The sequence below is a fragment of the Bos indicus genome, chromosome 17, assembly GCF_029378745.1.
Source record: "Bos indicus isolate NIAB-ARS_2022 breed Sahiwal x Tharparkar chromosome 17, NIAB-ARS_B.indTharparkar_mat_pri_1.0, whole genome shotgun sequence".
Lineage (NCBI taxonomy): Eukaryota > Metazoa > Chordata > Mammalia > Artiodactyla > Bovidae > Bos > Bos indicus.
The window spans coordinates 72,025,608-72,292,018 of NC_091776.1; the positions used below are offsets into that span (position 1 = coordinate 72,025,608).

At 61.6% G+C, this 266,411-nt stretch overlaps 19 protein-coding genes across 51 annotated transcripts; 10 read left to right on the plus strand and 9 right to left on the minus strand.

The window, feature by feature from the left end:
• Positions 1-516: 516 nt before the first annotated feature.
• SDF2L1 (stromal cell derived factor 2 like 1) lies at positions 517-2,441 on the minus strand. Its single transcript, XM_019978046.2, has 3 exons — positions 2,204-2,441; positions 1,716-1,912; positions 517-929 (listed from the first exon to the last, which is right to left on the minus strand). The coding sequence occupies exons 1-3, from the start codon at positions 2,388-2,390 to the stop codon at positions 648-650; spliced, it is 666 nt and encodes a 221-aa protein (XP_019833605.2). The 5' UTR covers positions 2,391-2,441; the 3' UTR covers positions 517-647.
• Positions 2,442-5,167: 2,726 nt separating this feature from the next.
• Positions 5,168-12,054, minus strand: CCDC116 (coiled-coil domain containing 116). The gene is made up of 5 exons (XM_070769976.1): positions 9,631-12,054; positions 9,239-9,380; positions 8,019-8,576; positions 7,308-7,898; positions 5,168-6,160 (listed from the first exon to the last, which is right to left on the minus strand). Exons 2-5 carry the CDS (start codon positions 9,308-9,310, stop codon positions 5,339-5,341), a joined length of 2,043 nt encoding a protein of 680 aa, XP_070626077.1. The 5' UTR covers positions 9,311-9,380; positions 9,631-12,054; the 3' UTR covers positions 5,168-5,338.
• YDJC (YdjC chitooligosaccharide deacetylase homolog) lies at positions 12,042-13,925 on the plus strand. 2 transcript variants are annotated; one of them, XM_019978095.2, is made up of 5 exons: positions 12,042-12,279; positions 12,369-12,528; positions 12,721-12,820; positions 12,901-13,078; positions 13,276-13,925. In XM_019978095.2, the coding sequence occupies exons 1-5, from the start codon at positions 12,116-12,118 to the stop codon at positions 13,643-13,645; spliced, it is 972 nt and encodes a 323-aa protein (XP_019833654.2). In that variant the 5' UTR covers positions 12,042-12,115; the 3' UTR covers positions 13,646-13,925. The 2 variants fall into 2 exon arrangements, with proteins under 2 accessions (XP_019833654.2, XP_019833655.2); XM_019978096.2 differs by having other exon boundaries at positions 13,509-13,925.
• Positions 13,926-16,916: 2,991 nt separating this feature from the next.
• On the minus strand, positions 16,917-41,542 carry UBE2L3 (ubiquitin conjugating enzyme E2 L3). 2 transcript variants are annotated; one of them, XM_070769977.1, is made up of 4 exons: positions 41,426-41,542; positions 30,914-31,009; positions 21,112-21,298; positions 16,917-18,176 (listed from the first exon to the last, which is right to left on the minus strand). In XM_070769977.1, exons 1-4 carry the CDS (start codon positions 41,450-41,452, stop codon positions 18,022-18,024), a joined length of 465 nt encoding a protein of 154 aa, XP_070626078.1. In that variant the 5' UTR covers positions 41,453-41,542; the 3' UTR covers positions 16,917-18,021. The 2 variants fall into 2 exon arrangements, with proteins under 2 accessions (XP_070626078.1, XP_070626079.1); XM_070769978.1 differs by lacking the exon at positions 30,914-31,009 and having other exon boundaries at positions 41,426-41,474.
• Positions 41,543-49,799: 8,257 nt separating this feature from the next.
• On the plus strand, positions 49,800-55,287 carry LOC109571272 (RIMS-binding protein 3A-like). Its single transcript, XM_019977624.2, has one exon. It carries the CDS (start codon positions 49,869-49,871, stop codon positions 54,690-54,692), a length of 4,824 nt encoding a protein of 1,607 aa, XP_019833183.2. The 5' UTR covers positions 49,800-49,868; the 3' UTR covers positions 54,693-55,287.
• Positions 55,288-66,883: 11,596 nt separating this feature from the next.
• Positions 66,884-86,434, plus strand: HIC2 (HIC ZBTB transcriptional repressor 2). Of its 3 annotated transcripts, none has more exons than XM_070769979.1 (3): positions 66,884-67,136; positions 79,643-79,740; positions 80,827-86,434. In XM_070769979.1, exons 2-3 carry the CDS (start codon positions 79,715-79,717, stop codon positions 82,637-82,639), a joined length of 1,839 nt encoding a protein of 612 aa, XP_070626080.1. In that variant the 5' UTR covers positions 66,884-67,136; positions 79,643-79,714; the 3' UTR covers positions 82,640-86,434. The 3 variants fall into 3 exon arrangements, with proteins under 3 accessions (XP_070626080.1, XP_070626081.1, XP_019833653.1); XM_070769980.1 differs by lacking the exon at positions 66,884-67,136 and adding an exon at positions 70,512-71,183; XM_019978094.2 differs by lacking the exon at positions 66,884-67,136 and having other exon boundaries at positions 79,431-79,740.
• On the minus strand, positions 69,435-79,158 carry LOC139176671 (collagen alpha-1(I) chain-like). The gene is made up of 14 exons (XM_070768940.1): positions 79,061-79,158; positions 78,878-78,923; positions 78,599-78,823; positions 78,034-78,176; positions 74,266-74,809; positions 73,814-73,938; positions 73,396-73,600; positions 73,175-73,251; positions 72,260-72,429; positions 71,879-72,071; positions 71,510-71,610; positions 71,032-71,191; positions 69,744-69,861; positions 69,435-69,617 (listed from the first exon to the last, which is right to left on the minus strand). Exons 1-14 carry the CDS (start codon positions 79,156-79,158, stop codon positions 69,435-69,437), a joined length of 2,388 nt encoding a protein of 795 aa, XP_070625041.1.
• A 4,089-nt stretch (positions 86,435-90,523) lies between the features above and the next one.
• TMEM191C (transmembrane protein 191C) lies at positions 90,524-104,887 on the plus strand. 4 transcript variants are annotated; one of them, XM_070769983.1, is made up of 10 exons: positions 90,524-90,963; positions 91,066-91,189; positions 91,567-91,617; positions 91,764-91,853; positions 91,968-92,024; positions 92,148-92,207; positions 92,337-92,401; positions 92,493-92,565; positions 92,843-92,880; positions 92,973-93,233. In XM_070769983.1, exons 1-10 carry the CDS (start codon positions 90,809-90,811, stop codon positions 93,175-93,177), a joined length of 918 nt encoding a protein of 305 aa, XP_070626084.1. In that variant the 5' UTR covers positions 90,524-90,808; the 3' UTR covers positions 93,178-93,233. The 4 variants fall into 4 exon arrangements, with proteins under 4 accessions (XP_070626084.1, XP_070626085.1, XP_070626086.1 ...); XM_070769984.1 differs by having other exon boundaries at positions 91,776-91,853; XM_070769985.1 differs by lacking the exon at positions 92,973-93,233 and adding an exon at positions 104,704-104,887 and having other exon boundaries at positions 92,148-92,401.
• Positions 96,816-156,530, minus strand: PI4KA (phosphatidylinositol 4-kinase alpha). Its single transcript, XM_070769981.1, has 55 exons — positions 156,343-156,530; positions 146,197-146,313; positions 144,337-144,430; positions 142,224-142,312; positions 140,514-140,586; positions 139,741-140,000; positions 139,251-139,317; positions 137,337-137,485; positions 136,812-136,877; positions 136,269-136,365; positions 134,231-134,422; positions 133,796-133,896; positions 133,134-133,263; positions 132,245-132,377; positions 131,365-131,460; positions 130,851-131,034; positions 130,373-130,476; positions 129,498-129,666; positions 129,036-129,086; positions 118,322-118,430; positions 117,901-118,037; positions 117,619-117,752; positions 117,223-117,305; positions 115,114-115,184; positions 114,913-115,037; positions 114,239-114,320; positions 114,020-114,103; positions 113,845-113,934; positions 113,425-113,544; positions 113,156-113,248; positions 112,699-112,855; positions 112,479-112,606; positions 107,532-107,690; positions 107,187-107,338; positions 106,994-107,101; positions 106,790-106,917; positions 106,050-106,169; positions 105,885-105,964; positions 105,538-105,731; positions 104,892-104,982; positions 104,462-104,629; positions 104,181-104,234; positions 102,753-102,873; positions 102,451-102,580; positions 101,787-101,857; positions 100,792-100,864; positions 100,611-100,681; positions 99,813-99,922; positions 99,572-99,676; positions 99,372-99,497; positions 99,085-99,205; positions 98,744-98,903; positions 98,259-98,348; positions 97,846-97,929; positions 96,816-97,169 (listed from the first exon to the last, which is right to left on the minus strand). Exons 1-55 carry the CDS (start codon positions 156,493-156,495, stop codon positions 97,118-97,120), a joined length of 6,306 nt encoding a protein of 2,101 aa, XP_070626082.1. The 5' UTR covers positions 156,496-156,530; the 3' UTR covers positions 96,816-97,117.
• On the plus strand, positions 120,169-126,763 carry SERPIND1 (serpin family D member 1). The gene is made up of 5 exons (XM_019977513.2): positions 120,169-120,383; positions 122,629-123,518; positions 124,334-124,607; positions 125,756-125,900; positions 126,220-126,763. The coding sequence occupies exons 1-5, from the start codon at positions 120,184-120,186 to the stop codon at positions 126,409-126,411; spliced, it is 1,701 nt and encodes a 566-aa protein (XP_019833072.2). The 5' UTR covers positions 120,169-120,183; the 3' UTR covers positions 126,412-126,763.
• A 221-nt stretch (positions 156,531-156,751) lies between the features above and the next one.
• Positions 156,752-168,285, plus strand: SNAP29 (synaptosome associated protein 29). 2 transcript variants are annotated; one of them, XM_070769987.1, is made up of 6 exons: positions 156,752-157,152; positions 161,528-161,724; positions 162,995-163,080; positions 164,321-164,419; positions 165,474-165,676; positions 166,887-168,285. In XM_070769987.1, the coding sequence occupies exons 1-5, from the start codon at positions 156,916-156,918 to the stop codon at positions 165,629-165,631; spliced, it is 777 nt and encodes a 258-aa protein (XP_070626088.1). In that variant the 5' UTR covers positions 156,752-156,915; the 3' UTR covers positions 165,632-165,676; positions 166,887-168,285. The 2 variants fall into 2 exon arrangements, with proteins under 2 accessions (XP_070626088.1, XP_070626087.1); XM_070769986.1 differs by having other exon boundaries at positions 165,474-168,285.
• Positions 168,286-176,236: 7,951 nt separating this feature from the next.
• Positions 176,237-195,291, plus strand: CRKL (CRK like proto-oncogene, adaptor protein). The gene is made up of 3 exons (XM_070769988.1): positions 176,237-176,978; positions 185,170-185,632; positions 192,774-195,291. The coding sequence occupies exons 1-3, from the start codon at positions 176,668-176,670 to the stop codon at positions 192,906-192,908; spliced, it is 909 nt and encodes a 302-aa protein (XP_070626089.1). The 5' UTR covers positions 176,237-176,667; the 3' UTR covers positions 192,909-195,291.
• A 7,897-nt stretch (positions 195,292-203,188) lies between these two features.
• AIFM3 (AIF family member 3) lies at positions 203,189-214,121 on the plus strand. Of its 9 annotated transcripts, XM_019977844.2 has the most exons (19): positions 203,189-203,350; positions 206,632-206,845; positions 206,962-207,071; positions 207,192-207,301; positions 207,395-207,439; positions 207,657-207,753; positions 207,834-207,946; positions 208,247-208,333; positions 208,688-208,779; positions 208,883-209,013; positions 209,103-209,218; positions 209,314-209,385; positions 209,474-209,537; positions 209,953-210,029; positions 210,128-210,245; positions 211,743-211,841; positions 212,281-212,356; positions 212,780-212,884; positions 213,733-214,121. In XM_019977844.2, exons 1-19 carry the CDS (start codon positions 203,320-203,322, stop codon positions 213,770-213,772), a joined length of 1,797 nt encoding a protein of 598 aa, XP_019833403.2. In that variant the 5' UTR covers positions 203,189-203,319; the 3' UTR covers positions 213,773-214,121. The 9 variants fall into 9 exon arrangements, 4 of the variants coding, with proteins under 4 accessions (XP_019833403.2, XP_019833401.2, XP_070626102.1 ...); XR_002182649.2 differs by having other exon boundaries at positions 206,962-207,301; positions 211,743-211,857; XM_019977842.2 differs by having other exon boundaries at positions 206,962-207,301.
• Positions 214,122-214,775: 654 nt separating this feature from the next.
• On the plus strand, positions 214,776-227,617 carry LZTR1 (leucine zipper like post translational regulator 1). Of its 5 annotated transcripts, none has more exons than XM_070769993.1 (21): positions 214,776-214,963; positions 215,811-215,873; positions 218,298-218,354; positions 219,949-220,028; positions 220,336-220,444; positions 221,078-221,209; positions 221,755-221,812; positions 222,111-222,250; positions 222,573-222,774; positions 223,159-223,314; positions 223,718-223,828; positions 223,943-224,035; positions 224,120-224,200; positions 224,287-224,452; positions 224,576-224,745; positions 224,838-224,994; positions 225,524-225,650; positions 225,722-225,871; positions 226,344-226,449; positions 226,529-226,609; positions 226,835-227,617. In XM_070769993.1, exons 3-21 carry the CDS (start codon positions 218,305-218,307, stop codon positions 226,949-226,951), a joined length of 2,286 nt encoding a protein of 761 aa, XP_070626094.1. In that variant the 5' UTR covers positions 214,776-214,963; positions 215,811-215,873; positions 218,298-218,304; the 3' UTR covers positions 226,952-227,617. The 5 variants fall into 5 exon arrangements, with proteins under 5 accessions (XP_070626094.1, XP_070626095.1, XP_070626092.1 ...); XM_070769994.1 differs by lacking the exon at positions 214,776-214,963 and adding an exon at positions 214,985-215,003; XM_070769991.1 differs by lacking the exon at positions 214,776-214,963 and adding an exon at positions 215,108-215,377.
• Positions 227,618-228,262: 645 nt separating this feature from the next.
• On the minus strand, positions 228,263-230,351 carry THAP7 (THAP domain containing 7). The gene is made up of 4 exons (XM_070770008.1): positions 230,070-230,351; positions 229,626-229,781; positions 229,090-229,227; positions 228,263-228,906 (listed from the first exon to the last, which is right to left on the minus strand). The coding sequence occupies exons 1-4, from the start codon at positions 230,147-230,149 to the stop codon at positions 228,354-228,356; spliced, it is 927 nt and encodes a 308-aa protein (XP_070626109.1). The 5' UTR covers positions 230,150-230,351; the 3' UTR covers positions 228,263-228,353.
• A 433-nt stretch (positions 230,352-230,784) lies between these two features.
• Positions 230,785-236,548, minus strand: LOC109571179 (tubulin alpha-3 chain). Its single transcript, XM_019977439.2, has 5 exons — positions 236,441-236,548; positions 234,405-234,627; positions 233,778-233,926; positions 233,009-233,689; positions 230,785-231,185 (listed from the first exon to the last, which is right to left on the minus strand). Exons 1-5 carry the CDS (start codon positions 236,441-236,443, stop codon positions 230,889-230,891), a joined length of 1,353 nt encoding a protein of 450 aa, XP_019832998.2. The 5' UTR covers positions 236,444-236,548; the 3' UTR covers positions 230,785-230,888.
• A 1,252-nt stretch (positions 236,549-237,800) lies between these two features.
• LRRC74B (leucine rich repeat containing 74B) lies at positions 237,801-250,282 on the minus strand. Of its 2 annotated transcripts, none has more exons than XM_019977623.2 (9): positions 250,055-250,282; positions 249,399-249,541; positions 248,604-248,736; positions 247,618-247,824; positions 244,402-244,511; positions 243,218-243,333; positions 242,036-242,114; positions 239,266-239,361; positions 237,801-238,987 (listed from the first exon to the last, which is right to left on the minus strand). In XM_019977623.2, the coding sequence occupies exons 1-9, from the start codon at positions 250,191-250,193 to the stop codon at positions 238,928-238,930; spliced, it is 1,083 nt and encodes a 360-aa protein (XP_019833182.2). In that variant the 5' UTR covers positions 250,194-250,282; the 3' UTR covers positions 237,801-238,927. The 2 variants fall into 2 exon arrangements, with proteins under 2 accessions (XP_019833182.2, XP_019833181.2); XM_019977622.2 differs by having other exon boundaries at positions 237,801-238,508; positions 250,055-250,280.
• Positions 250,283-250,385: 103 nt separating this feature from the next.
• Positions 250,386-260,360, plus strand: P2RX6 (purinergic receptor P2X 6). Of its 9 annotated transcripts, none has more exons than XR_011561267.1 (12): positions 250,388-251,179; positions 251,816-251,966; positions 254,119-254,190; positions 256,495-256,570; positions 256,731-256,824; positions 256,908-256,988; positions 257,071-257,212; positions 257,295-257,404; positions 258,543-258,640; positions 258,694-258,828; positions 258,958-259,035; positions 259,111-260,360. XR_011561267.1 is itself a non-coding variant. In XM_070770003.1 (12 exons), the coding sequence occupies exons 1-12, from the start codon at positions 251,046-251,048 to the stop codon at positions 259,192-259,194; spliced, it is 1,182 nt and encodes a 393-aa protein (XP_070626104.1). In that variant the 5' UTR covers positions 250,389-251,045; the 3' UTR covers positions 259,195-260,360. The 9 variants fall into 9 exon arrangements, 6 of the variants coding, with proteins under 6 accessions (XP_019833177.2, XP_070626103.1, XP_019833179.2 ...); XM_070770003.1 differs by having other exon boundaries at positions 250,389-251,179; positions 258,543-258,636; positions 258,763-258,828; XR_011561266.1 differs by having other exon boundaries at positions 250,386-251,179; positions 258,694-259,035.
• Positions 260,361-261,024: 664 nt separating this feature from the next.
• SLC7A4 (solute carrier family 7 member 4) lies at positions 261,025-264,777 on the minus strand. 4 transcript variants are annotated; one of them, XM_019977616.2, is made up of 5 exons: positions 264,666-264,777; positions 262,856-263,884; positions 261,831-262,465; positions 261,529-261,637; positions 261,025-261,411 (listed from the first exon to the last, which is right to left on the minus strand). In XM_019977616.2, exons 2-5 carry the CDS (start codon positions 263,835-263,837, stop codon positions 261,248-261,250), a joined length of 1,890 nt encoding a protein of 629 aa, XP_019833175.2. In that variant the 5' UTR covers positions 263,838-263,884; positions 264,666-264,777; the 3' UTR covers positions 261,025-261,247. The 4 variants fall into 4 exon arrangements, with proteins under 4 accessions (XP_019833175.2, XP_019833172.2, XP_070626101.1 ...); XM_019977613.2 differs by lacking the exon at positions 264,666-264,777 and adding an exon at positions 264,553-264,632; XM_070770000.1 differs by lacking the exon at positions 264,666-264,777 and adding an exon at positions 264,544-264,623.
• Positions 264,778-266,411: the final 1,634 nt, after the last annotated feature.

Sequence of the window (266,411 nt, forward strand, 5' to 3'; positions counted from 1 at the left end):
TTCCCTTGCAATATCTTTTGAAGTTCTGTTAGGGCTTCCAGGGTTTGGGGCTAGCTGAGCATGTGGGGTGCCAATCTGCACGGAGACGAATCTTGCGATGTGAATCTCCACCAGATGGGCAGAGTCCCGGCCCAGTGCTTGGTCAAAGGCAAGGGTCCAGACTGTCGCAACTGCCAGGGGAAGGGTGTCAGGAGGAAGGGACGCCCTTCAAGGGATGAGGGACTGGCCAGCTTGTGCCCATCCCAACTGGTAGGGAGCAGGGCTCCTGCAATCTGCTGAGACCCCAGCCCTTATCAGGAAGGTTCATGGAGCTCGAGGGCTGGAGCATATCAGGCCATCTGAGGGTGGGGGGAGGGGGCTGTGATGGCCCTGGGAAGTGTTGAGAGTGCACAGAAGAGCATCAGAGAGGTCTGGACGGGTTCAGCTACCAGCTGTGCTGGAGACAGAGCTTTCACACTGAGGAAGAGATGCTGAGTGGGACCAGCTGGCAGCTTCGGGTCAGCCCCAGGCTCACGGTTAAGTGCGACCACAGACCAACATTCTTTAATCATAAAGGCACTTGAGAACCCCTACAAAGCCAAAGTCTCCCCCGAGAGTCGTCTGCAGACAACACCCCCCGCTGCCCTCCACCCCCTGGTCCACAGCACTCAGAGCTCATCGTGGCCCCCAGGGGCCTCTGGGCTGGGCTTGATGAAGATGCCTTCCATGGCCTTCCACTTATTGTGGGCGCTGGCACTGGCCATGCCATGCACCTCATGCTGCCCCCGGATTGGGCTCCCGTACTGCTCGCCAGTGACCGACAGGAACACGGAGGTGCCCACGTGCTGGAAGCGCACGGCGGCCTCCCGCTCCCAGTGCTGCCCTGAGCAGCGCACGGTCCACAGGTCCAGGTCGTCCCCCTCGCCGTCCTCCCCAAAGGCGCTCACCTCCTGTGGGGGCAAACGGGGTGAGGACAGCGGTCGCGACGAAGGGAGCCCTGAGTCCCCTGTGGGCACCTGCCTGGCAGTGGCACTCACTTCCCCGTACGTCTCCCTGAGACTCAGCTTCCACAGCTGCCAACTGGGACCACCCCCCCCCAGCCCCGAGTCCCCCCAACACGGGTTCTTCAAACACGTGCACACCCCATCTCACCTGCCTGGGTGGCGACCACTGGCCCCCAAGGAGTCAAGACCTCCCCGCCTCCCTCCTCGTCCAGTTCCTTCTGTCCTAAACCCTCTGACCTGCACTCAGCATCATGTCTGCCTCTCAGCCTGACAGCCAAGGCTCTATTATCTCATCCTTTTCTTTGGATAAGCCCCCAACCACCCTCTGTTCCAGCCCCACCGCCCTCCCAGCTCTGATGAACTCGCACACAGGCTCTTGCCCAGGCCTGGGAAGACGCCCATCTCCTCCCTGGATTCCTCCTCATCCTTCCAGGGCCGGCCTGAGTGCCTCCTCGCCGCGGAGTTTCCCATTCTCTACCGAAACAGCTGTGTGGATCCCCCTCCTGGGTCCAGCTCCCGCCCAGGAGTGGAGCTCTCCAGCCAGACGGCTCTTCCAGCTGTGTCCCTGCGGAGCTGAGGGCTCCAGGGGGTAGGCGCCGGTGGGGGTCATCTCTCTGTCCCCAGAGTGGGCGCCGGGCAAACGCTTGTAACTTGACGCTCCCATTTCACAGAGAAAAGCTGGGGCTCTGAGCAGGTGCCCAGGCCCCGCGCTCACAAGCCAGGGGCGCTCACCTGGTTGTTGGTCAGCGGCGACGGGAAGTGGTGCGTGTGCAGGTTCTTGCCGGTGAGCACGTGCGTCAGCCTCACCGCTTGCCCGCAGCGCACCGGGGACCCGCGCGGACACTCGCCCTCCGTGCCGCCGCGGATCCGCCAGTAGCTGTTGGCGTCGTCGGACGCCTCCACACCGGTCACCGACTGCTGGCCGCTGCCTGGGGACGACACCCCATCCCCGGGGTGGCCGTCAACGTGGCAACGCCGACCCTCGCCCCGGACAACCTCCGCTTTCCCGACGACCTCGACCCTGGGACCCAACGGCTCCCCAAGGCGCTCCCCGCCCCCCGCCCGCCTCTGGTCGCACTCCCAGGTCCGCCGCTCCGAACGGCGTACCGACCGCGCCCTCGAAACTTCCGGCCTCCTGCCCTGAGGACCCCCAGCCCGCTGGCCCGCGGGGACCCAGCGCCCAGCCCGCCGTCGGGCGGCCCCGGCCCCGGCCCGCGCACCGGATCCGTATTTGATGTCGTGCGAGTGCAGCCGCACCCGGTGCTGCGTGTTGAACAGCTTCAGCACCGACCCGCAGGTCACGAGCCCCGCGTCGCTCTTGGCGGCACGGCCCCCCGACAGCGAGAGGGCCAGCAGTATACCCAGCAGCGCCGGGCCCGCAGCTCGACCGCTGCCCGCGCTCCACATCGCCCCGGCCGGGGTCCGGCGACTCGGCCCGCGGTCGCTTCCGTCTCCGCCGCCGGCCAATCCGGACTCTGACAGGGCCCGCCGCAGCAGCCAATCGCCGGCCTGCACGGCGCTCCGCCTCTGCTGCCATTGGGTCCGCGCCGGAGAGACCCGCCCCCAGCTTCGGCGAGCGGCGGCTGGGAGGGCCCTGGCGACACGAGGAACGTTTTGATTGGTCCACGCCTCCGAGGGCTGACCAATGAGGATCCAGGGGAGGCCCAGGCGGCTCCCAGCCGCGGGAGTGCTGGATGCCAGGCGGCTGCCGGCTAGGGCGCCGCTCTAGCGCCCGCCGGGCTCAGTAACCCAGTTCACCCGATCACCTTGATCCCAGATCCCCTGGCCCTCAGTGATGGTGTCCCCCTCGGACCCCGGGTCCACAGCTGCAGGGGCTTGAGGTTGCTCGACTACTAGATTATGTGGTCACGAGTGGACACATGCTCCTTCAGTTCCTGGACCTAATCCTCCAGTCGCTCGACCACTGCCCCCTGACATTGGGTCACATTTAGTGTCCCTGGACCCTGGAGGTTCTGAATTCCCTGGGCCCTTCCTGGGCAGAATCTCATGGTCACTAGGCCACTGGGCAGCAGAGGGCAGCAGGGAGCTGTGATATAGAGGCTAGCAGTCATCAGAAAACCCTGAGCTGCCTTGGGAACCCGGAGCCCTGGGAGACCAAATGACTGCGAACCAAGCCTGGGTGACTGTGTGTCCCAGGCTGGGGACTCACTGCCTTCTCAGAGAGCTGTCTGCTCAGTCCTGTAAGGCGGGAAACTTACATGGCTGTTTATTTATTCATTCGTGGAATATTCTTACCTTGACTTCTAGGCCCTTCAGTTCAGCCCAGCCCAGGAAGCAGCTGACTGCTCAGCACTTGGGGCACCAGCAAAGCAGGGAGAAAAAAAAAAAAAAAAGTCTGTGTTTGATTAAATCATCCAGACATCCAGAATTTAGAATTCAGAAAATCCAGGATAGATTCATTTAAATTACAGCAATGGATTAGTTTTCGGTTTTCATATTCCCCCTGACTCGGTGCTGATCAGCGTGTGGGCTGTTAGTTGCCTGACCAGGGATCAAACCCACGCCCCCTGCGGTGGAAGTGTGGAGTCGTAACCACTGGGCCACCAGGGAAGTCCCAGTTTTCAGGCTTAACATTGTCTTTATTTGGAATTCCATGTAGGACAAGGTGCCTTGATCTTTTCAACAACTCAGTGTCTAAAATGCTGTCTGCCCTGGATTTAGTAGACCCTGTCTTGGAGGGGCCTCCAACCCAGGCAGAGGGGCTAGAGTGCAATCCAGACACACCAACAAACATCTCAAATGTAGTATGACCAGACCAGAACTTGCAGCCTCTTTCCCACTGCTTCGACCCTAGGCTTCTGATTTTGAGTAATGCCACCCCTGTTCACAAATTCACAAGCTCTTCAAGCCCCAAACTGGGGACTCATCTTTGATTCCTCTCTTCACCACACCCCTCCCATCTACCCCAACGCATCTTGATGGCTCTGACTCCGAACAGCTTGGAAGGCATGTCTCCTGAGTCCCCGTCAGCACCCTAAACCAACGTACCCCATGTCCCCCTCCAGATATCTACCACACCGCTGAGATTTCCCTGCTACTGAGGCCCCTCCCAAGACATTCTCCACCCAAGAAAGTGGTTTTTCTTAAAAAGCATAAATCAGGTCACACGAGGTGCCTGCTGAAAGCTGCCAACGGCTTCCCATTGTGTTGGGACCAGACGACGGTGAGGACACAGCAGGTAATCTCCCCGCAAGGTGAAGACAGTGTCCAAAGACCAGCGCAGGCCATCCCTGGCAGTGCAGTGGTTATGACTCCTGCTGCTTCTGCAGGGGGTGTGGCTTTGATCCCTGGTCAGGGAGCTAAAATCCCATGCCCCCCCCAAAAAAGCACATCGACTCCAGAACTGCTGCTTGGAATAAAGAGCTGTCTGCTGATCCAAGAGCAGCAGAGACCCCAGGGATAGAGTCAGGGAAGCCAACGTGCCTCTCCCTGAGTCCCTGGAGCTGCAGGGGCAGGGTCAGGGTGAGGATGCCAGGTTAGCCCTAGGAAGGCAGAGGGGAGGAGGGTGCTGAGCTGGGGATACAGGATGGCCAGAAGCTCTGGGAGGGCCTTGGACGTGAGACCCTCCAACCAGGGTACCAGCCGAGTCCACAGACCCTTCGAGAGAGAGAGCTGTCCTGTTCTGCCCAGGGCCCCTACGGAAGGGGCAGCCAGTCCACAGCCTGACCGACCAGCAGAGGGCGTGTGTGTCCTAGCAGAGCCGCCCCTCTCTGGAAGGGGAAGCAATAATCCCAGGGGCAGTGTGTGGGTGGAGACAATGAGTCCTAAGAGGCTTCCCTGGTGGCTCAGCTGGTAAAGAATCTGCCCGCAACGCGGGAGACCTGGGTTCAATCCCTGGGTTGGGAAGGTTGCCTGGAGAGGAGAACAGCTGGCCACTCCAGTATTCTGGCCTGGAGCATCCCATGGACTGTTTAGTTCATGGGGCCGCAAAGAGTCGGACAGGACTGAGCGACTTTCACTTTTGTTCTTTCTCAAGAGGTTTGAAGAGCCAGGAAGATTCAGACTGGGGCAGAGAAGAGCCAGGAGCAGAGCCAAGGAGGTCACAGGGCTCAGGGCACTGGCAGCTTCCCAGGAGGCCGGGCTCAGCCCACCGGAGGGTCTGGGTGGGGGGCAGAGGTGGATGTGTGGAAGGACATCTGAGATCTCTGACAGGAAAACCGTGCTGCATCAACACAAGCTTTATTTTTCCTGTTGGCTCCCACGAGAGGCTCAGCGAAGCTCCTTGTGGGTACCAGCCATTCTGACCTCTGCTCGGGCAGGGCAGGTGCAACAGCAGTGGTCAGTGGTGGCAGGAGGAGTGGGCCATGGAGTGTGTGGTGAGGCCGCATGGGGCCTCACAAGGGGTCACTGGGGCCTGCCCCGGAGCCTGCCATGGGGGAGCTGATTGTGGCCTCCCCTGGAGGCTCCTGGGAGCTCTGGGGCTGGTCTTCATCTCCAAAGAAGTCTTCCTCCTCGTCCTCCTCCTGTTCATCTTCCTCCTCCTCTTCTTCATCCTCCTCCTCCTCCTCTTCATCCTCCTCCTCTTCATCCTCCTCCTCCATGCTCTGCCGGTCCTCCATGTCCACTGTCTGTTCGGACGGATGGGAGGCCACGCCGGCCTTGGTGGGGGACAGGATCCGCTTGGCCTCTGGGGGCCTGGAGTGCTCCTGTGGGGGGTGTGGCCGGGAGCCCTTGGGCCTCGTGTCGAGGCGGGAGGGCCCCGTGGGCTTATCCCGGATCCTGTGGCCCCTGGTGGAGACCTCGGAGGGCGTGGCGGGGGTCCCCATGCCTCGCCGGGGGGTGCTGTGCTGGGAGGTCGGTCGGTCGGGGGCCTGGAACACCAGCCGGGACGAGCGCTGGCTGGACTCGGCCTCCTCCAGCTGGCGCAGCAGGCAGTGCCAGTCGACCGTGGAGGACAGGCGGACGTGTGAGCCCTTCACCTTCTTGAAGCCCAGGTAGAGGTCCATGAGCACCTCAGTGACCGGGAAGGAGATGAAGCCCAGCTGGTCAGCGAGGCTCTTCTCAAAGCTGTACTTGTGGACGAGCAGGGACACGGCCTGATCCTTCAGGTAGTCGATGAGCTCCTCATGCCAAGGGTTGGAGAGCTGGGACACGCTGCTGGACCTGGACAGGATGGAGGGCAGCGGCTTCTTCTTGCTGAACTTGCAGCCGGGGCTCTGCGCAGGAGTCGGGGGAGGGTGAGGGAGACAGGTCATCCAACCCTGCCTGCCCTCTGGCTTCCCTCCCACCCAGAGCATCCTCCGCAGCACCCACACGGCACATCGCCCGCTCCACACTGGGTGTGGCCTCACCAGGTCGGCTCCACTGGCCCATTGGAGAGCTGGGCTGGGGTCCCATGTGCCGACCCACCCTGGTCAGTCAGGCCCAGGGCCAGGCCAGTGACCTCAGTCCCCATGTAGTCAAAAGGGGGTCTGCACGACCCTCACCCAGGCCGGGGTTCAGAGGAGGGAAGCGTGCCTGAACCCCGATGGGGTGAAAGCAGGCTGGGGGCCACGCAGAGGAGCCGCCAGGGTGAGGCCACCCACGTCCTCTCTCCACACTCTGCCCGAGGACCGCCCTCTCAGCCTGCAGACTCGCTTGGAGAGTCCCACCCTGGGCGGCAGGACCACAGCGGGTAGGCCTCAGACACAGGGCCCTACTCTGGGCTCAGGCTGCTGTCCGCAAGGGACAGGACCTTCCCCTTCTGGGAGGGCCTCCGAGACTCACGTACAAACCTTAAAAAAAAAAATACCCAGAATAAAAAATAGCCTTTATTCATCTTTGACAACACGTGGCAGTGGCTAGGACCAGACTCTGGGCTCACTCGTTAGCTCACAGCCCCCCACCCCACCCCCGGCTCAGGTGGTGCCCACAAGGGCCTGGCAAGAAACCTGGGTCCTTTTTCAGTAACAGTAGTGGTGGCTAGGAGCGGTGGCGATAGGACCCCTTCCACTGCAGCCCTGGCCCCAAGACCCCAGGCCCCAATCTGGAGGAGGTCACCTCCCGCTCCGGCAGGACCCGAGATGGAGAGGGGCCCCTGAGCGCAGAGGGGTGGGGTGACAGCGCCGAGAAGGGGTTCGAAGACGAGGGGTGGGGAGAGGCCAGCGGAACCAAGGCCCGGGGGGCGCCGCGGGTCAGCCTGAAGGGCGCCTCCGCCACCTCCCAGGGCGCGGGCGCGGCGAGGTGCGGGCTCTGCCAGGGCTGGGCCCGCGAGCTCAGGGGCTCCGAGGCGGGAATGGACGGTTTCTGTACTCTGGGGTCCCGGTCCAGCCCCTCCTGCTTGGGGAGGGATGGAGAAACCTTGGGCTCTTCAGTGTCTGTCACCTCAAGCCGGAACCTGGTGGCCACTTGAGGGCTAGGCACGGGAGAGCCACCTTCCTTGGCCTTGGCGCGACCCTTGTGCTGGCTCTTCCTTTGCTCGGTCCGGGGGCTGGAGGCCGTGGTGGGCGGTGACTCGTAGAGCTCCTCCCCGTCCGTGGGCGTGGCCACCTTGGAGTCGGACTCCCGGGCGGTCTCCCATTCCGACGGGAAGAGCGGGCCGCCGTCGCGGCGGCGGGCGCCGCTGAGCTTCTCTACGGCCCGGTTGACCACGTTCTGCAGGGCGGGGAAGAGGTGGTGCTCGGCCAGGAAGTCCAGCGTCCGATGGGGCTCGCGGAGCGTAGAGTAGCCAGGCAGCTCAAACGACGCCGGCTGGCTCAGCAGGGATCTCATCTCCTTGTTCAGCTGCCGCCTGAGGAAGCCCAGCTCGCGCTCCGTGGGCCCAAGCTCTGACGATTCGTGCGTGTCCCAGCTCGAGCCCAGCGGGCCTGAGAACCACGACAGGGGCTGCTCTACGGTCCACTGGGTGCTGCTCTGGCTGTCCAGCGAGTCCCACAGCAGCGAGTCCCCGTGGGAGGAGGCCTGCCCCAGGCCTCTCTGCAGAGAGAAGGGGAACCCTCAGAGATGTCCGCGGGCGGCCAAGCAAGGCCTGGTGCTGGGCTCCCGGCTGGGGTCAGCCCCGCACCCCCCCACCGGGTCCGCAGCCCCTGACCTCACCCCTCGGTTCTCCAGCTGCAGCAGCCGTTTGAGGCTCTTCTCCAGCAGGAGTTGGTCCGTCACGGGTGGCAGTCGGCCCAGGCCCTGGGAGCCCAGGTTGCTGTCCCGGCTGTGGCAGCCCGGCCAGTCGGCGGCTGTGCAGCTGCTGCGGGAGTCGGACATGGAGCTAGAGCGGGAGGGGTAATTGTTGGGGCGCCCCACGCAGAGGCCGGGCCGGGCGCGGTGCCGGCGGAGGGTGCTGAGGCTGGGCCGGGCCCGCGCCCGGCGCCCGCCCCTCGGCACCTCCACGGGGTCCTGCACCTCCACCAGCGGCACTCCCGCCTCGGTCTTCACGGTGGCCATGCGCTCCGTTGCCTCCTCCACCACCGTCTGCAGGCTTTCCAGCACCTGACCCTCGACAAGGAAATCCAGGAAGCTCCTAAAGGGTCGAGGGCCCTGACGGTTTCTGCAGCGGCCTGAACTGCCAGAGGGGTCATGCGAGGAAGGCGGGTGTGGCCTGTGGCCCGGCTTGGAGGCGTGGCCCATTTCCGAGAACAGAGACTTCTTAGGTGGCTGCACCTGAGCAGACAGGCATGTCAGGGTGGGCAAGGATGCCCCATGGCGGGGGAAGGTGTTCCCGGGGGTCCTCCTAGGGCACCAGGAGCTGGGTGGGGACTGGGCAGTAAAATGAACGGGGTTTTGGAGCCAGGCAGCTCAGGCTCTGGACCCTGGCTCTGCCAGCTTCAGGCACGATGCCCTCTCTTGAGGTCCCTCTCTTGCAGAATGGGGGTCCGTTCAGGGTGGCCCTGAAGCTTCCCTGACGTGTACGCTTCACATACACAAGATGTGGCTGGGCAGTCTGAAAGCCCGCTTGTGCCCTCACCCAGGGCATGACTGGGCAACCACAAAACCTCTCGGCACTGCCCCACTGCCGGTCTCCTCAGACCACCTGCGGTCCTGAGCCCTGTGCGCCCCATAGCGGCTGCTGCATCTCCAGCCAGAGGCCCTCAGGAGACTCTGTTCTCACTCTGGGGTCCTCCCAGGCCCCTGGGGGTCGGGGGGGGGGGCACAGGGAAAGAGACTGACAGAGGTGACCAGGACCCAGCAGGGCGGCGGCGGAGTGCTGAAGACAACAGGTCACTATGCGGCCCAGAGAGGACATCCGTGGGGGATGAGAAACGGGGGCGGGGGGAGCGGGGGGGCTGTGGGCTACTGGGGAACACGGTGGGTTCCCCACTTACCCGGGCCACGTAGGTAGGGTGGCCGGCCTCATCGTCCGCCAGGTAGCCCGAATGGTGGCGGCAGCTGGCCATGGTGCCGATGGCCGGGCCCGCTGGCCTCCTCCTCTCTCTTCGGTTGCGCGGTGAAACCGCGGATTCCTGTCTGCGCCGGGCGGGGATATGGCATGAGTGTGCCCCCCGCCCTCCATGGGTCGGTGTCCCCGTCAGTCCGTGGACCGCTGGTCCCCGGCTTTCTGCACCCCGCGTCCTTCACAGGTCCGGCAGGTCCTCTGCTCGGAGCTCCTGCGCGTCTCAGCCACGTCCGTGTCCAGAGTCATCTCTTAGCCCGGTTGCGCCCGCCCTCCGTCCTCCTGGCCCCGGCGTCCGACCCGGGCCCCCGGCAACCCACTCACCAAGCCGGTGACCCCTGGGCTCGCGCTCCGCTGCGGTCCGAGCCCTCCGCAGGGCGTCCGAGCAGCTCGGGGCCGCCCGGGGGCCTTTTCATTTGCATCCCGCGTCCTGATTGGCCTGCGCCACGCCGCTCGCTCGCCGGCTCCCGCGGCACAATGGTTGGGGCGGGGCCCGCGGGGCCCCTCCCTCAGGCTCCGGCTTTGGCCCGCCCACATTCCTAGTCGGCGCTGGAGACCCGGCTTGGAGGGGGAGCCTGAGAGACGAAGCCACCGCCTGCCCCCCCGGTGACACAAGCACCTTCCTCGGCTTCTCTCTGGTCCCTGAGTTGTCCTGGGCTCCTGCTCGCAGACTGTCCTCCACTCGCCCAGTGTGGACATCCCAGCTTCTGTCCCTGGCGGACTGGAAGGAATCCCGCCTCTTAAATCACAGATCAGCATCAACTCCCAGCTCCGGGGTTTCCCGCGGGGGCAACTCAACCCCTCTAGTCGCCTGCTCCGTCTCCGTAAGTGGAGCTGAGTGACTTTTCACACGGGTTTGGAGATGAAGTTAATCTTCCTACAACACTGGCACTCTTATAAAACCTGTAAATCTTGCCCTCCTCTCTCTCTCCTACCTGTCTGCCCCAAGGCTCTTCCTAATGCAATCCATCCAGGTGTCACCTCCTAGGAGAAGCCTTCCCAGAAGGCTCGTCCCCCCAACCAAATGACCACAAACCCCATCCCACACTTTGCCACACCATGTGGTTAATGGACTATCAGTTCATGCTCCCTGGAGTTAGGAATTGTGGTTCTCACCCCTATTCTATGATCTTTCTAATATCAGTAGGTGCTCAATAAATGTGAATTTCATCCTTCCAATCGAGTACCTCAGGGGCCTCTAGACTTTCCAGGACCAGCTTCCCAGTGGAGAAGGATGATTGAAGTCCCACAATCTAGTCATCACTATTGAACACTTTGTTGACAAAGGTCCGTCTAGTCAAAGCTATGGTTTTCCAGTAGTCATGTACAGATGTGAGAAATGGACCATAAAGAAGGCTGAACACCGAAGAATTGATGCTTTCAAATTGTGGTGACAGAGAAGACTCCTGAGAGTCCCTTGGACTGCAAGGAGATCAAAACAGTTCATCCTAAAAGGAAATCAACCTTGAATATTCGCTGGAAGGACTGATGCTGAAGCTGAAACTCTTTGGCCACCTGATAGGAAAAGCTGACTCACTGAAAAAGAGCCTGATAGTTGAGGGTGAAAGAAAGGGGCGGCAGAGGATGAGCTGGTTAGACAAGCATCACCGACTCAATGGATATGAATTTGAGCAAACTCTGGGAGATGGTAAAGCACAGGGAAGCCTGGTGAGCTGCAGTCCATGGGGTCACAAAGTATCGGACACAACTGAGCGACTGAACAAAATTGAATACGATCATCCTTATGCCGAGGGCCTGGTGAAGGACGACTCTTTAAGGCCTCCAGTTCTTACTGCGCCCCCACAGAGGTGGGTGTTAACTGTTATTCTCCAGCTCAGCTCTGCCCTTTCCGCCCCGAGGGCAAGCAGGGCGCAGAGGACCAGAGCCGACCAGAGGCAGGCCAGCGCTCCGGAGGGCAGTCCCAGCTCCACTGATGCCCGCAGAGTCACACAGGCCAACACACTAGCCCTCTCTGAGCCGCAGTGCCCTCATCTGTAACGCAGGAATGACGTCACCCACCTCACGGGCTGGACTCAGGTACTGCACTTCCCAGTCTCGCCAAATGAAAACGCTGGCTGTCAACCATGGTGACTGTAAAGTCATTGGTAAGGAAAGTTTTTCTGGATCACAGAGGAAAAAAAGGAGGTCACGAAAACGTAAAGTTGTGTCCTGACACAGGGCTCAAGAGATGGAAGCTGGGACGGATGCCTTCTCAAATAAAACCATTGGTACAGGCTTTCTCTTTGTTCAGAGCTTTTACAAGTCAAGAAAAAGCCTCGTTTCAAAAAATCAACAAAAGACAAATAAGCAATTTGTAAAAGAAATAGTTAGCTAATAAAGACATGAAAAAGTTCATAGTATCAAAAAAAAGAAAAGAAAAGAAACTACGACGATGGAATGCCACTGATGTGATCATTGTCTCCTCAAACAACAAACCAAAATACTTTGGGGTGGAAGAGCAGAAAGCTTGGGTGTATTTATTAGAGGAAAAAAAAAATACCAGGAGACATGACCCAGAAAGTGAACAGTGGTGACCTTGGGGGAGGGTAAGAGGGTTGGTTTTTTTTTTTCCCCCAGGTTTGATTTTTCCGTTTTACATATGAGACATTTTTGCAGTCGCTGCAAGTCCCGCGCTCGGGGTGGGGCGGGGCACCAGGCTTGCAGGGACCCCCGGGACCGGCAGGCGGCGAGAACAAAGGCCGAGCGCGGGCGCGTGCGTCGGGGCGGGGCCTCGGGCGACGTCGGGGGCGGGGCCTGGACCGTCCGCTCGCGCGCTCGAACCCTCGCGCGTCCTGCGGACGGAGGCCCCATGGCCCGGCTTCGCGTGCGGCTGGTGGTCACGGCAGACGACTTTGGCTACTGCCCGCGGCGCGACGAGGGCATTGTGGAAGCCTTCCTGGCCGGGGCTGTCACCAGCGTGTCCCTGCTGGTCAACGGTTCGGCCGCCGAGAGCGCGGCTGAACTGGCCCGCAGGTGAGTGGCGGCCCTCCTGCACGGTCCGGGGCGGGCTCGGGGACCGCCGTCCGCGCCGCCGATGCTGCCCGCTCGCGCTCCGCCCGCAGGCACCAGATCCCCACGGGCCTCCACGCCAACCTGTCCGAGGGCCGCCCCGTGGGCCCGGCCCGCCACGGCGCCTCTTCGCTGATCGGCTCCGAGGGCTTCTTCCTCGGCAAGATGGGATTCCGGCGGGCGGTGGCGGCTGGAGAAGTGATCTTGCCCCAGGTGCGCAGGTGCGGCTGCAGGAAGACGCTCAGGGCTGCGCCGCGAGGGTGCCCTGGACCATTACGGGCTGGACTGGAGCGCCGGATGCCTCCCTGGTTCAGACGCAGGGACGATCGCAGCGGAGCGCGGGGACGGGGTCCCATGGGGAGCTGCTCCCGGACGCGCGCTAGATAACTCACCTTCGCCCTCCAGGTGCGAGAAGAGCTGGAGGCCCAGCTGAGCCGCTTCCGGGAGTTACTGGGCAGGGACCCTACTCACGTGGACGGCCATCAGCACGTGCACGTGCTCCCAGGTGCGCGGGGCGGGGCTCCCACGCCGGGGTGGGAGTGTGCGGGACGTGCCTCGCCCTGACTCCGCCCGGCCCGCCCGCAGGCGTGTGCCGGGTGTTTGCCGAGGCCCTGCAGGCCTGCGGAGTGCGCTTCACTAGGCTGCCGCTGGAGCGCGGGGTGGACGGCTGCGCCTGGCTGGAGGCCCCAGCGCGCGCCTTTGCCGGCGCCGTGGAGCAAGACGCCCGCGCCGCCATCGGTCCCTTTGTCCACCATGGCCTTCGGTAAGGCCCCCAGCCCCCTGGCGCAACCCCCTCCACCCCTGTGCGTCTGGCTGGCTGTGCCCCCCTCCCCATTTCTTAATCTCGACGGGGGTCAGGCCTCCTCCCGCGTTGCCCACACCCCAGTTGCCAGGGGTCCCTGGCCTAGCCCTGGCCACCAAGACCCTTTGGTCCTGCTGCTGCTGCCCTGGCACCCACAGGTGGACCGACGTCTTCGTGGGCCTGAGCACCTGCGGCCGGAATATGTCCGCGCACCGAGTGCTGGAGGCGCTGGCTCGGGCCCTGGAAGGTGTGCCCACTGGCCAGGCAGTGACAGCCGAGCTGATGGCACACCCTGGCTACCCGAGCGTGCCTCCTCTTGGGGGCTGCGGGGAGGGCCCCGACGCCTTCTCCTGCTCTTTGGATCGCCTGCATGAGCTGCGTGTCCTCACAGCGCCCGCACTGCGGGCTCAGCTTGCCCGGGACGGTGTGCAGCTCTGCACCCTGGAAGACCTAGACGGCAAGAGGCCCGGAGAGGGGGCCGCCAGCAGAGCCGCTCGGGAACCCTTTGTGGAGCCCTCCCCACCGTGACCCTGGCAGACAGCTGAGCGTTCATGTCCTTGGCACGCGGGAAGGAAACCCGGCCCCAGAGCCCGTGTTTCTGGGCTGGGACACTGTCACCTCTGGGCCCAGGTCCTCATGGCGCGGGGTGTGGCCAAGCTTCTGCAAACGCTCTGGCTGTGGGGGGCAGCCGTGACCTCTAGGCCTGGGCCCTACCAGGCGTGGGGGCCATCACACCACTGGCATCATCCTTGTGTAGGCACTCGGAGCAGAGGTGGCTGTGTTAATAAAGTAGCATGTTTCCCGTGAACTAGGCCCAGGAACCTTCCCACACACAAGAGCACGCCACTCTGGGCCCCTGAGGTCACTCTCCCAGGAGCGGTCAGCAATGTGGTCCACCTTGGCTCTGCCCGTGCCTCGGCTCTCTTCATCCTCTTCTTTGGGGAGAGGTAGTGGGGGTTGGCAGAATCTCTCGCAGGCTACAGTTCTGGGGGAGGCCTAAGTCAGCAGTCCTTTGCCGCCCCAGGGGGCGGGCCTGAGAAGGTCCTGCAAGCCTGCAGGAGTGTTTTACGTTTGCCCAGGAGGAATGGTTGTCTGTGCACGTGGGGTCCCTCATGTCGCGTGGATGCCCTGTGGGTGGGGCTCCCAGGGCCTGGGTCAAGGGTGGTGCCGGAAGCAGGCGGAGCCCCGCGTGGTCCTCGTCCCATGGAGTGTCACGTCACAGCGCCGGTGCCCCCATTTTGCAGACCCAGAGAAGGGGGCGCAGCTGTGAGGCTGCCTGCTCACTGACTCAACACGCGCTGGGCCTTAGCCTGGGTCAGGCAGCCACCAGGGCCAGAAGAGCCCGCTGCACTGACCACGTGAGGGCAGGGCTCATCCCGACTGGTGGCTTCAGCCCCTTTCTGGTTCCAGCTCCTCCCCATCTTCCTTGGAACTTGACTTCTCCAGCTGTGGGCCCTTTTCTCCCTCTCATCCTGCCCCACCCACCGGGGTCTGTGTCTGCTCCCTGGAGGGGGAGGGGGTCTGCTGCTCTGAGAGGAGCTGGCTGTGTAGCCCTTGGCCCAGGACAGAGTGTGGGTGACGGGAGCTGGAGGGTCTGCAGGAGAGGCTACTGTCACCAGGGAGCCAGAGCGAGAGGAGCAGAGGCCCCCGGCGACTGGGATGAGGAGGCGGAGGGTGGGTCTGATCCCACGGCGGGTATTGCTCGTGTCCAAGCTGCTGTGCTCAGGACGGCTCAGACGAGGGATTCGCCGTTACCCACGGTCCACCAGGCACGGGGCGGCTGGGACACAGCCTGCAAGGAGCCCACGGTCTCTACACACAGTGGGACAGGCGTGGGACTCGGGCTGCCATGGGAGTGGGAGGACAAAGCTCCGTGGCGTGGCTCACAGCACCCGCCGGCCAGGCACACAGGAAGACGGCGTTTCCCACACAGAGCCTGCCGGCACTGCGCTGTGTGAGGACTGGGCTTCACTCAGCTGCGCTCCTGGCGGGGTGGGGGAGTGGGCGGGGAGGAGCCGCTGCAGATGGTGGGAGCAACTGAGGCTCAGGGATGCCCAGCAGGGTGCCGCACAGACGTGCTGCTGGGGAGGACAGCGGGAGCAGGACGCGGGCCTCCCTGTGCAGACAGGAGCCCACCAAGTCCAGGGGCCTGGGCAGAAGAGCCCAGGGAGCAGGAGGGGCCAGACGCCAGGCCGAGCAGACACAGGTGAAGCGTATTGAGAGTGAGGAAGATGAGACTGGGGGCCGCTGAGGGCAGGGAGCGGAGGGGGTCTCAGGCTTCGGGGAGGGGCTGTGACTGGTCGTGGGGGCCCCTGGCCGGGCCCCTCTGTGAAAGCAGGGTGACGGGGCCCGGGGTGGCCCCGAGTCGGGGCTCCCCACTGATGATCAAGGGAAGGCGCCGGCCGCCTCACCTCCTGCTGAAACGACGCCCCGGAAGTTCCCCCTGCCACCTGCAGGCTGAGCTGTCGGGGTCTCAGCTGGTGTCAGACCCCAGGGCAGGGGCCCCAGTGGAGAACTCTGTCAGGGCCCCAGCAGGCCTGCTGCTGAGCCAGCCCGAAGGCTGCAGTCCCAGGGCTGCGGGGCAGGAATTCAGGGAACTGGCCTGGCCCCTCCCTGTGCACACCCTCACCAGCTCCCCAGCCTCCTTCCAGGAGGCACCCTACTCAGGCCCGCAGTCTGCTTCTCTGTTAAGTGTGGCTGAGGTGACGCACGTCCAGAGGTCAGTGTCCCCTCCTCCCCTGACGCCCCGGATGTCCCTTCTGCTGTCCGGGGCCTGGCCAGAAAGTGTCTGCACCTCTCTCCTGGAGACCCATGCAGCCCTACCCCCAGAAAGGAAGAGACAAACCCACACGAGCAGACCGTGTCCCAGAGCACTTTTATTCAGGGCAGCAGAGCAGATCGCAGCGGCTCGGGAGGCTCGTGCCCGCCGTGGGGAGGGGCGGGGGGGCCAGGGCGCTCGCTCGGAGGCGGGCCTGGCAGCTCTCCCCTGCTCGGGGGACCGGCTGTCGGGTCGGAGGAGCAAGGCTAACCGGTGAGCTGCTCCACACCTGCCCGAGGGCTCAGCGCGCGCCGCCGGTGAAGCCGGTGAAGCCGGGCCGGGCAGGCCGCCAGCCCACTCTGGGAGGGGCGGGGCGAAGCAGAGTGTGAACCCCCGAGGGGAGGGGCCGCCGCGTGCAGCACGCGGGCGCTCTCCCGGCGGCTGGCGAGCAGACCCGGGGGCAGGGGAGACAGGCGGCTGAGCTGCGCTGGTGGAAGCACGAAGCGGTGGGCGGGTTTCCAGGAATGGCAATAATTCTGGGCTCAGAGCGGCGAGGAGAACAAACCGCGGCTGATCTGGAGCGCTTCTGACAGAATTTGGCATTTTATTAACAAATCTGCATGTGAGTGAAATCAAGTCCCTCATCGCCTTTCTGCTAAGGTGGGCGTGGGGCGCACGGGGCCCCAGGCCTGTTTGCGCGTACCTGGGGCTACCGAAGCTGCGGTCAGGCCGCGGGCCGCCCCCACCACCGCCCCGCCTCCACTGGGTAAAGCCGAGCTGTTTCACGGGCAACGAGCCCCGAAGACTTCAACTCACAAAACTAAAATTAAGATAGAAAGCCAAGGTTAAGTCATCTTCGCCACCGGGCCTCGCCCACGGGGTGCCGGGGGAGGAAGGCCCGGGTGGCAGGAGTGGAGGGGGGACCCCCGGTGCTCGGATCCCTGGCCACCTCTGGGTGTCAGTGACCAGGACTCTACTACTTCAGGGGCAGTCCCGCTTGCTTGGAAAAGACACGAACATTCAGATCCTTACGAGTCCATCTGACGATAAATTCTAAGGTCAATTTTTATTTCTACAAAAGAAGGCGGTCAAAACAATATAAAACATGTCAAGATTATTGAGCGAGCTTCACGTGGAGCCTGACTCCAAGAAGGTGGAGAGTCCGATGGAGGGGGGCCGTCCTGTTCCTGGGTGGGGGCCGCGGTGGCCCGGGCTGGTGCGGGACACTGGCATCGGCGGAGGGTCAGACGAGCTAAGGAAGGGCGGCTGCACTCAGAAGGCGGAGGAGGAGCTCCAAGCCACGTCGGTGGACTCGTCGGCGACAAGCGAGCGCGGACCTGCGCGTGGACACGCCAGCACTTGTCTGCGGGGAGACCCGACGTCTTCCGGAAGGGATGCGGGGAGGAGCTCCTCCCTGGCAAGGACTTCCTCCCACAGGCGCGCTGTCCTCCGGCCGACGGGCCGGGGGCCTGCCCTCCGCAGGCCTGAGGCTGGAGGTTCATCCCGGCTGGCCAGCGACACGGGGGTAACGTTAGCCAGGGTTTTACAGAAGAGCTGGACCTCCCCTTTCAACGGGGTTTGTTGGTTTTTTTTTTTGGTTGGGGGTTGGAGTGGAGGTTTGCTTGTTTCTCGGTGTTCTCAAAGGAGGCTATAAATCAGTCAGGAGTCTGCACTAACTCCCACACCAGGCCGGCCGAGGGCTGAGCGGAGGGGCCTGGAGGCGGGGCCGGGCCTGGGGGAGTGGGGGAGTGAGAATCAGACGAAATGCAAGAACGTGGCAGCTGCAGGGCAGAGAGGAACCAGGGCCTCCCCCCCACCCCGCCTTTTTTTTAAACCTTATGGCCTAAATGTAAATTGATTTTGGATAAATTTGGACAGGAAAAGAAACACCATTTTTTAAAAGTAGGTTGAAGCAGTGATTTTTAAAACAAAGAAAGCAGAACTAGAACATCTTAAATTTTTAATCCTTTCTTTACAGGTTACCTAGACCACTTCTGATTAAGAAAACTGTAGAAAGTTAGTAACTGCCACAAGCGGACGCCAGGCGGTGGCACGCGTCAATTTTCCAGAGTCCTGCTTTGTGGGGTGTCTGAATGCACTGCTCGGGGCCTCTGCTCACACTCGCTGGAATCCATCGCGGCAGATTTTAGTCCACAGGTCGCTTTTCCCCATATTTCTTTGTAAATTCTTCAGCATTCTTACAGAATTTTTTACGGTCCTTAGAGTATTCTTCGGCTAGGTCAGCCCGGAGCGGGTGCTCCGGCTGGGGGTCGTTCACCAGTGCTATGAGGGACTGGATGACTGCCAAGAAAAGCACAGGGCACCGCCGGTTAGAGGCTCCCACTCGGCACCCGAGCGCCTCCCAGGCCAAGAGGCTGGCTATCGGCTCGGCCAGAACTCCAACCACCAGCACTCAGCCCAGTGCTCCCCTGCGTTGAGGCGAGACTGAAGGAGGAGAGCGGCCAGTGCCATGGCGAGGGTTGACCACACTGCACAGCAAGATACCGCTTCCCCCCCTCCTCCTCCAGGCAGCCTTCCTGTACTGACACCCCGGGGAGCCCAGTCGCCAGGCACTTCCACCCCCCTCTCTCACACAGGTGAAGCCGCCCCAGGGCAGGGACCAGACAGTGTGCCCAGCACTGGACTTGGTTCACGATGCGTGGCAGGCCTGCCGGTGTGAATGGTAAGCCCCCCCGGAAGAGCCCTAGGAGCTCCTGAGTGGCTGAGAAAGGGCCCTCTGACCACCTATCTGACCACAGGGAGGCTGCGGCCCCCAGCAGCACTGAATGTCCACTCCAGAGGTGGAGGCCCTCGCACGGCTCAGGGTGGCCCCCACAATGCTCCCCCGAGGGCAGCCAGGACCTTGACAGGACCCCACTAGGGGGCACAGGGGAACCACACACCGACGTGGAAACCTGACTCTCCTGTCCCCGCCATCCTGCTGCTATGCTGCGATACGTTCACACAGAGATCAGCTCCCAACGGAATCAATTTCACTCACCACCCAGCACAGCCTGCGCTCTGCTGCAGGTACATGCCAGAACTAGGCTCTGCAGAGGAAACCTGCTCTTATATCCCCTTATCTGGCGCCACTGCCGCCCCCTTTCTGTATGGTTCAGGTTTGCCTTGTTTCTGGATTTTTCTCCCATTTTTGCTCCATTTTTAATGCTTCTTTACTTTCTTTTTAAAAACTGAGATATAGTTCACCATGCCAAAAACTAAACTCTCTAAAAACCGGACAATGTAGTTGCTTTCAGCATATTCACAAAACCATGTCAGACCACTGCTCACCTCACGAAGGCCTCCGTCACACCCACAAGCGCAGCCCTCTCAGCAGTGATCCCCTCCTGGTCCCCCAGCACCCCCCACAATGGATCTCCTTTCCGGCCCCCCTCCCTCTGCCATGTCTCGTCGCCTGCAGCCGTCAGCTATCTGCTACAGAGCCGCTGGGACCCCTGCGGTACAGTGACTGCAAGTGGCCAGCTGAGCACTGACAGCCCACAGCATGGGGGTGATAAACTGCAGTCGCCCTGAGCCACCAGCTCCGCAGACACTAATGCAGGGCAGTCATGGAACAGAGACGTGGGGACACGCTGCTGAGGTGGCGAGGAGGAGGGCAAGGCCACGCCAGGACCGTCTGGGGAGAAACCCTGCCTCCCACTGCAGAGCAGCGCTCCCACTGCCACCGCGCAGAGAGCAGCACCCGTGTCGGACGGCAGTCTTCTCTTCACGCCCCAAGGCAACAAGTACAGAAGAGCGCGACGTCTCTTCGGTTCCCCGACTGCCTGGAACAAGCGCCCACAACCTGCACAAGCAGAGCGTGCTGTCTGCGCACCAAGACCTCCTCTGCAAACAGGCCCCTGGCTGCCATGGACGACCGGGGCGGCCTGTCCTGGGCGGGGTGCACAGTGGGGCGCCCGCCCCGGGTGCCAGGTGAGGAAGGAGACCGGAAACTCTCTGTGGTCCGGCCACCTGAGCAAACGCAGCTGCCGGCATCCGCACAGAGCTGAGTCTGTGCAGTAAAAGCCAGGCCTGGCCTCACACGAGGACACGGACCTCGTCTGTACAGAGGTCAGCGTGCGCAGACCAAGTGCCGAGTCCCCTGGGGACGCCTCCCTTGACTCTGCTCTGCCACTCAGCTGTGGGAGCCTGGTTGACGCCTTTCATGGGGACCTCGTCCAGCGAGTTTTGCTGTGGGAAAGGCTTTTAAACCCATCTTCCAATGGTTCCACTGGAAAATGATTATATCGGTCACCAAAGAAAATAAACACGCCTGTAGGCTGTCAGCTTCCAGACTCACCCACTCTCCGGACTCTAAAACCATGTAAGTGGCTCAGGCAGTCACTTTTAAGAGAGCCACCAAAAATAGGAGGCGAGCACTGCAAAACAAAGTCACAGAGCTGAAAACAAAAACCAGGGACTCCCCGGCACCCCAGCGGGCAAGAGCCTGCCTGCCCATGCAGGGGACACAGGTCTGAGCGCTGGCCCAAGAACACCCCACGTGCCACGGGGCCACGAAGCCTGTGCGCCTCAGCTACGGAGCGTGCGCTCCAGGGCCAAGCTCTGCAGAGGAGAGGCCACCGCACTGGAGGAAGCCCGCCCGCAGCAGCGCAGACCCAGCACAGACAGAAGAGACAGAAGGAAGCTAAACATGGACCCAAGTAAAGAGCCGTCACTCGCAGGGGACAAAGCGGGGTGGCCACAATCCCGAACCAAGTGCTTCCCCAGAAACACGAGCACGCGTGGGCACTGGCCCCGAGGCGCACAGAACTCAGGCCTGCTGAAGCCAGCGCACACTTCCACATGGGCACACGCCTCAAGCCAGGCCAGGCCCTCCCACCGCGCCCCTCGAGCCAGCGTCCTGCGGCCTGCCTCACGCCTCTGGCTCACGCCCTCTCCTTAGGCCATGAGCCCCCAGCACCCTCCCTTCTACCTTCCAGCCTGAGCCCACGTGTGACCCGCTGGGAGGCCGCTCCCCCTCCAGGCAGCCCCCAGTCCTTCACGAACACTCCCGGCGACAGGGTCGCACCCTGCCTGCCCCAGGTGCGCTGGGCTGTTCTGCCCGCGCACCCAGGAGCCTCCTTGCGGGCTGGAGCTGAGCGGAGATGCGTCACGCCCGTGGGACATTGGGAAGCACAGCCTCCAGGGACACGGGGTTGGCGCTGCAGGTCTCTCCGGGCTCCGAGCCCCCTGGAGTTAGAGGGGCCCCAGGAGGCGTAAGGGGCAGACGCCTTACCTTGGTCGGTTTTGGTTGCTGGCTTCCAGTTTTCAGCACTAATTACAGGCAGACACACCTGCCCCTTCTCGTCGATGTTCGGGTGGTAGATCTTCGTTTTGAACGTGATCTTCGGTGGTTTGAAGGGGTACTCTGCTGGAAAGTTGATTTCGATTCTGAAGGCCCCCTTATCATAGGGAGGGTTGTCCTGCAGAGAAAGGAGACCAGCGTGAGCCTGCCACTGAGACAGGACAGCTCCAAGGGTTTCACCTTGAAAACGCTTCATTTGATTCAAGAGGTTATATCAACTAAAGCCTCATCACCACCAAGGAAATGATAAGTAGTATTCGTAGAGCAGGGTGCCTGAGATGGACACCCTGGTCTCTCTACATTTTTTAAAAAATAAGACTTTTTTTTTCAGTAGCTGTAGCTTTACTGCAAAACTGAGAGGAAGACACAAAATTCTTCCACACACACAGCCTCCCCAAGCACCAACACCCCCATGTCACGACTGAGTGGCCGATACACCCTCACCCACAGCCCACACCCTGCAGACGGCTCGTGACGGTGCTGGATGCTGCAGGCGCCTTACACCCTCTGCCTGGAATCACACAGCCTGGAGCCTTTTCAGACTGCTTCTTTCAGTAATGAGCATTTAAGGTTCTTCCATGGCTTGTCAGAGCACTTCTTTTTGACGCTCAGTTTTATTCCACTCTCCTTCATGGATCACAGCCTTGTCATGGCGAAAGGGCTCGAATAACTCAATGACGCTGAGCCATGCCACGCAGGGCCACAGGAGACAGACGGGTTACAGTGGAGAGTTCTGACAGAAGGCGGTCCATGCGGAGGAGGATATCGCAAACTACTCCAGTGTTCCTGTCTGAAGAGCACCGTGGACAGCATGAAAAGGCAAAAAGATACGACACTGGAAGATGAGCCCCCCAGGTTGCAAGGTGTCCAATATGCTCCTGCGGAGGGCAGTGACTAACAGCTCCAGAAAGAAGGACGCGCAGGGGCCAAGGTGGGAACGGCGCTCAGCCGTAGACGTGTCTGGTGGTAAAGGAAGGTAAACCTTGATGCCGTAAAGAACAAATGCTGCATAAGAACTTGGGACATCAGGTCCGTGAACCAAGGTAAACTGGATGTGGAAAAGTAGGAGATGGCAAGACTGAATGTTAACATCTCAGGAATCAGTGAACTAAAGTGGATGGAATGGGTGAATTTAATTCAGATGACCATTTTATCTACTACTGTGGGTAAGAATCCCATAGAAGAAATGGAGTACCCCTCCTAGTCAACATGAGTCTGAAACACGGTACTTGGGTGCAATCTCAAAAATGACAGAATGATCTTGGTTTGTTTCTAAGGCAAACCATTCATTATCACAGTAATCCAAGTCTGTGCCCCAACTGCTGAGGCTGAAGAAACTGAAATTAAACAATTCTATACGAGACCTTTTAGAACCAACACCAAAAAAGATGTCCTTTTCATCACAGGGGATTGGAATGCAATAATAGGAACTCAAGAGACACTCAGAAGGAGACTCTTGAGAGTCCCTTGGACTGCAAGGAGATCCAACCAGTCCATCCTAAAGGAAATCAACACTGAATATTCATTGGAAGGACTGATACTGAAGCTGAAACTCCAATGCTTTGGCCACCTGATGCGAAGAGCTGACTCATTTGAAAAGACCCTGATGCTGGGAAAGATTGAGGCAAGAGGAGACGGGGACGACAGAGGAGGAGATGGCTGGATGGCATCACTGGTTCAATGGACGTGGATTTGAACAAACTGGGAGACAGAAGAGGAGAGAAGCCTGGCATGCTGCAGTCCATGGAGTCACAGAGTTGGACACAACTTAGCGGCTGAACAACAATTATTCCATTGTCTGGATGCACACCAGTCAGCACGCTCGTGGTCAAGGGACCGCAAGCCTATGCCCGCTCAAACGGAGGGTCACACTTGCTCTCTAGGACCCAGCCTCCAGAGCTACTAATGTCAGAGAAATGCATGTCTTTGGGAGAGAACGTGGGGTGTGGGTGGGCTCAGGCTTCCTGCACGCACACACTCTGCTGCTGGCATCACCCCTCACCCTGCCATGGCACCCGGCCCTCACTGCTGGCCAGCAGGCACTGCTGCTCCGGGAAGCCGTGAGGTCGAGGTCAAGGTCACCGGCCGTGTTCTCAAGGCAGGAGAAGCCTTCTCTGTTAGTCTGGGTGATACCTGAGCGCAGGGACCCAAGGCGTCCCCAGAACCAGCCTCACGTTTGCTAACGGAACGGCTAAGCTGTCCGTTTCTTCTCTTGACCCTGCGATCATCAACACCAGTTTTCGTATTATTCTTTTGAACATGGCCAAAAATGTCCTCCGTCAAACACTGATTTAACGTGCCTGGAACACAAGGCCTCCAGAACCAGGCTGGAGTCGGCTCCACAGAAGAGAAAAGAGCGTCAGCCACCAGCCACAGCGTGCGGGGGCGAAGCGGGCGGGCGCCTGAGGACCCCAGGGCGACTCGCAGGAGGAGCCCCGTGTGCCGTCAGCACTCGGGAGTAAAACAGCTTCTCGTTCGGAGAGAGACTGACCACACAGCTTTCAAAAACAAAACTACGACCAGGTGGTCAGCCAGGTTACAGTGGGCGAGGCACTCGGGCAGACGAGTCTCCAAAACGGATAGAGACACGGGCAACAGGCTCAGGGAGGGAGGCTCCTCATTCCCTCAGGAAAAGGCCCACGAAACCGCAGCAAGAGGGGCTCCCGGGTCCCACGCTGCCACTGGGCTCCCAACGCCGGCGGCGCGACCCCTGCTCGGGGAGCTGAGAGCCCACGTTCTGTGTGGCAAGGCCAGAAAATACACAAAACCAAACACCACAATGAGACACCACTTCACACCTACTAGGAGGGCTGTAAACGAGACCGACAACAGCAAGCCGTAGTCAGGAGGTGGAAAAACGGAACGCTTACGTGCAGCTGTCGGGGTGTCGACGGAACGGCCGCTGTGGAAACAGCCTGCACCGGTCAAAGCATGAGACACGGCCAGCATGGGGCCCCGCAACCCCACCCCAGGCCAGCACCTGGAGATGAAGGCACGCGCCCCCAGGAAACCCCGCTCGTGCGTGTTCACAGCGGCCTCGCTCGCGATGCCCAGACGGCGCAGACAAGCAAGCGCCTCTCAGGCGGGGATGGGCGAGCGGGCGCCGACGCCACCGTCGCAGCAGGGCCACGCGGCACGCGCGGCGGAGTCTGCACACAGGCCCCAGCAGGGAGAGGCCGCGTGGCAGACAAAGCTCACGGGTGCACACACGCAGGAACGAGCACAGCTCAGTGCCCGGGGCGCGGGCGACGCTGGCGGGACACTTCTCTGAGGATAACGAAACCCGTTCTGCCCTTGCGGCAGAGGAGGCACGCCGGAGGCCACGGACCCCACACTGCACACGGGCGAGATGCGTGGTCTCTGCCTCTCGGTGAAACCGCGGGGGAGGAAGCAGGCTGACTCAGGAGCAGGGCTCCGGCGGAGGGCAGGGGTGTCCCTCCTGGAGAGGCTGAGAAGCGCCCGAGGTCGTCCCACGGACAGAGGTGGCTGCTGGCATCTCGTGAACAAGAGAAACCGACCACGCTGCACAGACAGCCCACCTGCACACACCAAGATGTAGTCTGCAGTGCGCCGCGAGAGCCAGAGACTCAACAGCTCACAGACTGTGCAACGCAAGGCCAAGGGCAGGAAACGCGGGGACAGATACAGGCCTGTCCGCCTGAACCAGAACTCGCCGAGACGCCGCCCCCGCCAGTCACGGAGCAGAAGTCAGCCTGGGAGGAGCCGCGCGGCGGCTGCCCAGTCACAGCGCCCGTCTCCACGCTGCCAGCAGCCCCGTTTTGTTTCTGTCCACCCGGCTCCCTCACCGTGAACTGGGGCTGAGTCCTGACTGGTCCACACACGTTCCGTCAATACGGTGGCCGCCAGCCCAGTGACCACTGTGTACTTGAGACAGGGCTCTCCCGGAAGTACACTGTGAGCACAGAATAGCACCTGGGATTCAGAGACTTTGGGCAAAACAAGAATGCAAACTATTCCATTAATAATTATGCACACTGCCTCTACAGAGAAGGTTCACAGCCACTTGCCGACGCCTGCGTCACCGCCTGAGCTCCGCCTCCCGTCAGATCAGATCCTAATAAACGTAAAGTGCCTCAACCATCCCCAAACCACCCCCACCTGTGAACACCTGTCTCCCACCAAACCCGGCGCCACAAAGGCTGGAGACGCCACAACTCAGTACTTGGTAGCTCTGGCCAGGGCACTCAGGCGAGAAAAGGAAATAGAGCATCCTCACTGGAGAGGGGGAAATGGACCACCTTGGTCGGGACCTGGCCTGATCGTACACACACGGAAAACTAAAGATGAGTCACACACAAACCGTCAGAAACCAAAGCAACGCGAACGTCACCCACATTTCTGTACACGAACAACGATCGACAGGGAACCCAAAACGGAGTTGCCACTGGGAAGATGAAAATACCCAAGGTGTGCTTAAGCAAGGAGGCTGTTACAGACTCAATGCTGGTGCCCCCACCCCGCCCAGGTGCTCACACGGGTGCCCTCACCCACAGCGTGCAGAGAGTAAAGAGGCAACTAAGGCTCAACAGTGTCACAGGGTGGAGTCCGGGGCTGACGACATCCGTGTCCTCAATGAAGAGAGCTCCTGCGGCTTCCCTGGAGGTCCGGAGGTTAGGACAGGCTGCTTTCACTGCTGAGGCCGCAAGTTCAATCCCTGGTCCTGCAGGCGATGTGGTCAAAAGGGAAGAGCGCGCGCCTGCTCTGCCCCCAAGCGCTGAGACAAGGAAGCCCGACGACACGAGGGCCCTGCCAGCCCCCCGGGACTCTGGCCTCCGGAGCTGTGAGAAAACTGAAATCTGGGCTTTTGTGTGGCCCAGCCTACGGTTTTGTTTTTACATCCTGAGCTGAAAAATACAGAGGTGTGAAGCCTGTACACTGGAGATTATGAAGCACTGCTGAAAGAAGAGAAAACCTAACTAAGTGGAAAGACGTCCTGGGTTCACAGACTACGAGACTTACTGTAGATGGTAATGCTATCGTCATCTACAATAACAGACAGTAACAGTAAAGCGATCTGAAAATTCAATATGATGCCTCTCAAAACCTCAATTTTTTTCCCCGCAAATGGAAGAACCCTTCCCAAAAATCAAACAGGACCTCGAGGTGCGTTACTGAACCAAACGTGGTCTGCGTGCCGGCGCTCGGCAGAGCCTGTCTGCTGACACGGGGTCACGTGAAGGGACGCACAGGAGCCACGCAAGCAGTCAGGGCGGCGCCGGCTCACAGCTCAGGAGAGAGCTGGCAAACCCGGGGGGCCCAGGCTATGCACCCGGCTCGGGCGGGGTACTCGCTGGCGAAGGTGAGGCGACAGGTGTGGTCCCAAGGGTCAAGGCTACCGATCCTTAGGCGTCAGCAGGCGGCCTGCTCACGGCCACCAAGTAGCTCCTTCCTTCCACTGGGTTTTAGGGTCTGAAAAACAACTCAGGAATCGTGCATCAGACACTCGGAGCTAGGGACTTCAGGGAGGAGTGAGAGCAGAGTCACGGAGGGGGCTGCCGGCAAGGCCCCACAGGGTCCTGCTCAGGCGCACAGGAGCCCGCACCCGCCAAAACCATCTTGAGAAAGATCAACACGGGAGAGCTCACGCTTCCTGATTTCAAAACCTCATACAAAGCTACAGTACGCAAAACAGTGTGGTCCTGGCGTGAGGACAGACACCCAGACCAGCAGAGCTGAGTCCAGGAGTGAACCCTCCCAAGTGGGCGCGCGCTCCTCTGCTCCTACCAGGTCACAGCTCATTCACAGCGCCGTCAGCTCGTGACTCACCGTCAGCACGGTGCTGCCTTAGTTTCTGCTGCACAAGAGAGTGAGTCGGGTGCACACACACACACACCAACTTTTTCCTACGACTCTTCCCCAGGTAGGTCGCTGGACGGGACTGAGTAGTTCCCTGCAGCACAGTGGGTCCTTGTTAGTAATCCAGCTCTATTAACTTTTGACAAGGACACCAAGATCATTCAGTGGGAAAGAGCAGTCTTTTCGACAAATAGCCCTAAAAAAACTAGATATCCACAGACAGAAAGGATGAAGTTGGACCTTTATCCCTACACCATTTAAAAACAAAAAGGATCAATGACCTAAATTTGAGAGTTAAGACTGTAAGAATTCTCAGAAGAGAACAAAAGTCAAACCTGCATGACCCTGGGTTGGCAATAGTTTCTTGAATATGACACAGGCAGCAAAAGAAAAGATAGATGAAATGGCCTTCATGAATATTAAACATTTTGTGCACCAAAGGACATAATCAAGGGACTAAAAAGAAAACCAACTGAATGGTAGAAAATATCTGCAAATTACAAGTCTGATGAGGGTTTAATATAAAGAACTCCTACAACTAGAAGACAGAGAGACAAACGTGTAGCAGCTTTATTCAGAATTGCCAAGATGCCTTCAGGGGCGAATGGATAAACAAACTGTGTGCGTTCCAACAACAGAATATTGTTTGGCATTAAAGAGAAACGGACTATCCAATCACACGGACGAGTCTGACGCGCGCGCCACTCAGGGAGAGACGACAACCTGAGGACCTGCTTTCCTAGTCCAACTGCAGGAGGCTCTCAAAGCGGGCGGACGAGGGGCCAGCTCAGAGCACAGTGCCAGCGGCGGCCGGAGCCGTGGGTGCGGGTGAAGGGCGGGGGCAGCGAGGCTGCTCCGTGTGGCGCCCCATGGCTGACACGCGGCGCCCCAGCAGCACACGCACAGCATGTGAAGCTGAGCAGGACCCCACACGGCCCTTCAGGTGACTGTGGTGCCCACGCACGCTCCTCGGGTGTAGCTCTGAGGTACTAGCTAACATCCAAAACAGAACTGCCATGAGACACTGCTGCTGCTGCTGAGTTGCTCAGTCGTGTCTGACTCTGTGCGACCCCACAAACGGCAGCCCACCAGGCTCCACCATCCCTGGGATTCTCCAGGCAAGAACACTGGAGTGGGTTGCCATTGCCTTCTCCACCCATGAGACGCTAGCTGACTTCTACTTGAATGGTGATAACATAAAAAAGTGGGGGGCTGATCACTGTGGGTTAGGGGGATCACTGTGGATTAGGGGGATCACTGTGGGTAAGGTGGGGGACCACTGTGGATAAGGGGGAGATAACTGGATTAGGGGGGATGACTGTGCATAAAGGGGTAACTGGATAAGGAGCGGCGGGGAAGCTAGAAGCCCTGCACTCTGGTGGTGGGACTGTGAGGCAGTGCAGCCACCATGGAAATCAGTGTGGCAGCTTCTCAAAGACAAACCCAGAGCCATCACGTGACCCAGCCGCTCCTCGTATTTCCCAAAGCCCTGAAGACGGGGACTCAAGCAGACACCTGCACACCGACGCGCACAGCAGCATCACCACGACGGCCAAAGAGGCAAACGAGCCCCTGTCCACCAGCGGGCGGACGGATGCACACAAGGCTCAGTACACGTGTGACAAAAGCCGACTCATCCATAAAAGTGGTGCTCTTATACAGAGTACAAAGCAGATGAACCTTCAAACAATTCTAAGTGAAATAAACCAGATAAAAAAACGTTTTATACAACTCATTTATATAAACTATCAAACTCACAGACACAGAAAGCAGATTAAAAAGTACCAGGGTTGGGCTGAAGAGTGGAGCACTACTACTTCACGGGTGCAGAATTTATTTCAGTGTGGGCTCTGGAAATGCAGTGACGATGGCCGCAAAACAGCCCGACTGTAATTGACGTCACTGATCGCTCAGTTACAGGCTGAACTGACAAACTGCGTTACATAAATTCTATCACAATGAAAACACCAGTGAACCAACATCTACTAGTTTTTTAATAGAGAAACTTTGAGCACTTCCCTGGTGCTCTAGTGGTTAAGATTCTGCCTACCACTGCGGAGACGTGGGTTCAATCCCTGGCCCAGGAAGAGCCCCATGCCGCAGAGCGACTGAGCTCCCTCCCGCACCACAGCTACGTGGGCTTCCCTGGTGGCTTGGTGATCAGGAACTCGCCTGCCAAGGCAGCAGACGCGGATTCAACCCTTGGGTTGGGAAGATTCCTGGAGAAGGCAACGGTGACCCGCTCCAGTATCCTAGCCCGGGACACCATGGAGAGAGGAGCCCAGGATGAGCAGCAAGGCAGCGTGAGCAGCTCTGGCCGTGGCCTCAGTCTCTGGGCGCAGCTGCCCCAGGGGGGAAGCCCAGACCACCAGGACCCCACCAGCCACCCCACCCGGTGCTCAACGAGGCATCAACCCCCGCCCCCCGGCTCTGCCAGCGCAGCCCCAGGGACGCCTGCCGGACCGCCACTGACCCTCAGAGCCGCCGCTGAGCTCCTGGGATAGAAGGCCTGGCCCGGCCACTCAAACCCTCCCTGTGCACTCCCAGCACTTTTCACACGGCCCAGCCCATCGGTAGAGGACAAACGCCACGAGCCGGTGGTGGCGGCCACCTTCTGCTTGGCACGTCACGGGGCCCCAGAGTGGGCGGGGCTGGGCACAAGCAGGCTGGACGTGGCCGGCCTACCGCTCCCTGCGTGCACGGGCACTACACAGCATCCCTCTCCTTAGTTTCCCAAACGATGGTAAAGATAAACTGCACCCCCAGGAGCTGCTCCAGCTCCAGGGACCTTTACAGAAGCGTGGCCCACAGCCGGTGTCAAGGGGCCGGCGTCTCTGGTCAGCATGCCCCCTGCTCAGCTCTGGCAGAGCGGCCCCTCTGCCACAAGGAGAGATTTCAGGCGCAGGGGGTGGGGTGGGGGCAGAAGAACAGGAAGGCAGGGGGCACTGGTCCGAGGGTCCCAGTTCAGAGCCCACTGTGGACACGGAAGGCACACCATGTCCCAGCGAGACCGCCTCCAGCAAGGAGGCTGAACAGAGGCCGAGACTCGACCCCCACGTCCAGCAAGAACCCGGAACCCAACGCTGGAAGAGGCAGGGCCGGCGCGTGCGTGCTCAGTGGCTCAGTCGCGTCTGACTCTCGCGACCCCGTGGACTGCAGCCCACCAGGCTCCTCTGTCTGTGGAATTTCCGAGGCAAGAATACTGGAATGGGTTGCCATTCCCTTCCCCAGGGGATCTCCCCGACCCAGGGATTGCACCCTCGTGCCTGCACTGCCAGGCTGGTACTTCACTGCTGAACAGAAGCAGGGTCCCTGAGAGACAAAACGGAGAGAGAGACTGGACGGGCTGAGGGCAAGCGCAGGAGAGGACTGAGGGCCTGGGGCTGCGGCCAGACACCTCCGGCGGGCGCTGTGGGAAGCTGGGGTCCCCGCTGGAGTCTTTGAGGGACGCATCTCTGCAGGGGGAGTTAGGAAGGGCTGCAGAAAGAGGGGCCGCTGAACCCAGAGGGCAGGGAGGCCACAGGAGGCCACGGCGCAGAGGCTGCGCGTGCACAGAGGAGGCTGGGTGACAGGGAACTGGACGTGGGGCAGAGCCAGGGCGGGAGCCCAGGGACACTAGGAGGGATGCAGGGCAGGGGCTGAGGCAGCAGGAGGCGCGGACGGGGGCGGGGGAGGGGGGTGTGCCGGGAGGAAACCAGGACGCGGGCGCACAGAGGACCGGAGACAGACGCACGGCCGGACAGGAGCGCAGACAGAGGACCAGACGGGATCCGCCGGCCCGCCCAAGAGGCGGCGGCGGCTGGTCTGCACTGGGTGTGCGGTCTGCACACACGGCCTTTCCCGGGCCTGGGAGGCGCCCGTCGGCCGTGCGCCCGGCCCCGTCTGGGCTGCTGGAGGGGAGCTGTCCAGTACTCACGGGAACAATGAGCCCTTGCCAAGTCAGCAAATTAGCTTCATCGACCTGGATGTTACGGAAGTTTTTCATCCCACACTTGCGGATTTCTTCAAGCTCCTGTTGGTTGACAAAGCACAGAGGGATGTCAAACGGGGGAAGGCACTGCGGGTGAGCCCCTCCCGACTTCCTCAAACCAGACGAGCGCTGACGCCCCCTCGAGGCGTTGCGGAGCACCGCTGGCCACCCTGGCCTGGGAGAGACCCCGGAGGGCAGCCCCAACCCACGGCCCAGCCCAAGGTGCCCCACCTCGGTGAAGCCCAGCCCCGGGGCACCCCCTCCCTGTGGACTGCCCCCGAGAGGCAGGGCACAGAGCGGGCACGGACCCAGGCCGTGCTGCCCACGCGCTCAGGTGAGGGGGCAGGACGAGGTGCCAACAAGCCCGGGGTGTTTCCACCGTCAGCAGGGGTGCGGCTTCTCTCCACAGGCCACGCAGCAGGGGCGCCAGGGCCCAGGCGCAGCAGGGGCAGCTCCCTGAGCCTGGCCTCCTGGGTGGCCCATGAGGGCAGGGAGGGTCTGTGGTCATGCAGACGTGCCCCATCCCGGTGACCGCACGGTCCTGTCCCGTCTGGCTGAGAGCCGGCTGGCACTTGGTTCTCCCCAGGGCACTAGCCTGACGGCCCCCGCCGCCCCCGATGGCAGGGGCGACCAACTGACAGGCATTACTACCCGAGTCAGCCACCGCCCACCCACGTCCCCGCCAGCCCTGACCCGGCTTGCATCCACCACAGAGCAGCCTCCTCTGCAAGCCCGCAGCCAGGCCTGCCTCCTCCGCGGGGCCCACAGCCCTGGAAGCCCCTCCAAGCCAGCCCCCTCCTCGGCACCCACACGCCCACCGCACGGCTGGTGCACAGGGTGCCCTGGGGATCTGTGGCGGGATGGGGGGAGGAGCCGGCGTCAGGTCTCGGCCGGTGGTGGTGGTGGGGTGCCCGGCATGGTCAGGTCGACTGTCAGGACGAGCAGGACAGCGTGTCACATGAACACGCAGAGGTGGCAGCGGGAACCCCAAGGGACCACACGATCTCAGCTGGTCCTCGACTCACAGGAAAGGCGCCCTGGGGCCCAGGGCCTGGGCAGACTCGGCGGGGCAGGGACTCTCCCCCACACTCCGCTCTCCGCACGAAGCTCCAGGCTCATGACCCAAGGGGGAGCAGTGCCGGGGAGCCCTTTCTGTGCGCTCAGCTTCTGCTCCTGCTCAAGACACGGAGTCAGAGCCTCAGCGAGGGGCAGGAGATGCCACGTCCCTTAAGGGTGCATCCTAGCGAGCTAAACAAAAGTTTTAAACCAAACGAGGGACTTCCCTGGCGGTCGAGCTGTTAAGACGCTGCACTTTCGTTGCCAAGGGCCTAGGTTCGATCCCTGGTCAGAGAGTGAAGATCCCACTAACCACATGGCCAAAAAACAGAAGATGACGGAAAGGAACGACAACGGAGGACGGATTCGATGAATTTTAAAATAACCTACACGTACGCATTACAGCTTCAGAAGCCCAGACACTAGCAACGTGAGGTGCGGGTAATAAACACAAGCAGGGGAATGAGGGATTCCACCACCGCACGGCCGGAACAAGGCCCCTGCGCGAGGAGTGGGAGGACAAGCAGGCGCGGGCGCCCAGCTCTGGCATCAAGACACGGGCGCGGGACGGGCACCCCCCGCCCCGGCCCAGGAGGAGACGACAAGGCCGTGTCCGCAGGGCCGGGCCTCGGGAAGGCGGAGCACGCTTCCGGATGAACCCGTCACCTCGCTGTCAAGTCAGGCTCAGCAAAGATGAGGAGGCAAGCGCCTTTGCATCATTCTAACCAACGAGAAGTGGGCACGAGGCAGAAGTGAGAGATGAGGAGACAGACCAGCCAGCCCAGGGCTTTCTCAACAGGGTGGCGGTTGCACCCTGCCCGTGACACCGCCCGCCCGGCCCTCCCCGCCCCGCTGCTGAGACCCACAGACAGCTCGCGCCAGCACACTCGCAGAAAGCCCCGAGTTGCACAAGACCGAAGCACAGACGAGAAGTGTCCCTCTCGGAAGGCCAGTCACACCTCCACCCAGGACCAGCCAAGGCTGGCTCAAGGCGCCAGAGAAGAGACGGGGTCGCCTCAAGGCCTGGCAGCCCCGCCGGAGCGGCCGGACCCCGTAACTGAGGACAGGCAACGGGGAGTGAGCGACGGGCAGGAGACCACAGCAGCTCAGAGCCGGGGCTGCCGACGGGCGCAGGAGCAGGGCCCCGCAAAGGAGAGCCGGGGGCGAGCAGAGTGCAGGAGCACGGGGTTGACGGCCGTGCCCACCAAGCTCTGCCTCGGCCCTGCTGGGAGCAGAGCGGCCAGGGCCAGCTGCTGAGAGGCCCCCAAAGGAGCCGGGGATGCCAGCCCAGGGGCAGGGGCTTCCCCGGCAGGAGGGCAGAGGGCTGCACCCCACAGGGCCCCAAGGGGACCGCTGCCCGGCGGAGTCTCTGTGCTGACCGACTCTGCCCCCGCCCCCCCAGAGGTGTGCACGTGGTGTGCCCGGCCAGGCACATGGCTCAAGGCCTCCCTGATCGACCTCACAGGGGACAGCCTGCCTGGGGACCACCCCGCCTTCCCACAGGGAAGGGCCCAAGGCCCAGACCACCACAGGCCTTTACAGCACTGGAAGCGAGCTCCCCGAGCACAGGCATTGCCCGGAGAGCAGCACGCCACACAACAGGCCCCGAGCGCACCCCGAGCGTGCCCATGGAGGGTGCATGCCAGCCCCCAGCCACGCCCCCAACACCGCTGCACACGGAACAGGGCTTTCCTGACTCGGCGGGTGGCCGCTTCCACACGCTGTCCAAGCAGCAGGCAGAGCAGAGGACCGCGGTGCCTGCCCCGTCATGTCTGGAGACGGCAGGGCCCTGCAGAGAGCTACAAGAGACACTGGGGGGCGTTCCACTGCCCTTGAACCCTGTCCCCCCCCACACACTGTTCCATGTAACAGGACACGACGTGACGCGTGTTGGTGTGGAGAGCTCTGGCGAACCTTCAGCCAGCGCTCAGGGCCTGAAATGAAAAACGCAGGTGTCCCCAGCTGTTACGCAGAGCTTCCACAAGTGACCTGATCCGATTCAAAAGACGACACAGGAAGGGGGGCCTGCCCACAGCACATCGCACTCCCCTCCCGAGCACCCCAACGAGGGCAGAGGAGGCGGGATGCCAGGCAGGATGGGGCCTCCGTGTGGGGCTCACTCCCGCCCGCCTGAGAAGAGCAGCGTCCGGACCTCTGGACCCCATGCAGGCAGGCGGGTTTATTGACCGAGAGGCTGGGGAGGCCCAGCCACACACAGACCTCGTGCAGGACAAGGCCTGGATGAGAGCCTGCGCCGGAGCCGCCAGCCTGCGGACGGCCCATCACAGAGCTGTGGGTGAGGGTGAAGGGGGTCCCCCTGCCCCGGTCAGGATCGCAGGGGGCTGGCAGCCCTGGAATGGCACCTTCCAGGACTCACAAAAGACTCGAGTTCCAAGACGACAGAGGCAAGGACACACAAGGCCTGCTCTGGAGCCGTCCCTGCGCGGGAGGGCGCCCGTCGAGGGATCACCGTGCCAGCAATGTTCCGAGGCCCCTGCCATCCAGGCCGAAAGAAACCGGCAGGCAGAGCCTGACGTTCGAGGGAAAGGCACAGGAGGCCTATCCACCGCCAGCCAGCAACTCGTGGGACGGCCATCATCCGGAAGGGCTCCCCCTCTCTGCCAGACGGTGTCAGGGGGACCGACTCTGACAGGCACTTTCCCAGCTCACATGCGACCTGGGACAATGACACCCCACTGAGACCCTAATGTAATTCAGCGCACTGGGAATCCAGCACAAGGCCCCAGGACGCGAGCCTCTGATTTCAGGGACTGCTCGCCGAGGGGGCAGGACCACCCCCCGGCGAGCGGACGGCATGGTGCCAGCCACGGCACACTCAGTTACCACCACGAACACCACGCTCAGCGCCGGTCCAGACTCTGGGAGCTGGTTCCGCCAACCTTCTGGAGAAATCAGGACCCCAGAGCTCAGGCAGGACACGGGCGAGCCAGAGGCAGACGGAGAGCTGAACCAGGCCCGGTGCTGGGCCACCGTGCGCTGAGCGGGGAGCACACAGGATGCGGCAGGGGCGCTGGGGGAGGCTCAGGCGGCCCCCTCGCCCGGCCCCCCGCATGGCGGCCCCAGGACGCGCGTCTCTCTCACCTGTGCGGTGGCGGGCCTGGCACCCCAGGACAGGACGGGGTGTGAAGCTTGCGGTGGGTCATCTGGAAGGTCCTTTCCTGTGCAGAGCTTCCCAAAAACGGCCACGGCCGGGTGGGGGCGTGCGGACGTCTACCAGCCGTCTCAGGACGGGCTCAGGGGCCATCGGACACCAGCCCGAGAGGGTGTGGGTGCCCCCACGCGACAGGGCCGCCCACACGAGCACCAGCTCTGACGCCAGTCATGGCTCCAGCCGTGCGCACCCACCCAGCAGGGCCGTCCCACAGCGTCTCAGGCCGTTGCTGAGCTCGCTGGTGAGAAGCAGCAACAAGGTCTGGCAAGATGGTGGAGCACGGAAGCCTCCAACCAGATACAGGCCGAGAGCGGTTCAACAGCACACCCCACCGCCCCCGACCCAGACGAAGCCTCCCCTCTGTCCCATCTGTCCTCAAGAGCCCACAGCACAGTGTGGGCAGTGGGAGACCTGCAGAGCAGGGAGGGCCTGACTGGCACCCCCGTGGGCACCAGCCCGTGGGTGCTGGCCAGGCCTTGGCCTCCCACCTGCTGGGGCCCCGCAGCTCTGGAGGCTGGAGATGGTGGCCAGGGCTGGGGAGGAGACCAGAAGCTCAGGGTCCTTGCCAGGACCGCCTGCCCAGCTCAGCAGCCTCACTGAGTCTGGAACTCAGGGCAGGAAGAGAACACCCAGGTGAGTCTAAGAGGCCCGTTCTGAACTCGAGAGCTGCCTAAGTCCGCTGCAAAAAGTAAACATCTTCAAACAAAGACGATCGCACGACTATCTCAGGAAACCCCTCGCTAACCTAGCCCTAATGGACAGGTGACTTCGAGAGATGGGAGGGCAGGTATGCGGGAAGAGGGTCGGCCTGTCTTCTGGGCCCCGACCCACGACCCCAGGGGCAGCACCCCCCTCCACACACCACCCCCCAGGCTGCGGTCTTCGCGCCCGCACTGACACCCACACAGGAACGTGCCAGGTGTGCCTCTGAGACCTCGCTGTTCAGTGACTCACTGTGTCTTCACACAGGTGACGTCGCCAGCGCCCAGAGGGATCCAGCAACTCGCTTGGGCTCCCTGAACTGAGACGCGACACTCCAGGACACGCTCCAGAACCGAGCTGTGCACCACCCTGCAGTGTCCTCCACTCTGCAGCTCGGCCCTGAATGAGCCCCATCGCTCCCTTCTCAGGGCCGAGGGCTGAGCTCACCGGAGCCCAAGGAGGACCAGGCCGGACAGGACACACGAGCAGACAGAGCCCTCACCAGCAAGCGCCCGCTTCTGGACGCGGCACCAGGGCTGGCAGGCCCTCAGCTAAAAGGCATGGCGTCTCTGCCACCCTTCCTGAGACCCACCCTCGAAGCGCTGTGACAGAAGCTGGTTCCATCAGCAGCCCAGCCAGCGCGGGGGTCCAACCAAGGGTAACCCCGGCCAGTGCCCAGCGTCTCACAAAGCGCTGCACAGGTCGTCCCTTATGCCCAGGGAGGGGGCTGTGCGAGGTAAGCGGCATGAGGCCGGGCTCCTGAGCATGAGGTCTGCTCTGAAGGACGGAAGCTCCTCACCGCCAGCAGCTGCCCCGCCAGTGGCCAGCGCCCTGCTCGGAGCCGGGGCCAGAGCAAGCACAGGCCTCCTCCCGCCAGAGGGGTCCTGCCCTGCTCCCCACTCCTCAGCGGGCGGGCATCCGGGATCTCTGCTCTAGGCTGGGCCATCCCCGTCCTCCAGCTCCAGAGGGCACAGCCTAGAGGGGGACCCTCCCGACCCCACAGAGCTGAGCCTCTGAGGACCAGGAGGCACCCTCGTGCACAGAGACCAGCTGTGCTGGCCGTGAGTTCACAGGCCCCGGGGAGTCCAGGACGGGCGGGCAGGGACGAGGGGCTGCTAAGCCAAGCCTGGAAGGAACAAGCCAGGAACAGGCGCAGCTCCTAGGAGCGGTGTGAGTGCGTCTCTCTGCGCGCTGCCACTCACGGATGGCGTGGGACCAAGGCGGCTGGGGAGGAGCACAAAGGGCCCACTGAGCGATCCCAAGCAGGTGTCCGCCACGGCCGCGGCCGCTCACACACGGGCACAGCGGCGGGCCACGGAGAAGCCCGACGGGAGAGGGACATAAAGGCCCGCTTCAGCAGCAGCTGGCAAGGGGCTCCTCGCGGGCGAAGGGGCGAGGCGGGAGCCTCAGGTCCTCCCTTGGCACCGTGGCAGACAAGCAGCCCATTAACTAAGGGCAGACGGGCCGGGGCCCAGGGGCGCAGAGCAGAGCAGGCAGGGGGCGGTCCACAAACCCTGCACGGAGACCTCTCTCTCGAGGCGGGGGGAGGAACAGGGTTGGGGGGACGACAGACAGAGTCCAGGCCCGGAAGGATGGCGTCAGGGTTCTCCAAGCTTTAATTCCCGAATTACTGTTGTGTCAAAGAAGAGAGAAGTACCTCTTGAACACTTAGTGATCCTTTCCAAGAGTGAGAACGCTCCCCAGTGGCCTGGCATAATGAAACGGAAATCGACAGCCTCTTGATTCAGCGCTGTGACAAGATGAGAAGAGGCCCGCGCACCTCGAGACAAGCGTCTTCGTGCTCGTGTGCACCCCAAGAAAGGCCCCAGTGCCACAGTGATGGCCCGTCCCAGCCTCTCAGTGGAGGAGCGCTCACAGAGAAGATCATTAGGGGCGGCTGCACCAGTCTGGACTCACCGCCAGGCACGAATTCAGGGTAAAACACGAAGCTCTTTCCTCGAGTCCCCGCAACCCAGGGATTCAGAACACGAACACTGGCACACCACCACCGGGAAAACTCCCCTCCCACACCCCCCCCACCCCAGACGCGTAACCTCGGCGCCCGAGTTCAGTGTTCAGCATGGTTCCAGGGCCCGCACTGTCAGTCAGCAGCCCCCCCACTTGCTCCCATTATGGGCGGAAAGCACGCCGACGTGGAGCTGGGGGTGAGCAGCAGTTAAACAGCACGGAAAGGCCGCCATCCCTCTGAACCCCTCATCATGACAGTTACATCGTAAAAGTAACTAGTGCGACGTCACCCCCTTTCAAATCTACACATTTCCCCACTGAGAAAAGCCCTTCTGGGAAGACACCCGGCTGAGTGCTGCACTTGAGGCTGAAGTAAGGCAGACTGCCACCAGTTTCCCTCAGCCACACCTACGGGTTTCACTTTTGTAGCCATTTCCCCTCCCGACTGAAGCCATGGTTACAATCTGGCAGTTGCCATCCACAGGGAATTAGCCGCTTGCAAATTAAAATGTATTTAATGTTTTATTGACACTGTAATTCCTAAAAAGGGTCCTGAAAAAAACGCTAATCCTTTCGGCACTTGCTTTTTAAACTAAAGACTTTATCATGTTCACTTTGCCTAAAATAACTTCTTGGCCTGGCATATGCAAATCACTCTACTTTTAATAATGCATTTTACATTATCTGCAGACAGTCCGCTGTTACAAAGAAGTCTCTGACTCCAAGTGTCTCAGAAAATGGTCTCTGAGGAAACGTGAAGCGCTTTAAGACGTAATCCATTTGACTATTCAACACTGTTTACTTTTCACCACCGGAAATCCCTTTTATTATCCAAGCTCTGTATCGAATGACCTGATTCGGCACTGTTTTTTTTTAACCAGGCCGAAACACTGACTCTCAGAGTCAATGATGAGCATCTTGTAAGGAGCATCCAACACTGAACTGAAAGAATCTCCAGCCACTAGTCAAGACTCCAACGTGCTCCTCAGCACTCCTTGGAGTAAGACGGGAGACTGTGTCGGGAGGGGCATGGAACCTGGCATTTGGAGCCAGGGAGATGCAGCATCTCTCCCTGGACAGCCAGCTAAGCTTCCCAACTACCTCACTACTAAGATGATGACAACGACACACTAACTTTACGAATTATTGAAAAAATAAGGAAAAACTTACATAAACAATCTAGTACTCAGTAAGTACTTTGAAAACGTTATGTATTTCTTCTCTCCTAAGCTCTAGTTTTCTACAACGCAAAAATAATTGAAAAACCGTTTACCTCCCCTCTCAAACCCCTGGGAGCCCTGAACTGGGTCAACTGGCCTAGACTGAGGGACGCCAGGATGAGCTAGGCCGAGGTCCCTGCCCTGGAGGAGCTCAGAGCCCAGCGGGAAAGGCAAGTCCAACACAACAACTGTGACAAGCACTCAGAGAGAGAGCACTGCACAGAAAGTGCTGTGGTCACACAAAGGAGGAAACTACTCCTTCCGAGAGGGGACGGGGCGAGGCCTCGGGGCTGAACCCAGGACTTCCCGGGAAGGGAGGCCAGGCAAGGGGAAGGCTGCCTTTCTCGGGGACAGCAAGCGGCACGTGCCAAGGACGCCTAAGGGCTGGGGGCTGTGGAGTCAGACTGGGAAGCTCACTCCTTCCCCAGCTAGGAAACTGGAGCAAGCCAGAGACTCCCTGCATCCCATTCTCTCACCTTAAAACTGGGAATAACGAGGAGGATTACACACAAGCCTGAGAGTGAAGCAGAGAGCAGCGCAAAGTCAAAGCTAAGCAGAAAGGCAGCCACGGTGACGAGGTGCAAGAGTGGCGGGGAAACCAAGGTCCGCTGTGGAGCACAGGGACCTCTGCGCCATGTAAGTGGGCAGCCTGCATGGGAGGGAGTGGGGAAGAAAAGACACACGTATACACATGACGGAGCCCCTGAGCTGTCCCCTGAAACCATCACAACACTGCTAATCACCTACGTGTGTGTGCTCACTCAGTCGTGTCCGACTCTTTGCGACTCCATGGACTGTAGCCTACCAGGCTCCTCTGTCCATGGAATTTTCCAGGCAAGAGTACTGGAGTGGGTTGTCATTTCACCCTCCAGGGGATCTTCCCAACCCAGGGATCGAACCTGAGTCTCCTGCATCTCCTGCATTGATAAGAGGATACTCCGATATTTAAAAAAAAAAAAAAGAGTGGTAGGGAATCAAGCAGCAGGAGGTGTGGCCGAAGGGACTGCTTTTCCAGAAGCCTCAGGGTCTGGCGTGTGGGGAAGCCAGGATTAACTTCCCAGGACAATAAAATCACAGGGGTTAGGATTGTAAGGGGTTGGAGTGAAAGGATTAACTATGTGCTTTAGGAAGAAAAAGAACTTCAGTGACCCAGAAGGCAAGTCAGACAAGGTGAGAACTCAGAGGGGCATCCTGGGAGGTGAGGCCGTGATTCACAGTCATCTCAGTAAGAGCGGAGATGGAGGGACCAACATCAAGACGCCTTTTCAGAAAAGTAACGTCTGAAAGGCATCAAGGAGCGCTAGCCTTTGGGGGGAGTAGTGCAGGGAAATAACCGAGTATCGGTCCTCCCATCCGGATGACTGTGTGGACGGCTGGGTCGCGGACAAGAGAAGGGAAAACAAGGCTGGACTCCGCTGACCGTCCTTTTAAGCCCGGTTCCAATCGAGTCTTAGGAAGTTCAACGACGTCTCTAGCCCTTAGTTGACAAAAGGAAGGAAACGCTCCCGAGGAGCCAGGGCCCGGGGCGGGGTGCCGGGACTCCCAAGCTCCGCGTCTGGCTCTCTGCAGCACGGCTCTGCCCGGGAGGAGCCCCAGTCCTCCACGGTCGCTCAGGAAGCCGGCTCCCGGGCCCTGCTCGTTTCCGGCCCGGTGCAGCACCTCCACCGGCAGGGCTACCCGAGGTGAGCTCGGGCTCCGGGGAGGGTTGGCGGGGAACGGCCGGCAGGCGCGCTCCAGAGAGGCCTAGGCCCGCCCGGTGGGGCACCGCCGGCGGTTCCGCACCCGGGCGGCCAGCGAGCGAGAGGGCGCCCCGCCGCCCTCGAGATACAGAGTCGCGGGTTATTTTTGTAAACTTTGGCCGGGTCCGACTCCCTCCGTCATCCCCGCCCCCAAGACAGCACACTCGGCTCCAGAAGGGCCCGGGGCCCGGGGAGACTCGGCGCAGAGACAGGCCCGCCGGCCCGCCGGGCGTCCGCGCCGCCCGGCCTAACTTTCGACCCCCGCCCCGAGCCCGGCGCGCCGCGGCCCAGGGCGGGGCGGCCCCGCGGGCTCGCCGCTCGGGCCCCCCGGGAGCCGCCGCCTCAGCCCGGGAGCCGCCGCGGCCGCCGCGCGGAGAGAGAGCCGGCGGAGCCGGGCGGGGCGGCGCGGCCTGGTGCTCCCGCCCGGGGCTGAGGCCTAGCGGCCCGTTAGCCCCCTCGGCTCGCGGCCCGGGGCGGCGGCCCCACGCGGGGTGGGGGGCGGCGGGCGGCGCCCCGAGGGGCCCGGGCGGCCGCGGGAGGCCCGGCCGCCGCCGCCGCTCGCCCGGCCGCCCGCCGGCCGGCGCCGGAGAATGGCCTTTACCTTCATCAGCCTCCTGCTGGCCGCCATCTTGGCTCTGGTGCTGCTGCTGGCCCAGAATGCATCGCGGCGGCCGGCGCCGGAGCCCCCGCACTTCCTGGAGCGGGGGAGGGGCGGGCGCGGCGCGCGCGCGGCCGCGGCGCCTATGGTGCGCGGGCGCGCGCGGGGACCCTGCCCGCCCCTCCCCTCACTCCCTCCGCGGGTGCCGGGGGCGGCGGCGCTAGCAGACCGGGTGGAATCAGGCCCTGGCACACAGTAGATGCACAGCGGTCCTGACCGCAGGAGGTGTGCAGAAGCACCGGGATTCTTTCAGACACCGCTCAGCACCTATGCGATGGGGCGGGTGGGGCAGGAGCCTGGCTGAGCAAACAGCGTTAAGTAACACTCTTGGAAACAGAAGGAAGTGGAGGCCAAGCGTTTACCCCCAAGGTAGTGCGGCCAGCGAGGAGCCGAGCCCGACTCTGTCCCATGCTGGGCGCCGGCCCCAACCCCCCGCCAAGCAACGCAGGGACCCGAAGGGTGGAATGGAGCGGCCTGAGGTCGGAAGGGCGACCCCAGGGTCAGATCAGATGCCTGAGTGTAAGGAGAGTTTTCTGGCTGGAGGACGGAGGATGCGGTAGGGCCGGGGGAGGAGGGGAATCATCCAGGCCGAGGTGATGGCGATTGGGACCCCGGGCGGCAGTGCAGGCCAAGCCCAGGGTGCGCTGCAGATCACGGAGGCCTGGGAAGGAGCTCTTCTCCACGCTAAGAGCAGTGGGTGTCTCACGAGCAGAGGAAAAGGGCCCTGGAGGTGGACAGCTGGAGCACAGCCGATCTCGGCAGGGTCCGGAGAGCCCTGGCTTCACGCCGGGAGGGAGAAGGGAGAAAGCAGATCCTTTGCCTCCCCAGGGCTGGTGCACAGTGGCGCTCCTGCACATTTGACCAGTATGGGACTTCCGTGTGGTCCAGTGGGTAAGACTCTGCACTTCACTGCAGGTTGGATGGGTTGGATCCCTGGTTGGAGAACCAAGATCCCACGTGCAGTGACTAAGAGTTTGTATGCCGAAAGGAAGACGGAAGATACCGTGGTGGGCTGCGACTAAGACCTAGGGCAGTCAAACACAGAAATATTTCTTGAAAAGAGTGACCCCTTCCTCTTCTCCCTCCTCACCACACCCTGGGGAGGCAGCCAGGAAAATGACAGAGGCGTTGGGGGGTTTGGTGAGGTGTGCAGGCTCAGACAGAGGACCGGGGAGGTGCCTGCGGTCTGGGCCTGGTCTCTGCCCACGCTGCCTCGCTCCTTCCCTGGCCCAGCGCCGCCTCATCCACCAGGCAAGTGCCCGTCAGCCCGCAGCACAAGCCATGCCGCCCTGCTTGCAGAGCCTGACCGCCTGCAGTGGGCGGGCTCCTGCCGGTGTCCACGCTCAAGCCTGCCTTTAATGCCCGCAAACACCCTCTGAGGTCACAACTCTTGCGGCCCCACTGACCGAGGGAGAAACTGAGGCTCAAGGGGTCAATCAAGCTTTCCTCAGCCCCCCAGTCACCAAAGGGGTCCCATCCAAGTCTGCTGCTGGACTGCGAGGGGTGAAGCGAGGTCTGGGAGACACGGTCAAGCCAAAGGGCCCCCCTTTCCTGCTTTCGCAAACCCCACTGCAGGGTCTCTGTGGTTAGCAAATAAGGAGACTAACTTGACGCCTGCCCCCATCCTCTGCCTGGACCAGGCGGGGTGCTCAACCAACATTTGATGAGGGCAAGGGCGAATGCCTGGACCGCAGGTTCTGCCAGGTGTCTGTGGGGGGATGGATCAGGCCTCCTCTGGCTTCCGGCTGCCCAGGAAGACGGTGGCTGGGAGGGGCCCAGAACAGAGAGGGATGCAGATGCCGAAGATGGAGGATGGGTCTTTCCTGGCAACAGTGGGAGCTAAGAGTCAAGATGCTGCTGCTCGTGGCCGCGGGGTCCTCAGGAGACAGCGGCTTGGGTATCCCAGTGACGCCCAGGTGGTCAGAGCCCGGGGGCCGGCTCTGGCGGCACCAGGCTTGGGTCACCTGGGGCCTCATGGAACCCAGCCGGTTTCCCCCTCCGGAGAGGACAGTGCCAGCCTCCCGACTGTGGCGAGGATTCAGGAACGAGGCCTATCCTGTGCTGGTGGGAATGGGCCAGTCACCCTCAGGGGGGACAAGGGGGCGGGGGCGGCGGGGCCAGGACCGCCGAGACAGAGACCAGCCCAGCATGGGCAGGGGCAGCCGGAGAGCTGGAGGCTGGCACCCGCTGCCCTTGCCCACTGTGGGGGTGTGGACCAGTGGGCCCCGGAGTCGACCTGGAGAAGGTATACACCGCCCCAGGATGGGGTGGTTCTGGGTGCAGTCCCGTGACCTGCAGCAGAAAGCCCCAAGGGAAGGAGCCGAGGGCCTGGCAGGTCCTTCCATCTGGAGTCAGGGTCCCCACTCTGGGCAGCCCGGGCTCTCCTGCCCAGCTGGGATGGGCTCCTCTCCCGGTTAGCACCATACCCCTGGCTCCCGGCCCAAGGCCACACTGGGAGCTTGCTACCGTGTTCCTTTGCCATATCTGTGTTTAACGCCTATGTCTGCCCTAGTCCAGGGGGTTGAGAAGAATCGGACGTGACTTAGCATGACTGAGCGCGCACACATGCTGACCGTAGACCGTGAACTGCACCAGGACGCCCGCCACCCCGGCTGGCTGGCCTCGTCTTCTCCAGCCACGTGTTCACCGGGCCCAGACTCGGTCCTGGGCGCTGTTTCAGATGCTGAGAAGACTTTGGAGAGTGGGCAGAAAACACACTGATGACCCACAAATAAGAGAAGCAGGCTGGAAAGCTGGGGCGACTGCAGCCACAGAGATCAGAAGCCTAAAGCCACTGGTGGCCTCTCAGGATGCAGCCCGGGACCCTCAGCAAGGTCGAGCGCTCCAAGCAGCTCAGGGCGTGGGTGGCAGAGGGCAGATGAGCAAAAGCAGCCCAAGACCCCAGACCCCATGGCCACCCAGCCCAGCGGCCACAGACACGGAGCACGGGGCTGCAGGTGTGGGGCGGAGCCAGACACAAGGGCCACGGGACCCCTCTCCAGATCGGGGAACCAGGGCAGTGGGGCAGTGGGGCCCCTGATAGACAGAAGGCTGTCTAACCCAGAGGTTCTCAAACTTAACAGCAGCATACCTTTTTTTTTCCTTTGGCCACACCACAAGGCTTGTGGGATTTTAGTTCCCCTGACCCGGGATTGAACCTGTGCCCCATGCGGCGGAAGCACACCAGAGTCCCAACCACTGGACAATCAGGGAATCCCCAGTCTGCCTCTTTAAAACACTTGTAAACCAACGTCCTCCTTGCGCTGCATTAGTCGCTCAGTTGTGTCCGACTCTTTGCGACCCCATGGACTACAGCCACCAGGCTCCTCTGTCCTTGGGATTCTCCAGGCAAGAAGACTGGAGTGGGTTGCCATTCCCTTCTCCAGAGGATCTTCCCAACCCAGGGATCGAACCTTGATCTCCTTCACTACAGGCAGATTCTTTATCGGTTGAGCCACAGGGGGAAGTCCTCCTTACAGCCTGACAAATGATGTGACTGTCTGGTCAGCTCCAGCATGTCCTTCCCACCCCACAGTATTTGCCAGGATCCCCGAGGCGCGAGGGAGCTGCCTTTGAAAACTGCCTGTATGATCCATCCCTTTTGTGTTTTAGGCGAGAAAGCTGAGACCCAAGGAAAGCAGTCAGGCTCCCGAGTTCAGAGCCCACAGGGGTGTCTGCAGGTCGCTGGACGATCACTGTGCGGCTTGAATAGCGGGAGACGGATGAGCCCCCTGCTTGCTCAGCCACTCCATCATGTTCCTCTGATGCCCCTCAGGTGGCACCAGCACGGGCAGTGGTAGCAGTGGTGCCGTGGGGCTCCCAGGGGCTCGAGCCGGGGTCCTGCTCCTTGGCAGCAGCCTGCCCTCCTCCCCTGACTGTTGACTACCCTCCTGGGGGCTGTGACAGATCGGCCAGGCTGCGGAGCCCCTCCCAAAGCCCTGAGCTGACTGTCTGGCTTTGCCCCAGCTGCCCACGTACCCAGGCAAGCTGCCTGCTTCCGCTGAGCCTCGGGACCTAAGCCTCTGTCCAACAGAGCTGTGCCTGGGGGTCCCATGAAGGCATGTGCCCTGTGGCTCCACGACCACCAGGACCATCCCGCTGTCTCACCTCTCCCATCCCCCTCATCCACCTCTCCTCTCACAGAGGACCCCTGGAGCCAAAATTCCCTGTGTTCTTAGTACTCGCCACTGCCCAGTGGCATCTCCCATGGTACATTAGCGTTCACAGGAACCCAGGATAAAAAACTAGAGTATCAGGAATTCCCTGGAGGTCCAGTGGTTGAGATTCCAGGCTTTCACTGCTGACAGCCTGGGCTTGATCCCTGGTTGGGGGACTAAGATCCCACAAGCCTCACTGCACAGCCCAGAAAACAAAAAACAAGCACACACCAGGAGAAAAGAGAAAGAAAACATGAGTGCAGCAAAAAGGGTGGAGGCTTCTCTGAGCCTCAGTTTGCCCACCTGCAAGATGGGGCCAAGGTTGTCTGCGCATCTACCTGGGAAAAGCCTGTGTGAGTGAGAGGGCTGCCTGTCTATCTGTCCTGCACCAGGAGCAACACAGGAAGGTTGATCACGGAAGAGAGGCTGGTGGGGGGAAGGGGAAATTCACTTTGAGGGTCCTGTAAGGGGCTCGTGGCTAGACAGCCCTTCTACAAGCAGCAGAGCCTGAGCTGTAAAGGCCCCGGTGCCGCCCAGTGCCACACCCTGAGGAGCAGCGGGGTCAGTAATGGGGTCACGACATTAAAGACTGGATGCAAACGGGTAGGACCAGAGGTCCAGCTGAGTCCCCCAGGAGTCACGTGGTGCCAGGGCAAGCAGGGCAGGGAAGAGCCAGATGTAAGCAAGGTTCCTGAGCTTCCAGCCACACAGTTGGCCGGGCTAGAAGCAGCCAAGTGCGTGTGTGTGCCTGCGTATGTATGTGTGCATGTGTGTGTGTGTGTGTGTGCGTGTGGGTGTATGCATATGCCTGTGTGTGTGTGCATGTGGGTGGGTGTGGGAGTGTGTGCCTGCATGTGTATGTGTGTGCATGCATGTGTACACGTGCCTGCGTGTACATGTGTGCCTGCTTGTGTGTGCCTACATGTACGTGTGTGCATACATGGACATCTGTGTGCCTGAATGTATGTGTGTGCCTGCGTGTGTGCATGCGCACGTGCGTGAGTGTACATGTGTATGCCTCAGTGTACATGTGTGACTGTGTGCATGCGTATATGTGTATGCCTGCGTGTGTGCATGCGTGTGTCTCCGTGTGTGTGTGCATGCAGGTGTGTGCATGTGTGTGCCTGCATGTGCGTGTGTGTGTGTTCCACAGCTTAGGATTCCACCAGCACCTATGTAGTGGCCTGAGCCTTACCCCAGGCCCAGCCTGCGGCCCCTGCCCAGGGCCCCAGCCGGCAGCCTGGAGCCTGGGGTCCTCCTTGCTGCCAGGTGGTACCTGAATGGAGGATACAGGTGGCCCGGGGAAGCCATGCCCTTTGTCCCCTGCCTGCCTGGCCCCGGGTCCCTGTCCCTCCTTTCTGCAGAGGGACTTCCACTTACCCCTCCTCTCAGCCCACTCTGGGCAGGGACACATGTACCAGATACGTTCCTGCTCCGAAAAGAGAGGCACTGGGTGGTATGATCAGAGCTGCAGGGTCCCGGGTTGCCCAAGCCCAGCCTGGAGAGTCAGGGAGGCCTTCCTGGAGGAGGAACCGCTCAGCAGAGGCCAAAGGATTAGATAAGGTTAGTAGCGAGTGGACAAAACTGGGGGTTGTGTGGGGCCCACTAACCAGCCTCCTGCCTTGAGCAGAACTCTGAACCCAAAGGGACTGAGACCACTCATATATCGAATGCCTGGTTTAAATAACCCTCGTGGACCAGTGCTTAGGACTTGGAGCTCTCACTGCCAAAGGCGCGGGTTCAATCCCTGGTGGGGAAACTAAGATTCCATGAGCTGCATGGGGTGGCCAAAAAGACAGACAAGAAGCAGAAACAGAAAACAACATATGGCAAGCATCAGCTCCGAGCACAGCACATGTCATTTCTGTGTTGTCCCCAACATGCTGCAGCCCGGAGGCCTCTGAGCCAGGCCACCTCTTCAGACTCCGGGAAGAAGCCTGTGAAAGTCCAGGCCAAGCCCTAGATGGGGAGACTGGAGCATACACAGACCTTGGTGCGCCTCCCACTACACACCCAGCCCAGAGTCCTGGGCCGGTGCGCCTCCCACTGCACACCCAGCCCAGGGTCCTGGGCCGACAGGGTCCCGACCCTGCAAGGCTGATGCTGCAATACAGGAAGAGAACCAGCCATGGTCCCTCAGGCAAGAAGTGGCAGAGCCTGGATGGACGCCCAGGTCTCTGAGGCATCTGCCCACCTGCCACAAGGCATCTGCCCACCTGCTTGCCACGAGGCATCTGGGTGAGCCCCAGGAAGCTCAGAAGGCCCCTGGGCTGGCTCCACCCTGGCACCCTGCCAGCCTCAGCCAAATACTTGCCTCGCAGGCCTGTTTCCTGATCTAGGACTAAAATGAGTGAACTTCCAGGGAGCTTGCTCTGGGCACTGTGTAGTCTCACTTCCTTGAAACCTTACCAACAGAGGGAATGAGTGCTCAGAGAGGTCAAGGAACTCTGAGAGGTCACACAGCATGGCGGTGAGAACACGGAAGCAGGTCAAAAGCTGAAGGGACGTTTGACCCCAAAGGCCCACGGCCCTAAGCATCTGACGCACTGCCCCACGGAGAGCCGTGAGAGGTCTCCGGCAGTGCTGCCTCCAGGGCGGCGGTGTGGGGAGCAGCAGGGCCCACAAGGGCCTTTAGTTTTTCTTTTCGGAAAAGCTGGGCACTCCTGAGCCAGACCCAAGGGCAGGCCCAGTCCTCATGGTAGCTGCACTCTTCAAATCCTCCCCTGTCCCTCCACCGCCTCCGGGTTCCACTTGAGTCTCTCCTTCTGTGGATGTGAAACGTGAGCCTCCCGGAGAGGAAGCCCGGGGAGGAGTCTTGCGAAGGGGTCCTCCTAGCTGCAACCTTGAGGTCAGTCAGATGGCATCCGAGTGCCCGTGGAAACTGGAGGCAGAATTTTGCAGGTTTGAATCCCTACTCAGTTACTTCTCTGGGCTTCCCCGATGGCTCAGATGGTAAAGAACCCGCCTGCAATGCAGGAGGCCTGAGTTCCATCCCTGGGTTGGGAAGATCCCCTGGAAAAGGGAAAGGCTACCCACTCTAGTATTCTTGCCTGGAGAATCCCATGGACAGAGCCGGGCTACAATCCGTGGGTTCACAAAGAGTCAGACACAAGTAGGTGACTAACACTTTCATTTTCAGTTACTTCTGGGCCTTGTGACTGTCAGGAGGTCCCTCTCTCACAGAGCGGTCTCCAGGGTGGTTGTGACAATGAACCAGGAAATCACAGTTCAGGGCTCTGGTCCTCGAAGGAACCCTTCTGCCCTGTCTCAGCTGCCACCGTGCCCAGGCCACGGGCTAGAGGCTTCTCTGTAAAATGGGCTTAGGAGGTTTAAACAGATAATGCACACAGTCCTGGGAGGAGTCCTTGGAAGGGTAGGAGCAGCGGGGCTGCAGGAGCCAGACACACCCTCCCCTAGGTGAGCCCAGGGCACACCCCCAAGTTCAAGCATATCCTGTTGTGATTTCCAGTCCCCGTGTGTGTGTGTGTGTGTGTGTGTGTGTGTGTGTGTGTGTGCACGTGCATGCTAAATCACTTCAGTTGTGTCCAGCTCTTTGTGACCCTATGGACTGTAGCCCACCAGGCTCCTCTGTCCATGGGATTCTCTAGGCAAGAATACTGGAGTGGGTTGCCATGCCCTCCTACAGTGGATCTTCCCAACCCAGGGATTGAACCTGCGTCTCTTGCATCTCCTGCATTGGCAGCTGGGTTCTTTACCACCAGAGCCACCTGGGAAGCCCTTTCAGTACCCACACCACCCAAATCCTTGGCAGGGCCAAGCAGGGTGGGCTCACACCCACTGGTGATTTTCAGGACCGTAGCAAGCCCCCTTTCTCCAGGCCCAGACAAGCTGCTCTCGATTCACCAAGGTTCCTTGGCCTCAAAGGTATCATCCAGGAAGAGGGTCGTAAGGCACGTGCTGCCAGGGCCAGGCAGAGGCCTGGGGCCAGACAGACAGACCCCTGGGCTTCGCCGGATGGACATGGGCGGCGTTCAGCCCCGGGGGTCTGGAGCTCAGCGCGGCATAGGCAGCGGAGAGAGGAGCGCGGGCCCGTGCGCCCACCGCAGGAGGTGGGAGAGCGCACCCAGTGACGGAAGGGGCGCGCGAGGACCGTCGGGCACCGGAAGGGGCGCGCGGGGCGGTTGGCCGCAGCCCGGGGCGGCGGCGGCCGTTGGCGAGAGGCTGCCCGGGCCAGACGAGGTCCGGTGTCTGGCCCGGCCGCGGCCACCATGAGCAAGGACTCGCCCAGCCCTGCGGACGGCGGCCGCGCAGCCTCCCAGAAGCCGGCGACTCCGGGCCCGGCGGCGGCGGCGCTGGAGGAACAGCGGCGGGAGCTGGAGAAGCTGCGGGCGGAGCTGGAGGCGGAGCGGGCGCGCGGACGGGCGGAGCGGCGGCGCTTCTCGGCCGGGGCGCGGCAGCTGCGAGAGGAGGCGGAGCGAGAGCGGCAGCAGCTGGCGGACCACCTGCGCTCCCAGTGGGAGGCGCAGCGCAGCCGGGAGCTGCGGCAGCTGCGGGAGGACGTGCTGCGGGAGCGCGAGGCCGAGATCCGGCAGCTGCTGCGCTGGAAGGACGCCGAGATGCGGCAGCTGCAGCAGGTGCTGCGCCGGGAGCGCGACGGCGTGGCGCGCCAGGCCCGGGAGCTGCAGCGCCAGCTGGCCGAGGAGCTGCTGAGCCGCGGCTACGGCGGCGGCCGCGCGGGGCCGCCCGAGGATGCGGGCGCGCGGTGCCGGTGCCGCCTGCAGGAGGTCCTGTCGCAGCTGCGCTGGGAGACGCACGGCGAGCAGGCCTCGCGCATCCGCCACCTGGAGGCCGCGCTCGACGTGGAGCGCCGGCTGTTTCTCAAGTACATCCTCGAGCACTTTCATTGGCACCCCGCCCTGCCCAGCGCCCCCGACGCCCCTCTTCCATTGGGAGAACCGACTCGCGAGGCCGCCGCCAAGGCCGCACGCGGACTCGGAGCCCGGGACGGCCGGAGCGCGGGCGTCCGCGCGCGCTCCCGCTCCCTCGACCGAGTGCCCGCGGCGCGCGCCCGCTCCCCCGACAGCCCGCTCCCCACGCGCGCCAGCTCGCTCGACTCCCTGGCTCCGGCGGGTCCCCGCCCCTCGCTTGACGGCAGCCCGAGTCACCCCAGGGCCCCCGAGTCCTCCTCGCCAGACGCTTCCCTCTCGGGCTCCCTGAGGCCCCTGCCGCCGCCGCCGTCGCCGCCACCATCGGAGCGCCAGATACCTAGCCACCTGCGAGAGGGGGAAGAGGCGGGGAGCCGGCCCTGCGAAGCCCTGAGCCCCCCACCACCGGGCCCGGACCACTGCGAGTTGCTGAGGCGGAACTCGGAGCTGTCCGAGGCGCTGCAGGAGCTGCCGCGCCGCCGCTCTGGCCTCCGCGAGGAGAACGTACGGCTGCGGCGCTTGGGCCTCCCCGACGAGGCGGACGAGAAGGCGAAGCGGCTCAAGGGGAAGCGCGCCGAGCTGACCGGTCTCGCGCGGCGCCTGGAGGACCGGGCCCGCAAGCTGCAGGAGGCCAACCTGCGGGCCGTGAGCGCGCCGGTGCCCGGAGAGAGCCGCCCGGGCCTGGAGCTTTGCCAGGCCTTGGCCCACCAGCGCGCGCGGGACCTGTCTGAGCAGGCGAGCGCGCTGCTGGCCAAGGACAAGCAGATCGAAGAGCTGCGGCGAGAGCGCCACCTGCTGCGGGCGCGCGTCGCCTCGGGCCTCGGCCCCCTCCCCGGAGAGGGCGCCGCCAGCGCCCAGTGGCTCAGCATCGGCGACCTGGACCGGCTGCAGCGCGAGTCCCAGCGGGAGGTGCTGCGCCTGCAATGGCAGTTGACGCTGCAGCAGGCCGCCGGCGGCGCCCGCGCAGAGGCGGGCGGCCAGAGCGCGCCCTGCGAAGCGGCGCGGCGCCAAGTGCGGGCGCTGGAGCGCGAGCTGAGCGCGCGGCGGCAGGAGTGCGAGGAGCTGGGCGCGCAGGCGGCGGCGGCGCAGCGGCGGGGCCGGGAGGCTGAGGCGCAGCTGCAGGTGGCGCTCCGCGAGGGCGCCTGGCTGGCCAAGGAGAACGCGCGGCTGCAGGCCCAGGCCGACTGGACGCGGAAGGTGGCGGCGGAGAACGAGGATGTGCGCGGGCAGCTGGGCCGCGCGTGCCAGCAGCGTGACTCCGCCAGCTTGCTGGCTGAGCAGCTGCTGCAGCAGGCGGCGCAGAGGCAGGACTGGCAGCAGCAGCTGCAGCACGACCTGCAGAAGGTCCTGTGTGATCTCCAGGCCGCCCGGGACGAGATGTGGGCGCTACAGTGTCAGCCTGCCCACCCTCCCCAGGACAACCGGGGCACCGAGCCTCAGCTGGGGCCTGCGAACCCAGCGTCACCTGTGCCCAGCAGAGACAAACAGGGGAGGAAGGAAGACCTCCTGCTGGAAAGCCCAGCTGCCCTCGGGCAGCCTGCCTGGGCCCCCCAAGCTCCAGACTCCAGCGGCCAGCCTCTGGACTCTAGGCCCCAGCCCCAGAGGACCGGCTCCCAGTCTAATTCCTCCTCGGAGGTGGAGTCCGAGTGGGCCACGGTGCCCTCCTGCCCTACTCTGGACGCCGATACAGGCAGCGAGGCCGAGGACCTGGAGCCGGACAGTCTGCCCTCGACCCTGGAGGCGGGGGACTTGGAGGTCTCCGTGGCCACCCCCAAGCTCAAAATCTTCCTGGCTCGGTACAGCTACAACCCATTTGAGGAGCCCAGTGAGCACCCTGAGAGTGAGCTGCCGCTCACGCCTGGGGACCACGTGTACATCTTCAGCGACATGGATGAGGACGGCTTCTATGAAGGGGCACTTGCAGACGGCCGGCAGGGGCTGGTGCCTTCCAACCTGGTGGAGCAGATCCCCGACAGTGACATCCGGGGCTGCCTGCCCACTGAGTCCCCGGACCGAGGCCCCACTCGGCTCCCGGCGGCTGGGCAGGGCCAAGCTTGGAAGGATGACCCCAGTCCCGGCTTCTTACCTGGGCAAGCCCAGGCGGCAGTGGACAGAGGGCCGTGCCCAGTGGCGAGGGTGGGCTCCAGGATGGAAGTGGCAACAGAGGTCTCAGACACCAAGACGGAAGCCGGCTGGTTGGGCTCCCAGGAGAGCAGGGACAGGCAGGGGTCCGCCAACGCTCCTCCGGGGACCAACAGGGTCCCTCGTATGGCCCCCATGCACCTTCACCTGCAGAGTGTTGCAGCCACGTCGGCCGAGATCGCCTGGGTGGGTGGCAGCCATGCCCACGCGGTGTACCTGGACGACCGGGAGCATGCCCTGACCTCCATGGGTGTGAGTAGCTATACCTTCCACCACCTGCAGCCCGGCACGCGGTACCAGGTGCGGGTGGAGGTGCGCCCCCCTGGCGACTCGCTGCAGGCCTGCCGGGAGAAGACGTCCTCCGCCGTCACCTTCGAGACACCCTTGGCGGGGCCCCCCCACCCTCCACTGGACGTGCTGGTGGAGCGCCACCCCTCCCCGGGCCTCCTGGTGGTCAGCTGGCTCCCCGTGACCATCGACGCAGCTGGGTCCTCTAACGGAGTCCCGGTCACCGGGTACGCCGTGTATGCTGATGGGCTCAAGGTGGCGGATGTGGCCGAGGCCACTGCAGGGAGCACACTGCTGGAACTCTCCCAGCTCCCGTGGCCCGCGACATGCCAGAAGATCTCAGTGAGAACCACGTCGCTCTGCGGCGAGTCCTCGGATTCCGTGCCCGCCCAGATCCCTCACGACTGCTTCACGTATCTCCACTGGCCAGAGATGTCGCCTTTCGGCTACACCTGCGGGGACCCATCTGCCATCAGTGGGAGCTTCCCTGTCTGCCCTCGGAGGTTGGGGCCTACACCCCTGAGTGCCAAGGCCTGCCCTCACGCCCCCCGAAGCTGCGAGGAGCCCCGGGCCAGGTGTCTTGAAGCATTCCCTGAAGAACCCCCAAGGAGGTGGTCCCCGGAGCCCAAACTGATTTCAGAAGGAGGAGGTCCCAGTTCAGGCTCAGGCAGCCAAGCCCAGGGGCCTGCGGAGGCCCGGAAGCCCCCCAGAAAGGACCAGCTCTTTGAAAAGCGTCCCCGGAACCACAGGCCACCTCTGCCGCGGGGCCAGCCTGGCAGGGAGGGGACCCAGGACCGGCGGATGCTCACCGTCCCAACACCTGCTGCGGGAGTCTCCCATCTGTCCCCTGAGCCTGCGCCTGGCGAGGAGCTGCGTCAGGAGAAGCCTGCCTCTGGGAAAGTCCTCAGACAAAAGGCAGACGCTCTTGTGTCCACCCCTCCTGAACTGGGCAGCAGCCAGCAATCGGCGTCTGTCTGCAGTGGCGCTCGGCAGGAGGACGGGCGGGGCGCAGAGGGGCGAGAGCGGAGACGGGCACTGCGGGGCCGGAGCACACAAGGTCAAGCTCTGGGGGCCAGGGCCGGGGGCCGGCTCCGGGGGCCCAGCTCAGCGCCGTGTCCTGCTCGGCGCAGCAAGGCCCTCGGGACGCCCAGGGGTGCCGCCCCACCGCCGGGGACAAGGGTGGGCCCTCGGGCTGGGATCTTTGTGACCCTCCCTAATTACGAGCCCCTGGCCGTGTCCGCCACCTCCGAGGCTGCAGGGGGGGAGCTGGCCCTCCGGAAAGGGCAGCCGCAGAGCGAGGGGGGCTCTCAGGACCCCCACGGCTTCTGCCGTGGCGAATGCAGCGGGCCTGTGGGCAGCATCACCAGTCACCTGGTGGCCGAGGTGGACGCGGGCACGGAGTGGACTGATGGCCATGGCAGGTGGCATTTGCCAGGACACCTGGATGACTCCGAGGGGCTCACCGGCCCTCAGGGCTCCTCTCCCCTGCCACAGGGGAGCCCTGGAAGGCCTTCCTCCTCACTCTGGGCTCCAAAGACCATGATGGCAGCTCTGGACTATGACCCCCAGGACTGGCTGGCACGGGGCCCGGTGAAGGGCCAGCTGTCACTGAGGGCAGGGGACATGGTCACCATCCACGGGCCTGTGGATGACAAGGGCTTCTACTCCGGGGAGGTGGGTGGGCACAGAGGCCTGGCCCCTGCCCACCGGCTGGACCACATGTCCCTCCAGGAGTGAGCACAGCACCCCGCAGAGGTGGCACCTCCGGCTGCCTGCGGCCCAAACGGGGATCCACCGCCAGGCCCTCCTCGCTTTGCGTTGAGGCATCTGCTCCACACACTGCTGCTCTGAACCCTCTGCCACCCCGGGCCTCAAGGGCAGCAAGGCCTAAGTTTGGGCAGAACCGTTTCTAGAAAGAACAAGCTGCTTCCGAGAGGTTGGCGGGCTGGTGATCGCAGGCATCGGGCCATCAGTCTGGTCCTTCCTCAGCTTCTTCCTCAAGACCTGTTTCCTCTGGGAGTTTGGCTTCTCTCAGCCGTTGCCTAGTATGGAAGTCTGAAGAAAAGCCTGCCTCTTAGAAAAAAAGAAAAAAGTGACCAGAATGTTACTTTTCTATCTTCTGTTCAAATCCTCATTAAAAGTTCACAGAAACAAAGAAAAGAGGTTTAGGAGTGAAAGCGCAACCGAGGAGGCAAGCCCAGCCCTCCCCCTCCCTGCCTGTCCAGGGGCCCTGGAGGGCTGCAGACGTGTTTCCTCTGGTGGGGGGGGGGTGGAGAAGACCATTTAGTGGGGGGTCAGCTCAGCCCAGGTCCCCACTGCAGTCAGAAGGGCACCACCCTCCGTAGGGGCAGAAGGGAGCAGCTGGACGCAGCTCGTTAAGGAGGGTAGGAGCCACGGGTAGGTACTTGGGGAAGCTGGTGACTCAGGTCCAGAGGGTGCTGTCACGCCGTGCCCGGGGCTGAGATGGGAACAGGGAGGGGCAGGCCCCAGAGAGGCCTTGAGGTGACCCACCGTACCCTCAGAGAATGCGGGAAGCAGCCTGGGGGCCTTGCGCTGTGCACACACACTCACCCCTCGTGAGCGGAAGCTTCGCGTCTCAGCCAGGGAGGAAGCTGTCCGCTGAGGGCTATGCCCCCTGCCCGCCGTCCACACAGACCAGCTTTCCAGTGAGAAGGCCAGCTCGGAGGCTCTTTGGCTGGTGAAGTATCCATACCACACACTTTACCACCTCAAACATTTTCAAGTGTACAGCTCAGCCGTGCTAAGTACGTTCATGGTGTTGAGCAACCAGTCTCCAGGACGTCTCTTCTTCTTGCCAAACTGGAACTCTGCCCGCCGTTACACAACATCTCCCTGTCCCCTCCCTCAGGCCTTGGTAACCTCTAATCTTCGTTCTGATGGTACGACTTTGACTCCTCTAGGGACACCGCGTCAGTGGACTTGGAGAAGCCCGGGCTTTGGTGTCTGGCTTACCTCCCCGGGCACAGCGTCATCGGGTGTCATCCGAGTGGCCGCAGGGGTCACGGTCCCATTCCTCCTTAAGGCTGAATTATCGTCCACTGTATGCACCACATTTTGTGCATCCGTCCATCTGTCAGCGTTGCTCCCCCTGTTTTGTAAATCACGTTGCTGTAGACATGGGTGTGCAGACATCTCCTGGCTTTCACAGTCTTCCGCATTATCATATCTGTGAGCTCACAACCCAGAGTGGACCCTGAGGCCCGCCGGGAACGAGAGAGCTGCTAGTGCACGGGAGGGTGTCCCGGCCTCTCCCGGCGGCCGGGCTCAGGCTGAGGGCTTGGTGGGCTGCCCACAACCTGACGGGGGCACAGGTATGGTCCCCACTTGCTGGGAGAGCAACGATGGTTTAGCCGGAGGACAGGAACCTAATCCAGCACTTTCAAAGTTAAACACAGTAGCTGTGAATCGGGGCTTCCCTGGTGGCTCAGACGGTAAAGAATCTGCCTGCAGTGCAGGAGACCCGGGTTTGATCCCTGGGTCGGGAAGATCCCCGGAGAAGGGAATGGCAACCCACTCCAGTATCCGTGCCTGGAGAATCCCACGCACGGAGGAGCCTGGCAGCCTGCAGTCCATGGGGTCACCAAGAGTCAGACAGGAGTGAGTGACTAACACTTTGAGCTGTCACTCCATGGGAACCGCACAGGTGAGCTCAGGAGAATGGTCCCAGCCCCGTCGGCCCGTCAGCTCTCTCTCAGCCCTTCCCCTGCCCGTCAGCCAGGGCCCTCACCGCACTGCAGAGTGGCCTGTGTGCCTCCAGCGCCCACCCTACTTTGCTTCTCTCCGTTGCCCACGCCTGCTCTCACCTGTGCTGCTTCTACGGCCACGTCCCACCCCCGCCCCCACGCCCACTGGGATGGAAGCCCCACCAAGGCAAGGACGACTTCGGCTCATTCATCGCCCGGCGCTTAGTAGGTCCTCAGCAAATGCCTGTGGAAGGCAGGAGCTAGCAGGGCTTGACCATCCCTGTCTGTGGCTCCCGTGCAGGGCTCTGGGGGGGTTCACACCAGGCATCGGGCCTCCCCACCCCCCGGAACAGCCAGGCATGGACCCTGGGCAGCAGAGGAGGGCTCTGGTTCTGATCACGGAAGCAGAGGCAGGTGAGGCTGGTTGTGGGGGGGGCGGGCGTCCTGGGCAGTGGGAGCCGTGAAGGGCCCCGGCCAGAGAAGAGTCAGTGATCGCACATCTGGGGGTGCACACACAGAGCAGCAGCCCAGGCGGGGCAGGGGGCGTGGCTGGGACAGGTGCCCACCCGCCCTCCAGCCGAGGAGGACCCCTCTCCCCAGGGCTTCAGACAACCAGGAGCTTTCTGACGCCGCCACCAGATGGCAGCACAGACAGCTGCCGCCCAGCTTCGCACCTGGGTCGGGGCCGCCAGGAACAGGCTCCCAGACTCCGCGGGCCCCACCCAGCCCTGTTCTCTGCCCACCCTCTCCCCAGGGCACCCTGGAGAGCCCCTCCATGTACCCACAGGGGCCATCCTTCCAGGGTGCAGCGTGAAAGCACACCCAAGCCTCCTCCAACACACTTCCTGCCGTCCAGCAAACCCCAGCCTCCCCGAGGCCCCGGGAGGCGTGTGTCCCAGCCCGGCAGGCTGGGCGGCTGCAGGACCATGGAGCAGCCGTCCAGGGGAGGCTGAGTGGGGGCTCTCGGAGCCTTCGTTTGCTCATATGGGGCTGGGCTGGGGCAGGACGTGTGGTCCAGGTTCAGGACTCATGATAGGACGGAGGAAGTCGGAGAGGGCGCAGGGGACGGGGTCAGGGGTCCGCAGGGTGGATGGTTCTGGGCCCAGCTTCTCCCCTGGGGCCCTGGAGCCTTTGTTGGGGGGTGGGGGTGGGGATGGGGGTGGGGGCAGGGAGAAGCTGCACGGGTGTGAGCAGATGAGCGGCTGGAGATGTGCCCCGCCCCTCCCTGACAGACCAGGCGACCTGGAGGCCCAAGGCCTGTCCAGACCTGCCGGGGGGGGGAACTGGGGTGGAAGGCCCGCTGGCCAGAGGGCAGAGGAATCTTTGCAGTGGGCAGGCGGGCAGGGTCAGGAGGGCTCTGGAGCCGGGGTCACTGAGCCTGTCCGGGCGCCGGCCACTTCTGCCCGGGGCCCTCTGGCCTGTGCTCGGCGCCTCGCCAACCTGGGCCTGCTGTCCCACAACGGGGTGGGCTTGGTTCCCCCCCTCCCCCCGTCACCGTCAAGAAGGCAAGAGCTGCACCCACTCGCCAGCCTGAAGGTGACTGCGAGGCTCGTCTAGCCCTCCCTTGGGCTCCTGGCCCGGGACCCCCGCCCCCGTCACCCGGCGGCCCCCAGGGTCCGCCCCTCCATCTCTCTCTGCCTCTCAGGGCCCGGCCCCCTTCTGCCCTCTGCCAGAACACATTTGCTAACTGATCACTTTCAGAATCCTTGTGTGAAATCTGTGTTCACGAGAGGCGCACGGCACGGAGGTCACGATGTAAAAAGCTTGGAAATGCCCCCAAAGCCCATTTGAAACTCATTCCAGCACCTTTTGGCGGCACGTGGCCTCCCTGTCTTAACCCCTGGAGGTCAGGTTTGGAGGTGGGGTTGGGGCGGCCTGTGAGGTCAGGGGTTCCACGGGAGGCAGAGCCCCACAGGCCAACTCAACTCTTATAAAGCTGAGCGCAGTGCCAGCTGAGGCCAGCTCCAGACCCCAGGCACAGAGGGTTCCTGGGGCCATGCTGATGCCAGGGGAATCCCAGTCCGTCCTACCCGGCCAGCCAGCCCGCCAAATTCCCAGTGGCTGGTGGGGTCGGCCATGGGTCTGTTCTGGGACAAAATGCCCTGTATTTGCAAGTTCCCGAAGAACTGATGCTTTTGAACTGTGGTGTTGGAGAAGACTCTTGAGCGTTCCTTGGACAGCAAGGAGCTCCAACCAGTCAATCCTAAAGGAAATCAACCCTGAATGTTCATTGGAAGGAGTGATGAAGCTGAAACTCCAATACTTTGGCCACCCAATGCAAAGAGCCAATTCGTTGGAAAAGACCCTGATCCTGGGCAAGATTGAAGGCGGAAAAAAAAAAAAAAAGATTGAAGGCGGGAGGAGAAGGGGGCAACAGAGGATGAGATGGTTGGATGGCATCGCCGACTCAATAGACATGAGTTTGAGCAAACTCCAGGAGATGGTGATGGACAGGGAGGCCTGGCATGCTGCTGTCCATGGGGTCGCAGAGAGTTGGAGATGACTTGAACAGCAACCGCCGTCAGGAGCCCTGGTCTTGGACAGCTGGCTCTGGGCTCGGGTGCCCCCAGCGCTCTGAGCCATCTGGCATTTTCTTGGGGTCCTCTGGGCCTGACCACCTCACAGACTGCCCACCTGGCTGGGCCTCTAGGACATTGACCTCAGCCTGAGGGACCCCCTGAGCCACATCCCCTTGGTCAGGGTGCGCTGGTCAGAGGGCGTCCACGTGGAGGCCAGGACCTTCCGGCTCAGTCCCTTTCTCCTAGCCTGGCCTTCCAGCTGCCCACCACCAGCCTTCCCACTGCCACCCCACCTGCCCCCACTGCCTTCGGCTGCCCCTCCCAGGAGCAGGGACAGCCTGCAGGCACCGTCCCCTGGCCTGGATACTCATTAACTCTGCTGCCTACCCTATCAGACTGGGTCTTCCCCCCCTCCTCGTACCCTGCATGCAGGCATCTTGACCTGGCGACCTGGCGTGGAGCAGACATCAAACCAGACGCCGCCTTAAGAAAGGCTTGGCCCGGGGCTCTCGGTGGCCACACTTCCCGGTGAGAACTGACCTTCAGGGAGCCCTCAGCCAGTGCCCCAGCCCACGTACGCTGGAGGCCACCCTCCCAGGGGTGTAATTATTTCCCCTTTTCACAGATGGAGAAACTCGGGCTCGGAGAGGGGAGGTCATTCATCAAGGTCGTTCCGCGAACCGGTGGCTGAGCAGGGGGTCTGAGTCCAGGTGTGTCCCTTTGCCCCCTGCCCTTATCTACGGGACGATTCCTTCCCCCAGCCTGGGGGCAGGGCCTGGGTCTAGGGAGGAGACCAGAGGCAGGGATGGTCAGGAATTCAAATTGGTAGAACTGGTGGGGGAGGGCCGGAGTGCCTGGGAGTGGCCGGCAGTGAGGGCTTGGGCAACCGGGCCCTCTGTGCGCAGGGCTCCAGGGGAGGGGGCAGCGAACGGGCAAGACTCTGCTGAGTCAGAGACGCCCCGGGGGCTCGGGGGGAGGCGTCAGGCAGGTAGTGCGGGCTGGGGCGGGTGGAGCACCCAGGGTGGTGGGCCAAGGGGCAGAACTGGGTGCTGGGGCCCCAGCCCGGGGTCATCGGGATTTAAGGAGAAAAGAGGCCTCCCAGAGGGCAGGGGGCCACCCTTTCCAGAGGAGGGAGTGGTCAGCCCCACAAGGTCAGGCCAGATAAGGGCCACTGGGCCCAGCCTCCCTCGTGACTGCGACCAGAGGCTGCTGCCCCAGCCCAGGGGCTTCCTGGTGTGTGCAGCCACGAGGGAGCTGGCCCCTCCCCCACCAGGCAGGAAGCCCCCCCTACCCCCAGGCTCTTCCCCCAACTCCCCGAAGCAAAGCAAACGGGGACGCTGGAATTTGGAAGCTCCCAGGGTTCCCCACTCCGAGCAGCCTTGGTCCACCCCATCCCATTGGCAGCCAACCGGGCAGAGCCCCCCAGGCCCTGCCCCCCCAGCTGGGATTCAGGGTCTGCCTTCTCTCCTCCTGCCTCCCTCTGCCCACCTCTCCCCACTCCTCATCGAGAGGCTCCTGCCTGCCCACCCGAGCCGTATGGGTAGAGACCGCTCGCGACCCCATTTCACAGGCGGGGAAACCGAGGCTGATAGAAGTCAGCTCAAAGGCAGTGGGCGTCAGTGGCCTGGCCAGGATCTGGATCCTGCTCCAACTGCCTCGCCATGGGCTTCTCCAGAAACAGGCCTGCCAGCCTTCCCCCCTCAGAGCCGGGACCGGGCCCCACCTTCAACCGTCCAACTCACCGGGGCCGGGCACCCAGGCTGCAGTCTCCTGCAGACAGACCTCACAACAGACCCTGCCAGTCTGATGGTGGAGGCTACCAGGAAGCTGGGGAGCAAGGTGCGGGGTGACCAGGAGTGCGAGGCGCAGGCCCGTGAGAGTCTGTAAGCAAGCAGGGGGTCGGCAGAGCTTTCCAAGAAAGGGAGGCTTCACTGAGATTTTTGGCTTTACTTCCTGGTTCATTCCCTTTCTTTCTTTCTTTTTTGGCTGTGCTGTGCCACGTGTGGGATGTCAGCAGTTCCCCAAGCAGGGAATGAACCCACACCCCCTGCAGTGGAAGTGCAGAGTCTTAACCACTGGACCACCCAGGAATTCCCTGTTTTTCTAAATAAAGAAATAACAGAAACAATACGTAGACACGATGTTAACAATCCAGCAATACGGGACCACCTGGAGTTAAATGTGAAGTCTCACTCCCCACCCCTCCCCCACACCCACTGCTCCCATGGGTCTCCTGCCCAGGCTTTCTTTAGGAATTTACAACCATATATAGGAATGGAAGCAGGCTTTCCTGGTGGCTCAGGGGTGAAGAATCCGCCTGCCAAGCAGGAGATGCCGGTTCGATCCCTGGGTCAGGAAGATCCCCTGGAGAAGGAAAAGGCAACCCACTCCAGTGTTCTTGCCTGGAGAATTCCATGGACAGAGGAACCTGGAGGGCTACAAGTCCATGGGGTCACGAAAGGGTCGGACTTAGCAACTGAACGACAGGAATGGAAACACATTTATAATTTCTAAAACCTGTAAAGGAGATGACATGGTCCACACTGTTCTGGATCTTGCTTCTCCCACTTGGCGGACTGTGTCCGCCGACTTAACAGTATAAACCTCCCACCCCTTCTGACCTGTCTAGGGACGGTGGCATCGTCTTTGGCTGGGCTCCAGGGCTGTCTTACCTCCTCTGGGTTACCGGTGGACCACGCTCCCCCGCATGCCTCCCGCACATACTTTTTCAAGACCCCAGACGCTGGCCCAGGCTGACAATGTTGCCCGCCTCCCAACTCTCATCACACACCCTGTGAGCTTCTGCGTCTGACACCAACCCTGCCAGCCTCCTCCTCTGGGTGCCCCGCAAAGCTTTCTGTCCCATCAGGAGTTTGTACGCTCTGCTCCCCTGCCTGGACTCGCCCTGCCTTCCACCCAGAGTCTGGTGTTTGGGTCGCACCTATCCATTCACTCACACGCGCCCCAAATTGTTTCTGATCACAGTCCTGGGCAGGGTGTCAGGTGTCAATGTCTCGTTGAATGACACTCAACTAGGGGGGATGTGGCCTCTCTGGGCGTTCACGGTGCCTGGCTCTGCCTGGGGCTGAGGGACTGCAAAGTGAGGGGTGGGGCTGGTGAGGGAGAGACCCTGTCCCCAGGCAGGGTTTTCACTGGACGGAAGGTGTGTGGGGACAGCCTCTCTTCAGATTTTCGAGAGGCTGCCTGTCGGAGTTGGGGCTGCACTCTGCAGTGGAACCTGGGGAGGGTGACCTCAGCGTTTCTGAGCCTCATCTGTAAAGTGGGGCAGTAACATACGCCTCTCCTATGATGTCAAAGAGCAGCAAGCCCAAGTGTGTGACGTGCTTTGCCAGTCCCTAGAGTCTTGGCCGCCGGTACCAGCCACTTGAATTCAGGCGGAATTGCTGCCCTTCCAAGGGAAATTCAGCTTCCTTGCTGGACGACCCAGACACCAAGTTTCTGCAGCGCCGCTCTGTCCACTGTGTGCACCACCTGCCACACCGCCCCTTGTGACGAGAATGAATGAGGCCCTCGCGGCTTGGGAGAAGCAACGGATGGGGTGCGTTGCTGCGGAGGGAAGGGGGTTGGAGAGACTCATTCACCGCTTTGACTTTTCATCGAGTGCCTGTCTGAGGTCAGGCATGAGCTGGGTACTGGGTCTACAAGAACAAACAAGACAGTCTTCCTGCCCTTAAGGCACCTGCCCAGCAGCCGCGCTGGGTCGGGGCAGGCAGCCTGGGACTGCGGTGGGGGCCCTTCCTAAAGGGGGTGATGTCTGAGTTGGCTATGAGCTCTTCAGGCAGTGGTGTCGGCGGGGAGGAAGAAGGGTGCCCAGGTGGCAGGAGCCCGGGGTGCCGATGCCCGGGCATGGGAGAAGTCGCAGTATGTACAAGAAACGGAGTTTTCTGATGTGGCTTGGGACAGGTTCGGGGGACGGGAGGCAGGTGAGATGTGGTATTATATGGCACATACTTACACTAAAATACTATTGTTTATCTGAGATGCAAATTTTAATCGAGCATCTGTATTTTTTAAATCTTGCTGTCTTGTGAAGAAGCAGTGATTTACCCTTCGGGGATATTTTGTGTTTCATTTTTTCCTTTTTTTTTTTTTTAAATCAGAAGAGATGATGGTAGAAGTAGCAGATGGTGGGGGGAGGGCAGGGATAACCCAGGTACTTGGAAGTAGCATATACACACTGCTATGCAGAAAAGAGATGAGCAACAGGCAGCCACTGTGCAGCACTGGGAGCTATGCTCCGCTTTTTGTAATTACCTATGTGGGAAAAGAATTTGAAAAAGAATTATATATGTGTTTGTGTGTATATGGTGGTGATTTAGTTGCTAAGTTATGTCTGACTTTTTGCGACCCCATGAACTGTAGCCCCCAGGCTGCTCTGTCCATGGGATTTTCCAGACAAGAATGCAGCAGTGGGTAGCCATTTCCTTCTCCAGGGGATCTTCCCGACCCAGGGATCAAACCCGGGTCTGCTGCTTGACAGGCAGCTTCTTTACCACTGAGCCATCTGGAAAGCCTTGTGTGTGTTGGGGTGTGTGTGTGTGTGTGTGTACAAACTGAATCACGTTACTGTACATCTGAAACTAACACAATACTGTAAATCAACAATAGCTCAGTTTTGTAAAGAAGTAGCCGATCAGCTCTCTTTCACTGCTGAGCCACCCTCCATGACACAGCAATCAGAGTTCCTTTGCCCATGACTTGCCGAAGCCTGACTCTGCTCTACCTGCCCAGCATCCTCTCATTGGATCCTCCTGGGATACCCCCCAGGCAGGTGCCATGACTATTCCCAAGTGACTGATGGGAAAGTTGATCGGAGAGGTTAGGTTCTGTACAGACACATACAATCCAGAGAGCTGAGACAAGAAAAATATATCTGGCTCCCACTGGTTCTCCCAGCCCGCCACCCTGTGCTTTTTCTAGTTCTGGATCCTTTCCACACAAATGTAGCTTTACAAGGTTGCTGTCAGTGAAAACAAAATTTTGAAATCTGCTGTTTTCACTGTACATCAATACTTTCCACCGGGTTTCTAAGTAGCTATGGAGTAATATTGTGGGAGAATAATTACACTTGGATTTTATAAAATGCTGGGCAGGAAATGGGCTTGGTGGTGGACCCCAGAGGTGGGAATACCATGGGAGACTGGCCAGTAACTAGGAGGGACATGGTGAGAGCCTTGCTCATGGTGATTTAGAAATCTTACCCTCACCCCAGATTCCACCCCCCCCCCCACTGACTTGAAAAGGAATAGGTACTAAGTATGGAAAATTTGGAATGTTTTGGAAAGTTAAAGAAGCAGGAAAAATTAAATCTCACCTGCAGGATCTGAATCGCTACACTGTTTTGGGCAAATAAATTCAGCAGGAACTACTCAAACTGAAAACACACACATATCCCTTAACCACAGGTTTTGCTTCTAGAAAACTATTCGACACATGTAAAAGCAGGAATATGTAAGATATATATCTAAAGACTTAAAAAAATTCTTTTTTAAAATTCCAAACCTCCGTAGCCATGCTTAAGAGAAGTGTTTATAGAAACTTCATACACTGCGATGTTCTCAGCTATTAGAGAAGGAACCTGGGCACACACTCGAAAGATTCTGAGATGAGTCTTAGGGGGCAAAGGGCAAACGTAGGTTTTATAGTGACCTACCCTTATATAGCGTATAGTTTTATAGTTTCAAAAAAGTGAGGTCTTTTTTCCTGACACGTGAAGAGACACATGCTGATGTCAGAGAAGGAAGCATAAATGCACAGCTGGTGACGTTACTTCAGAGTGCAGATGGGAGGATGAGAATCAGTAACTTTTAAAACACAGTATAGCTAGAATTGTTCCAAATAGAAATGTTATTTTTATAATAAAACATTAAAATTTGTGTTAAAAAAAAAATCCCAAACCCTAGGAAGAACCTCTGTAAACATTTTGATGTATTTTCTTCATTTGCTTTTCCAGGGATCAATACTTTGCATGCAACACATAGATACAATTTTGTAGTCTGCTTTCATCTTTATTTTTTGCTTCGTATCCCTTGAGCGCATCTAGATTGTAAAATGCCCTTGTAAACACCATTCATAGTGCCGTCACCATTCTCTCTCGTGGACAGCTTAACCAATTCCCTTCTGTAACTTACTTTGTGTATGATTTTTCAAAGGGCACTTGAAAAACACAATCATACATTAATTTTAAAATATTTTATTGAAACAGCTGATTTATAAAGTTGTTTTAGTTTCAAGCGTACAGCAAAGTGATTCAATTAAACATATACACATTCTCTTCTGTTACACGTTATTAAAGACACGGAGGATTGTTCCTCATATATTAATTTTCAAATGCAAATTAAATGAGTGACCAGGGACTACCTATAAGTCTCAGGTGTGCCCCCTGGCACCAGGGTTCAAAATCCAGTCTGGATAAAGACGACAGTCAAGCATGCAGTCTACAAACGCCATCAATTTCCTTAGCACAAAATTCCAGAAAAAGAATTACTGTCAAAGTAATGATCATTCTAAAACATTTTTATTTTTGGCTTCCACTGGCAAACTCATGTTCAGAAATGTTGAAGCAATTTATATGCTTCCAGGAGTATAGGAGAAAGATTACCCACCAGACCTCTGACTATGTGTGAAGGTTATCATTTGAAACTGATTTCTGATTTGTTAAAAATGCAAACAAACAGAAGTGTTAATTTGCATGTCTTTGGCTTAGTAGGGGGTTGACAGCTTTTCAGGAGTTTCTTCAGTAAGTCCCCCGTGAGCTTATTCCTGGGCTGTGTCTTAGGTTCGCCACTGACGTTCCATACTCCCTTTTGCATCACGTTCTTGCCGTTGCTGGGACCTGTGTGCAGGCTTTCTGTTTCTGGGTTAAGGTGCTCTGATTGGAGTACAGTAGCTTCATTCACTATTTGCTTTCATTTGTTAGGGCAAGTCCACCCTCGTTCGTGTTTTCGTTCCCAAGGCGGGAAATGATAGCTGTTTGGGGCTGTTTACTCCTCCAGGTCAAGTTAGAATTTTGTTAAGTCTGATAACTGTCCAACTAGGGTTTCATTAAACGTACAAGTTTATTTGGAAGAACGCGCTTCTAGTCTTGCCGGCAAACTTGGGTCCCTCCCAGACTTCAGGTGCGATGTCCTGTATTTACCTGGTGTCCAAACTAAGGAGAGGTCCAGCAAGCGACCCCCTCGAGCACGTCGCAGTCCCTGGCCCGCTCCAGCCCCTCCGAACAGCCTGAGTCCCGGCTGCCAACCTGGGCGCGTCGCTTGACCCCAGGGGCCCGCGAGGGGCTGCAGCCACCGGAAGGGGCCGGCTGGGCTCGGCGAGGGGGACCCCCGTGCCCTCGGGGCAGGTAGGGCCGGCGGGCTGCGAGGGCTTCCTTCCGCAGATCAAGGCCGTCCTCGGACCACGCTGGCCGCCCGCGGCGGGGGCACGGACCTGGGGTGCCTGGGGTCAGGGTCAGGCTCAAGGCGGGGGGTGGGGGGGTGGGTCGGCTCCGAGTGCGGGGGGGCCGAGCCCCCTTCTAGGGTGTGCGGTCCGCGCGTTCCGGGGCTGAGGTCGCGGCGCCGCCCCTGCACCCGTGGGCGGGGGGCCACCAGGTCCCCCGGCTCCACCCGCGCGCCCCTCCCCCCCGCCGCCGAGCGGCCGCCCCGGCCCCGCCCCCGGCCCCGCCCCACCGCAGGCCCCGCCCCCGCCGCGCCGCTCGCCCATTCAGATGTGGGTCAGGGGTGAGCGGGCGGCGCGACGTCACAAGCTTCCAAGATGGCGCCGGGCGGGCTGCTGTGAGAGGGCGCTCGGCGCGCGGGGGCGGGGAGCCGAGCCGAGCCGAGCCGGCGGCGGCGCGGGCGGGCGGACGGGCGGCGCGGGCGGGCGCGGGCGGCGCCGAAGAAGAGGCCGCGGCGGGCCGGCCGGCCGGCGGGGCGAGCGCCGCCGCCGACGCACACGAGGTGAGGTGCGGGGCGCGCCCCCGGGAGAGGGGCGTGGGCGGGCGCGCGCAGAGGGGTCGCCGCGCCGCGGGGGTGTGTGTGTGAGGGGGGCGGGACCCCCGGCCGCCGGCCCGCCCGCCGCGGCGTGTGAGTGTGTGTGTGTGTGAGCGCGGGGCAGGCGGCGGGCCCGGCACAAAGCCCCCCGCGCGCGGGGCTAGCGGGCGGCGGGCGCCGGCTCTTTGTGCCTGCTCCTCCGCGCTGCGGTCCGAGCGGCCCGGGGAGCCGCGCTGCCTGACAGGCGGGCCCCCTTTATGCACCGCCGCCGCCCCTCGCCGGGCTTCTTGCTGTGCCCGGCCCGCTGCCCGCAGGGCACGGCTGCGCGCGGCAGGGGCAGGGCGGCCTGGAGCGGCCTCTCCGGGCCGGGCCCTGCGGCGGGTGGGCGCGCGGCCCTGCCCCCAGACCTCTGGTGCGGGCGGCCGCTCGGCAGGAAGAGAGAGGGGCTGGGGGAGGGGGCGGCCGGCAGGGGGAGGGGGCCGCAGCGCCCGGCGTGTCATTCTGTTTATCTGCCAGCATGGTTCATATTCTCGCAGGCGGGGCTGGGGTGGGGTGGTGGGGGGAGAGGCGGCGATCCTGTCCCTGGGCGGGGGGGTTAGTGACTTACGGCGAGGAGGGGACGCGGCCCAGATAAAATGCTCCGGAGCGGCCCCACCCAGAACAGCGGTGAGTCGGCCCCGGGGAAGTGAGCCCGCTGCGGATCCGCCCGGGCCGGGACGGTTTCGAAGTTATTTATCCCGCGTTTCTCGGGTCCCCTCCGCCTCCGGTGTGTTTCGCCGGTAGCAGTTGCCAAGCACATCTGGATAAGCGAGGGTCCCGGTCCCCCTCCCCCAGTCAGGAGTTGTCACCCGGGGAGGCTACCCCTCTCTCTGACATCTGTGGCGGGGGGGAGGGGCCGAGCCGTGCCCGTAGGAATCCTGTGGGTGAAGATTGTTGACTGATGGACGCATGGCTGTGCGGGGGGGAGGGGGGAGGTGGCAGGTAGCGGAGGGGCCTTCCAGAGCTGCTGGGGGTGTTCTCCAGGCCCCCACCCCCGGCCGCAGGGATGGAGCCGGGTCACCCATACATACCAGGCCCTTTCTGGAGCTAGCGTTTATTGCTTCCTGGCTCCTGGCTTTACTCTTCTGCGTTCCCATCTGCCAGCGTCTGGGCTCCCTGGGCCTTTCAGCAGACATTTTCAAGAGCACAGGCCATGTGGCTGGTCTGTAGCCCTGGCTCTGGGAGTGGGCTTCCGCTCAGCAGAGAGCAGGGTCGCTGCAGTGGTCTGGGGGAAAAAAAAAAGGCAGATGGGCTGGCCCCCGGCTGGCCTCCAGAGACAAAGCTGTGCGGTGAGATCGCTGGTTTAGCGTGCTCTTAGCACCATGGAGGGGGGGTGAGAGGCTGATACTTGAAGTCTGCAGTAAGTGGCCCTGCCTGCCAGGGGAGTCAGTCCTGTGAGGTCCTGTGGGCAGGCGGTAGCCTGGGAAGGCTGGCAGGGAGCTTCCCACCTGCCTTGGCGGCAGCGCTCCCAGGTTGGTCTGCTTCCCTTGGGCTCCCAGCCGCCTGCGGGCTGGTTGTGGGGTGTTGCTGAGCACCCGTTGCCCAGCTCCTCCAGCCATTTGGCTGGAGTGCTGGGGCTGCGCCCAGGATTTCTCTCTGCAGTGTTTTCCTGCCAGTTGTTGGGACTTGCAGATTAGTCATTCGGCTTTTACAAGCAATTCCTGAAAAGAAAAATCTCCCTCTGGTTGCTGGCTCTGGGGAGAGGAAGAAGCAGCCTGAGGGAGCCAGGCCTTTAATTAAAGCAGAACTGAAATGATTGCTGCAGTTGCTGGAAGGAGGGGGGTGGAGGCGATGTGCCCTGTCCTGCAGCCAGGTACCTGCCAGGGACAGGTAGGCCGCGTCCCGCGCTCCCTGCCTGGTCTTGGCCAGCGGCCCGGCCTTCTCCACAAGCTGCAGCCCTGGATTAATCCCTGCGTAGTGTTTTCTTTCCATGGATCAGGTTTCTCATTTTGTTAATAAGCACAGCCTCCGATCCACTTGAAGTCAGCTGTCGTGGACTCAGCAACAGGGTTTTGCATTATTGAGCTGACAGGCCTGCTGCCTTCCTGGAGTCCTCATTGTCTGCCCGGAGGTGGCGGCGGGGTGGGGGCAGTGTCTGGGAGCCGCAGCTCGCCCCCATGCAAGGGCTGGCAGGGCAGTTCTGGAGCGTCGAGAAGCGAGGAAGGAATAAAGTCCAGTTTACCCAGGGGACCCGCCGCCCTGCTTTTTTGCTCGGCCTGTTGGCCTCTAGCAGTCGGCCCCACCCACGGCTGGTGTGCCTTGCCCACCGGGGCTGAGGGCCAGTGCCCACCCCCCCACCAGGGACAGATCACTGGGGTGGGGAGGGCTCTTGTTCCCAGCTGCGTCTGCAGAGAGACCACAGGTCAGCTTCCTCCGGTCCTGGCCCAGGCGCCTGACTGAGGAGGGCCTCTGGGGGCAGTGAGGGGCACTGGCCTCAGCGCTGTTTACTCTCTAGCGGCCTTGGACAGGGATGGGCTTCTCTGGGCCTCGGTGTCTCCAATGTGTTTCTAAAGTGGGAACAGAGCTGGAGTTCACTGGCACGTATTGCAGCCCCCAGAGCTCAGCCTGGGGAAGGCGCCGGGCACACTGTCTCTGGGAGTGCCCCTGGGTGATACGGGGGCACCTGAAGAGCTGCTGAGGGCCGCCGGGCCGGCTGCGGCAGGGTGGTCACAGGGGAGCCCTGTGGTCTGGGAAGGTGGGGCCGGGGTTCCGTCAAGAGGAGGGAGACAGGAGCGTGGCCCTGTAGGTGCCCGGTTCCAGGAAGCCGGCACCCCCACTGCTGTCCGGCACCCGCGAGGCCGTGCAGGGGCCGTTTATCTGCTCAGCGAAGTGTTTTGAGAACAGATGTGGTGCCCAGCTCGTGTGCCCAGGGCTGGCCTGGGTCTTTGCCCTCTAGCGCTCAGCCTTGCCTCTGAGCAGTGCGCCTTCGGCCGGGAGGTGCAGGCTCTGCTAGTTTCCCGGGCTGTGCTGTGGGTGCAGCGCCCTCGCGGACCAGGGGTTCAGTCACTGCCTGGGGCTGGGGGGGCTCCCGGATCCCAGCTTGGCTCTCCCTGGGTTAGGGGCTGCCAGCCAGCGGGGCCAGTTTGACTCGGCCCGTCGGCGGGGCTGCGCTTCCTGCTGGGAGGGGCCTCGCCGGAGGGTTAGGGACCTGGGCTGGGGGAGGGCTCCTGGGAGCAGCCGAGCCAGAAAAGCAGGTGGGGGCGGGTGGGGTTGCGAGTGGGGCCCGCCCGCCACCCCCCCCACCCCTCCACCCCCCGCGCGCTCGGTCGGGGGGTGGGGGTTAAACCTGGAGGGAGCCGCTTCCAGGCCCCACCGCCGTCCAGGAGGGGAGGGCCCGGGGCGCGCGGCCCGGGAGGGTGTGGCCAGGCCTCGAGCGGACTGAGACCCCCAGGAGATGCCTGCCCGGCGGGTGGGGTGGGGGCGTGGCCTGGGGGCTCGAGCGGGCCCTTCCGCCCGGGCGCCGCCAGTGTGCTCAGTGCGTGCTTGCTTCCTGTGAGGGGCCGCCTCCCGAGCACGTGGGTGTGGGCGCGGAGGGAGGAGCCCGGAAGGGCAGGTGGCCGGCCTCTGGGGGCGCCCGGGGCGCTCCCGCTCCTGGGAATTCCAAGGCTCCAAGGGAAGGCGGGGCCGGGCTTGGTGGGGAGGGGGCCTCCAGGTGGGGAGCGGGCCTCTTGCGGCCCTGGAGTGGTCGCCGTGCGCACTGGCCTCCCGTGGCCCCCGTGGCCTTGGGCTTCTTCCCCAGAGGGACTGGAGAACCCACGGGGGTGGGTTCTCTGCGAGAGTGAGGAGGGGCTGCCCCCGTGTCCTGGGAACGCCCCACACGTACACACAGGTGGCTGGAGGTCTCTCTCGCCCAGGCTGGGGTCGCTGCCCTTTGGCCTTCTCCTCAGCCTGCTCACAGGCCTTCAAAGGGCGGGATTGCCCACTGGCCTTGCGGTTCTCCTGCCTGTGCTGCTCGGAAGCTACCAGTGAGCTCTGGTGAGTAACTGCAGAAGGGATGAGCAGAGGGTGCAGAGTTTATGGCCAGGATGCTGGGGCGGCACCCCCGGCTCCTGGGGAACTCTCCCTGTGACGGGCAGGGGCTGCACCTGGCCCTGAGTCCCTGCTGCCCGGTGGGGGCCCGGGTGCTGCACTCCGCAGGGGTCACCTGGAGCCCACGTATCCACATTCCCTGAAGCCTTGGACGTGGATCCCACAGCTGCTTTCTCAGGAGGTGGATCTTTGTAGATAGCAGGGTCAAGGGAGCAGTGAATCCCTTTGGACAAGCAGGGGTGGCCCCAGACTGCGCGTGGGGTCGTGCTTACAGAGCGGGCCCAGCTGGCTGATCCTCCCGTAGGCTCCAGGGTCCTGGAGAAGCATCGGGTGTGGGGGCTCACGCTCTTCATGGCCCCTCTTCCCCAGGTGGCTGTGGGAGGGACGTAGGCTGGTGTGTGCTGGGGGCACCTTCTAGGAGGTCCCAGGAGCCTCGTGCCTCTCTCGGGTCTGCTCTGGTCTCCGGGTTACCTGCTTAGGCCCTGGTTGGCCTCTCTCCCCAGGCATGGGGACCTGGGAGCTCTTCCTGCTTCCCAAACAAGCCGCCTGGGGCTGCCGCCGGGGCCCCCGGAGCTGGGTCCTGCCCCCTTTCTCGCCTGGATCTCAAGGTGTCTGGGAGAGAGGGTCCCTGAGGTTGTTACCTGGGAAGGTGTGTGAGGGAGCCCCTGACCGGGGCCTGGAGGTGGGGCGAGGGCTGGGAGGGGCGCCGGGGGCAGAACCTCAGGTGAGTCCTGGCCGGCCGGCCCTCTGTCCCGGGCTTGTTCCGTCCGAGGGCAGCCGGCACTCGGCCCCTGCCTGCTCTGGGCGGCTGCAGGCGGGCGCTGAGCTGCTGGGCTGCCAGGTGTGGCAGGGGCAGCACTGGCGCGCTTGGTGTCCTTTGAGTAGGAAGCGCAGCCGGGGGCGGAGTTGTCTTTGGGGCAATCGGGCACCCCTTGTCTGCTTTTCGTGGCCCACGCGTCTGGCAGAGGGGCCCGTGGGCTCTGCCGTGAGAGCGGTTCTGGGCTGTGTAGAGGCTTCCTCACCCGCCCTCCCAGGACCCGAGGCCCTTCCCTCTGGTGGAGAGGGGCTGGCGGTTTCTTCCCAGCAGCTCTGTTTGGACACCGGGAGGAAGAAGGTGCCCGCGGCTTCGGATGGGGCACTGGGGGTGGCGGGACAAGAGACCAGGGCCTCCTTCTGGGACTCCTGGCCTGGCCTACATGGGCACGCCTGTGTGAGCACCCCTGGGCAAGCCCCGCTGTGCAAGCCGCCCAGGCAGGCTCCACACACAGTCTGGAGTCCGCTGGTGGGGCTCTGGGGGTAGAGTGAGCCCTTGGGACAGGCTCGCGCTCAAGGGCGATGGGCGGTGAGCTGCTTCGCTGGAGGGCCACTGGGGTTCCGTTGGGTGGGGGCCATGACTGCCCGGGACTGGGTGTGGACTGGCATCGCTTCCCTGGGCCGCAGGGCCGGGAGGACTCCTCCTGAAACAGCCTTTCCCCTCCGCCCCTGGGGCCTGGGCCTCTGCCCCTCCATGAGGGCGGGTTAGAGCTGGTGGGTCCTCCTCCAAGGTGTTGGCAGCGTGGGTGCACGGGGTCGTCTCTGGGCAGAGGGCCTGGGGGGTCGGGGCAGTCCTGGCCGTGAGGCGGCCGGTGGCGGCCGGGCCCGGGTACCCTGGAGCTGCGAAGGGTGAGCCTGCGCCCCGAGGCTGTGGGCAGGGTAGGGGCACTCTCCGCAGCCTGCATTCCATGCATGTTGACGCTGACGAGGGCTGGGCGGCTGGCCTGGTGCCTTGGGCAGGCGGCACCCCTGCCCCGGGAGCCCACCCTGCCCCTCTGCGCCTGGCTCGCGGGGCTGCCTGCTCCGCAGGCGGCGAGCCCTGCTGCTGAGGTTGTTCTCGCATGCCACCTGAAGTGCCGTTTCCTTTCTTGTCTTTGAAAACAGCTTTTCTCAGCAGCCCTCACCTAGGTTTCCAGCCTTTGGTGACCATCCGTGAGCTGAAGGAGCGGGCCTTGCCATCAGTCCTGTGTCCCCACGTGTCCTGTGGTGCCCGGAGAGGGGGTAGGAGTGTTTGAGGTGGTGGCCAACAGCTGTTGTCAGCGTGGCCTGCAGACCCCTGGGTCCTCAGGACTTTCAGAATGCTCAGACCGTCCCCACCGGCCCCCGTCCACAGGCTAACACGCACCTTGGTGCCGGCCATGGTGCTCCCCTGGGTGCCTGGGCCAGGCTGCCTCTCCGGGGGCTGTGCAGAAGGCCCAGCGGTGAGCCTCAACTCCAGGGGACACAGCGTCGCGCCAGGGGACACAGCGTCGCGCGTTCTCTGGGGCGAGCAGGGCAGGCCGTGTCTGCGACAGCACCGCGTCTGCCCGCTGCTGCTCGTGAAGGAGGGGCTGACGGGCAAGGTGGTGGTTCAGACCTGGGGACCTTTTCTTGGTGAACGGGAGCCTCCCACCGGGGGGAGACAGCTGATGGTGCTGAGGCCAGGGAAGGGCCTGAGAAAGGCCTCCGCGTCTCGTGTGACGCGGCCGCGGTGAGGGAAAGAATCCCTGTCCTTTAACCACGTCCGAGCGCATCGGGAAGATCCGATCAGCTCTGTGAGCGACTGTTCCCGAATGACCGGCGCCTGCTGCTGCGGACTCGGGCTGGGTGTGAGCGCAGCGTGGGCTGCCGGGTTCTGCGCCTCCAGGTGCAAGTTAGTCACAGGTGCAGCGTCAGAGGCTTGCTGAGTCTGAGTGTCGGAAAGAGGAAGGCTGGCCACCGTCTCAGGGGCCGCCTCCCCTCAGCCCGGCCTGTTCCCTCTGGCCCACTTGCCAGCTGGAGGGCACACACGGTCCCTGACCTTGGGAGCCCCTTGGGTGCCGGCGGCAGGTGGGGGAGATGGGTGCTTCTTGGAGGTGGAGGCCCTTGGGTGTGCCTGGGGGCCGCGGAGGGGCGGCCCGGCCCTCTGGAAGCCCTCCACGGACCAGCCCCGACATGGACTTTATCCAGGCCCGGGAGTCCATTGAGAGCCCTGAGCCGGGGCGTGCCTGGATGGACCTGGGTTTGAGGAGGTTACTCGGGCCTGGTGGTTCCGGGTCGTGGGGACGCCTGTGTTGGACTTGCAGCTCCTGCCTTGCTCCTGGGGGAGGCGCTCCTGGGCGCGTCCTGTGGGCCTGGCCCCGGAAGCCCCAGTTTGCGCGGGCCTCCCGTCCCCGGCCACGTGGCTGGGGGGACCCTGGGGGCGGCCCCTCCCTGGGTCCGGAAGCTCTGTCTCCCCGCAGCCAGCACACCAGCTCTCGTGCACCTGAGGTGGTGGTGCGAGGCACGCGCACACGTCGCCCCTGTGAGAAGAGGCGTGCGGCCCCTCCTGGGGTCCCCACCTCCGAGTTGTGGGCGCGTGCCGCTTCCCCACGCTTGTCCAGGTCCTTGGATGGCGGGCTTGCCCAGTCTGTGGAGTGAGGGGCTGGTTGTGCCTCTGAGACTCAGCCGCCTGCTGGGAATCGCTGTGCCCCGTCCCGCGGGTCACCGCCGGCCCGCTTTCTGCCCCGCCTCGGCAGTCCGCGGTCACCCCCTCGGGCCGCTTTGCTTCCTGGGGCGGAGGGCTGTCCACTTCTCTGTCGCTGGACGCAGCCCCTTAACGTCAGACGGCCCTTCGAGTCCCATCTGAAGACGCTCTGAGCGTGTTCCTGCCGAGTCCTGGGGACCCTCCTCTCTCACTCCCTTCCCGAGCCTGGCCTCTCCTGTTTGGTCGGCCACAGGGCCTGCTGGACAGGTGGGACCTCCTCTAAGTGTCCCCGCCGGCACTTCAGGCCCCGGGCACAGGCTGTAGCGTGTTCCTTGGCAGTTCCCTAGTTTTATCCTTGAAAACGCTTTTTAAAAGCTGGGGGGTGCCTGAGGCACCCCTGCTCCCGTGTTTGCGGTCGTGGACCGGAGCCACCTGGTGGTTACCTTTGGCGTGCCCCTGGGCTGTGGTGGGAGGCCCTCCAGGCCGGGCAGACCCTTCTGCTCGTGGCCTCCTTTGACCCCAGTCCCGGGCCTCGTCCCGTGCCTCCTGGGCGTGCCTGCTGGGGTTTGCAGAGCCCCTCCCTGTCCCCCGCAGGTGTCAGCCGGACCCTGGACGGTTAGAGTGTCGTCGGTCGTTGCTGCCTTCAGCTGGCCAACCCGTCTGCCCTGATGAGAGGTTCCTGGTGGTGGTGGTCTGTAAAGATTTTTTTTTTTGACATGGACTGTTTTTAAAGTCTTGGTTGGCTTTGTCCCAGTATCGCTCTGGCTTTTTGCTTATTGGCCACGAGGCGTGCGGGGTCTTCGCTTCCGGCACCGCCTGTGTTGGGGGCGAGGTCCCCTCAGAGGTTTGGAGGTGGTACCTCAGTGTCCTGCAGGTTTCTGGCTGGGCTCGGGGGTTCCTTCCTTCCCGTCGGGGCTGCTTCTCCCCTCGGGTTGTTGTGATTAGTCTAGGAGTGGGTGGGCTTGCTCGTCAGCCCGGGGACCGGCTCTGCACTGACCCTACCTAAGAAGCGTGCCAGCTGTGAGCAACTGCACCCCAGGCTCTTCCCAGGTGGGCACACGTCCCGCGTCCAGAACAGAAGCCTCTCGTGTGTCGAGTCCTGTCTGGTCCCTGGTCCCCCCTCCTGTCTTTCCCTGCTTCTGACCTTGCCCAGGGCCCCCTGTGCCCCTTTAGGGTCTGGCTGCCCTGCTCCCCCGTTTGTTGGCGGCTGCAGACATGTCCGTGGTCAGCTCTTCCTGACCCAGGTTCGGCCCGCACGCCGCCGGGGGGCTCTGCACCTGCCTGGCTCCCGGGGCTTGTGCGCCTCCCGTCTCGGTCTTTGTGAAGTCTGAGCGTCCTCTTCTCTGCCCGGAAGTCCGCTCTCAGCCTTCAGTCAGCGGGCGAACCCCGTCCTCGCCGTCTGCCTTCCAGTTTGGGCTTTGTTTCTGTGACTGTCGTGGGCAGGGTGTGTGGCCTGGGTGCTGGCTGCTGGGGTGTCTGTGCCGCCACGCGGGTGCAGGGGTGGCTGCCCTTTCCCGGGAAGGACCTCCACCCTGAGGGGGTTCTTCCTGTTGTTCAGTGGGGAAGTGTCCTCTCGCCTCATACACAGAAGCGATGATCGAAGGTGACACAGTCTGTTTTGTCTTTTAGGTCTTTGAGAGTCGTGGGTTGGTGTGAGAGAGGTTTCTAGCTTCTTGAGTTGTTTCATGCTTGGGTGTTGGAGTCTGCGACCTGGAGGGGCCCTGGGCTGGGCGGCTGCCTCACTGACTGCTGGGAGGTGCCTCGGGCGGGTGGGCGGTGGTGCGGGTCCCTCCCAGCAGGCAGCCCAGCCCTGGCCCGCCTCCAGGACAGCCCTGGGAGCCGAACCCCATTTCCTAGTCACTCTGGGCGTGTTTACGTGGGAAAGGTGTCTTCCCTTTGGGGGCCGCCGCCTCCTTCTCGACCCCCGTCGCTGGGCGTTCCCTGCCTTCTGGGAGGAGGAAGCTGGTCTCCCACAGTCCAGTGTGCGCGGGTTCCGGGTCTGGGGTCGGAGTGGGGCCGGACTGTCTGCATGCCCCGAATCTGCTCCCCGGCCCGGGCCTGACACCCCGCAGGGCGAGTAGGAAGCGGACGCAGGAGCCACCAGGCAGAGGCTCCTCAGGGCCCTGGATCCTGGCCTCGTGGGGACTCCTCCCACAGGCTCCCTGCCTCCAGGCTCCTGCTCTTTGCTGCCCGCTGCTCCCTTCCCAAGCACTCAGGCCCCTCCGGCCAGCGGGGGGCAAGGTGGGCACCTCGTCTGGATGTTTTTGTAACAGTGATCTCGCCCCAGGCAGCGTTCCCCTGCCCTTCCCCATCTCAGCAGGCCTGGCCGGGGCCTCCCTGCAGGACCCCGCCTCGCGCCCGCCTGGTGCCCACTGGCCAGCTGTGCCAGGGCCAGCGGGGGGAGCCGGCCGCAGGTCCCGTGTCGTGCAGGTGGGAGAGACGGGTGGCTGGAGGCGCACGCAGGGTTCCCCCAGAGAGCAGGCGTGCCGGCCGTGGCCTCCTGCGAGGCGTCGCGTGGTGCTGTGAGCCCCCCGGGTGGGCTGCCCGAGTGGGACAGAGGGGCTGTGGGCGTCGAGAGCAGGCTTTGGGCGGTGGGTGGGGTGGGCGCCTCCTCCCACACTGTTCAGGCTGGGAGGCCTGCCCTGGGTCCCTCCCAACACGTCTTGAGCACGCTGACCGAGCCCCAGCGTTGTTTCCTGGGCATCCCGTCAGGAGGAGGGCAGGGCTCCTGGCATTCACAGGGCCTGTTGCTTTCCAGGAGGACGGTCTGGGAGGCCAGCCAGGAGTGGCTGGCGGGCATCCAGGCCTGGGCTCACCAGGGCTGTGGGGCCCACTCGCCAGCAGCCCCGCCTGCAGGGCAGCCAGAGAGGCCGCGGAGGCCAGTGCTGTTCCTCGGAGCGGCGGGCACAGCCCCGGCTCCGGGGTGAGGTGGTCAGCGGGCCGCCAGACCAGGTGTTGGAGGGAGGGAGGTGGGGCGCATTGGTGCCCCGTCCTGCCCCTGGGGGGAGGAGACCCGGGGGTCGTCCTGGGTGGCGAAGTCTAGAGCGGAGCTGTGCCCTCGGCTTGCTCCTGTGACCTTGAGCAGGTTGCTTAAGCCCCAGAGCCCCGGTCTCATCTGCGCTGGAGGCTTCCCTGTGAACAGGATGCTTATCAGGCTGGCATAGGGTGCCAGGAGCTGGGGCCGCCTCGCTCTGCCTCCAGGTGCCCCTCCTGCAGCCCAGGAGGGCCCAGCTCACACCTGTCAGGGCACACCTGGAGCGCCAGGCGCTCACGCCAGGTCGGCTGGACCCAGGCTTGCAGGGCAGTGGCCAGCGAGTGTCCGTGGCCTCAGTGACGCACCCACTGTGCTCAAGACCCTGGGGCGTGGCGGCCAGGTAGCGGGCATCTTGAGGGGCCCACGGCCCCCTAGTGGGCTGGGATGCCCCCTTCTCTGCTTGGAGGGGGGGCGCCTGTCGCCAGGCCCTGTTCCCCCGCGTTTCCACCTGGAGGCAGAAGGATGGGCAGCCCGAGAGCTCAGCCTCCCTGGCTCCGGGCTCCGTGTGGTCCAGGCCAAGTTGGACCGGCTGCTGTGGAATCTGGTTGAAGCACCTGAGGGCTTCTCTCACTGCCTCCTGCCCTCCCGGGCGCCAGGAGAGGCACCCCCATGAGGCCTGGGGTCCCTGGTCAGCTGTAGGGCCTGGCCTTCCGGGGGGTGGGGTGGACTGGCCACCTTGGCTTTTTGCGGCCTGAGCTGAGGGGAGGAGGGGCGCCTGGGGCCTCAGCCAGGACCCGTTGGTCACCAAGCAGTGGTCTTGGGAGCAGAGAGCTGGGAAAGTCACCCAGGGCCTCTGTTCACAAGAGACCCCTTCCTTGGGGGGTGTTGGGGTCAGCCTAGCTGGGACAACTCCCAGCCCACCTCTCTGACCTGTCCATCTGCCCGGGCTCTGGGCATGGTGGAGTGGGCGCTCAAGGCGGGCAGCAGTGCGGGGCGGTGGGGGGAGCTTGGGGCTGGCTGGGCTGGCTGCCGGGGCTGTTGCAGCCCATGGCGGCTCCTGCCAGGCTGGGCAGCGGCCCCACACCAGCAGGCCTCATGCTGCCTGCGAGCCAGGCCGGCCCCCTCACCAGCCACCCCTGCCAGCGGGGAGCCGTGCTGGGGGCAAGAGACAGCTGGCAGGCTGGAGCGAGGCCTCCCGGCACCCCGCACCCCGGGTCTGGGCACATTCCTGAGGACCGGCCGGGCCGCCCTGGCCCTGGGCGGGGGAGGGGCGCGCCAGGAGGGGCTCCGGGGCTCAGGCCTCCGCCCGCTGCCTAGCTCCATGCCCAGGGTGCCCAGGTCTGCTGCGGTGGGGGGCAAGCAGCCAGGACCTCGGGACCCCTCTCCCAGGACCTGAAGCCCTGGGGGGCCGGGAAGCCCGCCCGCATCTGGCGGCAGCTGCCAGCAGCCTTGGCGGGCTGGTATTGAAAGGGCGAGCCTTCGAGGGCCATGTGGTCAGGCCAGGCTGGGCAGGAGGGGGCTGGGCTCTGGCAGGGAGGGGGCGAGCGCAGACCCAGAGGGAAGGGCAGGGCAGGGGGCTGGGGAGCCAGAAGCGGTTGAGACTGGATCTTATAAATAGCCCGCGGCACCAGCTCCTCCATTTCTGACCTTTTGTTATGTAAATGTGGCCAGCCTAGAAGGGCCTTGCCCAGGCCTCCTGCCACCCCGCCCGCCCTCCCAGAGCTGCACGCCTGTCCCCCCACTCCCCGCCCGAGGAGGCTCTGGGGGCACCCTGTTTCCTGTGGGGGTGCGGCGGCGCCCCACACCTGCCTCCTTCCTGCCACCAGCCGGGCTGCAGGCACTGTGGCTGCTGCCTCCTGCCCAGCTGTCCGGACGCCCGACCCTGTCGCAGACGGGAGCCTGGCTCCGGCCTCGAGCCGCTCCTCCCCCCTTGCGAGGCCCGCGTGCTGACTGTGTCCACCTTCTCCTCCGCAGGTGACCAGGCATTGATGCACCCCCAGGGAGGCCGCACACTCGAGGAGGCCACCCCCCCTGGTTGCTGCTCACATGGTTTCTGGGCCCCTGGCACTCCGGTAGGCTGGGGGTGCGGCAGGGGGCGGGGTCTGCTCCTCCTCCTGGGGACTCCGGGCAGCTGAGCGCCTGGCCTGCGTGCTGGCCGCCGGCCTTTGTGTGCGGGCAGCGCTGGCAGCGTGGGGGAGGAGGGGCTGTGGCTCACGGGCTGGCGTTCTCAGCCAGGTGTTCCGCGTCTTGGGCTCTTTGTCCCCCTTGGCTGGCCAGGGCCGGGAGGGGTACTGGCTCCCGCTGGGCCGAGTGCCAGCCCACGTGGGCACTGTGCGCAGAGCCTTCCCGGGTGGACAGGGGCGTGGGGGCTTCTCTGTCTTTGCAGACAAGGGCAAGTGCAGGCCAGGGTGGGACAGCAGGTGGGCGGGCATGACCCCTCCCGAGGGGGCAGGGTGGGGACCCTGGATCCCTGCTGAGGGAGGCCTGGGGCAGTGCGCTCCTCTCCCAGGTCGGGCCCTGAGCGCAGGGACATGAAGGCCCCTGTGGGTGGGCATGCGCGCAGCCGCCGCGGGGCTCTGTGCACGGTTGTTCCCCAGTGAGAATTCCTCCCGGCGCATTTTGGCCAGTCTGCGGGGTTTCCCAAGCTCAGACAACCTGCCCTGCCCAGAAAGGCCCTGGGGCCTGTGGTACCAGGCTTGGCCAGGCCACCTCTTCTGCTCGGCACCCAGAGGCACAGGCCGGGGGGATGGGGAGGGTGGGGGGAATGGCCGGTCCGCAGCGTCACGTGGGCGGCCATTGCTGGAGGCTGCGGGTCCGACCTGCCCACGTGGTATTCGAGGAGAAGGTGGCTTCAGTGCGCTCTGGGCAACTCCACCTGCAGATCCAATTTCCGGCTGGACCGGAAAGCCGGGCCGCTGCAGAAGTGTCCATCAGGGGCTTCTGTGTCCCCGTGGTCCCTGCTGCTCACCCACAGGTCCATCTGGGTGTGGGGTCACCTTCCTCTAGGGGACAGAGCTCTGGTTTGTCTGCCCCACACATGTGCCCCCCGTTGTCGCTGCGTTTTCAAGCGTACAGATGGGCTGGCGGCAGGCGGGCGGCCTGGGGGGAGGCCCCAGGAGGGCCCCCGCTGACGGGTGTGTGTCTGCTCGTGCCCACAGGTGGTGCGTGTGGGCAGGGCGCGGGGACATGGGGCCCGACATGGAGCTGCCCAGCCACTCCAAGCAGCTCCTGCTGCAGCTGAACCAGCAGCGCACGCAGGGCTTCCTGTGTGACGTCATCGTCATGGTGGAGAACGCCGTCTTCCGGGCCCACAAGAACGTCCTGGCCGCCAGCAGCGTCTACTTCAAGTCCCTGGTGCTGCATGACAACCTCATCAGCCTGGACACGGACATGGTCAGCTCCGCGGTGTTCCAGCAGATCCTGGACTTCATCTACACCGGCCGCCTGCTGCCCGGTGAGCCGCCAGCTGAGCCCAACTTCAGCACGCTGCTCACCGCCGCCAGCTACCTCCAGCTGCCTGAGCTGGCGGCCCTCTGCCGGCGCAAGCTCAAGAGAGCTGGCAAGCCCTTCGGCTCTGGGCGGGGCGGCGCCGGCCTGGGGCGGCACCCCCGCAGCCAGCGGCTGTCTACGGCCTCGGTCATCCAGACCCGCTACCCAGGCCTCGTGGACGGGCGCAAAGGGGCCCATGCCCCCCAGGAGCTCTCCCAGGCCAAAGGCTCCGACGATGAGCTCTTCCTGGGCGGCTTGAGCCAGGAGGGCGCGCATGGCCTGGGCCGGCCCGTCTGTCCCGGCAGCGGGGAGGCTGGCCTGGGCGGCTGCAGTACCAATGGGGCCGGCGGCAGCTGTGAGCAGGAGCTGGGCCTGGACTTGTCCAAGAAGAGCCCCCCGCTGCCCCCTGCCACCCCCGGGCCCTCCCTCACCCCCGACGACCCAGCCCAGCTGAGCGACAGCCAGGAGGGCTCGCCCCTCTCGACCTCCGCCCCTCCCGTCGCCAACAGTGCCTCTTACACCGAGCTGGGGGGGGCCCTCAGTGAGCCCATGGATCTGGAGGGGGCAGACGACAACCCGCTGTGCCTGCTGGAGGGGCCGGGCGGGCCGCCGCCCCGCAAGAGCCTCCGGCACTCGGCCCGCAAGAAGGAGTGGGCCAAGAAGGAGCCCGCGGCCGCCTCCCCGTTTGAGCGGAGGGACGTGGCGCCCAAGGGCCCGTGCCCGGGGGAGGAGGCCGAAGGGCTGGGTGACAGGGTCCCCAACGGGCTCCTGGCCGGCAGTGCGGCGGCAGGCAGGCCCTTCGGGGAGCCCCCTCACGCCTGCAAGGAGGAGGACGAGAACGGCAAGGACGGCAGCGACGACAGCGCGCAGAGCGGGAGCGAGGGCGGCCCGGCCGGCGCGCCCTACGTGTACCGGCAGGAGGGCTTCGAGCCGGTGCCCTACGGCGACAACCTGTACGTGTGCATCCCTTGCGCCAAGGGCTTCCCCAGCTCGGAGCAGCTCAACGCGCACGTGGAGACGCACGCGGAGGAGGAGCTGCTCCTCAAGGAGGAGGGCGGCGCCTACGAGACGGGCAGCGCGGGCGCCGACGAGGAGGCGGAGGACTTGTCGGCGCCCAGCGCGGCCCTGGCGGCCGGGCCGCGGCCCTTCAAGTGCTCGGCCTGCGAGAAGACCTACAAAGACGCGGCCACGCTGCGGCAGCACGAGAAGACGCACTGGCTGGCGCGGCCCTTCCCGTGCGGCATCTGCGGGAAGATGTTCACGCAGCGCGGCACCATGACGCGCCACATGCGCAGCCACCTGGGCCTCAAGCCCTTCGCGTGCGGCGAGTGCGGCATGCGCTTCACGCGCCAGTACCGCCTCACCGAGCACATGCGCGTGCACTCGGGCGAGAAGCCGTACGAGTGCCAGCTGTGCGGGGGCAAGTTCACGCAGCAGCGCAACCTCATCAGCCACCTGCGCATGCACACCGCCCCCTCCTAGAAGCCAAAGGCCCTGGCGGGCCCTCCCCCACAGCTTTAATCCGCGGCCCTGCCGCCCGCCCGGCCCGCAGGCCCGCAGCCCCGGAGCCGCCACGGTCCGCACGCCGGGCGGGGCGGGGCTGCGGGGCGGCCTGGCTCTGCGGGGGGCGGTGCCGGAGGGAGGGGTCCGCGCCCTGCCTCCCCGAGCCAGGGGTCACCGCTCAGTGGCGCTGGGACAGCGGGCCCCCACCGCCTACCTCTCCACAGCTGAAGAGCCCTCCGGGCCGGTGTGGCTGTTATTCCTACTGATCTGTTCTTTTCTTCGTTTTGAATTTTGTTTTTTAAACCAAAACCAACACGAGTTTCTTTTCCTCCGGGCCCCTCGGGGCTGAGCCTGGGTCTGCAGACTGAATGTACGGGGCTCCGCCCCACCCCGCCCGGCTGCGGCCAGGGCCCACCCTCCGGGCCCAGGAGCCCCACTCGGCCAAAGGCTCCCCTGGGCTTGAGCCCCCGGCCGCCTCAGGAGAGAGTGCTTCCCCATAGCTGCCCAGGAATCTTCTTTGTTTAGAGGTACTTGTGTTGATGACACGAAAACCCCGTGTAACGTGTATGTGAGTGTGGGAACTGGAAGGTCTGGGGTGCGGGGGGCGGGGGGCTGGCCGCGGTGCGGGGTCGGTACGTTTCCATTTTCTCCGTGTGTGTGTGCGTGCAGCGTGCATGTGGATCATGCCCACCCCCACCCCCACCCCGCCCCACCCCCATCAAGGCGGAGAGACTTCTGACCTTTGCTACCTCTTGACTTGAACAGGACGCGGGTGGTGATGGCAGTTGTGGCCATGACACTTGCTTTTTCCTCTGGGCCCCGTCAACAGGGGCGCCTGCGTGTCTCGTGGGCGTCTGGCCAGCCGCCGCTCTGACCTGGCTCAGTGGGCATGGGCGCTCCGCGCCTGGGGAGCAGGGGAGGAAGTGAGCCCCTCCCCGCCCGGTCCCGGGCCCCCGAGGGCTTGCCCTCCGGAGAGCAGCACAGTCAACCTGGCCGGTGCCCGGCCCCCTTCACCTTGGCACCTCTGGGCGGACTGGCAGCCACCACGGGCTCACCCTGAGTCCCACCCCCGCCCTGGGCTTTGTCAACCTCAGACACCTCCAGGGCTCTAGAGGCTAGCTCGCAAGGCCGGGCTAAGGTCACGAGGTCGGCCCGCTGTCCTCAACCAGCTGCAGCCACAGGGCTGGACCAGCGGCTTTATCTCCTTCATTTTGCTTCCTGGTTTTATTTCTTCTCTTTTCTTTCTACTTTAATTTCAGACCAAAAATTCCAGAGTCATCCCTTCCCCCCCTCCAGAGACCCTCCAGCTGAAACCAGGGCCCCGGGTGGAGGGCGTGGGGAGTGAGGAGGCTCGGGCCACGCGGAGCCTTGCTGAGCCTGCTGCCGTCCCCTTTGGGGACGCCTGTTCCAGCAAGTCAGGCAGGACCCCCCCAGCCTCTCTGCCCCCCCCCCCCCCCCCCCAATCAGCACTTAAGCCACACGACAAAAGTCTGTAGCGGGAGCTGCACACAGGCCCGTGGGCGCGGCCCCGGTGAAGCAGGTGGTTCAGGGCAGAGCTTCAGGGACGGGGCATAGAGGCCCTCAGGCGACCTTCGTGCGACGTAGTATTGTACCCACCTGAGTATTGTATCGAGCCTTCTCTGTATTTTAACAAGAAAGCAAAACACTAGTTTCTTATTTAAGACATTAAGGGTTTGTGGGGTGGGGTGGGGTTCACAGGACACTTGGATTTGTTCTCCTTTTCCCTTGGTTTCACGTGGAGTGCGTGCTTGTGGATGTGTGTGGACGTGTGTCAGAGCCTCACCAGGAGATTAGGCCATTGGAGGCCCAGGGCGGCTTACAGTTCTCTGCTTTAGTCACTTAATTCCTGAATGTTTCGGAGAACAGGAAACAATAGCAGATATGTAGGAAAGGATTAAAAAAAAAAAAAAAAAAGCTCACACCCAAATTCACAAAAGCTATTTTTTAAACCAAAGCACATTTTGAATGCATATGGAACCTCAATGGGCTCAGAAAAAAAGATACTAATATATTTATCTCATTGTTTACATAAACTTTTACAGTTTCAGACCTCAGCAGCTGTAAGGCCAGTCCCAGTGAGTCCCCACCTTCCGCTCGAGGCCCTGAGTCGGCCCGGAGGGCTCACGGGCAGGGAGGCCACCGGGGGGAGGGGGGTGGGTGGGCGGGCGGCTTGGAGGCCCGTCTTCGCGGAGCCCTCCTCCCAGCCCAGCTGGCACCAAAGAGCCGGGGCCCGCGCCGACTGGCCCCCGGGCCTCCTGGCCAGGCCAAGCGGTCCGGCCAGCTGGCGCGGCAGGGCGACCTCACCTGTGGCTGCAGAACTTGGGTCTGGGCTTGGGCCCCGGGATGGAGGTGCGTCCCGTCCCGCTGCTCTGCCCGCGAGACCCCCGGTGGGTTGATGTGAGGGTCCCTCTCAAGCCAAAAAGCCAGGACCTTCGCACGGCCCCGCGGAGACTCCGGCGGTCCAGCTGCGGGAAGGCTCGCTGGGCCGGTCCTTACGACACAGACGGTGCGAACACTCGGGGCAGCGTTGCTTTTGTATCGATATGTTTGTGCGGTGATGAATGTATTTATTTCTCAGACTGGGGCGAGCGGCAGGCCGGGCTCCGCCACGCCACGCACGCTCCCCCGCGAGACCGAGCCCGCCGCCGAGGCTCCTCCAGGATTGCAAAAAAAAAAGACGGACCTTTAAGCAGATCTGAATCTCAGAGACGCGCAGCATAGCCATACACCTCAGCCTGTGAAACGGACGCTCGACCCAGAACCTCACGCCGCCGGATGTGTTCCCGGCGGCCGCCACCCGGGGGCGCCGGCTGTCCGCCAGCCCCACCCGTCAGTATTCACTGGACTGGCCGCTAACAGGAGTGCGATCGATCATGGGGCGGGCGGACCCCAGCCGCCCTCCCGGCAGCCATCCCGGGCCGGGGCGAGGCTTGGGCAGCCAGGAGGGCAGGGCCGCCCACCCTTCCCTGCGGCTTGGGGACGAAAGCAGAGGCGCCGGGCCTTTGGCGGTGCCCCGTGCAGGGACCAAGGCCCCCGCTCCCCCGGGCAGCGGTGGTCACCGAGCCCGCGAATCTGATGCCTGGAGGGGTGGAGCAGGCCCGCCCAGAGCCCGGTTTGACATTCCACGTCAGGGGGTGGGGGTACGCCGTGGGAGTCGAGGCTGCCCGGGACCCCCGGCTTGTCACCCCATTGCGACTTTCTACCGGGAGCCCCTCCCCCTACCTCACCTTGCTATTTATTGCTGTAATTTATTGACCTCAAATATGCTGCATAACAGACCTCACTCGGGCAGGGAGGGTCCCCGGGGCTCCTCCCCGCCGCTTGGCGGGGCCCCATGGGGCCAGGTGCTGAGGGGACCCCCTGCCCCCACCCACCACTTGCTTCCCTGTCCCCCACTGGGGAAGCCCAGGTTGGGCGCTGGCCCATTCACAAATACCTCGTCGGAGAGGGGGGATGGGGTTTCGCTGTTTCTTGACCGGGAACTGGAGGCGGACTCACGTCCGGCTAGGCGCCCTTCCCGGGAAGGGGGCGCGCGATCGCACTCCTGTGCTGGCCACTGCCGCTGTCAGGCACCACACTGCCCTCACCTCCCTCCAGAGTCTGGATAATTCAGGTCAGAGCTGGGGGTGCGCAGCCCTCCAGTATCATAAAGCTGGTCACTGATGTCTCCATTCAGAGCGTGCAGTCTTAATGTACAGTGACGAGATACTGTTATTTTATGATCTTTTCATTAAAAGCTTGATTCGAAACTCGTGTGAGGTCTCTGCTCTCTGGCTGTGTTTTTGCTAAATGACCAACTGCTGTCCTTTCTCCGTCCAGTGCTTTCAGGAGCTGGGTTGCAGAGTTGGGCGGGATCTGCCCACCTCAGTCCTAAGAGTGAGTTTCAGAGGGGCCTGGGTCCTCACTTGGTAGCAGGTGAGCTGGGCAGTAGGGTCTGCACTGTTGGCTCAAGACGGCTGAGGCGGTTTGGGAAGCAGGGGGTGTGTAGATGGGCTGTGGACCTGGTGGCCAGGATGCCAGGAGGTCTGGCCAGTGCCCAGCACCACCTTTGGGGTAGTGGGATCGGGCTGGGGGACGGGCCGGCTCCTTCCTCTCCACCCCTTCTTGGTCACTTGGTAGGGGAGTGGGTGAGCTTAGCCTCCAGGGTCGGTGTAGTAGGCCCCATTTCCTGGAGGACTGTCCCACCTGAACCCAGGTGGGCATCCCAGGTGGAGACAGACCCAGGAGGAGGGATGGCCTGGGGCTGGGAGAGTGTCCGTCCAGCTCAGCCCCCGGGCTCCAGGGACCGCAGGCGGCTACAGGCCCGCAGTGGGCCGGTCCCCAGAACGGCGTGGCCATTGCTGCTGTAACCCTTGGTGAGTTCTGCTCAGCTGTTTAAAAAAGGGTTTTTATTTTTGTGGTTTATCAAAGGCGGTACTCAAAGATAGTTTGAATTATCAAATGACTCTTAAAAAGGCCTTAAACTAAACTTAAAACTAAGCATGGTTTCTGGTCCTTCCAAGCCCACAGCCACACGCTGGCCGCAGGGTAGGTGATCACTGTGGGTCATCCCTCTACCCTCTTCCCCTCCCCACACCCCTGAGTAAGTTACCAGACGGGCAGTGTGATCTGGGGCTTGGCAAACCCTCCCCAGAAAGGCGCCAGAGCAGAAGCAGCCAAAGCGGGCGTGGCCACGCTCGTGGTCATTCACCCACCGCGGAGCAGTGCGCATGCGTGATGGCCATCACTGCGCACATTTGTTTATTCCTGGGCCAGCGAGTATATCGGCCCTTTTTATTTTTCTGGAGGCTTAATAATGATCGTATTTTTTCAATTCTCCACCTTTTCGCCCTGAAACGCCTCCCGGGCCTGTTTTCCACAGAATCGGACACGATTCTCGAGCCTGCTGTTCCGCACAGGTTGGGCTGAGGTCCTGCCTCCCTGTCCTGCATCCTCCGTCCTGGCTTCTGGCTCCCAGGTGTTCTCCCTTGGGTGACGTGTATTTCCTCCAGGACCTTCCTGACCACACGTGGGAAGTAGGTTTTTGAGACTTAAAATGTTAAAAAATGTTTAAATGACATAGAGTTTATGATTACCATTCGGTTGGGTGTGGAATTGTGGGTTGGACATCATTTTCCTGGGGAATTTTGAAGGAGGACCCTGGTCAGACCGGGTTAGGGCCCACCCTAGAGATCCATCTCTAGACACAGTCACGTTCTGAGATGCTGGGGGGCACGCTTCACCCCAAGGGGCACACAGGCCTCCACGTGTGGCTGCAGGGGCCCAGGCAGCCCTCGGTCTGTGTTGACATCACTCGCAGCGTGGGCCCCGCTCACAGGGTTAGTGTCCGCTCTCCTGCCTCAGGGCGCAGGCCCCCACTGCCCTGCACGGATAGGGTCGCGTCACCCCCCACAGTGCGCCCCCCACCCCTGAGAAACTGGCGAGGCTCCTCCCGCGTCCCCCCTGTCCTTCCAGAAGGTTTCATCACCATCCACTCTGTGCTGCTGTCTTGGCCACAGGCCCTGGCAGAGGCGTGTGGTGTGGGCTGGGTCATGGCCACCGGGAGCCTGAGACACCAGGACTCGTTTGGCAATGGGGCCCCCAGAACCTTCCATCTTTACGATGCTACAGGCAGCCTTTCCAGGCCCTGGGGGTGCCTCCCAGGACTTGGGCAGAGATCAGGCCAGTGTCTGTCCGCACGCGCTCTGAGGGCTCCTTCCTGATGGGGACACAGACTTTATCACAGTCACAGTAAGTGGACGACTCCCCGGTAAACAGGTGGGCGAAGGGCTGTGAGGAGCTGGTCAGACCATACGCTCAGGCAGGGCCGCCCACATGTGGGGAACAGCCTGTGCCAGCAGCGGAGGCCTCAGAGCACGTGGTCTGTTTACGGGACTGAGGCGACTGCCCCATGGCTGGAGTGGGAGACATGCCAGGTGCTGGCCGGTGGGCCTGCGTCGTGGGGACTCTGTGTCTCCATTGTTTGATACGTCAGGATTTGTATAAATCCTCTTTCTCTTTTTTATTTTGCTGTGCCACTAGTTTCACAGGGGGGCTTCCCTTGTGGCTCAGCTGGTAAAGAATCTGCCTGCAGTGTGGAAGACCTGGATTCGATCCCTGGGCTGGGAAGATCCTCTGGAGAAGGGAAAGGCTAGCCACTCCAGTATTCTGGCCTGGAGAACTCCATGGTCTGTGTAGCCCATGGGGTCGCAGAGTCGGATGCGACTGAGCGACTTTCGAGTCACTTGCAGGATCTTAGTTCCCGACTAGAAGTCAAACCTGAGCCCTGGCAATGATAGCATGGAGGCCTAACCACAGGGGATTCCCCTTTTCTCTCTCATCAGGCAAAAACTGTTTCACATATGGCAACAAAAACAAAACCCCACAGGCCTGGGCTTTATGCTGATTCACTAATTCTTTCTCTGATCAGACACTTACTGAGCCCCTGGCATCCCACACAGTCCTCAGCTGACGGCGCACTGAGCGTGCAGCTGCCGGACTCAGTCCTGAAGATAGGGTGGGGAGCCCTGCACCACCCTCTTCCTGGGCTGTGCCCCTCGGTGGGGGCCCCCGGGTGGGCAGGGAGGCCCCAGAGGAGGACCTTGAACCTGAGTCCTTGGGGGAGGGGCAGAGCCGGGCCAGCGGGCAGGGTGGGAAGGCAGGCAGGTGTTTCCGTCCTCAGGTCTGCTGGGAGCAAAGGGCAGGAGCGCTGGCTGGGGGTCTGTTGCCATGGCTCCTGCCACCCCCGGGCCCCACGGCCCAGGCAGTGGCTTGCATTTCCCCGGAGGCTTTGTCTGCCCCAGTCTTTCCCCGTGGAGGCTCTCCTCCTAAAGACCAGGGGTGGGGAGGGGTCAAGGTGCCCTTTAGCTCACGCTTGGAAGTTGCAGAAAAGCAACCTGGGGTGGGGAGGGGGGAGGTAGCCCCACCTGACAGATGCAGAACCTGAGGTGCAGAGCTTCGGGGGCTCTCACGCCAACACCTCCACCAGCACAGACTGACAAGGCTCCATCCCGGCTGACCAGGCAGAGCGGTGGGGGCAGGACCCTGGGTGGGGCGCAGCATCAGTGGTGCCCAGTTCCTCCCCATCTCAACACCCACCTCAGGGCCTCTCTGCCTTAATAGTGGGGCAGACCTGCCAGAAACCCATATCCAGCTGACATCTGCCCCTGAATCTCACTGGCAGAATCCTGCTGCTGCTAAGTCGCTTTAGTCGTGTCCGACTCTGTGCGACCCCATAGACGGCAGCCCACCAGGTTCCCCCGTCCCTGGGATTCTCCAGGCAAGAACACTGGAGTGGGTTGCCATTTCCTTCTCCAATGCATGAAAGTGAAAAGTGAAAGGGAAGTCGCTCAGTCGTGTCGGACTCGTTGCAACCCCATGGACTGCAGCCTGCCAGGCTCCTCCGTCCATGGGATTTTCCAGGCGATCCTACAAGGGAGCTAAAAGCCACCATGGGTTTAGACCAGTCCTGCTTTCCGTCTGGGGCAGGGGAAGGACAGCCTGGAACCCTGAAGAACAAGACCCTGGGAAAGGGGCTCAAGGATGGGCTTGTGCAGGCAAGAAGGAGCGGGAGGAGGAACTTTTTAGAGAAATGTTACTGTGGTTGACTTACAGTGTTATCTCTGCTGTACAGCAAAGTGACTCTGTTACACATGTATATACAATCTTTTTCATATTCTTTTCCATGATGGTGTATAAGGATAGTGAATATAGGTCCCTGTGCCATACGGTAGGACCTCGTTGTTCATCCATCCTGTAACAGCTTACCTCTGCTAACCTCAAACCCCCAATCCCTCCCTCCCCCACTCGTCGCCCTTGGCAACTACAGGTGTGTTCCGTGAAGGTGCTTCATGAGAGGTTCATTTGCGTCACTTCCTAGATTGCACCTGTGACAGCATATGGCATTTGTCTTTCTCTGGCTTTCCCAGGAGGGGATCACTGAGTCCAGAGACAGGAAACTTGTTTACGGAACCCATCTTTCCCACCAGAGGCTGCCCGGGCCACAGTGCCCCCGGCAGCGGGCGGGAACGTGCCGGCCTCACCCTCCGCTTCAGACGCGCGCATCCGGCGGTGCGCGCGGTTCCAAAGCGCTCCGCGCTCGGCCCATTGTGACGCGGGCCCGGCGGCGGCCGCGGGCAGAGCCAGGCCATGGCCGAGGCGCAGGAGCTGCTGCTGCAGCTGCAGAAGGACAACCGCGACGGGCGGCTGCGGAAGCAGGAGCTGGAGGAGCTGGTGCGCGGGCTGGAGGCCGAGAGCGAGAGCCTCACCGCGCGCCTGCTGGACCTGAGCGAGCGCGAGCGCGGGTGCGGGCAGCTCCTCCCCCCGCCCGGCGTGTGGGCACCGCGAGGGGGCGGGCGGCGTGTGTACGCGGCCTCGGCCGCGGAGCCTCAGTTTCCCCTCCGCAGCCTGCAGCGTCGGCGGAGCCAGGCGGCGCGGGCCCTGCGTGGGGAGGCGCGCGAGGCGGCGCGGGAGCGCGCGGACCGGGCGCGCGGGCTGCTGGAGGCCGCGGAGCAGCGCCAGCGGGACCTGGTGGGGCGGGGCCCTGGCGGGGCGGGGCCCGCGAGGGGCGGGACCTCTAGATGGACGGGGCAGTGGAAAGGGAGGGGCCTGGGCGGGGTGGGGCCTTGGACGGGGCGGGGCCGCGAGAAGGCGGGACCTAGGCTAGGCGAGATCTCCGGGTGGGCGGGGCAGTGGAGGGGAGGGACACAGAATGGGGCGGAGCCCTGGTGGGGCGGGGCCTGTTGCGGGGCGGAGCCTGCGAGTGGGTAGGCGGTGGCGGGACCTCGGTGGGTGGGGGCAGTGGAGAGGGAGGGACCTGAGATGGGGCGGAGCCGGCAGCGGGGGCGGGGCCTGCGCTGGGGCGGGGACCTCGGAGAGGCCTGGATCTTCCCCTCGACCCCGTCCAGGAGCAGCAGAACCGACAGCTGCAGGAGCAGTGGGAGGAGCTGTCAAGCCAGGTACCTTCCGGAGACGGCCTCTGTCTCCCGCTTCCCCCGGGGCTGCCTCGCCCCAGTCCCCGCCCTCGCCCTACCCCGCCCCTCCCTGCCCCGCCTCCCAGGATAGTCCCCGCCCCTAGCATCCCCTCCCGCCCGGCCCTCACAAGCCCCACCCCCAGCTCTTCTACTACGGAGGAGAGCAACTGAGCCAGCAGCGGGCGGAGCAGCAGCTCGGGACCCAACTGGCGGCCCTGCAGGTGCTCGGGCGTGGGCGGGGCCTTGGGCGAGGGTGGGCGGGGCGGTAGGGCGGGGTCAAGCGCGGCGCGTTCGCGGAGCGCCTGGCGCCTGACTCTCCCTGGATTCTCTGGAAGAAACAACTGGAGCTGGTGGAGGCCAAGCACACCATGCAGGCGGAGGCCCTGCGGCAGGTGCGGTAGAGCCGGGGTCTCGGGAGGGCCGGTTTGGGGTGTGCGTGAGGCTGGGCAGGTGCAGGACGGTGGGGAGGGCCGAGTCCCCCCTACGCCGTCTTACCAGGGCTCCCCTCGTGTCAGAGCGCACGGCGGATGGAGGAGGCCTGGGCCAGCTTCCAGGAACAGAGCGGAGTCTTGCAGGTGCCGCCCCTCTCCGCCTCCGACCCCGCCGCGGCCTCCGCTCCGTCCTTCCTCGGAGCCGCGGCGGCCTGTCCCCGCCCTACCCAAGTCTTCCCGCGTGTGAGGCCTCACTCCCACCACCCGCTCCAGGAGTTGCAGGGGAAGGTGATGGAGGCGGCGGCTGCACTCGACAGCTCGCGGGGCGGCCCGGAGCCGTAAGGGGGTTAAGACTGTCGGGTGTCGGGAGTTGGGGGGAGCGCGACTGCGGGCCAGGCGAAGGGCCCATCCTCCTGCCTTTCCCGGCAGGTGCGACTCACAGCCCCGCCGGGGGCAGGACTGCGCGGGCTCGCTCATGGAAGAGGTGGCCAAGGCGGACTGTGTGAGCCCTGGCGGGGGCGGGCTGGAGTCGAGACCTGCCCCGCGGGGCCGCCCCCCGCACACGGGGGGCCACCCCATCAGGGACCCCCTGACCCCACCAGGGACCCACCTCGCCATACCAACCCCAGTGGGGACCACAAGCATCATGGGGCTGCCCACTCAAGAACCGCGCCCGCGTGGGAGCCCACCCCGTGGTGCCACGCCCCCATGAGCCTCGCACCCCAGGGTCCCGCCCCGTCCGCGGCGTCCGGCAGGAAGGTGTTCTCTTGTCTCCGTAGGAGAAGCGGCTGTTCGGCGCGGGTGCGGCGGGCTTCAGGTGAGCGGGCGGCTGGAGCGGGCTCGGGGCTGGGGCCTGGGGCGCGCCCCGCGCCGCCAGCGCCCATCTGCCGGTGCGTGGTCGGTCCGCAGGCTGTGGGCGCTGGGCGCGCTGCAGACGCTGCTGCTGCTGCCGCTGGGCGTCATGGCGCTGCCGCTGCTCTACCTGGCACTGGTGAAGCCCTCGGCCCTGCGCCGCGGCCTTGCGCGCCCGGGCTCGGACGCCGCCCTGCGCCGCCTGCGCTACACGCTGGCCCCGCTGTTGCAGCTGCGTGCGCGCGGACTGCTGCCCGCCTAGCGCATCACGCCGGCCGCGGCCGCCCGCACCCGAGTTTCCGGAGTGGTTTCTGGGCGCCGGACTGGGGGGGTGTGGGGCGGGGGGAGACGGGAGGGTGATGGAAGAGGGAAAGGGGAGCGGAGGGGGCTTGGGGGTGGCGGCGAGAAACCCGGGGACGCGGGGCAGGGATGTCCTGTGTCCTCCCGCCAGGAGGCGCCGCCCCCCCCGCCTCCGGGTGGACCTTGGTCCCTCCGCCCTGCCCTCGGTTCCGTCCGACCCCTCCGTTCCCCCAGCCCGTCCGCCCACTCCGGAGGGGTCGGAATCATGACTCAACCCGCTCTCGCCGCCGGCAAATCCAGCCTGCGGCGCTGGCCGGCGGGTCCCCGCGGAGCTCCGTGTCCCGCGTCCGCGCGCTGGTTACTCAGTCCCAAGGCGACCCTCGTCCCCGGTGGGTCCCTTGTTGGGGGCGCGGGCGTCCTCCCCCTGGTCCGCGGCCTCTCCGGCGTCCGGGCGGCGGGGGCCCGGAGCGTTCCTCACTGCGCTCTTGTTGAGCCTTGTCTATTTCTGTGAAATATCCTGCTTAATGGAGGGGGAACTCGAGTTTCACTTCGTCTGAGGCAAACACTTGCTCTGTTTTACTTTTTTTTGTAGTGAAACTTTTGTCCGTCCTGTGCACACATGCGTGTGTTTTTGCTCTGGTCTTTAAACAATCCTTTTCTCATTGATTGAACTGCACATGTCGTGTTCTGGGGATAAACTTGTGTTTGTACTTCTGTGCACAATTTAAGAATCGCGGGCTGAGTCCTAAAAGTTGCTCTCGCGTCTGGAGGCCGTGCTGTTCTAACTCCTCCTCCTTCTGTGACTGTTCGTGTACGGTCACCCCCAGATGGCCCTGTGTGCCGTCCCACCCTGGTTACAGCGAGTAATTCTGCAACGAGGGACTTCCTCAGCGGTGCCCGGTGGTTACGGCTCTTGGATCTCACTGCTGGGGCTGGCTTTCGCTTCTTTGCTTCTTTCGGGTATTTACCTAGGAGTGGACTTGCTGGGTCAAAGGGTGCTTGTTTAGTTGTTTGAGGAACTGCTGAACAGTGTCCCGGCAGCAGAGCAGGCGGGGGCTGGCTTCCCCACATCCTCTAGTTTCGTTTGCTGGGTTCTTTGCTTCTTTTTTAATAACAGCCTTCCTAATGGGGGTGGTTTTTCTGCTTTGTTTTCAGGCATTGCATTCTCTACTTTCTGTAATTACAAAGTCACATCTGTAAGGCAAGGGAACTCGAGCTTTTCCCCCCGTGCCCTCCACCCTGTCTCCCCCACTTCTGTGGAAGACACTTGATTTTTAAGATGGACTCTTCTTCCCCATAGTAAGTGGACTGCGTGGAACCCCTCCCCCTTCCTGGTGAGCGCAGCGGCCCCCAGGCCCTCTCTCTTCACTTACGCTGCAGCCACCATGGTGACGGGGGTGGGTCCCCACGTGTCCTCGGCGGGCAGCTTTCTGCAAACGTCTTTTGTATTTTGCCAGAGAATCTGTGAGATCAGTTCCTCAGAGTGGGGTTGTGAGCCAGGGGGTAACCACATGCCTGCTATTTTAAGACGCCCTGGCTCACTGGCGCCGGGGGTTGGGGTGTTGAATGGCTGTTAGAGGCCCCCCTCCACGGGGATAGGACCCCCTTGCGGCCTCGTGCACAGTGGGTCTGATGGGTGAGCAAGGGCACTTCAGGGTGGCTCTAATTTGCATTTACCTTATAATCAAGGCGGAGGGGGGCGTTTCCTGCAAACTACTCATGTCATTCTCTTCTTCTTTTTCTGGCTGTACCTCAGTGTTGGGGATGCAACTGTAAATGAAACTGCTCTGATTCCTTTTGTTGCTGTGAGCACATACACAGTTGACTTTTGTGTATTAACCTGTGTCCTGAACCTCGGCTGTAGAATAGACCCAGGTTGTTTTGGATTTTTGTGTGCACAGGCCATTTCTGAGTCGCTTCTCTTTCCGATTCTTGTAGTTTCCTTCCCTGACTAGCCTGGCGAGGGCCCAGGGCCCAGCGCTGAGCAGAGGTGGTGACGACAGAGCGGTCCAGGAGGGCAGCTGTCAGTGCGGCATCTTTGGGGACGACGGGTTTTTTTGCACTCGCGTCAGGCCAAGTGCTGCTCTGAGCACACCCGTCCTGAGCGTGGAGCCCCTCCCTGAGGCGTGGGGCTCTCAGGTTGGTCTTTTGTTAACTGCGTTATTGGAAGAGGAACTTGATTGCCCTTAACACTTTAAATTTCATTTTCAGTCTCTAAAGAGATCTATTTGCTTGTCAGCTCTTTGGTTTAGACTTTCTACCCACCATTTTTAAAAGCATTTATTTCTGACTTTTAAAAATATACAGTTTGCCGTATTGCCACCATCTTGTTCATGGCATTCAGCTGACTTTCATTTTAAAGCCAATGTGACAGGCTTCCTTTCCACATGATGTGGACATCAGTTCTGCAGCGAGTGAATCTGTTTTACGGAGTGTTCATCCTGTACCTCCTGTCTCCCCGTCCACCGCTCCCAGTCTCCCATTGGCTGCTTCTGGAAGTCACACCCTGTATTCTGGTTTGCTTCTTATTTGAACGGACTCCTCTCTACCCACCTCCCCAGACACAGCCTGAAAGCCTCTGCCTCAGGTCATCTCAGCTTTTACATGTATTTTGTCTGGTGTTCCAGCTCCACCATCCAACTTATAAACGTGGAGGGCTCCTCCAGCTCTCGTTGCTTCCTCACCACTGCACAGAACCAGCCTGGGGTGGTGAGCGGGGCGTGCTGCCTGCTGCCAGGCGGGTGCGTGCCGCTGTCCTCTGCCCACTGGCTTTCTTGCCTGCCCGTTACTTGTGCAGAGAAGGGTGTTGCGAGTCTCCAGCTCTGTTAGTCTATTTCTCCCCTGAATTCTGTCAAGTTTTCCTTCAGAAGCACACGTGCGCGTGCTGATGGGGAATCTCTCCTCCCCTCCTTTCGCATCAGGTCTGTGACTATTTAAAGAGCATCTCTTGTCGACGTAATCGGGCCTCACGTTTCATCCACGTGTAGAACTCCTGCCTCCTAGTGGGCGGGCTCAGCCCGTGGACACGTGCCTGGTCCGTGTGGCTGCTCCGCCCGTGATGGCCTCCCTTCCTGGTTAGCCCCGCGCCTGGCAGAGCCCCTGCCTCCCCACCCGCTGCCTCTGTCTTCCTGCAGCTGAGCGCATCCTGTGCCAGCTCTGGGGTCCCAGCCCGCTCCCCGTTTCTTTATGCCTCTCCAGGTGCATGTCCTCTCCTCCACGCGCCTTCCCTTCACCTCTGTCTCACATGCTATGTACCAGCCTTTCGGGCGACTCATTTCTAGGTGTTTTATCGTTTTCTTTAGTTTCAGGTCTTTGGAGGGTCGTGGGGGTGGGATGGGAGCCGTGGGGGCAGGGGGTCAGTGTGGGAGGACAGTGTGGTTGCGGAGCAGAGCGACCCGAAGATGCTGGAGACGGACATGGCGGAGGCAAGGCCAGGAAGGGACGGCCGCTGGCCCCACGCCGGCAGGGAGAGCCCAGGTGCTTTGGCTCCGCGGGCGCCGTGCTGCCGTCTCTGTGCACTCACAGTCGGGATGCCGGGGGCGGCCCTGAGCCCCTTGCTGCCCACCCCCAGCTGAACGTGCACTTAGGACCCAGAGTAAACCAGGTCCCAGCACAGCGGTGCTGTTGTTTTTATTTTGCTCACGTTGGTTAAATACCACTGTTCTGATTTTTGTGCCTAAGAACGTGCTCCCTGTACCTCTGAGACAGGACGGGGGGGGAAATGTGTCCAGTGCAGAAGAGCCCGTGCCCACACAGAGACCGGCTCTGATTGTCCTTCTGGCCACGCGGGCGGCACCCGGGACCGTGCGTCTCCGGCTTGGCAGGGGCACCTCCAGCCCATTTGTCCTCGGATGAAGCGGCGGCCTGCTCGCCTGCGGAGCTTGATTGCGGCCGCCCCGCCCTCAGTAGGGGATGTCGTTCTGATAGTACTGGATCATGTCGTAGGTCCGGCTCCTGTGGGCACAGGGCAAGGGGTGCTGTGAGGGGCCGACCCCTCTGAGCTGCCGTGGAGGCTCAGGGCCCAACCGCGGACCTCTGCCCCACCAGCGCCTCGCCCGCTGGGACCCGTGCTCCCTCCCTGGCAGCTCTGGGCTCTCCCCCATCTCCTCGCTCGTGGGTGCCTAACGTGGGCTTGGGTAGACGCCTTTCCTCAGCTGGCTGCCTCCTGTCCTAGGAGCTGAGCCCAGGCTGGGGGTCTGTGCGCCCCCGCCCTGCACAGAGCAGAGCCATCACACCCCGTGCTGCCTGCCAGACCCCTCCCACTGGGCCGAGCGCTCCCTCTCTCTGCTCCCGGCCACCAGGAGCGCATGGCGCCCCCAGGCCGCACGCCCTGAATCTTGGGGCACTAATGCCGGTTCTCCGACCCCCTTGGGCCACCCCGTCATTCAACCTGGAAACCTCCAGGCCACCTCCGACTGTCACCGCCCCGGGAACCTGTCCCCCAGAGTGTCACTGAGGCCGGGCCCCTCCGGTCACAGCCCCCGCAGCCCCCGAAGCTCCTCACCCACCCCGCCGGGCCGGGCGTCTCAGGGCAGTGCGTCCGGTCACCTGGCCCAGGCGTGGCCCTACTCAGCGCCCCCTGAACACCGGGTGGGGGACACGGGAGGCGAGGGCAGGGCCGGGGGCTTGCCTGTTGCTGAGGAAGCAGTTCTGAATGACCTTCAGGATGAAGTTCGCGGCCTCTCGCTCCGTCATGTTGGGGCTGAACCTGTGCCTGTGGGGGAAGGGCCACATCAGGGCTGCCGCCCTCCTCGCGTGGATGTAGTCTGGCGTCCTGTGGGGCACGGTTCCCAGCTGGCCTCAAGGGTTTGGGCCCCCTTCCAGCAGCTCCCGACCATGGGACCGGCAGCTGGGGTAGGATGGGCAGGGGGTTTGGCCTCAATGTCCCCTAAGAAACAGGGGGTGGCAGGCACATCCCCTCCATGGCCGCAGAAACCAGGGCGCCTCGTACACAGGCGGTCTGGGCGTCCCAGGGCAGCACCTGGCCTGGGTGACAGGCCCTGTCTCAGGGGACAGCCACCCCAGTGTCTGCCCAGGACCTACTTGAGGAGCTTGATTGTCTGGCCACGGAAGCAGGGCAGGCCCGTGTCCAGCATGAGAGTGACCAGAGAGACCACAGCGTCCATGTAGGGCCTGGGGAGAGGCAGGGAGGGAGGTGAGCAGAGTCCAGCCTGGGCATGGGCCCTGCCCGGGTGTCACCACACTGCTCTGTGGCCTTAGCCACGTGGTGTCGGAAACCACGGGCTCTGGCTCAGGAAGAAAGGCAAGGAGGGCACTTGGACTGATTGGAGGCAAGGCTGAGCCTGGCAGGTGCAGACGTTGGGGCACCAACACCCAGAGTGAGGCGCTCCGGCAGAGGTGGCAGATGTGACTGGAGCCAGGCCTCACGGACCTCCTGCACAGGCCCCTCCAAACCCCAAACCCGACCCCCCACCCCCCAAGGTCTGAGATGACCTGAGGGGAGGGGAGCCTAGATGCGTGGGCCCAGCAGGGGACCCACCCTCCCTCATCTGGACCGCGAGGCTCACCGCACAGCCAGGTAGCCACGGACACACATCTCCATGAACCACTTGAAGGGCGTGGCCTCCATCTTGCCCCCCATGATCATCACCATCTCGTCCGTCAGCTTGATGTCCGGCTCCCAGCCGAGGTTGCCGCCCGGGGAGCTTTCGAACATGAAGCCGAAATCTGCAAAGCGCCGAAAAGTCACGGTGCTGGGGTCAGCTGCGGGCTGGGGCGCAGGGAGAGCCCCGCCTCCGGGCTCCGGCCCGCCCCCACGTGGATGAGGGAGGGAGAGCCCCGCCCCCTGCCGCCCCGCCCTCCCGCGTGGAGGACGCGGAAGGACCGCCCCCGCGCCCGCCCCGCCCACCGATGTGGATGAGGTGGCCCTTCTTATCCAGCATGATGTTGCCGTTGTGCCGGTCCTTGATCTGCAGCAGGAACAGGAGGAGGCTGTAGGCGGCCATGCTGCGGATGAAGTTGTAGCGCGCCTGCGGAGGACAGCGGCTCAGGGCCCGCGCACCAGCTCGGGGGCGGGGCGGACCCCCACTCCAGAAGTCGGCCTTCTGGGGCCCACCCTGGGCTTTGCCGGTCCCAAGGAAGGTCATGGCCGCCCGGGCGGACCCAGACGGAGGACCCAGGACGCCGGGTGCCCACCTGCTGGAAGGCCAGTGTGGACTCGTCCCCGTACTGGCGCGTGAAGTAGTCGTACATGCCAAAGTCGGTCTGGCGGCCCAGCTGGTCCCGGGAGGTGCAGTCGGGGATGCACTCGATGACGCCGCACTAGGGAGGAAGGGCCAGGCTGCAGGCCGAGGGGCGGGCCGAGGGGCCGCCGGGCTTCTGCTCGGGACACTTACCCCGGGGGCGGTGGCCACCACCCGGTACGGGAAGACGAAGAGGTCCAGGCCGACCAGCTGGAAGATGTTTTTGAAGAGGTCGATGATCTGCAGGGCCAGCATGTCCTGTGAGGTGGAGACGAGAGTGGTGGTGGGCAGCCACGGGGAAGCAGAGGCGCGCGTTTCTGTGAGGCTGGGAGGCCCGGGAGCCGCGGAGGGGCCCGGCCGGCCCGCACCGCCCTCCTGCCCGGCGGGGCACTACCTGCCGGCAGTCGTCCCCCACTTTGAAGATGGCCGCCTGCCAGGAGATCTTCTGGCCGTCGGCCTCCTGCATGCTGCCCTCCTCCTCGGGGTCTGAGCGGCACCGCAGGCCTGTGGGGAGAGGCCCTGTGGGAGTCTGGGGGCGCCCTGGTCACGTGCCTGAAGGAACCCCAAGAACCTTAGGGATCACGCCTGCAAAGCCCAAGGGGGCTAATGGGGGCCTGGCAGACACCCGGGTCAGCGGGTGGGGCCACAGGGCCGTGTTTCTTCCTGAGAACAGCTGAAGACAGAGCCCCCTCTCGCCGGAGCGAGGACTGGGGGCCCTGTCAGGGCTGGGCCCCGTGAGGGGGTGCCCAGCAGGAGCCGGGGCCACACCCTGGCTGGTGTCCTCTCAAGCCCACACCACGGGGACTGCAGAGTGTGACCACGACACTTGGTGGAGTCAGCGTGGCCCTGACCAGCGGTCGTGCCTTCCCAGAGACGGAAGAGCGGGGACTCGGGCCGAGGCAGAGGCCGCACTGACAGTCCACGGCCGAGGACCAACCAGGCCCCGTGCTGGGAGGAGGCGCAGGACCCTGCCAGGAGGGAGCGGAGCCTCCCGACACTCCAGGCTCAGCACCAGGAGACGGTCGACTCCTGCCATGGAAGCCGGCCTGCCTGTGGGCGCTCACACTGAGGCCAAGCAGACCCGCCCTCCCGGGCCCGTTACTGCATGTGTGCCCACTGACCCCGGCCGAGGGGCCACACTGATCCACCAGTGTTCACAAGGACCCCAGACTACAGGGGACGAGGCACTGACCTTCCTTCTCAAGCTCACTAACCCCGCAACGTTTCACCTTGAACTTCGCCAGATACGGGGCCTTGGCGGCACTAGAAGACGAGAGAGGGGGCGCAGGTGATGGGGGAGGGGACGCGGGTGACGGGGGAGGGGGCATGAGGGACGGGGGAGGGGGCCTGCGAGGGGCAGCTGGGGGTCGCACCTCTGCATGGGCGTCCCAGACTTGTAGTCGATGTCCAGCACGATGGCCTCGGGGTTGCTGGGCAGGTAGCAGCCTGCAAGGGACGGAGGGACGTCACGGGCGTGGGAGGGACATCACAGGCGTGGGCGGGACGCAGGAGGACATGCCGCCGTCCAGCACGCAGGCCGGCCCCGGGCAGACAGGGTGGTGCTGGGGCCTGGAGGCCCGCCCTCCCTGGCTGCTATTTCTCTGGGCCACCCCCAGAGACACATCTCCAAGGGAACACCTGAACCCCAGCTTCCTGGCTGCCCCACTACAGGACACACAGGAGTCCCGGCCCCGCCCGCCTGGCCCCAGCTCAGCCTGTCTGCACAGGTCAAGACGAGAGCACACCCCAGCCTGGTCTGGGGCTGCAGTTCCAGAGCCCCCCAGGTGGGGTCCTGACGGAGGCGCTGGCCCCAGGACCACGTGGTCCCCTGCCTCCTCCCTCACCGGCCCAGCCTCGCTCACACAGCCCAGCTCTGCTCTGCCCTGCAGCCAGCTGGCTCCCCAGGGCCTCTGGGATGTGTCCCAGCAGCAGGAGTCCTCTCCGAGGCTGGGCGGGGCTCAGCATGGTCGGGAGAGGCCCCCCTGGGGCTGGTGCACACCGTGCAGCAGGCCTGGACACGCGGGCAGGGCCAGAGTGTGAAGAGAGAGCAAGTGCGGCAGTGAATGATGGAGAGCTGTGCGGCGACATCTGGGCTCCGTCCTGCCAACCAGCAGCACCAGGGCGGGGCACGGGCCCTTGTCCCATGGGCCCCAGCACACTGCGGACGCCCCTTCCCACGCCCACTGCCTCTGCTACCTTGGAGCTTGGGAACCTTCTAGAACCACAGCTGCTGGGGACAGGGCTTGGCCTTCAGAAAACCACTGTAGCCAGCAGGCCCACAAGTGACCGCCGGCCGGGGCAGGTTCTGGAGGATGCCAGGCACCCAGGGCCCACACACCCCCTACCCACTGGGCTCCACCCTGCTCACCAGGCTGCACCTTCACTTCAGACAAGGCCGACAGGCAGGCCTTCTTCCTCTCGTCGCCTTTGGGGTAGGGCCTGGGGACCAGGACACAGGCGCTGACCTTCACACTTCCGGGGGCAGGCCCTGCTCTCTGAGGGCTGCTGCCCTGCGTGGCCTCCGGCGGCCTCCAGACCTCTATGCCCCAAGATGAGGGGCTGATGTGGAACTGCGCCCTCACGTGCAGAGGGCGGCCCAGGGAGCCCACCCTGACAGCCAGGCGAGGACGGGGTGACTGGGCAGGAGCCGGAGCTCGGGGCAGAGGGGGCCAGGCTCCTCAACCCCAGGGCCCGTCCTGTACAAACGTGGGGCCAGAGCGTCTGAGGTCGGCGTCTGCCCCGCGTGAAGCTGCGCCAGGGAGGTGAATCGAGACAGGGCCCCAGGGCGGCTGCGGGGTCTGGCTGCTTAACGCTGCTGGGCCCCTCGGAGCCTCCAGAGCAGTGGCCTCAGGCCCGACGCCAAACTAACACGTGCCTCCTGTGCACCTGCGGGCCCATGGGAGCCCGGGACGGGCAGGCAGACTCCCAGCTGGCTGCTCCGCAGCACTGGCCACGGGGCAGGGGATGGGGGCCGTGTGCACACCGCCTCCGGGGCAGCTCGCCCGCGTGGGGCCTGGAGGAGGTGCGCTTACTTGATGATGGCCGACACGTTGGTGATCTTGTTGAAAAAGTCGAACTCCCGCTGGTAGAAGTCCTTGGCCGGGCCGGAGAGGGAGCCTGTGATCTCCTCCACCAGCTGCTCCAGGAGGTCACCGATGTCGGCTGCAGAGACGCTGTGGCTGAGCCCAGGCCTGGGGCCGTCTCTGTGGACCCCACCCAGAGGACGTGCAGGGTGGCCACCCAGGGAGCTGTGGGACGGAGCCGCAGGGCCAGGGACCTAGGCGGGAGCGGAGGGGATGAGCTGGGCGGGGGCCCTCACGGGGCCAGCACTCACGGTCCTTCTGGTGGCCTTCTTCGTCCACGTAGATGTTGGTCTTCATGTTCCAGATGAACTGGTGTGCCAGTAGCTGGGACTGGGAGGCGGCCCACAGGATGTACTCCCGCACGTAGCCCATCTACAGGGCGAGGCTGCGGTCAGCCTGGCCCAGCCCCCTGCGAGGCCCCACGCTGGCTGTGAGCAGCTGTCCCAGGCCGCGGGGCCGGTATGTCAGCCTGCCGGCCAGCCACCACATCCCAACTCGTGCAGGCACGTGCAGTCTCACCCCCGCTTCCCCGGACTCTAGCCCAGCTCTGCTGCTGTCAAGCGTGAGGTGTGGGCAGGCGGGCTTCCACCGCCACCCTGCGAGCTGCCCAGGGGCGGCCAGTCCCAGAAAACCCTACAAGCTGGTCATTGCGCACCGTGGCCCCTGCCCACCCGTGACCTCTCCTCCCCCATCATGCCCAGCTCAGGGTGAGTCCCCAGTCTAGGTTACGAAGGCGCTGGCCTTTCTGGAAGACTTCTGGGGGGCAGCCTCTCCTTCCCCGCATCTGTCTCTGCCCCCATCTGGTGCTCCTCCCCCACGGTCTGGTAAAGCATTCCCTGGTCGGATGTCCTCGACTTAGTGGGTGGGCTTCCCAAAGAGGTCAAACTTCAAAAAACCCAATTCTAACTCAGCAAACAGATCGGAAGTTGAACTGTGAACACACGACCTCCAGTGCAGGGCTGGGGCTTGGCTGGGACGGGGTGGTCTGAGGGCCCTGGGCCGGGGCCAGAGGGCACTTGATGGTGCCCGCAGGCGCAGGCTTGGGGAGGCCCCGGGCACGGCAGGGGCAGTGGGGCTCCGGGCCGCGGTCACCCCGCGGGTGCCATCTGCCCAGGCCCCTCCGGGGCGTGCCCATGCTCGTGGCTGAACCGCCCTGTCCCTGTGCGCATGCTGAAGCCCTGTGCTTGCTGAAGGCCCTCACTGTTTGGAGGTGGCTGGAGATGGCCCTTTGAAGAGCTGGTAAAGTTATGTGAGATCAGTGGGGGCCTCATCCAAGCGGACTCATGTCCTCAGAAGAGATCGCGACACAGACATGGAAAGACACAGGGCAGTGACCCCATCTCATGGCAAGGAGGGGGCCTTGGGGAGCCAGCCCGCCCCACTTGGACCCCAGACATCCAGCTTCCAGGCCTGTGGAGGTTCTGAGCCCGTGGACGCCAGGGTGGCCGCAGCTCACTGGCACACCCGGCCTCTCCTCCCAGGAGACGGAGAGCTGGGCATGGGAGTCAGGGCCTGCTGAGACCCCCTTCCAGAAGACAGGTCCTGGGCCAGGCTGCCCACCCTGCACAGCAGGCCTGGGCCTCAGGTGCTGGATGAACACGCAGTGGGGTGAGAGTTCGGGCTCAGGTCCTAGCTCTGTGCCCCTGCCCGCCTGGCCCTTGGGGCTGGCGCAGACTTACCTTGTCATACCTGAGCGCCTGCACAATCTGGGGAATGTAGAACAGGATGGCGTCCTGTGGGGGGCGGGGTGCAGCTGTGACTCCAGGGCGGGGGTCCCAGGAGCCCAACTGCCTGGACCAGCCTCATCCTCTACCAGGCTGCCCCCATGGTGTGTCCCTGAGTGCCCCCCGCCCCACCGCAGTGGGGCAGCCCCGAGGCCCACCCCCGTGGTGTGTCCCCGAGTGCCCCCCGCCCCACCGCAGTGGGGCAGCCCTGAGGCCCACCCGGCAGCGGGGCTCACCGGCGGAAAGGACCTCAGGACCTTGACCCCGTACTGCGCCGTGAGGGGGTGCGGCGGGTACATGCTGGAGAAGTAGGACAGGCCCGTGGGTGGGTCCGCGGGCGCCCAGCACAGCACGTGGCTGAGCTCGGGGGCGTCGGCGTCGATGGTGTGCCAGGTGACCAGGAACTGGAGGGAGGAGGGAGTCGAGGGGGGGTCCTGAGAAGCGTTCCTAACGATAGTTGACATGTTCTGTCCACCAGCACAATCTCAACCTGGGCGAAGCACCTCGGCCGTTTTCTACAGTAAACGCCTCGTCCGGAGGGCGGGAAGCACGGGAAAGCGACACTCAGGCCCCACAGAGCTCAGGGCTTCGGCCACGCTCCTCCAGGTGCCCCGGAGGCGGTTCAGAGTCTGCGTTCCTGCCCTGGCCCACCGCCTGCCCCCCTACCTTGATGGCTTCCGGGACGTCACTAACGGCTCCTGGGTCCAAGCGCACCAGACGTGTCACCTCGTTGCCGATAGCCTCCGTGTTCTTGAACCTACGGGTGCAGAGGGTGTGGGGGGCAGACGCTGAGGACAGGGCCGGGGAGCCTGGGACTGAGGGACACGGCCTGCGCCTAGCAGCGTCTAAGTACCCTGGCTTCTGGCGGGTTCGGTGTGACCAGCGGTGACCCGGGACAGAGGGCCCTGGGGCAGGACGGGTCTGCCCGTCCCCTTTCAAGGATCGCACCTCCCTTGGCCAGGCCCCAAGCAGCCCGGGGGCCAGAGGGCACCACAGCAGGTGGGAGCACGCGGGTGAGCAGTCAGGCCGTGGTCCTGCCCTGCGTGGACATGGAGCCCGTGAGAGGAAGCACTGAGCAGGCAGCGTGGGCTCAGGGGAAGACAGGCACCCCGAACACAGGCACATGGGGCGGGGGTCTGCAAGGACTCAGCCCCCTCCGCTCCCGCTGGCCAGAGCCACGGGGAGAGCTCACAACACAGACGCTGCTGCCCAAGGCTGCCCCTGGGAGTCACCGCAGCTGTTCCCTTTCCTGGTTGAACAAGACGGGCCTGGGGCTGTGGGGTGCTGGCCTCGGGCGGGTGCTGGAGCGCACCTGGCTGGCAGCTGCACGGCCAGGTGGGGCGAGATGCTCCAGGCGAGGTTCACGTTGTCCTTCCACTGCTTCTCGCTCAGGCTGATGTACTTGGACCTCCAGTTGGCCACGCTGCTCTCCCCCGCCTGGTCCAGCTCCAGCTCCGGGGCGGACAGCGGGTTGTACCAGGTGATGAGGCGCTCGATCTCGGTGGCCTGGGGGACGGACAAGGACAGGGCTGTGCCTCTGCGCCCCCGCCGCCCACTCCTCTCGGGCCTGGCGGGGCCTCACCAGCAGCGGGACAGACAGGGACACGGCTGCGCCCCGGCGCCCCGGCGCCCGCCCCACTCGGGCCCGCAGGGCCTCACCAGCAGTGACAGCAGCAGCGTCCGGCGCTTCATGTAATACTTGTGCAGCTGGGAGCCCCGGTTGGTCTTCTTGGACATGCCTGGGGCGGGGGGCACACAGGGCTCCCTCAGAGGCGCTCCACGACCCCGAGGACCCAAGGGACCCAGGGGAAAAGCCCCACCGACCCGATTTCTTGGAGATGGTGGACATGCCGCTGGACAGCGGGTACGTGTTGATCCAGCCCTGCGTGGCCTGCTGGCGAGAGCCGACCGCGATGTCCAGGTTGCTCCGGGTGTCCTGGTTGTCTGCGGGCAGACACAGCATTCCAGAACAAGGCACCTGGACCTTCCGCATGGACGAGGCAGCCACGGGGGCGCAGACGGGGGAGACAGCTTCAGAGAGCCAGGCACCTGGGAACTCGGGTGGACAGCTGCAGCACACGCTTCCTACAGTGCGCGGTGCTCCCCGAGCCCAAAGCACAGCAGCGCGAGCTCCGCCCGCAGCAGCCATGGGGCACCTGCCCCCAGGTGTGCTCCCACACGGGGGCCCTGCTCTGAGAGGAGTCAGAAGCCACTGGGACACTAGCTGTGACTGCCGTCCCCTGTCCTGTGGCAGGCCGCCTGCGTGGGTCTGCCTCGGAGACCCCGGGGCCGCAGCTGCTGCAGGCAAGGGCCTGACCCCGGGGTCGCTCCCACAATTGTGTTAGAGTCGCTCCCAACAGGACTGCCCCGCCAGGCGACAATGGACCATGCCTTGAGCCTCGTGGCCCACCGGCCTCAGCCCAGGCTGGACTGATGGGTGTGCGGGGCGCCCATGGACAGCCTGGTGCTGGGAAGCTAGGCCAAAGGCGTCCGCTTGGCCCGAGGGTCCTGCCCGCACTCTTGGCCCGGAGCGCAGCAGGGGAGGGGCGAGCAGGCCGGCGTACCTGGGGGAACGAGCTGGCTGGCGGTCAGGTACTTCTTGTCTGAGAACATTGCGGTCCAGAACTTGATCATCACGCTGATGTCCTCACGCAGCCTCTTCTCCCCCTGGGTCGGGAACCTCGGCGGGCAGCTGCAGATGGGTGGGGACCAGGGTGAGAGCAGGCGCAGGGCGGGGGGACCCAGCCCGGGGCGGGGGCGGAGGGCACCTGAAGTAGTCAAAGGCGGTGGAGTAGATCTTCTCGCGGAGCACGTTGCGGATGGTGGCGTTGGGCAGCACGTCCGCGTGCAGCAGGGACAGGCCGAGGGTCAGCAGCCTACAACGGGGGCAGGTCAGTGCTCGGTCTCCCCTGCCCTAGCTCAGGGCCTGCCTGCGGGCCCCCCGGGAGCCCCGGCCCTCACTTGAAGCGGGGCCCGATGGCCGCCACATGCCGGTTCATGCTGCCCGCGGTGCCCCCGATGCTCAGGGACAGGGAGCGCTGCAGGAGGCTGCAGAAGATCTCCACCTGGTCGGAACTGCAGTACTTGGCAATCTCAAACCGCTGTACCAGGAACTGGGCGGGGTGGGGGGGAACACGCTGCCTGTGGGGCCTGCTGGACGGCAGGTGGGGTCTGCGAGGCAGGGGGTGGGGGTCTGGGGGAGAGGGGGGCCAGCACCGCCCCCTCCCGGAGGGGCATCTTCAACCTGGAGCCCCAGGGTGGCCCCCAAGCCCGGGGAAGAGTGGGAGGAGCCTGGGGGGCACATACGTCGATCCAGATGTAGTGAGGGGTCACCTCGGGGGCACACGGTTTGGGCTGACTGGCTTCTGATGCGGCCAAGGGGTCTGCTTCCTTCATCTCCGCAGAAAACAGGCCGAACTTCTGCTCCACGGTCATCTGCCAGGCCCCCGCCATCTCCCGCATGAACTGCAAGAGCCCGGCCGTCAGCACCTCTGTGAGGCACAGTAAGGCGCCTGCTGTGTTTTCTTGTTGGTTTTTAATTATAAAAGGAGTATACGCTCGCTGGAAACTAAGAAAACTGAGGTAGTATGAAGAAAAATGAAACCACCACGGTCCCGTGATGACCCCACCTCGGGCCGCCTTTCACCACACGCCCCTCCAGGACCACAGGTGGACGCCCACATGTGACCGCACCACCTGCTCAGGGCCTCCAGAACCCAGTGCCACCTCCACCCCACGGACCCGCGATGACACCTTCATGCCCCAAACCAGACCTGGGAAGAGCTGTGGGGGCCAAGTGGAGCCTGAGTCCCTACCACCAAGGTGTGGTTTGGAGGGCAGCAACTCTTTCCAAATGCAAAGAGATAGAGAAAAATAATAGAATGGGAAAGACTAGAGATCTCTTCAGGAAAATCAGAGATACCAAGGGAACATTTCATGCAAAGATGGGCAAAATAAAGGACAGAAATGCTATGGACCTAACAGAAGCAGAAGATATTAAGAAGAGGTGGCAATACACAGACGAACTGTACAAAAAAGATCTTCACGACCAAGATAATCACGATGGTGTGATGACTCACCTAGAGCCAGACATCATAGAGTGTGAAGTCATGTGGGCCTTAGGAAGCAGCACTACGAACAAAGCTAGCGGAGGTAAGGAATTCCAGTGGAGCGATTTCAAATCCTGAAAGACGATGCTGTGAAAGTGCTGCACTCAATATGCCAGCAAATTTGGAAAACTCAACAGTGGCCACAGGACTGGAAAAGGTCAGTTTTCGTTCCAATCCTGAAGAAGGGCAATGCCAAAGAATGCTCAAACTACCGCACAATTGCACTCATCTCACACGCTAATAAAGTAATGCTCAAAATTCTCCAAGCCAGGCTTCAACAGCACATGAACTGAGAACTCCCAGATGTTCAAGTTGGATTTAGAAAAGGCAGAGGAACCAGAGATCAAATCGCCAACATCCGCTGGATCATCGAGAAAGCAAGAGAATTCCAGAAAAACATCTGCTTCACTGACTATGCCAAAGCCTTTGTGTGGATCACAACAAACTGGAAAATTCTTAAAGAGATGGGAATACCAGACCATCTTACCTGCCTCCTGAGAAACCCGTATGCAGGTCAAGAAGCAACAGTTAGAACCGGACATGGAACAATGGAGTGGTTCCAAAATTGGTAAAGGAGTATGTCAAGGATGTATACTGGCATAGTTGACTTATATGCAGAGTACATCATATGAAATGCCAGGCTAGATGAAGCACAAGCTGGAATCAAGATTGCTGGGAGAAATATCAATAACCTCAGATACGCAGATGACACCACCCTTATGGCAGAAATTGAAGAACTAAAGAGCCTCCTGATGAAAGTGAAAGAGGAGAGTGAAAAAGCTGGCTTAAAATTCAACATTCAAAAAACTAAGATCATGGCATCTGGTCCCATCACTTCATGGCAAATAGATGGGGAAACCATGGAAACGGTGACAGACATTCTTTTCTTGGGCTCCCAAATCACTGCAGATGGTGACTGCAGCCATGAAATTAAAAGACGCTTACTCCTTGGAAGAAAAGCTATGACCAATCTAGACAGTATATTCCAAAGCAGAGACGTTACTTTGCCAACAAAGGTCACCTAGTCAAAGCGATGGTTCCCAGGGGTCACGTACGGACGCCAGAGTTGGACCATAAAGAAAGCTGAGTGCCGAAGAATCGATGCTTTTGAACTGCGGTGTTGGAGAAGACTCTAGAGAGTCCCTTGGACTGCAAGGAGATCCAACAAGTCCATCCTAAAGGAAATCAGTCCTAAAAATTCATTGGAAGAACTGATGCTGAAGCTGAAGCTCCAATACTTTGGCCACTGGATGCGAAGAGCTGACTCATGGGAAAAGACCCTGATGCTGGGAAAGACCGAGGGCAGGAGGAGAGGGGACGACAGAGGATGAGATGGTGGGATGGCATCACCAACCGGATGGACCTGAGTTCGAGCAAGCTCTGGGAGTTGGTGATGGACAGGGAAGCCTGGTGTGCTGCAGTCCATGGGGTCGCAAAGAGCTGGACGTGACGGAACGAGTGAACTGAACTGACTCCTTTCAGGGCAGGGAGGTGGTCAGATTCTGAAGATGCCTTAGAGGTAAAAGGTCGACCTGACAGCATCTGCTAAGGCTTGCCGTGCAGTGAGGCTTCTTTCTGGGCATTTACAGCCAGGGGGCGGCGGGGCCAGGCTGGGCCCGTGCACTTGAACCAGGGGCCAGAATTCCCTCCCACCTCACTGGCACTAAGGCCCAGATCCCTGTGCTGCACGAGGTCAACAAGGCTGCTCGCGTTTTATCTTCCCATGAACCCAAAAAAGACGGCAGGAAGCCGGCAGGGCTCGCCTCCGAGTTAGGGCTGCAGCTGATCTGTCTGCCCACCTTCATGCCCTCTGTAACAGCACACGCTGCCTGGTAACAGCAAAGTCCAGAAACTGAAAACACAGCAATAAAGGGTGCGGCCCCACTCTGCTGAGGCGTGGCCGGGTCCGGCCCTCAGCTCCCTGTGGAGGCGCGGCAGGCGACAGCCGGCCGGCAGCCCTGAGCCCGCAGCAAGGGCCAGAGGACAGGAACCAGCGTGGAACCGGGGGGCCGTCGAGGGCGGTGGGCAGAGAGCGTGCCAGGAGCAGCTCTCCACAGGTGGTGTTTCCCTGGCACGCCCGGAGCCAGCGTGAAGGCTGCCATAAGTGGCGGATGGTCCTACCAAGGCTGAGACCTCGAGCCAGCCTAGTGACCGGTGCCGGCAGGAGGCAGGCTGGAGTCTCACAGACCCCAAATGAAAAGCAAAGCGCTGGGCAGAAAAACCCTTCCCTAAGCCCTCTCCTAGTTTTGGTGAAAAAATAAGAAAGTGAGGGCGGAAAGTGAGGGCGGGTGTAACCCAGGAAGCGCCACCCTTCTCTGCCAAGCCTCCGCCCTCAGGGCGTGGCCTTCACTGCAGCCACCAGACACCAGGCGGAGCCCCCGCCCCCCAGGCCCCGTGGGCGAGCGGGTCCACAGGCACCACCTTTAGCACAGCTGACCCTGATGCTAGTTAACCAAGCAGGCGAGAATCATCAAGTAATCGTTACAAATATATTCAAAGGTAGAAGAGGTGAACAGAGATTTGTCAGCAAAGAAATACAAAGCGTAAGAAAGAAATAGGAACCCTAGGTCTGAGAATGATAATACCTGAAATAAAACTTAATATTAAAAGTGGATTACCAACAGCACGCGTAAGGCAGGAGAGCGTCCGGGGACACCGCACGGATCCCCCTGAAGTGGGCCAGAGTGCGAGACGGGGAGAGCGGCCCACGGGAATGCCGGTGTCCGCGGGCACGGCCACTGTCTCGAGGTCCGAGACGAGCCCAAGTGAGGAGACGGGGAAAATGGGGTAAAAAATATACTCCATGAAACACTGGCCTGAAATTTTGCAAGTGTGATGAAAAGTCTGAAATCTCTAAATTTAGTAAGTTCAACAAGTCCCAACATAAAATACACAGGAAATCATACACAGGCACGTAAGACTCAAGTTATTAAAAAATCAAAGATCCGAAACAACGCAAGTGTCAATTCAGAACCGCAGATCTGGGAAAACCTGCCACTGTGCAGGATGAAGGTGCGTGTTCCCGCCGCCTGCAGCCCAGAGTGTGGAAGAGAACCACAGACCTGGGCTCCCAGGAGCATGTTAGGAGCAGACGTGGTTTGGACAGACCTGCCAGCTTAGGAAAAGCCCAACACCACACACAGCCCTACAAGGTGCGTGTCACGCACAGCAGCGACACAGATGCAGACGAGTCACGCACAAGCTCTGATGGGACGGCACGCAGCGTGACCACAGAGCCCCCTCCCCATAGAGGTAAGAGCCGCGTGAGGTGGCCAGGTGGGCACAGGGTGCAGGGCCCATGCCATCACCCTGGGCATGCGGTCAGAACCTGCCACGGGCCCTGAAGACAGCCCAGCCCCGGCCAACCTCCCTCTGTGTGGGCAGGGCCAGTGACCCCTCACCTCAGCCGCGAGTGTGCCCCTGCCTGGAACACCCCAGTTGCATCCTTGGAAGTTATCCAGCTAACCCCCTCAGGGGCAAGAACACAGAACCCCCTTCTGACCATGCATCTCAGCTTAATAAAAGCAGGAAAAACTAGGCACGTCCATGTTACCATGGAAATTAATGGGAATCTTGGAAACACAAATCTGTTTTCAGATGTTTCAGATGACCTTCCTCTCCTTGGGCCCCCTCCAGCAGGAAGTCCAGAAACATGGACACAGGGGGCTGCCCTCCTGGGCAGCTGGGACCTGGTTGCTGTGGATGAGCACAAGCACCCTGGTGGCTCAGACGGTTGCATCTGCCTGCAGTGTGGGAGACCCGGGTTAGGTCCCCGGGTCGGAAAAATCTCCTGGAGAAGGAAATGGCAACCCACTCCAGTACTCTTGCCTGGAGAATCCCATGGACAGAGGAGCCTGGCGGGCTACAGTCCAAGAGTTGGACACAACAGGGATGGAAGCCACAGGCAGAGCGAGGGCTCCCCCTGCCGAGCGCTGGGGGAACAACAGTGTCAGGCAGCGCCGGTCCCTGAACCCAAGAACCCTCTAACCTGGGAGACGTTCCTGGGGTCAGACTTTCATAACACCGTCTTGCTGACATGCGAGGCCCCAGGAGGACAAGGGGGCTTGCCCGGGGTCTCCATGCTCCACAGCCAGGGGGCCAAGGCTGGTTCTCCACCCCTTGGGCCCCATGGCCAGCGTCTTACCGGCACTTCCACCCCGTTCTTGCCGGCCAGCAGCCACTCCCAGCAGGCCAGGGCGGTCTCCATGCCGTGCTCGTTGAACATCTGCAGGGGGCCCCAGCACAGGTGGTGGAGGAGCTGCGGGTCACAGTCTGCAACCAGGGGGTGCCGTTCAGAGGCCCCGACAGGCAGGCCCGCGGCCCCCACCCCCACCCACGGCCGGCCACGGCCCCTGGGCCAGCACCTCTGCTGCTGATGAGCATGGCCGTCAGCTTGAACATGGCCTGCGTGTACTGCTGAGCGTCGCCGGCGCCCAGCGCAGCCTTCAGCTCCTGGACCATCATCTTGTTCAGGTCCGATGTGTGGCCTGTGGCGTCCGAGAACCGGATCATCCCGTACACCTGCAGGCAGCGGAGGTGCACGTAGCCCGGCCACCCTGCCCACGGCTCTGTGCCCGCGCCGAGTGCCAGGCTGTCCCCGCAGCCCACCCCTGCCCCCAGAGCTCCTCCTCCAGAAGCACCTGCTGCTCCCAGTGTTCTGGATGGACCCCCAGGGCAGGGGGCTTCTTGAGTCAGATGTTTTTTTCTTTCTCAAGACTTGAGAAGAGCTCCCACCCCTTTCAAAGACTGGACCTTCCGCAGAGATGGACCTCCCGCCACCCCCAGGCGGGGAGGAGGCGGGCGGGCGGGCAGGGGAGGTACCTCGCCCGCATAGCGGTTGCGCAGGTTCAGGGAAGCCATGAAGTTGGAGTAGTCCTTCTTGACACAGGCTGGCCGTTCTGTGAGCTGTGTCGCCTGCAAACACACCTCAGTGGCTGCGCCGTCCAGCATGACCCCATCTACTGCGTGGACCGGATCCCGCAGAGGACTGGCCGCCACTCTCCGTCAGAAGCACAGGCTGTAGCTCCTGAGCCTGGGGTCTGCCGCGAGCTCCCCAGGCAGGGGCCGGCCCCCAACACCCGCACACGTACCCCGAGGCTCGTGCTCTGCTTGTTGTAGCCGGCGTAGTGCAGGACGCTCTCGGTGGCCATGGCCAGCCCCGTGTGCTGCGACAGCCCCGATACCCAGTTCTGGTGCTTGCTCAGGTACTCCTGTCACGGGACCCGGTCACCTTGGAGGCGAGGCACGCCTCTGCGTGGCAGGGGGGCTCCAGCCGAGCCTCCAAGCTGGCACTACCCCGCCGGCGCCACACTCCCCGGTCAGCTGCCCTGAGCCCCTCCGCAGTCCCACTGCACGCCCCAGCCCGGACTGGCACATCTGCCCCAGGTGCCCCCATGTCCTTGGCCCATCACACCAGAGCCGTGTGTGGTTTGAGCACACCATCTGGGTAAAGCTCCCGACAGGTGGAGGGAGCTCACCAAGGCCTCTTCCCGCTGACCTCACGGAAGTACCTGCAGGTGGGACTTGGTGACCGTGGGCGCCCACTTCATGGCCTCCTGAAGGATCATCCCGCAGCGCGCGGCGAAGTCTTTGACGATGCTCTGGCAGAGGGGGTGAGGGCAGGCAGCACTCAGCGCCCCAGGGCTGGACTGTGGCCCCGGGCCCCGCCCGGCCCCGCCCGCCTACCTCTCGGGCCTCGTAGGTGTCCGGGACGGTGATGCGGTAGGGCACGTCGGGAATGTCGTAGTATGGCTGGTCCTTGTGGATGTCCTGGAAGCACAGGGCCCGCCTCACACCACATCCCCATGGGCGCCTCCCTCCCTGCCCCTGCCCATCTGTGACGCGCGCCCCCCGCCCCCCACTTGGGGCGTGAGGCAGGCTCGGCGGGGCGGGCGGGGCACTCACAGCACTCAGCGACAGGGACAGGGTCTGCAGGATGTCCAGCATGGTCTTCAGCACCGTCCCGCTCCAGAGCAAGTGGGGGAACCTGCACCCAGAGCCCCCTGCTCAAGGCCCAGAGCCCCCCGCCCGGAGCTGTGCTCCTGAGACCACCCAACCCCATCGTCCTGGCCGCGATGCTCCCCACGGGGCCCTCTCTGTTTCCATCCACAGCCCCCTGCTCCCACACCGAACAGAGCAAGACAGGACCCTTGAACAACAGGGGCTGGGGCACTGCCTGCATACGCAGGAAGTCCAAGTGTAACTAGCAGCCGTGTGTGTGTGGCACCTTGGGGTACACAGGAGGAGCTGCCGGGAGCCGGGGGCTCACGGAGCAGGCTACAGGTGTGGAGGCCGGCTCAGACACGCCCTCCGGCCCCGCCTGGATGGCAACTGCTCCGGCGACAACGGAGGCCCGTTTGCTGTCTGAAGCCGTCACGGGGCCGTGGGGGTAGGCCCGGGCCGCCCTCAGCACCCTCCCGCGGCAGTCATTCCCACGAGGCTCCCGGCACGGCAGGGACAGCGTGGGGTGCAGGGGGCTCAGAGTGGGCCTGGTCCTCCTGTGGGCCAGGGGGACACCCGGGGCCTGGGGGGGCCACGGCTGGGGGGCGGCACGCGGCTCAGCAGGGAGTGGAGCTCACTTGTCCACCAGCCCAGACAGGTACTTGTCGGCGACCCTGCGGATGCGCTTGTGGACGTGGTTGAAGCTGACCAGCAGGAACTGCGCGTGCCGCTCCAGCTCCTCCTCGTTCTCCTTGGTCTTGGCCTGGGTTTGGAGCACACATGCTGCAGGCCCTGCACGTGCATTCTGGCGGGCACGCAGGCGCCCCCCCGAGGCTTACTTTCTCCGCCATCATGTTCAGGAAGGCGTCGAACACCTTGTCGGCGACGGCGATCACACACTGCATCATCCCTGTGACACAGGGGCGTCAGCGGGGGCCGCCCGCCCCCCCGGCTGCTCCACCAGCCCCTTACAAGCACCCCTGTGACACAGGGGCGTCAGCGGGGCCGCCCGCGCCCCCGGCTGCACCGGGATGCTCCCCCAGCCCCTTACAGGTGCTCCAAGTCAGCACACGGCCCACGCAGCGACGCAGCAGCCTGCCTCTGCTCTCTCACTAACACTGGCAAATAGCGCCTAGGCCGTGCGCCTCTTCTCTCTGCTGCCTCAATTTCAGTATCTCTACGTGGTTTCACCCCTTTCCTTACGTTAGGTTCGCTTCACTAGGGCTTCGGTGACGGGCACGCTTTGACGGCACAGAGAGGTTCGAGTGTGGTCCTGCTGGGACGGTGAGCCTCGGTCTGTGCACAGCACCCGGGGGCCTGCGAGTCCTCATGTCTCACAGACTCATGTCCCGAAAGCTCCCCAGGAAAGGAGGACGCGGCCTTAAACCAGGCGTGGCCCGCAGGTCCTGCTGCTGAGGCCTGTGGGAGCCGCTGGTTCTGCTCAGGAGCAGCAGGCCTGCTGCGGCACGCAGGGTGCCCCAGGAGGAGCAGGTACCCCATGGCGAGCTGTCTGCTTTTGGCTGACCAGACCCTCTAACCGCTGCTCGTGGGACATCTCTGCCCATCAGCTGCGGGGCACCCTTCCTACCTGGTCACTGACACCAGGGGTGGCCCTACACAGCTGCCCGACCTCTCCCTGGACCCCGTGGCTCTTTCCTGGTCTCCCTCTTTCCTGATCACATGAGAGGAACAACTACAGTTGCTAATTTACAAACACTTGGTGGAAGAAATGGGCTTCCCTGGGGGCTCAGTTGGTTAAGAATCTGCCTGCAATGCAGGAGACCTGGGTTTGATCCCTGGGTCGAGAAGATCCTCTAGAGAAGAAAATGGCACCCCACTCCAGTACTCTTGCCTGGAGAATCCCCATGGACAGAGGAGCCTGGCAGGCCGCAGTCCGAGGGGTCATAACTTAGTGACTTGTCACTGAACCGTAACGACTTAGTGACTAAAGCACCAGCAGTGGAAGAAATACAGTTAGACACTGCACACACACACAAACGCACACAGGGACACGTGCACACCACCTCCCCAAGTCCTTCAAGATACACGTCCTACAAATTCTTAGAAAAGTACAACTTTCCAAAACTCGACCAGGAAGAAATAGAAAACCTTAACAGACCCATCACAAGCACGGAAATTGAAACTGTAATTAAAAATCTTCCAGCAAACAAAAGCCCAGGTCCAGACGGCTTCACAGCTGAATTCTACCAAAAATTTAGAGAAGAGTTAACACCTATCCTGCTCAAACTCTTCCAGAAAATTGCAGAGGAAGGTAAACTTCCAAACTCATTCTATGAGGCCACCATCACCCTAATACCAAAACCTGACAAAGATCCCACAAAAAAAGAAAACTACAGGCCAATATCACTGATGAACATAGATGCAAAAATCCTAAACAAAATTCTAGCAATCAGAATCCAACAACACATTAAAAAGATCATACACCATGACCAAGTGGGCTTTATCCCAGGGATGCAAGGATTCTTCAATATCCGCAAATCAATCAATGTAATACACCACATTAACAAATTGAAAAATAAAAACCATATGATTATCTCAATAGATGCAGAGAAAGCCTTTGACAAAATTCAACATCCATTTATGATAAGAACTCTCCAGAAAGCAGGAATAGAAGGAACAACAACAACAAAAAGATACACGTCCTAATGTATTTTCCCTTCTTTTAACCAAAACAACAGAAACGGATCCACGTTTGGGTTCTGCACCCTGGCCTTGGTCCTCTCAGCAGCAGTGTCCAGGAGCAAGACTGCTCCTCAGCCATGAGCTGCCCAGCACAGCCCCGCTCCCAGGGCCCGGGCAGGCGCTACACTCGTGTTTCTGAGGCGGCATGCGGCGCCGCGGAGCTGCCTTCTCCACGTACACAGGGAGCACTCTCCGCTTACACCGCTGAACCCCGGCGCACGTCAGAGGCCCCCGCTGCCACCTACCGGACTTGTCCTTCTGGATGGCCTTGTCCTCGAAGTAGCAGAACATCACCTGGAAGCGGGCGGGGTCGCTGGAGCGCAGGACCCTGCAGGGTGGCCTGGGTGAGCGCGCAGCTCGGGCCCGCAACGCTGCCCAGTGGGCGAGGCCGCGAGCGTGGCTGCCCCCTCCCAGGGCCGCCAGGGCCATGTGCAGGGCTGGCGGCTGCTCTGGTGACAGTTCAGCGGCCTGGCCCCAAGCGCAGGCGGCCGCAGCACTGGAGCCCGGGGGCATCGGGGGCTCAGGAAGGAGGTGCACACGGGAGAGTGGGAGCCCAGGCTGGCACTTCTAAGGACGCTGATGAGCCAGGAGGAGCGGCACAGCCCGAGCCGGGACAGTGCACACAGGGCCAACCCGCGCACCTCATGTACTCCAGCCGGTAGACGGACAGCAGGTAGGTGGACATGGCGAAGTCCAGCTTGCCGATGAGGGCGGACACCTCGGGGGCCGGGTCCAGAAGGTTGACGATGGTGCTGCGCAGCTCACTCAGCTCGGCCTGTAGGCGGCGGGGCTGCATGAGTGCAGGCGGCCCCACCCCCGAAACCGGCCCCATAGCCACGGACACGCAGGACCAGCCCTCTCATCCCCAGGAGCTTCCCCAAACCCCGCCTGGAGCGCCGTGCTTGGCAAGGAGGCATCCTTACAGGCGTAACCGTGTCGTTCTTCATGGCCGAGTTGTACTGGAGGACGGACCGCAGAGGCTCTTTGCTGGGAAAGGTGAGCAGCGGGGACTTGGTGGCGATCTCACAGACCCCCTCGTACCACTCCTCGGGCCAGAGTCCTGCGAGGCAGGGAGGGCTGAGGTGCCACCTGGCTCGGGAGGCGCCCCACTGGGGCCCTGCTGAGAGCAGTCTAGCCATGGGCCCCGTGCCTGTCCCCAGGGTGGGGACAGAAGCAAGTCCGTTTCCTAAGCGGGGCAGGGTCCCGAAGGCACGTGGTGTTCCCAGAACCCTAAACCACGTCCTCACGGTGGAGGCAGCAGCCACACTGGCCGTCCTGCACGTGCGCACACGCCCTGTCAGGACCCTGGGCCTCGCTCTGCACTGCCCCCGGGGGGGCCCCTACCTGAGCCCTCCACGGCGAACCCCATCAGCACCGAGTACAGCCAGAAGTCCCGGAAGAGCTTCTGCAGCCTCGGCTTCGGCTCCTTGATGGGCGGCAGCCGCCGGGTGAGCTGGTGGAGCAGAGGCAGAGAAGGGGGCTGTCTGCACACGGAACTGAGCCCTACGGACGCGAGCCCATGACCCGCCCTCCAGGCCTCCTCTCAGAGGAGCAGTCACCTGGCCTGGGAGGGAAGGCCGGACTAGCGGCCCCCAGCAGGCTCCCTGAAAACCCTCCCACGCCCTCGAGTGCAGGTGGGCTTCGCGCTGGGAGGGACCAGCTCTGCTTCACTACCAGGAAGCAGGCGGCAGCTGCCCCAGGACCTCGGCCAGGTGTTTACAGGTGGGCAGGAGAAGGCAATGGCACCCCACTCCAGTACTCTTGCCCGGAAAATCCCATGGAGAAGCCTGGTGGGCTGCAGTCCATGGGGTCGCTAAGAGTCGGACGCGACTGAGCAACTTCAGTTTCGCTTTTCACTTTCATGCATTGGAGAAGAAAATGGCAACCCACTCCAGTATTCTTGCCTGGAGGATCCCTGGGACGGGGGAGCCTGGTGGGCTGCTGTCTATGGGGTGGCACAGAGTCGGACACGACTGAAGCGACTTAGCAGCAGCAGCAGCATGCAGCCACCAGGCTGCAGGAGCACCAGGCCCGAGGCGGGGGAGCGGGGGGTGGGGGGCAGGGAGGCGCGGGGACCACGGGCAGAGCCCAGCGTGTGAAGCAGGTAACAAGTGAGCTGCTTGAGACTGGACTCCCTGCACCCCCAACCTGACAGTGTCCGCCTGCACGCGTGCGTACATGCGTGTGCGTGCATGTGTGGGTGCATGTCTGTGTACGTGTGTGTGTGTGCATGCGTGTGCGTACAGGCATGTCTGTGTGTAGTGCATGTCTGTGTACGTGCATGTGTGTGTCTGCATGCGTGTGTGCACGTGTGCGTGTGCATGTGCGTGCTTGCGTGTGCATGTGCATGTGCGCATGCATGCATGTGCGTGTGTGCATGTCTGTGTGCACGTGCGCGTCTGTGTACATGCATGTGTGTGCGTCTGCGTGCGTGCGTGCATGTGTGCATGCATGTGTGTGTGTGTGCGTGGGTGTGTGGGGGGCTCAGGTATGGAGAATGGTGACAAGTGCCCACAGCTCCTGGCGGACGCGTGGATCCTCCAGAGCCTCTGGCAGAGGTCCAGCCCTCACACAGTGCTAACCACCACTGTAAGCGGGGCTCCTCAGTCCAAATGTGTACTACGATCTCTAAGCACCAAGTACGTGCCAGGTGGTGGCCAGGAACAGGGTGATGCCCACTGCTGTGGGGGGATGGCAAGATGGGCCCCTTCACCCACTGTGGGTAGGATGATAATCAATACGACACTTCTTGGAAAGTGAGTTCAAAACACGCATCATAAATGAGATACCCCGGGGCTTCCTAGCAGTCCATGGCTACTACTGGACTCGCACTGCCAGGGCCAGAGTTCAACCCCTGTTCGGGGACAGAGATCCTGCATGCTGTGCAGCACAGCCCAAACAAACGGAACCCCACAAACTAGACACAGAGGCGACCAGGCCCCGGAGCCTCGGCGTGGCCCTGCTTCCCCGTGACACGGGAGTGGGGCTGGGTGTCCTGCAGGGACCAGGCACGGCACGCAGGCCTGGGCCAGGGTCTCCTCGTGGCGCCCCCGGCCGAGAACTGAGGTCGGCATGCATGGAGAGAGGTGGAGGGCTACCCACGGCTGTCATGTCCAGGGTAGCATCCGAGCCACCCCCATGACACAACTCAGCCCTGGCCGCAGAGTCCTGACGGCTCGTCCACATGGAGATAGACGGGCCTCCAAATGTGGAGTCGCAGCTGCTGGGCGGTGACCAGGCACACAGCGGGGCTTTGTGCTGACGAGGCTGGGGGGCGGTGTTCCATCTGCGACCTGTGTACTTTGGAAGACCTCGACTGCAGCCCAGCACCAAAGGTCACAGAAGAGCGCGGCCGACCTTGGCCGATTCCACCCCTGCAGAGCCACTTCGCACCAGCGGCACAGAGGTGAGTAGGTCTCCAACCCTTCTGCGGGGTGAGAGGGGGGTGACAGGCTTCTTTCTCTTTCTGGCGACACCTTCCAACAGTCCCTACCACTCTTTTCAGAAGGGGAAGGCCTTCTGTCCATTTTACCCGCCCGTTAGGAGGGTCTGAGCGAGCTTAAGGACCTGAACTGGGCACGGGGCTGGGGGTGGGCATCCTGGTTCCGGGGCGTCGCAACTGCTTCAGAAAAACGTGTCTGTGTGTGTGTCACATGTGTGCACACATGTGCAGACAGACCTGGTGAGCCTGGGGACAGGGGCCCTGGGGTGGCGAACCTGGGGACAGGGACCAGGGAGTGGCGAGCCTGGGGACAGGGCCTGGGGGTGTTCTGTGCTGAGTGAAGTCCCGTCCACTTTAAGAGCGTCCTCGGCTCCGTCAGCCGCGCTCGTCCTGGGCTGGGAGACAGCAGCCAGGAGGGGCAAGGATCACCAAGTCCGGGCCCTGCTCCGTGTAACCAGCTGAGGCGGTGCCACAGAACATGCCCAGAAAAGCAGGCTTTTGCGTGATTTACCTTGAGAAAGCACTGCTTCTCTTCAAACATAGTACCCTGGATTTAAATACAACCGAGCGATAATTCTGAGGCATCTTAACTCCTGCAATGCTGAATGCCAAGACTACAGGGAAATGTACCTTCCAGGTCCCTAGCTTTAATCCACAGAAAGTGAGGTCTCAGAAGATACACCCTGCTCCCTCTGACGAGAGCGTAATGAACGTGACAGGCTTGTCAGCGTGGAACACACAACAGGACACGAGACGCTCCCACGTGTGCTGCCTGAACACGGGCAGACATGGACGTCTTTGCCTCTGCCTCCCTGTCGGCTCTCACTTCCTCCTCCTGAACCCTTGATTACTCAAGCTGGGGCTGTCTAAGCCTTTTTTTTTTTAACTTGAGAAGAATACTTTCAAGCACAGCCTCAACAGGAGACCTTCGGCAAACAGCTTCCTTTCTCCCCCCCTCCCTTTTTAAGTGTCCTGCCATCAGTATCCACATTCAGTTCTGCCCAGAACCCTGGCCCGATCCTGCTGGCACCGCGCACCTTAGACCTGTGTCCTGAGCGCAGGCGATGTAGGGGCAGCGTCTGCGACAGGCTGGCGGGAGGGGAGGGGCCGGGAAAGACAACAGAGGGGTCAAAGTCAGGAGCCATGCGCCTGTCCCTCTCCAAACCGTGGTGCTCCAGGCGTGCGGCTGACCGCACTCAAGGGGCTGAGGGCTGAGCCCTAGACACTGCGGAGGCGCCATGACCCTGGGTCCGGTAGAGCCTCCAGGGCAGGCGGGACCCGCATGCTGACACCCAGGGCAAAGCTCCTGGCCTGGCCCCACGCACGGGCAGAGGCTCGGGCAGGACTCACTGAGCTCCAGGGGGCATCGTGCACTGAGCCCATCCTGAGGCCCAATCAGCCCAGCTTCACCTCACGGGAGCCCGCAGCGCTCTCCCTGCCTGGGTGGGAAACAGGTCCTGGTCCCCAGAGGCCCAGCAGGAGACGGCCGCACACACGCACACTGAACAAGACGCGGCCCCTGGGGAACTGAAGGGACGCTGGGTACAAGAAGGCAGATGTGCAGGGGAGGGGCGGCAGGCAGACGCCCCCTGGGGCGCCCCGCTCACGAGGAGGAAGCCCCTCAGGCCTCTGGCGGTAGCTTCTAACAGCACTCCCCGACACCCTAACCCAGAGCGCTAACCCAAGAGTGCTCTTGGTGGAGATGGGGTTCTCCCTCCCACAGCAGTGGGCAGTGACTGGCAGATGGGAGAACGCGCACACCTCACCCCCCGTGCTGTGAGCAGCCCGGGTGACCCCTACACTGCAGACACGGCTCAGGTCATGCAGATTAGACCCCCACGGACTCCCAGGACAGGAGGTGGCCCCCCAGGCCCCTGCCAGCAGCGTCCTCGCGAGCCCTCCTCACTGCACGTGGGCCCGACCGACTGGGGGACACTGCTGTGCCTCCAGGGCCCCGGGTGTCACTCGGAAAACTGACCCAAAATTCAGTGCCCGAGTGAAAAGGAAACTCCCTGGGTCTCCAGGCCCCACGGTTTTGCCCACTTTCCACCAGGGGTTCTGAGTGGCGCTCACAAGACCCCACAGGACGTCAGGCGTGTCTGTCTGTCACCAGATCCTAAAGCATCTGGGGACGGGCGCCCGGGGCCCCACTGGTGTGTGTGGGGGGTCCCCAGGCCGTCCTCACATGTCTGCTCTCCTCCCGCTCCAGCTCCTCCGGGATGTGGTGCCCACTGCGCCCGCTCCTGCTGGCCCTCCTTCTGGCATCTGCGTGCAGGACCCTCGGCCCGTGGGGGCAGCGTGATGATGGCGGGGGCGAGCCTGAGTCCATGGAGCCCCGGTGGGGGCGGCTGAAGGGCAGCAACGCGAGTGGGCCCCTGCCGCCCGCCGCCTTCCACGAGGAGAACACCGTCACCGGCGAGTGGGCCGCGGACGGGGAGGAGGAGGAGGACTACCTGGACCTGGAGAAGATCTTCGGGGAGGACGACAACTACAGCGACGTCGTGGACGCGGCACCCCCCACGCGCCCCGGGGCGGGCGCCGGCAGCGTGCTCCCGCTCTTTCCCGGCAAGAGCCGCGTGCAGCGGCTCAACCTCCTCAACGCGCAGTTCGCCTTCGACCTGTACCGGGCGCTAGCGGCGCGGGTCGGCGCGGCCGACAACGTCTTCCTGGCACCCGTGGGCGTGTCGGCGGCCATGGCCATGCTCTCCCTGGGCCTGGCGGGCGACACCCACCAGGAGGTGCACACGGCCCTGCGCTTTGCCGAGTTCGTCAACGCCAGCGCCGCCTATGAGCTGGGCACCGTCCACAACCTGTTCCGGAAGCTGATCCACCGCCTCTTCCGCAGGAACTTCGGGTACACGCTGCGCTCCGTCAGCGACCTCTATGTGCAGAAGCAGCTCCCGGTCCTGGACGACTTCAAGACCCAGGTCCGGGAGTACTACTTCGCCGAGGTCCGGGCGGCCGACTTCTCCGATCCCGCCTTCCTCGCCCACACGAACCGGCACGTGGCCCGGCTCACCAAGGGCCTCATACGAGACGCACTGCAGGACGTGGACCCTGCGACGCAGATGCTGCTCCTCAACTGCCTCTACTTCAAAGGTAGGAGGCGGCACGGCCCCGGGGCAGACACGCGGGCAGGGCGGCGGGGCCTGCAGCCTCCACCCTCACTCCCCCTGCAGAGCCAGGCTTAGAGTGGCTCGCAGGGCCGGGGAAGGTCCCAGCGAGGAAGCCTATGCTTTACGCCTCGCTGCAGCCGTGACGGGCCACTGCTGTCAGCGTCTCCATCTCATGGATGCGGAACTGCACTGCTGCTCTAAGGAGCAGCGTTGCTCAGCGTCCCCTCCAGCCCATGTTACACCTGAGTTCGCGCCTTTCTCTGCAGCAGGCCCACCTGGACCTCAGCTTTTTTATTCTCTTTCGGGATGGACCAAAGGCTGGAGACAGGCTGGGCTTAAGGAGCTCACGTTCATACCCCCCTCCTTCCCAGACAGCTGGGGCGGGGAAATCAAGCCTGTATCTAGAGCTACTGCTCTGAGCCAGCAGCGATTTACCCCCAAACCCCACACCCGTGCACACAGGCTCCTGGGACCCCAGAGATAAGGCCGCGTGGGTCTGTAAAGCCTAGGCCCTGCTTGCAATGCCCTGTGGGCACCCCAGCCAGGAGACCTCAGCACCCCCCACCACCCAGGGAGCCGGCAGGCAGCCAGGAGCAGCAGGGTTGCGGTGCAGCCGTGCGCGCCTGCGGCCAGGTCAGCCTCTGAGCAGCGGTTCTCAGGTGTGGTCCCCGCACCAGCAGCGTCGGTGCCACCCGGGTCCGGCCCAAACCAGACGTGCGGGTCAGACCACGGGGTGGGCCTCGCAGCCTGTCTGAGCGATGACGCTGTCACAGAGGCCCTGCTCCGCTGACCTCACAGGGTCCTGGGTGAACAAATTCCCGGTGGAAATGACGCACAACCACAACTTCCGGCTGAACGAGCGGGAGGTGGTCAAGGTCCCCATGATGCAGACCAAGGGCGCGTTCCTGGCGGCCAGCGACCAGGAGCTGGACTGCGACGTGCTGCGGCTGGAGTACGTGGGGGGCATCAGCATGCTGGTGGTGGTCCCACACAAGCTGTCCGGGATGAAGACCCTGGAGAGCCAGCTGACACCCCAGGCGGTGGAGCGGTGGCAGAGGAGCATGACAAACAGGTGCCACGGGGGCGGGGGCGCCGGGCCACGGGCGCCTTAGGGGAAGGGGTGCGGTCCCCCAGGCTGCTGTGAACTCAGCCCAGAGCTCTTGCTCGGCCAGAGGCGATCAGAGCGCAGCGGCGAGAAAAGGCGCGGGACAGGAGCGGCGCGGCTCTGCCACACGCCCGCCCCACCCCCAGGGTCCCTGTCAGGACAGGCTCTGTGGCTGGTCAGGGCGGGAGGGACGCATCCGTCACCTCTCCGTCTTCCTGGGCCCGTGTGAAGACGTGACCCTGGTCCGGGCCTCCCTGCAGGACCAGAGCACACAGACGGAACCGGAACTGGGGGAAAGGCAGGCCTGACCAGGAGCCAGGCCGCGTCATGCCCCTTATGTTTGCTTTAAGGACCGTCCCTACTGGGCTTCCTTCCTAGTCTGACTGCCCGCCATCTCTGCCCTGAGCTGGTGATTGGGCCGGACCACTCTGCTGTCCCCTGCTCGGTCCATCTGGCACCAACCGCCAGTCAGCATCCCCGTAGCCCCTCAAACCTTCTGTGGGCCCCACCTGCACGACGCAGGCCGGCCGCCTGGCCCGCCCACGGCCCTGCTCCTGCCCCAGCCAGAGGAGCCTGTCGCTGCCTCCAGCAGGCCCCGTTCAGGCCCCAGGTCTTGTCCCCACTCCTCCGGGATGGCCCGGCAGAGGACACGGTCTTGTCCCTCGGACGCTAACAGACTGCTGTGCGCTGTGGCGTCGCACGCGGGGTCCCAGCCCCAAGGGGGCAGCGGGTGCATGCCGCGCGCGTGCCGTGGAGCACGGAGGGCGGCAGGCCAGGTGGAAAGGCAGGTGCTGACCCTCGAGCGCGCTGAGCTGCACCTCAGCCCCTTACACGTTGAAGTGACAGGCGCCCACTGGCACACGTCGTCAGGTGCCTCTGGGCCCCGAGCCAGGAAGAGCTCTGCCATCAGGACAGGGATTCACAGGGCCGAGGGCTCCGGCGCACGGCAGCAAGCGCTTCTGAGGAATGGGGTTAGACGGGTGGTCTCCCCATCCTCGCCGGGCAGGGCTGGACGTGCAGCGCACAGGCCGCAGGCTTGCGTGGCTGTGATGTCTCAGGGAATGGGGCTCCTCTGAGACGCGCTGTGGGTAAAAACGCACTCTCTTCCCGACCAGGACGCGGGAAGTGCTCCTGCCCAAGTTCAAGCTGGAAAAGGACTACGACCTGGTGGGCGCCCTGCGGGCCCTGGGGGTCACGGCGCTCTTCGACAAGCACAGCAACACCACGGGGATCACGGGCCAGAGGATCGTCATTGACCTGGTAACACCCGCCCTCGCCCGTCCCGTCTGGGGAGGGCCCCCCGAGCCCCTGCCCCGCCTGTGGACCCTGGGCCTGCCCCGCGGGCGCCCCGGGGACTCCCACGTGGCCGCGGTGCGCACCACAGAGGTGACGCCGTTCACCCCCTTACACAACACGACCCCAGCTTAGCGGACGGGTGGGCACTGAGTCCCGAGAGCTGTCCCGACCCACTGAGCCTGGGCCTCCGTCGCCACCCCGCCCCTTCCTGGGAGGACACACAGCTCTGCGCCCCGCCCCGAGTGTGACCGCTGCCCCTGATGCGCCCTTGTGCCCGACGCAGTTCAAACACCAGGGCACCATCACGGTGAACGAGGAGGGCACACAGGCCGCAGCCGTGACCGCCGTGGGGTTCATGCCGCTGTCCACCCAGGTCCGCTTTAGCGTCGACCGGCCCTTCCTGTTCCTCATCTACGAGCACCGCACCAGCTGCCTGCTCTTCCTGGGCCGGGTCGCCAACCCCACCAGGCCTTAGTGGCGGGGCTGGGCGTCTCAAGTGCTTCGGGGCATCCGCAATTCCGTTTCCCTTCTGACAACCACCAAGAGCTGCTGGCGCCGGGACCACGTGGCCCGGCCCCCTTTCAGGAGACGTGGGCGAGGAGGCAACGCGTGCGCCACCAGACCGGCAGGACGGCTGTCGCTGAAGGCGCTGGCGCAGACACCCGGCCCCTCCTCACAGTCACCCCAGGCCAGCAGCGCCCCTCTGCCACCCAAGCTGCCCCCACTGTGGAGCACGAGGGAGCCCAAGGTGCCGACAGCCAGCCCCTCCTTGAGCAAGGCACGGCCGCTCAGAGCACAGCGTGGGGTTAATAAACGTGCCGCTTTTACCGGGCGTAGTCTCCTTTCATAAGACGAGTAACTGAGAGAAGCCGAGCTCACACTGCCCGATGCCCCAGAGCGCTGGAGGCTGAGAGCGACCTGAGGGCCCCGCAGGGACCCAGGGCAGGGCACGCCCTTGGGGCGGAAACGGCAGTGCAGATAGGACCGGGGGCCGCATGCCCAGTGTGGCCTTAGACCCACTCCCACACCGGCGCTCTGAGGTGAGCTCTGTGCTTCAGGCTCCCCGTCTGTGAAATGGGGGTGGCAGCCCCGCCTCGCAGGACTGCGGTGAGAATAAAGTGGGTCACGGCTTGAAGGCGTTCAGGTCAGTCCTGGGCCAACCACCCAGCCTGGGGGTCCTAACGGGGGCCTCGCTGGGCCCCCGCCCCCCTCTGAGGTGAAGTACAGACTCTCCTGTGGACAGATGCCACTCCCACGAGAACAGGCACAGTTTTCAAAGGCGCCCACGAGCTGAGGGTGTTAGTCCACAACCTCGTGTTACGACACCGGGAGAGTAAGTAACCTGCCCAAGGCCCCGGAGCTGCAAGGGGCCGCCAGCCGAGCAGCCTGGGAGCACGTTTTCCATGGCCTGTCACGTGGCTGCGCTCCAGCTGCAGGTTCCAGCTATGGAACCTGGGACATTCTGAGGAGCGTTCACAGAGTCGCAGGACACAGCCCACGACCCTCAGGCAGGAAGGAGCCTCGGAGGCCGGGGAACCGGGTCCCTGACCCCAGGCTCCAAGGTCACCCAGGAGGGAACGGCTGCCTTAGGGAAGGAACCCCCGCTTCCCGCACAGACCCACTGGCTCGTGCCCTCGACAGAGTAACTCAGGACAGTGTGCCACAGAAAGAGTATAGAATGTCAGAGCAAACAAACATCGAAGGAAGTCAGTGTCTCCCTGCACGTCCGGGTTGACCCGGGAGCAGAGGCCGGAACCACGCTCTCCAGGCTCTGTGTTAAGCAACAGAACCAATATTTGTCCCCCCACCCCCAGCATAACCATTAACTTGCTGACTCCACAGAGCCCAGTCCGTTCATGTGACGGTCACAGCAGCGACGCAGATGGCTTCAGGTGAGCGAGCACTGGCCTGTCACTGCTAACAAGTCTGCCCGCCCTGACCACCAGCCCCCGGACGGTCACCCCGCCTTTTGGAGCAGCTCTGCTGACAGAGTGTGCATTAGGGGGCTGGGACAACCACTAGGACCCCACATGTGGGGCCAGGACTCCAACCCCTGCCCTGGTGACCCTAAAACCTGTGTACTAAATCACAGCTGCACACGTGTGCTGAGTCACTTCAGTCCTGTCCAACTCTCTGCGACCCCATGGACTGCAGCCCGCCAGGCTCCTCTGTCCATGGGATTCTCCAGGCAAGAAGACCGGAGTGGGTTGCCATGCCCTCCTCCAGGGGATTCTCCTGACCTGGGGATCGAACCTGGGCCAGAGGCAGCATGCTCCCTCTACACAGCCCGTGACGCCTCACCAACAGAGCTGAGAACTACATATACGCTAGTTGGCTGTGGGCTCCTGTCCACCTCAGCCAGCAAACACCGCAGCCCCAGCAGCCCCCAGACTCAGATGACGAATGCCCCCAGAGCAGGCCCCGAGACCCCTTTCCTGAGACACGGATGGACTCTCCACCCGCCCACCTGGCCTCCACTTCCAGGGTTGCCCTGCAGCTGGGGGTCAGCCCCTGCGGAGCCCCCGATGTGGGGACACATGCGTTCATGCTCGAGATTCGAGCGACGAGGGAGCTGGAGGCGGAAGCAGGGGCTCCACCCCAGGGCGTGCTGAGGGGGCGCTCGGGAATCACCTGTGTAAACAGAGCCGGACGTGGGCCTGGCTCAGGACTGGCAGCTGTAATGCTGGCTGGGAACTGCCTGGCATAAAGGCCACTTGGGAAGAAGTAGCGCAACCCAAGACAGGACAAGCAGACATGAGCCCTCGGCACAGCAGCACACAGCAGGGACAGGCTCGCACTCCCGGGCAGGGCCCCGAGGGCTGCACCCCTGGCCCAGGGACCCTGAGGGCCCAGGCCCACCAGAGGGGAGCAGGCGGGCGGGGCATGGGGGCGGCGCGGGCCTGGCCGTGGCGGGGCACCAGGGAGGGCAGAACACAGGGAGGGCCCGGTCAGAACCCACACCCGGGGACACGCCGTCCGGTCTGCTCAGCTGGTCAGGGGGCACGGAGGAAGCGAGCCTGGCCACATGGCCACACACCCGAGGCAGCCCCTGCGGAAGCACCGCAGCCAAGCTGGAGACACGGACGGGCAGGTACTCACCACTGCGATCACAGGGATGAGCACGCCCAGGTTCCCCGCACTGCTGGAGGCCTGTGGGGGGACAGAGCCAGGTCACTGACCAGCACCACTTGTTTCATTAAACAGAAAGATAGAAGGGCCCCACACGCATCGTGAGAAATGAAACTCCTTCAAAACGAAATGATGAAAGACGTACAGGGAGACAGGTGAAGACGCTTAACCCGACAATCAAGAGGACACACTCAAAGCCACACGGGGGGGGACGTGTCCACCGTGGCGGCTCCGCACAAAGACCTCATACCGTCACAGGCGCGACGCCTGGAGAGCGCCTGGTCCCCCTGCAAGGTGCCCGCCTCAGACGCCGCCCCCCAGAGGGCGTGCGGCCACCTGCCACCCGCTTTGTTCCCACCACCTCTCTGTCCCACTCAGCCCAGAGGGTGGCCCCCACCAGCCCCCACTCCCACAGGGCCTGGCGGTGCCAACCTTGAGGGCGGGCCCCTTCTCGCTGGCCCGCTCACTGGCCCGCTTGCCCTCCAGCCCCAGCTGCACAAACAGCTCCAGCAGGTTCATGAGCAGCTCGTCCACGAGGTGCTCATCCTGGATGTTGGCCGCGATGTTGGCCAGGGCGTTGATCACCGCCAGTGAGCAGTGCCTGTGGGAGCCAAGGGACAGACGGATGGCAGGAGGTGAGCGAGCGCAGCCAGGCCAGCCCTGGGGTCCAGGGACCAGGCTCCCGAGGAGGCGGCAGCGAGCCCGCGGACGAGCAGCCCCAGAGCCAAGGGCTGTCGTAAGGACACACGCGGCGCCACGCACACACACGGCTGGTGAGCGAGCTGAGGTCACGGCCACCCAGCTGCCCGCTCCCCCGGGGGGCAGGAGGAGCAAGGAGGACCTCCGCCCCTCCCTGTGCCCTGCCTGGGCCTGGCCAAGCCGAAGGAGGTCCTGTAAACAGAGCAGGAGTGTCTGTCCTCGGGCGTCGCATCCGAGGCTGCGGTGCCCGCACTCAGGACCCCAAGGACGGCATGGGAGCCCTCGCCGGTGTGCCGCCCTGACCACAGACGGGCGTGAGAGCTCCCTGACGTGCAGGCTCGGGCTGGCCAGACTGCGGCGCCGCTGCCCAATGGGCAGGCTGACCACGGGCAGGCCAGGCAGGGTGCCATGCCTACCGGGCATCGGGCAGGCTGGGTGTGAGCAAGGAGGTGCTTGCTGACGGCAGCGAGGGGCAGGCCATCCCCCCCGGGACGCATGGATCTCTAGCACACGGTGCTTTTGTGAGAAGCAGCATTAATTTACGGGACAAGACCCCGAGTGGCCCACTTTCTAAGGATGGAAAGCGACAGGGAGGCAGGAAGGCTTACCTGTAGCCGTGGTCCTTGTAGTCCTTGGTGGCCGAGTACACGACCGAGCTGGCCTTCACGCTGATCTGCTGAAAGAGGTTCCACACCTCCTGGTAAATATATTGCTGGAAAAGAAGGAGGGACCTGTGACCACATCTTGCCAGGAGCGCCCTCCACGGACACCCAGAGGGAACACACCATGGGCCAGGGCCGTGGGGCCTGCAACTTCGCCAGGCCGCCCCCTGCAGCTTTACGCAAACCTCCACGCACACAGCTTCCACTTCCACTCCAGTCTAGTCACGTCAGCAAGAACTCAGTTCAAGCCGCTTTACCTGGCCATCTAGGAACCACTACTCTGAGCTCCCTTACTTGGGAAAAGCCTTGGCACCCGGTGTTCAGGAAGTTGGGAGCACGTGACCCTGGGAGAGCGAGTCTAGTCTGCACTCTCATGCTCCTGCGAGTCAGCGGAGCTTCCCGCGTGGGCCTGTGGCTCCCTTACGTTTCCGGTGATGACCAGGCAGCCCAGCTGGTCGATGATGAGCACGTCAAGCGGGGAGGGGGGCTGGCAGAATTTCTGCTGCAGGATCTGCAGAATGGGCTCCATGACCTTTGGGGTGTCCCTCAGGGCCACCGCGATGTGTCCCAAGGCTCGGATGGTGTGGTCAGGAATCAGGTGTGCATCCCTACAGAAGGAAGGACACGTGACCTGGGAACGGAGCTCCAACACAGGGTGGGAGATGGAGCTGGGGGCCTGGAGCCCAGGGTCGTCAGCCTCTCAGAGGAAGCGCACATCTGACAGTGACTGCCTGGGCCCTGCCAACGCCAGCACCAGGCAGGAAGACAGGGCTGTCTAGCCCAAACAGCGTCTGGGGGGACACTCCAAGGTGGGCCTCAGCAGACACGGTGGGACAGACCCAGCACCCGACTCCGTGCTGGACTAGAAAGAAGCAGAGGCGCATGAGCAGCAGCCAGCCCGAGCCTCGGGGTCCGCGTGCTCCAGGGACGGGGCGTACTTATCGCTCTCCTGGGAGATGTACAGCCGGTTGGAGAGGCTGGCCAGGAAGGCCTCCACGATCACTGGGTCCACGGTCAGGCCTGCCTTCAGGCACCTGAGCAGGGTGAGGCAGCACAAGAATCAGGTGAGTGCTTGCGTCTGGTTTGGGTTTAGATTTTCTGTCTCGGGTTTGTAGGGTTTAAAGAACAGCCCTGGATGCACTTCCCCCAGAAATCTGAATGAACACCGAGACACAATGAATTCAAACAACAGCTTAATGTCACACCACTGATAAACGTCTCAGTCGGAGATAATAACTTCACTGTTTTGCCCCAAACTGCTTCCTTCAGAATGCCATACTCATCCCAACTCCAATCAAACTCCCTGAGGACTTCCTGGGTCCACTGGCCTGCCAGCCAATGCAGGGGCTGCAGGTTCGATCCCTGGTCCGGGAAGATCCCACAGGCCGTGGGGCAAGTAAGCCCATGAACCCCAGCTACTGAAGCCGTGTTCCGCAGGAAGAGAAGCCACCGCAGTGAGGAGCCCGTGCACCCCAAAGACAGAGCAGCCTGCTCGCTGCCACCAGAGAGAGTGCAGCAACAAAGAACCAGCACAGCCAAAAACAAATAATAAATAAAGGTGAAAAAACAAACCTCCCTGCTTCTTTTTTTTTTTTTACCTCCCTGCTTCTTAACAAAAGTCACAGTAAGCAGGTGGTTGAGAGAATGTTACAGCTACATGTCGGGCTTTGAACTGCATGGAGAAATGCTGTTCTAGAAGGAACTCTCGCAGCCCCAGGAGCGTGGAGCCTTCAGGCATCTCTTGCTCCCCACGTCTGGGTCCCGGGCCATGGGGTGTGAGGTGAGTCTGACAGAGTGGCCAGGCTCTCCGCCGCCCACCTGCAGACATTGTCGATGGCAATGTCCCGAAGCTGCTCATACATGGACGGCTGGCTCTTCTTCCCCGATGCCACATTTAGGGTCGACTCGGCATGCTCATTGGTTACGCTGATTTTTATGTCATTGCCGGCAACTGAAATGGAAAATTCAAATGTGTGTCTGGTTGAGCCCGTCACGTTTCATGCTTTTGTCTGAAACTCAAAGCTGAAACTATATGTGGATTGCTTTTAATCATAAAAGTAGTCACTCTAAAAGATTTCTCCTAGCATTTCAGAACCCAGTGTCAGACAACAGAAAGGATGATGGGAATGTTTACAACGATGGACACTTAAAGTTACAAGGTGATGAATATGTACAACAGTCACATCTTAAGTAAGGAATGAGGCAGGGCCATGTGCCCTCTCGCGGCCAGGGATCACAGGCAAGAAGCCGGGAAGGTGGTGAGGGTGAGAGCAAGGCCCTCAGTCTCTGACTGAAGGGAGAGGACACGCCCACCGAGCGGCACTTAATTAACCTCACTCACTGCAGGTCAGATGTGGTCTGGGCCCACATTCTCAGGGCACTCACTCTGCAGGTTGCCTGGAGAGCAGGTGCCAGAGAGAGATGGTCTGAAGGGAGGGGCCTTGGAGGGCGGGGCCTGGAGGGACATGCATAGGAGGGCGGGGCCTGGGGGTGGGCAGGGCCTGAAGGGGGATGTCTGGGAGGGCGGGGCCTTGGGGGAGATGTCTGGGAGGGAGGGGCCTAGACAGAGATGCCTGGGGGGGAGGAGCCCTGGAGGGCGGGGCCTGGAGGGAGATGCCTGGGAGGGCGGGGCCTGGAGGGAGATTTCTGGTAGGGAGGAGCCTGCAGAGAAGCTGGGCACCTCCCCCCACCCAGGTGGGGCCCTTACCTGTGTGGTACTGGCTGTGGCACTTGTACAGCTTCACCAGCACGGGGGATGGGACCACCAGGAAGTCCCGCAGGGAGGGTGTCACCGAGTGCACCACCACCGGGAACCGCTCGCACAGGCGGCCCAGGCCCTGCAACGCACAGGGACTGTCAGGGGCCACAGGGGAGGCGCTCACCACCTCAGACACCACATGACCGGAGTCGTCCCACGTCCACGTGCCACCAGGCATAATGACAGGACAGGGTGGTGGGGACTCCACCCAAAGGTGAGATTCACTGGTAACCTGTCCTTCACCTCCAAAAGCTACTTAGAGGAGATGGGGCTCACTGGGAACGTTACTTTTACACAGGCAGATGGGAATCATGGGGACTGGGATGGGTCAGAGCCTCGACAGGGCAGGTTCACGTCTGCCGCCTTGGAAATGCCCAGCACAAGCTGGGAAGCCTCTGCAACGTGGGACCTGGCTGCGCCTGGACCCTGCTCACACAAAGCCTGCTAGCCGTTAGCAGCGGCCTTCCAGCAGTGACCCTGTCCGTGGCAGGCTCGAGCTCAAGTTCCCAGACACAGAAGCTCAGACCCGGCTGCTGTGCTGGCCTCGGTCTGCACACTGTGAGAAGGTCTTGCAGACGGGAGTCCACCCCTCCCCGGGGCCAGCGACGGACCTGCAGACAGCAGATGAGCAGTGGCAGGTGCGCGATGATGACCTTGCTGGACGTCTTGGACTGCAGCTTCTCAGATAGCTTGACGCACAGATTCTCTGCACCTGAGTTTATGACACAGGCGAGTGTGGACCCTCAGCAGATGCCACCGGCCACAGGAGCCTTCACCAAGGGCCGCACCCAGGCCGTGACAGAACCCGAACCCAGGACTCTGGGCGGCTCCACCTCAGGGTCTGGGCGGCTCCCTGCTCCTGTCCTGCCTCCGGGACCACTTCATCCCACGTGCCCACTCTGCCCCCTGACTCAGGCCCGGCCACACCTCCTGGGCCAGGCCCCGCCCAACTCAGGCCCCACCCTCCTGGGGTTAGACCCCACCCCCTGACTCAGGCCACGCCCCCTCCATCCTCGAGGAAGGGAGGCAGCGGTGGGGGAACCCACCCTGCTCGTCCTTCACTGCCCAGACCATGAGGTCCACGCAGGCGGCACTGGCCTGGCAGCGCAGCTTGAGGGGGCTCAGCTCGCTGTGGGCCCGGTCGGCATCGTGCAGGATCTTCTGGAGCTCCCCCTGGCTGCTGTTGAACTGCTCCAGCACGAAGTCGTGCACCTCCTTCACAAAGGAGGTGGGCAGGTCTGCGGGCGGAGGGTGCACACAGTCAGGCCCGCCCCTCAGACAGACACCTGGTTAAGAGCGCTGCTGCGGGCCCCGTGCTTCTAGGGAGGCCCAACGAGCGAACCTGAACGGGCACGCGCGCCCGCCTTGCACGCGGGCCACCCGACACTCAGGAAACAGTCACTCCCAGAGGAGAGCGCCATGCTGGGTCCCAAGCAGTCAACATAGGCGATGCTGAACACGCGGGACACAAACGGGCCCGCCATCTCCAGAACCGGCTCATTAACAGGAAGTACTTCAGTGATACAAGTTAGCTTATATGCAGAGTACATCATGAGAAACGCTGGGCTGGAGGAAGCACAAGCTGGAATCAAGATTGCCAGAAGAAATATCAATAACCTGAAATATGCAGATGACACCACCTTTATGGCAGAAAGAAAGTGAGAAAGAATTAAAGAGCCTCCTGATGAAAGTGAAAGAGGAGAGTGAAAAAGTTCGCCGAAAGCGCAACATTCAAAAGACTAAGATCACAGCATCCAGTCCCATCACTTCATGGCAAATAGACTGGGAAACAGTGGAAACAGTGGCTGACTTTATTTTGGGGGGCTCGAAAATCACTGCAGATGGTGACTGCAGCCATGAAATTCAAAGACGCTTACTCCTTGGAAGGAAAGTTATGACCAACCTAGACAGCACACTGAAAACCAGAGACATTACTTTGCCAAAAAAATCCATCTAGTCAAGGCTATGGTTTTTCCCGTGGTCATGTATGGATGTGAGAGTCAGACTATAAAGAAAGCTGAGCACCAAAGAATTGATGCTTTCGAACTGTGGTGTTAGAGAAGACTCTTGAGAGTCCCTCGGACTGCAAGGAGATCCAACCAGTCCATCCTAAAAGAGATAAGTCCTGGGTGTTCATTGGAAGGACTGATGTTGAAGCCGAAACTCCAATACTTTGGCCACCTGATGCTGGGAAAGATTGAGGGTGGGAGAAGGGGACGACAGAGGATGAAACGGTCGGATAGCATCAGTGACTCAATGGACATGGGTTTAGGTGAACTCTGGGAGCTGGTGATGGACAAGGAGGCCTGGAGTGCTGTGGTTCACGGGGTCACAAAGAGTTGGACACGACTGAGCAACTGAACTGAACTGAACTCCAGTGATACTTCCTGAAAAGGAGTCCTTTATCATATGTAGGAACGTCCCTGGTGGCTCAGACAGTAAAATGTCTGTCTACAATGCGGGAGACCCAGGTTTGAGCCCTGGGTTTGGAAGATCCCCTGGAGAAGGAAATGGCAATCCACTCCAGTACTATTGCCTGGAAAATCCCATGGACAGAGGAGCCTGGTAGGCTACGGTCTATGGGGTCGCAAAGAGTCGGACACGACTGAGCGACTTCACTTCCTTTTATCATATGTGGGAACCTGGACGCGGCTGAGGAAGGACCCTTGCACAGCAGGCACCTGGAGCCCGCGGCCTGACCCAGCGCACGTCCTCGGGGCCTGGACGGCAAGGAGGCCCCAGAGGCAGCACAGACACGAGCAGACGGGCCATGGCGGTCGGCAGCAGCCTGGCTGGGGAGGCCGCGGGCTCTGGGTCAGCCCAGCTGCCAGTGCCCGTTGCCCTCCACAGCCTAAGCCTTGCTGTGGCCCCGACGAGGCTCGGCTCCCAGGAGCGCTGGGGGTCAGATGGGGAAATGGCTAAGGAGAGCAGAGACGCCCGCTGGACACCACGCGGTCGTCAAGACTGTTGTCACGGAGCGCATTCAGCACTGAGAAGACCCGAGGAGGCCGTGTTTGAAGCAAGGCCGGCGAGGCCGTGCTCACAGCGGCCGCCCCGGGGCGGGGCGCGCGACACGGCCCTCACCTCTCATGTAGTACAGGGTGTCCCGCAGCATCCTGAGCACAGCCACGTACAGGGGGTCGCTGAAGGCGCCGTAGCAGAGGTCGGCACTGGGGCTGGCCTGCAGGCAGGGGCACGGGTGTGACCCACACAGCCTGTCGCTGGGGTCACCTTCTGCTCCCTCCTTCCCTGACGCCGCCCAGAGATGCAAGAGCGGACTGGCCCAGCGCTGCCAGAGCTCTTGGCAGTGGCACTTCCTGACTGTGCAAGCTCGCCGTGGTCCCGCCCAGGCTAAGATGGAGGGGGCCGGGCACACCACACGCTCACAAGCGAGGCCTGCAGTGCCTGCACCCGTGAGGGGTGTGCCCCAGTGTGGGCGGCGGCCCAGCAAGCACCTGGGCCAAGGACCACACGAGCAGTCGAGCCCAGGCCGGAACTCAGCTCCCACCCGACCGTCAGTCCCCCCGAGCCTGTCCCGCACCCGCGCGGCAGGCACACTGACCACCGCTCAGCAGTCAGGACAGGCACTGCCAGGGGACCTGGGCAGGAGGCCCTCAGAACACGCACCTCGATCACACCCGTGACCACTGCGTCCAGAGACTTGAGAACAGGCTCCTCCACGATCTTCTTCACCTGCAAGGGAAATGAGGCCTGGTGAGCCCCGGCAGACACAGTGGGAGATGGAGGGGCAGAGCCTGCCAACGACGAAACCATGTCACCACCTCCCGCTGAAAAACGGGGCAGAGACGTGAGGCCAGCAGCGCCCCCTCCCCCAACAAACGCCCTGAGCCCTGCCAGCACCGGGGCCTCTCCTGCCCTGAACGGGGCAGAGAGCAGACAGAGAAGGAGCCGGCTCCCTCAGAACCAGGGACGCGAGGCTTCCATGCCCAGAGGTGAAAGCGCCCAGGCTCCAGCCCAGACTGACCTTCGCCTAAAGCCCCCTCTCGTGTGGGGGCTCGTGGCCGTCTCCCCACATGGCTGCTGCAGGGGTGAGACGGGAACGTGGCACACGGACCCTGAGGACATGCGCCTGTGGCCCCTACAGCCTCCCTGGTGTCTGCCCGCAGGCTGCCCGCCCCTCGCTCCGCTCACCAGGTTTAAGAGTTCCCGGAGCATCTCGAGGGGAATGCTGAACTCTTTGTAGGTGACGCCGTTGAAGAGAGGAGAGACGGAGAAGCTGGAGCTGACAGCAGAGAAGTAGTAGTCGGATTCCGAGGTGCTCCCATTGGGTGAGTAAGAGGCTGACGGGGCAGAAGCAACAGTGGGTCTCGGAGCACGCGACCCGGACACGCTCGCAACACGCACCAAAGGCATCGGCTGTGCTTACGCTGACACTCCAATTCCACCCTTCCCTTAAGAAACACAGGCTGACACGATCCAGCGATCTCACTCCTGGGCGTATATCTGAATTATGAACTGAAATGATGCACGCGCCCCTGGGTCCACAGGAGCACTGTTCGCAACAGCTAGGACACAGAGCAACCTAAGTGTGCGACGGCACACAGAGAAGGATGTGCCGCAAGCGCTCAGGGGAGCGCTGCTCAGCCGCCCAAAGCACGGAATAGCGCCCCTCGCAGCGACGGGCGTGGGCCCAGGGATTCTCAGATGAAGTGAACTCACTCAAAGACGCTGCAGGACAGCACTCATACGCGGAAGTTTACAAAGGTGAAGATGCGGGAGCAGAGGGTGGCAGCTCCACGGGCCGCGTGCGGGGGCCCCGCGGCGCTGCGTGCTGCAGAGGCACTGAGGGGGCTCCGTGCTCCCGCATGCAGAGACCCCCAGCTCACAGCTCGACCAGGGCCGTGGCCTCAGCACGCTCACAGGTGGCAGACACCAGGTCCTCCCTTGAAGGACACCAGCTCACTGTGAAAACTAGTGCCAGCAACCTGTGACCAGAGGGCGCCCCCCAGACACGCGGCACAACGCGAGGGTGAAGCCCCGCGCGGCGGAGGCAGCGAGCGGGCAGACACGGAAACAGGAGGCGGGAGCTCCAGGCACCAAGGGGCTAGGATGCGACATGCATGCGGTGAGGTCACTGAACGCTCTTTAGCAGTAAGAGAAATGATCAGACGTGTGCTTTTAAGAAATACTCCTTAAAGATAACTTCTTGTGGTGCCTGGACTGTCAGTGAGCGGGGAGCGTGTGAGCAAGGGCGGGAGTGGCGGTCTCGCTCGGGCCTGGCGCCAGCCGCGATGCGGATGGCCCTGCACTCAGGCTCCCAGGCCGAGGGCCTCAGGGGTGTGTGACGTCGGGGGCGGGGGCGGGTAGGCTGTGGACGGGGCTCCCTCCAGCGGGATTACGCGTGGTGAGCCTGGCCTTCAGGTGTGCACACGCGTCCACACAGCGCAGAGGCAGTGCGCCCGCGCTGTCCACACTTCTCTGCGTTCAGTCACGCCTCTGCCTTTCTAAAGACGCTCCCCAGGCGTCTCAGATGCCCTTGAGAAAGGCTCTCGGGCGAGTGCCACCTGGCAGAGGAGCGCGGGGCTCCAGGGCGTGCGCCCCCGCGGCCCACCCGACCCTGTCTCAGGCCCCGGAGGCGACGCCGCAGGCTGCCTAACACAGGTCTGACGGTGCAGGTTGGCAGACGACCACATTCGGTAAATGCCCCGAGGGTCGTCTGTGGACAGCAAGCTCCACAGAAAGCGTCACTAGAGGTAAGCTCCCACTCAGTCTCCTTACTACGTGCCTTAATGCCACCCTGGTCCTTAACGCCGTTAAATGAAAAGAAACGAGAAGGACCAGCCGCTATCACCGCCACCTGAAAACCGGCACTTCCACAGGCTAACACACTGAACTCAGACGGCCGGCACCCGGGGTCCTGCGTGTCCCTTCCGACACCTGGCTCCAAGTCTGAAATACTTTCAGATTCAAGTGTAGGAAGTTTAATCGGGAACAGAAAACAGGTGCCCTGTCAGCCTGGCACTGAGCTGCATGCCACCCACACACCGCGGGGGGCCTGGACCCTGCCCTGGCTTGGCCAGTGCTCTGAACAAGGGCGAAGCCCACCTTCGAGGCAGTGAAAGGCAGATCCTCCAGGGGGGCTGGGAGGGGGTGCCCCACGCTCAGGGCTGACCTGAAACACAGACCAGAAAGGCAGTCAGACCTCGGGCAGACGAGCTTCCGACTGCCGCCTCGCTCATCCCCCTCCTCCCTGAAGGCCCCGCGGCTACGGCTCTCGGCTGCGATTCTGCGAGCGCTGGGTCTTGCCACATACTCTGTGCCAGCTGACTGAGCCAGGTTCCTGTTATTCCCTGGCTTTCTCCACGCGCCAGTCACACGTTTCCTAGGGGCGCCATCTCCTGCTCAGAACAGAGCTGTATACCCAACGGCTAGGAAACAAGAGCTTTGCGCCCGGAGATGACTCACATGTAGATCTCAGAAAGGATGTGGCAGCCTCGGCCCTCCAGAGAACTCCAGCGAGAGCCTCTGAGTCCCCTAAAACCACAGCAGGACCCTCGAAAGTCCCGGGCCCCGGCCGTCCGGGAGCACGGCCCACCTGCGCGACGCTGGATGCGCTGCTGGCCTTCCTCTTCAGGCTGCCCTCCTGGCACACAGTGAGCAGGCTGCTGGGGAGGATGGAGCGGAAGTCGTTGAAGGACCGTCTGCGCACACCTTCCAGCTCCTCGGGGACACGAGGGGAGTGCGCAGGAGCTCTGGGGAACAGCCTGGACAGGAGCGAGTCCTCCGAGCTGCTGTGCCGCCCAAAGGCGCGCACGATTCCCAGCAGGCACGGGACCGCGTGCTTGCAGAGGTACTCTGGAAGACAAGGGAGACCGTGGTGGCACCCCAGGGGACCCGGGCCCCCGCCTCACCACCCCTTGACCGCAAGTTCAGGGGCCCGAACAGCCTGGCAGCAGCGCCCAGCCCGGCGCTGACCTTTTCAACCCGCCCACAGCCGAGCGGCAGGCGTGGCCCACGGCAGGGTGTCTGAGCACCCTCAGCTCTCGTCAGCCCTCAGCCACGCCACCCACGGGCTTTCACCCAGGCCTGCGCCAGTGCAGCCAGTTCTGCTGGGAGCAGGTAGACAGCTTCCCACCACAGGGAAAAGGACCTCCAAATAGGCTACAGGGGAGGAAACTGAGCCCCCGGAGGCTGAGGGAGGGGCCCGGCACTCAGGCAGGACAGCTGTGCTCACGACCCGCCCCCAGCGCCCCCCAAGCAACCGAGGTCATGTCCACAGGCACATTGGTCTCAAAGAAGAGGAACTCTTAAGACTGGGAAATGCCAGGGGAAGGATAATCGCAACACCATTAAAGAAAGAAACATTACCTTTCTCTTGAATCTCCAGGGCCTGGCACATCCCCAGGAGCACGTGCAAGACCTGCAGCAGCGCCTCTAGGATCTGGAAGAGCCGAGGACACGGGGCACACAAGCTCACCCAGAGTCGGGGCAGCGCCACACAGCTAACTCGGGCCTAGAGGCAGCCTGGGGCGGCCTCGAGTCCCACCTCGCACACGACCGAGCCCCCCCCACCACAGTAGCTCTGCCGAGGCGGGCAGCGCCTCTGGGAACACGGCCCGCTTCTCGGCCAGTCCAGAGGCCCCGTGGCTCCCCTCACGGCTCAGCACCCTTGGTTCCTTCAGTCCATTCCTACGATTCACGGCCTTCTGGATGGCCAGCCTGACCTCACTGGAGTCCAGAGCATCGGCAATGGCCTCCCGCTGCCACGCCGGGGAGCCGGGACTGCCCCGGGTTATCGCCAGGCTCAGCCGGGCTCCGGATGTCTGGGGACGGGACGCTGGCTCTCCAGCCCCTTCATGCTGCTGGCCAGACAGGCTCACAGAGGTGAACTCTGTCAGCCTCTCCCATACCTGCTGCCCTAGGCTGTGTCCCTCCCCCGAGGGGTCAGTCTCTTCGGCCTGTCACGGAGCCCCACAAAAGTCCAGGCCGTAGGCTCAGCCCGTCGGGCGGGTCCTCAGTCCCCAGCTGGGCACTGCCTACATCGTGTGGCCCAGGTCTCCATCCCTGCTGGTCCTCAAGCCCTGCCCTCGGCCACACTGCTGACCCAGGGTGTCAGCAGCGGTCAGTCCAGGCTCTGAAACGAGCACCAGACGGAGCCCCTCATCTCCCTCACTACCCGTCGCTGCAGGGAATCCAGACAGAGGATGAAGCTGGTCTGAGGTGACTGGGTTGTAGCTCCCGTTTCGTCAAATGACACGGAAACCATGAGGATGCGAAAAGCAGTGCTTTGTCCATTTCACGTATTAAAGTTATATCACCATCTTCTGTGGTGGCTTCTCTATTTCAGTGGGTGTTACTGACAGAAGAGCCCTGTTAGCATGTTAAATAACAACACTGATGATACTCTATTTCATTACCCGTTCAGCCAATCCACCATAAAGAACCTCAACTAAGAAAGAACGGTGGAGACCAACGTAGCAGCAGAAATAGGGACAAACGAAGTCACAGTGCAATAGTACGGAAAGAGATTTTAAAAATTAAAAGACACAGAGACACAGGGACTGAAGAGCAGCAGCCAGCTGGGAACATGGCACACGCGAAACTGGTTCCCCCGGCAGGGACTGAGGCCAGCCGCCCGGGGAGACTGACTCTGCGACTAACAGATCTGGTTAAGACAAGCCTGTCACCGTCCTGTTCCTCTTTACAAGGAGAGAGTATGGAATACACTGAAGCAGCATTTCCACCAAAATAGACTAAAAGGAGAAAAACTGGGGCACTTAAAGGAACCAACGGCTCCCACTCCTACAAGGAAGTGCTTCTCTTGGATGAGCCCCTTTGGCCCCCAGCGTGGAGGCAGCGGGACACAGGACCTCTCACTGCACAGGGCAGCTGGGAGAGCAGGCCGAACCGGACCCGGGGGTCAGCAGGAACAGCCCTGCAAGCAGAACTTCATGTTTCTCAGCCGTGTTGTCAATCACATGCCGTAAGTCAGCATGAGCAGCCCAATGACCTCGCTTCCCGTCCCGTCATCACACAGGGCTCCGCGCACACGGAAGCACCAGGTCGCTGCGCACTCACCTCACCCCTCAGGGAAGGGTCCCTGTAAGCCACGTCAGACAGCAGAGTGACCAAGCAGAAGCTGAAGCTCTCGGCCACCGGGAGGGTACCTGCAGGCAGAGACAGGAGTTGGACCATCACCCTGCCCGGCTGCTCCCCTCACACGCTGTCAAGGACCCACTCCCTGCGGAGGCCGCTCTCAACGGGGTATGGGCCCAGCATGTTTCCTGAGAAACACCCCACCTTCCTCGTAACAAAATGATTCAGTTCAAGAAACTTAGATGCTTCCTGAGCCCATTTATAGTCTGAGATCACAGTGCCTTTTACCACAACAGCCTCCATGCTTTACTTCCAACCTACATGCGACTGGGAACTCAGTCTTCAGTGTGTGGGAGATATCTCATGGAGGCTGAATTTCAAACACCAATCACTATCACTTGAAACTGAGTTAACGTTTATTTCTCTCTTCTTCTGACGGATGGAGAAAGTCTAAGATGCTAAGAGGAGCTACCAGAGACACGCTCTGCAGGGAGCTTCTCAGGAGCAGGGCCTCAGGCCAGAAAGGGAGCTCTGCACCCAGAGGCTCGAAAGAGAAGCGGCGGTTCTGTCAAGGGCACTGAGGGAAGGCCAGGCCTGCCGCCGGGGAGGCCGGGTCCCTACTGAACACGTAACCCGTCCTGGACGCTGAGCACCGAGTCAAGGGCACACACACACACAGAGGGCAGCCACCCGCCACGTGTCTACTTCTCCACATGTGATCCAGAGACACAACTCTAGGTCCTTCTCAAGCATGAGTGTGGCCAGAACCCCCGGGGGGGCTTGTTGAAGCGGTCTGTCTGCTCCCTGGCCCGAGTCCTAACTCGGCAGCTCCAACGCAGGGCCTGAGACTCTGCCTTCTGAGAAGCCCCCGGAGCTGAAGCTGCTGCTCTGGATGCATCAGAGCTGAGCGACACTGCCAGAACAGAAACTGGGAGGCTGAGGTGTCACCCAGCAATCGGGTACTTATACAACTCCAACGATCTTTCAGTGATGCTCAAAACTTCGTGAGAGCGAGTCCATGTGTACAGAAGTGGTACTTGTTTTGAAATAAACTAGGATCAATGTTTTCTAGGACTCTGCTTCTCCCCAGATCAGACAGCAACGGTGCACACAGGTGTCTCGCTTTTTACAGTGCTCTATTTCACCTGTCGTCTTCCAGATTCCAGGGTATCTGCATAACCTAGAGTCTGTCAGCTTTATGCTGACACCAGCCACCAGCGATGGTGAAGATCCGAAGGGCAGGAGGAGCCCGGGCAGACACACACAGGTACAGCACGGGCTCCAGCAGATGAGCCCACCTAACAAATGCAGGCCATGCCACCGAGAGGGAGGACGGGGCCTTTTTGCAGGCATCAAGCCCCAGTGAGATCTGAAGGTGGGGGCCTCAGGCCTCAGAGACAGATTACAAGGAAACTTCAGTCTGAAGGGTCATGAACTCTGAAATGCTGGAGATCTTCCAAGCTGACTTTAGAGTCTTAGAAAATCTGTTCATAAGACCATGGGCGTTATAAGCATTTAGCACAATGCCTGGCATGTCGTGGGCCTGTGTAAATATTTCAGGAAGGACAGGAGGAAGGAGGCAAGCAGGGAGGAAGGGAGGGGAGGGCAGTGGAAGGAAGAGGGGAGGTTATCTCACTTTCTCTTTGTCTTTGAAGAAATTTCAAAATCAAATACCAGCTAGACAGAAACACATGAATTTAGTCCGTTTCTAATGATGGAAAAGTCAATGGAAATGCAGCAATATCGATGAAGCGATGAGACTACCGAGAGAGGACCCTGCGGCCCAGCCCTTTTTTCTGAGCAGCCGCCAGGCCTCTGGAAAACGGATCTGACTGCAGGGTGACAAACCAGCTCGGGGACAGCCGAGGACCCACTGCTGGATGGGGGACGTGACCAGAGGTTCCTGAGGGTCCCGTGGTCCCACTCAGCCCGCCCTGTGTGGGGCTCTGCGTGGGGCTGCAGGCGGGCCGCTGTCCCCCAGCGGGAGCAGAACTGGCTGCAGGCACCACGCTGCCGCGCCAGGGACTGCACCCTGGATCTCAGACAGGAGCACACGGACGCCTCCTGTACTCCGGGCAACGCTGAGCCAAGTTACCTCTGCCCTTCCGAGCTGTGCTCTCTTCTACCCAATACACTTTCGGAAGACCTTTAAGAAGTCGAAGAAGGTAAGGAACCACAGAGTCTTTGTGCTTGAAGAAAAAAACAAAGAAGATTACATTTAATTAAACACATGGCTTTTGAGTACAGACTGAGCCCAGATCCAAGCACGCCCACACCCTCTTCATCTCAGAGCAGGGCGTGTGCACGGCAGCCCACAGGCGGGCCGACGCCTGCCCCCTGCTGCCCTGGGTCCAGCTGGCTCTGGTGCCTGGCAGAAGGCTCGTGTGCACTCGCCTGGAGCGGCTCCCTGACGGGTGCTCAGAGCCCCCAGCCCCACAGCCAGGCCTCAGGACCAGACCCTCCGGGAGAGAGAGGCTTCCGGACGCGGGGCTGCCACAGCTGCTCTTGGCCTCCCTCCTCCCCTAAACGTGCTCCCGCACGCTTCCTTCTGCTCCTCTCCAACAGGGCATGAGACTTGACAGCCAGCAGTAGCCAGCGGAAAAATCACTTGCAGGGAGTCAGATCATAACCTCCCCCTACGGGCTCGCTCGGTGGTCTCCTGCTGAAGGACCAGACAAGCATAATTCCCAAGAAGGGGACACCATCAGACGTCCTGAGATGCTGAGAAAACGGTAGTTTCGAAAACATGCAAATTCTGCCACAGGTTTTTATTTTTTTATTTTTTAAATGTCAGATTATACTTTTAATGCTATGTCAGTCAAAACATACCTGTGAAGCAAAGCAGTCTACAGGCTACCACTTCGTGACCTTGGCCACCACTCATTGTCATCGTCTATTGCTTTTACTATCAAGTGTGAAACTTAAAAGTGGGTACCTCATTAAACTTGCCGGGGAACTGTGTATATTGGGTTAAGTATCTGGTGTTCCTTTGTGAGGTTTCTTTAAATGAACAACCAGAGGCGCCATTAGGTTATACCTCTTTTTCTTTGTAACAGGAAAAGCATAAAGCAATATATGCTGTTTTTTAAAATATATATGATTTTGTTTTCAGCCTAATGTCCAGCAGCTTCACAGCTAAAGCCTTAAAGATGGGCATATCAAATTGGTCTGATCTGTTGGCCCAGCCACTCGGCAGAAGCTGCAGAGGAAATGGAACGAGAGTTAAGTGGCCATCTGTAGTTAGTTAATATGGCTTTGTGGTCTGCACAGTCCCCTTTGCCCAGGTCAGCTTCGTTGACTTTTCTCCAGTATCTTAAACTAACAGTTTGAGTACTGCTCTCAGGACGTGATCTTATTAGTATTTCAGATCTTTTGTGCTCACTTCATTCTACCTGAACTGGTATTTCCCCCATTAGACACTGCCTTATCACTTCTCCTGTTTGACAAGTCTGAAAGTGAAGTCACTCAGTCGTGTTCGACTCTTTGCGAACCCATGGACTGTAGTCTACCAGGCTCCTCCGTCCTTGGGATTTTCCAGGCAAGAATACTGGAGTGGGTTGCCATTTCCTTCTCCATGCCACAGGTTTTTAAAATCACCTTTAAAAGGCACATTAGCACATGCTGTAAAACTTAATTCACATCCATCATAGTTTTGAAAAAGACACCATGATTATCTCAAAGAGTGTTGTCCTTTGGAAAGGGAAAATAATGGCTCCTCTGCGTCTGACTCGGCAGCGTTCTGCTGAGGCGAAACCCAAGCCCCCTCCCAGAGCACCAGCACAACCCAGTGGGACCACAGCACACCTCCCCAAGGACTCGGCCTTCAGGGGTCACGTGCACCCGTCCAGCTACCCCACCCTCTGGCTCGGATCTAGGTGGACACAGCAGATACAAACTTCAACCCCAACTGCACCGTCTCCTGCACTCAGAAACACTTCACTTCGCAAAGGCTTACCTGTAGGTCAGATTCAATGAGAAAGATGCCCAATGCGATCACTGCGTCTCTCCGCCTCTCATCCAGCTGGAAGATCCCATGGAAATCTACTGGGCACATACAAAGCAGCTTTTGGACCTAGAAAATGAGACAAAAAACCACGGATTAAAAATATATAAGCCCACATTCAGAATGGACCAGTACGAAAAAGCCCAGTAAGTCTATACAACCAACAGGCTGTTTCCCCAGTCTAAAGATGATAGCAAGCACACCTCCAGCCTCTGAAGTGACGCTACACACGCCCTTTGAGGACCCCGGCCGAGAGCTGAGCGGCCGTGCCTGCAGCAGTAACGCACAATGGCTGAGGTCTGCTCCTCAGTGTTGGGGCAGCCTGGGTCCCTGCTGCCCAGCGGCGTCCGTGAGCAGGTGACCAAAGCCGCAGGCATCCCACCTCCACTTACGGCTCTTTACACTCCAAGCGTGTGTACAGCACTTGGGACGGGGTGGGGCACTCAGCAGGTATGCAGTAAACAGTGTCCACTGCTACTGGACGTGCCCTGGTGGCAAGTGGAGGGCGGTGGGTGGACAGTCAGCAATTAATGGGACAGATGAAAACACTGGATGACGGTCAGAACAAACCAACAGGAAAGGCCACCAAAGAACCAAAAATCGGGATTCAGTATGGAAAGGAAAACAGGGGATGCCAATCCTGAAAATCTCTGCAGAGGAAGCTCTGAAGGCGCACCAGGAGGCGCTAACGCTGCAACCCATGGATGTGATGAGCAGCTCTTACCGACGCTCACAGGTCTGGTGGGACGTTTTACAGGCAAAGTAAACTGAATCCAATGCTTGGCATTTGCCCTGAAGATCCATCAGTCAGTTACCACTGAGGACTTTTTATAGAAAGTAATTCTGTTGCTCCCTTAAGATTTTAAAACAGAAAATACACGGGGACAAACTGAAACTGGCAAGTTCAGTTCAGTCGCTCAGTCGTGTCCGACTCTCTGCAACCCTGTGAACTGCAGCACAACAGGCCTCCCTGTCCATCATCAACTCCCGGAGTCCACCCAAACCCATGTCCATTGAGTCACCAATGCCATCCGACCATCTCATCCTCTGTCGTCCCCTTCTCCTCCCTCCCTCAATCTTTCCCAGCATCAGGGTCTTTTCCAATGACTCAGTTCTTTGCATGGGGTGGCCAAAGTATTGGAGTTTCAGCTTCAGCATCAGTCCTTCCAATGAATATTCAGGACTGATTGCCTTTAGGATGGTCTGGTTGGATCTCCTTGCAGTCCAAGGGACTCTCAAGAGTCTTCTCCAACACCACAGTTCAAAAGCATCCATTCTTCGGCGCTCAGCCTTCTTTATAGAAACTGGCAAAAGTTACATAAAATGCTTTCGCCCCAGTGCTGCGTTTACTAACTGACGATCTGAAACGATCTAAAGCGCTGCAGGAGTAATCGTGGTCAACCATTTGATCAAATATTAGGTTAAACCCTATGAAACTGCTGATATGCAAACATTTTTGATCTATAAAAACAATGCTTTTGTAAAGTTTAACCTAATGGCACAGACATTAACAATGGCATTTTTCATGGCACAGAACAATGCTCTAAACATTCTAGAAGCCAACAGAAGACAAGGTCTGAATTACATATAGAAAAAGTGTGGGGAGAAAACGTATCAGGGGATTCCTTGGCAGTCCACTAGTTAGAACTCTGTGCTTTCATTGCTAGGGCCGGGGTTCAATCCCTGGTCTGGGAACTAAGATTCTGAAAGCTGCACGCTGGGGTCAAAAAAAAAAAATCAGTGTCAATGCTTCCAAGAGACAGGCTGACCGGAGGTGTTACGTTTCTTCTTCATGTTTCTTTATATTTGCCATAATATGTTCTAAAGGCAAACAGTCCTTGTGTCATCAGGAAGCACGTCCCGTAGGTTAACATTAAAGTACACACACAAGAGGGGAATCCGTGCCGTGGGAGTAAATGCTCAGGCGGAACAGAACCCCCGTGACAGGCAACAAGGGAGGGAGCCACGGAGGCCCAGAGCTGACGGAGCAGCGTGCTGACCCCGGCCCTGCCCCACCCAGCACAGCCAGGGGGACCCTGGGGGGCTGCAGGGCGGAGCGAGACTCAGAAACGCGGTGCCACTGGCCAGGCCTCCTGACCAAACATGGAGAGGACCACTGGTCAACACTCGCAGGCGCCAACACTGCCGAGCCTGAGCTTCTCAACAGCGTGCTCCCGTCCTGTCCTCTGTCCCTGCAGGCTTCTTGGGGGGCAGGGTAAGGATCGAGGAAGTGAGACGCACGTGGACTTTGGAGTTAGACCCAGAGTCACCCGGCGACGCGCAGAGCCTCAGCCTCCTGTCCACGCGGCATCCCGGCAGGGCCAGGCACCAAGGCACAGTCCTAGCGGGCTCAGCACATGCCCCGTGAGGGTGGGTGGGGGCAGCGCACCTCTGACCCACTGCCCCTCTGCTCACTGGCACCACCAACAGGAGGCGCCGCGACGCAGCGAACCCTGGACCCAGCCCTGCCCTCACTCCAGGCAGGCGAGAAACCAGGTGATGGAGGTTGTGCAGGAGGCTGGCTCTCCCTGCGGGGAGTCGGCGGAGAGCCTCTCCTCTCCTCCTCCTCTGAGAACTCACGCTGGAGGACGCCACTGGCAGGGTTTCCTTTTTTGTGGAAAGGCACATACACTCTTTAGAAGGCTAGACTGGCGCCGTGCAAGCTTTATGACCCAGGGATCTTTCCGAGGGTCTGGGAGCCGTCCTCTGGAATGGACACATCGAGGGGGGTGGCACCCCGCCTTCCCAGCCACCCCCGTCCCTGGAGGTGGGCAGGAGCCTCACTGCCACGAGCTCCTTGTGCCATGAGGTGAAGCTACTGCCAGAGTGAGGAAATGCCCAAGCACGTTACCCAGAACTAGACAGGATGCCTAGGCCGAGCGCCGCAGGGCAAGTCAGCGTGAGAGCGGGTGGACGTCGGGTATGTAGGTCACAGCAGAGCTGCAGTTGCGGCGTTCACTACACGCTGGCCAACGGAACTGTTCTCAAAGTACACAACTTGTGTCATCTGAAACCTCTGGGCATAGTCTCCTAGGGGAACAAAATTCCCTGAGAACTGAACATTAAGCTGTGAGTATTAGTGGTGTTTTCTGTTGTTAAATCTGCTTTTTTTGTCACTCTATGTCCTGCCCCCTTGGAGAACACGGAACATAAGTCAGCATTTTCTAAGAGATTCAGCGCTGCCTTGATAGACAACGGTGCCCGTGACAATTTTGGCAGGTTGGCAAAGCAGCTCCCTCAAGCCTCAGCTTCCTCAGGTATGAAAGAACCAGCTGACAGACTCCTGCAGTGAAATCCTGTGGACAGGGAACTCCCACCTGCAGCCCCGAGGCCACAGCGGGATGTGGACACAGCTTCCTGCCATAAAGCAGAAAAACGGGCAGACACGTGAAAGCACACTTCACACACGTGACAGCCCGCTTCGCACACGTGACAGCGCGCTTCGCACACTGCGCTGAGGGCCGGGGAGGGGGCGCCGAGCTGAGCCCTGCGACTGCCCGGGACTCCTGCCAGAAGACGTGCCCCGGGCCGCAGAGCGGGTCCCGCTGCTCTCACGAAGCCGCGGAGACAGGGACGGGGAAAGCGGCCGGAGAGCCAGGAGAAGAGGGCGCCAACTGGAAGAAGCTCCGCAAATCCGAGTCGTTGGTGCATACGCTAAGACAGACCAGGATAGGGTCATACCCCGAGAAGTGGGGTAAAAATCAAGCAAGGAGCTGGAAGCCGAAGGTTCCCAGGCCCTTGGAGAGCTGGGAGGAGCCTGGGCTCCTTCCAGCCAGAGCGACAAGCCAGCAAAGCTTCCGTGGAGAACCTGCAGGGCCACGCCTCGGCAGGGGAGTCGAGTGTTCCTGTGGCAAAAGCTGGTTCAGACCCACCCTAACCAAGTTTAAAACCAGCTCTGCAACAGCTGCAAGGAAAGCACCTGAGAAATGCAGCAGCCTTCCGGACAAAACCCCTCCACAAACCAGGAAGGTGTGGGAGCGTCCCCAGCCTGACGGGAGCCCGCAGCTGGGGCTCCCCGCTGGTTCCGGGGCGAAGAGTCCGCCTCGCGGAGCAGGCCACGCGGCTGCTGTCCCCAGTGAGGCTGCGGGGCCCGAGGGCTCTAGAGCCGCCGCTCTGCCAGGAGAGAATGCTCCCGGCGCCCGTGCATCAGTCACACCGTCCACACCGCGGACTTCTCCTTCACGGCACCGGTTAGCGTTCCCCGTGTTTACTTCCAGCTTTTGTCTAATGCCGCGTTGTCTCTCTCCACGGTAAGCCCCATGACAGCAAGACTGAGCCCATTTCTCTGCCCCTCTAGGCCTGGCCCTCCACAGGCCTCCAAGACCGTGTGGGAATGAACGCCAGCGTCTTTTGCTTTCACCATGGTGAACCCTCAGCCGGCCTGAATCCCAGCTTCCGGACGAGCTCTAAACAGAGATGCTCAGAAGAGAGTGGCTCAGCAGAGAGAGTCTCTCAGACTCACTGAATACAGGCAAGTGAGCCTGGAGTCACTTTGCTGCAAACCTGCATTTATGCAGCAGGGTTTCATGCAACTGAAAGCTGTGCTCTGGCTGGTGTGGTCATATGCACAAGAGACCAAGCTTTTTTTCATGAGAGAAGCAGATAACAAGAATAAATATGTGAATAACAAACCAGGAGAACAAGAGCACAGAAACATTTCAGGAACTAAACTCAACGATGGGAACAGCCGCTGGAGGAAGGCACTGAGGCGCCGTTTCCAGCGAGTGCAAATGGCAAACGGCAGAAGAGAGTCAGAAACAGAACATTTCTGCCCTCTGGGGGAGCGGGCGGCGGTGGCGCACACGCTCCTGAGAGAACCCAGGGCGGCCATAAGCGCTTCCCCGCGCAGACGCAGGCCCTCCCCGGCTCCCCAGGCAGACGTGGCCTCTGGGTTTGGCCCCCCCACCCCCAGAGCTTGTCTGTCTCCACTCTGCTCTTCCAGCAAATCCTGTTCCCAACGCTGGTTCTCCGCCTCCGCCACCTGAAATGCCTCGCCTCAGCAGCCAGAGCGTGTAGCACATGCAAAGCCCACGGCCGTTCCCATGACCGTTCCCATGAAAAACCTCGGCTGAGGGTGACCTCCCAGCAAGGCCCGCAGCACTTTCACTGCCTCAGGGCTCGGTTCACTTTACTACCTTCTATCACATTCTTTACAAACCTACCAAGAGCCCCAAGGAAAGAGTTTAGGCCCACATTAGAAGTGATCTGCTCCTCCCTCTCCCCGCCCCCACCCCAGCAAAATACCAAACAGCCAAGTATCTTCCCAGAGGCTTTAATTCCAAAGCCACAGAGTTCACCACAGACTCCTCTCTGGACAGACACTGGCCAGCCCGGCTCCTCGGACTGCTGCAGAGTCGCAAAGTTACCTGAGACCAGGACCCCGCGCACAGCTGGGACCCGGAGCGGCCCCGGCCCGGAGTCAGGACTCAAGCAGCAGCCCTGCAGCATGGAGAGAACACAGAATCCAAGCTCCCACAGCACAAAGGGCGAGAGCGTGGCGGCGCCACGCAATCTGAGCACAGACGGTAAGGGCACGGCAGCGCCACGCAATCCCAGCACTTCCGCCCTGCGGGCTGTCTGCTTACCTCACAGTGTAACAGAGCCAACCGCACCCAAACATTATCCTGGGCTCAGAAGGATAAGGTACCCTCTTATGCTTTCTGAGTTGGCAGGGAAACATACGACAAAATCCAGCCCTGTGAAGCTATAGATAAACAAGTACAAGGTGTCTTACCAACGCTATCACAACACGCAGAACCTTCCGGAAGCAGGTGGGCAGTTCACATCAAGACTCGTCTGCGATGTAACACAAAGACGTAATTCAGAAGAAGACAGTGCCAGGTGTACAAACACGCTGCTTCACAAGGAAAGACCAGAAAGTCTAAACAGAGAAATGCCTAAGTACGCTTCACCAATGCAAAAAAACCATGTCCCACCATGAAAACAATAACTATCAGCTACTTTTGCAAAATACAGTGAACATAGCTATACGTGGTTAAAGGCTAAAAAGAGCTTTAGGAAATGACTGTGCTGATGGCTTCATGGGATGGGCTGGGCCGGGCCTCTCACCAAATTCATACACTGACATCCTAATGCCCAGGTACCTAAGCATGAGACTGCATCTGGACACAGGTCATGGAAGGGGTGATTAAGTTAAAATCAGGTGATTAGGGAGGGCCGGTCCTACTAACAGGACTGGCTTCCTTCTAAGCAGGGGGGGTTAGGACACAGAACAGAGGGAGACCACTGAGGACACAGGAGAAGACGGTGGTCTACACGCCAGAGAGAGAGGCTTCCGGAGAGACCAGCCCGGCCCACACCTTCATTCTGGCCTTCCAGCCTCCAAACTGTGAGAAAAGTCACTTCTGGCGTTTAAGCCACGGTAGGTGGCACTTGGTTATGGCAGCCCCAGCAAACTAATATAGTTAAATGTGGCTTGATTCCAGGTAAAGATTTTCTTCTTCTTCCAAGTACTTCCTAAAATGTTTCAGAGTTGACTTAACAACACTGGCTCCAGCGGCATGAACACCCTCTGCTGAAGCCTGGTCTCTCCTCTCACTCAGTGGTTCCTTTTTAACTCGGCTTGACAAAGGAAAGGGAGCAGGAGGGGACACCTTTAGCTTCGTGATGCTGAAGAAAGGCCAATTGCAGGACTTTCCCTCCACAGCGTGGACCACCGTGAACTGCAGAGCCCACCGGCTCAGCTCCTGGCCACCCCTCTGCACGCCGCCCAGCGCACACCTGCCTGCAGGGAGGGTCTGGTCTGACTGCACGCTGCAGGCCGGGCCCTTCAAACGCCGGGGCAGCCAGCTGAATGCCCCGATATTCTGGCGCTCTGAGGAAGAGCCACAGGGGAGGATCTAAACACAGCTCCGGAGGGCAGGAAGAGGGGCAGGAGGGCACGGGAGGCTGCCTGCTGTGCAGGTCTGCTCGTGGCTCTGCTTGCCCAGGCGTGGGGTCTGCTGGTTCAGCACAGGCCAGGGGAGAGGAGGCAGGAGCGGGCCCCCTGATGTCCAGGGCACAGAGACGTGTGGCACAGGGTACAGGTGGTGGCGGCGGCAGCCTTCTCAAGACAGGCAGGAGCCCGGAACATAGAGCAAAAAGATGGGCAGGACATGGGAACCAGAGACGGACACGCTGTAGACAGGACTCGCTCTCTTCTCCGTTGCTCTCCTCTCCTCTCTCTCCCAGAGGCAAGGGCTGCGGCCTGGGTGGGCCTCACAGGGGCCCTTGGAGGTGGGCTGCAACCCTCAGGCTGGGACCGCAGTCCTAGAAGCAGCCCAGCAGGAAAAGGCTGAAGCTCAGACAAGAATCTGAGAATAGAGGCCAGGAGCCCTTGAGCCTGGTCACCAGACCCGGGACACAAGAGCACCCAGCGGACACAGAGCAGAGCTGACTTGCAGCTGGTCACCCGAGCAACCAAGTTAGGGGTTTCCCATTTGCCTGACCTCACGATCAATGCACGTTTTCTGGAAGAGAGAGCAAACTAAGGAATTAAGGACAAGCGGCACGCTCTGCCCTGTGACAGGCCTGGCCTCACAGCCTGGGTGAGGGGGGTGAATGGAGTGCGTCACCCCCTCCCCCCGTGGCATGCCGAGGGACAAAGACAGGGCACGTTGACGTTGTGTCCCTAACGTGCCCCAGGGCCGCGAAAAGCACGCCGGCTGTCTGGGCGCCCATGTCTGAGCCAGGACGGCAGGCCCAGCTCAGAAAATAGCCTTCCTTGGACCGACCCTATCTGTACCAGGTCCCACTCAGGCCTCTGCCCTCTTTGGAAAAAAGAAGAAGAGAGAAGTGAAGACAAAAAAATGGGAGGGGAGAGTTTCAACACTCACCTCTCCCTATAAGTCTCCACTTTCTTACCGCAGGTGGGTACTCAGAAACTCCTCTACTCTTAAGAACCTCGAGAATCCTTCCCTCAGGAATGCAAAGGGCTTCTCGTCCACTGTTTTAAGTAAGGGAGTGGAGCGAGCAGACACACTGTATAGGGCTGAACAGGAACAGTGATCCGGGGTGTAACCGAGCCTCAGGAAGGTAGAAGCGGACAGGAGAAATTCACACATATCCAGTGGAGTCAGCCACATGACCCTCCTCCCGAGAAAGAAGAAGGGCCGCACGCACACAGGTGTCCTCTCGGTTAAATGTCACCCAGCGCAAGGGTCTCACCGAGGAAGAGGACAGCTGGAGTCTGGAGAAAGCCGTGCGGGGGCTTCCACAGGGCCCTGCCTCGTCTGAGGGTGCACCCCAAGCATGCTCCCCTCACAGCAGCGAGCTTCGTGCCAAGGTTTTTGCTGGGGGCTGGGCACTTAGGCACTGCCTGCCTAGAAAGTGGGTGCTCAACAGAAACCACGCTGCTCGTGCGGAGTCAGACACAGTGAAGCGCCCTTATCAGGGGTGCTAGGGGACGGAGGGACAGTTCAAGCGCAAAACTCCCCACACCAGCCAACGGCCAACTTCCTGAGCAGACCCTTCTGAAGACAGCAGCCCTGGGGGCTTGCTGTTAACTCTTTCCTGCAGTGGTTTGTAAATGAGGCAGAGACACTGAAGGCAGAGTAAGAGATGGTTAGAGAGCCTGCCAACCTGAAAGCTACATTATTTAACTGTCACACATTCTGTAATCTTGACAACAGCAACCTTAAGGTAAGAGACAAAGCTACTGACAACACAGCTGCAGTTACAGGAGCTCTGTGTGGTGGGCAAAGAAGGCTGAAGCAGGAGCGCTGAGCTGAAAGTGCATCCTTCAGTGAGTGAGTGGGGAAACGTGCTCCCCTTGCCAGAGCCCCAGGACACCCTCCTGCAAGATCATCCAATTCGCTGCACCCCCTTCTCCGAGTCCAGTGAGCAAATTCTGACAGCAGTCTTGGTCCTCCTCCTAGGAAGAGAATGCCAGCTGCAGATCTGACTTCATGAACCAGATCTGTGGTCCACCATCAGGCTCACGAAATGACAACAGGGGTCGTTCATTAGGCACCTAAGTCTACACGAGGCATTCTGTGGATCCTCCCACCTCTCTCATCAAGTATTTTGTATTTTTCAGGAAAAAGCAGAGAACTAGACTGGTGAACTGAGCTGCCCAGAGTCACACTACTGGAAGTGAATGATATAGGATTAAAATTCAGGTGGTCTTATCTCTACAACCCATATTTTTTCCGTTGGATTACACTCCTCTGACTGAGAAGGTAGGCTGGCATCAGTTTCCCAAGACCTGCTCCCTCTGTGAGTCTGCCAATCTACAGGAGTCGAGGAAGACCCAGGTCACTCTGCCCAAGTGCTGCCTGCGACAGCCTTTTAGCTTCTCCCGTCCCCAGAGCCACAAAACCACCCCCAACCGCTCTTCTGCTGTTGGACAAGGTTCTCGCCACCCTCCAGGAAGCCGGGGAAGAGTCGTGTCGTCCCCTTCATCCTCACACCAGGTGGCGAAGGAAAGCGGTCCTTCCCTGCGCATCTACGTGGTCCAAGCACCTTCTCCTCGAGCTCATCTAACGCTCAAGAACTTCGTGTCACAGATGAGGACACCAGAGGCTCCGAGTTTTGAGGTCACCTGATCACCCCACAGTGACGGTGCAAGGACCCTCCATTCGGAAGGCTGCGTCTCCGCCACTGTCGCAGGCGCCCTCGGGGCTTCGCTTCACCGTCCTCCCAAGATAAGGAACCCCCGGGCTGAGCTCTGCGGTCCAACGCCCTCTGCTCAGCCGGTCTAACGCCTCCTCTTGCCTCAGAGAAAAACAACGCGCAGCGGGTCCGCGTCTCAGTGACGCTGCTGCGCCCGCCCTTCACCGCCGAGGGCAGCGCGCCGAGAAGCGCCCCTGCCCCGCGGGCGGCATCGCCCCAAGGTCAGGCAGCGTCGCGGCGAGGCAGGGAGCCGCCCGCCGGGGTCCCCAGGCAGCTCCGCGCCTCAGCCCGCCCGGGTGTCCGGGCCCCGCCCGCCACACGGGCCTCGCAGTCCCCGACCCCGCCAGCCGATGCCCCGGCCCTCGGCCCCTCGCCGCGCCGGCGTCTCCGGCCGCCGGGACCCCCGCGGCCTCCCTCAGCCCTCCGCCCCGCCTCCCGCGCCGCGGGCCCCTCCTCCTGTCAGCCCGCGCCCCGCAGCCAAGCTACCTTCTCCAGAGATGCCGGTCTCTGCACAGCCAGGGAGCGGGCCAGCGATAAGACGGTGTTGAAGTAGAAACCCCGGGAGGCGCCACCGCCGGCGCCCGAGCCGAAGCTGCCGCCGCCGCCGCCGCCGCCCCGGGCCGCGGCCGCCGCCATCATCGCGAAGCGGCGCCGCCCGCCGGCTTCCCGCACTCGGCCCGCGAGCGCCGGGGCGCACGGCGCAGGCGCGGCCGCATCCGGCTGCCCCGCCACGTGACCTCTCGGTGGCCGACGCCGCGGGGCGTGGCCTCGGGCGGACCCACCGCCGCGGGGGGAGCCAGGAGCCGCGCGGCCGGCTGCTGCGCGGCGCGCGATGGGCGCGAACACCCCCGCCGCGGGGCACGATGGTCGGTTCCGGGGGAGGGGCCTCCGCGCGCCGCAGGCGGAAGCAGCTCGCGCGGCGCCTGAGGCTGGCTGACGGGCGCTGCTTCAGGCCTTCGGCGCGGCGGCGGCGGCAGCTTCGTCCCCGCGACCCGAGCACTCACCTCGCCTCGACCGCACCAGACTCCTCCCGCCCGTCCCGGGCCGAGCGCCGGCGCCATGTCAGCCTACCCCCGGAGCTACAACCCGTTCGACGAGGACGCGGAGGACGAGGACGCCCGGCCGGCGCCGTGGTCGGACAGCCGCGACCTCGCGGACGGGCCCGGCGCGCCCGCCGACCGGCAGCAGGCCCTGCGGCAGGAGGTGCTGCGCCGGGCGGAGGCCACGGCCGCCAGCACCGGCAGGTCCCTGTCGCTCATGTACGAGTCCGAGAGGATCGGAGTCGTCTCCGCCGAGGTGAGTGCGCGGTCGCCGGGATCCGGGCGGGGGCGGGGCCCGCCCGACCAGCCAGGACGGGTCGTGAGGTCTTGGGGACTGGACGGTCGGTAACTGTCGGTCAGCGACCGTAAGAAACGCCGTCTTCACGTCCGAAGGGGCAGTTGCTCCCGGCGATCTCCGGAGTTTAGTCCGCCGGAGTGGTGGTGTTTTTTTCTACTTGTCGTCGAGAGGCCTGTCCACTCTGTCCGGTTCAGGTAAGTAGAGACTCTGGACAGCAGGGCCCGGGTTAGGGACGTGGAGGATCTGTTCCTTTTACACGTTTCTTGGGCAGAAGCCGGGGCCCGGGGGCTTCAGCCCTTCCGCCTGTGCCTGTGGTGTCAAGCATCCGAGGAGATGGGCCTTTGGGTTCTTTCTGGTACTGAGTGCTCCGAAAGGGGAGCAGAGGGGCCTTGTCTGCCTGGACGCTGCTGAGTGCCCCAGAGTCCCAGTCGGGTCGAGTTTCCAGGCCCTTAGGTTTCCTTGCCCGTCCCAGCCAACATGTCCTAGCCGTACGGGTGCGGTCTGTGACTCTCTGCCGCACCAGCTCACCGGTCCTCCTCCTCCGCATCCATAGGTGCTTTCAAAGGTGTTAGGACCTTGGGTAAGAGCTGTTGTTTCTTAGCCACCACAGTTCTCACCCCAGCCCACTAATGAAACACTGAGATTGGGCTTTATTTTTAAATGTTAAGAATGTAATAAGAAAATTATTGCTATGTCAGCTAAGAAATAATTAGCCTTAAGCATTTGTAGTTCATTGTCTTCCTCATCACGTTTCTTCATCATTTTCTCTTTTGGCACACTTCCCTCAAGCTGGTCACTTGCAGTCTCTGAGGATTTTGAGGTCCATCCTAGCGTTCTCCCACTGCCACTTCCTGTCGCCGTATCCTTCATTGGCCCATCCTGCCTGTCTTTAGCCTCACTAAAGGAATTTATCTAGGGTCTGCTGGATTTCTATGTTGGAATCTAAATAGAAGGTGTTGACTTACATCTGGGAGGATTCCCTGGGGTCTTAGGGCCCAAGTGGAAGGGTCACTTGGTTAAAGGGCCCAGGCCCAAGGATGTCAACAGAGAACTGTTTAAAAAGGCATCTGTGACAACTGAGAACAGGTGAAGTAGGAAGCCAGAGGGACAAGAAGAAGAATACCTGAAGCAGAGGAGACCTTGCAGTCTGGTTTCTATGGCTAAGGTGTAGATAGGAGGAGGAGGAGGAGGGACGTTCCCCAGGAAGAGAGGAGCCAAGCTGCACCCGGCCAGGCCCTGCAGCCATGGCTCCTGAACAGGAAGTGCTGCCCGGGGAGCTTCCAGGAAGGGCCCGGAGGAGGGGCTTGGGACCTGGCACAGTCAGAGGGAAGGTCAGGAGCGCCAGAAACACAGACTGTGGGGACAAGCCCCAGTGCTGCCCCCAGGGTCCTTCTCTCCAACGATGGGGACCGTGAGAACGAGCGCAGCTCCGCAGGCCGTGAGGCTTGACCTGGCCGAGCCAGGCGTTGCCCAAGAGGCGCCGCAGGATGGCGCCTGGGCGGGTGACAGGCTCTGTCACCTGTTATCACACGCTGACCCTGCCCAGGGCTGAATCAGTCCTCACTCATCTGCTCTCGGAAGCAGGAATGGTCAGCACCCCCGCGCCCCCCACCCCACCCCATGCTCTCTAAGTGTTCTCAATCTCTCTCATCACTCTTTTATTTTCCTGGGGGGTGAGGTGAGCTCTGTCCCAGCAGATCTAAGTCACCTGACCCACTAACCTCCCGACTCAGATGGGAACCCAGCACTGAGACATGTCACAACAGAACACAATTTTTAAAGGGTTGGGACTTGACTTTTTTAGGTCGGGAAGGTCGTAATTCAGGCCCAGTGTGGCAGCAGCGGGAAAGTCACTCAGGTCGCCTCTCCCAAGGGAGAGCTGCCCTTCTCGTGAGAAACCTGCAGTGGCAGGCGATCGCTGCGGGTCCTGACCCCAGAGGACCGAGGCAAGGTGGCCCGGCCTGAGGAGCACAGTCCAAAACCACAGAGGCGTGTGGGCCACCCGACTCTCTTCTTCACGGGCATGAGTTGTCTCTTCTTTTTTCCTGAGTTTTAGTTTCTGTGACAATAATGCAGTCACAGCCTTCAGAGCAGAGGACACGCGGAAGGCTGCGCAGGCTCCTCCCACCCCAGCTCCCCCGCCCCTAGCCACTTCTGTCCCTTCTCTGTCCCTGTGGAGGGAGTCTGTGTGTGAAGATACACTTACCATCGTTTTCCTTTTTTTTTTTTAATTTTAACTCGAGCAGAAGTATTCTGTATGTTCTAGATGGCTCATTGCTTAGCAGGGTGGAGGGCATTTTCCTAGCAACATGAGACGTTCTGCTTTTCCCACCCTGCCGCTGTGTGAGAAACCCAGACCCAGCAGCGAAGCACAGGGTGCTAACCGCCGAATCGCCAGGGAGTTTCCCAACGCTCTGTTCTCTGGGCTTCGTCGTGGTCCCCCTAGTGGATGACCTCTGCCTCTGCAGCCAGTCCCTTGATGCCGGGCCTTTGCCTGTTTGTGTCCCGTGTGGACACAGTCTCTGTGACCCCTTTCACCACCCTGGCCAGGGAGACTGCCTGCCCTGTTCTGGCCACTGACGATTGTGGGGCCTGGGGTCTCATTTCAGGGAGTCCATCAACAAGCTTTGGACCAGGGCCTGGGTGGCCAGCATGGTAGAATCGGAGCTGGGCCGCTGAGAGCATCCCGGCCCAGCCAGCACACCTGCACGCAGCCTCCTGTGGGCCCCTCCCCAATGGTGTCTCTCCACACTCCACAGTCACCAAAGCTCGACTCGGAGAGGTGGGCCCAGGAGGACACCTCTCCAGTCTGGGAACAGAGGCCATCTCGGCCGTCTGTCCTGGGGGCTCCATGACTTAAAGGACTCCCTCATCCTCTGGGCAGACCCTCCTGCTCTCCAGGCGAGGGCGATCCTAAGCAGAGGCTCCCCTCCAAGGCAGCCTGGGCTGGTTGTGATGCGGCCAGAGTTCTTCGCACAGGCCTGTCCTAAAGCAGAAGCTGATGGAGAGTGGCAGACAGCTGCTCAGGGTGATTCCCAGCTGGTTTCTGACTGTGGAGGAGGAGCTGTGTCTTGCTCAGATTCTGCTCCCACACGTTGCCGGCACAGTGGCCTTCCATGTAATAGGTACTTCCCAAATAGCTGGCAGGTGAGCAGGTGACCCGGCCAGGGGAGGAGAGATGCAGGAAAAAGGATGACCTGAGCTGTGTGGCTCTGGAGGAAGTAGGTCTCTTCTGGATTTATTACTTTCTTGACTTTTTTTTTTTAAATACACTATTGATGGTCTAGTTGAAAAGTTTTAGGATTTGGAAGGGACTTCCCTGGCAGTCCAGCGGTTAAGACTCCTCACTTCCACTGCAGGGGGCACGGGCTTGATCCTTGGTGAGGGAAATAAGATCCCGTTTGCAGCATGCTGCGGCTGAAAGAAAGAAAAGTTCCGGGGTCAAGCTTGCTGGCTCCCTAGCCGTAGGAGGCCCCTTGTGCGGCCAGGTCGTCATTGTCCCGGCAGGTCATACATCACACACCAGCACTGTAGCAGCTGGCCATGTCTGCTCCTCTTCCCTGGAATGTCCACTTGTGGCCACCATGGCATCCAGGGGGACCTTGCTTTGCTGGGCAGGTGATGCACTGGGGAAGCCGAGGGGCTGTCTACTCTCCAGAGGCCATGCTGGGGGTCCTGAAGACCACTCTCAGGTTTAACGTTCCCCTGGAAGGACTCACAGAACCCGTGGAGGTGTTATCCTTGCCGCTGTGGTTTGTCACAGTGGAAGGGTGCGGGTCAGCATCACACAGGGGACAGGCTGGTGGGCAGAGTCCTGGAGAGCCAGCACAGGCTCCCCTGGTGCTCTCCCCGAGGAGCTGAGCCCGGCCAGCACTTCCTCGGGGCAACGTGCATCCTCCCCACGGCTCAGCTGCCCACCTAGCCTCTCCAGAGGTTGCGCCGTGTGGCTCAAGGCCCCACCGTAACCACGTTGCCTGCACAAACTGTCGGGCTGGCCTGAGGACTCAGGGAGGTCAAGTCACTCTTCAGGGTGGCCCAGGGCACAGGGCCAGACTAGGCCTTCCTGGGGAACACGTGGTGTAGACAGCCAGGCCTGCTGAGCTAGCCACCCGCTGCCCCCCCCATCAGCCCCAGCACCCTGCACACAGCAGGGGGCAGCAGTGTGCTGCCTTTGCCCCGCTGGTTCTCGGCCACCTGACCCCTGCTTCTGCTGGGACAGAGCGCCGAGTCTGTGTGCTCCCCGGTATGCCGGCTGAGGGTTTAGGGAGGGCCTGCCTCTACAGGTGATGGGAGTTGCAGGAGGTGCAACGCCAGGCCTTCTCGTCCTCCCCAGGAGCTCGTGCGCCAGCGCGGGGCCTTGGAGCGCACAGAGAAGATGGTGGACAAGATGGAGCAGGACCTGAAGACCAGCCAGAAGCACATCAACTCCATCAAGAGTGTGTTCGGGGGGCTCGTCAATTACTTCAGGTCCAAACCTGCCGAGACCCCGTCTGCGCAGAACGGCACACTCACCCCCCAGCCCAGTGGCAGGTGAGCAGGTGCCCGGCCGGCTGGTGAGAAGCAGCAGAAGGGGGTTTGGTGCAGGTTCAACTGACAGGCGTTCAGACCACTTCTCGTGCCTTTAACGGCCCCGGGGACCCTGAAAATCACTCACCGGGAGGCGTTTGTCCTGAGACACCTTGAAACAAGTGTTCTGCGCTACTCCTGAGAGTGCGGACGCGACCGCCGTCCAGTCTGCCTACTGTGCGTGAATTGGGTCCCTGTAAACTCCTGCTCCAGTACTCTTGCCTGGCAAATCCCATGGACGGAGGAGCCTGATGGGCTGCAGTCCATGGGGTCGCTAAGAGTCAGGCACAACTGAGCGACTTCCCTTTCACTTTTCACTTTCCTGCATTGGAGAAGGAAATGGCAACCCACTCCAGTGTTCTTGCCTGGAGAATCCCAGGGACGGGGGAGCCTGGTGGGCTGCCGTCTATGGGGTCGCACAGAGTCGGACACGACTAAAGTGACTTAGTAGCAGCAGCAGCAGCAAACTGCTGCTCCCCATGGTTTGAAAGAGAATGGTCACTCTAACCAGTGCTGAGGTGACTCGCTTCCCAGAATTGTTGCTTTAAAAAGCCTTCACGTCAAATTTTCCCATGCCTGATCCAAGTTGCCTGTTGATTATCACCTTAAAATCACAGATTATCTGCTTCAGGCGTTGGCCAGAGATGTGATAAAATCGTGTGTGGGGTTGGCAGACGTATAAGTGTCAGGGCTCAAACACAGAAGAACTGCGTTTCTGCTAAAACCGGTGCTCCGTCCCTCCTGCGTCAGATCATTGGCTCTTATCGTAAGAACAGTCTCGCCATGGTACGGAAAACCCGCACCCTGCCTACTGACGCAGAGCATTTAGGCTGCTGTGCTCACTCTGTCTTCATAGTTGCCATCAGGACACCCAGGCCACCCTGGTGGCTCAGTGGTAGGTAATCTGCCTGCCAGTGCAGGTGATGCCAGAGACGCAGGTTCGGTCCCCGAGTTGGGAAGATCCTCTGGAGGAGCAAATGGCAGCCCACTCCAGCATTCTTGGCGGGAGAATCCCATGGACAGAGGAACCTGGCAGGCTGCAGTCCACAGGGTCGCAAAGAGTCGGACACAGCTGAGCGACTAGACACCAACAATCAGACCGTTCGTCTGTGGCTTGGTCAGAGGAGGCATTTGCCTTTCTCCCACGGCCGCTGCTGGGAAGACTGCCTCCACCACCACAGGTGGTTCTCCTTTCCTCTGAAAGTTTTCTTTTTCTCTTAACTTTTATTCACAGATTGAAAGACGCCATCAACTCCAGTAAAGAGCAGGAGGCACAGTACCAGGCCAGCCACCCGAACCTCAGGAAGCTCCAGGACTCAGGTTTTCGGGGACTCCTTGGGCTGGGGTGGGGCAGCAGGGCCCAGTGGTTCTCTCGGGGAGCTGGGAGTGGGCATCACTGCGGAGTTGGGCCCCTTCCCCCATGGAGGGAGGGATAAGGAAGTGGGAGCCTGGCCCGAGTAGCTCCCAGCTTTTCCGGCAGGGAAGCGCCTTTGCTGAGTAGGCTGTGACCCCCAGGATGCCCTTGGCCTAATCTCTAGGCCCCTGGAATATTCTGGGCCACGTGGCAAAGGGGACAGTGTGGTTGCCAAGTGGCTGGCCTCTTTGAGGGGGGAGTTGTCCTGGTTTTCCGACTGGACCCAGTGAAATCATAGAGGCTGTCTGCTCATGGGAAGGGGGCAGAGGAGAGAGTGGCGGCTCTCAGGACTGCCTTCCTGGGGCTGGATGGGGCTAGGAGTCGCCTCCCCTCAAGAGGCTGCAGGAGCCCTGCCCGGCCGATACCTGGGTCTGAGCCCAGGGGGGCCTGGCTTGGACATCCACCATCCAGAACCAAGGATGGCTTGTGGGAGTTTGTTGGGGCGGCTAACGCAGCCCATGAGGCCCAGCCACTGGACGAGCAGTACAGGACGGAAGGTGTTTTGTGTCAGATTGCCCCATTAGTATCAAATGACGGGCCCAGAAACGTCCCTTGTCTCAAGAGGAACAGACCTCCTAGGGGCTTCTATGCACCCCAGAGAGCCAGGCATGTCAGACATAACCAACCTGCAGGGTCTGGCAGAGAAGGGACCAGAGGACGTCTAGGAGGTGAGAGCCTTGGAGGAAGCGGGTGAACACTGCCCCTGAGCAAAGAGACCCCGAGTCTAGTGAGAGCTGGTTGCAGGAGACGGAACCTGAGGGCCAGGGCTTTCCTGCGTGTGCTGGGAAACAGGTTTAGAGAAGGCTTCCTGGGGTCAGACGTGTGTTATTACCGTTTCTCCTCCTGTAGCCTGCACGGGTTTGCACGGTGGCCCTCCACTGTACATCGTTACCTGTACTAAAGCTCTTTGCTGAGCTCGAGGGCCAGGGTCTGGCCAGACCACCGTTACCTGGGGGTCTGTGATCTCGGAAGGGCTGCCCCGAGGAAGCATCGCCTTCCCCCACCTTCCACACCCCCACCTGTCTGTCTCAGTGGCCTGGGACCTGACCGCCTTAGGCCTCCCACCGGTTGTCCAGGTTGAGTTTTATGAGGCGACTCTTCAGGGCTGTCCGTTAACTGTCCTCCCATGCCTCTTTGTCAACTCAGACTCCATCCCTGGAGGGGCCGGTTCAGCTGTGAGCTCTGAGGCTTACCCGCGGAACCCGCACCTTCGCGCCTGTCACCAGAGGATCGACAGCAACCTCGGTGAGCCCAGGGTGCCGCTGCCTCCACGCTCACCCGCCCCGGGCCCTGGGGCCTGTCCCCACCTCACCCCACCCCACGCCTGCACAGCTCCCAGCCCCTCTCCCCCTCCAGGGTCTGCCCGCCTGCCTCCATCCTCACCTCTCGTCTGGGTGGTGACGGCAGCAGGGACAGGGTCTGGGGGCACACCGTGCTGCCTGGGCTCTGCCAGCCACCCCCCCCACCCGGCCCCATGCCAGCCTTCTTCAGTCGCCCCTCTGTCTCTAACTTAGTGACAAGGCTTATGGAGCACCCCACTTCTGTTCCCCTGCTCTTACCTGGTGAAAGAGCGGAGAGCAGCTCTGGGCGTGTCCCCCACTCCTGTATGCATGCAAACACTTGTACTCCTGTAGGCACACAAACGCACACACCCGTGCACACATGCACACACACACACACACACACACAGTCACAAAACCCAACAAAGGAGCCAGTCGGGTCAGGACTCCCCTCCGCGGTCGGCACAGCGGTGTCTGGGGACCCCGGGGCCCTCGTGGCCCCTCCCCGCTCACAGCCAGTGTCTCTGTCCCTCTGCTGACAAAGCCCTTTGTGTACTTGAGGCCGACTGTGACCTTATGGAGGCCTTTCCTCTTAAAGACAAATTGAGATTGCTTTTCTTCACTTTGTGTGACAGAAAGGAAAAGTCTATTACAAAGAGGAGTGAAGCCTGAGGTACGTCTCAGATGTGCCTCCCCGCGGCGGACCTCCTGTCTGCAGCTCTGCATCTGTGCTTGACCCAGCGTCAGGTTTAAAGGCAGCTGGAAGTTGTGTGGGCCTGTGTGAATTTCTAGAAGAAATGCCATGTCCGTGTACAGACAGTGGGGGTCGGGAGGAGGGGCTTTTCCATCGACCACTTATTGCTTCTTCACTGCAGCTGTGTGTCTTGGAACCTGTAACTGTTGCCCTGGAACCTGACCATCTCCCAGGAGGAGGGGCCGGTGACCACAGGGGGCATCTGGGGTGCAGGTCCCGACGCCCTGACTTGGCTCAAGCCCACGCATACCCTCCTGTCCTGCAGATGAGCTGTCCGTGGGCCTGGGCCGGCTGAAGGACATTGCGCTGGGAATACAGACGGAGATTGACGAGCAGGACGACATCCTCGACCGCCTCACGAGCAAGGTGGACAAGCTAGACATCAGCATCACCAGCACCGAGAGGAAGGTGCGGCAGCTCTGAGGCGGAGGCGGACTTCCTGCCCACCGCAGCGAAGAGATTTCAAAGGTCTTCTTTTAAACTGACAAACTTCACTTACTACTTCAAAATGTGATTTAACATGTGTTTGCAGATGTTGTAACAGTGGGTCTCGCGAGATTTTGTTTAAAGGATGTGGGGCCCCCCTCCCCTCAGGACCCTGACTGCAGAGCTTTGGGCCGGGCAGCGGGCAGGCCGGCCAGTGTCTCCATGTGCTGTGTGTCCCCCAGGCCGCCCACAGCAGAGCGCCAAGGGCCGCGAGACCCCAGTTTGCAGCGCTCCCTACCATGAGCCCATCGTGGCCCTCTGAGCCCCAGGAGAGGCCAGCGGCAGGTTCGGGGTGGAGGGGGTGGGCGTCCTCACTGTTGCGTGGACAGACACCACCTCCTCCCCTCCCAGCCCCCAAACTCAGTAGGCATTTGATTTGAGGAGGAGGAGGGGCTTCAGACCCGCCCCGCTCACTGTGATGCCTGGAAACACACAGGGGGCAGGCGAGCCTGGGAGCAGGCTCAGGAGCAGGTGCGACCCTGGCCCCAGGCTGCGTGGCCGGCCGGGCCCCGGGGCGCACACGGGAGCACCCCAGGGAGGTGCTCTGCCCTCGGGTCACCCGGACCGGGCCCCCACGCAGCAGTGCTCACCCGGCGCCTGGGGTCCCCGGCCCGTCCAGGATGCCCACCCTCTCTCCTTGGCTGCCGGCCACACACCTTGGCTCGTCGTTTGGTTGTCTGTCCCCAGTTTTGGGACTGGGATCCGCACGTGACAGACCGTGCCTGGAAGCGTTTGGCTTTTTAAAAGCCCAGAGGTCACTCTAACCGGCCTAGCGTGCTCTCACTTCTCATTTTCTTAAAGAAGAAGAAGAAGAATCATTTTAAAGCACTAATTAAAATTGATTTCTGAACTTAAATGATTTTGTGTTGGTACCTCCAACAAAATAATTGAAGGCAGAAGGTCTTTTTAAACACAAATTGTTTAAAATGTTTTGAAGACAGTGAAAGGGACTGATTTTGATGAGACAGTGCAGGTCGGAAGCTTTAAAATCACTGTGCCGTCACCTGGCCCGACACGGCGACATCACCGCTTAGGCTCAGTCGCAGGCTAATTTCAAAGCCCCTTAAAGCACAAAGACAGACCTGGAGGTCTGTCAGGCTGCAGTGTGGCCTCAGCACTTACGCAGCAGTTCCAGTATAAAAGTCCCACCCCTGATGCCCGACCTTCCTCAAAACACTGACCACTTCTGCAGGTGACCACCTCTGCGGGCAGACACAGCTTTCTGTCATGCTGCAGCCGCCTCGTGAGGCTGACCCATGTCACTGCACCGCTGGGAATGTCCAGGACGCGCGGTGGAAGGCGACCCGATCCACGTCTGCTAACCTCCAGCCCGTCGTGGTCTTTCTCCTGGTAACTGGAAAAAGGAAAAATGTTAAATGTCTGCTTAGCCCACACTGAACCCGTTCAGGGCACCTCCAGCAAAAAGGCTGCTCGGAAGCGTGACTGCAGCACCCGGCACCAGCCCTGGGTCTTCCTCCCCGACGCCTTCCCCCGAAGGTATCGGGGTAACTTCCTGCTCATCGCGCTCAGGTGTGGGCCCTTGGAGGCGAGTCAGCGCACCTGGACCCAAGCTTCTGCGATGGCTCAGTAAACACGCAGAGGCCACTGCCTGCCTCTCGCATCACGGGGTTCGAGGCAACGCGGCACCTTTGTGAGGCTGCTCTCCCCACGCCCCCGCCTCTCACCCCAAGCTGTGGAGGGGAGGTTGGCCTCACTCTTCTGGAAATGTCCCCCCCACCACACACACACACCCCGCACGCACACACACACACACACACGGCCCATGTGTTTGGTTCTGTTCTCGTTCGAATCCCTTATTCTAAGGCCTGAGCCTTGTGCCTGGCGGGCAGCTGCTCCCACACCCACTGAGGGCCAGTGGCTGCTGCTCCACCAGCCAGCAGAGCCGCTCACACTCCTGGAGTGCAAAGGAGGACCGACCTGAGGGGCCTCCAGAATCCGCACGTGTCGGGACACATGGTGACTAAGGAGAAGAGCCTGCCTCCGGACGCACGTGTCAGGAGACCCGGGGGTGCTGGGCCGGGACCACCGCCTGGCCACGAGGGGTCCGAAAGACAGACCTGGATTTCCACGGTCCATCTGGAAACACGCCGTGCCTTCCCAAGAGCAGCTTTCCTGACTCGAGGCTGGCTCCACGTCACATGTGCTCCAGACTTAGAGGCAAGAGTCCCTCCCGGGGCAGTGTTCTGACCCGGGTGGGCTGTAGTGGCCTCTGGGCTCTTTTCTGTGTCCTGTGGCCTAGGAGACCGCACTTAGCGTGGACAGCACGAGGGAAGCGTGTCTTCACCTCGCGCTCTCTAACTTCTCTGTGAATAACGATTCTAAGCGTGCACGACACTAGCTTAGTGGAAGTCTTACAGTTCGCCTCTGTGAGCCTTTGCGGAATCATTGACGTTACCGGTGCTGTTACGCGTTTCCCGCTCTGATGAATACAAATGACGAGCGAGGCATTCAAAGCGCACCCGAGCGGGACTCCTGCCCACAGTCAGTGGCAGAGCAGCTCCCGAGCGTCATGCCTTCAACGCAACAAATGACCATAGTCCTTGAAATAAAATGTGATGTTTTTAATCAGACTCTGCCTCCTGTGGTGGGGACGGGGTCGGGGCGGGGGGGGTTTCCTGGTGGTCCAGTGGTTAAGAATCTGCCTTCCGGTGCAGGGGACGCAGGTTCCATCCCTGTCGGGGAGCTAAGATCCATACCACGTGGCCAAACATAAAGGGAAAAAGAAAAGTTGCTGAGAGTATAATCTTAAAAGTTTTCATCAGAAGAAAGAAATGGAGGGTGGAGAGGGGGATAAATTGAGAGAAGGGATTAGAAAAAAGAAAAAAATCGAGGAACTTCGCTAGTGGTCTGGTAGCTAAGACTCTGCTCCCAATGGAGGGGTCCTGGGATCAAATGATCCCTAGTCAGAGATCCCACATGCCGCAAATAAAGATCTCACCTGCTGCAGCGAAGACCAGGTGCAGCCAAATAAGTAAATAAAAAACGAAACTGGATGAAGTGATGGATGTTAACCAGATTTATCATGGTGATTATTTTACAATATATGCATATATCTAAACATGCTGTCGGAGAAGGCAGTGGCCCCAGGACCTCGGCCAGGTGTTTACAGGTGGGCAGGAGAAGGCAGTGGCACCCACTCCAGGACTCTTGCCTGGAAAATCCCATGGACGGAGGAGCCTGATGGGCCGCAGTCCATGGGGTCGCTGGGAGTCGGACACAACTGAGCGACTTCACTTTCTCTTTTCACTTTCATGCATTGGAGAAGGAAATGGCAACCCACTCCAGTGTTCTTGCCTGGAGAATCCCAGGGACGGGGGAGCCTGGTGGGCTGCCGTCTATGGGGTCGCACAGAGTCAGGACACGACTGAGTGACTTAGCATAGCATAGCGTAGCAAACATGCTGTATACCGGAAACAAGGTTATACGTCAACTATACCTCAGTTTGAAAGCATCAGTTGTTCAGCACTCAGTCTTCTTTATGGTCCAGCTTTTGAACTGTGGTATTGGACAAGAGAGTCCCTTGGACAGCAGGGAGATGGAACCCATCAATCCTGAAGGAAATCAACCCATAGTATCCATCCAATACTCTGGCCATCTGGTGTGAAGAGCCGACTCATTGGAAAAGACCCCGATGCTGGAAAAGATTGAAGGCAGGAGAAGGCAGCAGAGGGTGAGCTGGTTGGAAGGCATCACCGACTCAATGGACATGAATCTGAACGAACTCTAGAAGACAGTGAAGGAAGGGGATTCCTGGTACCCTGCAGTCCTGGGGTCACACACAGTAGGAAGTGACTGAGCAACTGAACAACAATACCTTGGTCAAACTCGGGCCGGGGGAGGAAAATCCTCCCACCGCTGAAAGCCCATGCTCTCCCTGCAGGCAGGAAGGCTACTGGAGAAACCAGGTTAAAATCAGAAGCTTCTGTTTCAGAAGCTTTGTTGTCCTCTAGACTGAGCACTGCCAGGCAGGACTGTGTGTGTTCACCTTTGACCCCGTGACTAGGGTTGCTGTGGCCAGGTAGCCGTCAGCCATAGGATGAAGTCAAAAGCTGAAGGTATCTCAACCAAGAAAATCAAAGAAGCAAACCCAGTGTCTGGACACCCTGACACCGGGTCTTAGTTGCGGCATGTGAGATCTAGTTCCCAGACCAGGGATCGAACCTGGGCCCTCTGCCTCAGGAGCAGGAGTCTTAGCCAGTGGACCACCAGCGAAGTCCCCATCCTGGCTCTTGAGCTGCCTGACTACAGACCGCCTGTCTTGGGGAATGACAGGTACCCTTACTGCTTCCACTATTTTGAATCAGGGTTTCTAATCCTCGAGGCAGAAAGCTGGCCTAGGAAAGATGGTTATACTGTGAGTCCGTGGTGAGTAAACTCTCCTAAGATCACTGAGTCACTCTAGTGCTGCAGGAATGGGCGGATCCGATTGCCTGATCTCAGGAGGGCTGGACCCCAAGCTGAATCATCACTGCAGTTAATGGATTTTGCTCTAAGAGTGGAGAGGATCTTGGGTGATTCCTGAGTTTAAACAAAAACAGTCTTCCACCTTCCCCGGTGGCTCAGTGGTAAAGAGTCCTCCTGCCAATGCAGGCGGAGAAGGCAATGGCACCCCACTCCAGTACTCTTGCCTGGGAAATCCCATGGACGGAGGAGCCTGGTGGGCTGCAGTCCATGGGGTCACTAAGAGTCGGACACGACTGAGCGACTTCACTTTCACTTTTCACTTTCATGCACTGGAGAAGGAAATGGCAGCCCACTGCAGTGTTCTTGCCTGGAGAATCCCAGGAACAGGGGAGCTTGGTGGGCTACTGTCTATGGGGTCGCACAGAGTTGGACATGACTGAAGCGACTTAACAGCAGCAGCAGCAACCAATGCAGGAGACGGGTTCGATCCCTGATATGAGAAGATCCCACAAGTCATGGAGCAGCTAAGCACCACAAATACTGAGCCCGTGCCCTAGAGGCCCTGAGCCAAATGGGCCCATGGGCCCTAGAGCAACCACCACCAAGCCATTTTCTGGCTTCTCAAGAGAAGCCACCTCAATGAGAAGCCCGAGCACTGCAGCTAGAGAAAAAGCCTGCACAGCTATAAAGACCCAGTACAGCCAAAAATGCATTACATTGTTTTAAAGTCTTCATTTTCAGAAGCATGATGTCCGTGTGAGTGCTAAGTCACTCATGTCCAGCTCTCTGCGACCCCATGGGGAACTGCTATTATGATGTGGAGGAACCTGAAATGTGTACAGAGGGTCCTGAGGAGGAAGTGTTGGTGCTTTCCGACTGGCTTTTGAGGTTTTCATTTTGTGTGAGGAAAGGGGAACTCAGGACTGCAATTTTCTGTCTAGCAGTGACATTAAAATGATGTTCCCTGAGGCCTCCTGGCCCTTGCCCTGCCGAGGGCCTGGGTCCGGTCCCCGGTCAGGGAACGAAGAGCCCTATAAGTTGTGTAGCTCGGCTGGTAAAATAGAATGAAATGACAGGGCCAGCAGTGCTTGTGTGTGGGATGTATACTTCGGCAAAGGCATTCTGACAAGAACTAATACTGTTTCGCATCAAAAGGAATGTTAAGCTGCTTTATACACTTCCTGTGCTGTCCAGTTAGAACAAGAAGCAAGATCTCATTCCCACACAGATTTGCATCAGATGTATTTTCTGAGCTGTAACTACAGTTCCAGCAGAATTTTTCAGACCTTGATGCCAAGCGCAATGGAAACTTCCATATTTCAAAATCTAATTGGGCAATTCAGGAGTTCCCATCCAAACTTCAGTTGAAGATGATTAATCTGCAGTGTATTCATAACAAGCCAAAAGGCAAATTTTCAGAGAAGAATCTCGGAGGATTCTACACACACCGTCCCACAGTCTGGCTTCCCCGGTGCCTCCACACGGCAAAGGATCTGCCTGCAGCGCAGGAGACCTGGGTTCAATCCCTGGGTCAGGAAGATCCCCTGGAGAAGGGAATGGGTACTCACTCCAGTGTTCTGGCCTGGAGAACCCCATGGCCAGAGGAGCCTGATGGGCTGCAGTCCACGGGGTCTCGCGGAGCTGGAGCAGACTGAGCGACTCACTCTTTCGCTTTCATCCCACAGTAAATATGCGCCGTTGAAATCGTGCAGGTAGGCAGCACCATCTGGGTTCGAGACATTGTCAAAGACGAAACAGAGCCTAATTACATCTCGCTCGGCACTGGCAGGTCGACATTTCAATGTTGGGGGACACCGATCCCAAATGAATTCCATTATTCTCACTAGTATACTTGGATGATGAAACAGTTATACTCAACTATTATGATATTTTGAACTTCCTTTTAAAATATCGCAGAAAAATTTTCTCATTAGGTGAGAGAATGTTCCAGATTGATAAAAACAGGGGGTGCAGATCCCCTGAGGTGTTAAGATGCTCCCATTTTCCACGATTTTCTACTGGAGCCAGGGAGGAAGAGCAGGAGGCTGGAGCAAGATTACATATTTCTTGATTTTCCTCTTTGTCCTGCAAAGCCTTAAATATTTACTATCTGGAACTTTAGAGGAAAATTTGGGGACGCCCGGTCTAAAGGGTTGCACAGCACTGACCAAGAAGGAACGAGAGGGAATCAGTGTGCCTCTAGGGAACTTCACTGGAGAAGGCAATGGCACCCCACTCCAGCACTCTTGCCTGGACAATCCCATGGATGGAGGAGCCTGGTGGGCTGCAGTCCATGGGGTCGCTAAGAGTCAGACACGACTGAGCGACTTCACTTTCACTTTTCACCTTCATGCATTGGAGAAGGAAATGGCAACCCACTCCAGTGTTCTTGCCTGGAGAATCCCAGGGACAGAGGAGCCTGGTGGGCTATGGGTCTATGGGGTCACACAGAGTCAGACATGACTGAAGTGACTTAGCAGCAGCAGGGAATTTCACTAAAGGCACTCCAGAATGCTCTGAAATCAGGAGAAACAAGACAAGCTGCCTTTCAGCTCAAGTGACAAAAAAGTGGACTTCTAAAAAAATAATTTATTTACCTACGTGGCTGTGTCGAGTCTAAGTTGGCAGCACATGGGATCTGCAGTCTGGTATGCGAACCCTTAGTTGCGGTCCATGGAATCTTAGTTCCCTGACCAGGGATCGATCCTGGGCCCCCTGCATTGGGAGCAAAGAGTCTTAGCCACTGGACCGCCAGGGAAGTCCGAGAAAATGGATATTTTGTGAAAGAGGTGGCAGGGCAGTTAAAACCAGGTTAGAAAATGCCAGGGGGGACTATGACCAGACTTTAAGACACTGAAGTAAAGTTGGCCAGTGTTTTCTAGAGGGGTCCATAGAGCTTCCAAATACAGCAGCCAAGCCTCGTGCAGAGATGTCCCCCTGGGAAAGAAGAGATTAGCACGTTGATATTTTAAATAGTGCGTCATGGGAAATTATAATGGGGACGTGGACATTCTTTTGTTAGTATTGAAGTAGCAAACTAACAGGAAGGGGAAAAAGAAGACAACCAATAAGCTCCTCTTTTGTTTCAGGGAGAAAAATTTGGAAATATATGTGAAGCATGGGGGAGTAGTGGTGGAGAACTGCAGGGTGAGAGGGAGAGGAGGGTCTCCAAGGACGAGTCTAACCCAGGCAGTGGCCAAGCAGTGCTCGTGGAGGCCACGCCTGAGGACCAGCGGCCCGATCAAGTTGGCGCGGTGAGCACACCTGCTGCGTCTCCTACACAGTCAGGCCCCTTCTACCTTAGTATCTCTGCCAGCAAAGAATCTAGGGCAGGGAGAAGGGACAGGCACTGTTCTTCCGGGTCCTCAGTAAGACAGCAACCTGGGAAGACCGTCTGGCCGTAGCCATCACTTGCAGGGCTGGACCAGACGGGAGAATCAGAAGTCAGTGGGGTGGGGTGGGGCTTCCCTGGTGACTCAGTGGGTAAAGACTCTGCCTATCAGTGAAGGAGACATGGGTTTGATCCCTGATCTGGTAAGATCCCACAAGCCATGGAGCGGCTGGGCCCGAGCGGCACGACCATCGTGCCCTGCACTCTGGAGCCCTTCCCTGCAACAGGAGGCACCGTGGAGAAGCCTGCACGCCACAACTAGAGAGGAGCCCCGCTTGCCACAACTGTAGAAAACCGTGCAGCCACGAAGACTCCGTACAGAAAAGTAAAACAAATAATTAAAAAAAAAATTCTCTGGAAAAAAAAAATTAAAAAAAAAAAATTCTCTGGTAGGGGGACTTCACTGGTGGTCCAGCGGCTAAGACTCTGTGCTTCCAGTGCAGGGGGTGCAGGTGTGACTCTCGGTCAGGGAACTAAGACCCTGCATGCTGCCTGGCGAGGCCAAAAAAGAGTTGGCGGTGAGTCCTCAGTACAGAGGCAGCCTCAGGGACAGGAACCCTGGCAAGTTGCTCGAAAAGCCTTGTCAATGCTTTGAGTCTAAACTGTAATTATCTTAGAAGAGGAGAGTAAGTACAATGCTATCTGGAAACCTGGGGAAGAGCAAGCTAGAGCAGAACCACAACCTTACGTGGCGGCCCCTTTTTAAAGCTTCTTGTCGTTTGTCCGTTCTTTTCCATTTCATTACCTCTTAGTATCTAGGCTGTTTTCTGGGGGGAAAAAATTAAGCTTGTTTCAGCTGTGCTAAGGAAAAATAAGAAATTACTTAATTATTTTTATTGTAAAGAAATCCAAACATACACAAAAGTAGAATAATATAATTAATAGCTCCCCCCGCCACACACATACAAACACTTCACATCTCCAGCTTCAACAATTATCAACAAGGCCATTCTTGGGACTTCCCTGGCAGTCCAGCAGTTAAGACTCCACGCTTCCATCCCTGGTCAGGGAATTCAAATCCCACATGCCCCAGGCTGCAGCTGAAAAAAAAAAGACCATGCTTGTTTCACCATTATCCAGTCCAGACAGTATTCCCCACTGGAGTATTTTGAAGCAACAGAAGAGGTATTTTGATTCATCTTTAAGAGGAATTTTTAAAGATGCGAGCATGGCACTTTTGCAGCAGAATAGTGATGGTATCTGAAATCCAAACTGGGGGACAGATTCACCCTATTCCAAGATCGGCATTCCTTTCCGGTGCTAGAATCTACCTCGGAGGGCCTCAGTTTTCCTATCAGCAAAGCAAGCAAAATGGACTAACTTACAGGCAATAATTGTGTAACACTGAAATGAGCCCTGGACTTCAAAAGACCTCCCTGAGTGCTTCTTGCAAAGTATACAACTTAGGATAACTTCTCTGAGATATAATTTTGTATCTTTGAGATGCTCACTAAACATTTTTTTTGTATTTAATTTTGTATCTATATGTAAACTTATTGTGATAATCAGTTTATGATGTAAGCAAGTCAAACCATTATGCTGTACACCTTAAGCTTATACAGTGCTGTATGTCAATTATATCTGTATAAAACTGAAATAAAAATAAATATTAGAAAATGAAAAAAATACGACAAGGAATGATACAGTCAACTGGTAAGTCAGGTTAGGATTGGAACCCAAGCCTTCCTCTTCAAACTCTGAGCTATTCAAATTGTGCCTGAAAGTAACACGACTCGAAAGCATTTGGAGGGAAGCTGAAAACCTGCTTTGCTGAGTCACAAAAGGCACTAGACCGTGACAATTCCCCTTGAGTTTACCCCAGAAGGAACATCACCCATCACCCTGCAACAGTGGTCCCCAGCATTCTGGGCGCCAGGGACCCTTCCGTGGAAGACAGTTTTTCCTTGGGGCAGGGGGAGATGGTTTCGGATGATTCAAGCGTGTTCCTTTTACGGCGCACTTTATTTCTGTTATTATTACATCAGCTCCGCCTCGGATCATCAGGCATTCGGTCCCGTGTTGGGGACCCCTGCCCTACCTACAATGCAGGACAGGCTCAACCCAGCAATGAGAGTCGGCTGACCAGCAGTCTAGACAAGGGCTCCAATGCCTTTCTGGACAGGCGCTCTCTCCTCTACCGGGTTGCGGGGTGGGGGTGGGGGGTTCCTCAACAGGCATTCATTCCACCGAGATCTGAGATCCGCTTAGGGTGGGACGAAGAAGCGCCTGGCCCAGAGCTGAACAAGGCGCACCAAACCCCGCTCCCATTAAACGGACGGTCCAGTGCGGATGGGGGTGCGGCCAGGGGCCGGGGGTTCTGGGGTGGGGACCCCACCCAGAGGGGGTGGGGTCCTGGGGGGCCAAGGCGGCAGGGCTCCGAAAGGACCCGGGAGCTTCGCCAGACACCAGCTGAGCACCAGCGACGGTCGGCTCCGCCACCCCCTTAACCTGGCCGGCCAGGCTGCGGTCAGCCCGGAGCCGCGCCCGGGGGCGGGACCTGGCCTGCACTCCCCGCTTTGTTCCCAGAGCGGGTTCTAGAAGCACCGCCTCCCCGCAGCGCCCCCCGGCGGGCCCAAGAGGGAGCGCGGGGGCGCGCACGAGCGGCGCACGCCCGCTCTCGCGATTGGCCGCGCCGCGTGACGTCACGGGGCGGCCCCGGCGGCCGCCGGGAGCGGGCGCCCGCGCGTGCGCAGTCGCGGGGCGCTGAGGGGCGGGGGGAGGTGGCCGGCCGCTTCTCTCGCGTCCGCCATTTTGTTGCTGTGGCTCTCGGGAGCGGGGTTGGGCACGGCGGCCCCGGCGGCGCGGCGCTCCCGGGGGTTCTGGGGCTTGGCGCGGCCGCGGAGCTCGGTGCGGAGCGGCGGGGACGCGGGGCCGGCGCGCGCCGGGCCAGGACTGACCGGAGGCTCCGCGAGCGGCCCTCGCCGCGCTCGGCTGGGCCCGCGCCCGGAGCCGGCTCGGCCCGTGAGGCGGCCCCGAAGCAGGCCGGCGGCCCGGAGGATGTTGCGGGCCCGCGGCCGCGAGGAAGACGCGGGCGCGGCCCTGTAGGCGCGCGGTGAGCCGCAGGCCCGCTCGGCCCGCAGCCGCCCCGGGCGGAGCGTCTCCAGCGCAGGCGAGAGCAGCCAGCCGCGGCCCGCCCGGCCCCAGCGCCCGGCCCGCCATGTCCTCCGCCAGGTTCGACTCCTCGGACCGCTCGGCCTGGTACATGGGGCCCGTGTCTCGCCAGGAGGCGCAGACCCGGCTCCAGGGCCAGCGCCACGGCGTGTTCCTCGTCCGCGACTCCTCCACCTGCCCCGGGGACTACGTGCTGTCCGTGTCCGAGAACTCGCGCGTGTCCCACTACATCATCAACTCGCTGCCCAACCGCCGCTTCAAGATCGGGGACCAGGAGTTCGACCACCTGCCGGCCCTGCTGGAGTTCTACAAGATCCACTACCTGGACACCACCACGCTCATCGAGCCGGCGCCCAGGTGCGCGGGGGCGCGGGCGGCGGGCCGGGAGCTCTGCGCGCGGTGTCGCGGCCTTGGGTCGCCGTGGATGAGGCCGGTGCGTCTGACCCGGCAGGTCGAGCTGCGGGTGCCCAGTTAGAAGAGGGACGCTTTTTGCCTTTCGTCACGTCCTCGGTGTAAATTACCTGCTGAAGCAGGGTTCTGTTACCGGTCTTGAAGCCGGTTTTGGACCACGGATTGAGAATCTGAAGCTAGTCTTGGGCTCCCCGCCCCGCGGGTCCCTCCCTGCCCCCCCCCCCCCCCCCTCCCCAAGTTTGCACACCTTTCAAGGTCTCTGAACTCCACCGTTGGATCTCCTGGACTGCAGCCTTTGGAAACTCGAGAGATGAAAATGCCTTCGCAGTTAGAAACAAAATACCTTAAACTGTGAAATATCAGGGCCATATATTGATACCCTGGTGCCAGGGTTGAAATAAGCCAGGTGTCTGTTTTATAATACATTAACTGAAAATAGTGTAAAAGAGGTCGGCTTGAACGAGGAATTTCTTTCTTTTTTTTAAAATAGTTTTCCCCCAAGCTGGGCCCTTAATGAACTGGAAATCCATTTGGTTAAATTCCAAGGTGGAATGAGTCTAGACTAAGAGGAAATTTTGAATGACACTCAAGATTCTACCCTAGTTGAATTTCAGATGTACTTTTTGTATTGAGTTGAATGACTTAGTATCTATTTTAAAATAACCCAGGTTGACACTGAGCATTAAGCATCCCTTTTTCATTTGCTTATTTGCCTTAATATTTTGCTCGAGGCTGCTTTTGTGTAAATTATGCAAAACTTGAGCTAAAGAGGTGGCCTAGGATTTTAAAAATAAAAGGTATTTGTTTTTTTAAGTGTCTGCTTAAAAAGGACAGGGTGCTAATACACATTTTTTTCAGGGTGAGATGTTTCTGACTTTAGAGATTTGCTGACCAGATAGTAGTCTCAGCTCTGAACATTAGAAGCTGTCATATTAAAGGAGTACGCCCTGGATGCTTCTGTGGACTAGAGGTAGAGAGCAAATAAAGCCCTCATGCTGTAATGACTAGGAGATTAACTGCTGAACTAAACGGACTTTAAAAGCTGGGAGAAAGGGATTATAAATCAGATACTGTATAACAAAGACCCAGACACCACGAATCTGATTGGCGAAGCCTCCAGGTCCCCGAAGAGCCTGGTAGCTAGAGTCAGCTTTCAGCACGACGTGATTCCAGTGTAAGAGGCCGGAGGGGCTCTCAGCACCCGCAGCATCGAGACTTCAAATGCATTTGCCTCTCCCAGCGCTCCTCTCAGGCACTGGCTGAGCCTCGCCGCGCCGGGCACCTCAGTGCAGCTGTGAGGGAGCGACTCGAGCCCCTTCTTGGTGGAGAGAAAGGGGTGCAGCCTTGGCTTCCCAGTACCCACAGACGCGACCCCCAGCTTCCCCTTCGTGCTCCTTCCCAGATGCTTGTCCTCACCCCCTCCCGCTGCTTCCGGGGAGCCCGCCCTACACACCCACTCACACCCCTGGACCTTTGCTCGGGCCCCACCCGCCCCTCACCTGGGCAGCGCCTCCCTGCTGTTCGAGGCCTTTCCCTGACACTGCCCCCGCCTCGGGTCAGCTTTGCTTGTTTCTCCTCCCCTGTGCCCTCTGCCCTGGGCGTCCTGCTGCCGTTGAGTTTTTCCTTTTCCCTGGTGTCTCCGAGGGCTGTCACTGCGCCGGTTGAATTAGATCCTGGCAGGATTTACCTTGTTACACTGAATCTGGGTTGCCTCTCCCTGAGCCAGAAATCCACGGATTTGGGTGATGTATTTATTACTCACCTAGTATAGAAGACAAGGCTGGGCCAGCTTTGGCCAAATGCAGAAATCAGGCCACGTGCTTTCACGCCCCAGGCAGGGTGGATGAAGTGGTTAGGCTCTTTAGGCCTCAGAGCTGAGCTCCTGAAGCCAGAGCTGCTTGTGCTTTGGCTGGTAGTTCTTTTTTGGGGTCCATTTTGCTCAGTCAAAAGTGACAACTTTATGGCTTTCTCAGAATTTAAGAATTGATCTTCTCTTTTTTTATTGGGGGAATAACTTCTTTATGTTTTGGCTGTGCGGCATGTGGGAACCTAATTGCCTGACCAGGGATCAAACCGGAGCCCCTGGCAGTGGAAGCTTGGAGCCTTAACCACTGGACCACAGGGAAGTCCCCCCAGACATCACAGGAGAGTTACATCCCAGTGATGCGTACTGGGAAAGAGGGACGACAGACCCGCTTTCTTCATCACGGACCTTGGATGGCAGTGAGACAGGCTGGGAAGGAGAAGCTTGAATCGAGTACAGCGTTCGTGGGTGTTGTGGAGAGAGTCCACGCAGGCCGGGGGTCTGGTAGGAGGGGCTGACCTGAGGCCGTAGGGTCAGAGCAAGGGGGAGCCCGGAAGGGGAGCCCGGGTGGGGCCGGCAGTGTCAGGGGCGTGGCTCTGCAGAGGCAGCTCACATTGGATGGTCAGAGGAAGGAAGCGGGGTGCCAGGGAAGGAGTTTGCAGTCAGGAAGTGACCTGGGCCGTTACCGCAATCCAGGTCACGATGATGACGGCTGATGAGTTGTCCGTCCGTCCGTGTGTCCATCTGTTGTAGAGACGTTACGTAGACTGACTGACACAGACTGAGGGACAGCTGTGGTTTGGAGATAAGTTGCTGCTGGGAGGGGGTAACGGGGAAGAGAAAGGAAGAGACAGGGTGACTTGGTGTATTTGTAGCTGTCTGTCCTCTGGATTATCTTGTACTTTTGTCTTTTGAGTTGTACTATTCGTTTCTGTCTTGGATCTTACGTTTAAACACAAAAGGTGTGTCAGTGGCTTTTGACTTTTCAATGACGGATTTTAAAGGGTTCTTTTTCCACACATGGTGCAACTTTCACATTAAAAACTGTGATAAACAGAATCTTCTCACTTCTGTCTTCCTTGAGTGTAAACGTTTCTAAGACCCTGTTATATTCAGTGTCAGGTAAGCGCTGCTGGGCTTTTGTCTGTTTTAATAGAGGCTGTTTCCAGTTTAACAGCAGAGGTTCAGGCTTCTGACTGGATTCAGTTTAGACACAAAGTACATTTTCCCACGGTTTAGAAAATTGAAAGTGTGCTTTGCATAGGTCGCTTCACTTATAAAATTTTCCAGTTGTAGCTTATGTAGCTATATGATGACTGGGAGGAAAACCATGAGAAGCAAAGATGGAAAAAACTGAGGCAACTGACTCACAGACGAACCTCCCCCACTCCCCACCCCACCCCCTTTTTTTTAACTCAATAGATATTGCTCACAGCACGCTCTGGTAGTACAGATCTGACATTGACTCAGCACTCCCCGTCAGGCTCTTCAGAGCTTCCTGGTTGCTGACTTTAAAGACCAGGTCCTCTGATACAGTCAGCAGCTGTGAGGGCAGAAAGGATGCCCAGCCTCACCTGAGCGCCTGCCCAGAGGGGACACTCAGGCCTGCCTGGCAGAGGCCACGCCTTCTCCCACTGCCGCAAGCTGGGTGTTTAAGGGGGCATTTGGACTTTTGTAATTAGGAGGAGCAGGTAGGAGAGGAGCATTAACTGATTTCAACTAACATAGAATTCAGCACTATGGATAACCTTTGAGTTTTTCCTTACCGGTAGCTTAAATCCCCTAAGTTCAGTTTAGATGGGAACAGAACCGTCGTGACGCCGGATGGAACCTCAGCCAGGCCAGAATTCTGTCCCCTCGGCGCCTAGAGTGCTGACAGCCGTCTGACCTGTGCTCTTTCTCTCGTTTGAGACTCAGATTCAGAGAACGTTTTATCTAAGAATGATTCTCTTGATCTGAACAGTTGGACTGGATTATTTCTGAGGTTCACTCAGGCAAAAGCATTTTCCTTCGGATAAGTAAAAGGGGGCAGTGCTTTGTTGGTGGGAATTAAGATTATCCTAGAGTCAGAGCCGAGGTCCTGACCAGCGAGGTGGGGCCGTGCTGAGGCAAAAGGGCCCGGCGGCAAGCTGGGTGGCGCACGGGGCTTCCTTGTCTGGAACAGATTCACCGGGGCCTGGGGGAGAGGCTTCTCTCTGTCTGTGGCATCGTAGTTCTAGCAGGAATTTCAGTGTGTTGAGGCCTACATCGTCCCAAAGCCCAGTACTGGACTCCAGTCTCGTCATAGAAGTAAACTGTGGCCTTGCTGACAGGCTCAGCTCCCTGAGAGTGCCGTGGATGGCCAGCCGGGGGTCAGGCAGGGCTGGAAGAGAAGGTGCTCTGTGGAGTGGCCATTGAAGGGTGAGGGCTGGTGTGAGAGGTGGAAGGGCTGCTGTGGCTGCTGCGAATGAGGCACCGCAGGCTTGAAGGAAGGATGCTCAGTTGCGACAGGCCTCCGGCACTTGGTACCTGCCTTCAGCAGTGGGAGCGCTCCAGAGTCTTTAAGGAAAGAGTTGTCGTGGTCAGCTTTTACTTTTGGAGCCTGCTCCGGGGTGGGTCAGGGTGGGGAGAGTCTGGAGTGTGGCATGAATTAAGGGCTGTCACGGGAGAAGGGACCGTGAGAAGCTGGACTGAGGTCTCCTGTGTGGGGAATCCAGGAGGAAGCCGCTGGGGCCCCCTGATCTGGGCAGTTTCCTGGAGGTGAGGCAAGAGGTGTGGCCTCAGGCTGATTGGACGGCGCCTCAGGTGAGCGATGAAAGGCAGGGCTGGGGGAGGGATGCGGGTTTGCAGCAGGGAGCCAGGCAGGGCTCGGCTTCTGGGGGCTTGTTAGGGCTAAATAGCCAGATTTGGGTCTGAGCCCAGGTGGAAGCGGCAGGACCCGCAGAGGAGCTGTGGGCGCAGAGTGAGAGCCCGGGGTGCGGGAGCGGGTGCGGAGGCCTGCCCAGGCCCTCTGACTGGACAGCCGTATCGCCGGCCTTCCTGGGGTGGGCTCTTGTGCCATTGTCCTGCTTTCCGCCTTTTTGCTGTGAGCTCTTGGATACAGCCGCAGGAGTGAGTCTTCCATATCTGTCACCCTGGGGCCTTCGAAAATCTGTCCGGCCAGTTGATTGCTTTGCTGTGTTAGACACTGTTAAAGCTGAAGATGCTTGACCTATGGTTTATGCGTGCAGGCGGCCGGCCCGCGGGCTTTTGAGGCGCGTCCTCTGGCTTTTGCAGGGAGCGCGCTCTGCACCTGGGACCGTGTGTGTGCTGGGTGCCGCTTACAGCCCTGGTCACGGGACGGATGCGGGAGGACGGGGCACAGGGGCTGGCTCCGCTGCTGTGTCCTGCTTCTCTGGGCAGCGGGTCTGTGGTGGTTGCTGTGTCTGAGCCCGCACCGCCCTGCGTCATCTCTGCGGGGGGCTGGGGTGAAAACGTGAGTTGGGAATGGGGTGGAGGGGCGAGTTGGTGTCGGGGTGTGGCTGGGAGCTTGGTCTCCTGTCACGTGTGGCGATGTCTGCACACGCACTGAGCTAGAAGAAGCCGCCGCATCGCGCCGGAGAAGCTGTGAGCAGTGCCCCCTCCTCAGGGAAGGGCCTGCTGGTCAGCTTTGTGGGCCCTGAAGCCGTCACGCCCCCCCCCCCCCCCGCTCGGACCGGCTGTGGGCCGTGGGCCTGCACGCTGTGGTTTGCGGAGCCCTCTGCCAGACTCTGCTGGATTTTCTGTAGTGGAGCTAAGAACCTTGGTGTGCTTGTTTAAGGGTTCTGTGGAAAGCTCTGGCAAGTCCACAGGAAGCTGGTGGACCACGGGGCGCCGGCCCTTTGCAGCAGTGCAGGGAGGGCCTGGCTGGCTGTGGGCAGCCCGCAGGGGGCGCCTCTGGACCCTTGGTGTCCAGCCTCTTTCTGGTTGAGAACCAGCACCTTCGTAAGCCCATCTTCCACGAGGTCTTTCGCGCTCAGCCATGTCTGACTCTCTGCAACCCCATAGACTGCAGCCCGCCAGGCTTCTCTGCCCGTGGCATTCTCCAGGCAAGAATACTGGAGTGGGCTGCCATTTCCTTCTCCAGGGGATCTTCCTGACCCAGGAATCCAACACACATCTGATGCATCTCCTGCGACGCAGACGGGCTCTTTACTGTTGCGCCACCTGGGGAGCTAGTGTTTGGCTTTTTGTGCAGCACCGCTTGGTTGTCCCCTGACCCTTAGCGAAACTTGACCCCATCAGCTTGTTGTGACACATGGATGCCGTGTGCACTCCTTTGCCTTCCAGTCTGCCAGGATGACGTCTGCAGTCTTGGGAGCAGGAGCTTGGTTTCAATTCATCGTCTGTCCCCTGAGCTCTTAGTAGAGCCTGCAGGTCCCTGGGTAGATGGACGTCGTTAGTGTTAATCTCGCTGAAGCTGCTCTGGCGTCCTCAGGCCCTGTGCTGTGGGACTCCCTGCTTCTCACTTTGAACAGTGTAGACAGTAAAAACCCTCAGCGGGTCTGCTGTGCAGCTGAGCGCTCTTGGTAGTCTCTGAGGTTTGGGGAAATTTTTCACAGAACCTCTGTGGCCCTTGAGACAGGAGCAGGAGTGTACGTCAGGGGGTTGGGAGTGAGGAGCTAGCCGGGGCTCGGGCCGGTCAGGAGCTGCTGTGGGCTTGTCACAGCGTTCATGCGGCCTGCAGGCCTCCTGGCCGGAGTGAGGGCTCTGGGGCCACGTGCCGAGCGCACTCCCCTGGGACGCTGTGAGGAAGCCTCAGACCACGCCGACAGCCGTGGGCGTCAGCGCTTTCTCACCGAGGCCACTCCTGCTGCTTTCTCGGATACGTTGGTGCTAAGCAGTTTCCCTCAGTTGTCAGGGTCTTCAAGTAATGAGGCCTTGGAGGTGTTGCATCAGGCTGCTCGCCACCGAGGTGTCCTGACTGCTGTGCAGCACGTCATTGACATCAGAAAGATCTGCGTTTTGCCAAATGACTGTGCTTTGGAGGGTGGTGTGGCAGAGTGTCCTGAGGCCTGTGAGAATGTTGGTGTGTTTAATGCGGGGACCGCAGCTTTACCAGGAACACAGTCCAGGGAGATGACGTGCAGGAGTATGTGATGGCGTCGTAGACGGTGACAGGCAGGGCCGTCCAGGCACGGGGGGCTCGCTCGCAGCAGGCTCCCGAGGGCAGGCGCGTGGAGGGGCCACGCTGCAGGAAAACCGCCCCACCAGGCGCGGGCGGGGGGCGACCAGACACCTTAGGGCAGGGGCTGGAGACTTTTTCTCTTTTGTTTTCCTTTTTTTTTTTTCTTTTGCTATTGTAACATGTTGACACTTTTTTTTTTTAAGGAGACCTTTCTATAAACTAGAATGGTTCGGTGTAGAAGGCCATGTTGTGATGTTCTGTGAAACAGCTGTTCAGGTCATTGACTGGGGAGAAGGGGAAGGCCGCCCCCTCCGGGGACACACGGCTGCAGTCGGTGGGTCAGCAGCATGTCCTGCCTTAGCCTCGCCTCGCCCCGCTCGGAGACGGCGTGCACAGCCTCACCCCCAGGAGGCGGGGACGCTCACTCGGGGAAGTTACTCAAGTAGCTTGGGCTTCAGAAAAGCTAAGAGCGGGGAATTGCTCACGGCAAAATTGTTTTTCCCCAAACATCACGTATTTGCAACTTTCCAGACGCTCTTTAGGTGGGGGGAGACCTCCACGGTATTCCTGAGGAAGGGGCGTTCCAGGAGGGGGCGGAAGGAGGGGGCTGCTTTTCTGACTCACCCCAGGGGCTTCCCGCCTGCGGGGGCTGGCTCACGGGAGCCCTGAGCAGGCCAGGGCCGCGGTGCTCAGCGCAGGGCACGCACCTCTGAGCTTGTCTGAAAACGTGGGGCTCAGATGGTGATTCCCATACGAGATGCAGTGTGGTGGTTTTTCTTTTTTTTTCCTTTTTTCGTAACGCAAGTGCACACTCCCTTGCCAGTTTTTGTATTTTGAGGGCCCTGAGGGGTCTGTCATCTGGGTGCCTGGGGAAGTGTGCAGGACGCCAGCCCCAGGTGAGGGCCAGGAGGAAGAGCGTGTGGTGGTCGTGACGGGCCTCAGGAAGGCGCAGCTGAACTTAGTGGGGGTTGTAAAAAGGCCAGGCGTCTGCGTGTGTAAACGAGAGGGGCCGGTGAGACACGGGCAGAGGCGCCGAGGTCAGGATAGTCGGGAACTCCTGCTGAGCTCGACTCGAGAAAGTCAGTCAGGCACGGGGCCTTCTCGGTGACGACGCGGAGAGGGAGGCAAGTCGTTCCTCACTCACAAAGCTTGGCAGACGCTGGTACCGAGTGAGTCTCCACCCAGAGTGTTTTTTTCTCTCCTTGCAGGTACCCCAGCCCGCCGGTGGGCTCTGTGTCCGCACCCAGCCTGCCCGCCGCGGAGGAGACCCTGGAGTACGTGCGGACTCTGTACGACTTCCCTGGGAACGACGCCGAGGACCTGCCCTTCAAGAAGGGCGAGATCCTGGTGATCGTCGAGAAGCCGGAGGAGCAGTGGTGGAGCGCCCGGAACAAGGACGGCCGGGTGGGGATGATCCCTGTGCCCTACGTGGAGAAGCTCGTGCGGGCCTCGGCCCAGGGCAAGCCTGGGAACAGGAATTCCAGCAGCTACGGGGTCCCCGAGCCCGCCCACGCATACGCACAGCCGCAGACCACGGCGCCCCCACCGGCCGCCGGCGCCCCCGGGGCCGCGGTCAGCCCCCTGCCGTCCACACAGAACGGACCTGTCTTTGCGAAAGCAATTCAGAAACGCGTGCCCTGTGCTTACGACAAGACGGCCCTGGCCTTAGAGGTAAAGGCTGCCCGGCTGGGTCTTTGGGGCTTTGACACTTGGGTTTTCTGGGGTTTGGCCATGGCCCTCGGGGATGTTAGCTCCCCAACCGGGGATCGAACCCAGGCCCTCAGCAATGACAGCGCGGAGTCCAGACCACCAGGAAATTTTCCTCAGGTTTTGTCTGTAATCTTGTTTCTGTAAGGCCAGGACTGCTCATTTAAGGTTAAACTGACGGGGATGAGAGCTGGGTGGTCGTGAAGACCACCGTGAGGATCCCACGCAGCCCCGTGTCCTTTGCCATCCCCGCTTCCCCCACGGTAGCTGCCTTGCTCTGTGCTGCTTCCAGGGCCTCAGGTGTGGTCTCAGAACAGTTGGTTTTCTTTGCAGTAAGGAAGTGAAGTCGCTCAGTCGTGTCTGACTCTCTCTGACCCTGTGGACTGTAGCCTGTCAGGCTCCTCTGCCCATGGGATTTTCCAGGCAAGAGTACCGGAGTGGGTTGCCATTTCCTTCTCCAGGCAGTAAGGGAAGACAGTGGTTAAGAAAGACCCATGCCCTAGAGATGAAATCAACACACAGCTGGACACAGCCCCACGCTCCTAACATTGAGAGCAGTTGAGAACCAGGAATACAGGTGGGGCTCCTCTTGAGCTGGGCAGGGGAAGGACGTTTCAGCGCCTCAGGCTTCACTCACTTGAGATTTTGTAAATTATAACAGCGAGAAAGAGAACTTTAGTGGTTCAATCACCGAGTCATGTCCTTCTAACTAACTGTGAGTTGCCTTGTAAGAGGACAAAGGCTCTTGCAAGGCGTAGTGTATGACTGTGGCTTGTCAGGATACAAAGAGGTGTGTGTTGGGGGGATAAACTGCAGAAGGTAGGAGTTTGGTGAGACGTTGGTGCGCCCAGGGAACCCTGTGTGAACACAGACGCCATGGCGGCCTGCGGACAGAGGGTCTGGAAGGGAGTTTGTTGCTCCCCGAGCACGGATCGAACCTGTGCCTAAGGTGAGGCAGGCCCTGCAGACCCTTGTCCTAGAATTGGGGTTTGGTGCCTCGGCTCCTCGCGCCTTTGTTTGCTGGTAACTCGTGAACCGCTGCAGCGTGAGGATCATCATATGGTCACGTGCACGTGTGGAGGCCCTGAGACACAGCTCCTGCGGAAGCGTGCGCTCACCCCGGGGCCACCGTGGGGCGGGCGCCCTCCGGCTTCCTCGCCGCCCGCTGCAGGTTCGCTGGGAGCCCTGCTTTTCCTGCCTTTTCTCACTGGTTATCTTCAGATGTTTTGGACCAAGAGTTACCCAGTGAACTTCACCTGGAGGCTTGATTCGGAGCCCGAGGTGACTTCTCTGTCTCATGCTCGTCCGAAGGGAAGAGCCCCGCGGCAGGGGAGCCCCGGGCCCTGTGACGCTTCCCGGGAGGGGCCGACAGGAGGCAGGGAGGCCCCCACTGTCTGGGCCGGGCCAACAGGCTGCTGGCTTCTGTGAGGGTTCAGGCTCTGGGAGCACCCCCACAGCCCCCACGGGAGCCGGGAGCTAGGCTCAGGGTTTTGCTGTGTAGCGGGCCGTCAGCACACAGGGGTGAGCGGGAGTCCGGGCTCCCAGTCAGAATGTCAGGCCCCTAAAGGAAGTCAGGAGCTGCGTTCTTACTTGAGCCAGCGCTTAAAGCTACACTCCCTTGAGGATGCCTGCCTGTTGACCTCTGACTGGAAGGTGTGCGGTGTAGAAACCCCATCCCCTCTGTTCGTTGGAGTGTGCAGTGGGGTGGGGGATTGTAGGGGGTGCCGCTCGCAGCTGGGGGAGTGGATGTGTAGGCGGGCCCTGGGGAGACCAGGGTGGGGAGAAGGAAGCTCGTTGTGAGACCACCTGTGTTTGCAGCCACGACGCCGCTCCTCCAGCCTCGGGCCCCCGGTGACGCGCCCACCCGGTCGGCCGCCTTCGCTGATCCACCCAGAGGGCATCGTGGAGCAGGAAGGGGCCTCCGCCAGATCCCGCTGCACAGTGGGGTCTGCTCTGTGTGTTTACAGGGGCCCTGGGCCGGGCCGTAAAGAAGCGTTTTGTGAGTTACCTTATCTTCTAAAACTGGTGCCTGTCCTGAGCCCTCTTGGGACACGTACAATCAGGCCACCAGGAAAAGTGGTAAAATTAAACTAGAAGGGAGACAAGTAGGACAGGACCAGGAAAAGTGGTAAAATTAAACTAGAAGGGGGACAAGTAGGACAGCACGTGCCGCAGTGGAGGCGGCGCTGTTCGCTCTGAGCCGCTGTGGCGGAGGGCGCTGCGGGCGAGCTTTACTGCCCGAAGTAGTTCACGTTTTTTCTATGAAACTTGACTTTTGAGAGAACATTCATGCCCGTAAAGCACTGTCTTAAGAGAGAGCTTTGATCAGACACTTGGTTCTGTTGCTCCTTGGGATTCAGTCTGAAGAGGGACCTCCCATGCCTGGCGGAGCAGGGCTGGAGGGGCTTCAGGGCAGCAGGGTTGGCCTTTCCGAAGAGGGATCCTTGGCGGAAGAGAGTGTTTGGAACAAGGGCCCCGGGGCCGCTACAAGCTCACCTGCAGCCGAGCTGTGTCCTCTGGCCCAGCACCTGCCCTCGGGGTGGTCTCGGACACGCTTCTTACACCTCTAAGCCAGAACAGTACACGGTGGTTCCTTACTCATCCGGTCACACGTCCAAGCTCTGAGGGGTGCCTTGTAGTGTAGGGTCCTGCCACCAAGGAGCTTGCCCCTGTTGGAAGCTTGGAGGCAGGAGCCAGCTGTGGGTGAGTGAGCTGATGATATGGAGTTGGTCCAGGAGATGGAGGGAGCAGCTGGGAAGGTGGGGGGTGTGGTCTGGGACGACTTCCTACAGGAGGTGACCCTCGAACTGAGTCTTGAAGCTGACTGGGTGAAGCGGGACGAGGCATTCCTGGCAGAGCAGGAGCGCGCGGGAACAGGACACACCTGTGTGGCTGCAGCTGGGGGGAGTGCTGGGCCAGAGACCGGCGCTTGGACGCGGTGCTCCTGTATCACAGGGCCAGGCGGACGAGACGGAGACGGAGAGGCCTGCCGCCGGGCCGCTTACCTTCCTACTGATCGATTTTAAGTAATTGGGGCGGACGCGCGAGTCTCCGTGTAAAGATACCAGTCTCACATACTCGTATTCCAGCTTTCCTGACCTGAAACTAAAGGGAAGAAGAGCTGTGCTTGGCTCGGGCGCACTCAGCGTGTCTGGGGTCTGAATGGGCCTCGGAGTGGTGGCGGGAGGGGTAGGGGCTGCGCTCCGAGGGGGCCCCTGGACGGAGCGGGGCCTCGGCGCTGATGGGCCCCCAGGAGGGCTTGGCGCGTGCCCGTCTGCCTGGGGCTGCGGTCCCCATGGCGGCCCTTGGCCTCGCCGTGGACTCCTCCAGGCCTCCATCCATCAGCAGGGGCTCACTGGGTGCTTGGGGCACAGGGGCCGGTCCTTGAGGAGCCTGGGACAGTCTGGCGGCACCGGCTCTGCCTGTGTGGACGGTCCGGAGGTACCCACCTGGGAGAGTAGCTCACTCTGTTGCTGCCTCACCAGGGGTGCGGGCCTCGGTGTGTCCCCTCCAGCTGTCCCTCTTGAGGGTTCTGGTCTCAAGTCGCGGTGACGACGTGCGGCTTCGTGTTAACTGCAGGTGTCACAGACGTGTGACCCACAGCCGCCTCTGCGCCCCTCCTGATGAGGCCCCGTCTCTAGGGAAGGACAGTGAGCTTGGTCTGGTGCAACTTGTCCCTGACTGAGCCCATGCAGCCTTCCAGAACCATCTCCCCCTAAATCGTCATAAACCCTCTGTTTGCTACTCGTGTCCAGGTGTGGTCTCAAGCTCACTGTGTATGTTTTATAGAATCCGCCATCGTCCCTGTTGGAGCAGAAACCAAGAGAGTTGACGCTTGGTCAGGATGCCAGCGTCCCGCAATGGGATGCTCTGCGGCAGGTGGCCCACACGGGCCTGTCAGCCCGTGGCCGCCCGTCCTTGTCGGCAAGAGGACGCCCTCCGTCAGGCGCTCTCCGCGAGCTCACTGGCGTGCCCAGGATGCCCTCTCCTGCCCCCTCGGGTCCTCTCCGGTTGCCATGTTGGCATCTCTCGGGTTGTCTGTCCCCCATTTGAAAACCCCTCGACGCTGGACTGCATCTGGTCTCAGAACCTTCTGAGTTGGCCTTTCTGTCTCCGAGGCCCGTGGTGCCCCTTCCTTTGCCGATGGCCTAGGATCCCCAGGTTTCCGCTTCCTCCGGTTGCTTTTGCTCCATTGGTCAGAATTGCGCTCATGTCAGCAGTTTCTTGGTGGCTGCCTCTGTCACCGGGTGGGACCTGTCCACAGGGCGAGTCTGGGTTTCCCCCGCGTGGGCGGTGCTTCTGCGCTCCGGGACCACTGCGCCTCCCTGGGCCGCTCCTGTGTGCCCAGTGACGCGGGTCTGCAGCGGGAGCCAGCCCGGCGGGGTGCCCCCGGGTGCCGCCTGCACCCTCACTGCCGTTGTTGAGTCGTGATCCTTCCCAGCGTCCGGCTGTAGGAATCCGTCCCTGAGGTAGCTGTCTCTTCTGGCATACCATTTTCTCACTGGGCTGCGAGTCGGGGAACATTGTTCCTCTTTATTCATATGTAAATTGGGTGAGAGGACCGTGAAATTGGGGCCCTGCTGCGGTTCAGACAGACTGGTCATCACGCTGGCTTCGGTCTTCCGTATGTGGCCGTAGCTGTTGTGCAGGGAGGTGCGCCAGCCAGGGGCTTCACGGGGCACGTATGGTAATGCTCGCAGCTGCCCTGCTTCGTGCACTCGAGCTCGAGCTTGGTCTCGTGGTGGGCACGGGGCGGAGCCAGGGCTCAGCCCCGCGGCATTTCTCTCAGCAGCTTTATTGAGGTAGGACTCACACGTGGCACAGTTTACGCACGGAACGTGCACAGCCCGGTGGGCTTGGCATGTTACATCGCTCATCTTTTCCTGAATGGCAAAGCTGCCCTGGAGAAGGAGATGGCAGCCCACTCCCATATTCTTGCCTGGAAAAACCCCACCGACAGAGGAGTCCGGTGGGCTACCCAGAGGTCTGTGGGGGTCACAAGAGTCGGCACGACTGAACACACACACGCTGTGCGTGACGAGCTGCCGGGGTTCAGCACGCGCTTCGGCGGCATTAACCGTGCAGTGCCGAGCAGCCCTCACCACCGTCTGTTCCCGACACCTTTCATCGCACTGGACAGAAACTGTGACCGTTAGGCAGGAGCGCCCCGCCGTGTCCTTTGCCCCAGCAGCCTCTGGCCCACCTTCTGTTCTGTGAATCTGCCAGTCCTGCGTGCCTCGTGACCGTGGGACATCTGAGTGCATCTGGCTCGTCTCACAGAGGCTTGTGTTGCAGTGAGTGTCTTCACTCTGCTTGTGGCCCAGCAGCAGCCTCTGTGCAGGTGGAGCCCGCTTTGTGTGCCGTTCACTAGGTCGCGGCCTTGAGCGTCGGCCCTGCCTCCTTTTGCTGAGGACAGCGTGATGAACGTGTCCATGCAGGGTTTTGTGTGTGAATACCTGTTTCCAGTTCTCCAGTGAAAGTCGTTCAGTCATGTCCAACTCTGCGACCCCGTGGACTGTAGCCCTCCAGGCTCCTCTGTCCATGGGATTCTCCAGGCAAGAATACTGGGTTGGGTTGCTATTCCCTCTTCCAGGGGATCTTCCCGACCCAGGGATCAAACCTGGGTCTTTGGCATTGCAGGCGGATTCTTTACCGTCTGAGCCAGCAGGGAAGGCCTGGCAGTTCTCCAGGGTATCTGCCAAACAGGAATTGCTGGGTTGCTGTGTTCACCTTCTGAGATCAGCCAAACTGTTTCCCACAGCGGCCGCACCAGCCTACAGTCCCACAAGCAGTTGGCCAGGGTTACAGTCCGCAGCCTCAGCAGCACCTGCCGCTTGCCTTCTTTTTAGAGTTACCACAGCCGCCCTGAGGGCTGTGAGGTGGCAGCTCGTGGCTGTGACCTCTCTGGTTTCAGTCACTTGAAGGGTCTTTTCCTCTGCCTCTTGGCCATTTTTGTATCTTGTCTGGGAAAATGAAGGTCAGGACCTTTGCTCATTTTCAGGTCGCCTTGTTTGCTTGTTGGGTTTTAGGAGCTCTTCATACATTCAGAGTGCGTGCAGTTAGGGTCTCTGTGCAGCGCGCTTTTCCTCGTCTGAGACGCCTGGCGTTGGTTTAAACACGATTGCTGCATTTTGAGCCCTGGGTGTGCAGTAACGCAGATGACTGTTTCAGAGGCGTCCTCCCTTCTGTGCATCCACCTCAGAAAACACGCCGCCTCTCTCAGGGCCCAGCACCTGCCCACCTGGGGCCCTGTGCTCGGGCGCCGTGGTGCGGGGGCTCCTCACCCCACCTGGCAGCTCTGGGCCCTTGGTCACTTGAGGCCAGCAGCCAGCTGGCTCGCACAGTAGCTTTAGCAGGAGGTGCCTTTTCCCAAATGAAATAATACAAGGTTGTTTCGTAAAAAGCTGGGAACTACCGGAATGAAGAAGGCAGTCGAGGGGGGTGCCTGTTACAGGGGCAGAAAACGTTGGAAACGCCACGAGCAATAGATGGAGCCTCGTGCGCACCCCACCACCAGCTCGTTTCGGCGTGTCCTTGGGACGAGGGGTGAGTGCTGTGTTTCGCCCTCGGCCCTGTTCTTTCGGGGCCTTCCGTCAGACACGGGGCAGATGGAGGGACCCGGTGAGCAGCCAGCCAAGCAGGAGCACCCCCACCTGCCTCAGACAGCTTCGCAAACAGCGTCCCCCGCGCCTCCGTGGAGCCTGGAGGCCTGTGGCCGACGTTGGAGGGGCCCCACCAGCAGAGCAGCTGCCCCCCTAACGGCAGAGCAGCCCCGTGGCCTCTGACCTCTGGCCGAGGGGCTTCCTGCTGGCGGCCGCGCCCTCCCCTGGAGCGGGCTGCCAGAGGGCTTTGGCTTTCCTCGTACGCTTCCTGTGTGGGCTGAGCTGTTCTGAGAGCCGGGTGGTGGCTGTCCCCTGGGGGCGGCAGCCAGTCCGGGCAGGGGCCACGTCAGAGCACATCTTGGGGGCCGTGCACGCTCACAGTCCCCGTCGTAGCGCCCGGGAGACGAGCGAGGCCTGGGAACCGAGTCGGTCCCTTCAGTGGCACCATCTGTGGGAGTGGTTTTCGGAGGAAGTACTGACTCTGTCCCCCTTCTCCCCGGCAGGTGGGTGACATCGTGAAGGTCACGAGGATGAACATCAACGGCCAGTGGGAGGGCGAGGTGAACGGGCGCAAAGGGCTCTTCCCCTTCACGCACGTCAAGATCATCGACCCCCAGAACCCGGACGAGAGCGAGTGACCGCTGCCGCCCCGCACCTGCTGTTCGTCCTGCCCGTCTGTCTCCTCCCGCTGGGGAAGCCCCCTCTGGCCGGGCCCCGCGCTGCCCGTCTCGGCTTTGCAGCGGCGGCCCCGCCCGGGCGTGCTTGGGGCTGCCCGCATTGTATCATAGTCGTGTTGTCACAGAGTAGCTGATCGTAGAGTCGTTGGATCATAAACTGGAAACACTGGTGGAGGCGCATGGGGGCGAGAAGGTGCCCCCTGGCCCGGACGCGCGGCGGCGGGGCTGTGCCCGGGGACAAGTGGAGCGCAGACTCTTCAGGAGAGGGCCGCTGCCCTGCACTCTCCACGTCTGGCTTTTGGTTTTTCTTTCTTTCCCCCCGTTTGGTTTTGGAAGGCTTCGTTAATTAGGCCTGTTTGTTCTGAAGAGGTGTTTAAGTAGCAGGTTAGGTTCCGTGATGAGATCAGGGATGAGTCGCTGTCACCATGGGAGCAGGCGGGACGGAGCCCTGAGGCAGCGGTCGTCCTGTCTGGAGTTGACCGAGCAGCCCCCCAGTGGTCCTGCGTTTCCCCGCTGTGCACACAGCCTCCCGGACGACATGGCCAAAGGCGTCAGAGCTGGGGGCTCACCCTGTCTGTCAGCAGAGGAGGAGTGGCCTTTCCGTGAAGGCACCCCTGGGAAGTACGGGCCCCGGTTTTCTCAGCAGTTGAATTCACTCCGGAGTCTTGCCCGCTCACCGACCCCGGCTCTGCCTGGCCTTACGCTCGCCCAGCTGCCTGAGGGCGCGGGTGCCGATGCCGGCTGCCCCCCAGCACAACCGCGTGCGGGCCCCGGGCCCGGGAGGTGAACCAGCGCCCACCCTGCGCTCGGTGTCCCCGTCGGATGCTCGAGGTCTGTTCACACGATCCCACAGCACACGGCCAGCTGGGTGGAACCTCCACGCAGGCCCTGTGCCCGTCCTGTGGGCCCCGGTGAAGACAGGCCTCTGCTAGAATGTGCCCCGCAGCCCCGGCTGGGGTCGCAGCCTAAGTCCTGTCCCCCCAGTCTTCTGTGCCTGGGGCGCGACCCCGGGCTCAGGGGTCATGAGGGTGGGAGCAGTTTCTCTGCGGTCGGAACCAGCAGGCCCCCGCTCTTGGGCTCTGTCTCAGCTCTGCAGTCGGGGGTGGCCGTCGCTGCCTGGTCTCGCGTGCTCACGTGGCCCTGTCCCTCTGTGGCTTCCTGAGAGGCTGTGCTGGGCTCCTCTTCATCCCTGGGCACCGTGGTCACCTCCGCTCCAGGCTGCCCATCGCCGCCGCCTCCTGTTGTGAGTCCAGCCGCTGCTCACCTGTGGCCAGTGGCGTGGCCGTGCCAGGACCTCTGCCTGGGGCTGGCGTGTGCTGCGTCCTTACCCCGGTGCCCGTCTCCGTGGCTGCCCTGAGATTCGGAGCCCAGAGTGGACTGAGCCTTGAGCTCTGCGCTCTGGACGTGTGCCAAAGCAGAGCCTGTGACTCCGAACCTTGTCAGCTTTTAAATCAGGGAAATGTCTCTCTACACTCAGTATACGGGAAACGGCTGCCCGCCTCGCCCTGGGCCCGGGTCCTGGGGGTCTGAGAAGACTGTACCGGGAAGAGACCAGAGGAGTCCTCAGAGGCGCCAGCCCCCAGGGCCTGCTCTGCGTGGCCACTTGCTCTGCCCTGCGTGTGCCCCTCAGCAGCTCAGCTGGACGAGGCCCTGGCAGTGTGGCCCTGAGCTCACCCTGGGGCGGGCTCTCCATGACCCCTGCCCGCCTGCTCCGCCCGGAGACGCAGCCCAGGAGGGGGCCCCGCGCTCGTGAGGGCGTGAACATCTCACTTGGAAAAGGGATGCTGCCGAGCCAGGGGTTTATAATTTAATCCTTTAATGTTGTGTTCATTAACCTCTTAAAACGAGTGAGTCCTGAGTGCTCTTACACAGAGCCCGAGACACCCCCAAGCTCCCCCGGCCTCCAGCGCTGGGGTGCAGGCCCACATCCCCGGGGCTGGGCGCGCCCGCGGCTGAGGGGCGTCCCACGAGCCAGGCCTGGTCTCTGCAGGAGGAGCGGTGGCCTTGGCTCTCTACGGCCTTCACGTGTGTTTTAAAGTGACAGCCACACAACACAAACTCTTCGACCTGTAACTTAAAGATCATAAACTTCAGGCAATAATATTTTCTGTGTAAGCTTTTAAAATTATTTTTGGGGATCATAGCTTGTTTTATTTTGTGCTATAAAATTAACAGTATTAAATGACTTATATTCTTAGAACACACGGAGTGTCTTTTCTTACCAGATCAGTGCCTTTTTATTTTTGCACTCCGTTTTGCGTTGCTGGCCCCAGCCTCGGCCCTATGTCTCCGTGGCCTGTCTGTACATTGTCTCAATAAACGTGCGCCGCCGGTGGTGGCCGTGGCTCTGTGTGCGTGTCTGCTCAGCGCTGCCTGGAGGCGCGCCCGCCCCAGCGGCGACAGCCGTGCAGCAGTGGCCGCCTGCTGCTTGCGCTCGGCACCCAGCCCTGCAGCCCCGGACCCGGTGGGGGGAGACGGGGGCAGCAGTCCAGGCCTGGCACCCCCAGGGACCCTGGGCTGAGAGCGTCAGAGCAGGTCTGACGTTCAACCTGGCCTCGGAGCGTCCCAGGGCAGGGCAGGGCAGGGACCCGGCTGCCTTTCTTGACTCCCGCGCCTCCCTGTCTGGCCTCCAGCTGGGGTGGGGGGGCCCGCCTCCTGATGGCCCTGCAGCCTGCAGCCCGTGCCATCCCTGCCCCTACTTGTGTGTCAAGAAGGTCTCCAGAAGCGGGGGTACCTGGCCATCTCACGCTCTGCCTCTAGGACCGCGGCTCTGGTCCTGGAAGGGGGCAGGTCTTGGAGATGCCTGTGAAGAGTCCTTGAAGCGTGAGAGGCCACAAACTCGGCAGCGCAGGGCTGGGTTTCCCCGTGGCGGGAGCCCTCGGCAAATGGAGCCACCTCCCTGCAGGGTGGGCAGGTGTCAGGGCCTGGGTCCTGGCACCCCACGGCGGCTCTAAATCCTGGCCCCGCTTGAGGCTCCCCAGCAGGAGGGTGAGGCCTATGTCCAAATGGGGGCTGCAGAGATCGGGGGCATCCTCATCCACGCCCGCTGCCCTGGGGACACTCGGACCAGCGCCCCAGGCTCCCAGGCTCGGAGCTCAAAGCAGCCTGTGCCCCTGACTCCTGGCGCAGAAACAGCAGGAGACCCACTGTTGAAACTCAGGTCCAAAAGGGGTGGGCACCCAGAGCTGCCAGCGCCCGAGGCCAGGGTGTGAGGGGGTGCTCTGCCCAGGAGGAGCTGGCGGAGCTGGGCTTTGGCATTGAGGTCAGCAGGGGGGCCCCCGCCCCGGTGACTGCACACGCCATCTCCCTGTTGCCTGTTTATTACGGATCTCTCTGGAGTTTCACAATATACAGGCAAACTTTTCCCATGTTTTCCCTACAGAGAGACAGCGTGGGTCACTGACTTCTATCAGACGTTGTGCGTCAAGTGCACCTCTCTCCTGTCGCTGTGTCGTGGCCCACGAGGTGGGCGTGCTGGCACTGGGGTGGCCGCCGCCACGGGTGGTCAGAGGTTGTGGGTCGAGCGCACCTCTCTCTTGTCGCTGTGTCACGGCCCACGAGGTGGGCGTGCTGGCACTGGGGTGGCCACTGCCACGGGTGGGCATGCAGGGCCTTTCCAGCCTCCAGCTGTCAGACAGTGAAGGGGGTTGCTCTGAGCGGAGTATAAGGATTGCCTGAATTTACACCTTCTCCAGCAATCTGTGCGAAAATACATTTTACAGATCTTCTGTAGACACTGGGCTTATCGCTGAACAATAAATACTCTATACATTCAGAAAACTAAGATCATGGCATCTGGTCCCATCACTTCATGGCAAATAGATGGGGAAACAGTGACAGACTTTATTTTGGGGGGCTCCAAAATCACTGCAGATGGTGACTGCAGCCATGAAATTAAAAGACGGTTGCTCCTTGGAAGAAAAGTTATGACCAGCCTAGACAGCACGGTAAAAAGCAGAGACATTACTTTGCCAACAGAGGTCCGTCTAGTCAAGGCTATGGTTTTTCCTGTGGTCATGTATGGATGTGAGAGTTGGACTGTGAAGAAGGCTGAGCACCAAAGGATTGATGCTTTTGAACTGTGGTGTTGGAGAAGACTCTTGAGAGTCCCTTGGACTGCAAGGAGATCCAACCAGTCCATCCTAAAAGAAATCAGCCCTGAATATTCATTGGAAGGACTGATGCTGAAGCTGAAACTCCAGTACTTTGGCCACCTGATAGGAGGACCTGACTCATTTGAAAAGACCATGATGCTGGGAAAGATTAAAGGCAGGAGGAGAAGGGGACGACAGAGGATGAGATGGTTGGATGGCATCACCGACTCGATGGACGTGAGTTTGAGTAGGCTCCAGGAGTCGGTGATGGACAGGGAGGCCTGGCGTGCTGCAGTCCATGGGGTCAAAAAGAGTCAGACACGACTGCCGAGGTCCAGCCCTGGCTGATCCAGGGAGTTCGAAGGGGAGACGGCATCGGCGATTAATTTAAATATTCATCAAAGATATAAAGAGTAATAGAATGAGGATAGCTCAGTAGGAAAATTCAGTGGAGAAAAGAGGCTGAGTAGCTTGGTTTACGCGGAAAATCAATATAACCTGTGACACCAGGTTAGCTCTGACCACGGAGGCCGCAGGCGCCCTCTCGAATAGCGGAAGGTGCCCCACCTTAGACACCTTCTCGAGTGGGTCTTAGAAGCCCAGGCAAATAAATGGTCGCAGAGGATATCCACGCTCCAGATGGAAACTTCAGCCGGAATGTGAAAAGAATGACATGGGGAGACCAAGCTTCGGTGAGCAAGGCCCGTAGCTTTATCTTCAACAGGGGCTTTTATACCCTAAGTTACACATAGAGGATAATAGGGGATGTGAAATCATACAAAGTCAGCAGTCTCTGATCCTTATCAAAAACCAGGGTTTCTTTCCTGCAAATTTATCGTATACAAATGGTTTAGGTGATTTACATCATCTTCGGGCCAGAAGGCCTACTAACATTTTAGGACTCTTGACAAAGGTTTGTCAACCGTAAGACTTATTTTCTCTAAGAGTAATTATTTTAAGGTTTGGCGCCATCCTCCGAAGGTGGTAGATAAAGTTGCATTCCTATAGGGCAGATGTGTAATGGGTTTACAACAAAGGAAAGAATTTATTACCTTAAGGGTCTAAAGTTACTAACACCAAGGCCACTACTTATTTTTTCTACATACCAACTATATTAATTAATACACATTCAAGGATACAATACAGGGGATGTGGAAACTTGGCAGCAAGCATTGGCTCATCAATGAAATCTTTTACTAGTTTTATTCTGACAGTTTAACTCTCTGAGAGGCTCTAAGCTATTTGAATATCTTAAGCTTCCCGTGCCTCTCGAGACTGGGAGACTGTAAACAATCGTATGCATAGCTGTAGGAGTCCGGGTAAACTTGTCAGGCGAATTAGAGAGCTATCTGAGGGGTTTAGATTTAAACACTCCTAATGCCCAGGAACTTTATTAATTGGAGCTGTAAGTTAACTCTTTGTCAGAGAGAGGGAGATGGTGGTGGGGGACAGCCCCCAGTAAAGTCAGAGGTGAGAGCACAAAGCAATAAAGTAGGCAGACCCTGGTTTTTGGGGGGTAGATGCTCGAGAATATCCAGGGGGACTCCTGAGGCTCGGTCCCGCCTTTGCGTATGCCGAGCCTCCTTCCTCATGACCTTTGCCATGAATGGAGTGCCTCTCACCGGCTCCCGGCACACGACCGAGCGACTGAACTGAACTGAAGCAGCTTGTACTAGTCCATCTGACTGTCTGAGATGTGGAGGTTGTTGCAAGTGTTCTTCTTTTGTTTGTTGGAGGGTTTTTTTTTCCTCTTTTGAAATTTTAATTTACAAATAGAAAACATCTTTGAAGACAAAAAATGAAAAAACATAAAATTCCACGGGGACTGGAATCAGAACTGGTCACCACGGAGCCTGGAGACAGGACAGGCACGACACACCAGCAAGTCGGGGGGCTCCGAGGCTGGGGTGGGAGCCGGTCCCAGCAGGGTGGGGGAGCCCCAAGGATCCTGGGGGCTCTGGGACACGCGCTGTGTGGGCCGACCGGCGATGCGGGCAGGGAGGCCGGTCTGCAGCGACCCCAGAAAGCCAGGGGCTCAGAGTGAGGCCGGGGCTGCGGGGTGGACTCAGCCCAGGTCCCCCAGCCTCTGCCTCCGTAAGAATAAGAAGCCGGGGGCGCCAGGCCTGCCCGCACCTTGTCCCTCCCGCAGCCGGCCGCAGCTCAGATGTTGGCTGTGCTGTAACGGCCCCCTCCCCACATTCCCTGGGGGCCAGGACGGCACATGGAGATCTCCCCATCTGGAAATCCACCCCAGGCCCGGGGAAGAACCCAAGGCCCAGGGAGGGCATCGGGGGCCTCTGGTCGGCCTCCAGGGGGCGCCGTGCCCTCACTTCACGGCGGGCTTGGTGAAGCCAGGTGAGGACTGGGACAGGCCCCTCGTGGCTCCCCCTCACCCGCGGCTCGCTGCGGACTCTGAGCTGTCTGCTGGGCGGCCCTCCCTCGCTGCTGGGGCCTCGTCGGGTGCCACCCAGGCCGCCGGGACGGATCTCCTCTCGGCGCAAGGTGAGGGCCTCGGGCGGCCTGAGGACCCCCACGTCCATGCACACCACCTCTAAGCCGGGGCCCTCGGGGAGTCCGCCCGCCTGCCTTCCGTCTCCGCTTTTGCTCCACAAGGATGCAGTCATCGCTGCCCGACATCAGGGTGATCCCCCCTCACCCCGTCCTGGGCCTCCTCGCAGCCCCCAGCCCCACCCTGAGCACCACCGTGTCCCAGGCTGCACCTGTCTGCTGTCCTGGAGGAGCCCGCTGGACGGCACTCCAGGTACCCCCCGATTCCTGGGGACCTGGGACACAAAGGGCTCACCGAGTCAAAGAGCTCACAGACCAGGACGGGAGCCCTGCACTGAGACGCCCCCATTCCCGTGCTCCGCGTTGCCAGCCCGGCCAGGCCCCACCCCTCACCAGCAGCGTGGCTCTGGGGGCCCCCAAGCCACCTGAGTCCCAGCTCTCACATCTGTACAATGGAGACGACCCAGAGAACGTCCCTCCTCGGCTGCCAGGAAGAGGGAAGAGCGAAGAGCGGCCACGAAGCCGCAGCCAGTGTCCTCCCAGGGGGCACAGTGTCTTCCTGGCTGGGGGGGGGGGGGGCGGGGCGCAGGGACAGGGCTACAGGGTCAGCACGGAGTGCAGTCGGGTCAGGCTGGATGGAGGCCCAGGGCGCCCCGCCAAGCAGCACCATCTGCCCGTGTCGGGGCCCCTCCTGCGGCAGGAGCAGGGAGGGGTGGACCGAAATGACCCCCTGCCCTGCAGCCCCCGGCCCCACACCTGCCTGCGGAAGTGACCCTCTCAGGCCCTGCCCCTGGCCTCGGGTGCCTCCCTGAGCTCCCCCATCTGTAACATGTGGGGAGGTATGCCTGCACCCCCCGGGTGTTTGCCTGTGATATAAAGAGGGGCTGCCTCGAAGGCTGGTCATCCTGACCCCTGCCGGCGGGGAGGGAGGCCCAGAAACGGAGGAGATGGCAAATAAGAGGGCTCAACTCCAGCCGGCCCAGGAGATGCCGGTCGGAGGCCCGCTGGGCTGAGTGACAGGTTCGCTGAGCCCCAGCCCTACCCTATGACAGCACAGGCTGGACGGGCAGCACCTGGAAACTCTGGGAAGGCCCCAGAGCAGGAACAGCACCTCCAGGCTAGGGGAGAAAGGCTGCCCATTCAGGGCTTCCTGGAGGCGACGCGACACACAACCAGGGTGCCCCACGATTTACAGGGACCGGGCGTTTCTCCACGTGCAACCACAGCTGGGAAAGAGACACTGTCATACAATACAAAGTGGAAGGCGTGGTAGGGGGCGGGGGAGGGACGGAGCTGAACCCCCAAAGCCGTCGAGGTATCGGGGTCAGTTGGGCTGGCTTTGGGAGCTTTCTGCGGGAGGTTCCACTGCCCCCACGCCGCCAGGAGCCCCTGGTTCCAAGACAGGAAAGAAAGGGAAAAGGAGCGGCCTGCCGCCAGCCTGGAGCCCCATGGGGGTCGCCAGGATGCCAGGGCCCCAGACCCCGCGGCCTGCCCCGGGCAGCCCCACTTCCGTGCTCCGGCCCCGCCCCTCCCGCCCGGGAGGCTCCAGAGCACAGGCCAGCGCGGAGCTCAGGTGAGCCCGCGGGGCTGGGGGCGGCGCCGCGGAGGGGGCCGCGGGGCGGGGCGCCCCTCTCTCCTGGGCCTCCGCTCCCGACTCGCTGCCCGCTCGCGGCCGCGGGGGCCCCTCCGTGCGCTGATCCCCTTCCTGGGCCGGTGGGAGTCCCGGAGGCAGGCTGGAAAGGGCTTCCCAGCGTGGGTGGGACGGGCTGCAATGCGGGGGAGATGCGGCCACAGCGCCCCCCCACCTCGAGGGCCAGCGGCGTGGAGCTCAGACAGCTCAGACGCTGTCCCAGAAAACAAAGCCAGCTGCTGCGGTGCCCCTCGGGGTGGGTGTGGGAAGGGCTCAGGGGACCCCCCAGTGACGACAGACTGGAGTAGTGGGGAGCGAGGCCCTGGGGCTGTTCAGGGGACACACGCAGGTCCCAGAGGGCTACAGGACTGTGACAACTGTTGGCAGTTTGGGCAGCTTGTGGACATGGGCGGCAGGCTGCCAAGACTCGGGGTGCCCTCTTGGTGTGTCCTGGCAAGGGGCTTTGCTTGGTGGGGGTGTCTGGCCCCGCGGGGGCAGGGCGGCTCCATGCCAGCCCGGCACATAGTAGCTCTGGGGAGGTTTCTGTCCCCAGCAAATCTCTCTCCAGACCCAAGACCCCAGGGGTCTGGACATCTGGGCACCTGGAGGCAAGTTGAGGTCATCCCTTTTCTGGGGTGTTGGTGGCCCAGCAGGCGAGGTCAGAGGTCAGGCAGGAGGGAGGTGGGCAGGGCTGAGCCAGGGCCTGGGGAGGGGCACCTGTGTGCCCAGGGAGGGGCAGGTGGGGCGGGTGGAGCCCCCGTCTTACTGACCTGCCTTGGCAGTGAGTAGGGGAAAGAGCAAGGGTGCGCCTGGGTGGCCTTCAGGTGCCATCCCTCCTGCGGCGGCCCGCCAGGACGGTGAGACGGGTGCCAGGCAGTGGACCGTCCCCCCCAGACTCCCTGCAGTTCCCAGGCCCCTTGCTCTCAGGCGCCCTCTGGGGCCCTTGCTGGGATCTGAACCAGATCAGGTGGACTTCAGCTGCTTAAACTCCAGGAAGAACTTCTGGGGGGTAAGAGTGGGGAGACCCTTGTAGACGCGGCGCCACAGCTCCGTCCTGGCCCTCCGAGCCCAGCCTGTAAGCTGCATGCTCCAGGAGGCACCCTGTGGTTCTGGGAGCTCCTTGGCCGCGGGGTCTCTTGGAGGAGGGGGTGAGCCCTCCTCAGCCCCGCGGCTTGCAGGGCGGTACCGGGCCTTCCTGGGCCCCTGTCTGCCTGGAAGTCAGTAGGCGGGAGGCCACCTGGACGCCCCTACCTGCTGCTTGACCCTGGCAAGCCCTGGGCCCTCCCGTGTCTCCATCTGCTTTTGGGCAGAACCCCAATACCAGAGGCTTGGGGGGAGAGTGGGGGAGGGGGCGGAAGCGGGCGGTGCGCCTGGCCTCCATTTCCCCCACCCCGTCGGGCCGGGCGGGCAGCCCACTTCTGTTCACGTGGAGCTGTGTTTCCCTGGGGACCGGTGGCCTGCCCCCGGCCCCGCCCCCGGCCCTCCTGGCCTCGGCGCGCTGGGGGAGGGGTGGACGCTGGGCCGCCTCCTGGACCCCTGCCCCTGGCCCTGCCTTCCCAGACGGGCGGCCTCGGTCCACTCTGGCGCCGGGACGGGAGGCAGCAGCTGCCCTTGGAGGAGGTGGGTACCGGGGCTGCCAGCCGAGGTCTGGGCAGGGCCAGGGAGTGCTAAATGTGCCCCCAGCCAGGAGGAGAAGCTCTGATTGGTCAAGGTGACCCGGGTCTGACCCCAGGCACGGTGGCCGCCCAGAAGAACAGAGGGCCCCAGGGCTCCCGGGCGGTAGCGCTCCGAGGGCCGCAGAAATCAGGGGGTTTCCTGGGCCTAAGGGGGAGGCAGGCCAGAGGGGAGGGGAGTGAGGGTGCTGAGCCTGGGGGGCCGGGAAGGAAGTGCAGTCTGTGATGCTTCGGGGACCCGGCCCCAGCGCGGCCCCTTTCCGAAGCCCCCAGGCTGTTTCTACTCGCAGCCTCAACCAAGCCCTGGTCCCGAAGCTGCCCTTCTCCCCGCAGGTCCCGGAGGCAGCTCCCGCTGGATGGCAGCGCCAGCATCTCTGAGAGCCGCGGGGGGCCCAGCGCCCCAGGGGGCACCCTAGGCCTCCCACAGCTGCCACTCAGCGCGCCCTCCTGCCTGCAGGCCCCGCGCCATGGGCGGCTGCTTCTCCAAGCCCAAGCCAGGTACCTCTTCCCTTCTCGCCTCCCTCTGTCCCTCCCCCTCTGCCTCCGAAGTAGGTCAGACCCGGAGGCCGCCGAATGCTAACGCTGTGGGCAGGGGGGGCGGCTGGAGCCCTCTTTATCTGGGGCTCTGGGTGCTGGCGGTGGGAACAATGGCGGTGCCTTTCTCAGGGAGGGGAGGGGAGGCTTCCTCCTGCTGCTGGGGGCATGCGCGGGGGTGGGGTTTGTCCCCCTCAGGGCTGAGGAAGGGGGCCCTGGGGAGACCCCGGCCACCATGTGACCCATGGCGTTCGAGCAATCTCTCTGAGCCTCACCCACATCCCCCCAAAAAATAAGCCTGAGCTCTCAAGGCCACTCAGAGGTGGAGCGGGCAGGTCCGGCCCTGCCGTCTCTTCTGACCACTGTGTGACCTCGGGCTGCCTCCTAGGCCTCTCTGGACACACTCCCCATTGGCGGAGGACATCCCCACCCTGCCTGGCCCAAGCACTTCCGCCCCCTGCCCGCTCGCCCAGCTGCCCTTACCTGATAGCCGGCAGCTCCACGACCTGGAAGCCCGCGAGCCTTTTCTCCTCTCCCTGGGCCTGAGGAGGAACCTGGGGGCAAGGGGGTGCCAGGCCAGGCAGAGGGACCCCTGCATCTGGCCCCCTGCTCCCAAGCTGTGGAAACCCAGCCCTCGGGCAAAAGATGTAACTGTCTTGACCGTGACTCCCACCCGTCGGCAGTGGGCCCCAGGGTGCTGGCTGGCCCTGGAGCAGCCTCCTGTAGGGCTGCTGGGCTGGCTGGATGCCCTGGCACAGGGGCCCTCCTGCCGCTCTCAGAGCCCCGACCCCAGGACCCCCGGGACAGGGGCAGGTCACTCTTACCACACCAGGGGCAGTGCTGTTGAGCTCAAATCCGGTGCCTGCTCCAGACTGTGTGGCCTCGGGCAGGCGACGTCGCCTCTCTGAGCCTGTGTTCTCACCATGAGACAGGCCTCATAACTGTGCCCCCGCGCCCACTGCTGCACTTGGCACAGGGCCCGGCACCCGGGAGACCCTCGCAGGATGCTACTCTTTCCTCTCTGGGGGGCTGGGCTCCCTGTGGGCTGTGGCGGGGGGGGCAGGAACTCAGGGCCCCGGGGCCCACTCGGAGCAGGTCTGGGGTTTCAGCGCATGGGAATGAGAGCCTTCCAGCCAGGAGAGTTCTCTGGGGGTCCCCAGCCCACAGGGAGACCCAAAGGAGCACAGAGGCTTGGGCAAAGTCCTCCCTGTCCACCTCCAGGGCCCCTGTGGCTCAGAGCACATCACAGCACACCCCGGGCTCCAGGAGCCCCGTGTTTCTCGGGAAGTGCTCCTAGCCTGTCCTTTCTAAACTCAGAACTTGGGAGAAGTGCAGGTTTCTTGGCATCTGGTCGCCTGCCTGTGTCCTTGCTGTTGGCACACTGGGCCTCATTGCTTTGCCCGGGCTTTCTCTGGCTGCAGCCAGCATCCGCCCTTCGTTGCGGTGTGCGGGCTTCTCAGCGTGGCGGCTTCTCGTTGCAGAGCACAGGCTCTCGGCGGGAGGGCTTCAGTAGTTTGGGTTCACAGGCTCGGCAGCTGTGGTGCGGGGCTCAGTTGCTCCACAGCATGTGGAGTCTTCCCAGACCAGGGATCAAACCCATAATCCCCGGCATCGGCAGGCAGATTCTTACCCACTGTACCACCAGGGAAGCCCCTGGTCACCTTCCTTTCATTAGGGCACGACTGCTACTTAAAGGCTTTCCCTCTTTGCCGTGGCCACCAGGAGGCTCAAAGCTGAGCAAATAAACACTGCCAAGCAGCTTCACCTATTGGGCATCTGCTCTGAGTTGCATGGATTATTTCCTTCAGCTGCACTGCCCCCAAGGGGGTGAGCTCTGCTCTTCCCATTTTACAGTGAGGGCGTCTGCTGACAGGGGCTAAGGGTCCCGCGTGGCTCCTGCCGCAGCGCCCTCCCTAGGCTGCATCATGGAGCGTCTTCTGTTGGAGGACACAGGATGAAGGCAGCTGGGCTTGGCTGTTCTCTGGGCCCCTGCCAGGCTGCTCCTGTGAGCTCTGGTCTGCAGCTCACGTAACTGGTGTCAGCTGAGTCCACGGTATTTTTCTTTTTAATTCTTCTGAAAACATTCTATCGCTGTTACATCGAGTGTGGAAAATGAAGGCAAAAGCCCAGCCCACCCAGAGGCCCCCACCTGATGCAACAGCTTCGGTGTGATGTGTGGGCGGGCCCTTCCTGCCCCTGGACTCAGGGAACTGCGTTCAGCCCTGCCTGCACCTTGGCTGGGGCGGGCGGGGGGCGCTGGATGGAGGGATGAGGGGCTGGGCAGGGCTGGGGGCTTAGGGCAGCGTGGGGGCGGGCAGCCAGTGCAGGTGACCCCCGGGCTGTGTCTAGGAGGACCAGCAGGGCTGAGCTGTGCCAGGAATGCACAAGGGCCCAGGCCAAGGGGACCGCCGCCTGGGCTAAGGCCCCGAGGAGCCACCTGGGCTCTTTGTTTCTGGAGGTCAGGTCTGGGGGGAGGGGCCTGCGGGCTCAGGGGCCCAGGGTTGGGGCAGGGGGCACCCATGCTGTGCCAGGGCTCAGCGCCCTGTGCTTAGCCCTGCTCCCTGCAGCCGCGGGCCAGGAGGCTGGATTATCGCTGCTGAAAATTCTGTTTATTGTTCCCTTCTAATTAGAAAAATACCCGAGGCTCATAGTGGGGAATTTGGAAAATGTGGAGAAGTATAAAGAAAGTGATAATCTCGCTAAGTGCCTGCCCAAGTCGGCCCCACGAGAGGGGGGTACGCCTGTGTCCTCCGCACACACAGCCTGGGTGGGGTCCACCCTCAAGGCCCCCTGCACTCAGCACCTGGCAAATAATGAGGGGTTCTCCAGCTGGCCAGAGCAGCTATCTCCAGTTGAAATTACATAGCATATACACTTTTTTCTTTTAATTTTGAAAAAGTTTCAAACCTCTGCAGACCTCCGTTACCCAGATTCACTCAGGGACCGTGACCCGGGCTGTGTCCTCAGGCCGCCCCCATCCTCCATGGTGGCCGCGCCCTTGGGGTCAGCAGGGTTCCAGCCCCAAATTCTCACCCGCACGTGGGTTCCTGGAGAAGGGGCCGCATCTGGGGCGAATGCGCGCTGCTGGTGCCCCTGGCTCATTTTGTTAGTGAGGAAAAAAATGCATGAGACATCACGTTGAGCTTGCCCAGGGCCCCCCCAGTACCTCCGCTCTGCCCACCACTGGAGGGGTAGGTGAGGGGTGGGCTGGGCTGGAGGCTCACACGCACCCCGCCTGCCCACAGTGGAGCTCAAGATCGAGGTGGTGCTGCCCGAGAAGGACCGGGGCAAGGAGGAGCTGTCCACCGGCAGCAGGGGCAGCCCCCGGGCCTACCAGGGCAACGGCGCCGCCCGCCACTTCCACGCGGACGAGCGCCTTCCCACCGCCCACCCCTACCCCGGCGCCCAGGACTGCGTGGAGGCCGCTGTCTGCCACGTCAAGGACCTGGAGAATGGCCAGTGGGTGCTGGGCCTGGGAGGGCGTGGGAGGCGGGGGTGGGGCACTGCCTCGGAGGCTGCTGCTGGTCTGGGGCTGGGGGCTGCTCCCTAGCCTCTGAGGGCAGCCGCCCCCGCAGGATGCGGGAGGTGGAGCTGGGCTGGGGCAAGGTGCTGCTGGTGAAGGACAACGGGGAGCTTCACGCCCTGGGCCACAAGTGTCCGCATTACGGCGCGCCCCTGGTGAAAGGTGAGGTGTGGGTGCCCACGGGGGCCCCATCTGCTGGTGGGGGGCTCCGGGGCCGTGGGCACGGGACCGGGGTGCCCTTGGAGCCCGGCCTCTGTGGTGGCCCAGCCCTGCCCCCTCCAGGAGTGCTGTCCCGTGGCCGGGTCCGCTGCCCCTGGCACGGCGCCTGCTTCAACGTCAGCACCGGGGACCTGGAGGACTTCCCGGGCCTGGACAGTCTGCACAAGTTCCAGGTGGGGCCTGGCGTGCAGTGGGGTGAGCCCCGGGGAGGGGGGCAGGGGCCGGAGCACCCCAAAGCCCGGGCCTGAGCTCCACAGCCCTTGTAGGTGAAGATCGAGAAAGAGAAGGTGTACATCCGGGCCAGCAAGCAGGTGAGGGTGTGGGAGCTGGGGGACTCAGGCAGAGAGAAAGGCCACGGGAGGGCCTCTGGGTCCCTGGGGTGGGAGGGAGCCTGGCAGGCCGGCCAAGGGCTTCCCCGGTGGGGAAGAGGCACCACTGGGGCAGGAGAGCCTGGCCCGCTGGGTGGGCACAGGGGGGATGGCGGTGACCCCCGCTCCCAGCTGCCCCCAGCTTGCCGGCCGCCCCCAGGCCTTGCAGCTGCAGCGAAGGACCAAGGTGATGGCCACGTGCATCTCGCCAAGCGCCGGCTACAGCGGCAGCACCAACGTGCTGATCGTGGGCGCAGGTTGGTGGTCGGTCCTCTGGGGCAGGGTGGGTTGGGGACGGGGCTCCTGACACCTGTCCCCCGCCGTCCCCTCCGCTCAGGGGCAGCCGGTCTGGTGTGCGCGGAGACGCTGAGGCAGGAGGGCTTCTCAGACCGGATCGTGCTGTGCACGCTGGACCGCCACCTTCCCTACGACCGGCCCAAGCTCAGCAAGGTGGGCGGGGCGCGAATGGGGCTGGGCGGGGCGTGAATGACGCTGGGCGGGGCCAGACCCTCGCCCCTCTGCCCACAGTTAGGGCCCCTGGGACCCTGCTCGCTGCCCCCCGGGGGTCCGGTCGGCTGCCCTCTCCGCTTGTGCCAGGCCCGTCTGTGGTGCCCAGGAGGTCTGGTCGGCAGAGTTCCGCCCTGGAGCCTCTGTGTGGCCCGGGCTGCCCCGCACGCACGAGGCCTCGGTTCTCAGTTGCCAAGGGGACGGTGGCCGCCTGGCCCCGTCTCAAGCCGGCGTCCCCGGCAGTCTCTGGACGCACAGCCGGAGCAGCTGGCCCTGAGGCCCAAGGAGTTCTTCCGAGCCCACGGCATCGAGGTGCTCACCGAGGCCCAGGTGCGGACGAGGCGGAGGAGCAGGCTTGGGAGGGCTTCCTGGGCGCCGTGGAGGGCGGGCGTGAGGCCCCTGGAGGTGTGGGTGTGTTCTGCACCCCTCTGCCCAGGGGCCCAGGCACCCAGGGATGCCCCAGGCCTGAGGCGATCATAGTACACACAGGGCCGGCCCCAGGGTAGCGGGGTGGGGCCAGGGGCTTCAGGAGGGCTTTGAGGAGGAGGTGGGGCTGAAGCGTGAGAGGGCCACTCTGGTGCCGGGAGGAAGGTTCAGCGGGTGGTGGAGCTGCCCAGAGGGCCTGGCGGGCACGGGGCACGGTGGAGGACCTGGAGGCCACGCTCTACCCCGCGGGGGTCTCAGGTGGTCACGGTGGACGTCAGGAACAAGAAGGCTGTGTTCAAGGATGGCTTCAAGCTGGAGTACAGCAAGCTACTGCTGGCACCTGGGAGCAGGTGGGAGGGACCCCGCGCCCCCCGCCAGGCAGGGGGAGGACTCGGGGCGGGGGCTGAGGGGGAGCTGGGAGCCGCCCCTCTCCCCAATTCTGGCCCGTCTCAGCCCCAAGACCCTAAGCTGCAAAGGCAAAGACGTGGAGAACGTGTTCACCATCCGGACACCGGAGGACGCCAACCGCGTGGTGAGGCTGGCCCGGGGCCGCAACGCCGTGGTCGTGGGGGCCGGCTTCCTGGGTGAGCAGCCGGGGGAGCCCGGGGCGGCGCTGGCAGGGGCGGTGCAGGGTGCCAGCCCGCCGCACCGGCCCCGCCCCGCCCCGCCCCAGGGATGGAGGTGGCCGCCTACCTGACTGAGAAGGCCCACTCGGTGTCCGTGGTGGAGGTGGAGGAGACACCCTTCAGGAGGTTCCTGGGGGAGCGCGTCGGCCACACCCTCATGAAGGTGAGCCCCGGGGGACCCACCGCGCCGGCCCCGCCTACCCTGTACCTCCCGTTCAGCTCTCACCCCTGCGCCCCCCGCCCCACCCCCACTGGCAGATGTTTGAGAACAACCGCGTCAAGTTCTACATGCAGACTGAGGTGTCGGAGCTGCGGGCCCAGGAGGGCAAGGTGGGCCCTCCTCCACTGCCCCCATCCCGGCCCCTCTGCCCCTCTCCTGTGCCCTGGAGCTGCTCACCCGCCCCGCCACTCTCCGCAGCTGAAGGAGGTCGTGCTGAAGAGCAGCAAGGTGGTGCGGGCCGACGTCTGCGTGGTGGGCATCGGTAAGTAGGGGGCAGGCGGCCACAGGGAGCAGGGTCACCCCCTCTTGCTCGACACTGACCTTGGGCCAGTCCCTTCCCCTTGCCCAGCCTGTCTGACCATGCCCACCGGTCAGGGCTCTTGGGGAGTTGGTGCTTGGCCTGGGCTGGCACAGGGCATGCTTCTGGTGACCCCTGCCCAGTAACCGCGTGGACACAGGTGAGGCTCTAGCTGGCCCCTGCTCCAGCTGAGGTGCCAGTTGGGGGAGGAAGTAACACGGGCTGGGGGAAGGTGTGGATGCCCACCCCCACCAGGGGCTTCATGGAGACCTTCTCGGAGGTGGTACCTGAGGCCTGATGGGAGACACCAGGGTCTCTGGGGGTCCACGCAGAGGGGACGGGCTGTGAAGGCGTGGACACGGTGGCCCTGTCCCGCCAGGCGCGGTGCCTGCCACGGGCTTCCTGAGGCAGAGCGGCATCAGTCTGGACTCCCGCGGCTTCATCCCCGTCAACAAGGTGGGGCCGCTGGGGCAGGTGGGCAAGCTGCTGGTGGGATGGCGGAGGACCCGCGTGGGGTGCCTGTCCCACCCATGAGCCCCGCACTCCCCCCACAGATGATGCAGACCAACATCCCCGGCGTGTTTGCAGCTGGCGACGCTGTTACCTTCCCTCTGGCCTGGAGGAACAACCGCAAAGTGAACATTCCCCACTGGCAGATGGCTCACGCCCAGGGTACCGCCAGCCCGGAGGCAGCAGGGGGCGGGAGGCCGTCCCCAGGTCCCAGCCTCTCCCCAGGCCTGCCCCTCAGTTGCTGCCCTTGGGTCCTGCTCCTGGGGTCTGCCATTCAAGGCTCTGCAGTGGCCTGTCCAGCCAGCCTCACACAGGCGACAGAGCTGGCTCGCTGCCACCTCCTTCTCTAGACCCCTCCAGCATCCTCTGGGCACCCAGTCCCGCCGCCACAGTGTCCCGCCCACTGCCCCTGCCCCAGCCTCTCCTTTCCCGTTGTCCTCAAACATTACGTTCCTCAGAAGTCCTCGCCAACCCGTGCAGTCACCTGGGGGGACGGTTAGTAGGACCCAGTCCAGCTCCCCACTGCATCCCCTCTGGGCCACCCGACAGACTCTGTGAACCTGGCTGCCGCCTGCAGGCCCCTGGGAGGTGGCCGTCTGGGCCTGGAAACCCACCTCCCCCTCCCCTTGGGCGGTCACTGCACACACATGGTCCAGGCCCCTCAGCTGCAGGTACAGCCAGTTAGCTTCTCAGAGGCCAGACGCCCTGCACCCTCATCCGTTCCTTTCACCCTCATGTCATCTGAGCCTGAAGCCCCTCTCCTGGTGCCAACCTCTGTTCAGGTCCAAGGTCTGCGGTTGGTGCTAGGTTTGAAGGAACACAAACTGCTCATATCAGTTCAGTTCAGTCACTCAGTCATGTCCAACTCTTTGCGACCCCATGGACTGCAGCACACCAGGCCTCCCTGTCCATCACCAACTCCTGGAGCTTGCTCAAACTCATGTCCATCAAGTCGGTGATGCCATCCAACCATCTCATCTTCTGTCATCCCCTTCTCCTCCCGCCTTCAATCTTTCCCATCATCAGGGTCTTTTCAAATGAGTCAGTTCTTCCCACCTGGTGGCCAAAGTGTTGGAGCTTCAGCTTTAAGATCAGTCCTTCCCATGAATATTCAGGACTGATTTCCTTTTGGATGGACTGGTTGGATCTCCTTGCAGTCCAAGGGACTCTCAAGAGTCTTCTCCAGCTCCACAGTTCCAAGCTTTTGAACTGCTCATATAATTAACATTTAACCGGGAGGGTCCAGGGGACGGTCACAGACATCCAGCTGCAGACGGGACCCCTCAGTCAAACAGGGGAGCCACGCCCCCTTTCTGTCTCAGGCCCTGAATCAGCCTGTCGTCCTTGCTTCCCTGGACACTGGTGCCCCATTGTCCTGCCTCCCTCCTCAGACCTGACCTGTCTGGTGAGGTGTCTGAGTCACACCTGATGTGGTGACCCCAGGAAGCCGGCCCCTTCCGGACCCAGTCCAGGCACTGGACGTCAATGGCCAGCTTTGGGCCCCGCGTGACCTCTGCACCCATCACTGGCAAGCAGGGGTGGGCACTCACCGTCCCTGCCCCACATATCAGGGGTCCCCGGAGAGCGAGGGGGAGCGGGCAAGCAGTAGAGGGGTGGCAAGGCCTCGGGGCGGAGCGCTCACGACCGCGGAACCCACAGGGCGCGTGGCGGCCCAGAACATGCTGGCGCAGGAGGCGGAGATCAGCACGGTGCCGTTCCTGTGGACCGCCATGTTCGGCAAGAGCCTGCGCTACGCAGGTACCAAGGGGCCTCGGCGAGGGCAGGGCCCAGGTGTGGCGGAGTGCGGGGGCGGGGCTAGAGCGTCCGGGGGCGGGACTAGGAGCATCCGGGGGCGGGACTAGGAGCATCCAGGGGCGGGGCCATGAGCATCCAGGGGCGGGGCCATGAGCATCCAGGGCCGGGGCCATGAGCATCAGGGGGTGGTGCTAGGAACATCTAGGGGCGGGGTGAGGAGTATCCTGGGGCGGGGCCAGGAGCAACCTAGGGGCGGGGCTAGGCGCGCACCGGGGGCGGGGCTAGGAGCATCCCGGGGGCGGGACCACGGCGGCTGCAGGTGGAAGCCAGGAGCTCGCTGGCGGCGGGACCAGGACCCCCCTTACAGGTCTGCCGGGGGCATCGTGGGAAGGGCGCTGCACGCGGACCTGGTGAAGCCACGTCCCCTCCGCCCGTCCTGCAGGTTACGGAGAAGGCTTCGACGACGTCATTATCCAAGGGGATCTGGACGAGCTCAAGTTCGTGGCTTTTTACACCAAGTGAGAGCCACGGGGGTGCGGGGGGCACTTGGCCGGGAGAAGCGCTCCTCCAAGGGGGGCTAGCTAGGCGGGGGACCGGCCAGGAGAGGGGCACAGAGGTGGGGCACAGCCGCCCCGCGGGAGGCGGACACTTAATCTGAGGTCAGCTCTTGGAGATGGGGGTTGACGGCCTACTTTTACACCGAGGACAGTGACACAGGTAGAGGGCGGGGTCCCAGGACAGGTGTCGGCCTTCAACCCCACTGGGCAGGAGCCTCACGGGGTCCCACGGGACCAGAAGCTGTGCTGGGCCAAGGGGGTGCCAGGTGGTCAGAGCATTCCCTTGGTTCCGAGTGGGAGCCTCCCTGGGCCCAGCTGCATCCGGGTCTCCAAGGACAGGGGCTGCTGCTGGCAGTCCTTAGGCTCGGCCACCTCTCCCTGCAGGGGCGACGAGGTGATCTCTGTGGCCAGCATGAACTACGATCCTATCGTGTCTAAGGTGGCTGAGGTTCTGGCCTCCGGCCGCACCATCCGGAAGCGGGAAGTGGAGTGAGCGTGGGTGCTGGAGGCCCCGGGGAGGGAGCAGATGTCCCGGAGGCCTTGGTTCAAGCTGCCCCCACAGCCTCCCGGGGCTCTCCCTGTCCCCCCATAAACCAGCTTGAAGCTCCCAGGGCTACGGTGTCACGTGGGACAAGGGTTGTGGTTTGGGAGCGGGCTGCTTGTTTGTGCTTTTGTGGGTAGAAGGGAAGAAGGCCGTGTCCAGGGCGGGGCCAGTGCTGCAGGGAAGGGTCAAGACCCACTGCCAGGGCAGTCACAGGGCCCTGGACACCCCACTGCCTAGAACACAGCCATGGAAAAATGTGATTCGCATTGCTCCTGGGGAGGCCCTGGCAGAGTCCTGGGGTGGTTGTTTGGGGTCTGAGGGACACCAGGCAGCAGCCATTACTCCTGTAACTTCATCCTAGCATGGCACCACTGGGACTCATCCTGTGGGCTCAGCTGACCTGCAGAGACCCCCCACACCCCAGGCCCACCCTGCTGCCCAGGGCCGAGGAAAGCTTGGAGGCCACGGGATAGGGGGGCTCACGCTGGAAACGGGGAACCAAGGGAGGGGGCAGGAATGACACGCTTTTCCCTGGCCTTCTCTGTCTCTCCCTCTTGCCTTCGAGAAGGCTGTTTGTGCTGCACAGCAAGTACGTGCGCCCTCTCCTTCCTCTGAGCCTTTCCCACCTCAGCCCGGAGCCTGCGCCTGGTGGTCTCCCCCTCTGCCCAAGGGCACTGCCCCACCGGGCACCAGGGCCGCACACAGCTTCCTGCTGCCTTCAGGGGCCCGCTGCTCCTGGTGCCCAGGGGGAGCCTGCTGCCCTCTGCCCTCACACCTCCTCTCGTTCCTACAGGACCGGTGACATGTCCTGGCTCACAGGGAAAGGCTCCTGAGTTTGCACAAGGCACGGGCTCGCTGGGGCGCCAGGGTCAGAGGCTGAGCCCCAGGGGGCAAGTGCCAAACTACAGTTCCCAGGACCCCCCGGGCAGACCCTAAGCGCCCTCAGTGCTTGCGTTCGGCTGCCTGGCTCACCCCCCCACACCCCACCCCGCTACTCCGCCCCAGAGAGGCCTCGGTGGCCTCCAGGAAATGCTCACCACCCAAGGCCTCCGGTGCTGAGGACTGCTGGCAATGGTTGCGGGGGGGCGGGCTTGCCTCTTCCTCTACTTACTGGGACTGGTCCCCTGTGGTACCCTGCAACGTACTAGACATTATCTTAACATTAAAACGCACACGTTTGCAGATCTGTGTGACTTCCACTATACCTGGGCAAACTCTCACGAGGGAGAAAGCAGATCACGGGGGACACAGGCACGACCAGAGACCACCGAAGTGTCACACTGAGGAAGTTTGGTCTGGGAGCGCCCCGAGGAGGAAGCAGCTGATTCTGCACCCCCCGGGGATTAGGGACGCTCCCCACCCCCCCGCCCCCCGCAGATCAAAGTCCTGGCTCTGGATTTTGAAGGAGGGGCACTGCAGGTAGAGGCGACAGCACGTGTGCCAAGGGTTTGAGACAGGAGGTGCGTCTTCAGAGGGCAAAGGCAGCTCGCGCTTGGCAGTTCCGCGGCGCTGACCACATTAGGGCCGAGGACTGGGTCTCGTGGCAACCTAAGCTTCCTGAATGCCCATTTCGCAGATGAAGCAGCTGAGGCTCTGCCTAGAGTAGGACCGAGAACCCAGAGCCTCCGCGCCACGCTGCCTCGCAACGAGAAGGAAGGCCAAGGGGAGCGGAGATGAAGAGGGCCGGGCCGGGGACCCAGCAGGAATGGGACTGCCGCGGGGACCACGGGGGCCGCTGCGAGCCCGGAACCCTTCCGTTCGGGATTCCGGGCGCGGCGGACAATCGCGAAGGAGCCACGCGCACAGGGCATGCCGGGAGCCGCGCCGGGGACATGCGGGCCGGGCGGGGCAGCTGCCGGGTCCACGCACTCTGGAGCGGGGGCTGAGTGGGTACGGCGCGCCGCGGAAAACATTTCTGGGGAGACCACCATGAGCTCGCCCCGCAGGCCAGCAGGTAGAGTCCATCCGAGACTCGCCCAAGAGTGAGGACGGCGCCGGCCGGAAGTGCGCGGCTGAACCCGGAGGTGCGCGGCTGAACCCGGAGGTGCGCGGCTGAACCCGGAGGTGCGCGGCGGAACTCGGAAGTGCTCGCCGGAACTCGGAAGTGCTCGCCGGAACTCGGAAGTGCTCGCCGGAGGCCGGCGCAGTGCTCGCCGGGAAATGTAGTTCCGCGGGGGCTGCTCGGGGCGGCGGCCGCGCGTCCCGCAGCCCCCGGGTCCCATCGGCCGAGGACTCGGCATGGCGGGGCCGGGCGGCTCGGGCGGCCCGATCGGGGCCGGGGCGCTGGCCGGCGGCGCGCGGTCCAAGGTGGCCCCGAGCGTGGACTTTGACCACAGCTGCTCGGACAGCGTCGAGTACCTGACGCTCAATTTCGGGCCCTTTGAGACCGTGCATCGTTGGCGACGCCTCCCGCCCTGCGACGAGTTCGTGGGGGCCCGGTACGGCGGGGCGGGGGGTCCCGGGGACGGGGGTGTCCGAGCGGGTCTCTGGCGCGGCACAGGGGCGAGGCCGGGTTGCGCTGTCCCGGGGCCCGACGCGGTAGTATTTGGGGGGCTGGGGGGTTGGTGATCAGGCTTAGGGGAAGGGGCTTCTGGGGGGATCCCCGAGCACAGTGCCCGGGGCTGCGGACTACGGTCACGTTGTGTTTGTGGGCGTGGAGCTGGAGCCCCGGGGCTCCGCAGTGGGGTGGGAGAGTCAGGGGTCTCCACGCTCGGAGCCCTTTGGGGGTGCTGCTGGAGCTTGGGAGTCTCCACCGATCTTGGGGAGGAGGGTTGTTATCCGACTTAGGTGGCAGCCCCCCGTGCCGAGTCTGGCTGGCGGGTGCCCCCCAGGAGGGTCCTGGCCTGACGGCCGCCTGCCCCCTCTCTCCAGGCGCAGCAAGCACACGGTGGTAGCCTATAAAGATGCCATCTATGTGTTTGGTGGAGACAACGGGTGAGTCTGGGTTTCAAGGGAGGAGTGGGGTGGTGGGGACTTGGTCTCTGCAGCTCCACTGACACTCTTCCAGGTGTTAGCTAAGCCCTGGGCACGGGCTGCCGAATCCGTGAGGCTCCCTCAGCTGTGGGGAGCACACACTCAGGTCAGGGAACCGGCTCTGTCTTTCCGCATGAGTGGACTCAGCCTTGAAGGAGACATGTCTGCCCTGGCCGGTGCCTCGGCCAGGCGCTCCTCCTTCCCCGTGCCTCACGTGGGCGGCTGACAGGGTTGGGAGGACGCAGATTTCCTGCCTTCCCGCATCTCTCACTTGCTCAAGGGTTTCCCTACGTTTCGCTGCACGTGCCTGGCAAACAGCCTTTCCCGGTGGCCCATCTCCACCCCACGACAGTTCCTGGTTCAGTGGTGGCTGGTTCCTTCCGTGAAGCAGCTGCAGCTGCCAAGGTGGCCCTTGGTCTTTGCGGCCGCGTCCTGCTGCTGGCCTGGTTCCTCCAGGAGCTGCATCTCCCCGGAGGCACCGAGCTGTCTTAGCAAGGGCGGGGCCCCACCAAGCGCAGCACAGCAGGCCGGAAGGCTTATTGTGCACCAGGAGAGGGCTGTGAAGTTTGCTCAGCCTCCCTGGAGAGAAGTGAGCCAGGCCAACGAGGAAGAGTCTGGAGCAGAGGGATCAGTGTGGCAGAACTGTGCTGCCTGGAGTCTGCTGGGCTTCCCTGCCGCGTCCACCCCAGATGTACACAGGAGAGGCCAGGGATGGCCCCTCGGGGCTCTGGAGGGCTGGGAGCCAGCTGAGTGTGAGGCTGAAGTTGGGTTCCTGGACACACGGGGCTCGGTTGAGGTCAGCTTGGTGGCTTTGAGAAGGTGGCTTCAACCCTCCACTGCCCCCGGATCTCCTCTGTCGAAGGCGGTGAGCCTCCGCCTTGCTTTTGAAAGGTGCTCCTGAGGGTCAGTGAGCCCCGGGCTGTCAGGGCCCAGGACACAGGTGTCCCTGTGGGGCAGGGGAGCTGTGGGCACAGACCGATCCTGCCCTTGAGCTGTCCGCCCCTCTCCGCCACAGACCGGCCTGTAGCTCAGGCAGGCCTGGCCTCTGACGGGCTGCGGCCGCGGTCCCACAGGATCCCTCCGTGGGGCCTGCACACTGGGGAGAAGGGTCTCCTAGGCATGACCCCTGGCTTCCAGCCTCTCTGCCCATGTGCAGCCATCTGGAGCACGTTCCTTCTCGGCTCATAACCCCGCATGGCCCCCTCTCTTTGGGGCAAGGCGCACGCCTTCCTGGCAGTGTGTGAGACCCGGCACACCTGTGCCCACAGCTCCCCTGCTCTTGCCTGTGCGGCACTGGACACTCTGCCTCGCTGTGTCTTGATGGCACGTGAGGACCCTCCCACTGCCTCCCTGCTTCCCACCCTCCCTCCCCTTCCTCTAAATCTCCTGGGATTGAGGCCTCCCCCACCACCCCTCAGACCAACTGGACTAGCTGGTGGCCTCCCCTCCACTTCTGCGCCTCTTACGGGCTCCACTGGTCCTCAGAGCACCCAGATGTTTGCCATCTGTCTCCTCGGCCAAGGCTGGAGCTCTGGCCCAGGGCTGACGATTCAATACATGTGTGTCATTTCCGGGAATGAACTGAGGAAGAGGCATCCATCCCCAGGGGTTTACTGCAGCCTGAAGGAGACCTCCTGAGCCAGAAAAGGCCTAGTGGCCAGCGCAGGGCTGGGGGTGATGAGTCCCCCGCCCTGTGCCCGGGACACAGCCTTTGGGTGACAGCTGTGTAGCCGGAAGCAGAAACATTTTCTCTGCAACGAGACACTAAGAGAAGGATTTGTCTCTTTCGAGTTGTAACTTTGTAAACAGGCAAAGGTGGCTCCTCCGGCTCAGAGGGGTGTGCAGGGTGAGGGCGGGGCCCCGGTCTGCTCTGCTTCTCCGCCCGTGGGGCGTGGCCTCAGGCCCTGTGGTCGCCCAGGCTGCTTCTTGGAGAGGGAGCGGGGGCACAGGCCCGGCCCACGGGCAGGGGCGCTGGGCCCTTCTTGGGTGGAACCCCTTCTTGCTCTCACTATGAGGGCTGGGGGGTAACGTGGGGCGTTGTTAGGTGGCCTGTGGATCTGCTTTGTGCTTTATTGTATCTTGAATGTGGTTATTACCTTGGCTCTGCGATAAAGAGGCGACAGGAAGAGAGAGAAGGCAAGAGGCCTCCCTGACCCTCTGCGGCCTGGGAGCGGGAGTGGGGTGGCTGGGGAGGCACAAGGTGCCTGGAACCAGGCAGGCTGGCCCCGCCTCCATGGCGGCCCTGGGTCCCGCATCCACGGGGAGCTCCCTTTGGGGTCCCGTCTCTGGGCCCTTGAGCATCAGCTGGTCGCCCTGGCCGAGCCTCTCAATCAGCTGCCCCACCCCTGGCTCAGTGTCCATCCCCCGGTCCCCGCTGTCTTTCAGGAAGACGATGCTCAACGACCTCCTGCGTTTCGACGTGAAGGACTGCTCCTGGTGCAGGTGGGCGCCCCGGCCAGACACGGAGCACCCCTGTCCGGGTCCCGTGCAGGCAGAGCTAGAGATGCTTCGAGCAGTTGATGACCGCACCCGGCCCTCTCTTAGTGACCCCTGGCGGCCTTCTCTCTTCTTTCTACTTCCTGACTTTCTTTTCTGGGCTATGGCTGAGATTGGTTTTTCCGAATCCTGTGATTTTAAGGGATCTGTTTGACCCAGTTGTGGGTCCTTAGACTCTGCTTCAGGAGAGCTGTTCCACCACCAGGTCCATCTCCCAGGCCAGGGGCTGCTGTGGGAGCCGACTGGGGGGCCGTGAGCTGACGGGTCTTTCCAGGATGGTCTCCGCCACTACAGGGGCCGACCAGCAGCTGCCCCCCACCCTCCCTTCCCCCGGGCCCATCCCATTCCAGGAGGCCCTGCACGGGCAGTGGGCAGCCTGCAGGTCCTGGGTCCTTCGCCTGCTGTGTGGTCTTGGGCAAGACACCTGCCCTCTCTGAGCTCTGGATGTTTGTCCCCTTCTGCTCCAGTCCAGCCCCGGTGGGGGCAGCTCCCATCTGAGGGGAGGAAAAGGTCCCGGGGCTAGGAAGTGTTGGGCTTCCTCCCGAGCTGTGCCCGCTGCCAGCCTCTGCAGCAGCTCTGGGCCCTGCCTTCCGCGGGGGCAGGGGTGTCTCACCACCCCCACCTTTGACAGAGGAGGATGTCTGGGCCCGGGAGTTGCAGCGGCACCCTGCCCAGACCCCCGGGTGGCGCTGGGGTCACTTCAGTTTGTGTGATGTTTCTCTCACGCTTGATTGTAACCTGTGTCCAAGAGTTATGGATGAACTGGAAAATCACTCTCAAGACTTTGAATTCATGGTTAAAAATTGCTTCGGTTAAAAGTCTGAAAAGGAGCAGCCCCAGGAAAGCAATATAAATGGGTATATAATTCCGTGAATAAGTCCCATGGACACCTGCAGCCTGGGGCCACAGCAGGGGATGGTTCCAGAGTGGCCAGGATGCCAACTCGTGATCCCACTCTGCTCAGTCCAGTCTGACTCTTGGCAGTGCCATAGGCTGCATGCCAGGCTTCCCTGTCCTCAACTGTCTCCTGATGCGGTTTTGTGCTACATCACTTCAGTCGTGTCCGACTCTCTGTGACCCCGTGAACTGTAGCAGTCAGGCTCCTCTGTCCATGGGATTCTCCAGGCAAGAAGACTGGAGTGGGTTGCCATCTCCTCCTACAGGGCATCTTCCCGACCCCAGGATCGAACCTGGGTTTCCTGCAGCTGGCTCCTGGGCCGCATTGCAGGCGGATACTTTACCGCTGAGCCACCAAGGAAGCCCACTGTCTCTTGGAGTTTGCTCAGATTCGTGTTCACTGAGTTGGGCATAGAGAAGTTACAGAAAATTCCCAGAGGCGTAATTGTGGGGAAGGCGGGGAGGTGCACACCCCGGCTGTGGACGGCGGTCTCTGGCAGAGGGGCTACATGTTAGGTCTAGTGCTTGCTTGTTTTTTTCCTTAGTTGGCATTTTTTAAGGCTTCTATCGGAAGAAGGTAGAGGGCAGTTTGGGGGTGATGGGGCTGCCCGCGCTGACACCTGATGCCCCTTCCCCCACCCAGGGCCTTCACCACTGGGACCCCTCCGGCCCCCCGCTACCACCACTCTGCCGTGGTCTACGGGAGCAGCATGTTCGTCTTCGGTGAGAGGCGCCTCCCATCGAGCCTCGGCCCCGGGCTGTGCTGGGCCAGCCTCTCTGTGCCCCGTCCTCCAGCGCATGTGCTGGGTCGGGGGCCTCTCGGGGGCCCCTCCCCCGACCGTCCTGATCTCCAGGGGGGCACCGTCTGCCTCTGTGGCCCGGCTGCTGTCCCCAGAGCCTTGAGCAGGAGCTGATGGGCTGCAGGGATCCTGGGGGACACGCTGACCGAGGGCAGATCCCGCCCCCGCCCCCTGGGTTTGCAGATTAAACTGACACATTGGCCTTTGAGGGCTCCTTGCTCTCTTTACAGGGGGCTACACTGGCGACATTTACTCCAACTCAAACCTGAAGAACAAAAACGACCTCTTTGAATACAAGTTTGCAACTGGCCAGTGGACAGAGTGGAAAATTGAAGGACGGTGAGACTGCTGAGACCTTGGGGTTGTACGGGCTGCCATGCTGGGTCTTGGGGGGTGGCCGGCCTGGACTGGCCTCTGTGGGGTTACAGATGAAGGGGCCTTCCATGACGGCCCAGGGGTTAAGACTCCGCCTTCCAAGGCAGGGGGTGTGGGTTCGAACCCTGGTCAGGGAGCTACGATCCCACTTGCCTCGGCCAAAGGACGGAAGCACAAAACAGAAGCAGTGTTATGATAAATCCAGCGAAGACTTTAAAAGCTAGATGAGGAGCCCGCAGCCTGAGAGAGGGCACACAGCGGCCCGAGCTGGGAGTCCGTGTCAGCTGCCAGCCGGCCCCGTTTATGCGTCCCTGGCTCTTAGCTCCCGTAGATCCCTCCAGAGGGTAGAGGACCCAGTGTTCTGCGGATGGCGCTTCTCTGACCCTGCTTCACAGGCACCCCCTCGATACCAGGCGGGGGCTTGGAGGGGGCTCTGTGCCCTTGGACGTGTGACTCCTCGTCCAGTGCCCTGGCCTCGCGGGCTCAGACTCTGCCAGTCCCTTATTCCCAGCAGCCCGGGTCAGCGGGTGTGGGCATGGCCGCCCCAGGGCGGTGGGGCTCACAGGGCTGGGACCCGGGCTGTGTGGGGCTGTGCAGCTCAGCTCTGCCCAGGGTGCCCCCAGCCCTGCCCTCCACTCGCCCCAGGCTGCCAGTCGCCCGCTCGGCCCACGGTGCCACGGTGTATAGCGACAAGCTGTGGATCTTCGCGGGCTATGACGGCAACGCCAGGTAGGCCGCGGCCCGGAGACGCACCGGGGGACAGAGCGGCCCTCCTGCCCCGGGGAGCGGGTGGGAGCTGGGTTTCTCAGGAGGGTGGGTGTGTGGATGGGGCTTGGGGAAAGCTGCTGAGTGGAGGCCCCCCACCAGACCCCCACCAGGGACAGGTGCCAGCTCCCCTGAAACTCCTGGGATGACTGAAGGCGTGGTGGGCCCCCCACGTCTGGGCTGCTGGTCAAGCATGTTCAGGACCGTAGCTGGTGTCCTCGGAGCTCAGAGCGGGGGAAGCAGGCGCCTTCCTGTTGTGGAACGTTGACATTGCTGTGTTCTGATTGCAAAAACACCAAGGACCCCAGCCAGTTCCAGAAGCCCCGAGTGCCACAGGCTTCATGGTGGCCCCAGGAGTGTTGGGGCAGCCCCCAGCCAAAGCCCCCACCCCGAGACCACTCTGTAGTCCCCGGTCAGATTCCCTCCTGGGCCTTCTGTCCCAGCCAGGCCCAGGCCCACCCTGACCACCAGCCCAGCTGCGGGGTCCCGCCCCCTCTGTCCTGATGCAGGTTGAACGACATGTGGACCATCGGCCTCCAGGACCGGGAGCTCACGTGCTGGGAGGAGGTGAGGGGCGTGGGGCGGGAGGCGGCCACGCCGAGCCTGCGGCTTCCGAAGCTGGGGACAGTGCATCCTTCCTTGGGCACAATGGGGGCGACCGCTGCTGGGGTCCGGGGTGGTCTGTCCGCCCGCTGCCCTGCTGCCCCTGTCGTGAGGGCTTCACCCCAACTGTTGACCCTGGGCCCGTTCACGTGGGGGCTTTAAGCTGTTGCTCAGATGTGGACTGTGACTCCTCGGGGTGAGCGTAGCCGCAGCTCAGTGGCCCGGGCCGGGTGCAGGGCTGAGCGGCCTCCGCACCATGCAGGTGGCCCAGAGCGGCGAGATCCCGCCCTCCTGCTGCAACTTCCCCGCAGCCGTGTGCAGGGACAGGATGTTCGTCTTCTCGGGCCAGAGTGGGGCCAAGATAACCAACAACCTCTTCCAGTTCGAGTTCAAGGACCAGACGTGAGTGCCCTGTGGGTGGAGCCCCCGTCAGCGCTCCACACCTGCGCCAGGGGCTGCCCTGTGGGCCGCACACGCAGCCGGCCACCTTGGCGCAGGCCCCTGCGCAGCCTGGATGGGCTCCTCTGGGTCCCAGCGTGAGGACAGCTGCCCCTAGCCCTCCCTTGCTGCCTGCTCTATGGGGGATTGAGGCTGAGGCGGACCCCGCGGTGGTCCCGAGGGGCCAGACGGGGCTGGCGCCAGGGTGGACTGGGGCGGGGGCTCAGAGCCCAGGCGGAGCCGCCGCTCCATGGGTGGTCACACGCAGGGTGAACCCGCCCCGCAGGTGGACACGCATCCCCACCGAGCACCTGCTCCGGGGCTCCCCGCCGCCCCCGCAGCGGCGCTACGGACACACCATGGTGGCCTTTGACCGCCACCTCTATGTGTTCGGGGGCGCTGCTGACAACACCCTCCCCAACGAGCTGCACTGCTACGACGTGGACTTCCAGACCTGGGAGGTCATCCAGCCCAGCTCGGATAGCGAGGTGAGCGCGGCTGGCCCACCGGAGGCTGAGGCCAGAGCCGGGAGCTCCAGGCGGCCAGCAGGAGCGAGGCTGGGATGCCCAGGGCCCTCGGCCCCAGACACCGCCGGCCCAGCCCTCTGCCCTCCACTGAGCACCTGCGGGTAACACGTGGCAGCGCTGTGCATGCGCCGTGCCGAGCACGTTCCCGGGATGTGCGCATGAACGAGGCCTGGATCCCGTCTCCGCCATGCCGGGGGAGCCCCCAGTTTTCCGGCCCCTCCTACACCCACGCTGTGGCCCCAGCACCCAGCACCCAGCATCTGCATGCTGGGTGAGGCCAGCAGCGGCCTTCCGCCGCCGGCCCAGCCCTTGCTGAGGGCCTCTGCTCGCACCTATCACCCCCAGGTAGGCGGGGCCGAGATGCCAGAGCGAGCGTCTGCTTCCGAGGAGGTGCCCGCTCCTGGCTCCGAGGAGCGGGCCGGCTGCAAGAAGTCCCGGGACGTGTTCGGCCTGGACTTCGGCAGCACCACCTCCAGGCAGCCCTCCCTGCCTGCCTCAGAGGTGAGGCCCGGCACCCTCGTGGTTCCCCCACCCCCCACTCACGCCCTGGAGCCGGTGGTGTGGTCAGGAGGCAGAGGCTCGGGGGTCACCCAGCAAGTGAGGGGAGGCCCGGAGCCCACGCCCCCTGGCCGGGCCGCAGGAGTGCAGCACGTGGCGCCTGGCGCCGCCTCGCGGGGCACAAGGCCTACCCTTCCCTTCTGCGCACACAGGCCCCACCTCCCCCTACACGTGGTTTTTCTGGGGAGGGGGGCGTCTGGTCTCCTGTCCTGTGATCCCCTGCTCTTCCAGGCCACAGGTGCCGTCCTCGTTTACAGCCTGGCCGGCGCGGGGCCTCAGGCAGCCCCGCCACCGGACACCTCCCGGCCTTCCCCTCCCTTACGCTGACTGACCCCTCTCCACGCAGCTGCCCAGCGGAAGACTCTTCCACGCGGCCGCCGTCATCTCAGACGCCATGTACATCTTCGGGGGCACAGTGGACAACAACATCCGAAGCGGGGAGATGTACAGGTTCCAGGTGGGTGGCCTGCCGCGGAGAGCCCCGACGCCGAGGCCGGGGTGGGGGCGGGCGCTCGTGGGCCGGGACGGCGGGCTGCGCCGCGCCGGCCAGCAGCGGGGTCTCTGCTCGCAGTTCTCTTGCTACCCCAAGTGCACGCTGCACGAAGACTACGGGCGGCTGTGGGAGAGCCGCCAGTTCTGCGACGTGGAGTTCGTGCTGGGCGAGGTGGGTGCCCCCACCCTGCCCGTGCCCGCCAGCGGCCCCTGCCCCGGGCCCTCGCCCCCCACCGAGCCCTGCCTCTCCCCGCAGAAGGAGGAGCGCGTGCAGGGCCACGTGGCCATCGTCACGGCGCGCAGCCGCTGGCTCCGCAGGAAGATCGCGCAGGCGCGGGTGAGGCCGCGCGCGCCCCGCGGCACCCCTGCCCCGGCCCGCCTGCCGCTTCCGTGGCGCCCTGAGCCCTCTTCCTCTGCCTACAGAAACTGGAGGAGGAGGCGGCCCCGGCGCCCAGGGAGGGCCCCGCGGCTGCTGCAGGAGCGGCCCGGCCGGCCCTGCTGCGCGTGGCCATCCGCGAAGCGGAGGCGCGGCCGTTCGAGGTTCTCATGCAGTTCCTCTACACCGACAAGATCCAGTACCCGCGGAAAGGTCGGCGCGCCGCGGCGGGCGGGCCCGGTGGGCGGGCCCCAGGTGGGCAGGCGGGGCGGCCGCTGGCTCCCAGGCCCAGTTCCCCCGCGCGGCCCAAGGCTCACGGGGGCTCTGGGGGCGCAGGTCACGTGGAGGACGTGCTGCTCATCATGGACGTGTACAAGCTCGCGCTGGGCTTCCAGCTCTGCCGCCTAGAGCAGCTGTGTCGCCAGTACATCGAGGCCTCGGTGGACCTGCAGAACGTGCTGGTCGTGTGCGAGAGCGCCGCCCGGCTGCAGCTGGGCCAGCTCAAGGTACCGCCAGGGTCCCCCGACGGCCCCCGCCCCCGCCCCTCCCGCTGCGGCCCGGCCGGGGGTCCTGACCGGGGCCCACCGCCTGTGTGCAGGAGCACTGCCTGAACTTCGTGGTGAAGGAGTCGCACTTCAACCAGGTGATCATGATGAAGGAATTCGAGCGCCTCTCCTCCCCTCTGATCGTGGAGATTGTGCGGCGGAAGCAGCAGCCGCCGCCCCGCGCCCCCTCCGACCAGCCTGTGGACATCGGTAGGGAGCCCGCCTCTTCTGAGGGCAGAGGGCACCTTGGGCACAGGGTCCAACCGCGGGCGACTCATGCTCAGGCAAGGCGGAGCCCCGCCAGGTGGGCTGGGCGCCAGGGCTGCACCTCCGGGGGCGTTCCCGGGGACACATGGGCCTTTGCTGGCAGCTGCTGCCCTGACCGGGGCGCCAGGCCTGGGGTCTATCTTTAGTGGGTCAGCTTTTCTTCCAGGTGCGCCCAGGTCTGGGGCCTGATGAGGGGTGGGCGCGGCCCTCAGATGCTCGGTGCCTCCTTCTCCTGTCCCCACCGAGCCGGGAAGGGACCTTAGGCTCCAGGTGACACAGCACAGGGGCGGGGCGGGCTCCGGGGGCCAAGTCAGAGAGGAGGCCGGGCTGCGGGTGGGGGTGGAGCCCCAAGGGCCAAAGCAGGGGGAGGGGCTTGTTGGGGGGAGCAAGGCCACGTGCCAGATGCCCAGGGGGCGGGTATCAAGCCCTAAGTCAGGAGCAGCCCTCTAACAGGCTCCCTCCACGCCCCCAGGCACGTCTCTGATCCAGGACATGAAGGCATACTTGGAGGGCGCGGGCGCGGAGTTCTGCGACATCACCCTCCTGCTGGACGGGCACCCGCGGCCAGCCCACAAGGCCATCCTGGCCGCCCGCTCCAGGTGGGTGGGGTGTGGCGCGTGGGCTCGGGTCGGGCGCTGGCTGCCTTGCTGAGGCTGCCTGCCGCCCGCAGCTACTTCGAGGCCATGTTCCGGTCCTTCATGCCCGAGGACGGCCAGGTGAACATCTCCATTGGGGAGATGGTGCCCAGCAGGCAGGCCTTCGAGTCCATGCTGCGCTACATCTACTATGGCGAGGTCAACATGCCGCCCGAGGACTCCCTGCATCCTAGCCTCAGGGCTTCCGGCCACGCCCGGCAGCCTTGGACCCCGCCAGCCAGGGGCTGGGCCGTTTCCCAAGGATTCCTGGTGGCCCCGTCTCCCCTGAGCTCTCTGGAGCAGTCGGTCCAGCTCAGAGGGGTCTGCAGCCAGGAGGGATGGGGGGCTTCGAGGACACGTGGCTCCCAGCCATGTCTACTCCGTGCTGGTCGGTGCAGGGGAGGGCGAGGATGGGTCTGCAGGTGCGTGGGGGACTTTCCTTGGGAGAGGAGCCTCGGGTGTTCTTTGGATCCTGAATTGGGCCCCGGACCCCCAAGTGGTTCAGAGCCCAGGCAGAGGGCAGGTCTGCCCTGCCTGGATGGGAGCCCCGCGTCCTGGTGGTGGGCAGGTCCCTCCTGCGCTGAGGCGGGGCAGCCCAGGCTCAGGGTGGAGGGGAGGCAGGCTCGCTTGGCCGGCGGCTCCTTAACCAGCCCCCAGCTACCTGTTCTCGGCGCCCTACTACTACGGCTTCTACAACAACCGGCTGCAGGCCTACTGCAAGCAGAACCTGGAGATGAACGTGACGGTGCAGAACGTGCTACAGGTGTGGCCCTGGCCCTCCGCGTCCGGGCGGGGGCGGGGCGGGCGGCCGGGGCAGCGCCTCAGGGAGCCCGCTGTTGCAGATCCTGGAGGCGGCGGACAAGACGCAGGCCCTGGACATGAAGCGGCACTGCCTGCACATCATCGTGCACCAGTTCACCAAGGTCAGGGCTCCGCCCTGCCTGCAGGGCGCACTCCCGTCGGTAGCCAGGCCTGGGTGGGGTGCAGGGGGCTGGAGGCTGGCCCCCTGAAGCAGTGGGCACTTGGGGTAACCAGACGGAGAGGTCCACCCGCTGGCCGCTCCCCGCCCCCCAGAAGACCGCGGTTGCCTGGCCCGGGGCAGAAGGGAGAACCTGGTTCTATCCTCTGGCCTCTGGTTGCCTCCGCAGGTTTCCAAGCTGCCCACGCTGCGCTCGCTGAGCCAGCAGCTGCTGCTGGACATCATCGATTCGCTGGCCTCCCACATCTCAGACAAGCAGTGTGCAGAGCTGGGGGCCGACATATGAGGGCCCAAATGATGCTGCCCTGCCCGCTGCAGACCGTGCCGGTCACACTTGGGCCTGCAGCTTAGGGGTCCAGTGTCCAGAGCCTCCCGAAGGGAGCTGAGTGGACACGGGGGTGTCCCAAACCCCCCATCTCATTGCTGAGGATACACGTCCCCCAGGAAACGGACAGTGAAGCAGGTCTCTGGCTTGCAGCCTCTCCCAGGGTGGGATGCCAGGCCTCAATGGTGAGGACTCCACAGGAGGAAGGGCCTGGCCAGGGCCCAGAGGGGCAAGGAGCCTGTCAGGGAACTGGCTTTGGGTCCCCTACCGTCTTGCAGGGACCCAGCATGGCTTGTGCCTCCTGCCAAGCCATGGGTCACGTTGCCAAGACGCCTTGATGTGGGCCGTACAGCAACCCCCAACCCTCATCAAGGTCGGTGTAAGGGTCCTGTCCTGCCACCCAGAGCTTGGGCAGGTGGAGTCCAACTCCGGATGAATTGTGAGGCGGGAAGGGCTCTGAGCTCAGCTCCCAGCCGGAGGGGTCAGCATCTCCGGACAGCCAGGCCCCCCGGCGCAGGTGCACGTCGGGGCCCTGGGTGTCCCGGAAGTCAGAGACGTGCCAGGTCCCCGCTTGTCCCCCTATTTATTGTCAATAGGCTTGCCTCCATTAAAGCCACAGCAACGCTACCTGCACCCACAGCTCGTCGCACAGTCCTCCCAAGGCCAGGCCAGGCCAGGCGGCCCGAGGGCTCAGGACACACCAGCCTTGCGTGGCTCTCTGTTCACTCACCACCCCACGGAGGGCTGCGGGGAGGAATGAAGGCCGGCCTCGGGCCTCTCCCGGTCCCTTGCTGGCTGCCTGACTCTTGGGCTGCCTGGAGGCTCCTGCCTGGGAAGGGCCGGGCCGCCCCATCCTCTGTCCTGCGGCCATCCCAGTGGGTGAGGCACCACTCTGCCTCCCTTGTGGGAACAACAGCTCTTGTGCTCAGGCTGCCAGGAAGCCACTTGTGGGGGAAACTGTCTTCTGAGCCTTAAAGCTTGTTTCCTGCCTCGGGTTGTGCCCCCAGGATAAACACAGGGCCTGCCACACGTCCGGCCTGACTGACAAGCCCTGGGTGTGGTGGGTGGGTGGACAGCCTTAGTCTAGGGGTGCTCACCTGGAGACAGCAAGTTCAGCAATGGCCTGAGAGAGGTGGACCTCGCCGGCCTGGGGGCTTGGGAATCACCGTGACTGCAGGGCCGAGCCCTCTGGGGGCTACAGCCAGTCAGGGGAGATGGACATGGTACCCAGGGGGCGGGGCCCCAGCCCTCAGCTGAGCCAGAGAGCAGGGCTTTCTGGGATCCCCTTTATTGTGGCGGACACAGCTAGGGGCAGCTCCCTCTCCAGGTGGATCCGCAGGCCAAGTGCTGCTGGACGGGCCCCTCAGGCCATGCTGCTGCTCAGCTGCATGGCAAAGTCCTGCACATGCTCCTTCAGGGTCTGCCGGGCGTCGGCCTGGGCCCGCTTCTCCCGCGCCCGCTCCTGCTGCAGCTTGGTCAGCCGCAGCCGCAGCCGCTGCTCCCGCCGCTTGCAGGCCTGTAGCTGGCGCTGGGCCTTGTCCAGGGCGTCGAGGGCGGCCTCGGCCCGCCGCTTCCAGAGCAGGGCGCTGCCCACCTGGTAGCTGTGCTCGTTCTGGATGTAGGCGCCGGCGGGCGGCGGGAGGCGCAGCATGTAGGCCGAGGGCGAGACAGGCCTCGGCTCCAAGGGGGACGGCTGGCGCTCCGGGGAGGGCTGGGCGCTGCAGCCCGCTTCATCTGCCTGGGCGCCCAGGGGCCCCAGGAGGTCGGAGAAGGGGCTGCTGAGGCCAGGCTCCAGCCTCCCGGCTGGGGAGGCAGACAAAGCAGCAGGTGCCGAGGCCTCTTCCACAGGAAAGCAGGTGAGGTCGGCAGGTGGAGGCGGGGAAAACGGAGTGGTGGGCCCTCGGCCCTCAGAGCAGCTGGGAAGAGACAGACAGACTGACACGCCGGGCCAGGCGCAGGGTGCCCTGACCCACTTCACAGCTCCCCTAACCCCCATCCCTGAAGCCACTCCACAGGCTCCCAGCCCCGCCCAGGAAGGCTGCTGGCCAGCACCCTGAAGGCTGGGCCCTCGGGGCTATACGCAGTGGGACAGCACGTACCGCTTCCTGCATCGCCGCAGCCGGCTGACGTCTGGGGGGCCGGGCGGGTAACCGTGCCCCTTGGTCCTGGTCCGGCGCAACTTCGAGAAAGACTCAAATATGGTGGGAACCGCTCCCTCCTTCAGCCTGTGATAGCCACTGCAGGGAAAGTGGTCTGGGTGAGACGGAGCACAGCCCTGCCACACTGCAAGTCGCAGAGCAGGCTGCCACCCTGGCTCCGTGGGAAGTGGGAGGCATCGTGCCGACAATGAGTTCTGGGAATTTCCCAAGTTAAGGGCCCCACCAGCACCGGAGAAGCAGACAGAAGGACGGATTTCTTCCGCGCCTTTGCTGGGAGGGCTGGGGTTGCAGGGAGCGCGCTCCGGCCGTGGCCAGTGCGGCAGGAGTGGGGCTACAGTCTCGCTGCTCAGGTCCGTCTGGAGCGGAAGGTGAGGTTATGAGGTAGGAAGCACCAGGGCTGCTACTCCGGGGCCCTCCCCACCGGCCACCCACCCCGTGTCCACGCCCTCCCGACCGCCGGCTGTCATGAGGCTCACCTTATTCCCACCAGCTCAAAGCAGTTCTCCTCGAAGTGCTTGGAGCAGAAGTAGATGTACTCGGACGCCGGGTCCCACAGGCCCTGCCCGCTGGGGTCCAGGCGCTGGCAGTTGGCCAGCCACAAACCCCGCCTCGGGTTGTCCTTCTTGGGAAGCCTGAGGAGCCGAAGGCCCGTGAGCGCGATGGGAAGGCGCGGCCCGGCTCATACCGCCCGCGGACCTCCGGCGAACCCTTCCCGCGCGCAGACCAGGGAGCCGAGGCCCCCGGAGAGGTAGAGGTCCGCCGGGCACCATCGCGCAGCGCAAACGCCGCCTGCGGCTGAGGCTGCGGGCCGCCCCCGCCCGCTCCGGGCCCCCCCGAGCCCCGCCCCCGGTGCGAAAGCGCGTGCGCGGCGGCGGGACGGGCGCATGCGCAAGGGGCTGTCCGCGAGCCGGCGCGCTGACCTGTGGAAGGAGATGCCGCGGTTGCGCGTCTCGCGCGTGTCCCGTGTGCAGCAGCCGGCGGCGGAGCAGTGACGCGGCATCTGGGGCAGAGGCGGGAGCTCGGTCTCGGCGGCGGCCGGGGTCCAGGCCGCCACCCCGCTCCGGCGGCCCCGGCCTGGCGAGTCTCGCCCGCGCGACCTCGCCGAGTCCAGCCCCAGCCCGCTCTTCCGACTCCTGTCTGCGGCACTCACGGTCTCGCCATTGCGGCGCCGCCGAGGTCTCGCGAGGTTTGCTAGCCGCGGAAGTCGGTACCATAGAGACGCGGAAGCGCTCGTTGCTCGCTGAGGGGCGGGTCCCGGAAGCGGCGGGAAGGAGCCGCGGGCCTCGACCAGGCCGCCGGGATCGGGGTGGTGTCGTCAGAGCCGGCACGCACGCGTCCCCCGAGAGAGGGGTTTGCCCTGGGCCAGGGGAGACTAGCGCCGCTCCTCCGGGGCGCACGATGCGGGCCCCGATCCGAAGACCCGCTCGGGTCCGCTTGCTGCCCCGAGGAGCTCGCTGACCCGGCGTGTGTAGGAGGACCGCGCGTCCCCGTACCGCCCCCGCCCCTTCCCGGGTTAACGCGCCAGATGAGGCAGGCAGACAGACGTGCGGCCTTGCCGCAACACTGCCGTCGGGGAGGAAGACGGCTCTCCCCTAAGCTCACTTGGAAAGGCAGGTATCTGGCCGGGGATTGGGCCCAAAGCAATACACACAGATGATGCTCAACACAAAAACTTTAATAGGGAAGCACGTCTGTGACGGGCGTCGGGGGGCCGGGTGCGGGGCTGCGGCCGCGCCCCTTCAGTACTCCTCCCCTTCCTCGGCCTCCGCCTCCACCGAGTCCACGCCCACCTCCTCGTAATCCTTCTCCAGCGCCGCCAGGTCTTCCCGGGCCTCCGAGAACTCGCCCTCCTCCATGCCCTCCCCCACGTACCAGTGCACGAAGGCGCGCTTGGCGTACATGAGGTCGAACTTGTGGTCCAGGCGGGCCCAGGCCTCGGCGATGGCCGTGGTGTTGCTCAGCATGCACACGGCCCGCTGCACCTTGGCCAGGTCTCCCCCCGGGACCACCGTGGGGGGCTGGTAGTTGATGCCCACCTGCCGGAGAAGGACAACATGGTCAAGTGGGGAGTGTGGCCTCGGAAACGGAAGCTTGTTTTTAAAAATGGGGGCCGTGGACCCACTTTACATGATGCCCTGTACGAACGGGTACCGTATTTTTCGCAGTATCTGCCACAGTTTAATACCCTACACTTTCACTTGCTTTTCAGTCTTCTGCATGACTAAATTATCTTGCCACATACACACTTTTATAATGAGAAAACCTAATACAAACATGGAAAAAGATTCCACGAAAATGGTGCACCCCTGAGCAAACGGTTGTTAACATATGAAGTCACACTCAGACTGACAAGTGAGGATTCAACACCGTCAGGGGTGAACTTTCTTTCGTGGGGACAGCAATGTGACCTCCTGTACCTCCCCAGACTGGCCTCTCCTCTGGCTCAGACTCAGCCAGGACGGGAAGCCTGGGCACAGTGCCAGGCACCCCACAGAGTGCTGCCCAGCTGAGAATGCCTTGGGTGGCAGCCTTGCCTTCTAAAGGTCAAAGTAAGGGCACTGAAAGGAAACTTCCTCAAACCAAGAAGAATGGAAGAAGAAAAGACCTCCCTGGTGGTCCAGATGCTGCGGTTTACTGCAGGGGGCCAAGGGCTGATATCTGGCCCAGGGACTAAGATCCCCCCTGCCGGGTGACATGGCGGGGGAAAAAAAAAAAAGCTTTCAACCCCAACCTATAACCTAACCTCAGAGACCTGCAAACATCTATGGAAGGTGTAACTTCGTGGATATTTCCAGATTGGTGAAACCCGTCACATACACTTTATCCCTGAGAGTCACTTTACATGTGTGAGTTGTACACCCTCAGATGGTCCGCGTCAAGGTGTCTTGAAGTGGGGCTCACAGAGGCCAGGTGGGTGCAACAACGTGGGTGTGGTCAGAGGCAAGCTCTGACATTTAAAATGGGAAAACGAAGACCCACACATCGCTGCTACTTGTCCTCGTTTTCAATCTACAAAGGCCCTGGAGATGGCAACTCCCAGACACTGAAGGGACCCCTCAGGGCTCAGACGCGGGATCCAGCACTTTATCTAACCCAGATCGCTTGGGAAAAAGGACTCAACGAGGAAGAGGGCGCAGGGTTAACAAGCCCAGGCGTGGCCAGGCGCTTAGCCTGGTGATCAGGGGTCTAAAGTGGGACATTCTGGGACTTGGCTTCAAATTCAGGATGCTCTTCTCTGGGCAGACGTTTCACTGTGACACTAAGCACAGTTGGAAGAGCCACTGAATTAGTGTGGTTTTGTATGGGAGGCGGCACTCCAAGTCGGGCTTGGAGAAACAGCAGTGAGCCACCCTTGGCCCCACAGAAAATACTGCACAATGAATGGAAGATCCTCTGTACAGAAACAAACGCTGCCTAAGATTCAGTGACAGCTCGTCACTGAAGTAATGCGGAATCGAAACCCATTGTTTCTATCACAGATGATCCCCCAGACTCTGACCAGGTTCTTGGGCAAGCAGCGGGGAAAAGTGAGGACAGGCAGGCCTGCGGTCAGGGTCTCTGAAAGCTCCCTCCTCCTGTCGCTGCCCCTGAGGCCGTTAGGTTCTAAAAGCTGTCTCAGCCTCTGTCTCTGAAGTGTAAGATGTTAGTAATGTTAGCCCATGAGCATTATGGATTGGTTGTGAGAAGTAAAGGTACATCGAGTATGGGTCGGGATCGAGGCGTCCAGCACACTGATTACTAACCTTGCTGTCCCTACAGCCCAGCTGCCCTGGAACAGGGGACCCTCCGCGCGGGTCAGCACCCTGCCCCGGGGCCGGCCACGGGCAGAAAGCTGCGCACACGCCCCCGCCCAGCCTACCTTGAACCCGGTCGGGCACCAGTCCACAAACTGGATGGTGCGCTTGGTCTTGATGGTGGCGATGGCCGCGTTGACGTCTTTGGGGACCACGTCCCCCCGGTACAGCATGCAGCAGGCCATGTACTTGCCGTGGCGAGGGTCACACTTGACCATCTGGTTGGCCGGCTCGAAGCAGGCGTTGGTGATCTCGGCCACGGACAGCTGCTCGTGGTAGGCCTTCTCGGCCGAGATGACCGGGGCGTACGTGGCCAGGGGGAAGTGGATGCGGGGGTAGGGTACCAGGTTGGTCTGGAACTCGGTCAGGTCCACGTTGAGGGCGCCGTCGAAGCGCAGGGAGGCCGTGATGGAGGACACGATCTGCCCGATGAGCCGGTTGAGGTTGGTGTACGTGGGCCGCTCGATGTCCAGGTTGCGCCGGCAGATGTCGTAGATGGCCTCGTTGTCCACCATGAAGGCGCAGTCCGAGTGCTCCAGGGTCGTGTGCGTGGTCAGGATGGAGTTGTAGGGCTCCACCACGGCCGTGGAGACCTGGGGCGCCGGGTAGATGGCGAACTCCAGCTTGGACTTCTTGCCGTAGTCCACCGAGAGCCGCTCCATGAGCAGCGACGCGAAGCCCGAGCCGGTGCCGCCCCCGAAGCTGTGGAAGATGAGGAAGCCCTGCAGCCCCGTGCACAGGTCCGCCTGCGGGAGGGAGAGGCGTGAGCCGGGCCGCACGCGCCGCCGAGAGCCGGGCCTGCCCTCCCTGCCGGGAGCCCCCGGGCCCCCGCACCAGTTTGCGGATGCGGTCCAGGACCAGGTCGACGATCTCCTTGCCGATGGTGTAGTGGCCACGGGCATAGTTGTTGGCCGCGTCTTCCTTCCCGGTGATCAGCTGCTCCGGGTGGAAGAGCTGCCTGTAGGTCCCCGTGCGCACCTCGTCTGCGGGGGGACAGCGGCCGGGCTTGGAGGACGCCGGTCCCGCCCCCGTGGCCGGCTCCGGGACCCGCCCGTCTGCAGGCCCGCACCGTTCCTCCCCGGCCTGCGGTCAGGTCTCCCGGGAGAGTCTCCAAGACAGATACGCCCCACCTGCCATTTTCGGCTCCGGGGGCCCATCGACCCAGAAGAAGTCTCAGCGTGGTGGGTTCCCAAAGGACGGGAGTGCCCTGGCGGCTCTGTGGGCACCTCTCGCCCACACCCGCCGCTCCACCCCAGGCATCACTGGGACGGTCCTGCCACTCTGGACGGATGCCAGCCTGACTGCCCCGGGCACCCCCTGTGGCCTGGGTCTCCCGGGCTCCGGGGTGCCTGTCTGTTATCTCCTGGGTGGCCCCTCTCCTCGGAAACTACCTCGGGCTTCTGACCGGGAGGCACCCGGCGAAGGTTCTGGGCTTCCCTTGCCAAGTGGGAGGGGACCTACCGACCACGGTGGGCTCCAGGTCCACGAACACGGCCCTGGGCACGTGCTTGCCGGCCCCCGTCTCGCTGAAGAACGTGTTGAAGGAGTCATCCCCGCCGCCGATGGTCTTGTCGCTGGGCATCTGGCCGTCGGGCTGAATGCCATGCTCCAGGCAGTACAGCTCCCAGCAGGCGTTGCCGATCTGGACGCCCGCCTGCCCCACGTGGATGGAGATGCACTCGCGCTGGAAGCAGAGCAACGAGTGAGGCCTGGCGACACGGCCGTGGTCTCTGCGCGGCACGCAGATCTAACTCAATGTCTGTATGTGCCTCAGAGCGTCTCAGGCTTCTCAAGCCTTGTTTTCAAGGAGCCTTATGTGACCCTTTAAACCCTGTGAAACCTGGCTTGCTCCAAAGCACCTGAGCTGACAGCGCCAGAATTAGCCAAAAGCCTGCGTGTTTGCTACCGTAGGTAAATCAGTTACATTAAAACTTGCAAGCCATATAATGTCAATGACAAACTCCATGTTACAGCTAGTCACAGTACTTCTCTGAAGAGTATAGCAATTTTGATCGTGTCCTGACCAAAGGATAAGCTGTAATGGAGCCGGGAAAGGCCAAGTGGATAGCACCTAAGTCACCTGCCCCTCTAGGTCTACCCTCTGCTCTCTGTCCAGCTGTGTTCCAGGCTGACTTGTACCCCCTAGCTTCTGGTTGCGTTAGCCCGTGTCAGTCAGCAAGAGATGGAGGTTAGAGGAAGGTGTGGCCAGGCTGTCTTGGGTTCCTTTTCAAGGGCACAGACTGTGGGCAATCAGCGGTCGTCAGAAACCCACCCGCTCGGCTCTTTGTAAGCGCTGCCTCTGCTCACTCCTTGAAGCCTAGGATTAATGGCTCCCAGAATGGCACACGCTGGGACACTGCGCTGTCCTCTGGTGGTTTCCTTAAACCCTGCCCCCTTCTTTATAAGTACTATCTTCTAACAGATTGCACTCACAGTACCTATTAAGTATTTTGAATGTACCCTCTATTTCCTGCTGGGAATGTAACTCTACATTCCCTAACCGTCTGGCTGATTTTAGACACATCATCTGAACAAATACATAGAGGAGATCAAGTGAGATCTGAGGAGTGCCACTCACCCTAAATTCTAACTTACAGTCCTAGGAGCTTGGTCCTGTTTCTATCACACAAGCACCATATGTCGGAGATTAACGTGAGTCAGCAGTCCCTGCACCTCAGTCCAGAGCGAAGCACTGGGCTCAGGAAAGACCTCCTCCAGTGACACAGCACTCACTCCTCCAGAAGAGACTCTTAACAGCGCCCTGGGAAGGCCTTTGAAATCCACCCAGCCACACGGTCTTCAAACGCACAGCGTTCGCTTTGAATCCAGAATGGCTGTATTTCACAGTACGCCTATGTCACTCTCGTCTGCTCAGCCCCAGTGTGTTCAGGGTCAGCTGTGTGACCCAATGTCTTCATTTACAAAGTGCGGCTGGGGAGCTCCGTGGTCAGTAGAGGCCATGTCCACCTGACTGACTGACAATGAAAGGAATCGCTCGGGGAAATCATTCCTCACTGTCCTCAGAAAGGCAAGCGCACCGCCGTCCTCGCCTGGATCACTGAAGTTTGGTTAATGATATTCCTGTCCCTGGCTCTATTTCCTCTCTCAAAGCTCCCGCAGACCAAATCCTGCGCCCCCGGTTCTCGGTAGATGACCTCCTTCCCGAGCAGGCCCCCCTCAACCTCTGGAGCCCGGCGCTGCCCACTGTCCGCGCCCCGCGAGCTGGACCTGGGACTGCCTGCCTCCTCTAAGCCCTGGGGCCACAAGCCAAGGCGCGCTGGCCGCCGAGGCCCTCGGACGTCGATACTCTCGGGAACTACGGCTCTGCTTTCGCAGTTTCTCTTTCTCAGCCTCTGTTCGGGTCGCCGCGTGATTCACACCAGAAGCCCAAACGGGGCTTGTCCAGCGTTCTCGGTCTGCGCCCCCCTACCAGGAACACGGCCCCCAGGCCTACTGGCCCGCCCGCCCTCCCGCTCCCCCGCTCCGTCCATCCGTACCATGATGAGCTCAACCGCCGCCGCCGCCGCCGGTACACAAACCCCAACCGCTCTTGCAGACGCCGCCGCTCAACTGCCGACGCCAAGCCTCGAGCTCCTTGGACTAACCCCGCCCACGTCGTCGTGGACCCCACGCCGCCACCGCCGCCGCCGATGCCCATTGGTCCAGAGCGCTGCGGGGCGGGGCGGAGTGTAGAATCCCGCTTCTGATTGACTCACACAGGACTCCCGACTTGTGGTGCGTTCTGATTGGACAAGGGTTTGGCGGGAAGGCTGCGCGCGGGAGGCGGAGCGCGCCCGGTCTCCTTATTCGGTTTCCTCAAACTGCTCCCCGCCCTGCCGCGCCCTGCCCGCACCCTGCAGCAGGCCTGCTCTGGGCTACTCCACCTCACCCCGCAGGTTCTCCGCCCGGGGCCTCCTTGTTAATTGGGGAGGGCGCTGGGCCTTCGTGTAATGACTGGCTTGGTTATTTGCAGGCCCTACAGGGAAGCGGGGGACCGTCCTTTGGCGCTCGGCCCAGCCCCGCGCTCCGACTGTGAGATCCTCTCACCGCCCTGTAGCGCGGAGGGTTGCCGAAGGAGTGCTGCCCAGCATGGGAGCAGGGAGAGCAGGCTCCTGGGGCTCCTCAGGGGCCCTCATCCCGCGGGCCTGGCTCCTGTTACCCTCCGTCGCCTCCTGGCCCCGAGCACCGCCTCGGGTCAGGACGTCGTCGTGGGTGTGGGGGGCCCTCCTTCCTCAGGCGCCGAGAATGCAGCAGACTCGAAGCCTGTGCTGCCGGCCTAGTCTTAAGTACGACTTATTTTTCTGGTTGTAAAAGTAAAACATACTGAGTGTGAAGAGTGGAAAAAGCAAAAAAAAAAAAAAAAAAAAAGGAAATAAAAGCCATAAAGCCAAAACCTAGAGATAGGCATTGTTAATGTGCCAGGGTTGTTTTGTTTTGGGTCTTTTTTTTTTTTGCTTTTCTGCTAGTATACACATTTATACATTTTTTCACACGATATGGACCAAACAATGTGTACATATAACAGTTTTTCTCGGAGAAGGCAATGGCACCTCACTCCAGCACTCTTGCCTGGAAAATCCCGTGGACGGAGGGGCCTGGTGGGCTGCAGTCCATGGGGTCCCTGGGAGTCAGACACGACTGAGTGACTTCACTTTCCCTTTTTACTTTCATGCATTGGAGAAGGAAATGGCAACCCACTCCAGTGTTCTTGCCTGGAGAATCCAAGGGACGGGGGAGCCTGGTGGGCTGCCGTCTATGGGGTCGCACAGAGTCGGACACTGAGGTGACTGAAGTGGTTTAGCAGCAGCAGCAACAGTTTTTCTGAGATAGAATGTACATATTGGACAAGTCACCCAGTTAAAGTGGTGCAATAAGTGGTCTTTTATGATAAACTTCTTTCACTTAGGGTAGGGTTCATCCATGTTGTCGCAGTGTCATTACTTCCTTCCTTTTTTTCTTAACTGTATAAGACCCAGTTCGCATACCGTACAATTCATCTATTTAAAGTACACAATTCAAATACTTGTAGTATGTTACTGAAGTTGTGCAACCATTACCATAATCAGTTTTAGAACATTTCCATCATCCCAAATTTCACCCTTTTTTGTTGCCAAGTAATATTCCATTGTATAAGCCCACTACACTGTATTTGTCCATTCATCAGTTGGTGGGTGTTTGCGTTCTGTGGATATCATGGATACTGCTGCCATGAACATGTATGTTCTTGTGTGGACATGTTTTCATTTCTCTAGGAGTACAAATTTGGGACCTGAATGAGAACAACGGAAGACCCTAACACTGATGTCTCAGTCACTATGAAGGCCAGCTCTGTAGGACTTCCGCCTGGTTGACATGGGGCCTCAGTTGAAAGGCACCTTGAAGTTGAAGTGGCCCGTGGGAGAGAGAAGAAAGTCACACAACACATAGTCACTCAGATGGTGTGAAGATGGCCAGCAGTTCTTTTTTGTACTCCACTCTGCGGGCAGCCATCTTTATGCAAAGCCCTGGAAGAATGACCTTCACTGAACTGGCGAGGTCATCAAACTCTCTGTTCACCTGGATATCCTGAAGAGAAACCCATCACCAGACAGGATGTTATCACTTTCTGAGAACTTGGCCATTTTACACACACAAGGTCTCAAAGAGCCTCATAGGGCATCAGTTTGTCCCAAGTTTGAACGATTGAAACTGTAAACACATCTCTGAACAGGCTTTGACTCAAGCCCGGGTTGAAATAAATCAGAAGGATAAGAGCAGTGATTTGTAACTAGACTCTTCATGATTTGTATTTGGGGATTCTCTCATTTGTGTTTAACCACCTTAGAAAAGACTGATATTTTTCCTACGTTAAAAGGCAAAACTGGAACTTCCCTGGTGGTCCAGTGGCTAAGACTCCACACTGCCAATAAATAATTTTTTAAAGGCAAAATGGAGTGAAACAGGGTCTTCATCTCTCGTGCAGCCCCTCAAGCGAACCTCCAGCACTAGGATCCACTCGCGGGCACTACTGGCTGGGAGGAGGGGCTGCCTTTCAAGAGCTGAACCTGCAAATCCAAACATCAGTGAGCATGGGCCTCTGAGTCACCTGTTCTCTCTCTGCCAGTGAAGAACCCAGGCAGGGGTCTGAGGTGAGACCACCATGACACCCCGCACAGGGGCAGGAGCGCAGTCAGAGTGGCCAGGTTGGAACTCGGATATGGCCACACCGTATACCTGAGCCAGGCACTCTCTCCAATCCCCACTTCTTTCTTTCTAAAATGGAGAAAGTCATGTCTCCCAGGGCTGTTGGGAGGGTCAGAGACAAGGTTTATGAGAAACTCACAGAAAAGTCCAGAAGCTCCAGTACAGACTGTGGATTAGCCTGGACAGACTTGAGCACACCAGAGCAGCCTTCACTTCGCATGGGATTCCTCGACACCTGAGAAGCACGCAGGTCCCTCAGTGAGGGACGCCAAGCCCAGGCAGCAGGAACAATCCCCCATCTCTGTGGATGTGGCTCTGAGATACTGGGCGGCCCCACTATCTCAGCTCAAAAGGCTCCTCCCTGCGACCTGATGCCTTTGGTGGTGCTGGAACCGGGAATAGTGGAAGGGAGTGGACACTGGCTGCACCCCCAGCCTGCGCCCACTCTGTCAGGAATCAAAGAGACACACGAGACACACCCTACCCTTAAAGAGCTCACTGTTGCAGGGAGGAGAGGAAAGGAAACAGAACAGTGCAGCATGGAGAGTGCTCAGAGACCCCTGCGCTGACCCTCCATGGGAAGGGAAGGGTGGATGGGACGAAACACCCAAGCTGAGCTTTCCAGGCCAGGTGGGTTGAGTTGGGCATTTCAACAAGAAGAGCCACAGGAGCAAAGCAGGGTTGAGAGGTTGTACCGCATGGCTGGGAAACTGCAAGCAGCTTGGGCTGAGAGTCTTTTCATGCTGTTCATGGGGTTCTCAAGGCAAGAACACTGAAGTGGTTTGCCGTTCCCTTCTCCAGTGGACCACGTCTTGTCAGAACTCTCTACCATGACCCGTCCATCTTGGGTGGCCCTACATGGCATGGCTTATAGTTTCATTGAGTTAGACAAGGCTGTGATCCATGTGATCAGTTTGATTAGTTTTCTGTGATTGTGGTTTTCAGTCTGCTCTCTGATGGAGAAGGATAAGAGGCTTATGGAAGCTTCCTGATGGGAGAGACTTGACTGTGGGGGAAACTCTTTTGTTCTGATGGGTGGGGCCATGCTCAGTAAATCTTCAATCCAATTTTCTGTTGATGGCCCCAGCTGTGTTCCCTCCTTGTTTGACAAAAGACTGGTTCCAAATTGGGAAAGGAGTACGTCAAGGCTGTATATTATCACCCTGCTTATTTAACTTATATGCAGAGTATATCATGAGAAATGCTGGACTGAATGAAGCATAAGCTGGAATCAAGATTGCCAGGAGAAATATCAATAACCTCAGATATGCAGATGACACCACACATATGGCAGAAAGTGAAGAGGAACTGCAGATCCTCTTGATGAAAGTGAAAGAAGAGAGTGAAAAAGGTGGCTTAAAACTCAACATTCAAAAAACGAAGATTGTGTCATCCGGTCCCATCACTTCATGGCAAATAGATGGGGAAACAATGGAAAGAGTGACAGACTTTCTTTTCTTGGGCTCCAAAATCACTGCAGATGGAGACTGCAGTCGTGAAATTAAAAGACACTTGCCCCTTAGAAGAAAAGCTATGACCAACCTAGACAGCATATTAAAAAGCAGAGACATTACTTTTCTAGCAAAGTCTAGTCAAAGCTATGGTTTTCCCAGTGGTCACGTATGGATGTGAGAGTTGGACTGTGAAGAAAGCTGAGTGCCGAAGAATTGATGCTTTTGAACTGTGGTGTTGGAGAAGACTCTTGAGAGTCCCTTGGTCTGAGAGGAGATCCAACCAGCCCGTCCTAAAGGAGATCAGTCCTGCATGTTCATTGGAAGGACTGATGCTGAAGCTGAAACCCCAGTACTTTGGCCACCTGATGCAAAGAATTGAGTCATTGGAAAAGACCATGATCCTGGGAAAGATTGAGGGCAGGAGAAGGGTACGACAGAGGATGAGATGGTTGGATGGTATATCACTGACTCGATGGACATGGGTTTGAGCAAGCTCTGGGAGTTGGTGATGGACAGGGAGGCCTGGCATGCTGCAGTCCACGGGGTCGCAAGGAGTTGGACACGACTGAGAGACTGAACTGAACTGGGCTGAGAGTGAAGGGGCTCAAGGTGGGGAGGAGGGCGGGGCTGGCGGAGCGCAGAGCCCATGTGCTGTGAATGAGCAGATGACTAAGCTTGGCGTTGTCCACAGAGATTTAAAGGCGGGACCGTTTCCTGTCTAGGAAGATGACCCGATGGCAGACGGGGAGGAGGAGTAGTGGGCAACCCTTCCCCCTCCCCAGAGGGAAGGTGCGGGACGAGGCAGGGTCAGCACTGGGCCCCAGCTGACAGGATGCCAAGGAGCCCCCACCTAGAGGCAGCCCTGTGGGGGGACGGTGAGGTCAGGTTTGACTCCCAGAATCCCGTGCGCCTGTTCTCATCTAGGGGACCGTCCGGCAGGTGGCTAGAAATGGAGACTCAGAGCTTAGAGAGAGGTCTGGGTTCTACTTGGGGGCAAGAGTGAGCCTCAGGCTGGGGAAGTGGGTGCTGCTGGGGGCTCCTGGGCTGCCTGAGGGCCAGGCAGGGATGATGTCCCCAGACCTGCTGGCGCTGTCCTTGGGGCACGTGCAGCTGGCAGAGAGGTCCTGGAGGGCCTGCTCTGGCCTCCTTTTACTGCCTTCTGCTCTTGTGGTTGGCCACATCCTCCCCACTGGAGAAGGAACACCTGCATGGCCCCTGGGTTCCAGCAAGGCCAGGGGGAGGTGAGGGGAAGCCCGGTGGGCCTGGGGGTAGTCCGAAGGAATTTGTGGGCCAGGCCAGAGATGGGTGAGTGGATGACGAGGTTGCAGGAGGAAGCCGGGCACCCCCTCCCCCGTGTGCCCGCAGGCACCGGGCTGAGATGTGGTGGGGAGGGCGCTGTGTGGGCAGGCATAGGCAGGTCTGTGCCGGGGCCTCCCCCATCAGGCTGGCACTCACAGCAAGAATCCTCAGTGTCTGGTTGACTCGCAGGCCCAGGCCCAGGCTCAGGGCTCCCGCCGCAGAGATGCGGTTGTTGCTGCAACAGAAAGGCGTGTGCCTTGCGCTGCCTTGCAGGCAGCTGTGCAGAGCCACATTGCCCCAGGGCCGCGGCTGGAGCTGCTGGTGCAACCCCCAGGTCCAGCCTCCAAGCACTCCCCGGGGGGCCCCGGGTAAGTCAGTGTGTAGACACTTCAATGGAGTCTCCAGTGTTCAGGGTTCAGCAGACATGCCTAGAGAGTTGTTCCCTGCCAACTCCACTCCCCAGTGGAGACCGGCTGCTGCTCCCGGGCCCTCAGCACTCAGCAAGTGCTCCCTCACGTCCTGCACCCTGGCTCTGTCCCCACGACAGCCACCCAGCCCCCTCCCCACCTCCTGCTCCAGGGCCCCTCACTGCTCTTGGCTACTTTGTCTCCAGGCCAGCCCCACTTCCCTCTATCTTCTCAGACCCCAGCTTCCCCCACCGGGAGGGGAAAACGGGTAGGATGGAGCAGATGCCTGTGCCAACGGCGGACAGCCCATGACCTGTCTGACCCCCACCTCCTCCCTTCCCTCTGGTGTTCCCAGGAAGCCTGGGACCCTGCCTGGGCTTGGAGAAGCAGCCCAGCCACGGCAGGCCCCCAGCAGCCACGTGCTGGACAGAGCACAAACCCCTCCTGAACGGGAGGAGCACGCACGTGGAGCACCACGCCCGCACCAGCTCTGCTGAAGAGGTTTACATGCTACACCTCCCACCCCCCAGCCACGCGGTAGGAATCACGAGTCCCCAGGTACGAAGGATGGGCTTCCCTAGTGGCTCAGAGGGTAAAGGATCTGCCTGCAATGCAGGAGACCCAGGTTCAGTCCCTGGGTTGGGAAGATCCCCTGGAGGAGGGCATGGCAACCCACTCCAGTATTCTGGCCTGGAGAATCCCATGGACAGAGGAGCCTGGCAGACTACAGTCCAGAGGGTCACAAAGCATCGGACACGATTGAGGGACTAACACTTTCACGTAGCAAGGATGAACTTGAGTGAGGGGGACAGAGCGGCATGCCCTGGGACTGTGACAGGTTCCAGCCCTGAGGGTGAACAGCAGCAGGAGGAGCCCCAGTCCCTGGGTGGCGGGGGGCCTGGGGGCGGGGACGGGGGCCCCCTGCTCTCACCTCATGTAGAGCTCCTCCAGCACGTTGTTGGTCTTGAGCGCCTCCCCCACCGCGGAGGCTCCAGAATCCCCACAGCCATTGTACGAGATGTCCAGGACCCTCAAGAAGATGTTTGCCTGGGACACAAAGAAGCGACCCCACAGGACCACACGTGCGATGGAGGAAGCCAGGCCCCAGGACAGCTGAGGACAGGAGCCCCAGCCTCCGAGCCCAGGACAGTGGAGGAGCAGAGTGTGGACCGGGAGTAGAAGACCACAGAGGTTGCAGGGGAGAGCCCTGGGCTTGGGCAGTGGTGACCAGTAGAGGGTGGGCACCGATGTGAGTGAGCCTCAGAGTGAGCGGTCTGCCCTGGGGCCACAGGCCCCAGAGACGCTGTGACGGGGACCCCTCCCGGGCAGGGACCCCAAGGCACAGAGCATCCCAGGGCCCAAGGAGGATGCCAGTGAAGGACTGTTGGATGAAATGTGCCCGGAGGACTGTGATGGGGAGAAGTGGGGAGCCCGTGGGTGCCCAGCTTGTGGGGCGGGACCCCGGTCAGCCTTGTCCGAGGCCAAGGCCGTGCTGCTATTCCCCGAGGAGGATCATGCAGAGGCAGCTGCCCCCAGGGGCATCACGGGGCCCTGTGCCCCCCATTCCCCAGGTGTTGGGACCAGGGAACAGGCAGAGCATGTGAGAGGGTGTGCAGGGGTCCTGGGGCCCAGGGCTGTCATCTCAGGCAAGCATCTGCCCAGCGGTGAGTGTGCATCACTGGACCAACGGTGTCCCCCAACCCGAGTGTCCGTGACGTCTCTGGAGGCGTGCGTCTCCAGCTGTGGACGCCTCACTCAGCGACCTGAGAGTCGGTGCAGGGAGACCAAACTGTCGTCGTTAAATAGAGCCAGGGAAACTGAAGTCACCTGGAGAAACATCCTCTAAGCGCTGCTGGACAGATCCAAGCCTCCTTTCTTCCTTTTCTTTTTTTATTTTTATTTTTTTTTGACTGTACCATGAGGCATGTAGGATCTGGTTCCCCAACCAGGAATTGAGCCTGTGCCCCCTGAAGTGAGAGCACATAGTCTTAGCTACTGGACTGCCAGGGAAGTCCCTAAGGCTCATTTCTGAAGAGCTGCAAGAGATGGGGGCTGGTGGCTGGGAGACCCAGCCCCGAAGGAGGCCAGAGGGGCTTGCTGGGCGGGGCCTCGTACCTCCAGTCCTCTGGCGATGGCTATGGCTCCCAGGCCTCGCAAGTGATTCCAGCTCACGTTGAGCTCCATGAGTCCTGTGTTTTCTGCCAGGGCTGGTCCAAGCGTCTCCCCTTCAGAAACACCACAACAGACTTTCTTATTCACTCTGATCATTCCTTCAAGAACTGATAGTGATACCCGCTGTGGGCCAGGGCCTCTGCTGTGCACGCGTGTCAGGGCATCTAGCCCCACATGGGCCTGCCCTGCCCTCAAGGCATTCAGATTTAATAGAGAAGCTATAAACACACATCTGTGGGATGTGAGCTATCCAACCACAAACAGGGAGGCTTGGGGACAGACTGGGGGTTAACCCTGCCTTGGGGGGGGGGGTCAGAAAAGCGGAGAGAGCCTTGAAGATGAAGGGACACCCCATGCGCCCATGGAGAGCGAATGTGGGGGGAGAAGGGGGGACAGGGAGCCCAGGGCTCGTGGAAACACACACAGGCCTGGTGCTGGGCCCCCGGGTGAGGCTGTGAGGGGACGTAGGAGAGACGGGCACTAGAGAGATGCTTTAAGGAGAGACAAGGTTATGGTGGGTGGGGGCGGGAACCAGAGGTCAGGGGGCCCATTGGGTGGCTTGTGCCACCGTCTACGCAGGAGGTGACAAGGTCAGCACGGCTGTGGTAGAGAGCAGGCAGCGGGGTAGAAGAGGAGAGGACTTCCCTGGTGTGGACCAGGGCTCCCAAGGCAGGGGGCCCGGGTCGGATCCTGGGTCAGGGAGCTAGGTCACACGTGCTGCAGCTGAAGAGCCTGCGTGCCACAGCTGGGACCTAGTGCAGCAAAGAAATAAGTAGTGAAGTGGAAGTCACTCAGTCGTGTCCGACTCTCTGCAACCCCATGGACTGCAGCCCACCAGGCTCCTCTGCCCAAGGGATTCTCCAGGCAAGAAAACTGGAGTGGGTTGCCATGCCCTTCTCCAAATAAATAAGTGAATATTAAAAAGAGAGGGAAAAAAGGAAAGGAAAGAGCAGGGCTGGGTGGGTAAGAAACCCGAGAGCTATTTCACATGTAAGATGGGCAGAAGCCCTGCCCACCCTCTCTGCCAAGTCTGGGCTCAGCGGGTCTGACCTGCTCCTGGTTCTCAGTTCCGGCTGCCCCTGCTCCCCCACCCCACCCCCATGTGCAACTGCTGACGCCCTTCTTTACCTGGGGAACAGTGCCTCATTCCCGACCGGGAAGCCTTGCTTACTCAGCCAGGCCAGGTCGGACCATCTCGGACCCCTTGTCTGCTCTGTGTCCATCCTTCCAGGCTCTGAGTGTTAGACCTCCCTGCCTGGCCCCTCTCCCTGGTGCCGCACCCAGCACAGAGCAGAAGGCTCGGCGGCCAGGTCCGCAGACGTGGCAGCACCTTGGAGAGCTCCCTGCAGGGCTGCTAGGACTCCTGGCGCCTCCCTGAGATCCAGACCCCCCACCTTCGTCCAGCACCAGGTCTGACAGCCACAGGGTCTCAGACACATCCAGGGCTGGGAGAGGCAGGCGGCGGTGGCGCCCGCTTTGGCGGGAACCCCCTTCTCTGCTGAGCAGCGGAAGGGTGAGCGGGACCTACAGCTGTGAATAAGCCTTCTGTGGTCCCGGTTCGTGTTCTTCACGACCCCCACAGCCACCCCACAAGGTCCGTGCTACCCTGGCCTCGGGTCAGGTGGGGAGGCTGAGATCCCTCAGGGAGGCGGGTCCACCCACAGACCCTCACGTGCCGTGCAGCCTTCAAAGGGCCTCGAGTCCCAAGCCCCTCCGACCTCACTGCCTGTCTGGTGCTGACCCAAAGGGTCACCTAGACTTACTTTGTTGAAAGCCTGAAGTGAGCTTTTCTTTTAATTTGCCTGTTCCCACAGTAGTTTTCTTAGAAGGCAGACTGTCTGTCTCACAGTTGAACTCTAGGACTGATTCTCCCACAGCGAGGCTAGCGCCATTCACTCACGCTCAGAAGGCAGAGCAGTGATTCCTGAACTTTCTGGATCAGGCGAATCTCCTGGGGCAGCTGTTACAATGCAGGTGCACAGGCATGCCCCCCAAGAGGATTCAGAGGCCCAGCAGATCCCAGGCCACGAATCTGTATTCCTAACCCAGGGTCCTGAGGGATTTTTTTTTTAATTTTAAAAAATGTTTTAAATTGTATTTGTCTGCACTAGGTCTTAGTTGAAACATATGAGACCTGGTTCCCTGACCAAGGATCGAACCCAGGGCCCCCACATTGGGGACGCAGAGTCCTAGCCACTGGACCTTCAGGGCAGGCCCCCAGGTGACTCTCAGAATTGACTGGGTGTATGCTCCTGGCAGGGCGGCCAGCCCGTGCAGAGGCCCTGGGGCATGGGAGAAGGTGCTGAGACGAGGGCGTCCCACTGATGTCTCCCACCGCACTTGGAGCAACGTCCTCACGTCCCGCCTTGATGTGGGCCCTGCAGCCCCTCTGCCGCTCCGTCCCACGCCGGGCCCCTCTCTCCTGGCTCAGTAGCCCAGCCACCCTGGTGTCTGTCTGTCTCTCTGGCAAATGGTTCCTCTGCTTGAAATGCTCTCCCTCTGGTCTTGCCATGACTGACTTCTCTGTCCTGCACACTTCAGCTTAAACGTCACCTCCTCACAGAGTCCTCCCCGGTGGTCACCTCTCTGAAGTAGTGGGGGGGAGTCCATTCTTCTCTAGAATCCTGCCCTGCTTCTTTCTTTTGTAGCACCAATAATTATGGAGGGTAATCCTGTTAACATGTGTCCCGTGAAGGCATGCTTGCTAATTTGCTTCAGTCGTGTCTGACTCTGCAACCCCATGGACTGTAGCCCACCAGGCTCTCTGTGGGATTCTCCAGGGAAGAACACTGGAGTGGATTGCCGTGCCCTCCTCCAGGGGGTCTCTCTGACCCAAGGATTGAACCTGAGTCTCTCGCATCTGCATCGGCAAACAGGTTCTTTATCATTAGCACCATCGGGGAAGCCCTCCGTGAGGGCAAGGGCTTTGTTGAGTTCATGGTTGGATCCCTAGTGGCTGTCAGGGCCCACAGGCAGTGCTGGGCAGAGAAATATCTGGGGAATGGACTGAGAGTCCCGGGGTGGGGGTGGGGGTGGGGGTGCAGGAACAGGAGCCGGGCACGGCTGCTCCGAGTGGTCCTGCCTACCTCCGCCCACCCTGCCCCAGGAAGACAGTCAAGAGCACCACTGTGGTGACCCTGGCTGGTGGCCGGATGGTACCTGCTTGGTCATTCAGCTGGTTGTAGCTCAGGTCCAGGGACTTCAGGCCCGTGTGGGCCAGCAGGAGCTCAGCCAGGCACTGGGCTGCCTGCTCTTCCAGGCCGTTCCCTGCCAGCTGCAGCCTCTGCACAGCCGGGCTCACCGCCAGGGCGGCACAGATGGCCTGGGCTCCCTCCGCTCCCAGGCGGTTCTCCGACAGGTCCACATCTGGGGGCCAGAACCAGTCCTCAGGGACGGGCTCCAGAGCCAGGCCCCACCCCTTCCATCCCCCACAGCTGCCCAGCCTGTCCTGGCATGGGGGACTTAGTGGCCGGACTGTCCTGGGGTGGGTGGTGAGTCTGCCCCCATCAGCTGGGTCCCCTGCGGCCCCAGGCAGCTCCCCAGAGCCCCCTCCCCAGTCCGTGTATCCACAAGCTTTGTCGGGGGGCTAACGCCGCCTACTCTGCGGGGCTGTAATGTAGATGCACCCAGCCCCACAGAGGGTGATTCACTCCTGGCAACCATGTGGCTCACCCGTGGAAGCCCCACTACCACGTTTCCGGGGACTGGCAGTGACACCTAAGTGGCCTCGCATGGAGGGCTTACGTGAGCAGACACTCTGCGGAGTGTATGTCCCCATGTCTCCAAGGGCTGAGTGTTGAAAACTGAGGCTCAGAGAGACCCTTGCCCAGGGTCTCCCTGCCCTTCCGTGGCAGAGGCGGCATCTAGGTCCAGCCCCTCTCGTCTCGCCCTGCCTGGCCCCTGCCCGTCCACCCCCTGCCTCTCTGCATCCAGGCACTGGGAGGGCACCACACACAGTGGGTGCTGGCTGGCCGAAGACAGTGGAGGAGGCCCCACAACTCCGGGTGCCCCGCAGAGGGCCTGGCCCCACCCCACCCTCCCCACCCTGTGATGAAGCCCTGCCCCCCAGCAGCAGCAGCAGCTGGGAGCGGGGTGGGAAGGCCCCGTGTTGGGTAGCCCAGCCCTACCCCAGGCTCAGAACCTACCACAGATACTGCAGCTTCTGCTCAGAGCGCCCGCCAGGGCCTCTGCACCAGCCCCACAGAGTCCGTTGTCCCGAAGGTCCAGCCGCTTGATGCAGGGATTGGAGTTCAGTGCATGGGCCAGAGCCCGGGCCCCCTGGGACAGAGAGGGATCTGAGAGGCCTGGTCCTTCCCAGGGCCGCAGACACGGCAGGGCACTCCCTGGGCTCTGCCTGCGGGGCTCAGCCTGCTCAGTTCATTCCCACAGGCCCAGGGATGCTGGCTTCTCCTTCTCGGTCTCCCCAGGAGCTTAACCCAACAAATCAGGGGTGCTTTGCAGGCCCCGCCAGAGAAGGCAATGGCACTCCACTCCAGTACTCTTGCCTGGCAAATCCCATGGATGGAGGAGCCTGGAAGGCTGCAGTCCACGGGGTCGCTAAGAGTCAGGCACAACTGAGCGACTTCACTTTCACTTTTCACTTTCATGCATTGGAGAAGGAAATGGCAACCCACTCCAGTGTTCTTGCCTGGAGAATCCCGGGAATGGGGGAGCCTGGTGGGCTGCCATCTATGGGGTCACACAGAGTCGGACATGACTGAAGTGACTTAGCAGCAGCTGCAGGCCCCACAGTCCTTGTACTGAACTCTGTCGTAACCCCGATCCCACCTGTCACTCAGTGTGGGGGCTGGGACATGCCTGGGACCCCGAGTAGGGCTGGGGGAGTGTGGGGCAGTGGGCTCAGGAAGGGACCCCTCCCAAGGCTGCTGCCTCCCAGGTCCTCATCCTCCAAGCCTGCACTAGGGTTCCTCCCGGGGTACCTGGGGCCCCAGGCCACGGTGCCGCAGGCTGAGCTCCGGGGCGCTTCCTTGGCGCAGAAAGCAGGAGGCGGGCACAACGCTATAGGCCCGGCAGGACCTCAGGTAGAGGGTGTCCTTGCCCAGCTCGCCAGGCTTGCGGGCACCTGATGGGAGATGGGGTTCACGTGGCTCCCTCCCGGCCGGCCCCACTGCCCAGCCTGGTCTCCCCTCTGGAGGCGTTTCCTCCTGTGCTGGCGGGGACCGCGGCCCCACGTGCACTCCAGGCCGCTTGTGTAGCTGGTCCTGGCCCTCCCCTCCCCGTCCACCCCCCGGGACCCCGCAGTGTACGCTGTCTCTTCCACCGGACTGCAGACACAGGGCTGTGGTAACCTCTTATGGGGGAGGAAACTGAAACAATTCTAAGTTCCCACCTCCATTCCTTTAGTTTTTTTTCTGATGGCCCGGGTGAGACAGCCCTTCTTACACTGTTTGGGGTGTGGGGGGTTGCCTCTTAACCTCATTCTGGAAGCCTGTTCTAAGGATGGGACGCCAGGAGCATGGTGGGGAAGGCACAGGGCGAGAGCCGCCCCCAGCCCCACGGAGGGGTGCGCTCCTGCCGGACGGGGTCCCTTGCCTACGCGGCCCCAGCCTGCCCCCCACCCCCTGCCAGTAGGCACCTTCTGTCTCCTGGTCAGAGTCCGAATCCGCGTCCAGACCCTTCTTGGCCTCCCGGACCCCAGCAGGACACCCAGAAGCCGCCGCTGCCCCTTCCTCCTGGCCTTCCTTCTCCCCAGGCTCCTGGAGGGGACCCCTCATGGTTACGCCCACTCTGCAATCGCGGCCACAGAGCGGGGATGCGAGGGACTGCCGCGGAGCGCGGCCCGGGGATGGGATGGGCCCTCCGGCGCATTGGCCAATCTGATGGGGCGCTTGTCCGCTGCAGCCAATAGGGACGCCTCCCCGGCAGCGGTTGCCTAGGTGACTCCAAGTTGTTGGTTGCTGCGGACGCCGCCGCCAAGAGCGCGCGCTGACCTTGGCTCGCTCGCAACCAGGACTGATCGGCGCGCGGCAGGCTTGCCTCCTCGTAGTCGTCTTTCCACTCGGGAGCCTGGGGCAGCTTCTCGGGGGCGTCGCACAGAGGGCTAGGGGGCCCGGCAGGGCTCGGCTGACTGCTTTCTGCAGCCAGGACCCCACTCCCACCCTGTGGGTCCAGCGCTCACTCACTCCCTAGCAGTTGCCTGTGTTTCTCTCTCCACCCAGGACGCCCTCCGCAGCGCTGCTTGTTGAGCTTCAGGTCTGCACAGGGCAGCTCCCTTCCTGAGGCTTTCCTTGCCCTCTGGGCTCCAGCTGGCCCAGGCCGCCCTCTCACAGTGCCTGTCCCACCTGTCATCTCTCGGAGGTGACGGGTTAGAGGGCATGGGCCGGAGACTGCTCCTCCCTGTGCCCACGGCCCAGCTGGCAGAGTCTGCAGTGGATGGGAGGCCCTGAGCAGCGGGGAGGCTGGGCCTGAGCCCAGGGGCTGGGAGGTGGAGGCTGAGTCCTGCCTGAGTGTCCCTTTAATAGCTGCTGGCTTGGCCCTGCTTGGCGCCTGCTTCAGCTCCCTGTTCAGCTGTGGCTGCAGCTGCTGTGCTGACTCACGCAGCCTGGCCGCCAGCAGGAGCTGGGAACATGGGCTCCCCAGGCACCGGGGTGGGCTGGGGGCTTCTGGATTACAAAACGGAGAAGTATGTGATGACCCGGAACTGGCGGGTGGGCGCCCTGCAGAGGCTGCTGCAGCTGGGGGTCGTGGTCTACGTGGTGGGGTAAGAGAAGAGCTCCCGGGTGTGCTGGCCGGAGGGGTCATGGCTGGGCTGAGGGGCGAGAGGCTGAGTCTTCAGGGTCTGGGCTGGTGGTCGGCGTACAGGGCAGGAGGTGGGGAGAAGGAAGGCTCTCCGTCCGTCTAGAGGCTGGGGGAGTGTCAGAACAGGTCCTGTGCTCAGGTGCCTCTCTGCATCCTTCCCTGGGCCTTCTTCCCAGCCCCGTGCTGGACTCCGGCACCCAGCAGGATGGGCCCCCGCCCCACACCGGGGGCCCTTGGCCAGGCAGGAGGTGGTCCCTGACCACCTGAGAGCTGAGAGCTGGAGCACTAAGGACCCCGGTAGAGACCACCCTTTCAAGCTGGGTCGGGGGCGTCTTTGAGGAGGAAGCGGATCTAGACAGGGCAGGGGAGGCTGTTGGCTGGTGAAGGAGGTGATGGCGGGCGTCCCCAAGCTCACAGGTGCCTGGCAAGGGCCCTGGCCCTCTGACCCATGGCCGGAGCTCCGGCCTGGGCAAGGGGTTTGGTGTGGGAGACCAGGTGGAGAGAAGGCGGGGCCCCTGAGCCCCGGGCTGGGAGCCAGGAGGGTGCGGGGGAGAGGCGGCCCCGGGGGCACACCGCGCTGCCTGTCCGTCCCCCCTAGGTGGGCCCTCCTCACCAAAAAAGGCTACCAGGAGCAGGACCTGGACCCCCAGGTCTCTGTCATCACCAAGCTCAAGGGGGTCTCCGTGACCCAGATCGAGGAGCTGGGGAACCGGCTGTGGGACGTGGCCGACTTCGTGAAGCCGCCACAGGTGGGTGACTTGGCACTGCTGCCGGGCGCTGGCCCCTCTGACACACCCCCTACTGTGAGTGTGTGCAGGGGCGACGGGGTGCCAGCTCTGGCCCAAGGCCATGCTTGGGGCGGGGCCTCGCAGAGCAGTGGCCTTCCAGTGGAGGAGGAGATGGTCAGGAAGCCAGGCCGGAGGGACGCGTTCAGCAAGCCTGCATCCGGAGCGGGTAGAGAAGACGCGGTGGGCACGGCGGAATGCCACCTGTGCATGCTCGGTTGGCTCAGTCATGTCCCGCTCTGTGCGACCCCACAGACTGTAGCCCACTGGGCTCCTCTGTCCATGGGATTCTCTAGGCAAGAACACTGCAGTGGGTTGCCATTTCCTCTTCCAGGGGATCGTCCCGACCCAGGGATCGAACCCTTGTCTCTTATATCTCCTACATTGGCAGACGGGTTCTTAACGGCTAGTGCCCCCCGGGAAGCCCACAGGGGAATGCTACTCAGCCAGAAAAAGAATGAAATAATGCTATCTGCAGCTACATGGATGACGCGGAGATTATCAGACACAGACAAACGATATCACTTACACATGGAATCTAGAGTATGACACAGATGAACATACCTACGGCACGGACTCACAGCTGTAGACCACAGACTGTGGCTGCCGCGTTGGGGGGCGGTGGCGAGGCAGGGAGGACGGGGAGTTTGGGATCAGTAGATGTGAACCATTACAGAATGGATAAACAGTAAGGTTCTGCCCCACAGCACAGAAAGCTACATTCAGTACCCTGTACTAAACCACAATGGAGGGGCCTCCCTGGTGGTCTAGGGATTAAGACTCCGTCTTCCCCAAGCAGGGGCCCAGGTATCATCCCTGGTTGGAGAACTAGGTCCTGCCTGCCACGACTGTAGATTCCCACACCGCAGTGAAGATCCCATGGGCTGCAAGTTTAAAAATAATTAAAAGAACAAAATGGAAAAGGAAAAAACAAAAAGTCTGCATCTGGAAAGGGGAGGAGTGTCTCGGAGGGCAATGCGTGAGCTGGAGGGTGGGCTGGGAGGGCCATGGGGGCACTCCTCACTGCCCCCCCCACGCTGTGCCTCCTGACCCTCCTCCCGTCACCCAGATTGTCCGCTGTCTCGGTCTCCTCCCCTGTCCCGCTGGCGCCCAGGTTCTAACCCTGGTGACCCCCGCCCTGAGCACAGCTGCCTCCCGGGGCAGGCCCACCTCATCCGACGGGAAATCACCTCCCGCCCCCAGTGTGGCCTCTCGTCCTCCAGTGACGTCCCCCAGTGTCCACGTTGGGCCCACTGGCCACCTCCCTGCCCCTCCCTCTGGTTCATTCCGCTTCCTAACAGCTCTCATGGCCGCTTGCGCCATCCCTGGGTCGGGCTGACAGAGGCCTTCCGCTGGGCCCCCATGCAGCAGCTGGGCTGGCCCTCCCAGCCCCTGCCTGCCGCCTCAGAAGCCTCCTTCTCGTGGGGGTCCACCAAGCCCCTAAGTTCCCTTTTTTAATTAGTCTCACCACGTCGGGTCTCAGTTGCGTCCGGGATCTTGCGCTGCGGTGCATGGACTCTCCAGTGGGCAGCATGTGAGCTCAGTCGCTCTGTAGCGTGTGGGAATCTTTCTTAGTTCCTGGACCAGGGATCGAACCTGAGTCCCCTGCATTGCAAGGCAGATTCTTCTCCACTGGACCGGCAGGGACGTCCCCACTGAGCCCCTCAAGATCCTGACCACCGCCACCCCTGATGCCTCTTCCTGGGTGTGTGTACCCCAGGAAGCCTGCTGAGTTTGCGTGTGCAACATGCGGGCACCAGCCATCGTCGACCCGGACAGAGCACCCCTCTGGCCCCCTGGCCCCTGGCCCTGTCTGCAGTGAGGGATCCACCTTGCCTCTAACTTGGATCTGCGGTGTCTGGAATCAGAGGGCTCTTGGAAAATCCTGGTTGAGCAACTAAGTGAATGTGGGAGACAGACATGGGATCAGGAAAGGTCGCAAGCCCTGCTGAGCTCCTGTCTCTGACCCTTGCCACACTGGAGGTGTTTTCCTGGGGCTCAGGGCTGGTGGCTTGATGGCGCCAGGGCCCCTCCCCGCACGAGCCAAGCTGCCAGCTGCTGGCCTCTCCTGGTGGGGGGCGGGGAGCAGAGACCCACCCTGACACTTCTCTTCCAGGGCGAGAACGTGTTCTTCTTGGTGACCAACTTCCTTGCGACACCAGGACAAGTCCAGGGCAGGTGCCCAGAGGTAAGACTGCCCGAGGGCTTCCCATGGGTCCCCAGTTCCAGACTCTGTCCCCGATGAAGTGTCCGGGCCCTTCCGCATTCTGGTCCTGCCTCCGGGCACTCTGGAGGTTGTCCAGGTAACACCCAGAACAAGGCACAGTCCTCAGGTGGAGTCCGATAGCCAGAGGCAAGCTGGAAGATCACCTCCCTTTTCTAGACGTAGCTTCTATTAATGTGTCCCAGGAGCAGCTTCCGTTTCCGTCAGCCAACAGCGCACTGCTGCCCAGGCCGACCGCAGGGCCGCTCGCGGTCTGTGCATACTGTGCCTGCAGCTGTGGTCCCCGCCATCCACAAAAATCTCACCATCCCTAGAAACTGCACCTTTCCTCCTCATCGAGGGCATCCCAGGGTGGACCTGTGTCACAGAGCCCAGCCCTTCTCTCCAGCTGTGGATTTTTTATCTGATTTTTTTCAAGTTGTGATAACATACACATAACATCAAAATTACCATCTTGGGAGGGCGGTTCAGGATGGGGAACACCTGTACACCCGTGGCAGATTCATGTTGATGTATGGCAAAACCAATGCAATATTGTAAAGTAATTAGCCTCCAATTAAAACAAATTAATTTATATTAAAAAAATAAAACAGCTCAAAAAAAAATTACCATCTTAACCATTTTTAAGGGTTCAGTTTCCCGGCTGTGGGTTTTGCTTAAAGAGTCCTGACCCAGGACACGGCCGTGGAAGCCTACCTCTGTGATGATATTTTTCTTTCATCAAGGCTAAAATGTAGTCACTTGCTGGCTGGAGAGAAAGGGTGCAGTCAGCTGCCCCCGAGTCCTGCTCGGTGGTCCCACCGCTGTTGCTGGGGCATCCCGTGTGCCCGGTGGGCCCATCTTCCCTTGGCAAACACCCGATGTCCTTCCCTTTGCAAACTCTCACGGACGTCTAGTCTTGGTTGAGTGTGTGGACTGTCCCGAAGTTTTGCTGGGGCCGTGGTTCTGTCTTTTCTGGAATCCACGGGACTCCTCTTTGCTCCATGTCCCGGCTTCTGGCTCTTCCCGTGAAACGGCCGGGGCCGGGCCGTAACGCATCAGATCTGACCGCCCGCCTTCCTCAGAGCCGCTCCTCCGGGGGTCCTGGTGGGTTGGTCCTAAGAGCAGTGCCACAGCCTTCAGAAACCCACCCAGCCTCCCCTGGGGGCTGCAAAACCCCACCCGCACACACCAAGCAGCTCTGGGGCAGACGGCCCAGCCACCAAGACAGGTCCTGGGGTGGCGCAGAAGCTGCAGCTGGGAGTCCCTGGGGGCTCGGCCAGGGCTTCCCTCTGGGACCCAGGCTCAACAGGGGTCTTCACGCTGTGCAGGCAGACGGGGATGCGTGGGTCAAGGCCCCCCGTGTGGGGCGAGGCATCTCGGGAGTCACCTGCTGCTCAGTGGGGGTGGAGCCACTGAGTGGACTGGAGTTGGGGGGTATCCCAAGAGCTCTGTGGAGGAGCTGGTCTTGATCACAGGGGCACGGCGGTGCAGGGGGCTCAGGGGAGGGGAGCTCCGTCTCCACTGCCTCGGGAGGGGCTTTTCGGGAAGCCGGATGGAGGAGGACAGGGCCTGGGGGGTGCCCACGGTGACCCAGCCAGGAGGCGAGGAGGAACGGACGTGGGACACGGTGGGGACCTCGAGGCCAGGCAGGTGGCCCCACACTGTCCTCCGACCACCAGTGTCCCTACACTGTCCTGAGCTGGGTGCCCTGGGCAACGGTGTCCAGCATCAGCCAGGACAGAACTGCAAGCCTGCATCTGTGAGACTGTGCCTCCCTCTGGGGCCTGGAGCCCCGGAAAGCTCACCCCCTTCCCCTGCTGGCTGACCCCTGAAACCCGGTCCCCGTGTGCAGGCAGCCGCGCCCCGTCTCACAGGAGAAGAAGCAGGGATGCGGCTAGCCTGTGTGCTCCCAGGCCCTCCCACGGGGCTCGCCCTCCGTCACTGCCCAGCGCCCCACCCGGCACGCCCTCACCCTCCTCGCCGCGTGTCACCTCCCCTGTTCCGTCCTCTGAACTGGACCAGAGGTCCTGGGCCTGGCCACCTCACTCCCGTCCCCCCAGGAGGAGCGGGTCAGGAGTCTTGCTCAGCCTTGGAATTCTGCCTGCACCCGTCTCCCGCTGGGGCTGCTGCCTGCGTGATTATCTGCAGCCTCTGGCTCTCGGGTACCCCCAAACTCAGAGATTCCCAAGGGGCTAAGGCAGGAAGGGGTGTGTCCCCCTGCCCTGCAGGGCAGGGTCCCCGAGGGAGGCCCCTCCAGGCCCTTGGCGGTCTGCTCTCTGCCCTCAGCACCCGTCCATCCCTCTGGCTAACTGCTGGGCTGACCAGGACTGTCCCGAGGGGGAGACGGGGACGCACAGCCACGGTAAGCAGGCCTGCCTTGCAGGGCCTCCCCACGCTGGGGGGCTCCGGCCCAGGGGACCCTGGGTGGTGTGCGTCTGTCCTGCATGTCAGCCTCCCTCCCCCCACCCCTGCCCAGGCCCCATGAAGATTCGAGGGCCTGGGGTTTGTCCCGTGTTTTCAAGGCATAAAGACGGGCCAGTGCGTAGTGTTCAATGGGACCCACAGGACCTGCGAGATCCGGGGCTGGTGTCCAGTGGAGAGCGGTGCTGTGCCCGTGTAAGCCCCCCAGGCCCTGTGCCCACCCCCCGACCACCCCCAACCGCGGAGCCTGCCTCTCACATCCCCCCTCCACCCTGCAGGAAGCCCCTGCTTCTCCAGGCTGAGAACTTCACTCTGTTCATCAAAAACACCGTCACCTTCAGCAAGTTCAACTTCTCCAGGTAAGCGGGGGTTGGAGGTGGGGGGGTGGCAGACCGAAAACCCTCCTGGCCTGCCTGGCCCGATCCCCGCCTGCCCCCTCAGGTCCAATGCCCTGGACACCCAGGACCCCACCTACTTCAAGCTCTGCCACTACGACCCCCACTCCAGCCCTGCCTGCCCCGTGTTCCGCATCGGGGACCTCGTGGCCGCAGCCGGAGGGGTCTTTGAGGATCTGGCGCTGCTGGTGGGTCCCCGGTGGGGTGGGCGCGGCTCCTGGCGGCCAGGGAGGCCCCAAGAGCCGCTGGGGCAGTGCGCGCTGTGTGCAGGGCGGGGCTGTGGGTGTCCACGTCCGCTGGGACTGCGACCTGGACAGCAGGGGCGCTGACTGCCGGCCCCAGTACTCCTTCCAGCTGCAGGAGCGGAGCTACAACTTCAGGTGCGGCCCCACCGCCCCTGCCCCGGCCGGCCCCCAGAGCCCCGGATGCCCGCGGTGGGGGGGTGGTCGCCAGGGCCCCCAGCACAGGCTCCGTCCAGCCTCCACTCTGCACCCCCTCTGCCGCCAGGACCCCCGGCTCCCTCCCTAGTCCTGCCTCCAGCATTCCCTCCACCACGCAGGGGCTTTATTTTACTTTTTCCTTTAGGTTTTATTTTAAAAAGTTCCAAAGTCTATAGAAGAGTTCAAAGATTAGTGCCTTGAACACCCACGTCACCTTTGAGAAAAAGAATCTAATGACTTGAGTTTCCTGGACTGTGTCAGTAACAGTCCAGAACCTGTTTATTTTCTAATTCAAGGTGTGGTCAATGGGCTCGCACCGCAGTTACCGTCACGTCTGAGTCTCCCAAGCAGAACCCCCTGGGATCCTGTCCTGCCACCTCACCATGTGTACACACACATGCACACACGAGCACATGCTCACACACGAGTACACAAAGGCACGCACACATGTACATGCTCGCGCATAGGGCACATGCGTGTACATGCCCACACGTATGAGCACACACGAACACATGCTCACACATGAGTACCTACACACATGCACACACACGCTCACACACAAGTACGTGCACACGCACACACATGCACACGCACACACATGCACACACACACACATGCACACGCACATACATGCTCACACAGCCCCCAGGCCTGGAGGCGACGGCCTTGACTGCTACCTGGGCCTCACCTGGCCCGGCTGCACTGACCGCCCCCCGCCCCCTCCCCGTGCTTTGTGTAAAACTGCTTCCCAGCCTCTGGAAAGCCAACCTGAGGGGCCCTGCAGAAAGCCTTCCCTGCTTCCCAGGGGAGAGTGAGGTCCCCTCTCTGGAGCCCACAACTCTGGGCCTGCGTCCAGCTCCCCAACTCCCACTGCTGGTGTCTGTTTAGGGACCCTTCTGCCCCATCCCCTGGGAAGGCAGGGAGCTCCTGAGGGGTGGGACCCAGCTTGCTTTACCCCCGTGTCCTCTGCAGCCTTCTGGAACGCTGGGCGGGGCTGGGGGTTTGTGGGGTCAGCGGGTGAGGGGGATGGAGGCTGCGAGGGGGCGGAACAGGCTACCAGCCTCTCTCCTGCCCCCAGGACAGCCACACATTGGTGGGAGAGCTCGGGTGTGGAGGCCCGCAGCCTGCTCAAGCTCTATGGGATCCGTTTCGACATCCTGGTCACAGGGCGGGTAGGTGGGCAGGGTTGGAGGGGGCGGGGGGTGATGGTCACATCACTGGGCGGGTAGGTAGGCAGGGTTGGTGGGGAGCTGGGCGGCAGGGACCGTCATGGCTCAGGGCTCCACCCCATCTCTCAGGCAGGGAAATTTGGGCTCATCCCCACGCTTATCTCTCTGGGCACGGGAGCAGCCTGGCTGGGCGTGGTGAGTGTGGAGAGCGTGGGCAAGCATGCGCCCAGCCCGCTCCGGCACGGCTGGGCCCCCGCTGTCGGGTCTGGTCGGGGGAAGGCCTGGGGGGTGGGTCTGGGCACAGCTCAGCCCTGCTGCCCCCAGATCACCTTCCTCTGTGACCTGCTGCTGCTGTACGTGGATGGAGAAGCGCACTTCTACTGGAGGACCAAGTACGAGGAGGTACGCTGCGCGTGGGGCCTGGGCGCTGCCTGTCTGGGGCTTTGGCCCGAGCCCGTCTGCTGCCATCATCCACAGGTAAAGGCTCCAAAAAGGACCGCCCGCCCCGAGCAGACAGAGCTGGCACCCGCACCCCCCCGCCCAGCTGTCCAGGGGCCTTAGAGGGAGCCCAGCACCTGTCCTGACGGCCACCGCCGGGAGCTGGACACCGAGGCTGTGGCCCCACTAGACGGCCTGCTCCCTGCTGGTGGGGGGTCGGGGCTGGGAAGGCAGGGAGCTCGCCTTGGGACCCTCGTGGATGGAGCCCCCAGGACTAGATGGGGGGGAAGGATGATTCCTCCTGGGGCAGGGAGTGCCCTGGAGCTGCCTGTGCAGGGACCTGTGGCAGGACGCCTCAGGGTGCCGTCCTGGGGCTCCAGCTGCATCTGTGTGTGGAAAACCCTCTCCCAGCTCTTCTCCAGGATGCCCAGCGCGGCCCCCGCACCAGTCGTCTGCACAGCCCCTCCTCTGGCTGTACAGACCCCAGCCCTCTCCTCGGTCAGCACCCCCATCCCGAGCCCCCATCTTGGAGCCCCAGGGTCTGAGGCAGAGTGTCTCTGCTGCTGGGATCCACTCCTGGAATTCAGACTGGGGCGGGCAGACGGCCCAGCCCTTCCCCCTGGCAGCTCTCAGGCTCTGGGGGGGCTGGGACTGACAGAAGACCAAGGACGAGCTGCTACGGTGGTGGGCTGAGCCCCCTGGAGACACCCAGCCCACCCCCTGGAACTGTGCGGGTCAGGGGGACTGGTGGGAGGGGAATTCTCCGCTGCCCAAGGTCACCCCCGGGGCCAGCCTGTAGCAGAAGCTCTCTGGAGGCCCTGCCTTTCAGGAGCAGAGCCCCAAGGCTGGAAAGAATGTCCCAGACGAGTCCCCGAGGCCGCGGCAGGCTGGCCAGGCTGTGGTGTGGAATGTCCCAGACAAGTCCCCGAGGCCGCAGCAGGCTGGCCAGGCTGTGGTGTGCAGTTTTCACGGGGTCTGGGTCTGGGTCCCGCCTGCTGGGCTCCTCATGGCAGAGTTTTGGGAGTGCTCGTGTGGGAGGCCTGGGGCTCTTTCTCATGGGGCCCAGCGACCAGGCCTGCTGGCCGTGGCCAAGGCAGTGACGCAGGCCGGCTGTAGCGGGCCAGCGCCGGGCTCAGGCTGGGCTCAAGCTGCCTCTTGATCCTTAGAGCAGTGTCCGAGGGGGCAGGGGGGCCCTCAGGGCCAGGGCGAGGGGTGTGGGCCTGTGTGTGGGTCCAGACAACGCTGACGGATGGCTGCAAGGTCGGGGAGTAAAGCCTGCCTAAGCCACAGTTTCTCGCATGCTCCTTACAGGCAGGGATGAGGCTGGTAGTATCTGCGGGGGCAAAGCATCGCCTGGGAGACCGACGGGCCGTGCGGGCTGGGCCTGGGCCCTTCCCAAGAACCAGGGGTCAGGGGAGAGCTAGAGGGCACTTGGGGAGGATTCAGGCTCTCGGGCGCCCAGCCCGGGGAGGCACCAGGGTCTGAGCCTAGTGGCCTAGGGACTCAGTCTGCACGTTCTGTGCCCATGGGTACATGTCTGGAGGTGCGTGTGCTCATGCGGGCATGCCTCTGCCTCCCCAGGGGGGCCTCAGGCACACGCCACGCTCTCCGGGAGCCAGGGAGACAAGGGTACCCTGGAACTCTGCTGCCCTTCTAGGCAGCCTCCCCGGGCCCCAGGCGCCTGTGTCAGGCGCACCCCCTGCGGGAGGTGAGCCTGACTCTGCCCCTCTGTGCTGGCGCATGGGGGGCTGTGGCACCCTCGGAAGGGTAGAGGGCACTGGCCTGAGTGTCCTCAGCCCAGGGCTGTCCCAGGCTGGCACCTCCCCTGCACGGAACCCCAGCATTCCACCCTCACGACCCTGTTCCACACTGACAATCGAGCGAGCCCTTCCCAGGGGCTGGTGAGGACTCGATGCCTCCAGATCCACGGACATGACACGGCCACACGGCTGGTTGAGCGATACCTATTGTGGGTCCCCGAGACAGGGCGTCCTCCCCACCGGCCCCAGTAGCTGGAAGGGGTTGCAGAGTCCACCGCCCCAGCACCGGCCGCGCCCACTCCAAGGGCGACGGGCAGCACCGGCCTCTAAACTAGAGTCCGTGGGTCCCAGGGGCCCCCTCAGGTGGGCAGGCCTGCGAGTCCACCGAGCTGCCCTAAACGGAGGGCAGGCAGCTCTCACGGACTGCCAGGCCCCTGGGCCGGCGCCTGGCCGGGGTCCCGCACCGTCTCCTCCACCCTGCCGTCGGAGAAAGCTACGTAGCGGGCGGTGACCAGCCCCGGCGGCTCCCGCCAGTTCTCCTTGCTGTGCCAGATGCCGTAGCCGAAATACACCAAGAGTCCTGCCGGGGTGGTGCAAGCATGAGCAGCAGGCCCCAGCCCTGCTCGGCCTCCTCACCACCGCCACCCGACTCCGCCCCCAGAAGCAGGCCCCGGGCTCCAGCCCAGCCCCCACTCACCTATCAGCAGCCAGATGGTGAAGCGCACCCAGGTCAGGTAGCTCAGCTTCAGCATGAGGCAGAAGTTGAGGACGATGCTCAGAGCTGGAATCAGGGGCACCAGGGGCATCTGGGGGGGCAAGGGCAGGACTGGGTCGGCTGCAGGGGCCCACTGGCCCAGGGCCCGCTTCTGCAGGCCTCCAAGCCTGTTTCTGCCTCTGGAGCGCTGGAGCCTGGGGCCCACCCGCAGACGCGGGGACGTGCCCGGCGGAGGACGCGGGGTGGTGGGCTGACGGCGGGTACGGGGGGCGGCAGGGGGTTACCTGGAAGGTGTCCTTCAGGCGTTGCTGCTGGTGGGCCCCCAGGACGAGGAGACTGAGCAGAAACGTGACGCTGCTGCACAGCAGCAGCAGGAGGAAGCCCCAGAGGGGGAGGCGTAGGACCGAGTGCCCGAGCATCAGCACGCAGCCCAGGGCGATGGCGGAGACCACCAGCCCGCAGACGGCCCCGCGCACGGCCGCGCCGGGGCTGCCCCTGTCCAGGAAGCCCAGGTAGGGCCTCAGGGCTGGCCGCAGCCGCCCCGGCTCGGGGCCGTGCCCTGCGCCCACCAGCTCCAAGTGGTCAGAGAAGGAGCTGTACTCCTTGGCCTTCGGGCCGGAGCCGGCCAGGCTGGGCGAGCGGGACTGAGAGGCCGTCTGGAACCGCAGCACAAGCACGCTGATGGCCACGAAGGTGTAGGCCAGCAGGGTGCCGATGGACAGGAACTGCACCAGGGCGTCGAGGTCCAGCAGCAGCGTCACCACGGCCGTGAGGGCCCCGAACGCCAGGATGCCCAGCAGAGGCACCTGCGTCCGGGGGTGTACGTAGGCAAACATCTCAAAGAACAGCCCGTCGGCGGCCATGGCGTAGATGATACGCGGCAGGCAAAAGAGGCCGCTGAGCTGGACGGTGGTCATGGCTGCGGCAGAGGGCGAGGGCTGGTCAGCGCACCCAGCAGTTGGGCACCCCAGAGGCGCCTGAGTTTATCGGGGTTCTCGGAGTGAGCCTAAGTGCCTGCAAGCTGCAGGGCAGTCACCGCTCCTCCAGCCCAGGAATGGGACACCTCAGTCTAGGTTGCAGGCTGGGGAGGGGGCAATCTGGTGATGGCTGAGTCCCTGTGAACAGGAAGCATGTGCCCAGGCCGACATCCCACATATAAGGGGGCCAGCAGGTCCCTGCCCACAAGTCTGGGTGGAGTCTAATAATTAGCACCTCCCTGGGCTACAGCTGGTAAAACTGAAGCCCAGATGTAGATGTGTGGTCCCCCCCGCCAACCCACCCCGGGAGACCAGGGCAGGACCCCACTCACCGCAGATGGAGCCAGTTGCCACGAGGTAGCCGGCCCAGCTGTAGCCCCGTTGGTAGAAGGCGTCGGCGAGCGCAGAGTTAGGGTTCAGACTGTGCCAGGGGATCATGAGGGTGAGCACGGCAGAGACCAGGATGTAGGCGGTGGCCGCCAGCCCGAGCGACAGGGCGATGGCCAGGGGCACAGCGCGCTTCGGGTCCCGGGCCTCCTCGCTGGAGGCGGCAATGACGTCGAAGCCCACAAAGGCGTAGAAACAGGTCGCCGTGCCAGACATGACGCCGGAGAAGCCGAAGGGTGCAAAGCCGCCCTCCGCCTCGCCCCAGTTGCTGGGCCGGGCGAGGATAAAGCCCAGGACAACGATGAAGAGGATGACAATCATGCTGACGGCCGACAGGGTGTGGTTGAGCCAGGAAGAGACGCGGGCCCCGCAGGAGACGAAGGCAGAGGCCAGAAGGATGATGCCTGCAGCCAGCCAGTCTGGACTTCTGGCCAGGAAGGGCACCTGCCAGACACCCAGGTGGGCCTCGGTGAAGTTCTGGATACGGTGGTCGAACATGGCGTCCAGGTAGCCGCTCCAGGCGCGGGCCACGGCGGCACTGGCGATGACGTACTCAAGCACGAGGTTCCAGCCGATGAGGAAGGCCCACAGCTCTCCCATGGACACGTAGGTGAACAGGTAGGCAGAGCCCGTGCGGGGCACACGGGCCCCGAACTCCGCGTAGCACAGGGCCGCCATCAGGGAGGCCACGGCGGCCACGACGAAGGACACGGTCACGGCAGGGCCCGTGACCTCCTTGGCCACGACGCCCGTGAGCACGTAGAGGCCGGAGCCCACCATGGAGCCCACCCCCAGCAGGGTCAAGTCCAGCGCGGACAGGCAGCGCTGCAGCGACGTCGCCATGCTGCTGTCCGCCAGCAGCTTCCGCCGCTTCAGCTTCTGGCAGAAGCGTGCCAGGCCGGCAGCGCAGGGCCGTCCCGGAGCCATCGTGGGCAGAGAGGCGCAGAGAGGAGCCCGGAGCCAGCTGCAGGCACCTACCAGGGCCAGAGCGGAGTGACGGGCTGCCCTGCCGGCAGTGCGATTGCACCCTGGGTCCCAGGCGCCCTTAACAGTGGGCTGCCAGAGGGCTGGGCTGGGCTGGGTGGGAGGGCCGTCTGCCTCCAGGGCAGGGCAGGGAACCAAGTGGAGCTGAATCTGGGCGCGTTGTGGTGGGGGTGGGGCGGGGGGTGGCAGCCCCAGGGAGCCAGACTGGGGGCCCAGCCTCCGGACCTGGGAACCCAGAGCCAGGTGGAAACCCGAGGCTTCCCGGGAGCTGGGCCAGGCCTCCAGCACCCGGAACAGGCGCTGGGCGTCTCCCGGGCTGCCACCTGGCCTCAGACGCCGGATCCCCCTCCTCCGCCCCGCAGGCGCAAGCCGCGCAGCGGCCCGAACGAGCGGGGGATCCCAGGCTCCTGGCTGCGCCTTCGACCCAGACTCGCTGCCGCCGCCCCTGGAGCCAGCCTCACCACCCACTCCTCAGGTACCCGAGCCTTCGCCTCCTCCCAGCCCGAGCCCGTCCCCTCTGCCACCCACCTGCCGCCGCCACAGCCGCCGCCGCCACTCTGCGCACTGCGCCCTCCCAGCCCGCCCGTGCGGTCCTTGCGCGCGCAGAGCCCGCCCCCACCCCCAGGCGCCTGAGCCAGCGCGGCCGCACCTTGCTCACCCTGGCTCCAGGGGCGCCCCATCCCTGGGTCTGGGAGGAAGCCCGGGCCAAGGCCAGCGGGGTCACCCTGAGCGGGTGCAGTTCTGGAGGCAGGGGACGGGTCTGGAGCCCACCTGCATCCCGCTGGAGCAGACTCCCTCCTTGATCCTGCCACCCCCAACTCTGGGGCTCTCGGCCCTCCAGAGTCAGGCTGGCCCTGGTGAGCCGAGGGTGCAGGGCTGGCCGAGTGGCCAGCGTGGGGCAGCAGGAAGCCACCGCATACACGGCTGGGAGGGCCTGTGAGTTGGCAAGAGGCCCTGCTGGCTGTTCTGAGCCTCTGGTTGCAGAGTGTCCCAAAGGAGCAAGCAGTCTGCAGGGCACCACCTACCGCCCGCCAGCACCCGGCACCCCCAGGCCCCTCAGATGCCAATGGCTGCCACTTCTAGCTGAGGGGCACCTGTGTCAGGCCCGGAGGACCCTGGGGGGCCCCAGGGCAGCCCCCCCCCGGTGACGTCAGTGAGAGGCTCGGCCAGTCCCACGTCCCGTCACGTGACAGGTGTGTTTGTTCCTGGGACGGAGGGGCATCTTTGTCTCACTTCTTTGAAAGTGAAAACACGGGTGTGAGTGTTCACTCCTTCGTGGAAGAATGGTGATGATCCATCCGAACAAAGCCAAGCCACAACAGGTAGCCACTTCCTCCCGTACTCGTTTTCAGGCTCCTATGTGGCTTGTAGAATTAGGGTTTCAGGGGCCCCTGCAGTCTGTCTGGCTCAGTGGGCTCCTGACGGGATGGTGGGGCACCCCCCCCTCCCCGCAACCTGGTACCACTTGGGACACTGCCTTAGCCAGCCCCGTGGCTCCTTTCTGTTGTTTGGCTGCTTTTTGCTTTTTTTTTTTTAATGATAATGGTAGCAGTTGTTCTTTTCATTTACTTTCGGCTGTGCCTTGCAGCATGGAGATCTTAGTTCCAAACCACAGACCAAATCTCCAGGCCCCTGCATTGGGAGCACAGTCTTAACCACTGCACCACCAGGGGAGTCCCGGGCTGATAATGTCTTAAGGAGCTTCTCAGACGGGCTCCCACTTCCTGCAGGAAAGACGTCTGCCTTAACTTGCTCCCGTGTGGCCAGAACTGAGCAGGTAGTCTTTGTTCTGAAGTGCCTCCACAGAAACGCAGAAAAATGCATTTCAAACCCAGAGGGCTGGGCAGTTTTATAACAGGAGGTCCCAAGAGGCTTTCCTGATGACCCTGAGAGAGTTGGTACACGTGCTTCAGGGCACCGACTTTTTCTGTGCCGAGTGCTCTTCCCGTCAGTCAGCCGGTAGTCAAGGCCACGCTTGATTGACAGTAAACTGCAGCCTGCCAAGGATATGGCAGGGACCCCCGTGCCCAAGGAAGAAGAGGGAGCACTTCCCAGCTCACTGTGCAAGGCCAGGACTACCCTGATACCAGATCCAGCAAAGACATCACAAGAAAAGTGCAGCCCAACCTCCCTTAGGAATGTAGATGGGACTTCCCCGGCGGTCTGGTGTTAGGACTCTGAGCTTCCACTGCAGGGGCACAGGTTCAATCCCTGGTCTGGGAACTAAGGTCCTGTGGCCAAAAAAAAAAAAAGGAGAAACTATAGACAGAAAATTGATCAACAAAATACTAGTTCATCAAATCCAGGAATGCATAAAAAGGGAGTGAGATCTATCTCAGGAATGCAAGATTCACTTAATATATGAAAATCAATCAATGTAGTACACCATACTAATAAAGGACAAAACCACATGATCATCTCAAAAAACAAAAGAATGTTCAAGGAACTAGGAATCGAAGGACTGGCCTCAACCTGATGAAAACCATCGATGAAAATCCCTGCGCTCCTGTGTTCAGT

Coding starts and splice junctions, on each gene's coding strand:
- SDF2L1 (XM_019978046.2), bottom strand. CDS start 2,390: ATGTGGAGCGCGGGCAGCGGTCGAGCTGCGGGCCCGGCGCTGCTGGGT. Junction 1,913..2,203: donor CGACATCAAATACGGATCCG/GTGCGCGGGCCG, acceptor TGTCGTCCCCAG/GCAGCGGCCAGCAGTCGGTG. Junction 930..1,715: donor CGCCGCTGACCAACAACCAG/GTGAGCGCCCCT, acceptor TTGCCCCCACAG/GAGGTGAGCGCCTTTGGGGA.
- CCDC116 (XM_070769976.1), bottom strand. CDS start 9,310: ATGGCCAGCTGCCGCCACCATTCGGGCTACCTGGCGGACGATGAGGCC. Junction 7,899..8,018: donor TGCAGCTGGAGAACCGAGGG/GTGAGGTCAGGG, acceptor TTCTCTCTGCAG/AGAGGCCTGGGGCAGGCCTC. Junction 6,161..7,307: donor CCACCAGGTTCCGGCTTGAG/GTGACAGACACT, acceptor ACTCCTGCGCAG/AGCCCCGGCTGCAAGTTCAG.
- YDJC (XM_019978095.2), top strand. CDS start 12,116: ATGGCCCGGCTTCGCGTGCGGCTGGTGGTCACGGCAGACGACTTTGGC. Junction 12,280..12,368: donor GCGGCTGAACTGGCCCGCAG/GTGAGTGGCGGC, acceptor CTCCGCCCGCAG/GCACCAGATCCCCACGGGCC. Junction 12,529..12,720: donor GAGAAGTGATCTTGCCCCAG/GTGCGCAGGTGC, acceptor TTCGCCCTCCAG/GTGCGAGAAGAGCTGGAGGC.
- UBE2L3 (XM_070769977.1), bottom strand. CDS start 41,452: ATGGCGGCCAGCAGGAGGCTGATGAAG. Junction 31,010..41,425: donor CCAGCAGGAGGCTGATGAAG/GTAAAGGCCATT, acceptor GTCAACCAACAG/GAGCTTGAAGAAATCCGCAA. Junction 21,299..30,913: donor GGCAAGGGCTCATTGTTCCC/GTGAGTACTGGA, acceptor CTTTCTCTGCAG/GACAACCCTCCCTATGATAA.
- LOC109571272 (XM_019977624.2), top strand. CDS start 49,869: ATGAGCAAGGACTCGCCCAGCCCTGCGGACGGCGGCCGCGCAGCCTCC.
- LOC139176671 (XM_070768940.1), bottom strand. CDS start 79,158: ATGGCCCTCGAAGGCTCGCCCTTTCAATACCAGCCCGCCAAGGCTGCT. Junction 74,810..78,033: donor CAGGGTCTTGAGCACAGTGG/GTGCGTCACTGA, acceptor GGCTGCGTCCAG/CGACAGAGAAGTGGACAGCC. Junction 73,252..73,395: donor GCACCATGGCCGGCACCAAG/GTGCGTGTTAGC, acceptor CGGGCACCACAG/GACACGTGGGGACACAGGAC.
- HIC2 (XM_070769979.1), top strand. CDS start 79,715: ATGGTTTCTGGGCCCCTGGCACTCCG. Junction 79,741..80,826: donor TCTGGGCCCCTGGCACTCCG/GTAGGCTGGGGG, acceptor TCGTGCCCACAG/GTGGTGCGTGTGGGCAGGGC.
- TMEM191C (XM_070769982.1), top strand. CDS start 90,809: ATGGCCGAGGCGCAGGAGCTGCTGCTGCAGCTGCAGAAGGACAACCGC. Junction 90,964..91,065: donor CTGAGCGAGCGCGAGCGCGG/GTGCGGGCAGCT, acceptor TCCCCTCCGCAG/CCTGCAGCGTCGGCGGAGCC. Junction 91,190..91,566: donor AGCAGCGCCAGCGGGACCTG/GTGGGGCGGGGC, acceptor GACCCCGTCCAG/GAGCAGCAGAACCGACAGCT.
- SERPIND1 (XM_019977513.2), top strand. CDS start 120,184: ATGTGGAGTCGCAGCTGCTGGGCGGTGACCAGGCACACAGCGGGGCTT. Junction 120,384..122,628: donor TTCGCACCAGCGGCACAGAG/GTGAGTAGGTCT, acceptor CTCCCGCTCCAG/CTCCTCCGGGATGTGGTGCC. Junction 125,901..126,219: donor AGAGGATCGTCATTGACCTG/GTAACACCCGCC, acceptor TGCCCGACGCAG/TTCAAACACCAGGGCACCAT.
- PI4KA (XM_070769981.1), bottom strand. CDS start 156,495: ATGATGGCGGCGGCCGCGGCCCGGGGCGGCGGCGGCGGCGGCGGCAGC. Junction 100,682..100,791: donor TCTGGGACGCCCATGCAGAG/GTGCGACCCCCA, acceptor CTCGTCTTCTAG/TGCCGCCAAGGCCCCGTATC. Junction 97,170..97,845: donor AACTGCTTCCTCAGCAACAG/GCAAGCCCCCGG, acceptor CTGTGCCCACAG/GAGCCGGACCTACGACATGA.
- SNAP29 (XM_070769986.1), top strand. CDS start 156,916: ATGTCAGCCTACCCCCGGAGCTACAACCCGTTCGACGAGGACGCGGAG. Junction 157,153..161,527: donor TCGGAGTCGTCTCCGCCGAG/GTGAGTGCGCGG, acceptor CGTCCTCCCCAG/GAGCTCGTGCGCCAGCGCGG. Junction 164,420..165,473: donor GAGGATCGACAGCAACCTCG/GTGAGCCCAGGG, acceptor CCTGTCCTGCAG/ATGAGCTGTCCGTGGGCCTG.
- CRKL (XM_070769988.1), top strand. CDS start 176,668: ATGTCCTCCGCCAGGTTCGACTCCTCGGACCGCTCGGCCTGGTACATG. Junction 176,979..185,169: donor CTCATCGAGCCGGCGCCCAG/GTGCGCGGGGGC, acceptor CTCTCCTTGCAG/GTACCCCAGCCCGCCGGTGG. Junction 185,633..192,773: donor AGACGGCCCTGGCCTTAGAG/GTAAAGGCTGCC, acceptor TCTCCCCGGCAG/GTGGGTGACATCGTGAAGGT.
- AIFM3 (XM_019977842.2), top strand. CDS start 203,320: ATGGGCGGCTGCTTCTCCAAGCCCAAGCCAG. Junction 206,846..206,961: donor AAGGACCTGGAGAATGGCCA/GTGGGTGCTGGG, acceptor CCGCCCCCGCAG/GATGCGGGAGGTGGAGCTGG. Junction 209,538..209,952: donor CGTCTGCGTGGTGGGCATCG/GTAAGTAGGGGG, acceptor CTGTCCCGCCAG/GCGCGGTGCCTGCCACGGGC.
- LZTR1 (XM_070769991.1), top strand. CDS start 215,178: ATGGCGGGGCCGGGCGGCTCGGGCGGCCCGATCGGGGCCGGGGCGCTG. Junction 220,029..220,335: donor GAGCAGCATGTTCGTCTTCG/GTGAGAGGCGCC, acceptor CTCTCTTTACAG/GGGGCTACACTGGCGACATT. Junction 225,651..225,721: donor ATCCTGGCCGCCCGCTCCAG/GTGGGTGGGGTG, acceptor TGCCGCCCGCAG/CTACTTCGAGGCCATGTTCC.
- THAP7 (XM_070770008.1), bottom strand. CDS start 230,149: ATGCCGCGTCACTGCTCCGCCGCCGGCTGCTGCACACGGGACACGCGC. Junction 229,228..229,625: donor TTTGAGCTGGTGGGAATAAG/GTGAGCCTCATG, acceptor CTTTCCCTGCAG/TGGCTATCACAGGCTGAAGG. Junction 228,907..229,089: donor CTGCGGCGATGCAGGAAGCG/GTACGTGCTGTC, acceptor GTCTCTTCCCAG/CTGCTCTGAGGGCCGAGGGC.
- LOC109571179 (XM_019977439.2), bottom strand. Junction 233,927..234,404: donor CCTGGAGCCCACCGTGGTCG/GTAGGTCCCCTC, acceptor GTCCCCCCGCAG/ACGAGGTGCGCACGGGGACC. Junction 233,690..233,777: donor TGGACCGCATCCGCAAACTG/GTGCGGGGGCCC, acceptor TCCCTCCCGCAG/GCGGACCTGTGCACGGGGCT.
- LRRC74B (XM_019977622.2), bottom strand. CDS start 250,193: ATGAGGGGTCCCCTCCAGGAGCCTGGGGAGAAGGAAGGCCAGGAGGAA. Junction 244,512..247,617: donor CCAGCTGAATGACCAAGCAG/GTACCATCCGGC, acceptor GTGTTTCTGAAG/GGGAGACGCTTGGACCAGCC. Junction 243,334..244,401: donor CCATCGCCAGAGGACTGGAG/GTACGAGGCCCC, acceptor TTTGTGTCCCAG/GCAAACATCTTCTTGAGGGT.
- P2RX6 (XM_019977618.2), top strand. CDS start 251,046: ATGGGCTCCCCAGGCACCGGGGTGGGCTGGGGGCTTCTGGATTACAAA. Junction 256,825..256,907: donor GAGAGCGGTGCTGTGCCCGT/GTAAGCCCCCCA, acceptor TCCACCCTGCAG/GAAGCCCCTGCTTCTCCAGG. Junction 256,989..257,070: donor AGCAAGTTCAACTTCTCCAG/GTAAGCGGGGGT, acceptor CTGCCCCCTCAG/GTCCAATGCCCTGGACACCC.
- SLC7A4 (XM_070770000.1), bottom strand. CDS start 264,574: ATGGGGCGCCCCTGGAGCCAGGGTGAGCAAG. Junction 263,885..264,543: donor CTGGAGCCAGGGTGAGCAAG/GTGCGGCCGCGC, acceptor TGGCCCTGGTAG/GTGCCTGCAGCTGGCTCCGG. Junction 261,412..261,528: donor CACCATCTGGCTGCTGATAG/GTGAGTGGGGGC, acceptor CCACCCCGGCAG/GACTCTTGGTGTATTTCGGC.